This window comes from Nyctereutes procyonoides, unplaced genomic scaffold (assembly GCF_905146905.1).
Source record: "Nyctereutes procyonoides isolate TBG_1078 unplaced genomic scaffold, NYPRO_anot_genome, whole genome shotgun sequence".
NCBI lineage: Eukaryota > Metazoa > Chordata > Mammalia > Carnivora > Canidae > Nyctereutes > Nyctereutes procyonoides.
This window is the reverse complement of record NW_026575134.1, coordinates 38,773,797-39,062,154: the sequence shown is the minus strand read 5'-3', so window position 1 is coordinate 39,062,154 and position 288,358 is coordinate 38,773,797. Positions and strand designations below refer to the sequence as shown.

The 288,358-nt window shown below is 38.6% G+C and overlaps 10 protein-coding genes and 1 pseudogene across 10 annotated transcripts; 6 read left to right on the top strand and 5 right to left on the bottom strand.

Annotated features, from left to right (window-relative positions):
• The first annotated feature begins 5,651 nt into the window (after positions 1-5,651).
• On the top strand, positions 5,652-6,569 carry LOC129494370 (olfactory receptor 9G1-like). The gene has a single exon (XM_055301248.1). The coding sequence runs from the start codon at positions 5,652-5,654 to the stop codon at positions 6,567-6,569; it is 918 nt and encodes a 305-aa protein (XP_055157223.1).
• Positions 6,570-18,981: 12,412 nt separating this feature from the next.
• Positions 18,982-19,917, top strand: LOC129494367 (olfactory receptor 1013-like). Its single transcript, XM_055301246.1, has one exon. It carries the CDS (start codon positions 18,982-18,984, stop codon positions 19,915-19,917), a length of 936 nt encoding a protein of 311 aa, XP_055157221.1.
• A 1,763-nt stretch (positions 19,918-21,680) lies between these two features.
• LOC129494195 (olfactory receptor 9G4) lies at positions 21,681-22,634 on the bottom strand. Its single transcript, XM_055300946.1, has one exon. It carries the CDS (start codon positions 22,617-22,619, stop codon positions 21,681-21,683), a length of 939 nt encoding a protein of 312 aa, XP_055156921.1. The 5' UTR covers positions 22,620-22,634.
• Positions 22,635-36,121: 13,487 nt separating this feature from the next.
• Positions 36,122-37,057, bottom strand: LOC129494194 (olfactory receptor 1013-like). The gene has a single exon (XM_055300945.1). It carries the CDS (start codon positions 37,055-37,057, stop codon positions 36,122-36,124), a length of 936 nt encoding a protein of 311 aa, XP_055156920.1.
• A 25,608-nt stretch (positions 37,058-62,665) lies between these two features.
• Positions 62,666-63,607, bottom strand: LOC129494377 (olfactory receptor 1009-like). Its single transcript, XM_055301255.1, has one exon. The coding sequence runs from the start codon at positions 63,605-63,607 to the stop codon at positions 62,666-62,668; it is 942 nt and encodes a 313-aa protein (XP_055157230.1).
• Positions 63,608-84,685: 21,078 nt separating this feature from the next.
• LOC129494193 (olfactory receptor 1009) lies at positions 84,686-181,042 on the bottom strand. The gene is made up of 2 exons (XM_055300944.1): positions 181,029-181,042; positions 84,686-85,646 (listed from the first exon to the last, which is right to left on the bottom strand). Exon 2 carries the CDS (start codon positions 85,628-85,630, stop codon positions 84,686-84,688), a length of 945 nt encoding a protein of 314 aa, XP_055156919.1. The 5' UTR covers positions 85,631-85,646; positions 181,029-181,042.
• On the bottom strand, positions 98,181-99,125 carry LOC129494431 (olfactory receptor 1002-like). The gene has a single exon (XM_055301337.1). The coding sequence runs from the start codon at positions 99,123-99,125 to the stop codon at positions 98,181-98,183; it is 945 nt and encodes a 314-aa protein (XP_055157312.1).
• Positions 172,773-208,468, top strand: LOC129494430 (fatty acid desaturase 2-like protein FADS2B; annotated as a pseudogene).
• A 29,379-nt stretch (positions 208,469-237,847) lies between these two features.
• Positions 237,848-238,777, top strand: LOC129494286 (putative olfactory receptor 5AK3). The gene has a single exon (XM_055301125.1). It carries the CDS (start codon positions 237,848-237,850, stop codon positions 238,775-238,777), a length of 930 nt encoding a protein of 309 aa, XP_055157100.1.
• A 10,695-nt stretch (positions 238,778-249,472) lies between these two features.
• On the top strand, positions 249,473-250,430 carry LOC129494284 (putative olfactory receptor 5AK3). The gene has a single exon (XM_055301122.1). It carries the CDS (start codon positions 249,501-249,503, stop codon positions 250,428-250,430), a length of 930 nt encoding a protein of 309 aa, XP_055157097.1. The 5' UTR covers positions 249,473-249,500.
• A 7,147-nt stretch (positions 250,431-257,577) lies between these two features.
• LOC129494285 (putative olfactory receptor 5AK3) lies at positions 257,578-258,507 on the top strand. The gene has a single exon (XM_055301124.1). It carries the CDS (start codon positions 257,578-257,580, stop codon positions 258,505-258,507), a length of 930 nt encoding a protein of 309 aa, XP_055157099.1.
• Positions 258,508-288,358: the final 29,851 nt, after the last annotated feature.

Sequence of the window (288,358 nt, the reverse complement as noted above, 5' to 3'; positions counted from 1 at the left end):
CTTCAAATATATGAAGGATCAAATCCCACTTAGAATATCTCCTGGCAATACGTCTAAGATTGGTATCTGATAAGGATCAGATAGCCAATTAAACTGATTAATTTGGGGGGGTTTAAAAAAGGATTATTACAAAGAATTGTGTGTGGTATAGAGGACTCCTAAGGAATAGTGTAGTGACTCTAGAACGAATACTTTGAGAGTTCTAACATTCTCTATTTTTGAAGGTGCATGAAGACATAGAGGTCATGAGATATGGAGAAGAACTTTGAAAATGGTCACCTGTTAGGAGCTGTGACCTAGGTCCAAGGGTGAAGCCAGCTGTGGCATCTTTGCAAGAAAGGGAAATGGAGAAAAACACTCAGACCTCCATCTCCTCCCCACCAATGACAACTACTGGCTAAACCCATTAAGGACACAGAGACCAATGGAGCCCACTCATGCAGTTAATACAGCTGAGTATCATGGAGCACAGAGGAGGTTCAAAAGGTGGAGAATGGATTTTGAAGGACAAAAGAAAGGTATTCGACATTTAACACAAGTATCAGTATTGTTGAATAAACGTACTTTAATAAGGAGATCTATATGAATATATATTTATATACATTATATACTTGCACATAAATGCTTAGTTTAGCTTCTACCAAGTTAAGAGAAAAGAGAATACAAATTATGAATCACTATATTATCACCAGGAAATCATAGTCTCAAAAAAAGAACTCTCCATTATTAAACAATACTTACAATTTTCTTTAATTGTCTGGTTAGGCATTTCTTAAGCTTATGAAATCCCTAGGGGTGCAGGAATCTGCCACTCTGGGGATCCTGAAGCTACTATAAAGATATGTGATGGAAGCAGATTTGAATTCTGTTCAGGTGATGGCATTGCTGAGAACTTTAGGTAAGTTTTCTGATCCAGAGGTTAGAGGTAAATGGAAATTTTTACTTGTTCCTCACAACCAGGATGAAGGTCATGTACATGCTATGATATCTTAAGTGCTAAACAAAGGACTTCTTTTGAAATATCTTCACCACCCTCCTACTACAATTTCTGAAAGTGTCAAGTTCACAAGGAGAAAGAGCACATCTTACTCTTAGATTCCAAAAAAAAAGGCAGTTAATATCAGAGAAAAGACAGGGGAGAAAAAAAACAACTAGGTACACAGACAATCAAGCAATACAGGAACCATTTACAACAAAAATAGGGTTCTTAAAAGCTAGAGAGTATCTGGGCAACAGGATTAAGTAGCCAAGATTACTAGATTACTAGATAACTAGAGATTATTAAAGGCCAAAGACATCCCAAAAAGTCAAATTCCATTCAGTTTGATACACTGTAAGAGAGTATCATATCATATGGTCCCCGGGTAGCAAACAGGGCCAGACTACCTCAGTCAGATTAACCAAACAGAAGTCAATTCTTTAAGCCACTCTCTATCCAAGGAAACGTATGTCCTACTTGTTTCTGTGCCTGCATAGCATTTAAAGTAGATCTGTTCACAGCTCATCTCGTTAAAGGTAAAACCTTAGGCAACTTGTCCTTAACTCGTCTTTAACTCCTCCAGGCTTTACAACATTGTAATGGCAGGCAGAATCTGTGACAAAGAATAAGAATAATATAACTGAGGGGTGCCCTTGTGGCTTAGTCAAACACCCAACTGGATCTCCACTCAGGTCTTGATCTCAGGGCTGTGAGTTCAAGCCCCATGTTAGGCCTCACACTGGGATGGAATCTACTTAAAAGAAAAAAAAAGAATATGAATGATACTTTTTTCAACATTTGTCAGACTTGATCTATGGACAATCTGCATACAAGCCCTTGGGCTGCTTTACTGAAAACAGGTTCATAGGCCCTTTTCACAGCCTAGTAAACTAGAAATTCTGGAGCATGGCCACATCACTCTTACAGGCACAGAATGTGAGAAGTACCTGAGTGTTTATGATGTGCCAGGCCACAATGCCCACTCCTTACTCGAGTTATCTTCTTTACAACCTCCCTGCCTGACACATGAAGAAATTAAGGCTTTACACTGTTGACTAGTGATGGCCAACCTGAATCACTGTTAATCTCCTGAAAGTCAAATGCTTTTTCCATGATATCCTAGGTATCTCTGGTTAGGAGCAGTCAGCTCTGATTTTAGACTCATGCTCCCAATGCATCATGACATCTGAGGATGGAAAAAATCTGTTGTTGACGTGAAAAAAAGAATCTTCACAGACTCCATTTAGGCTAAGAAATATTGGGTAAGCCTTTTGCATAGGCACATTCCTTTGTTTCTTTCTATTTCTGTGTGCAAAGTCAAGGCAAGGATTCCTAGTGACAGAAAATGCAAGTGGGATATCATACAATTGTGCTATTGGTTTAAGAGTAAAGTGACAAAATTAGAAGCCACCCAGAAAATCAATTTTATTGCTTTGTTTCTTATCCAAATAGGGATGCTCACTGCGTCATTTGTGTATTCATTCTATATTTATTATGTGTCTACTATATGCCAGATATTATTCTAGGCACTAAGCATATAATAATGAATGAAACAGACAAAACTTCCTGCTCTGGTGGAATTTACATCCTACTGGGCTCCTATCTCCCCTTGACCCCAGTGACTCTGTAGGCCCATGAAAAGTAGAAGTTTCCACTCAAAGATATTCTCCAGGTATTTTTATAATTCTTCACATAATTCCCAGAAGAACCTTATCATAAGTCCATAGTAAAATACAAAGCTGTGGAGTGGAGTTTCTTCACAGACTGATAACATCCTTTAAGGAACATTTTTAAATGTATCCTTGAATTTTTGCCTGCCACATGGATCAAGGGCCCATTTAGTAAGCAGTACACAAGGATGAAAAGGTTTTACACTTAGGGACTACTCTCATCAAAAGAAAAAAAATGCCCCATCCTGCACAGCCTGTGTCTTAATGGACATTTGTGCATTGAAAACGATCTTTGTAGTTGTGTGAGTTTGGAGTCTACTCTGCTTTTCTAATAAACACTACATTTTGCAAGATTTTACTATAAATCAACTCACGTAGGAATTCAAAATGGAAGGAAGAGGCTCATTTATTTTGTTTGCAACTTTATCAAGAACTATTCACCTTGTCAGAAAAATCCTATCACCGATGGAAATGCCACTCCTGATATTGGAATCACTAATACATTTGTGATGACTCTACATATATGTATAATCATTTGACCAAATGTTGCAGGATTTACATATGAAAATTCATGTTATTTTAGAATACATCCTGTAATTATTACCATGGAATAGTTACATTATCAGCTAGTTTTCTTTTTTATCATCTTTGCAATTAGAATTAGATGTTTTACATATATATGCAAACATGTTCGTAAGTAGGTTGTATTCACCATAAAACCATTTCAGCTTGATAAAGGAAGTATCTTAAAGGTTTGTTATAAAGTGGAAGTTTTTGAATGTGATAAAATTGAGGATTAAACAATATCCAGTTGGGATAAGTGTCTTTTTAAAGATTGTATATGACGAGCTATAACCTGAAGAATAATATTAAGTCCCAGGCTTTACACCCAAAAGATTTACAATGACATCACATATTTTGTTACTTGACATAACCAGATGGATTAATTTTTTGGTCTCCACTCTGAGGTTTCTCTGATTTTCAATTTATTTCTCTCCCTGAGAATTTGATAAATGTGCCAGAGGCTTCTTCACAATAAGTGAGGGGAGAGCTTCTTTGGTGATTGTGGAGTGAAACTGTATTGGAGACATACAATTTTACCTTAGGGTTTGGAGCTTGGCTTGAGGATTAAATTGGCAGGAGACAGATTGACAGGAGAAAAGCACACAAATGTATGTAACATAAATGTTACATGGGATAAAACCTTCACAAGGAAATGAAGACCCCAAAATGTGACAAAAACCTAAATGTTCTTTTGCAAGGTTGAACCAAGAGGGGCAACTTTGGAAGACTTACTAAAATATGGGGAGGCTAAAGGAAGAGAATTATTTTAAAGAGAAGAGCCAAAAGCAATTTCAAACCTTACTCCAAGGGACAGTAATTCAGACACTGGGGTATTAGCGTAAAGATGGACATAACGATCAGTGGAATAGAATGGAGAACCCTGAAATAAATCCTTACACTTATGGTTTGGGTAGGTAGGATAATGTTTACCAAAAATGCCTAAGTTCTAACCCCTGAAATCCATGAATATGTTAGAATACAAAGGAAATGGAAGTTAAAGTTGCCAATTACCTGACTTTAAAATAGATTGTCCTGGATGGCTCAGTCAGTAGAACATGCAATAAAATCCTTATATGATCCACATCTTAGGGATAAATGAACACTTATGGCTTATTATAATTAATTTATTATAATTAATTAATTTATTATTAATTATTATTAATTAATTTAAAAATGGATTGTCTTCGATTACCACATAGGCTGAATATAATGACAAGAGTCCTTAAAAGTGCAAAGAGATACAAAAGACTTAAGAGTCAAAAAAAGGTTTGGCCATAGAGATACAATGATGCTGACTTTGAAGATGGAGAAGACGGACCATGAACCAACAATGTGAGCAACCTGTAGAAGCTGGGAGAGGCAAGGAAATGAATCCTCCCTAGAGCCTCCAGAAAGGAACACAGTCCAGTCAACATTTTTTTTAAGATTTTGTTTATTTATTCATGAGAGACACACAGAGAGGGAGACAGAGACACAGGCAGAGGGAGAAGCAGGCTCCTTGCAGGAAGCCTGATGAAGGACACAGTCCCAGAACCCTGGGTCAAGACCTGAGCTGAAGAAAGATGTTCAAGCACTGAGACCCAGGAGTCTCTCTCAGTGTCTAAGTTTAATTAGGCTTTCCCCTAGTTCATTTTCACACAGTCATCCAGTTTCATTTTCTTAATATCTCTAACATTAACTGAAAATATTTCTACATGTATTTGTTTATTATGTAGTCCGCCTTCTAAATAAAGTCTCCATAGAATGGGGGTCAGCCCTCTTGTCCTCACTGCTGTATCCCAAAGCCTAGAGGATACCTGACACTCAATAAATAGTTTCATGGGATGCTTGGACGTCTCAGCAGTTGAGCATCTGCCTTTGACTCAGGGGGTGATGGCGGAGTCCTGTGGAGTCTCAGATCAGGCTTTTGCAGGGAGCCTGCTTAACCCTCAGCTTCTGTCTCTGCCTTTCTGGTCTCTCATGAATAAATAAATCTTTAAAATATATTTTTTCGGGATCCCTGGGTGGCACAGCCGTTTGGCGCCTGCCTTTGGCCCAGGGCGCGATCCTGGAGACCCGGGATCAAATCCCACGTTGGGCTCCCGGTGCATGGAGCCTGCTTCTCCCTCTGCCTATGTCTCTGCCTCTCTCACTCTCTCTGTGACTATCATAAATAAATTAATTAATTAAAAAATATATTTTTTTCATAAAATATTGATAAACCCCAATAACATTCAACCTTTCCTGTTTTAAATACATTTCATTGAAATGAATATGTTGACACTCAGAAAGCTCCCTTCATCTGCCCTACTTAAGCAAGATTCCTGCTCTGATCTCCCTTGTCCTGACATCCATAGTCTTGACCACATGTCACAGGCCTAACACACAGAATGTTCTGTAGTATTGGCTCAGGCAATTAAACTCTTCACTCTCACTTCTAGGTGAGATCTCTTTAAGCCATGGAGAGAGGCAATCATACAGTGACTGAGTTCATCCTGGTGGGCTTCACGACAGACCCACTGATGCAGCTGGTCCTGTTTGTGGTATTCCTTGGCGTGTACTCTCTGACTGTGGTAGCAAACGCCACCCTCATAGTTTTGATCTGTAATGACTCCCGGCTGCACACACCCATGTATTTTTTCATTGGGAATCTATCTTTTCTGGATCTCTGGTATTCCTCTGTCTACACTCCGAAAATCCTCATGACCTGCATCTCTGAAGACAAAAGCATCTCCTTTGCTGGCTGTGTATGTCAGTTCTTCTTCTCTGCAGGGCTGGCATATACTGAGTGTTACCTGTTGGCTGCCATGGCTTATGACCGCTATATGGCCATCTCAAAGCCACTGCGCTATGCTCAGGCCATGTCTATAAAGGTGTGTGCATTTTTGGTAGCATCCTCATACCTTGGTGCTTTTATTAACTCTTCTATCATCACCAAAAGAACTTTTGCCTTGGACTTCTGTAGTGGCAATATCATTGATGACTTTTTTTGTGATTTGCTGCCCCTGGTGAAGTTGGCCTGTGGCAGGAAAGATGGCTACCAGACTATACTGTACTTCCTCCTGGCCTCCAATGTCATCACTCCCACAGTGCTCATCCTAGCCTCCTACCTGTTCATCATTGGCGCCATCTTGAGGATCCGCTCCACCCAGGGCCGACTCAAAGCCTTCTCTACGTGTTCCTCACACCTTGTCTCTGTCACCTTGTACTATGGCTCCATTCTCTACATCTACTCTCGTCCCCGATCTAGCTATTCTTTGGACACAGACAAAATAGTTTCTACATTTTATACTGTGGTGTTCCCCATGTTGAATCCCATGATCTATAGCCTGAGGAATAAGGATGTGAAAGAGGCTCTGAATAAACTCATTAAATAAATCAAGATTCTCTCCTTCTCAGGAGATGCAATGACAATTTTGATCAGGTTACTATATTTCAAGAAGAGCTGCCATTGTGTTCCATCAGGATTAAGAATTCTTACAATGCAAGTTAAAGACTTTGCACCCTTGATCCATGACAATTTAAGAGAAATAAGATAAAATTATAGCAGTTTAGGAGATAGAATTTAAATGCAAAATTTAAGAATTTTTATTGAATTTCATGTTATTCTAGACTAAAACTAAATGAAAAATTTTAAATTCTCCTTTACATTCAAAATATAACAGAACACCTCACTTTATCGTGAGAATATTTATGACTGATTGATATACACAGAATAGGATCTATCCGGTGAGGTCCTGAAAATAGGAACAAATATGCTGAGTTAATTTTAAATATTTTCCTATGAAAGTTAATTGGTTGAAATTATCCCTTTCTATTGCCTAACCAGGATTTCTTAAGCATTTTTATCTACCTTTTGCCTGCAGAAGCATTTGCATGAAGACCCAGAGGTACCCATGAAATAATTTGGTATGATTAGACTCACCAAGCATCATTTCTCCAATCTATATTTCTTACATATGTCTCTCAAGGAAAAATCTATCGCGTTTCTATAGATATGATTTTTGTAAATCACAGTGTAAGTACCAGAGTTCCTCTTTTATTTTACAAGGGTGAACTTGCAAGGTCTTCCACATCCAAATGGTGACATCCTGAGCATCAAAGCACAATTATGATGATAAAGAATGATAACTACAGTGAGCTGAAACAATTTGAGAAATAAAAGTCTATGACTTCCCATAACTCAACAGAGAAAAATTCTTATATGTTATACACACAGGTGGTGATAAATTAAAAATATGGTAACGTACATTTAATTTTGGTTTTTAAAGGTACGGCAATGAAGATATCATTTGCGTTAGTACAACATGAATATGTTCTTGTTCTAGTGGTAAAATAACTTGTAAACTAACAAACACCACAAGAAAGTGAAAGTAAAGCAAGTAGTCCCCCAAACAGTACGAGCTCCACACAGAGCAAGAAAGACTAATCACCATCAGCAATAATACATATTAAAGTGTAAAGCAAATCCAAGGTATGTAATCAGTATGAGTCTTAACACATATAGCCCAGTAGAAACAGAACACAACAGTGTAACTTCTAGATGTTTGATTCACACAGTGCTCTAAAATGGAGAGCTATTCATGCTAATTCAGATTCTCATTTTCTAAAAACATTTTCTAAATAATAAGAGTAAAATTCATATAAAATACATCCTCTGTAAGTAGTGTGAACAGATCTAATCAGATATTTAATGTTGGTAATGAAACTAGAAAACCAATCATTGCATAGGGAAACATCATTACAAAAGGCAAAACTGGCAAAATAATACCCTAATATCACAAATCATGACTTTTACTACTATTAAGATGTTCAAAGTACTAATCAAGAGCTATTATCTTAATTTTTTTAGAGAAGCAATCAAGTCCTACTTTCCAAATTATTATTATATTATTATTATTATTATTATTATTATTATTTATGCTGCTGTATTCTTTTATTAGCCAAGAAGGACAAGGAACAGGTCACAACATCACAGGAAGTCAGACGGACAGACGGATCACAGGACAGAGTCTCATGCTGCACTACGCAGGAGGCAGGGCAGGGAGGGGGGAATCTGAGTCTTGATTTTTTTCAAATAACAGAATGAATAAATACGGTACACAGTGTTTTTGCCACGGCCAGGCACGACCTCTAAGCACGAATGGTCACGAAACAGCTGGTTTGGAAAGCAGTCTGTACAGCCCGCCAGCTGCGGAGTCGGGGTGGGGGCCCGGGCCCCTGGACCATGCTCTGTGGGCGGGGCGGGGCGGTGAAGCAGTAGGGAGATGGAGACCTCGGTAAGAGGGAGAGGTGGGGCCTGAGGCTTTCCTGGAAGGGACAGCCAGAGACAGAGCCTCGGGGTGAGCCTGCAGTCCTGGAGGGGCCCACCCAAGCCCGAGCCCTGGGACGCCCTTCTGTGGCTTTCTAGCTGCCTGCAGTAACACGTGGTTCTAATGTTTTAGAATATGTTTATTTTTTTAAAATAATAAATTTATTTTTTATTGGTGTTCAATTTGCCAACATACAGAATAACACCCAGTGCTCATCCCGTCAAGTGCCCCCCTCAGTGTCCGTCACCCATTCACCCCCACACCCCTCCCTCCTCCCCTTCCACCACCCCTAGTTCGTTTCCCAGAGAGGAGTCTTTATGTTCTGTCTCCCTTTCTGATATTTCCCACTCATTTCTTCTCCCTTCCCTTATATTCCCTTTCACTATTATTTATATTCCCCAAATGAATGAGAACATATAATGTTTGTCCTTCTCTGACTGACTCATTTCACTCAGCATAATACCCTCCAGTTCCATCCACGTTGAAGCAAATGGTGGGTATTTGTCGTTTCTAATGGCTGAGGAATATTCCATTGTATCCATAGACCACATCTTCTTTATCCATTCATCTTTCGATGGACACTGAGGCTCCTTCCACAGTTTGGCTATTGTGGACATTGCTGCTAGAAACATCAGGGTGCAGGTGTCCTGGCATTTCACTGCATCTGTATCTTTGGGATAAATCCCCAGCAGTGCAATTGCTGGGTGGTAGGGAAGATCTATTTTTAACTCTTTGAGGAAACTCCACACAGTTTTCCAGAGTGGCTGCACCAGTTCACATTCCCACCAACAGTGCAAGAGGGTTCCCCTTTCTCCACATCCTCTGCAATATTTGTTGTTTCCTGCCTTGTTAATTTTCCCCATTCTCACTGGTGTGAGGTGGTATCTCATTGTGGTTTTTTTTTTTCATTGTGGTTTTGATTTGTATTTCCCTGATGGCAAGTGATGCGACATTATATGGTCTCATTCATCTGGAGAATATAAAAAATAGTGAAAGGGAATAGAGGGGAAAGGAGAAAAAATAAGTGGGAAATATCAGAAAGGGAGACAGAACATGAGAGACTCCTAACTGGGAAACAAACTAGGGGTGATGTAAAGGGAGGTGGGCGGGGGGTGGGAGTGACTGGGTGATGGGCACTGAGGGGGGCACTTGATGGGAAGAGCACTGGGTGTTATTATATATGTTGGCAAATTGAACACCAACAAAAAATAAATTTATAAAAAAATGTAGTTTCTCAGTTGCATTTGTTAGATATACAAGTTTTACCAAATTAAACACTTTTCAAAGTCCACTCCCTACCTTGCTTCTTGTCTTACTCTGGATAATTCACTCTTTCTCAACACCTCAGTTGGATCAGAATTGCTTGATAAGCTGTCCCTAATTTCTTATTACAAGGTCTGATCTTTCATCATCTTGTTTTTATTTGGTTACAGTACTTTTCATCTCAAATAGGAGGGCAAGAGGATACTATGAAATGTGGTGCTCAATCCCATGGGTTCCAAACAATTCTTGATCTCAACCTGGACCACTAATTTTTCCCAGGTGACTGAGATCAATCACCAGGCCCAGTGAGAGACCTCTTGGATCAATGCATGAGGAGGCCTACATGGCCAGAGTACAGTCCCTGATTCCAAATAATCAGAGCATTGAGGGTTCTCCTTTAAGACATTCTACCCTTGTGCACATAGACTCCAAACATACTGAGGATATTGTGATGTGTAGGGAAATTAAATTTGAGTGGGCCATTTCATGTAATTGTAAGAGAGGCCACAGAGGTCAGAGTTCTACAAAAGGAAGACACTAAGGTGGACTTAGAACTTCAAGGATTTCATTAGGGGAAACAGTTGTGTCTGTGTAAGAGAAAAGAGAGAGGCAGCCAGAAGAATAAAAAATGCCACTACACCATAGGCAAGTATAGGCACATGTGAGGAAGAGAGTGGAGGAAGATGAGCAAAAGCATCCTAGACCATTGTCCAGTTTATGGTAAGCTCAGCGAGGTAGGTACTTGAGCCAAAATCAGCCATAAAGCCAGTGCCTAAGAGGGATAGTCCTGCATTGCTATCCTTGCTGTGCTCAGTCATTAGGTAGCAGCAGTCTCTGGGCAGCATAACATTGGTACAAATGGGGAAATGTGTTTCAAAGCTCAGCAGCTAAGACCTGGACACAATTATACTCACTGTACCTGGAGCTTTGAAAGGCTCACATTCCTGGCCACCACAGGTACCATGGCAGCCTTATCCCCTCAGTTCATAGACATGTACATTCTTCAAACAGAAGATGGAGCCATATATAGGCTGCCATTTTAGAGCATGCAGCATACTTAGCGGATATCTCAACAACCATGACTGAGCGTTCATATACCTTTCCGCGATTTGCCCAGGCTAATCAGTTCTGAACGTTAAGACATAAAGTAAAACCAACTATTTCTGTGGATTTGGGGGGGGGGTTGTTACTATTCTTTTCCATCTAATGTATTTCTCAGTAGAGACAATGTTTGATGGGATATCATGTTCGCAAAAAAAAAAAAGGCATTATGTAAGTCTACATCTGCAGGTGCCAGCAGGAAAACAACTGGTAGGAAAGTGGGTACTGTAACCCAAATAAATCTCCTAAAAATGTGATTATTGTGGAAAGAAAGTCATCAGCTCTGTAATCTTGAATTAGTAAGAAGCTGTACAATCCAATCACCCTGCTAACCAAGGGGTTCACCAATCCTCCCAGAAAATGATGGCATATCAGTGCACAGTTGTGACCTCTGTTGTTGGCGTCTGGGATACCTAACAGTGGAAGAAGTGAAATTAGGCTTGGTGAAGAAAACCATGATGTTGAGCCCATTCCAGCTGCAATAGCCGTTTGTACAAGGGCATGTTGAGCATGAACAGGAGAAAGAGGAGAAGGAGACTGTGTGTGTGGAGAAAGAGACTGACTGACATCCACAGAGCATGTCACTTCAACTACCTGATTAGTGACAACCTCCCAGTATATGCATGTGTGGAAAGAATCGGTCACATATGGGTGAACACAAATGGTTTAGGATATCTTCTAAACAAAGTATATGACTGTGCACATACAATAAAATATACTCGTCTCTCAGCCTCCTCCACAGTGACTTAAAACGCATTGTTTATTTCTCAAAAGGTACAACTGCTTCATACCAGTGTATGTCTGTTGAACAGTATGGACTTTGAGGATACAATACTGTTTCCAACACAAATTGACCCACTCCATTTATTTCTCAAGATAAAAGTTATTATTCCTGACTCCCTTCTTTAATCTATCTGTAAAATGTGTTCTCTCATGACCTCCACCTTGCAGATCCGAAATTCTTTTGCCTCCAAAGAAAAGAGTTAAAGATGACAAATTGGGATCCCCACTCATATCCTCCATGTCTTTGATAGAAAAACTAATCCTCGCCCTTCCTCTCAGGTTGAGATTTGTTTGTTAGTTTTTTTACTGTCGTTTCAGAGCAATTCAACTTCCACTTGAACCATACACCTTGAAACTAATAACCCTCATTCCAAGGGTCAGAAATGGAATTGATATGAGGATCCCATTTCACTCTGTGTATATGTCTACATATCGATAACAATATTATATCTGAGTCTGGGTACATAATAATCGGTTATATACCTGGTCCCATTAGACCCATTGAAAGATGCACTCAGGCCATTGTTTCCATTACCCTCATGGGCGAGTATATACCTCTAGTGTTTTCCTTCTCAGTAAATTAGAGTCAGTTCAGGACCAATGACTAATAACCCACAGAAGATCAGGGCACTTCTGCTTTCCTAAGGTATTATCCTTATGAAGGGCAGCCAGCCATCCCCAAGATGGCTTCAAGTAAGATGTACAGTGTATATCTTGGCTAATTTTCAGGATCTCTCTCCAAGGAGGTCTTACCTCATCATAAGTTTATGTTTTCAATACTGTAAAAAGGCCATTGAAACAGGTCAGAGAATTGTATAAGAGGTCATAATTACCTACTAGAACAACCTGAGCTATTTTTTATCCAAGTAAAAATGAAATTCTTTACTCTACAAGAAAATCTCACTTTGGTTGGTTTCCCATTGACGTCACTCCTTAAGAAGCACCTAATACATGAGACATTACCACAAGTTCCTGAACAAAATACTCGGTTACCATCCACCTGTGATCTACTGGGCAATTCTTTCCATCCGGTCTCTGAGAGTTATTCACTGCCATATGGCTTCCTGGCTGTCTGGTTGTTTAAGTCAATAGTCTAGCTTTAAACTGCAGCAGGAGCCAAATCACTACGTGATATTTATGGCATGCCTCTGTCCCACAGAAAAATAATGCCTTGCTCTCTACCTGTCCTTCATTCCATGAAGCCACTGGTGATCATTTAAGTAAGTTTGATGCTACTGGATGCAATACATTACCATTGTCTGACTTCCCACCATGATGATTTATATACTTAACCTTCGAATACATGAAGGGTCCAATCCCATTTGGATTATCTCCTGGCAATACTTCTAGGAATGGTATCTGGTAAGGATCAGATAGCCAGTAAACTGATTAATTTGAGGAGGGTTTAAAAAGGATTATTACAAAGAATTGTGTGCTGTATAGAGAACTCCTAAGGAATAGCATAGTAACTCTATAAATAACTGTAACAAATAATAGTAACAAATAACTTCTGAGAGCTCTAACTTTCTCTATTTTTGAAGGTGCATGAAGACATAGAGGTCATGAGATATGGAGGAGAGCTTTGAAATGGGTCAAAAGCTGGTAGGAGCTATAACCTAGATCCAGGGATGAAGCCAGCTGTGGCATCTTTGCAAGAAAGGAAAATGGAGAAAACCACTCAGACCTCCATCTCTTCCCCACCAATGACAACTACTGGCTAAACCCATTAAGGACACAGAGACCAATGGAGCCCACTCATGCAGTTAATACAGCTGAGTATCATGGAGCACAGAGGAGGTTCAAAAGGTGTAAAATGGATTTTGAAGGGCAAAGGAAGGTATTCAACATTTAACACAAGTATAAGTATTGTTGAACAAACAATAATATGCAGATAAAATATGAATACATATTTCTATACATGATATACATGAACATATATGGCTTAGTTTAGCTTCTAATAAGTCAAGAGAAAAGAGAATACAAATTATAAATGACTCTATTATCACCAGGGAATCATAATCTCAAAAAAAGAACTCTCCATTATTAAACCATACATACAATTTTCTTTAATTGTCTGGTTAGGCATTTCCTAAGCTTATGAAATCCCAAGGGGTTGCAGGAATCTACCACTCTGGGGATCCGGAAGCTACTATAAAGATACGTGATGGAAACAGATTTGAATTCTGTTGAGGTGATGGCATTGCTGAGAACTTTAGGTAAGTTTTCTGATCCAGATGTCAGAGGTAAATGGAAATTTTCACTTGTTCCTCACAACCAGGATGAAGGTCATGTACATGCTATGATATCTTAAGTGCTAAACAAAGGACTTCTTTTGAAATATCTTCACCACCCTCCTACTACAATTTCTGAGAAAGAGCACATCTTGCTATTAGATTCCCAAAAAGGTAAGTAATATCACAGAAAAAGACAAGGGAGAAAAAAACAACTAGGTACACAGACAATCAAGTAATACAGGAACCATTTAGAACAAAAACAGCATTCTTAAAATCTAGAGAGCATCTGGGCAACAGCACGAAGTAGCCGAGATTACCAGAGATTATTAAAGGCCAAAGACATCCCAAAAAGCTCAAATTCCATTCAGTTTGATATACTGTAAGAGAGTATCATATCATATGATCTCCAGGCACCAAACAGGGCCAGACTACCCCAGTCAGATTAACCAAACAGAAGTCAATTCTTTAAGCCACTCTCTATCCAAGGAAACGTATGCCCTACTTGTTTCTGTGCCTGCATAGCATTCAAAGTAGATCTGTTCATAGCTCATCTCGTTAAAGGTAAAACCTTAGGCAACTCCTCTTTAACTCCTCCAGGCTTTACAACATTGTAATGGCAGGCAGACATCTGTGACAAAGAATAAGAATAATATAACTGAGGGGCGCCCTTGTGGCTTAGTCAGTTAAGCACCCAACTGGATCTCCACTCAGGTCTTGATCTCAGGGCTGTGAGTTCAAGCCCTATGTTGGGCTCCACAGTTGGTATGGAGTCTACTTTAAAAAAAAGAAGTAAAATGATACTTATTTCAGCACTTGTCAGACTTGATCTATGGACAATCTGTATACAAGCCCTTGGGCTGCTTTACTGAAAATAGGTTCCTAGGCCCTGTTCACAGCCTGCTAAACTAGAATTCTGGAGCAAGGTCATATGACTCTTACAATCACAGAATTTAGGAAGCACCTGAGTGTTTACGATGTGATAGGCCACTATGCCCACTCCTTACTCAAGTTATCTTCTTTACAACATCTACAGAGATACGTTATCCCTGCCTGACACATGAAGAAATTAAGGCTTTAAACTGTTGACTAGTGATGGCTAACCTGAACCCTTGCTAATCTCCTGAAAGTCAATTGCTTTTTCCATGATATCCTAGGTATCTCTGGTTTAGAGCACTCAGCTCCGATTTTAGAGTCATGCTCCCAATGCATCATGACATACGAGAATAGAAAATCTGTTGTTGATGTGAAAAAAAGAATCTTCACAGACTTCATTTAGGCTAAGAAATATTGGGTAAGCCTTTTGCATAGGCAGATGCCTTTGCTTCTTCCTATTTCTGTTTGCAAAGTCAAGGCAAGGATTACTAGGGACAGAAAATGCATGTGGGATATCATACAATTGTGCTGTTGGTTTAAGAGTAAAATGACAAAATTAGAAGCCACCCAGAAAATCAATCTATTGCTTTGTTTCTTTTCCAAATAGAGATGCTATTGCTTCATTCATGTAGTCATTCAATATTTATTATGTGTCTACTATATGCCAGATATTATTCTAGGCACTAAGCATATAATAATGAATGAAACAGACAAAAATTCCTGCTTGGTGGGATTTACATCGTAGTGGGCTCCTATCTCCTTTGGCCCCAGTGACCCCATAGGCCCATGCAAAGTAGAAGTTTACCACTAAAAGATATTTTCCAGGTATTTTCTTTTCTTCACATAATTCCCAGAGGAACCCTATCATAAGTCCAAGGTTAAATACAAACCTGTGGAGTGGAGTTTATTCACCAAGTGATAACATCCTTTACGGAACATTTTGAAATGTGTCCTTGTATGTTTGCCTGCCACATGGATCAAGGGTCCATTTAGTAAGCAGTACACAAGGATGAAAAGGTTTTACACTTAGGGACTACTCTCATCAAAAGAAAAAAATATCTCGCTCTGCATAGCCAGCTCTTGATGACATTTGTGCATTGAAAAAAATTCTTTGTAATTATGTGAGTTTGAAGTGTACTCTGCTTTACAAATAAACACTACATTTTTTAAGATTTTACTATAAATCAACTCATGTAGGAATTCAAAATGGAAGGAAGAGGCTCATTTATTTTGTTTCTAACTTTATGAAGAATTATTCACCTTGTCGGAAATATCCTATCACCGATGGAAATGCCACTCCTGATATTGGAATCACTAATACATTTGTGATGTCTCTACATATATGTATAACAATTTCACCAAATTTGTAGGATTTACATATGAAAATTCATGTTATTTTAGAATACATCCTGTAATTATTACCATGGAATAGTTATGTTATGAGCTACTTTTCTTTTTTATCATCTTTGCAATTAGAATTAGATGTTTTATGTATATATACATGTTGTGGTAACGACAAAGTGATGGTAGATTGAAATAATCTTTTATTTTTATTTTATATGTTTTTTCACTAGAGCCATATCTCCTCAATCCCCAAAAAAGGAGAAAAAAAATTTTTAAACGAGGGTGACCTACAAGTTTTTGTACACATAAAGTCATCCTCTATCTCACAAGAGCAGCTGATCACAATTTGTTTCATGAATAAAGGTGTGGATATGATCGCATATGGATAGATCTAAACAACACTTACCCTAGAAAGAAAAAAAAATGAAAAAAAATGCAACTAAAAAGAAAAAGCAACATCAAAGATTTTTTAGTGATGAGAATCCTCATTTATATTTCAAGTTAATGTAGTTTTTTAAATAAAGGGAAAAACTGGGCATAAATTCCTCCTTTCCTTTGGCTTAGTGAAATTATTTATTCAGTATAAAATCCTGATGTGTTCCACATATTAGGGATAAATGGACATTATATCTTGTTATGAATTAATTAATTTAAAAGATGCATTGTCCTGGATTATCACATAGGCTGAATATAATGACAAGAGTCCTTAAAAGTGAAAAGAGAGGCAAAAGAGTTGAGAGTCAGAAGAAGGTGAGGCCATAGAGACACAATGGTGCTGACTTTGAAGATGGAGAACACAGACCATGAATCACAGAATGTGAGCAACCTGTAGAAGATAGAAGAGGCATGGAAATGGATCCTCCTTGGAAGCCTCCAGTAAGGAACACAGTCCTGCCAACATCTTGATTTCATCCCAACTGGACCCACTTTGGACTGCTTTTTAATCTACAAAACTGTAAGATAATATAATTCTGTTGCTGAAAGCCATTCCGTGTGAAGTGATTTGTTACCAGGGTGATAGGAAACAAATAATGGTGAACTGATTTTGGACAAGGGTGCCAAGACAATCCAGTAGGGAAAAAATAGTCTTTTCAACAAATGCTGTTGGAACGAGATATCCACAATCAAAAGAAAGACGTTGTACCTCCACTTCACACCGTACACAAAAGTTAACGATCAAAATGGATCGTTAACATACATGTAAGAACTAAAACTAGAACACTTGGATAAAACAGAGCAAACTGTTGTGAACTTGGGTTAGTCAATGGTCTCTTAAATAAGAAACCAAGAGCAAGCAAGAATAAAAATCTAAGTTGGACTTTATGATATTTAAAAACTATTGTACATCAAAGGAGAACTTCAAGAGTGTAAAAAGAAAACAGAGAATAGGAAAATATATTTGCATGTCTTATATCTGATCATAAAAGGCCTATACATCTAGAAAATTTAAGAAGTACTACAATTCAACAATGAAAAGACAAAAGAAACTCATAAAAAGATCAGCAAAGAAGATAAAACTAATAAAAAGATAAGCAAAGAAGATAAATAGCCAATAAACACTTGGAAAGACATTTAACATCATAAGTTATTAAGAAGAGGTAAATCAAGGGGTGCCTGGTGGCTTAGTTCAGCATCTGGGTCCTGATTTTGGCTTAGGTCATGACATCAGACTTGTAGAATCAAGCCCATGTCCAGCTCCTCGCTAAGCGGGGAGTCTGGGATTCTCTCTTTCTCTCTGCCCTTCACCCCTCCTTTCTTTCTCTCTCCTTCTCTCTCTCTCTCTCTCTCTCTCTCTCAAATAAATAAATAAATTCTTAAGAAAAGAAACCATAAATCAAAACCACAATTATATACCACCTCACATCCAAGTATCTAAAAGATAATTACTTGTATCAGGATGAGGAAAAGCTGGAACCCACATACTTTGCTGATGTGACGGCAAACTGGCAGGGTTAATTTGGAAGACAGTTTGGTAATTTCTCAGGATGTTACTTAGAGGTACATCATGTGAATCAGCAATTCTACTCCTAGGTATCTTCTCAAGACAAATGAAAACATATGTCCATACAAAGTTTGTACAAGAATGCTCATAGCAGCATTGTTCATAACTGGCAAAAGTAGAAAATATAAAACGTGTCAGTTGATGAGTGAGTAAACAAAATATGGTGTGTTCATATAAAGGAATATTACTTGGCAATAAAAACAAAGTAATCATACATGCTACAACATCAATGAAAAAGAAAAATACGACAAACTGGCCTATTTGGGGGTGGCATATTTTATCACCTTTCAAATGTCACCACCTTCTCAACCACGGGGACTTTCCCATCTCTTGTGAACTTTGAAAATTTTGTGTATTTGTACCTCACAAACAAGAAAGGACTTTTCCCTCTCAGAGTCTAAGTTTAATTTCCCTTTCCCTTAGTTCATTTTCACCCAATCATCCAGTTTCATTTTCTTAAAATCTCTAACATTAACTGAAAATATTTCTACATGTATGTGTTTATTTAGTATGTAGTCACTCTTCTAAATAGAGTCTCCATAGAATAAGGGTCATCCCTGTTGTCCTCACTGCTGTATCCCAATGCCTAGTTGACACCTGGAACTCAAGAAATATTTTCTTAAAAAAAATGAATAAGCCCCCAAAAGCACTCAAGCTTTCCTGTTTAAAATGCATTTCATTGAAATGAATATGTTGACACTCAGAAAGCTTTTCTCACCTGCACTAGTCAGGCAAGATTCCTGCTCTGATCTCCCTTGCCCTGACATCCATAGCCTTGACCACATGTCACAGGCCTAACACTGAGAATGTTCTGTAGTATTGGCTCAGGCAATTAAACTCTTCACTCTTTCAGTTCTAGGTGAGACCTCTTTAAGCCATGGAGAGAAGCAATCATACAGTGACTGAGTTCATCCTGGTGGGCTTCACGACAGACCCAGTGATGCAGCTGGTCCTGTTTGTGGTATTCCTTGGCGTGTACTCTCTGACTGTGGTAGCAAATGCCACCCTCATAGTGTTGATCTGTAATGACTCCCGGCTGCACACACCCATGTATTTTTTCATTGGGAATCTATCTTTTCTGGATATCTGGTATTCCTCCGTCTACACACCAAAGATCCTCATGACCTGCATCTCTGAAGACAAAAGCATCTCCTTTGCTGGCTGTGTCTGTCAGTTCTTCTTCTCTGCTGGGTTGGCATATAGTGAGTGTTACCTGTTGGCCGCCATGGCTTATGACCGCTATGCAGCCATTTCCAACCCCCTGCTGTATGCTCAGACCATGTCAAGTAGACTGTGCATCTGTTTGGTTTTATACTCCTATACTGGAGGTTTTGTCAATGCAATAATACTTACCAGTAACACATTCACATTGGATTTTTGTGGTGACAATGTCATCGACGATTTTTTCTGTGATGTCCCACCACTGGTGAAATTGGCATGTGATGTGAAGGAGAGCTATCAGGCTGTGTTGTACTTCCTCCTGGCCTCCAATGTCATCACTCCCACGGCGCTCATCCTTGCTTCCTACATGTTCATCATTGCTGCCATCTTAAGGATCCGCTCCACCCAGGGCCGACGCAAGGCCTTCTCCACATGCTCCTCCCACCTGGTCTCAGTCACGTTGTACTATGGCTCCATTCTCTACATCTACTCTCGCCCAAGTTCCAGCTATTCTCTTGAGAGGGACAAAATGGTATCAACATTTTATACTGTGCTATTCCCCATGTTGAATCCCATGATCTATAGTCTAAGGAATAAGGATGTGAAAGAAGCTCTGAAAAAGCTCATCTGGTTAACACAATCAGATGTCTAAGTTGATACGTTTCTCAAATCAGTGCTCAGAAAAAAAGGGCTGCTTCAGGAGAAGTTTAGGGAACTGACTTTTTTAAACAACACCCCTTTTTTCTAGTCAAATCCAGTGACAAAAATTTTGTGCGTATTAGTTTGATTTGCTTTAGTGATCAGACTATAATTTATACTACAACATATTGATTCAATTCAATATTAATATAGTTTTTAAAAAGCAACATTAGGGTTTAATGCAAAATAAAACTATATATGTTGTTTCTACAATCCCAAAAGATTAAATTTACTTTGCTATCTCCCCTAGGTTTGGCCTATTTTTTCCCCTACATACTGAGCTTTCTGAAAATGTGAAGAAATTCTGGAGACATGTAATATACCCCAAATCCTTCTCATCCAGTACTTACAGTTATTCTGTGATAGAAGAATTAAAAAATGTTGAGGCACCTGAGTGGCTCAGTTGATTGAGCATCTGACTCTTGATTCAGGGTTGTGGGATTGAGCCCCACATTAGGCTCTATGCTCAGTGGAGAGTCTGCTTGAGATTCTCACCCTCTCCCTCTAGCTCTCTCTCTCTCTCTCAAATAAATTAAATTAAATTAATAAATAAATAAAAATCTTTTTTAAAAAAATAAGAAAATATTAAGAATATTGTGATGAAAAGAGAAGGTGCTATTTTTGATGAATGCAGAGGAAAAGAAAGACTGGAAGTGTCAGAAGAAATGCTGAAGTGACTCCATCTAGTTCTAAACTTTTAATTTAAATGTATTTTATAACTGTGTCCATTACAGTAATAGCTCTTGTCTTTCAATAATAAAGTACTAACTGGTGAGGCACAAGCTACTCATTAGTCACATGTAACTAATAATCCTTAATATTCACTGTGTTTGTAAGTATTTAAAAAATATCAACTAAATCTGTCATGTACTGGTTATTGAGCCATAAGTTTCTTCATGTATAAGATGATCTGGTGGGGGGAAAAAAGAAGTATTGAGTCTAGAATACAGTGGGGTTTTGTTAGTTGGTTTGTTTCAGTTCTTTCCTAATCTTTTTCTCCATGAGGAGACTATGTGATGTTATGAGGTGAGAGAGTATAAAGTAGAACACTCATTCTGTTCTCCATGGAGAAATCACTGTTTTGAGGTGATACAAAATTTCAGAAATACATATCTCTCCATGGAATTAGAAAGGTACTTTGGATGTTTGTTTATTTGCTCGTCCTAAAAAACTATTAAACATATTGCCTAACATTAAATTGATGTAGAAGATACAAGATTTACAAAGATATTTTCTATAGACTCAATTAGCACTTTATGAAGAAATATGGAGAGAATGCCTTCTAAAAATAAACACTTGTAAACTCTTTAGTAAATTTCCAGAAGTTTAGCCAGTCTAGATATTTTCCCCACACAATAAAATTGGCTTTCCAAGGTTCAAAGACAAACTGGTTGCACAAAAACTATCCAGTTACTTTTTTCTTTCCAAGACCCCCCAAAGATAATCAAGAGGATGAGCTTTGTGTAAATATAGCACTACTAAAAATAAAAGACAATATTGTAAAACATCAAACAACCCGATGTTATAAGGTTTAAAATAGTTTAATCACAAAATAATAATAAACAATTAAAGAGTGATGTGTCACTCTTTTCCTCAATGTGTCATTCCTTTAAGTATGGGTTATGTTTACTTGAGAATTTCAATGATTACCAACATACATATAAGCCAATAATTTGGAAAATTATGCAATAAGAACATTCTGCAAAAAGATAACCTTCATCTCTGCAGCCTTATGGTTTGTGTTGCTTTCCAGAAGGCGTCTTTGACGTCTTTGTTTCTCAGGCTATAGATGAGAGGGTTGAGCAATGGGTTGACCACAGTGTAGAACAGAGCAGCCACTTTGTCTCTCTCCAGGGAATAGGTGGAACTTGGCCTTGAATACATGAAAAGCAAGGATCCATAGAAGAGCATGACCGAAATGAGGTGTGAAGCACAGGTGGAGAAGGCTTTGCGCCTTCCTGAAGCTGAGCGGATCCTCAGGATAGCCAGAAGGATGTTGCAATAGGAAACCAGGATGGCAAGAATGCTGGAGAGGACTGTGAAGCCCACCACACCCAGGAGGACTTTTTCATAGATGTGGGTATCTGTACAAGACATTTTTACCAATGGTGGTGCATCACAGAAGAAGTGGTCAATGATATTTTTACCACAGAAACTCAAGCGGAAAGTGTTAGCAGTATGAGCTATGGCATTCAAAAGTCCTCCTAAGTAGGAGCCGGCAACAAGCCCAGTACAGAGAGAATTGGACATCATACTTGAATAAAGCAATGGGTTACAGATTGCTGCATACCGGTCATATGCCATGGCTGCTAGGAGATAGCATTCGGTGTAGGCTACAACACAGGAAAAGAACAACTGGGCTCCACATCCAGCCAAGGAAATACGTTTATCTTCTGAGACACAATTAGCCAAGATTTTGGGAGTATACACAGAAGTGTACCAAAAATCCAAAAAGGACAAATTGCCAATGAAGAAGTACATAGGGGTGTGCAAGCGGGAATCAATTCGAATTAGGATAACCAGGGTCATGTTCCCTGACAAAGTCATCAAATAGAGCATCAGAAATATTCCAAATAGAATCAGCTGCCACCGTGGGTCTGCTGAGAAGCCCACCAAGATGAATTCAGTCAGAATGGTACGGTTTCCTACTTCCATGTCCACAGAGGAGAAAGCCTGACAAAGGTTTTGAGGGGGAAAAAAATCATTTTGTGATTTTTCTATTAAAATAAACAAAGGTATAAGTTAAATCAGTAATTACTAGGGCATTTATGGACTTTTATCTATGATTAACTAGAATGATAGAACTTCAGTCTGTGACTTGGGAAGACCACAGGAATTGCTATTCAAATCTGATTGTGAAATTAGGGCTTTCACTTATTAATTTTTAATGCAGGGTAAGTCCCTTAGTCCCACCAAACAGAGAAGAAAAATGAAGCCCTCAGCAGTTTGTTTGATTGAGTAAAGAAGACATGCATGAAAATATCCAACCCAATGTCAAGTACATAGTAACTGCTGAAAAAATTTTAGTATCCTTCATGCATCGTTGAGGATTTATGTGTCAGGCTTTATGCTGATAATTATATAGATACCAATATACTATACCACTCCTGTGACTATCAATACAACATTTACATATAATATGATATAATATAATATATATGTTACTCGCTGTACCAGTTAATATCCTAAATGCTAACCCTGAACCACACAATCCTCTCCACAACTTTATAAAGTAGATACTATTATGATTCTCATGGAGTTTAAGAAAAAATTCCACAGTCACAGAATAGGTCACCAGCAGAGCTGGTATTTGAACCCAAAATTTTCCTTACCAAGAGTATGTGCTTGGGACGCCTGGGTGGCTCAGTGGTTGAGCATCTACCTTACACTGAGGTCGTGATCCCAGGATCCTGGGATCCAGTTCCATATCAGGCTCCCCGCAGGAGCCTGCTTCGCCCTCTGCCTGTGTCTCTGCCTCTCTCTGTATGTCTCATGAATAAATAAATAACATCTTTAAAACAAAAAAGAGTATGTACTCTCAATTGTTAAGCCATTTATGTCTTTTAGAAGTAAACTTTTTTCTCTTGCTGGGCTGGCTAAGACAATATATAATCCTCTGATAACCTGAATTTCTTTAATTAACAAAAAGATCTTTTAAAAAGCTTTTTTTTTAGAGAGGCGGGGCAAGATGGCAGAGGAGTAGGGTCCCCAACTCACCTGGCCCCACCAACTTACCTAGGTAACCTTCAAATCGTCCTGAACACCTACAAATCTGACTTGACATTTAAAGAGAGAACATCCTGAATGTTACAGAGAGAAAGGTTCTGGATTCTAACAACGTAGCAAAGTGGGGAAAAAATAAAATAAAATAAATAAAATAAAATAAAATAAAATAAAATAAAATAAATAAAATAAATAAAATAAAATAAAAATAAAAATAAAATAAAAAAGAGTCCAGTGGGGGAGGGGCCCCGTGAGGAGCCAGGCTAAGGGGGGCGGCGGGAGCCTCGGGGACAGGAAAGCCCCACCCCAGAGAAGCGGGAACCTTAAAAAAACCACACCGGATTCTTCCCGGAGGGAAAGGTGCTCAGCAGGGAGCTCGGGCAGGATACCAGGAGGGGCATGGAGCCCCCAGATCCCCGGGGTCACTAACAGAGGAGGTGCCCCCCGGGGGAGAGCCGCCGCACACCGTGGGCCGAGCTCCCTAAAGGGCTGGAGAGCTCCTGGGGGGGCTCGGGGAAAGCTCTGACGGCTCAGCTCGGAGGGGGCTGCACGGCTCCAGGAGCGCGATCCCAGCAGTGCAGGTCCCGAATCCCAGGGCATCGGGGGACACAGCCCAGGATCTTGCACTTCCCCGAGACAGACGGAGGCAGGAAGGGCCCAAGACAGCGAGGATGCTCCTGCTGCAGGGTGCCCTGAGCTGTGCAGGTCAGTGCCCCCTGCCCCTGGAGCACCCAGGCCCCTGCAGACGGGGACCTGCTATGGGAGTTACTGCAGGAGCTGACTCCAGAGCTGGAGACCTGGCTGCCGCTGGGGTGGCTATTCCTCCTGGTGTCACCCTGTGCCTGGGACTGAGTGGGGCCACCAGGGAGCGGGGGCTTCACGTGGTAAACAGCTCCCACTGAGCCCGCAACGTGGGGGGGGGGGCGGGGCATCTCCTCCAGGTGCACACACCTGAGAATCAGCACAGCAGGCCCCTCCCCCAGAAGACCAGCTGGGAGGACAGGGGAAGAGCAAGTTCTTGACCGAGCAGCGCTGGAAAGTTCCAGGGGAAGTCGAGAGATTTACAGTATATAGAACTAGAGGCAACCCCTCCTTTTTTCTTTTTTCCTTTTTCCAGTATAACTCGTTTTTATATCAGACTAAAAATTCCCAATATTTTTTCTCTTTTCCCATCTTAACTACAATATTTTACCAACTCTTAATTTTTAACTTTCTTCCATTTTGGCTTTCATATTTCTACAATTACAGGTCTTAGATATATTTTCCACTTCTAGATTCCTTTCAACATACTCAACTTAATTTTGGGAGATATACAAGATAGGTTTTTGTTTGTTTGTTTGTTTGTTTTCCCTGCCTCATATTGTTCTACAAAGGTGGAAGTTAATACCTTCTAAAAGATGATCAGCATGCACCCAGAAACAAGTGGTATACCGAGCTGGTTCATTCTGTGAGATTCCTCATTCCCATTTTGCCCCCCTCTTTTATCTCATTTATGCTTTGGTGGTCAATGTTGGGGCTTTCTACAAATGTTTCTGGTTTATATAAGTTTGGGACTGAGCATCTTCTAACATACAGAAATTAATATACTCAGAACCAAGAGGATCACACTCTAGGAATCCTCAGATAGGCTACATTCTCCCTCTACTACAACTTCGTCATGACCATCTCCCAGTCCCCGCCCCTTTTCTCTCTTTTTTTTTTCTCTTTTCTTTTTTTCTTTCCTCTTTAATTTTGCTTTTTTCTCTTCTTTTTTTTCTTCTTCTTTGGGATTCTTGGCCTTTTATTTTTACTACTTTGTTTTAAAATTTGTTTTTCAGTTTAGTGGTCCTTTTGTTTTATTTTGTTCTGATCTTTGTTTTCAATTTCTGGCCTCTGACCTCATTAGAATCATCTAGGGTGAAATTTACTTAGGTTGTGGTTGATTTTCTTGATGCAGCCCGCTCATACAGCCACTCTGCACTAAGCGAAATGATTAGAATGAAGAACTCACCACAAAAGAAAGAATCAGAAACAGTCCTCTCTCCTACAGAGTTATAAAATTTGGATTACAATTCAATGTCAGAAAGCCAGTTCAGAAGCACAATTATAAAGCTACTGGTGGCTCTGGAAAAAAAAAGCATTAAGGACTCAAGAGACTTCATGACTGCAGACGTTAGTCCTAATAAGGCCAAAATCAAAAATCAATTAAATGAGATGCAACCCAAACTGCAAGTCCTAACGATGAGGGTTAATGAGGTAGAAGAAAGAGTGAGTGACATTGAAGACTAGTTGATGGCAAGGAAGGATGCTGAGGAAAAAAGAGAAAAACAATTAAAAGACCATGAGGAAAGGTTAAGGGAAATAAATGATAGCCTCAGAAAGAAAAATCTACATATAATTAGGGTTCCAGAGGGGACCGAGAGGGACAGAGGGACAGAAAGCATATTTGAACAAATCATAGCTGAGAACTTCCCCAATTTGGGGAGGGAAACAGGCATTCAGATCCAGGAGATAGAGAGGTCCCTCTCAAAATCAATAAAAACCATTCAACACCTCAACATTTAATAGTGAAACTTGCAAATTCCAAAGAGAAATTCCTTAAAGCAGCAAGAGACAAGAGATCCCTAACTTATATGGGGAGAAATATTAGATTAACAGCAGACCTCTCCACAGAGACCCGGCAGGCCAGAAAGGGCTGGCAGGATATATGCAAGGTCCTAAATGAGAACATGCAGCCAAGAATACTTTATCCAGCAAGGCTCTCATTCAGAATAGAAGGAGAGATAAAGAGCTTCCAAGATAGGCAGAAACTGAATGAATATGTGACCACCAAACCATCTCTGCAAGAAATAGTAAGGGGGACTCTGTAAAAGAAAGAGGAAGCACAAAGAAATAATCCACAAAAAAAGGGACTGAAAGGTATCATGACACTAAATTCATATCTTTCAGTAGTAACTCAACGTGAATGGGCTAAATGATCCCATCAAAAGGCGCAGGGTTTCAGACTGGATAAAAAAGCAAGACCCATCTATTTTCTATCTACAAGAGACTCATTTGAGATGTAAGGACACCTCCAGCCTCAAAATTAGGTTGGAAAACCATTTAACATTCAAATGGTCCTCAAAGGAAAGCAGGGGTAGTAATCCTCATATCAGATAAATTAAACTTTATCCCAAAGACTGTAGTAAGAGATGAAAAGGGACACTATATCATACTTAAAGGGTCTATCCAACAAGAGGACCTAACAATAATGAATATTTAAGCCCCTAATATGGGAGCTTCCAAGTATATCAATCAATTAATGACCAAAGTAAAGACATATTTAGATAATAATACACTAATACTGGGAGACCTCAACATGGTGCTTTCTGCAAATGACAGATATTCTAAGCACAGCATCACCAAAGAAACAAGATCTTTAAATAATACACTGGACCAGATTGATTTCACAGATATATACAGAAATTTGCATCTGAACCCAACTGAATACACATTTTTCTCAAGTGCACATGGAACTTTCTACAGAATAGACCACATACTAGGTCTCAAATCAGGTCTCAACCAATACCAAAAGATTGGGATTGTCCCCCGCATATTTTCAGACCACAATACTTTGAAACTAGAACTCAATCACAGGAAGAAATTTAGAAGAATCTCAAACACATGGAAGTTAAAGAGCATCCTGCTAAAAGAGGAATGAGTCAACCAGGAAATTAGAGAAGAATTAAAAAGATTCATGAAAACTAATGAAAATGAAGATACAACCATTCAAAATCTGTGGGATACAGCAAAAGCAGTCCTGAGAGAGAAAAACATCTCAATACAAGCATCCCTCAAAAAATTGGAAACAAACTCAAATACACAAGCTAACTTCGCACCTAAAGGACCTGGAGAAAGAACAGCAAATTAAACCTACACCAAGCAGAAGAAGAGAGTTAATAAAGATTTGAGCAGAACTCAATGAAATAGAGACCAGAAGAACTGTAGAACAGATCAACAAAACCAGGAGTTGGTTCTTTGAAAGAAAAAATAAGATAGATAAACCATTAGCCAGCCTTATTATAAAGAAAAAAGATTCAAATTAATAAAATCATGAATGAGAAAGGAGAGATCACCACCAATACCAAGAAAATACAAACAATTTTAAAAACATAATATGAGCAGCTATATGCCAATAAATTAGACAATCTAAAAGCAATGGACACATTTCTGGAAAACCACAAACTACCAAAATTAGAACAGGAAGAAATAGAAAACCTGAACAGGCCAATAACCAGGGAGTAAATTGAAGCAGTCATCAAAAACCTCCCAAGGTACAAAAGCCCAGGGTCAGATGGCTTCCCAGGGGAATTCTATCAAACCTTTAAAGAAGAAAGAATACCTATTCTACTAAAGCTGTTCAGAAAGATAGAAAGGGGCAGAATACTTTCAAACTCGTTCTATGAGGCCAGCATCACCTTAATTCCAAAACCAGACAAAGACCCCACCAAAAAGGAGAATTATAGACCAATATCTCTGATGAACACAGATGCAAAAATTCTCAACAAGATACTAGCCAATAGGATCCAGTCGTACATTAAGCAGATTATTCACCATGACCAAGTGGGGTTTATCCCCGGGATGCAAGACTGGTTCAACACTCGTAAAGCAATCAATGTGATTGATCATATCAGCAAGAGAAAAAAACAAGAACCATATGATCCTCTCAATAGATGCAGAGAAAGCATTTGACAAAATACAGCATCCATTCTTGATCGAAACTCCTCAGAGTGTAGTGATAGAGGGAACATTCCTCAGCATCTTAAAAGCCATCTATAAAAAGCCTACAGAAAATATTATTCTCAATAAGGATCACTGAGAGACTTTCCTCTAAGATCAGGAATACAACAAGGATGTCCATTCTCACCACTGCTATTCAACATAGTACTAGAAGTCCTCGCCTCAGAAATCAGGCAACAAAAAGAAATAAAAGGCATTCAAATTGGCAAAGAAGAAGTCAAACTCTCCCTCTTCGCAGATGACATGATATTGCACATAGAAAATCCCAAAGACTCCACTCCAAGATTGCTAGAACTCATACAGCAATTTGGCAGTGTGGCAGGATATAAAACCAATGCCCAGAAGTCAGTGGCATTTCTATTCACTAACAATGAGACTAAAGAAAGAGAAATTAAGGAGTCAATCCCATTTACGATTGCACCCAAAAGCATAAGATACCTAGGAATAAACCTAACCAAAGAGGTAAAGGATTGGGCAGCCCAGGTGGCTCAGTGGTTTAGTGCCGACTTCAGTCCAGGGTGTGATCCTGAAGACCTGGGATTGAGTCCCAAATTGGACTTCCTACATGGAACCAGCTTCTCCCTCTGCCTGTGTCTCTGCCTCTGTGTGTGTGTGTGTGTGTGTGTGTCTGTGTCATGAATAAATTAATAAAATCTTTTAAAAAACAAAAAGGTAAAGAATCTATACCCTGAAAACTACAGAACACTTCTGAAAGAAATTGAGGAAGACACAAAAGAGATGGAAAAATATTCCAGGCTCATGGATTAGAAGAATTAATATCGTGAACATGTCTATGCTGTCCGGGGCAATTTACACGTTCAATGCAATCACTATCAAAATACCATGGACTTTCTTGAGAGAGTTTTAACAAATCATCTTAAGATTTGTGTGGAATCAGAAAAGACCCAGAATAGCCAGGGGAATATTAAAAAAGAAAACCAGAGCTGGGGGCATCACAATTTCAGATTTCAGGTTGTACTACAAACCTGTTATCATCAAGACTGTGTGGTATAGGCACAAAAACAGAAACATAGATCAATAGAACAGAATAGAGAACCCAGAAATGGGCCCTCAACTCTATGATCAACTAATAATTGACAAAGCCAGAAAGACTATCCATTGGAAAAAGGACAGTCTCTTCAATAAATGGTGCTGGGAAAATTGAATAGCCACATGCAGAAGAATGAAACCAGACCACTCTCTTACACCAGACAAAAAGATAAACTCAAAATGGATGAAAGATCTAAATGTGATACAAGAATCCATCAAAATCCTAGAGGAGAACACAGGCAACACCCTTTTGGAATTCGGCAACAGTAACTTCTTGCAAGACACCTCTCTGAAGGCAAGAGAAACAAAAGCAGGGATCCCTGGGTGGTGCAGTGGTTTGGCGCCTGCCTTTGGCCCAGGGCGCGATCCTGGAGACCCGGGATCGAATCCCACATCGGGGTCTCGGTGCATGGAGCCTGCTTCTCCTTCTGCCTGTGTCTCTGCCTCTCTCTCTGTGTGTGTGTGACTATCATAAATAAATAAAAATTTTAAAAAATGGTGAAAATTTAAAAAAAAGAGAAACAAAAGCAAAAATGAACTATAGGGATTTCATCAAGATAAAAAGCTTCTGCACAGCAAGAGAAACAGTCAACAAAACTAAAAGACAACCTACAGAATGGGAGAAGATATTTGCAAACGACCTAGCAGATAAAGGTCTAGTATCCAAGATCTATAAAGAACTTATTAAATTCAACAGCATAGAAACAAACAATCCAATCATGAAATGGGCAAAAGACATAAACAGAAATCTCACAGAGGAAGACATAGACATGGCCAACATGCACATGAGAAAATGCTCCGCATCACTTGCCATCAGGGAAATACAAATCAAAACCACAATGAGATACCACCTCACACTAGTGAGAATGGGAAAAATTAACAAGACAGGAAACAACAAATGTTGGAGAGGATGTGGAGAAAGGGGAACCCTCCTGCACTGTTGGTGGGAATGTGAACTGGTGCAGCCACTCTGGAAAACTGTGTGGAGGTTCCTCAAAGAAAAAATATATCTGCCCTATGACCTAGCAATTGCACTGCTGGGTATTTACCCCAAAGATACAGATGCAATGAAAGACCGAGGCACCTGCACCCCAATGTTTATAATAGCAATGTCCACAATAGCCAAACTGTGGAAGGATCCTCGGTGTCCATCAACAGATGAATGGATAAAGAAGATGTGGCCTATGTGTACAATGGAATATTCCTCAGCCATTAGAAATGACGAATACCCACCATTTGCTTCGATGTGGATGGAACTGGAGGGTATTACGCTGAGTGAAGTGAGTCAATAGGAGAAGGACAAACATTATATGCTCTCATTCATACGGGGAATATTATAAATAGTGAAAGGGGATAAAGGGTTAAGGAGAAAAAGTGAGTGAAAATATCAGTGAGGGTGAGAAAACATGAACCTAGGTCTGGGAAATGAATGGGTGGTGGAAGGGGAGATGTGTGGGAGGATGGAGTGACTGGATGATGGACACTGAGGGGGGCACTTGGCAGGATGAGCACTGGGTGTTATGCTATATGTTGGCAAAGCAAACTCCAATAAAAAAAACATACCAGGGCAGCCCTGGTGACTCAGCAGTTTAGTGCTGCCTTTGGCCCAGGGTGTGATCCTAGAGACCTGGGATCAAGTCCCACATCGGGCTCCCTGCATGGAGTCTGCTTCTCCCTTTGCCTGTGTCTCTGCCTCTCTCTCTCTCTGTCTGTGTCTCATGAATAAATAAACTATTTAGAAAAAAACATACTAAAAAAAGCCTTCTTTAAAAACATTTTCCCCACCTTCTCTTGTTGATATGAGATTCATATACAGAGCTGAGTTATTTTTTGATATAGTAAATGCTGAACATTAGGAAGAGCCCAAATTTTGGCATCAAGGATTCATTGAGAAGCTGTGAATACTTCCAACTTATCTTTAGCTTTAAAGCTCTGAGGGACGCTCAGCTGTTTATAAACTCCTGCCTTCAGCCCAGGGCATGATCCTGGAGTCCCGGGTTGAAGTCCCACATGGGGATCCCTGCGTGGAGGCTGCTTCTCCCTCTGCCTATGTCTCTGCCTCTCTTTCTCTCTCTGTGTGTGTGTGTGTGTGTCTCAAGAATAAATAAATAAAATCTTTTTTAAAAAAAACACTTCTGATGGATACTCTAAAAAGAGGAATCTAATTTAAAACATACAGAATTGGGGCTGATGCCCCAGTAACCAGCTGACTGTCCCTTAGCTAAAAAAGGTAGTGGGAGAAAGCCAATACTGAGAGAGGATTGTGATTTATTTCCATGTTTGAAACATTTTCCTTTGAGCTAAGACAGAATCAGTTTGTAACTAGGATGTAAATGTGAATTTTCTACCCCAGGGTCTACTATTGCTGCTTGTTAGGAAGGCAGGTATCTTAATCTTTAAATATTAAGGGTCCTGGAATGCCTGGGTGACTAGCAGTTGAACGTCTGCCTTTGGCTCAGGGCATGATCCCAGGGTCCAGGATCAAGTCTTGCATTGGGCTCCTTGCAAGTACCCTGCTTCTCCCTCGGCCTGTCTCTGCCTCTTTGTGTGTGTGTATGTGTGTGTGTGTGTGTGTGTGTGTGTGTGTGTCTCATGAATAAATAAATAAAATTTTTTAAAAAATATTAAGTGTCCTTATGTTTCAAATGTAGCTGATAATGTTCAGAGAAAACATGACTTGATCAGTGACATTGTGGTAGGTAAAGCTTGGAATCCTGAACATCATTCATTTCTCCATTATCATATAATGGATCTCATCTATTTAGCACACAAACCACACATGCTTACACCCCCTTCCATAAGTAGGCTTTAACCTATCTTTACAACTCTCTCTCACTACTTGTCTTCATCTATTTAGGACTTCAGCCAAACTAAATTACTCACATTAATTGATTTCCCCTTAAATATCTTACAACTCAAGAGCTTCACATTTCTAGTGCTATGCTGGTGTTCATTTGTACACTATAATTTTTTCTGAATTTGCTCATGCTTGAGTAATTGTTACCTTGACAGGGATTTATGGTCATTATATTGATAATGTGCAAACCGGTGGGTGATAGCCATCATCTCAATAGTTACTATGAACTTCCTCTGCTGTGTTATCGCTTATCTATATAATGAAAAATACCTGTGCCTTATTAAGTTTATCTTTAATATGATATAACTTGAGGGAAAATGGAAATATCTGACAGTGGTTATATTGCTACTTGTCTACTCTTACCCTCTGGAGTGGCAAATAACTGAAAAAAATTAATAATTTTTTGGTCTACTGATCAAAGTCTTCACAAAAAAAGATATACTGAAATAAGACCTGAGAAATGACTCCAGTGCTAGCCCACTGTAGGAGTAAGGAGGAAAAGACAGCAGTTCCATGAGAAGAAAGAACATATATCAGAGTCCTCACATGAGAGAGTCTGGTGGGCTCAAAAGGCTGAAAGAGGTTAAGTAAAGATGTTGCAGGGAGGAACCAGTGAGTGAACCACAGGAGTGATCAGCTCACAAAGCCTATTGAAAGCCACATTAAGGATTTTGGATCTTGGGGAAAATAGAGCAGAGTTTGAACAAAACAAGAGGATGGGGATTGCTGGTGTTAAGAGGGCCTAGTATTTTAATAGAGTGATGAGAACAGACCTTTGCCAGACATTTGAATGGGATTTTCAGGAGATTAGGGTATGAGCACAGACTCTGATCTAGTTTTCCCAAGACATACTGTCATCTTCTAACTCCTGAATATGGTTTATTGTCCATTTTTGTCCATCATCATGCAATGACACAATAAGATCTCTCTTTTTTCTTTACTGCTGTATCTAACACATAAATAACTGTTCCCATCAACTAATTGTCACTGAATAAATATTTCTAGAATGAATAAATGGGTAATTATCTTTATATCTTGAAGTTGTTTTCCCCCAAAGTACCATCTACTTCTGAACTAGCACAGACTACTTAGGACAAATTTACCTTCAACTGGACTTTCCTATTCAGTGTACTTTATCACTTGAGAAGGAAGATTATTAAAGGAAGGACTCATAACCATCACACTCCAGATGTCCCAAAATCCACCTTGAATTTGAAATAAATTGCAATTATAGTGTTGTGAAATAAAAGACAGAAAAAGTCTGACCCAATCATGCTAAAGCATCCCATATAGAATAGTTTTTAGTTTTTCAAGATGTGTGTTCCCCTCTTCCCTGCTCCTTCCACTGGAGCACTAAACATTCAGGGGAAGAATATGTCCCTCTAACACCTGAAAACTAATGGCAAGAAGTGATAATATCACACACTAGTAGTTTGGACTGCACAGAGCACCAGAACCACTACAGTCCAAAAGCATGTCAACTTTATTCCCTTCTTGTTTACCCTACCGAGTATGACATAGTGTAACTACCAGACTGAATTTCAAATTCTAGATGAAGGCTAAGCATATCACTAGTGGACTCCTTATTTAGAAGCTTGTGTGTCTGTGTGTAGATGTGTGTGCATTTGGCATAACAATGATCCTTTGAGAGCCATGCCTGACACTGTATCCCACTTCTAATTGAGCTAAGGCCAAAGAGAGACCAAACCACTTAACTACTCCTGGTTCCAGTTGCTTACCCTTGACCAGAAAGGACAGATGCTGCAAGTGACAGGCTTTTCCCTTTCCTCTGATATTTTGGCAGGCTTTGTTGGACTCAATATATGTGTTTTTCTCAACAGACCTTTGAGACCTCTTCCACAGAGTAGCCCAGTCTCTACACCTCAGTCTCTAAAGAATTAATTAGAGTGCATTTAGAATATGGGGATGATATACTAATTAGGATATGATGAGATGAAAAATATTTCACTAAAATTTTACACTCTTAGCATTAATCACAATATAATCATAAATGTGTCTGAGAATAGAAACTCTCCAAATTATTTGAATTAAACTTTTTTTAGAGTGTGTCATTTGTGGTCCATAATTTTTTTTTATTACCAGAAAATATTCTACACTTCCTTGTCTACATGACACTTCCAGGGTACATTTCCCTCTCTCATTTATTAAGAAATTCCTATTAAACCCTAATGCTATGGGTCGAATGGAAACTCTAATTCATATGTTGACTAATAGTGACTCAGAATGTGTATTTGGATATAGGGTCTCTATAGAAGTGATTAAGTTAAAAGGCACCTGGGTGGTTCAGTAGGCTAAGCATCTACCTATTGATTTCAGCTCAAGTCATGATCTTAGGGTCCTGGAATCAAGTCCCAAGTCTCCATGCACAGTGTAGAGTCAGCTTGAGGATTCTCTCTCTCCCTCTCCCTCTTCTCCTCCCATTCATGATTTCTCTCTCTCTCTCTCTATCTCTCTAATAAATAAATAAATCTTTTTTAAAAATAATTAAATTAAAATGAGATGGTTAGGATGAGCTCTAATCCAATCTGACCCAAGTCTTCACAAAAAGAAGAGATGGAAATTTTTACACACAAAGATGTACCAGAGCTACTTGTGCACAGAAAAGACCATGTGAGGAGAAAGCAGGAGGGTGGCTTCCTGCAAGCAAAGGAAAGAAGCCTCAGAACAAATCAACCTTAATGGCACCTTCATCTTGGCCTTTTAGTCTCCAGAACTATGAGAAAGTAAATTTCTGTTGTTTCAGCCACCCAGTCAGTCTGTGGCATTCTGTTATGGCAACACTAACAAATGAATATACTTGGTCACCGACACTAGGGCTCTTTTGTGTGGTATAGTTTCATGTTTTATATTTATTATTATTATTATTATTATTATTTATTCATTCATGAGAGATACAGAGAGAGAGAGGCAGAGATACAAGCAGAGGGAGAAGCAGGCTCCCTGCAGGGACCCTGATGTGGGACTCGATCCCAAAATTCTGGAATCACGCTCTGAGCCAAGGGCAGATGCTCAACTGCTGACCCACCCAGGCATCCCGCTTCATGTTTTATACATAAAAAGACTTAAAATTAGGAAATGTGAGACATCGTGATGAAACATTCTCTAAGTTGCTATGAATTCATATATAAAACTGAACCAGCAAAGAAACCCAAACATTCATAGTTCTTTAATGGCTGTCAATTATTGATTCACCTAATAGAGATTTTCACAATTAATCTTCTCATTGGGTATAAAACTTTTTAAAATCTGTCTAGTTACTATTTCTATCTACATCTCCATTTCTATCTTCATACAGCTCCTATTCTTTTTTCCTTGATTATTCTAATTGTTAGGAAACATTTCTTCACTGGAAGCTCACTGTGACTCTGGGTTATCTGTTCTTTCCTGCGTCTGCTGCAAAAAAAAAAAAATCTTTGCATAATGGCAAGCAAAAAAACAGAATAGAAGAAAACAAAACAAAAACGACTCCCGACTCCCTTTCACCCTTCTCAGAATTCTAAGAATTTTAGACTCTGTTCCCAGCTGGCAGGCATAGCAGTTTTTCCAAATATACCCACTTATTTATTTTAAGCACATATTCAAATACATTAGCCCCAACTTAAAAAGACTATTGCAGTTAAGGGTTTCCACATTCTCCAATAATTTTATTTTTTGCTTTTTTCATTATGTCTGAGAGTCTTGGCTAATAGCGATGATGTGAAGATCACCAAAAAAAACCTATATAGCCATGTTTCCCAAGTACTTTCTTTTAAGAAAATGGTGCCTTATCTAACATTTTCTTCAGAGCCTCTTTAACATCCTTATTTCTTAAGCTATAGATCAAGGGATTCAACAATGGTATCACCACAGTATAGAACACTGACACCACTTTATCCCTTTCCAGAGCATAACTGGTACTTGGTCTGGAGTAAATAAAGAGAATAGAGCCATAGTACAAGGTGACAGCTGTCAGATGAGAGCCACAGGTGGAGACAGCTTTGAGGCGGCCCTGAGTGGAGCGGATCTTCAAGATAGCAGCAATGATGAAGAGGTAAGAGGCCAGGATCAGCAGAGTGGGAGCAATGACATTGGAGGCCAGTATGAAGTAGAGCACAGCCTGGTAGCTCTCCTTCACATCGCAGGCCAGCTTTACAAGGGGTGGCAGGTCACAGAAATAATCATCAATGACATTGCTCCCACAGAAGCTCAGGGTAAATGTCTCACTGGTAATGATGGTTGAGTTAAGAAAGCCACCAAGGTATGAAGCTGCAACAAGACTGGCACATAACCTTGAGGACATTGTCTGGGAATAAAGCAAAGGGTTGGAGATGGCCACATAGCGGTCATAAGCCATGGCAGCCAACAGGTAACACTCACTGTATGCCAGACCAGCAGAGAAGAAGAACTGAGCTAGGCAGCCAGCAAAAGATATGCTTTTGTCTTCAGCCATACAAGTCCTAAGAATTTGGGGAGCATAGACAGAAGAGTACCAGAGATCAAGGAATGAAAGATTCCCAATGAAGAAATACATGGCTGTGTGGAGCCGAGAATCAGCACAGATCAGAGAAATCAGAGTCATGTTCCCTGAAAGACTGGTGACATAGATGAAGAGGAAAATAACAAAGAGTACTTTCTGTAACCACAAGTCTGCTGTGAACCCTAGAAGTATAAATTCTTTCACTTCAGTGAAATTTTTCTCATCCATTGATCTTGGGTTTCGATGGTCCTTTCCTGTGAAAAGATTAATAAAATGTCAGTAGATCATTATATCAACCTCCCTCATCATTTGCCATTTTAGATCACTGAAATACCCAACTGATGCATGTATGTTGTTCATCGTGAGACATGAACACCATGCCATAAGTATCACGCATTTTAGATGATGAGAAATCAGTCCTATGCTGCCAGAGGAGATCAGTTATCATGCACATAACATAACGTGAGTCACCATATTCTTTTCTTTGAGTATAGTTGACACACAATGTTACATTAGTTTCAGGTGTGCAACCTAGTGATCCAACAAGTTTATACATTATGCTGTGTCATCACAAATGTAGCCATCATCTGTCACCATACAAAGCTATTAAAATTCCATTTTTTTCAACAGTTCATAATATTTTTGTATATTTTTATTGGAGTTCGATTTGCCAATATATAGTATAACACCCAGTGCCCAACCCATCAAGTGCTGCCCTCAGTGTCCGTCACCCAGTAACCCCATCCCCCTGCCCACCTCCCCTTCCACTACCCCTTGTTTGTTAGGGTACTCATTATACTGTACCTTTTACTCCCTGTCACCGTATATCTTTCAACTAATTTTCCCTCCTTTTCGGGAGAGGGTGATTGAGTTATCTTTTCTCTTTGCATTTGATGGAGCACCTTGTGAAAGATATAAAAAAGAAGGTCTGGTTTCTGTACTGGTCATTGTCTCCTTTTGTCTTTACTAGGAAATTCTACGAAGAAGCATGCTTTTACTATTCTAATAGTATTTTAGAATATCATCATAAATGCATTTACTATAATTTCCTTGAAAGCAATAACTACATTGTATTCAACTTTTATCCTCAAAACCAATTTTATGCATCTATGCATAAAATAAAAGTATGTAACTTGAATAATAGAATAGTTTTCCTTTGACAGTAGGAATGTGAGCTCTAGCTACTTGTATGACACTCAAATGGATGCTGAAAAGAAGCAACTTGTTCATCAACGGATAATTGTGTTCATAATGTGGTTGAATTTCCTATAAAGAGTTAAAACAAACAAAACACTTGAACTGGCCAAACTGAATGGTTTAGAGCAATACCACAAGCTGAATATGGCCCATAAAGATATCTAGGTTCTAGTTCCTGGAACCTGGGAATATTACCTTATATGAAGAAAGACTCATTAAGTTCAAAATCAAGAATCTTGAGATGGAAAGATTATCATAGTGGGCCCTTAATGCAATCACAAATACCCTTATAGGAAAGGGGCAGAGGGAAATTTGACTACAGACACAGGAGGAGGAAGCAGTGTGGCCGTAGAAGCAGAGACTGGACTGGTAGAACCACAGGGAATACCAGCACTACCAGGCATTTGAGGCAAAGATTGGATTCTCCAATGGAGCCTCTGGGAGGACAGTAGTCCTGCCAACACCTTGATTTTGACCCAGTGATATTGAGTTTGGACTTATGACCTCCAGAACTTTAAGAAAATAAATTTTTCTTGTTTTATGCCACCAAGTGGATGGTGATTTGTTAATACAAAAAGTTGTGGAATTGAACGTTTGACAGTTTTTTTTTCTCTTTCTGGGGCAGACACAGGAGGCGGGTGTATTGCCAGCAGTGCAGGAAGCACCATTTCCACTTGTCTGTGTTAAACCCCCAGAGCATCTACTACTCCAGCACAGCACAAAGAAAAAAGAGCTAAATTATCACTGTCAGAGTTCTGAGCTAATATTTCTGCTTTAAATCCAAGGCTTTAAATTCTCTTATGTTTGAGAAAAAAAAACTTAGTTTTGGTCATGTGCTACATGATGAACTTAAAATCAAGGGAGAAAAATTAAGAATTGCTCTCTTGGAATTGTATCTATTTGATTGTAAGAATCTATACTTTTTAACTTTAAAATACATAAATAAAAAATGCATGTATACATACATACTAATGCTATATTGATTGCCAAGGTAGAAATTCTTCATGATAAGCAAAAGAAGGTTGGAATAAGTGATATTTTAATACTCTTAGAATTCAAGGTGGTCATTTTCACAAAGCATATTCCTAAAAGAGTCTTAAACCCAAGAACCAAAAGACCTGAGTTCTGATCTTGATGCTGCCAATTTTATTTTATTATTTTTAAGATGTAATTTACTTATTCAGGAGAGACACACAGAGACAGAAGCAGAGACATAGGCAGAGGGAGAAGCACGCTCCCTGTGGGGAGCCTGATGCGGGACTCAATCCCAGAATCCCAGGATCATGCCCTGAGCCAAAGGCAGACGCTCAACCACTGAACTACCCAGGTGCGCCAGCTGCTGCAATTTTAAATGAACTTAAAAGCTCAAAACTCTACTGTCTCACCTACCTTCCTTAGTTGGGTGGACCTCTAAGAGATCACAAATGTGATTAAGCACTTTGAAAACTAGAAGTTAAAAGTACAGATTGCATTCTCTATGACTTCGCAATTTCTTCACCTCAGTCATCTGTCCTTCAGATATATTTGCTTTACCTTCCAAGGACTTCCAACTGTAACTATGCTATGACTCCTTACAGTTTCACGTGTTGTCATGCAGAAACCTCCCCTTTTCAACATGCGGCTTTTACACAAGGTGGGAAATTGCTGGGCTTGACTGAAGAATCATATTGGGAATGAAAATTGCAAGAGACATTTCTTCCCCAATATCTCCTATTTGCCTCTCCAGTTATTAAAATATAGAATATACATACATGTCAATATATACATATGTGAATATGTATGTCAATGCTTTTACATATTAACAAAGGGTTGCAGGTGTTTAGGGTGAGACATGAGACTCAGGTAAGTAGCCTAAATAAGAAAATGTGAAAAAGGAAAAACAAGATCAGGACAAAAAAATAAAGGCAAGAATAAAAGCTGGTGCACATGGGGAAGTCTTACCCACTACTTTGTGCAGACCAGAGATTTGCCTCAAAAGGCTTTAGAAAAAAAAAAAACCTTTTAGCAGCCCATATATACAATTAGTAGCATCCAAAAGACAAGTAAATCAGCCAGGAATTTAGGCAAAACATTACCATTCTTGTTACCAACTTTGAAATCATTTATTCCAAAAACCCTTGTGAAGAGAATGAGTTTAATATGATGTATGATATATTGAATGGTGTTCTTATATGTGGAGACACACAACATAGAGCTTTCTTGAGCTACTTTTACTTGTCATTCATTTGTAGACTTAAAGCTCCACTGCATGCCTTGTTAGAGTCAAGGAATGCTCAGAAACTTTCTCCCCATAAAACATCTCTCCTCTCCATATCTCAAACACCTTCTTGTAGGGAGATGTTTCTAAAAGGTAGATGCTTCTGAAAATGGTCATCCACAAGTAACTGAGTTCTTAGTTCATCCTCTCCAGGCCACATGCACCTGACATCATTTTATCTATTATCTACATTTCTATATATAGATCTTAGATATCTAAAAAAGTGAAAAAATAGAAAGAGGCAAATAGATACAGATATAGGTACAGATAGATATATATAGAGAAATCGATATAGCTGGATTACATGTAAATAGGGGTAGAGATGATAGATAGATGATGATGATAGATGATAGATAGATAGATGATGATAGATAGATAGATGATAGATAGATAGATGATAGATGATAGATAAAATTGTACTCCTCTTGAGCTCTTCTTCCATGTACTACCTAACATAGAAAAAGAAATGTTTTAAGGTCATGAAAATAATGGCTCAAGTTTATATTTCTATAATTTGACCTACTTTACGGGCTAATAAGTTTCCTGCAAGATATAAGGAGAGACAATAGTGGGCAATACACAATTACATAGAGCTATAGAGGATTCATGAAGATGAAGATATCTATCACATGTACATCTAATTGCCTGTTTCACTGAAAAAGATAGGAACTGAACTATGACCCAGCAATTAAACTACTGGGGATTTACCCCAAAGATACAGATGCAGTGAAACACCGGAACACTTGCATCCCAGTGTTTATAGCAGCAATGTCCACAATAGCCAAACTGTGGAAGGAGCCTCGGTGTCCATTGACAGATGAATGGATAAAGAAGATGTGGTCTATGTATACACTGGAATATTCCTCAGCCATTAGAAACAACAAATACCCACCATTTGCTTCGACGTGGATGGAACTGGAGGGTATTATGCTGAGTGAAATAAGTCAATCAGAGAAGGACAAACATTATATGGTCTCATTCATTTGGGGAATATTAAAAATAGTGAAAGGGATTATAGGGGAAAAGAGAGAAAATAAGTGGGGAAAAACTAGAGAGGGAGACAGAACATGAGAAACTCCTAACTCTGGGAAATGAACAAGGGAGGTGGGCAGGAGGATGGGGCGACTGGGTGACAGGCACTGAGGGGGGCCCTTGACTGAATGAACACTGGGTGTTATTCTATATGTTGGCAAATCAAACTCCAATAAAAAATATATACAAAAAAAAGAAGTCACGGAAATAAAAGGCACAAAATAGGGAATATACTCAGTGGTATTGTGATAGCATTGTATGGTGGCAGATAGTAGGTACACTTGTGATGACCACAGTATGATGAATAAACATATTGAGCTGTAAAAAAAAGGAACTGAACACAAGACATTTGTAGAGATTTCAGCTATTTTCATCAAATATGCTAATAATAAAGAAAAACTTAATTGTATTTCACAAAGTCAAATTATGTTATGGTTTGATTATAGGAAAAATGGGGGAGAGTGTTGTCCATATAGTGATTTACCGAGCATTTTCATCTGGTTAGACACAACTTACTTTATGAATGTAATGACTTCATTTGATTTTCAATTCAATTCCACAATTTTTCACATTACCTTAGGAAAAAAAAAAGTGCCTTCAATTCACGCCACAGGAATCCTCCTTCTAGTGGTAACAATGCCAAGAGAAAATATAAGCCTGAGCATCCCTTTGGGATATGCCGCTAAAAGCAAAATGGATCTTCATGTGCTCTTCTGGTGCCAAGTGAACAATTATAATGCTCAGTTATCTTTCTAGAATGAAGTGAGAGATCATTTATTATGAATATAATTGGTCCAATTAACATGCAAGTTCATTTCCTTTGTGAGTATCATTTATGTATTTGAGATAAAACAGAATCTGGAAGAAAGGAATAGCCAATAGAATTATTTTCACACAATAGATTCTCAAGAATTATTTGTAGTCCATAGTGATAATGGTAATAATGAAGATAATTCAAAGACTAAAGAATTTTAGCTCTGAACCATATTGAGTGCCACTTAACCGTTTTGTAAGCAATCAAATTGAGAGACGGCATTTGAGAAATTGAAATTGAGAGACAGCAAAGCCACATGGTTAGGGCAAACTTTATCTCTACATCAAACTTTATATTTATACATTCAAAATATATTTATCAAGCAACTCCCAGATATCCAATACTGAGTCAGATGTTGGGATAGATATAACCATGAGTCAAGGTAAGGTCTTAGGTGAGTTTGTAACAGTTAAGAAGCAAGCCAGGACTGAGGTTGCCCAAGTGTGACCCACAAGTCTAGAACTCACTACCTGTGTGACCAGGAGCAGTGCAAGTAAACTCACCAAGCCTCAGTTTTCCTATCTATAAAATGGAAATAACTTGGGATCCCTGGGTGGCAGAGCGGTTCGGACCCTGCCTTTGGCCCGGGACGCGATCCTGGAGACCCGGGATGGAGTCCCACATCGGGCTCCCGGTGCATGGGGCCTGCTTCTCCCTCTGCCTGTGTCTCTGCCTCTCTCTCTCTGTGTGTGTGACTATCATAAATAAATAAAAATTTTAAAAAAATGGAAATAATCGTCTTCCCCATAGAATTGTTATAAGGATGAAATGAGATAACATATATAAAGGTTTTAATAAATATCACTTAAAATCAAAAAACAAGTAAAAATTAAAATAAAAATACAGTGCTTTTTGGAACCTACTGCCGTATGGGGGAAGAAATCAAATAATTATATAACATATATTTATGCATTATGACTAGTGTCATGGAAGCATCACAATAAAGTGTCCACAATTGTATTACAAGACACGACATAAGGTGTAACCTTAGGGAAGATTTATCTGAGGAGCTAATATTAAATTTAGAAATGAAGGATAACAGGAACAGGAGTTTGCTGGGTAAAGTGGTGACGAAGATGAGGTGGCAGTGCCAGGAGGCTACAGAGAGCAGTCTTACAGTGGTTATAGACATGCAAACCTCCAAGTTGAGAAAAAGCAATGTGGATTCAAGGAAATGAAGGAAGTCCAGGGTGGCTGGACCCTGGAGAGATAACTAGAGCAGCACTGAATTAAGCAAGAGCGGTGGGCAAGACCGGAAGTCCATGTTAATGACTGTGGGGTATATCCTGTGGACCATGTGGAGCACTGGCATTTTAAGAAACAATACTATGTCAGGCAAAGGGCTATATCTTTGAGTCTCTGTAAAACCTACAGTCACCCCTATACCGTGACTTAGGAAGGTTGTATCACCATTCCAGGTGGGATTGGGAAGAGCACTTCTTCCATTCAGTGCAACCCGCACAATGCACATCCACACATGACCAATCTCAAAGCACAAAATGGAGAGGCAACTAATGTAAGGCGAGAGATGGAACACATTATAGAACGCCTAGAGTTGCTAGGAACCACACAGAGATTGCAGAAGGACAGAGCTGCTTGGTACAACTGTGTCAAGAACGAGGCGCCAGAGGCCATTTTTTTTTGAAAGATAGAAAGAAGGAATAGATTCATACTCACTGACTGTGTTCTTTGACTTTAGGAAGAGACTCTTGCATGATGGGGGAGACTCTCCCCCCAAAATATGACTGTACAGATTAGAGTGGGTCATTAGAACTTCTATAAGTAGAACATAAATCAGAAAAAGAATGTTACTGTTGTTGTTTATGACCCTATTATAAATCGCCTGTCCATCTCAATAACTTCCAGAACACTATGGCAACTTGACAAGATAATGTGTCAAGGTCCTCTGCAAGACACAAAGGCTAATCAGTACAGCCTTCCTCTTCAGCCACTTCTGCTACTCACCACCACCATGCCCTTGATGGTGCAGGCCCTCAGGACTCAAGCTGTGTTGCCTGGAAAAGCCTCCAGTGTTACCACCTATCCTTGATTTGAGCATGCTGCTGCTTAGAATGTCCTGACATGGTACTATATCTGGCATTGCTTCCTACTCAAGCCACATGCTTCTAGCCAGAAGTTAACCAAATATATTTGGTATTCCCCATGCCCCCCACACCAACAAAATTAATTATTCCCTGTGCTTCGTACTAGGTGATCACCAGCCCAATGCATTCTGTACAAACTACAGTGTGTAATATCCAGAAGTCAGGGTCCCCTCCATTCTTGCCCCCATTCTCAAATATTAATAAGAGGAATAAGCTACAATTCTAAGTATTTGTGAGATGCCAGGCACAAGGTGGAGCATTTTATGACATTATCTCCTTCAAACCTTAAACAATTCAAAGAGAGAAACCTGTGTAGGGGAGCGGAGAACATTCCTAAACAACATACAACAGAAAAATGAGAAATGTATGAAACAGCAGTTCTTTAAGAAAATTGTTTTGGGGCTCCTGGGTGGCTCAGTCAGTTGAACCTCTGCTTTCTGCTCAGGTCATGATCCTAGGGTCCTGGAATTGAGCCCTGTGCCAGGCTTCCTGCTCAGTGGGGAACTTGCTTCTCTCTCTCCGCTCCCTCTTCCTGCCACTCCCCCTGCTTGTGTGCTCCCTATCTCTCTCTATCTCTCTCTCTCCCTCCCTCCCTCCCTCCCTCCCTCCCTCCCTCCCTCTCTCTCTGTCAAATAAATAAATAAAATATATTTTTAAAAAATAAAGAAAACAAAATTGTTTAAAAAAAAACAGAAAATGTCAGCAACTGCATTTAAGCCTGTGAATCATTTGATTGGTTAATACACTTAAAGTGTTTAGAACCTTATTTAGAATGCACAATAATGATATATAAATTTAGGATATTAATATTGCTCCTGAGGTTTCACTTATCTGTTTTGAACATTGCAGTGCATTTTGCATCTGTCTTGAGGAGGTGAAGGACTAAAATTTCAGAAATTACAGTTTTTCTGCTAATGTGAAATTGCTAGCTAGTTTTTTTGTTGTTTTTTGTTTTTTGTTTTTTTGCTAGCTAGTTTTATTGTAAAATTCTACCCTTCAGCACCCTGAGGAGAGTAGAATAATGGGACAGTGGGGAGACAAAATGACAATAGCATCAGCCAGAAAAAGAAAGCTCTACTATGATATTCCCAAATGCAAGAGACACTGAGCCTAGAGGAATAAGGAAATGGAATACACACAGAGGTTCTGTGGTATGTATTTATGACCCAAATCCCAATCATTACGTGGTGATGTTAAGAAACAGAAGGCCTAACGCACACGTGCACACATGCACACACGCACACACGCACACACACACAAATATTCAAGAAAGAAACACTTAGGAAATGCCAAATACTCAAACATACCTCTCTGCTTCATAATAGCTAACTTACCCAACCAAAAAGTCAACATATTTGAAGGTCTGAGTTTGGTTTACCTTGTCATGTTATCTTCTGAGGATACAATGCAAACACAATGAAAGCTGATAACAGGAGGAAGTTGCTGTGTTAGATACATGTTAGTTGCAGATACATCTCTGAGCTCTGAGGATCTGACATATAGCCAGCTAACACTTAAATAAAGGAAGACCAATATGGATGGTTTGAAGCATCCATAGAGCTTCAAAGAGAATGAGATACACAAATTAAGAGAAACCTCTGAGGAAATCCATGACGTTCTCCAATGGGTTTTGCAAAACTAACACCCTTCATGAATGAATAAGCGATAAAAACCATTATGAAATGCTGAAAATAATATGCTCTTCTCAGTATTTAATTTTATTAGTTTTTTGTATAAATTTCATAATTGAAATTTGGTATAGCATTTCATAGTTTTTGTTCTGTTTTTCAAGATCCATTCCATCAAACACTTCATTGCAATATAATAGAAAATGTTGGTTTTGTTTTCCATGTTGGTGTATTTCATGAACATTTGCCTGATATCTGTTTATATCAGATAATAAGGACCTTCTGGGGGCACAGTTGGTTACCTAAGTGTCTGACTCTTGATCTCAGCCCAGGTCCTCACCAAACTGTCGTGAGTTCAAGCCCTGTATTGGACTCGACGCTGGGCATGAAGCCTACTTAAAAATTAAATTAAATAAATAAATAAATAAATAAATAAATAAATAAGACCTTCTGTATTTGTGAATGGTTAATTCTTCTGTACAATGTACTTATAAAATAGCTTCCTTATTCAGGGCAGGAAACTGGGGCAGGAGGGTGACAAGTCCCCTCAATCCTTTTAGAGAGCCTGTATCTCCCTTGTCCCTTGAGCCCAGTGTTCCATGAACAATGTGTGTGTGTCCAAGGCCACACTTCTAAATACCTGATTCTGTCTTTTGCCAGGAGCTAGTTCCTCAAGTCCAGTGTAGTGGTAGAAGGAGGACTTTCTCAGTGTTCATAGATAAATAACTGAATAAAATTATTTTTGGCCAACTTTCTTTTTTTCATGAAATTGATTTTATATCAAATCAGAGACAGAATCAAATAGCAATAATTTAGGTCCCATGTAGCTATAGGCCAAATATTTATTGAACAGTGCCTACGGACCATTTATCCAATTATGTGCTAAACACTAGAGATAAAGCCATGAACAAATCAGAGGTTTCTTGCCCTTGTGGTGCTTTTAGTTCAGGTTGTCACAACTACAGAGGAAAACAATTCTTTAGTGTGATTATGAGAAGTTCTATGTTTGCCCATAATCATGAAGAGAGTTAATGGCAGAGTCAGTATAATCAGAACTCATCCCAATGCATCTTGTATATTTAGGAGCTCTAGCACTTAGTTTTCAATCTTTTCTTCTTCTTCTTCTTCTTCTTCTTCTTCTTCTTCTTCTTCTTCTTCTTCTTCTTCTTTTTTCTTCTTCTTCTTCTTCTTCACCTGAATGGTTTTCTCTACCTCTGCTAGAGCAGGAGTTCTAATATTAGGTCCATTGTTCATTAGGAAGAACACAGGTGAGTTTCAAAGGGTCCAAGATTCTCCCTGAAAATATTCAGTAGAAATCTTGTTTGTGTGCTTACTTTTTCAAGAGGGTCTATTAGATTCTCAGTAGAAGTCAGTGATTCACAGCCTTTGAGCTAGAGGTTTCAGATTTTCATTCCTCAAAATGAAAGTCTTCCAGAGTGATGTTGACACTTCTTGAAATGGATTGGTCAAATGAATTTGGGCAAAAAAAAAGTTAATTCAGTAAAATTTCCTTGAAAGTGCCTTAAAATGCTGACCTGCCAGACTTGATTGTTGAAAATATTTGTCAAACACTAAAATGATTTCGCATTCTGTCATTTTGTACATATTCAGAAAAAGAAGAAACCTAGGCTAAATGAAACTTTGCCAAGAGGAGGAAATAAATGTATGCTGATATTTCACATAGATCTTGTTGAGAAAAATAAAGAGAAGACATCCTAATGAAGAATTACTGGTTTCCTAAGAATGATTTTCAAATCAGAGCAGAGTGATTGGGAATTTTAAGTGTGTATAATAGCATCAGTGTAGGCAAAAATTGGTAAGGAATGCTTGTTCTTCCACTTAATTTATCTTAAAAGGAAAAAAGATGTCCAAGTTCTCAAAGAGCTTCCCCTCTGCTAATATAGACAGGCTAGATGCTCACTGAGCCCATCTCCTCTTTCTGGGTACACAGGACAACCACATATCTCGGCCTATTTTGTACCTGTCAGGATCACAGGACTACATTCTTAACAATGGATACAAAAATAAATGAGGTACACTATTTCTATTTCTGGCCATAAAACCTCATACACATCATACAATCTATCTCTTCTCCTTCTGCCAAACCATGGTGGCCATGTATTGGTGATAGTGATGCCAAAAGAGGGAAGAAAACTGGCTTATTGAAGTCATCAATTAGTAAAAAGATGATATGTCTCATGAACTTGAAATATAATATAATCTAGCCTATCCTGACTAAAATAGTCTTGATAATTCATTTAAATATTAAACAAATATATTCTGTGTCAGCCTCAATATCTTTTTTTAAATCACACAAATAGGTTTTTATGAGACTGATGCGCTACCTACTGCACTAACGAGGCAACTAGGTTTTTAAAACCTGCCCTTACAATTGCTAAAAGTCAAAGACAAAAATGCAGTCCCTACCTCCAAGTAAGAAAATTTAATTGTGGAAAATGTAATTGCAAGCAGATTTTTTTTAGAAAGAGAAAGAATGCATGTATGCATAGGAGGGGAGAGAGGGGCAGAAGGAGAGGGAGAAAGAATCTTAAGCAGGCTCATGAGTAGGTTGCTGCTTCATGAGAAGAAACTTGAATTTCAGCGGGGTGAATATGAGGTGGAAAGTTGAGTGGGTTTTCATTTTTCTTCTGTCTACTTCAATATTGGATTCTTTTTAGTAACAGGCACACTTTAATATACTACCTATATCATGAAAATAAAAGGTAATTAAATATTATTTTCCAGGACTAACAAATATATTAAATGTAATCAATGACATTTTTAATAAATATCTAAAATTCTTGCCTTTTTATATAATTATATACCCATACATGGACAGCCAAAAAAATATATTCCAACTTCTGCTTAGCAGGGAGAATTTTGACACCTTTTGCTGAATAATAGCAATACCACATATTTAGTGTATCCATACTTCTGTTCAGCAATATACATCTTTCATTAGCCAGACTCTGCTGCTCTAAATACTTTTGTAGAATCTACACCTTTCAAGGTATCCATGACCAAGAATCCTTACTTTATGGTACTTACTATGCTATAAATTTGGCATATATTTGTAGCTCTATACCATAAACCCCAAGAAGGCTGGGTCTATATCTGTTTTTACTCACTAAGGTACTATATCCCTGCCCTGGCATAGCCCTCTACATAGCACCTAGCACAGTAGTACTTGATAAAAATTTGTGGGGTTAGCTACTTAATTAATTAACATACTGAAACATAATAATGTCTAAGGGTTTTTTTATTTAAAAAATCAATGCACAGTGTATGCAGTATCTTTTCATTTGCCTGTGTATGCAAAGATATGTTCATGTATATTCTTATGAGGTATGAAAATCTTCTGGAAGGAAACACAGAACTATTAATACTGCCCCACACCAAAGAGGGAAGCTGGAGATCTGGGCTGTGATCACTTCTTGCCAGGTATTCATTTGCATGCCTTCTTGGAATATTTACCATGAACATACATTATTTTTTAATATAAAAGCATAAAATCAAATAATAAGTTGTGTAATCATCACCAAATGTGGATGGTAAATTACTTGCATTTTCCACAATTTGTAAAAATAAGAAAATAAAATTCCACATGCCTCTTTAACTTGATTTTTAATAAAAATTGTATATATTTAAGGCTTACAGTATGATGTTACATATGCATAGTGAAATAACTATAATCAAGCTAAGTAACATATCCATCTCCTAACATAGTTATCATTTTTGTGTGTTTAATGAGAGCACCTAAGAACTACTCTCTTCACATATTTTCAGTATAAAATACAGGATTAATTACTCTAGTCACTATCCAATACATCAGATTTCTGGAACTTATTTGTTCTACATAACTGAAATGTTGTGCCCATTGACTAATCTTTCTGTTTCCCCCAAATTCCCTGCCCTGAGTAATCATCATTTTCTCACTATGAACTTGACTTTTTGAGATTTCATATCTAAGTCAGATCCCACATATAAGTAAAACCATATATTATGTGTCTTTTCTGCCTCTGGCTTATTTCACTTAGTGTAATATCCTCCAGATCCATCCACTCCATTGCAAAGACAGTATCTCCTTCATTTTTAAAAAACGAACATATATAATCACAATTTCTTTATCCATTCATTCATCAATGGACACTTAGATTATTTTCAAATCTTGGCTATTGTGAATAATATTGCAGTGTGGTGCAATTATTATTTTCTCATAATAATTGTCTTTTTTAAAAAAATATTTTATTTATTTATTTATTTATTTATTTATTTATTTATTTATTTTAGAGAGAGAGAGTGCAAGCGTGTGCATGAGGTGGGGGGAGGGACAGAAGGAGAGAGAGAGAGAGAGAATCCCTAGCAAACTCCATGCTCAGCACAGAGCCCAATGAGGGGCTTGATTCCATGACCCTGAGTTCATGACTTGAGCCGAACTCAAGAGTCCTTTTGATATGAGGATAATTAAGATATCTATTATATGCCTAACATTAGATACCAAAAGAAATCTAAAAAGTTAAAACATGCTCTCTGCCATGGACAATTTTCCAATTTTATGTATATATAAACATTTATATACACGTATATTTTGCTTAACCAACTAAGCCACCCAGTTGCCCCTACTTTCTTGTCTTTTTTGATGTCTCTCCTCCTGGAGCTGAAACTCCTTCACTGCCATAATTTCCAGCCTACAGATGATCTAGTCAGGGATTCAAACCTGTTGTCTACCTTGGGTGCAGCTGCCTCTACATTTTGTAACTCCTATATATAAATTCCCCAACTGACCTATAGGTAGAGACATCTCTGCTCCCCTCGTTCAGCAGGAAGAAGCTACTGAAGATGAGACTTCTGCCCAAATGCCAAAGATTTGTCATGGTTGACCTGTCAGCGGGGAATGTAGAGGCTGCTTTTAGGCAACAGGCTTGAGCAATGTAAATTTGAGCAAGGCACAAGGGCTCACAGTGGCCACCACACTGAATGCAAAACAGGCTTATTAAGGGACCCACCTTGAAATAGCCACAGGACCTAACTAACCAATGGGCTACTTACAACCAGGCACAGTTACCAAAAAAGGGGAAATTCCATTCGTTCCCATACCCCCCTCACCACCACCTCCTCACAGTCTCTCCTGCCCACTGCTCTCCTACAGTGTATTCAATAAACTTCAATCAAAAAAAAAAAAGAAGAAAGAAAAAGAAGAAAGAAAGAAAGAAAGAAAGAAAGAAAGAAAGAAAGAAAGAAAAGAAAGAAAGAAAGAAGAAAGAAAGAGAAGAAAGAAGAAAGAAGAAAGAAAGAAAGAAAGAAAGAAAGAAAGAAAAGAAGAAAGAAAGAAAGAAAGAAAGAAAGAAAGAAAGAAAGAAAGAAAGAAAGAAAGAAAGAAAAAGAAAGAAGGAAGAAAGAAAGAAAGAAAAACATGAGAATGCAAATATCTCTTCAAGGTACTAATTTCATTTTCTATGAATAAATAAATATCCAAAAGTGGATTGCTGGATCATATGGTAGTTCTCTTTTTAGAGGAAATTCCATACTGTTTTCCCATAATTCCTGTAATCATTTACATTCCCACCAAAAGGGCACAAGGGCCCTTTTTTCTCCACGTCCTTCACAACACTTGTTATCTTTTGTCTTTTTTTTTTTTTCTTATATGTGAGCCCAATGCAGGGCTTGAACTCATGACCCTGAGATCAAGATCTGAGCTGAGATCAAGAGTCGGGCACTTAACCAGCTGAGTCACCCCAGAGCCCCTCTGGTGTCTTTTAATAATAGTCATCACAACAGGCATGAGGTGTTACCTCACTGTGCTTTCGATTTGCATTTCCCTGATGATTAGTGGAGTTGAGTATCTTTTTATATACTCATTTATGTCTATTTATATGTCATCTCTGGAAAAATAACTATGAATATTCTTTGCCCATTTTATAACCAAGTTTTTGTTGTTTGGATTGGTTTGGCTTGCCATTGAGTTGTTTGAGTTCCTTATATAATTTGGATGTTAATCACCTATCAGATCTATGGTTTGCAAATATTTTTTTCTCAATAAATAAGTTGCCTTTTTTGGTATGTATATTATTTGCTTTGCTATGCAGGAGCTTTTTACTTTGCTATAGTCTCACGTGCTTGTTTTTGTTTTTGTTTTCGATGCTTTGACATCAAATCCAAAAAAAATATTTCTAAAATCAAAGTAAAGGGTCTTTCCCTCTATTTTTTCTTCTAAGAGTTTTTATAGTTCTGGGTCTTACATTTATGTCTCTAATCCATGGTGAGTTGATTAATGATTATGCTTTAAGACCAGGGTCCCTGACTGCTCTTTTGCATAAAAGAGCCTTGGGGATCCCTGGGTGGCTCAGCGGTACGGTGCCTGCCTTTGGCCCAGGGCGTGATCCTGGAGTCCCAGGATCGAGTCCCACGTAAGGCTCTCGGCATGGAGCCTGCTTCTCCCTCCTCCTGTGTCTCTGCCTCTCTCTCTCTCTCTCTCTCTCTCTCTCTCTCTATGTCTATCATAAATAAATAAATCTTTAAAAAAAAAGAGCCTTTTGTTGCAACTTTCTCACTTTTATCTTAAACCCTAACACTGTAATATCTATTTAAACATCTCATTCCAGAACCTTGCCTCCCCCGGCCCCCAGGCTAGTATAATGTTTGCTCTGGCATATATTTGCTGTACTGTGCGTGTGTGCAACATTTACACATATAAGAAAACATAAAATGTCCTTCACTTCCTTTTCCTTCTCTCCTGCCTTCCTTCTTTCTTTCCTTCCTTTTTCAGGAGCAAGTGTCATGGTACCTGACATGGAGTAATTGCTCTACATTCAGGAGGACCAGGTTCTTGACAGAATTGTGCCTCTAACTTCATGACCTTGAGCAGATCACTTTCTTCCCTTGACAAAGAAAGGGCTCAGCCCAGAGTTTGTCTAAGGTAGTTTTCACTTCTAACATTTCTTTGACTGAAAAACACTATATGCGAGTTTGAAGCCTGAGCCATCAGTAAATTCTTCAGAGAACCCCTTACGGCAAAATGCTAACTTAAACTCATCTTGCTGGTGTAAGATTGAGACTTCAAAGCCCAACATTGCTACTGTTCCCCTAACAAGATGCCTTGGGCATCATTAGGATTGATTGCGTGCATAGAGATCTGCAATTACTGAACTCAAAACTAAGTATTTATTTCACTTCTAAACAAGTTTCAGAGGAACTAATTAATCAAAGTAATTTTAAATGAGAAAACTTCCTGTGTGATAATTGCTGTTCAATTCTGAAAGTTGGCTCCCAGGGCCTGACACAGTAGAGGCAGCAAAGAAGGACTGACCGACCCTGGGGATGGGTGATGCCTTTGTAAATTGATGCAGAACAGAAGGGCCACTTTCTCACATGATGATTTAATTGATTGCAATCCTGTCTCCTTGCAGCTTTACCCCCAACCCTACAAAACAAAATAAAAACTTACTCCAAATTCAGCAAAATCTGGCAAACCCAGAAGGTTATTTATAAAAATTAGAAGCTGTAGGAAAAACTATACTTCAAATCTTGGCTGCGTCGAAGAATATGTGTCTTGTCCACGGACACTTCTAGGTTGCAACCCCGGCTCTTTTTTTTTTTTTTTAATTCAAGATTTTGAATTTTTAATTTTCTTATTTTTCTTTTTTTTACATTTTTTATAAATTTAATTTTTATTGGTGTTCAATTTGCCAGCATATAGAATAACACCCAGTGCTCATCCCGTCAAGTGCCCACCTCAGTGCCCGTCACCCAGTCACCCCCACCCCCCGCCCACCTCCACTTCCACCACCCCTAGTTCATTTCCCAGAGTTAGGAGTCTCTCACGTTCTGTCTCCCTTTTTGATATTTCCCACTCATTTTTTTCTCCTTTCCCCTTTATTCCCTTTCACTATTTTTTTATTTTTTATTTTTTTAATAATAAATTTATTTTTTACTGCTGTCCACCGTCTCTTGATCTCAAACAAATTAAATTTAGAACTCTCATTTTGATTCCTTCCAATGTAATAGCAGTTAAAGAGCAATGCCTACAGTGGAAAATTAAATAAGGCACATGATGTGTCTGGGATGTAGCAAGAGCTCAACCAATAATAAGTGTTCTCACTGTATGGCCATCACTCTCCTCACCCTGGCCATTGTATTAGCTCCTATCAGGTCCCTAATCTCCAGTCTCTCCTCATTGCTGACCATTCTCCACAAGGCCACCTCTCCAACCTAGTTGTCCTACCTGGTAGCCCTACCACTATAAATGTCAGCCTTTTGCCATGGAAAGAATAATGCCCCAACTCCTCAAACTGATTATGGGATCTTACTCCATCTCTTCTTCTATCCATTTGCCTCTACCCCTTTCCTTCACAGTTCCTATGACCTCAGCTAAATCAGATCCCTTCTCTGTCACATCACTGAGCCCTTCCTTGTGCCATTCTTACCACCTGGTATCCTCACCAGGGCTAGACATCCAACCTCTACCTTGACTGCCAATCTCAAGGATCACTTCCTTTGTGAAATCATTCACTGCTTTAATCCAACATGAAGCTTCCTTCTTCCTTTTCTTCTTATATTTCTTCCTTTATTCTTTCCTTTGAGCCTCCATTAAACCATATACTTGCTTCTTATAACAATATAATTAATCTTAGTCATTTATACATTAGCCATGCTTTATTTGGTTGGAAGCTTCTTGAGGATAGAGACTATATCTCCCTGGTTATTTTGATTAACACTAATAATAAATGTCAACAAATTTCTATACTATTTAACTTCCATATATAATCTTTATTTCATTGTTCATAAATACTTAAAATTCTATTTTATACATGAGGAAAATGAAGCTGTCCTAGAAGCAAATTAGCTCTCAGAGATCACATCGAAAGTTAGTGACAGAGTCTAAAACTTTGAATTCATATCCAATGATCTTCAGAGTCCAATATTTTCTTGATAGTATATGGACAAGATTGATGGTCTTTTATCAATGTTGTCAATGATTCTTATGCCTTCAGGCTTCCCACATAGCTACTCACATATTTACCAGAATATTAGTTAGATCTCAATTTTATAAAACAAGCTTAGTGAAACTGTAAGTGTTGTTTCCCCAGCCCCATCTCCCATTCCCCCTTTCTGCTCCTTCCCCATCCTCCTAGCACAGTCTCCCACCAGAGGGTCCAGAGGCCCAGAACCTCCTAAGAACATCTCACCAGGTAGAAAATCCTTGGCACAGGGGCCTCAGGTATAAAATCAAGCAAATCAAGATATGGAACAGGAGTGGTGATGCATCTCTTACACCAGCAAATAGTAAATTAAATACTTGAAGTCTATACATTGGCAAGACAATGCTTAAAACAATATTATTGACTGAAAATGAAGAATACATGGGTTAAACAGGATTCTTCTCAAATCCTAGCCTCAATTAAAAATAAATAAGAGGGGATGCCTGGGTGGCTCAGTGGTTGAGTGTCTGCCTTCGGCTCAGGTACTGATCTCAGGTCCCAGGATAGAGCCCCACATCGGGCTCCCTGCGAGGAACCTGCTTCTCCCTCTGCCTATGTCTCTGCTTCTTTCTGTGTGTCTCTCATGAATAAATAAATTATATTAAAATTAAATAAATAAACAAACAAATAAATAAATAAGAGGATAGTCACTATCCTTGAGAAAGACAGTAGAGAACTAAGTGGACATTCCAAAGAAAATTCCAAAGAAAATTTGCTAACAAACAAACAAATAAATAAATAAGAGGATAGTCACTATCCTTGAGAAAGACAGTAGAGAACTAAGTGAACATTCCAAAGAAAATTCTAGGGCTTTTTAAAGTAGATTTTTAAAAAGAATTTTTTAACTCAATATAGAAATATACAGAGAAATTTTTTTTATTTTTTTATTTTTATTTATTTATGATAGTCACAGAGAGAGAGAGAGAGAGAGAGAGAGAGAGAGAGAGGCAGAGACACAGGCAGAGGGAGAAGCAGGCTCCATGCACCGGGACCCCGATGTGGGATTCGATCCCGGGTCTCCAGGATCGCACCCTGGGCCAAAGGCAGGCGCTAAACCGCTGCGCCACCCAGGGATCCCGAGAAGTTTTTTTAAGAAGTCATATTTGGCCAGTCTCACCACACAAATATAACTGCTACTAAGGTAGATGATTTCTTTCTTTTATTTCCTTTTTGTCTTTTGTCCATATGTAGTGCTTTTAACACATATGTATATCATCTTATTTTTACTTCACTTAGCATAATGTCTTTAAGTTTCATCCATGTTGTAACATAAAGAAAAATCGTTTTCCTTTTCAAGGCTGGGTAATATTCCACTGTATGGATAGACCACATTTCATAATCCAATCATCCTTCAATGGATATTTAGGTTGTTTCCAGCTTTGGGCTACAGTAAATAGTGCTGCTATAAATGTCCATCAGCTCTGTAGACACACAGAGACAAAGAAAATATTTTCTGCTGAAATAAGGATGAATATGATAATATTAAATATTGGACAGCTTTTTCATTCAACAATTCATTCAGCTTATTCATTCAACAGTATTATTACTTACCTACTCTGTAGTAGGCATTCCTCTAGGGGAACATTGGTGAACAAAAAGGGCTTTTCAATCAACATGCAAAGTATAGCTGTGCCAAGAAACATGGGGACAAAGATAGGGCAGCTTGCCCCCGCCTGGCCTGGTAAGCTCCAACTGTGCGGGCAGTTGTGAGCAACCAGCTGCGGAGTTTATCTGAGAACTGAATCTTGTAGTCCTGGACACACTGGGGATTCTTGAGGTGCTGAGCCTGTCCACTGACTCTTGACCACATTGTTCTCCAGATACAGCTCCTCTGCTCCCCTCTCCTTGAGTTAATAGCCTATTCTTTTACCCTTTGAAATAAACATGTTTTTCTCTGCTTCCCAAAATTAATAATTCCTATGGCTAATCTGCTAGCCCTCTTAATAAAAGCTGGAGGAGACAAAGCCTCAGGGTCTGAGTTTGAGTGCTCTTGGTCCTCCTGTTTTAGTCTGGATGTTTCTGTGAGGGTGTCTCTGGATGAGATCAACATTTAAGTCAGTGAAGTTTGAGGAGATTGCCCTCCATAATGTGGGTGGGACTCATCCAATCACGGAAGCAATGTTGCGGCCCCAAGTTATCCCTCAGAAACACACAACTCTGTCGTTACCTACAGTCTTTACTTAAGTCTTAGTAGGAGTTGTAGCCTGGCATCAACTATACTGTGGATGACTTAGAAAAAAGTGGGTATGTTTGCAAGTTATTGAGGACATGGTGGAGTCTTGGAAGAGTGGCTGCCACTGGGAAGAAGAGGAGGAGGCTTGCACAATGGGAATCAGGACCTCTGGGTGGAGCAGTAGTGTTTTTCTTAGTTTCTTAGGGAAAAGAAATGAGAAGTATGTGAAGAATTGGGGGTGGTGGTCAGTCTTTGCTTTGAAAAATTACTCAGAGCAGGAGTAGCAAATGTAAGCATAATAGCAGGAAAACATTACCCTGTGGGGGTAATGGTGCATTTTCTAAGCTTAACATCAGTGCAAAAAATTATAGATTTGACTACATATCTTAAAACTTCCATAGGTCAAAGAATTAAAAGTTCATTTTTAAAGGGGAAATATTTGTAGGAAATACATACTTGGTACTTTTCTTATTAACTATTTTTGTAAATGAAAAAATATTCTGAACAGAATATCAGAAGAAGGGGAAATCTCTGCCACTTCTCAAAGCTCAATTAATTCTATTTCAAGTGAAAGGAAATATCTGGATCTCTATCACATCCTTTCTTTCCCTACAAGAGTTTTTTTAAACTGCAACATGGAATAATATGTCACCAAGAATTCTTTTAAAAGGGCTCCATTGCCAAATAAGTTTGGGAAACATGGGCTTAATCGAATATAAACAGATTTATTTAATGTCAGATTTCTATGAACATTTTTTAAATCACCACACAGAAGGGATGTGATACATATAAGGTGCAGTCTTCCTCAATTTATTTTGTAGACCTAAAAATTCAATGATTATTATATTCCAGAGGATGTGTAAAGTGCTTAATGATACCTCACCCTTTTTTTAAGATTTATTTATTTATTTTAGAGTGAGACAAAGAGTGCACATGTGAATAGGAGGAGGTGCAGAGGAGAGAATCCTCAAACAGACTCCGCGCTGAGCTTCAAACCCCACATGGAGCCCCATCTCAGGACCCTGAGATTGTGACCTGTGCCAAAATCAAGAGCCACAGCTTAACCAACTGAGCCACCTAGGTGACCCAACACATTCCCTTTTTTTTTTTTTTAATGTTTCAGTGTCTCATCCCCAAAAAGGTTTCATTGTGGTATGCTGTTCTAAAACACTTTACCATAATACAGAAAAAAAAAATCTCAAAAATAACACTCTAGGGTAATTATCCTCAGTTTACCTACAAGAGCAGACTTACAGTTAAAATCACACAGATAATTCATTAGGAATCTGGTATTCCTATTCTCATCTCCTAATCCAAGATACAAGTGAGAAAGGAGTTTCCGTGTCTCATTATTTTCCCTACCACCTGAGAGTATTATAAAGGGCAGGATACAAATATTACTGAAGCTCTAATGTGAAGGTTGTGGGTAAATTAACTTCAACTGTTATTTCTAAGTTTTCATTATTTAAACAAAGCAAAAAGTAAAGTCTTTATTTCTATAATTCATTACTGTGCAAATATAAAACATAACTGCGATTTGTACATTTTCTCAGGGAATGGGAAATCACTAAACTAAAAATTGTAATTGTAAACTAAAAACTTGTAATTTTTTTAGTAAGGATGATGAAGTATCTGAGAATAAAAGAGAAAATTTTTTACATGCAGTAATATTTAGGGATTGTCACAGGTGAAAAAATACTTTAGTCAATGTCCCAAGAGTAATACAGTCTGTATTTTTTGACCATTTATTATAGCAAGGCACAAAACTAGGCACTTAACACTTATTATCTGATTTAAATTATACCAGGATGCTAAATGTTATCTCAGAGTTTTAGCAGAGATTCCCGAATCAAGTACAAGCTGGCATAGCTGAATTTGTTGACTTTCAAAGCAGAGTATGTGGACATCTCCTTGTGGGAGCATCCACCCTGAATCCCAGATCCTCCAGCATTAGCAGATTGGATCACTTTCCTCTACTTTCCCTGAGCCTAGAAGAGAAGCACCTGGGGGGATGAAGTAATAATTTTGGGAGGATTTCTTTGGAAAGAATTGTCACTGTGACTATCTTTTACCTTCACCCAAGCTAAGGGACAGAGCCTATTCTTCCAGAACTTGGAGGGCACAACAGTGCCTGTGCTTTCTGGAGCCAGGCATGGGCCACATGAAAGATGGAAGATTCTGGGTCATCTTAAAAAGGAACTCCCTCAAGTCAGCCTCCTGGTGGGATTAGATCATCACAGTCCGGGAGTCAAGGCAAGAAGCCAGGGAGCTACTGAAGGAGCCATATATGTCCAGCCAGAAGGGAAATTGGCTTCTCAGAGGACTAACAGATTGAACTCAGAGGTCAGGGTTAGTGGGGCTGAGGGGCATTCTGGCTCTGAGGAATGCAGGGAAGAATCCCCCAAGAGAAAGAGGCATGCCTCTGTCATTAGATTCCAATTATTCCAGCCAGCTCTTTCTGTCCTCTTCTTTGCATCCTGGCTTTGATCATGGACATAAGAGGGAAGGCCAGTATTAGTGACTTGGGTTTGCCCCCTTTGACCACTGTCAAAAGCACCTGAGGCAGGAGAGGAGGAGGTTGTAATTGGGAGAAGGGTATGTAGTCTGACATTACAGTCAGAGGGGGAAAGAAAACCATTTGTTTCCTGCTTTCAAGGAAAAACTATTAGATCTGCCTGTAATGTTAATAAGTGGGAGGGAGGTCTGAGATAACACAGTAACTTTTTGAAGGGGTTATGATGAAAAATAATAAAGTTGTCTCTTACTTACATTCTGTGAACTTCAGCGCCTTCAAGAAACTGGTTACAAATCCTCAGTAAATAGGCATTATAATCCCTAGATTATAGGTGAAATTAAAAAGACATCCCCGAAATCAGAAAACTCAAGTGATGGATCTGGATCTGGGATTAGAATTGAAGTGGCTGTCCCAACTGCTTTTGTTTTCCCTCCCGGTACTGCAAGATCTGCCAAAGCATCAATACTGGGAGATCTGACACACTTCCAATAACACTCTGGTTCCAGACTTTTGCTGTTTTCATTGAACGGTTTTTATTGAGAAGCAGCAAAAACTGTTTATAGTTTATGCAGTGATTCCACATCCATTCTTTAATTTAATCTTCATGATAATCTATGATAAGGAAGATATTATCATTACTTCTGTGTATCTCATTATGGACTTGACTGACACATCAGAAGGGTAATGAGCAGAAGAACATCTTGGATCTGCTATCTTACAAACTGCACAGATGCAGGAATGATGTTTGTTTTCTTCACTGTTGTATGCCACAGCACAAGGCTTGGTGCTTGGCACATAAAAGAAGCTCAATAATTATTTGCTGAATAAATGAATGCATGGTGTTTTCCAATTCTAATTTTTTTGTTATTATATCATGTTGCTTCTCTACCAATGAATGGTCTTGGAGAAATCTTACTCCATCTGGGAAACTCACTGTAAAACAAAGTTCCTGAATTTTAAATGAGTCTATCATAAATACATTTTATAGCAAGTCATATTTTGGGCTTTTGCAAAGCATAAAATAGTAAAAAGTATTTTCTCCTGAGCCAGTAATCTGATGAGGATAAATTATCTCTAAAGCCCCATAGCTATAAAGCATGCTATGATTGTGGAAGTGGGAACTCACTTATGAATTGTCTATTTTCAGAGACTGCATTGTACAATAATCAATAGAAAATAACCCATGATACTTTGTATATAGAAAGTACTCAAAAGTTTAGGACATTTATTTATTTATCTAAACCATAGCCATGATTCTCAGTAAAAAGCTTCTTAATTAACTTTGCCAAATTCATTTTAGGCAAATAAGTGGATGTAGGAATTCCTTAGAATTCTGAGGACATTTCTACCATGATTTAGCTATGATGTTACAATGTCACCTAGGAATGCTGATCCATTTTTTCCATGAAACTCTCTGTTATTTATGTCTTCATTATAGAAGAGAGAAAGCTATATTAAGAAAGATAAGATAGAAGTGGGTCACTTTGTTGGGTCTCTGGGAGGACATGGAGACCCTGGTGTGGGTTCCCACTCTCCACATGCAGTGATGGTGCTCAGACCTGGAAGGCTGTCCAGCACTCATCTTGCCCTGGAATCATAATCATAAAATTAAGCTGCATGTATGAACTCCCTTGTGGCAATACTACAAACCTACTAGCCTTACTAGAAACAAGTAGGTCTAGACTGAGAGCCTATCTTCAACTATGGCATTTCTCTTTAAGTTCTTGGTTGAGTAATAAACATTATTACCAGAGTTTTAAAGGCACTGCCATATACACAACCAAGTCCCAACCTGCAGAAGTTTAGGTAATAATCCTCTCAACATTTTCCAGAAAATTGAATTCTTAGAAACTACAGGCTTAACACCTTCAATCAGAAGCTCTTTCTGTATTAAACGCACTAGAGATGAGCACAAGTCTCTGTTACTATAAATGATCCCTATGGACCATCCACTTGTCAGAGTGGAACACAGATCCATCTCCAGTCCCTGAGATATACGTAGTTCTTTGTGTCAAGGTCATCCCCCCCAAAAAAAAAACTAGTGTATACAGCCAAGGATTTCATTCCACTCATGAGGTTAAGCATAAAATCCCATGTCTTTTTTTTATATTTAGATGTCTATTGATGAGAGCTAGATGTGAGTGCAAAACACAGAGCACTGCATTTTTTTAGATTTATTTATTTATTTTAGAGAGAGAATGCGGTGGGGATGGGCAGGAATAGAGGGAGAGAGAGTCTTTAGTAGACTCTCTGCTTAGCACAGAGCCAGAGGTATGGCTCAGTCTCATCACCCTGAGGATCAGGACCTGAGCCGAAACCTAGAGTTAGACACTTAACCAGCTGTGCCCCCAGGTTCTCCCAGAACACTGCATTTTAGAACTCCAATGTCAAGAGGTCGTCAGGTAAAGAAAATATATTAGCAGAATTAATCATTGAAAACTAACTGAAATTAAATTTAAAAAAAACTCTTTAAAAAATAATTAAACTGTGTACAATGGAATATTACTCAGCCATTAGAAACGACAAATACCCACCATTTGCTTCAACGTGGATGGAACTGGAGGGTATAATGCTGAGTGAAGTAAGTCAATCGGAGAAGGACAAACAGTGTATGTTCTCATTCATTTGGGGAATATAAATAATAGTGAAAGGGAATATAAGGGAAGGGAAAAGAAATGTGTGGGAAATATCAGAAAGGGAGACAGAACACAAAGACTCCTAACTCTGGGAAACAAAGTAGGGGTGGTGGAAGGGGAGGAGGGCGGGGGGTGGGGGTGAATGGGTGACGGGCACTGAGGGGGGCACTTGACGGGATGAGCACTGGGTGTTATTCTGTATGTTGGCAAATTGAACACCAATAAAAAAATAAAAAAATAATTAAACTGTGAAGTATCTAAGAGAAGCAAAACTAAATAGTCTGTAGATGTGAACTATAATATTGGTATATTACATAGAATAGATCATATACAGGGCTGAGTAGATCCCAATTGATTGACTAGATGAATAAGTGGAGAGGTGAATGGATAAAGGGATACCAATCAGCCCCCAACACTTGCAACTGGCCTGGAATCTTAGGAATCTACACAGATAGTCTGTCTTTTTAGATTTCTCCTCCAATTTCCTTTCTACATAAGAATTTATGCCCTACAAAACTTCCTCCTAGTAATAGTCCTATGGATGGCATCTTTGACCTCCTTGTTCCTCAAGCTGTAGATAAGCGGGTTCAACATGGGGATCACTGCTGTGTAAAATACCGACACCACTTTGTTGAGATCCAGTGAGAAACTGGCACTAGGCCGTACATAAATAAAGAAAAGAGTACCGTATAGGATGGAGACAGCAGTCAGGTGAGAAGAGCATGTAGAAAAGGCTTTGCGCCTCCCATCGGCAGAGTGGATCTTCATGATGGCAATAAGGATATAAATGTAGGAGACCACAATAGTCAAACCACTGAAGACTCCCACAGCTCCAGCCACAACAAAAACTACCAACTTAGTAAGCCTGCTGTCAGCACATACAAGGGAAAGCAGGGGGGACATATCACAGAAGAAATGATTAAGAACATTGGGGCCACAAAAAGGAAGACGAAATGCATTCGTTGTATGGGTCATGGTGTTCACAAACCCAATGATGTAGGGACCAACCACCAGCTGGACACAGAGTCTCTGGGACATGGCAACTGAATACAATAATGGGTTGCAGATGGCCACGTAGCGGTCATAGGCCATGGACGCCAGGAGAAAACACTCTGCTGCCACAAAGAACCCAAAAAACCACTGTTGCAAAGCACAGCCCAAGAAAGAGATGGCTTTCCTCTTCACAAAGAAGTCGGTGAGCATCTTTGGGCTCACAACAGAGGAGAAGCAGATATCCACAAAGGACAAGTGGCTGAGAAAAAAGTACATGGGCATGTGAAGGCGGGAATCAACCCGAATCAGAATAATCATACCCAAGTTTCCAGTTAGATTGATGAGGTAAAAACTCAGGAAGAGCAGGAAGAGGAAAACCTGCAATTGAGGGCTGCAATTCAAACCTGTGAAAATGAATTCGGTGACCCTCGTATAGTTTTCAAAGGCCATTGACTGGTTCTGGTTTCCACTAGAAGAAGAACAGAGGAGTCACAACAGATTTGATCAACATATCTTCAAAAATGGGACACAGAAAAAAAACATACCAGTAACTGGGAGAGCATCAGGGGGTGAGATGACTTAGTTGCATGCAGTAGACAAGGAAACAAAAGTAATATATGGACCAGTGCAAAAGATCAGATCTGAAGCTATTACATTTTAAGATTCTGCAGAAATCCACCAATATAGAAAGGAGAGGACAAAAATCTAGAAGCAAGAAGCAGCTTGCTCAGGGTCCCATGGCTAACTGATTGCAGAGATGGTTCCAGAACAGATGTCTAATAACTTACTGCAGCGAACTTTGCTTGAGTTCACCACACATGCAGCAGGGTGGAAGTGAAGGAATCTGCAGAAGAAATGAGCAGCCACTTAGTTTTAGGACAGGTACCATGCACTTTGTGATTATAACCCAAGGCTAAATGCACCTGGAGCCCATCTTCTCTGACCCTGGAAAAGTCTTCGTTGTGAAACAGGAGTAGTCATAGTTAGAGCTACCTTGTAAACTGTTGTTAGGGTACAACGAGATAATGCATGCAAAGAATTTAGCAGAATCTCATTAGGTACCTTGATGAGTATACAATAATTGTTAGTATTTTCGCCTTACACGCTTCATTTAATAAGCCTTCAAGCTAAATATCATTATTTCATTGTACATAGGAGGAAAATTGAAGCTCAGTCCACGTTCATGATGCTGATGACTGGCAGAGGTGGGCTTTGCACATGTATAAGTCCAAACGGACTGTGTTTTTCCTTTGTCACACTGCAAAAATTGTGTGCTCACAATTCCAGTCCTCACAAAGAGATACACAATTCAGTCCACTAGGAGTACAGAATGATGCAAGTTTGGCTGCTCACTCCTGGTGTTAAAGTTACAGCCAATGGCCACTAGTGAGAAGACCTTAGGATAACAGACTGGTGCCCTTGAGTATCACCTCTATGGAAATGTACAGGGAAGAAATCTGGAAAAGAGCCTAAATTATCCCACCTGTATTCCCTCCATCTATCCCTTGTCACCCTCTCTCACAGTGCCTTTGTTTAGGTCAGCTGATCTCCTTGACCTTGAGCTGCTTCATGTGTTCAGTGTAACTAAAATTCTGTCTCCTGCTCTCTCAGAACTCTCTTCCACTTAGAATGAGAGGAAAATATGAACACTACCTATACTTCACTTTTTTAAAAAAATATTTATTTGTTTGTTTGTTTATGAGAGAGAGAGAGCAGGGGAGGAGAAAGAGAGAATCTCAAATAGACTTCATGCTGAGCTTGGAGTCTGATGGTGGGTTTGATCCCATGACCCTGAAGCTGAACTGAAGTCAAGAGTGGGACACTTAACCAAATGAGCCATCCAGTCACCCCTATACTTTAAAGAAGTTTTATTAGCCCAGGACTAGTGGAGTGCAACAATCATACTTAGGCTAGATACTTTTCTCCCAATTTTCTAATATGAAATGTATTATTCAAAGTTGGCAAGGTCTCCTCTTAGGCCAAAAATACAGCTTACATTATATCCTCTGCTTCAGAGGGTTAAAGAAGAAGATGGGATGGTCAGGAAGACAGTCCGCCCATCACACTCAGCTCTTTCTTAGGGCTCTTCAAGAGTCTAGGAACACCTCCAGAGTCCTCATACACTACATATCAGTCTTCCATTTGACAGTTGCCCAAAGCTCTTGGACAATGCCTTATCAGCCTTGGTTTCTAAACCTACCCAAGCCTTCCATGCACATTTTAATTTCTCAGCTTCTCTGCTGTATTTGATTCTTAGAAGAGAATAGAGTGCTCCACAAAGATCGAACTACACAGAGCAGGGGAACACAACCAGCTCTCATGTTCAGAGCACTAGTAGAATATCGACCCAACCTATGATAATCTTCCCTTAGCAAGGAAGACACCCAGGTGGTACAGATAGGGATGTGAGTTGAATTCATTGTTCTTTTTCTCTTTTGCTGCTACTAAACCATCTCTGTCCCATTTTATACCGAGGCAAGTATATTTTGATCCAGTTGCAAAATCTAAGCTTATCTCTACATAAATTATCTCTTCTTAGATCTTGCTCAATGATCCAACAAAGATGAGGATCATGCCAGTCCTGGCCTTGAGCCAAACATATAATTTATTTTAATTCTACTTAAAATAATCTGTGTTCTCTTGAGCTTGTTGTAAAGCAGGTAGAAAAAACAGAAAATGATTTAGAAGTTCTCAACTTACATTCTAATAGGCTCTCTCTTCTTTGAAGATGGCATGAAGAACTACCGCAAGAATGAGCCAAGTTTGTCAGCTTTCATCTCTCCCTTTAACGTGGCCACCTTCTCATGCACAATAGGTCCGAATTTTTAATAGTCATTTGGTTTTACTGTTTCTTTTCTTCCAAGAAGAAAATGTGGAATACTTGATGCAAAACATATCCAGAGGCTTCATCGATTAGATAAAAGTTCCCTAAATTAGTTACATCATCTTTTCTTTGTGGTTGCTATGGAAGATCCTCTGTCCCCAAAGTCTACCATATCTTGGGAATGAACCGCTAAGGGAAAGTGCAAAGTTTTGCTTCATATCCTACATAAGTCCAATGAGATCTGTTTTCTGATCATTTTATATTTGTTTTTTTTTTTGAACCACGGGAATTTATATATATATATATATATATATATATATATATATATATATTATTGCAGTTCAGTTTGCAAACATATAGCATAACATCCAGTGCCCATCCCATCAAGTGCCCCCCTCAGTGCCTGTCACCCAGTCACCCCATCCCCCCGCCCACCTCCCTTTCCACCACCCCTTGTTCATTTCCCAGAGTTAGGAGTCTCTCAAGTTCTGTCTCCCTCACTGATATTTCCCACTCATTTTCTCTCCTTTCCCCTTTATTCCCTTTCACTAATTTTTATATTCCCCAAATGAATGAGACCATATAATGTTTGTCCTTCTTCAAATGTATTTAACTGGAAATAGTCCCTCCATTCTCTCTGTTTCCAGGCGAAGCCAGGAACCACTATGGAATCCCTGGTAAACTGAAGTAGCATGGAGAGGGTGGGCCACTGGAGGACCCTAGTTCTCTCTGCCTCTCTCTCTATTGCATTCATATCTTGGGAGCAAGAGCAAAGAATCTGAAAAATGAACTTTTCTCAAAGATAGCATGTAGCCAGATAAATTAATCTTCCTAGGACTTCATCCAAAACATACAAAGAATTTAACCAAGGGCTGGAAGCGAATTTCTGAGAACACGGATCATAAACTTTATAGCAATTATATTTGAACTTTTAGCCTATGGCAAGAGAAATACATTTCTAATTGCCAAGAAAAGAATACAAATAAATAAAACAAAATACTTTAGGGTCCTGTTTCATCTGCAAAACAAACACCATAAGCCTGACAAAACAGAGTCAATATGGGTTCCACCCTGAGTGATGAAAAGTGTAAGCCCTTCAGCAAACAACAGAACTTCCCTACTCTAGGAGGTTTTATTGGTTTCATTTTTAATTTCTTAGAATGCTGCTATATTCCTTAAGGCAAATTTCTCCATGAAACCTTACTTTTTGATGATAGCTCTCTGTTGACTCCACATATGAAAGACAATTCTGTTTCTTCCCTGAAGACTGTTCAGATTTTGCTCATTTATTTATTTTTAGTTTCAAGTTTTTATTTAAATTCTAGTTCATACACAATGTAATGTGATTTTTGGTATAGAATTTAACGATTCAACACTTAGATACAACACTCAGTGCTCATCACAAGTGTCCTCCTTAGTGTCCATCACCCATCTAGCCCATCCCCCACCAACCTCCCCTCCATCAACCCTCAGTGTCTTCTCTGTCATTATGAGCACTGGGTGTTATTCTATATGTTGGCAAATTGAACACCAATAAAAAATAAATTTAAAAAAAAGAGTCTGTTTTGTGGTTTGCCTCCCGCCTTTCATTTTCCCCTATGTTTCATCTGTTTTGTTTCTTAAATTCCACATGTGAGTGAAATCATATGGTATGTGTGTCTCTGATGGACTTGTTTCACTTATCATAATACTCTTTAGCTCCATCCAAGTTCTTGCAAATCATGATGGCTGAGTAATATTCCATCTTCTTTATCCTTCATAAGTAGATGGACATTTGGGCTCTTTTCATAATTTGGCTATTGTTGATAATGAGTTGTCTGCATAATAATCCATTTTTATTGTATGACACTGTGAGTTTATAGGTTCAATATTGCTAATGGTTTTTATATGTGTGTTGTCTTAGGTAAAGTGTCTACAACAAGCAGTTGTCATTAGTCAGGATTTGGGGAATGACTTTGGCCCTGTTTATTGTCTTCCTGATGGTTGGTTCTTTTCTTTGAAGAACTAGCTAATGCTTATTCTGTAAACATAGTTATATTTTCTTTTGGGGGGCAAATTGTACTTTAGTTTAAATGGAAATTAATATTTTCATTCTTCCTATGTTGCTTATCACAGTTATTTTAAATCCCTTATGTAAATCTGTCTTGAATCTTCAGAATATATATTTCTAAGATTTCTTTTAAAATTTACTTCCTGAATGGGGTGTCTGGGTGGCCCAGTTAAGCATCTGGCTCTTGATTTTGGCTCAGGTCATGATCCTAGGATTGTGAGATAAGCCAGCATCAGGGTCCATGCTGCATATGGAGCCTGCTTAAGATTCTCTCTCTCTCCCTCTCCTTCTGCTCCCTGCTTCTCTCCTTCCCTAAAAAAATAAAAATCAAAAATGGAGAAAAAATCATAATAAACACAAAAAAGGTTTAAAATTTACTTCCTGAAATAAGTCAAAGAAATACAAATACTGTGTGATTTCACTTATACGTGGAATCTTAAAAAAATGAAACAAAACAAAAACTCAGAGATACAGAGAAGTGCTGGGTGGTTTGGTAGTTGCCAGAGGCAGAGGTTGGAAAGGTGAGCAAAATGAATTATAAGATCAATAAGGCCTGAGGATGTAGGGTACAGCATGGTGACCATTGTCAATAATACTGTATGTATATTTGCAAGTTGCTTAGAGAATAGTTCTTAAAAGTTCTCATTCCAAAAAAAAAAAAAATTGTAACTCCGTGGTGATAGATGCTAACAAAACTTGTGGTAACCATTCTGCAATACTATAGCAAATTATTATGTTGCACACCTAAAACTAGTACAATGTTATATGTCAATTAAATTACTTTCTGAGGTCATAAAAACCTAAATTCCAAATCGTTTATTTTTAGATATATTGTTATAATCACTGTTGATTAAAGTTGAAATTTCAAATTCACAAGGCAAACCCATTTGCCAAAGAAAAAGCAAATAATTAAGTTTATTTTTAATGTATACTCTTAAAAGTTATTGTTTTCTTCACCTAAATGATTAACATCAGGCAAGGAAAAATGAGCAAAGGAAAGAAATGTAAAAATAAACTATATTAAGCTTCACCACAGAGCTGCAAAAGATTTGCAAATTTTTAGCTGACAATAGGGAAAATTAATAAAATACATTTTATGCATTTTTGTTATAATATCAGATAAATATTGAAAAATGTTTCTAATTCATGCAATTTTAAGTTGAAACATAACCTCTTCCATAAAGAGCCTTCCTTCTGACATCTGCAATCTAAAGCAATCTCTCCCTCTAAATTTCAAAACCTATAATGACCCCACAAATGGAATTTATTGGTGCTACTTTTTATTATGGTGGTTTTCTGTCACCTTTACTTTCTGTCACATTTACTATATGACCCTAAGGGAGAGAGACCACAACCCAGTCAATGCAACAGACATTGCACTGTCCAGCGTAGCACTGCTAGGGCTGTACCAGCTGTTAAATTCAAAATACATCCCTAGTCTTTGGAAAATAGCTACCTCTTAGCCCTTCACGTGCCAAGCACCCTGAACACCCCACCCTCTACTCCATATCCAGACTTCCTTGAAATCTACCCACTGGGAAGATAATGGGAGGACAGTTCAGGGCTGCAGGACCTTTTTAAACCAGCATTCTCTTTGATGGATCAGTGCCCTTGTCCCACCAGTTATATTTTGAATACCATCCCTGACTGAGGCCCACTCTTTGCAAGGTTCTGTAACATGGGGTGAGGTATGCAGAGGGGACCAAAGATTGGTTTTTGAAATAATTCAGCTTACTTTCTTGTGCCCTTATAAATGGCAATACATTAATCACTAAATAAATAAATAAATAAATAAATAAATAAATAAATAAATAAACAACTTGATTTTTTTTTTAAGTATCATTGGCTAAGGAATGTCAGGGAACAAAAATCTTGAATTGAACTGTTACTCCAGTTGACAATACATATAGATATTTTCCACTGAAAAATTATCAGCATAAGGATTTTTTCAAATTTACATTTGAATTTTTTTTTAAAAATCTGCATTTATATAAAGCATTTCACTACTAAATATATCAAGAAAGATTCCAAAAATGCTAAGTAGGGTATAAAATGCCAGACATCCTGAAAAATAGACTTTCTGTATAAGTGTTAGACGAGATGATGCTTACCAGAACAGAGGACTGAATACAAGTGCTACCATTAAGCTATAGATTTTCTAACAATAAGGTAAAAAAAAAAAAAGACTGTTTAATAAAAGGAGAGCTTGAGAACCAAGCAGACATAATTTGACATCTCTGTCTGCCATTCCCTTCCATGTAGCTTCAGACAAGTCACTCCACTTCCATGACTCTCACTTTTCATTATCTCCTGAATGAGAAGGATTTCTACCACACAGAGTTGCTTTAAAATAAAATTATCTGTACAAAGCCTACAACATTACCTTTTACCTAAGAATTTTACATCACGTGTTCTTTTTCTTCTTTCTTCTTTTTTTGTTTTATTTTGAGATAGAGAGAAAGCATGAGGAAGGGAGAGGCAGAGACTATCTCAACCAGCTCACAAAGCCTTATGAGGGGTTCCATCTCACGACCCTGAGATCATGATCTGAGCTGAAATCAAGAGTCCAATGCTTAACTGACTGAGCTACTCAGACACCCATATAGCACCTGTTCTTTAAGAGGGTTTCAATAGCTCAGTTGACAACAGCATTTTATAATCACCACTATTATTAATATGTAAGTGTTATCCCAAGAAGAGGAAGGGGATTATACTTAGGATATTTTTAAATTCCTGAATAATTAGATTAAAATACAAATATGAAAAGCCACAAAAACTCAAACATAAATGTCAAATATTCTAATCTATACTCAATATTTAAAGATGGAAGTTGTAATAAAAATGAAAAAAAAAAACCCACACAATTTTATTTATTTTCAAAGTTGCAAAGGACAGACCAGGAAAAGTATTTGCAACTAATGTTATGAAGGCTTTTTATTTATTGTTATGATGATGTAAGGAGTTATAAGAATGTTTGACCACAGAGTAAAATCCCTGAGCTATGTATTCTAAACTGTGTTACTCTTCATAGGAAGTCCTTCTCCCTTTATACCTTACTCCCAAAATTTGAAAGATAAGAATGGGAGAGTAGATCAGAGATGTTAAATTTCTATGTGCGATAAACATTTATGTGATGAGATATCCAATATAAAGTATAGTAGCCCCCTTTTATCTGTAGGGGTTGCATGCCAAGACCCCCAGTGGATGCCTGAAACCGTATATGAGTACTGAACCCTCTACAAACCCCATTTTTTCCTACATGTATATACCTAGGATAGAGTTTATTCATAAATTAGGCACAGTAAGAGATTAATGACAATAATAATATAATAAAACAATTATAACAATATATTGTAAAGTTATGTGAATGTGGTCTCTCCCAAAATATCTGACTGTACTGTGCTCATCCTTCTTCTTGAGATAATGTGAGATGATAAAATATCTACATGATGAGATAAAGGGAGGTGAATGACACAGGCACTGTGACATAGCTTTGGGTCATCACTGATCTTCTGACAATACCTCAGGAGGAGGATCATCTGCTTCCAGACCTTGATTGACTGCAAGTAACTAAAACCTCAGAAAGCAAAACCAAAGATAATGGGCGGACTAGTATACATAGGCCCAAACACACATAATGTATATTTGATTTCACAACCCTTCAAAATTAATTTTTAGACTTTTGAAAACTTTTTCCAACCCTCCTACTTTTTTTTGTCTTTGAACTATTTCATTTTTTTTATTTTTATAATTATTATTATTCTTTACATTAGTTTTTATTTAAAATTATAACACCCAGTGTTCATCCCATCAAGTGCCTTCCTCAGTGCCGGTCACCCAATCACCCCATCTCCCCTCCTCTTCCATAACCCTTTGTTTCCCAGAGCTGGGAGTCTCTCATAGTTTGTCTCCCTCTCAAATTTTTCCCACTCACTTCCCCTCCTTTCCCTTATAATCTCTTTCACACAATATAAGAAATATATATTCCACATATAAGTGAAACCATATAATTATTGTCCTTCTCCAATTGATTTATTTCACTCAGCATAATACCCTCCAGTTCCATCCACGCTGAAGCACTTACCTTAATTACGTTTTCAATTATTAAAGAAAACGTTAGACAAAATTATCATGATTGGTAAGCTGTTGCTGCCATCTAGTGGATAAATTTAGAGACACCTTAAGGAGGAATTCTTACAAGGCTATTTCACTAAGGAAAACTGCCTACCTTTTATTTAAACAGCCTATATTCACTGAGACCATGTCAATAGATGACTTTTAAAAATGAGGATGATCATAAAAGATACGTCATGACTAATATGAAATTGTGCCTGTCATGGTACTGAAAGCACATACTGTAAAACAAACCTTGACCCTCTTATTCTAAAATAATACTGAATATTTTAAACTAGGTTTTTATGAATTGAGGATCTAAGGCCATCTTGAGGGAATCTTTATTAACATGGAACTGGAGAGAGACTAATCTCAGCCTTAAAGGTTAATAATGCTTCGTTACAGTCATTTCAAAATGACCTCAGAAGCATTTAACAAACTTCTATTGAATCACTTCTGAGTCAGATATTGTGCTAGACTCTGATAAAGTAGTATTCCACAGACCATGCGATAAGGAAGCATTATTTCTCTTTTCTAGGCTACTAAAATTTTATGAAATTTGATTAGGAGCAGATGGCATCATATGCCTTCCTAACATTTATAAAGATGATTATATAAAATTTTTATTAGACTAGCAATGATAATAATATTATAAATATCAATCACAATCTTCTGAGAAGTTATCTGTAGTAACTTTCTTAATGTTATAATAATAAAGCACCCTATATAGGTATTATCTCCATTTCATAGATGAGTATAGTAAGAAATGTTTTGTTTAAATTTTCTGTATTATTGGATATAGTTTCTTATTTTGAATTTGGTACTATGTGGTCTCACTTGTGAAATGTGACTATAACTGGGCCATTCCCATATAAATTCTCTCTCTCCTCTCCCTCTTTCTTCCTCTTCCTCTCTTTCTACCTATCATTCATACACATGAATTTAAACATATTTTTAAATGTTTTTTTTATTGTCTCTCACATTGGTAGGGGAGAAGAAATGTGTGAAAATGGCATCTCTTTCTCTCTCCAGACATCTTCCTTAAACCTTTCTTTCTCTTTCCTCAAAGTTAAATATCAAATGTGTCCATCTGGAATAGACCAGATGTCTCTTTTCCCTTCTTTGGCAGAAGAACCACTCTCTCTCTCAGTATAAATACCATGTCCATCCCACACCTGGTGGAACTGTAAATCCTGAGACTCTGCCTCTCCAAAGCCTCAGATGTAGGCACTTGCTCCAGGAGGGGAAGTAGGTCACAGAATCCCAATGCCCTGGACACAGCCACCAGATGGGGGGCAGAGGCAGAAACTGGCCCAAACATGTAGTGCAAGCACACCTTGAAGATATTGTGGGTTCATTTCCAGAGCACTGCAATAAAACGAATATTACATTAAGCAAGTCAAGTGAATTTTTTTGTTTTTCAGTGTATATAAAAGTTATAGTTACATCATACTGTAGTTTATTATGTGCAATAGCATTATATCTAAAATAAAAACGTACATACCTTAATTAAAAATACACTATTGCTAAAAATGCTAACCACCATCTGAGCTTTAGGCAAGTTATGATCCTCTGCTGGTGGAAGGTCCTGCCTCCATGTTGATGGCTGCTGACCAGTCAGGGTGGTGCTGAACCTTGGGATGGCTGTGGCAATTTCTTAAAGTAAGACAATGAAGTTTGCCACACCCATTGACTCTCCACTTGACCTTATTAATTGGTCTAATTTCAGTATGATGTCTCAGAAAATAAGAGGGGGAGAAAGAGAGAGACGGGGTCACGGTGGAGCAGTAAGAACCCACATTCACCGTAAGGTTTGCCATCTTATATGGGTGTGGTTCATGGTACCCCAATTACAATAGTAACACCAAGCTCACTGACCACAGATCACTACAATAAATATAATAATTTATATTATTTTATTATTTTATAATAACAAAATATTGCAGGAATGACCAAAACATGAGACACACACACACACACACAAAGTGAGCAAATGCTGTTGGAAAAATATTGATGATAGTATTGCTCATCACAGGATGGTAAACCTTCAATTTGTAAAAGATACAAGTATCCATGAAGCACAATAAAGTGAAATGAAATAGAGGAGGTATACTTGTATTTGTTTCTCTTGAAGGGTGTCAAGTGAGGAGAAAGAAAATGAATAGAAACCTCTTTTCAACTACACACCATCTTAAGTATTTTCTCCTAATTTTATTCTCCTTTAATTCACTGAAGCTTTAAAAGTCAAATCAATAGTCAACCAAGGTGTGATGTGGGTGTTCTGCTCCCATCCTCTGCCTTCAAAAGAGGGATGTATATCAGTTTGAATTAGGATTGGTGATATAAGAGGGGAGACTCAAAATAACAGTAACTTTAAAAATTATTTCAAGAAATGTATTTCCTCGGGAGAAGGGGCAAGATGGCAGAAGAGTAGGGTCCCCAAATCACCTGTCCCCACCAAATTACCTAGATAACCTTCAAATCATCCTGAAAAACTACGAATTCGGCCTGAGATTTAAAGAGAGAACAGCTGAAATGCTACAGTGAGAAGAGTTCGTGCTTCTATCAAGAGTTGCAAAATCTGGATTAAATTCAATGTCAGAAAGCCAATTCAGAAGCACTATTATACAGCTACTGGTGGCTCTAGAAAAAAGCATAAAGGATCCAAGAGACTTCATGACTGCAGAATTTAGATCCAATCAGGCAGAAATTAAAAATCAATTGAATGAGATGCAATCCAAACTAGAAGTCCTAACGACGAGGGTTAACGAGGTGGAAGAACGAGTGAGTGACATAGAAGACAAGTTGATGGCAAAGAGGGAAACTGAGGAAAAAAGAGACAATTAAAAGGCCATGAAGACAGATTAAGGGAAATAAACGACAGCCGGAGGAAGAAAAACCTATGTTTAATTGGGGTTCCCGAGGGCGCCGAAAGGGACAGAGGGCCAGAATATGTATTTGAACAAATCCTAGCTGAAAACTTTCCTAATCTGGGGAGGGAAACAGGCATTCAGATCCAGGATATCGAGGGATCCCCCCCTAAAATCAATAAACACCGTTCAACACCTCGACATTTAATAGTGAAGCTTGCAAATTCCAAAGATAAAGAGAAGATCCTTAAAGCAGCAAGAGACAAGAAATCCCTGACTTTTATAGGGAGGAATATTAGGGTAAAAGCAGACCTCTACACAGACACCTGGCAGGCCAGAAAGGGCTGGCAGGATATATTCAGGGTCCTAAATGAGAAGAACATGCAACCAAGAATACTTTATCCAGCAAGGCTCTCATTCAAAATGGAAGGGGAGATAAAGAGCTTCCAAGACAGGCAGGAACTGAAAGAAATGTGACCTCCAAACCAGCTCTGCAAGAAATTTTAAGGGGGACTTTTAAAATTCCCCTTTAAGAAGAAGTTCAGTGGAACAATCCACAAAAACAAGGGCTGAATAGATATCATGGTGACACTAAACTCATATCTTTCAGTAGTAACTCTGAACGCGAATGGGCCTAAAGACCCCATAAAAAGGCGCAGGGTTTCAGACTGGATAAAAAAGCAGGACCCATCTACTTGCTGTGTACAAGAGACTCATCTTAGACAGAAGGACACCTACAACCTGAAAATAAAAGGTTGGAGAATCATTTACCATTCAAATGGTCCTCAAAAGAAAGCAGGGGTAGCCATCCTCATATCAGGTAAACTAAAATTTACCACGAAGACTGTAGTGAGAGACGAAGAGGGACACTATCTCATACTTAAAGGATCTATCCAACAAGAGGACTTAACAATCCTCAATATATATGCCCCGAATGTGGAAGCTGCCAAATATATAAACCAATTAATAACCAAAGTGAAGAAATACTTAGATAATAGTACACTTATACTTGGTGACTTCAATCTAGCTCTTTCTACCCTCGATAGATCTTCTAAGCACAACATCTCCAAAGAAACAAGAGCTTTAAATGATACACTGGACCAGATGGATTTCACAGATATCTACAGAACTTTACATCCAAACTCAACTGAATACACATTCTTCTCAAGTGCACATGGAACTTTCTCCAGAAGAGACCACATACTGGGTCACAAATCGGGTCTGAACCGATACCAAAAGATTGGGATCATCCCCTGCATATTCTCAGACCATAATGCCTTGAAATTAGACCTAAATCACAACAAGAAGTTTGGAAGGACCTCAAACAAGTGGAGGTTAAGGACCATCCTGCTAAAAGATGAAAGGGTCAACCAGGAAATTAAGGAAGAATTAAAAAGATTCATGGAAACTAATGAGAATGAAGATACAACTATTCAAAATCTTTGGGATGCAGTAAAAGCAGTCCTAAGGGGGAAATACATCGCAATACAAGCATCCATTCAAAAACTGGAAAGAACTCAAATACAAAAGCTAACCTTACACATAAAGGAGCTAGAGAAAAAACAGCAGATGGACCCTACGCCCAGCAGAAGAAGAGTTAATTAAAATTTGAGCAGAACTCAATGAAATCGAGACCAGAAGAACTGTGGAACACATCAAGAGAACCAGGAGTTGGTTCTTTGAAAGAATTAATAAGATAGATAAACCATTAGCCAACCTTATTCAAAAGAAGATAGAGAAGACTCAAATTAATAAAATCATGAATGAGAAAGGAGAGATCACTACCAACACCAAGGAAATACAAACGATTTTAAAAACATTATGAACAGCTCTACGCCAATAAATTAGGCAATCTAGAAGAAATGGACGCATTCCTGGAAAGCCACAAACTACCAAAACTGGAACAGGAAGAAATAGAAAACCTGAAGAGGCCAATAACCAAGGAGGAAATTGAAGCAGTCATCAAAAACCTCCCAAGACACAAGAGTCCAGGGCCAGATGGCTTCCCAGGGGAATTCTATCAAACGTTTAAAGAAGAAATCATACCTATCCTACTAAAGCTGTTTGGAAAGATAGAAAGAGATGGAGTACTTCCAAATTCGTTCTATGAGGCCAGCATCACCTTAATTCCAAAACCAGACAAAGATCCCACCAAAAAGGAGAATTACAGACCAATATCCCTAATGAACATGGATGCAAAAATTCTCAACAAGATACTGGCCATTAGGATCCAATAGTACATTGAGAAAACTATTCACCATGACCAAGTAGGATTTATCCCCGGGACACAAGGCTGGTTCAACGCCCATAAAACAATCAATGTGAATCATCATATCAGCAAGAGAAAAACCAAGAACCATATGATCCTCTCATTAGATGCAGAGAAAGCATTTGACAAAATACAGCATCCATTCCTGATCAAAACTCTTCAGAGTGTAGGGATAGAGGGAACTTTCCTCGACATCTTAAAAGCCATCTACGAAAAGCCCACAGCAAATATCATTCTCAAGGGGAAGCACTGGGAGCCTTTCCCCTAAGATCAGGAACCAGACAGGGATGTCCACTCTCACCACTGCTATTCAACATAGTACTGGAAGTCCTAGCCTCAGCAATCAGACAACAAAAAGACATTAAAGGCATTCAAATTGGCAAAGAAGAAGTCAAACTCTCCCTCTTCGCTGATGACGTGATTCTCTACATAGAAAACCCAAAAGCCTCCACCCCAAGATTGCTAGAACTCCTACAGCCATTTGGTAGCGTGGCAGGATACAAAATCAATGCCCAGAAATCAATGGCATTTCTATACACTAACAATGAGACTGAAGAAAGAGAAATTAAGGAGTCAATCCCATTTACAACTGCACACAAAAGCATAAGATACCTAGGAATAAACCTAACCAAAGAGGTAAAGGATCTATACCCTAAAAACTATAGAACACTTCTGAAAGAAATTGAGGAAGACACAAAGAGATGGAAAAATATTCCATGCTCATGGATTGGCAGAATTAATATTGTGAAAATGTCAATGTTACCCAGGGCAATAATGCAATCCCTATCAAAATACCATGGACTTTCTTCAGAGAGTTAGAACAAATTATTTTAAGATTTGTGTGGAATCAGAAAAGACCCCGAATAGTCAGGGGAATTTTAAAAAAGAAAACCATATCTGGGGGCATCACAATGCCAGATTTCAGGTTGTACTACAAAGCTGTGGTCATCAAGACAGTGTGGTACTGGCACAAAAACAGACACATAGATCAACGGAACAGAATAGAGAACCCAGAAGTGGATCCTGAACTTTATTTATGGTCAACTAATATTCGATAAAGGAGGAAAGACTATCCACTGGAAGAAAGTCAGTCTCTTCAATAAATGGTGCTGGGAGAATTGGACATCCACATGCAGAAGAATGAAACTAGACCACTCTCTTGTACCATACACAAAGATAAACTCAAAATGGATGAAAGATCTAAATGTGAGACAAGATTCCATCAAAATCCTAGAGGAGAACACAGGCAACACCCTTTTTGAACTTGGCCACAGTAACTTCTTGCAAGATACATCCACGAAGGCAAAAGAAACAAAAGCAAAAATGAACTATTGAGACTTCATCAAGATAAGAAGCTTTTGCACAGCAAAGGATACAGTCAACAAAACTAAAAGACAACCTACAGAATGGGAGAAGATATTTGCAAATAACATATCAGATAAAGGGCTAGTATCCAAGATCTATAAAGAACTTATTAAACTCAACACCAAAGAAACAAACAATCCAATCATGAAATGGGCAAAAGGCATGAAGAGAAATCTCACAGAGGAAGACATAGACATGGCCAACATGCACATGAGAAAATGCTCTGCATCACTTGCCATCAGGGAAATACAAATCAAAACCACAATGAGATACCACCTCACACCAGTGAGAATGGGGAAAATTAACAAGGCAGGAAACCACAAATGTTGGAGAGGATGCGGAGAAAAGGGAACCCTCTTACACTGTTGGTGGGAATGTGAACTGGCGCAGCCACTCTGGAAAACTGTGTGGAGGTTCCTCAAAGAGTTAAAAATAGACCTGCCCTATGACCCAGCAATTGCACTGTTGGGGATTTACCCCAAAGATTCATATGCAATGAAACGCCAGGACACCTGCACCCCGATATTTCCAGCAGCAATGTCCACAATAGCCAAACTGTGGAAGGAGCCTCAGTGTCCATCAAAAGATGAATGGATAAAGACGATGTGGTTTATGTATACAATGGAATATTCCTCAACCACTAGAAACGACAAATACCCTCCATTTGCTTCGACGTGGATGGAACTGGAGGGTATTATGCTGAGTGAAGTAAGTCAATCGGAGAAAGACAAACATTATATGTTCTCATTATTTTGGGGAATATAAATAATAGTGAAAGGGAATATAAGGGAAGGGAGAAGAAATGTGTGGGAAATATCAGAAAGGGACACAGAACATAAAGACTCCTAACTGTGGGAAACGAACTAGGGGTGGTGGAAGGGGAGGAGGGCGGGGGGTGGGGGTGAGTGGGTGACGGGCACTGAGGGGGACACTTGACGGGATGAGCACTGGGTGTTATTCTGTATGTTGGTAAATTGAACACCAATAAAAAATTAATTCATTAAAAAAAAGAAATGTATTTTCTCTATTATAAAACAAATCTGGAGGTGGCAAATTTAGGGCTGATAATGGCTGATATACAGCATCTAGAACCTAAATGCTTCTTTGTGGTACAAAATGAGTGTTCAAGGTCCAGCCATTAAATCTGCATTCCAGGTAATAGGAAAGATACAGATGAGAGAAAAGGCACTTCCTGAAATTCTAAGGAGACCTCCTAGATAGAGCACCTTACAAAGTTTTCACTTATCTGTCAGGACTTGGTCACACGTCAACCCTGGCCTATAAAGAAAATTGAAAAATGCAGTCTTTTATTGTGGTTTCAATGTGCCCAGCTAAAGGTGGGACCTTTATCAAAGAAGGGGAGAACAAAAGATAGGATGCTTCTTCAGTAGTTTCTGTGGTAGAGACAAATGGAATCTATTTGGTTTCTTTTCTTCTTAGCTATTCTTTTTCCGAGGTAATCTCATTAGGGTGGGGGTATCAGCATAACAGCTAAAAATGTAAAAATCCCATCCCCATCACTTATTAGCTGAATGATGCTGCCTCCATCCTGACATCTACTCTATCCCATTATGCTATTTGTAATAATAGTAGTAGCAGTAGTGATGGTGGTGGTGGTGGTGGTAGTACTGACCTCTAGCTGATTTACCTTTACTTACAAGCCTCTCTCCCTCAAATATATGCCTCGTGGAGGAAGGGTCTTGGCCTGTCTTATTTACTGCTATATCCTCAGAACTTGATAATGCCAACCAATTAGGAGTCATCACCCATCGTCGTTGTTAATTTTATAAATTCTCTTGGCAATTAAAAATCCTCTTGAGAGGAATGTTTACTAGAAAATAGTCTATTTAAAATATTTGATTTATGATTTAGTTTAAGACAGGCTAAAATAATATTTAATATGAAATTTTGTAAAATTACACACACACAAACACACAGAGAAAATTGCTGGAAGAATATAAGCCAAAGATTTAATATAGATTATCTGTACAAACAAAATCATATTGCAACAATGTGTTATTCAAGATTTCATTATCTTTAAAATAGACTGTGTACATTTATGTGTATCTGAATTCTATATATACTATACAAATATACATAAATGGGAAAATGCCTGAAATAAGTGTATTAAAATAGGCACAGTTTTTATATGTAGCTAGTGAAATTACATGATTTTATTATTTTTTGTGTTCCACCTTCCAAATAGTCTAAATAATTAAATCCCCCCAAAAATGTGTTCTTACTGCTTTCTGTAAGCAACAACAAAAAATTATTAAATTTAGTTACCTATTGTATATTATTATTAGTTCAAAGATGTTTTATTCAATTTATACATTAAATTATATAATATCCTAAGTAAATTGAAGCATCTTCTCAATTAAAAAAATAATTTTTGCTTCATCATTGAAAAATAGTGGTATAAACCATGGAGAAAGTGGTTTCTTGAGGGCAGAAAGCCTTTCATTATACTCGATGGGAACTCTTGTTAGGTTATAGGTGAGTGTGCTCTCCATCAGCATCATGAGATTTGCCTTCAGCCCCATTATATTTGGCATTTGAATTGCTCGAGTGAGGTTCAAGGAGATTGCAGTTACTGACCTACCACCCTGAGTTCAGATGATGGCTCACATCCATCTGGATGAGTTCTAATGGGGCGCCTGGGTGGCTTGGTCAGTTAAGCATCTGCCTTCAGCTCAGGTCAGGATCCCAAGGTCCTGAGCCCTGTGTCATCATCAGGGTCCCTACTCAGAGGAGAGTCTGCTTCTCCCTCCCCCTCTGCCCCTTCCTCCCTTGTTCTCTCTCTTTCTTTCTCTATCAAATAAATAAATAAAATCTTTTTAAAAAATAAAATAAATAAATGAGTTCAATTGGCCCATTCCCTAGATGAGCTACCCATAAAATATCAAGAGCCTTGGCAAAAGTAGAGTGTCTCATATTCTGGATGTTGGCAAATTGAACACCAATAAAAAATAAATTTATTATTAAAAATAAATTTTAAAAAAGTAGAGTGTCTCACAGATGATTCCAGTGGATTCCAGGGAATTTTTAAGCACTTGAAGAAGACCTGATATCACCCATTCCATTCTGAATGTCAGATTCTTCACCAAGAGATATTTTATATGCACAGGCGCTTATAATTAATTACGTATCCTGGGGCACCTGGGTGGCACAGTCAGTTACGCATCTGCCTTTGGCTCAGGTCATGATCCCAAGGTTCTGGGATCGAGCACCAGGTCAGGCTCCCAGCTCACCAGGGAGCCTGCTTCTCCCTCTCCCCGTTTGTGCTGATGTGCTCTCTCTTGCTCTCTCTCTCTCTCTCTCTCTCTCTCTCTCAAATAAATAAATAACTGTATTATTATCTAAGTATGTCTTAACTTTGGTTATTAATTGATTGGTATATTTGGCAACTCCCACATCCGGGGCATATATATTGATGATTGTTAAGTCCTCTTGTTGGATAGATCCTTTAAGTATGATATAGTGTCCCTCTTCATCTCTCACTACAGTCTTAGGGATAAATTTTAGTTTATCTGATATCAGGATGGCTACCCCTGCTTTCTTTTGAGGACCATTTGAATGGTAAATGGTTCTCCAACCTTTTATTTTCAGGCTGTAGGTGTCCTTCTGTCTAAAATGAGTCTCTTGTAGACAGCAAATAGATGAACCTTTTTTAAAAATCTACAATTCCTTTTCTTGACCAGAAACATTTTCTTAAATGGTTTATAAAACTTTCATTATTTGAGTGACACATAAAATGTGGTATAGCTTGTCTGGTGGTGTCTCCCAACATCATGAAGTGAACAAAATCTAAGATTCTATGACCCATATTATTTCTCCATCACAACTCCCCAAGGCTGCAAGAGACAAGTATTCTGGAAGGGAGATGCAGGGTTGTGATTTGAATCAATTCATGCTGAGTGAGACTCAGAGTGGCCACTGAATGACTTGAATGACTCTCTTGCCCTTACCCTTAAATAGCTCTCCTCCCAGATTGCTTCAGATATGTGCGTGTCCCATCCCTCATACCAGAGGGAACATGGGGCTCACAAAACTCCCTGTGGACCCCAGGCTGAACCAAAGCTACTACCTGGATCCCAATAACTCAGGTGTAAAAGGTTTGGGGTTTTTGTTGTAGTTTTTTTTTAAATGTTGCATAATTTTCCTAGTCCAAAATCACAGATAAAACAGATCAGGTTCGTATTTGTACCCTATAACATTAAGCTTAGAGATTCTATGAAAAAAAAAAAACGCAATGGGAGAGGGGGAAAAAAAAACAAGAGAATGCTCACGAACCTTCCTTTGGTGCAGGATCTGTGCTGTAAATAAAGGCACAGCCTAAAACATTGATAATTTTCCTTTCAGCAAAAAAAAAAAAAAAAAGTAAGTCACTTATTTCAACACTGACAACAAAGACACACATCTGAGAGTGTTGATCCCAGCCTTCACCTAATTAACTGCTTCAAAAATAAATAAATAATGTAAATTAAATGGAAGAAATTTCCGAGCTAAAATCTGAATCCTTTTCAGAGCAACCCATTGGCACTAATTCTGTCTGTCTAGTTTCCTAGCCCATGACTCATACCTGCTGTCTGAAATAGTTGCCTCACTGAAACTGTGGTTATCCTTAGCCTACATATCACTTCATTGTCTTGGTATTCAGTTCTCTGCACAACTTGCTCACTCTCTCTGATTGCAAACCACCCTATGACCAGTCATTGCAAAGTGATCTGCTTAGAATAACTGCAATATTTAAAGCATGATCCCAAGAACGGATGGCTAGGACACCATCATCCCATCAACACTGCCAAAGAAAATATTTGTTTATCCAAGAAATCCATCATGAAATTTATTAGTCACAGACTTGAGATACATTTATACTCTAGCTCTCCCTGTATTGTTACCAAGGCAGGTTTCACTCTCCTTTTTCCCCCATCTATTTTTCTATAATCTAGAGATAAATTTTATATTTTTAGATCACACTCAGCGATCAGGGCTCAAAAGCCTGCAGATTGTTGCACCAAAAGTGTTGCACCAAAACAACACTTTTCAGAAATCATTTTCTCTTACCTGAAGTAATTATAATACCTCTTGAATTGTTTAAATGTTTTATGAGGGACAGAAAGGTGTCTAAAAAATGTGTAAACTACATCCTATTGTATTTTTCTTTTTTTTCTAATTTGGAACAACAATAAAAGGCTAACATGAAAACAGGATATACATTTTCTGCATTTTAGTTTACCTCTGACTTCTCAACCCCTATTGCCTCTGATTCTTTAGAATTTTCTTCTTCTCTCATTCACCTGTTTGCATTTTATTTCTAAATTCTATAAGTGATACCTACTTATTTTTGTCAAAAGAAACAGAAAAAACTAAATATCAAATATTAAAGTAATAGTTGGAACAACTTCAGAGCTATATATGTAGAGAGGCATCTCTCTTGACACTTGTAACTTGGTGGAAAAGTAAAAATATAAGTTTTGTGTTGTCAATATTGTTCACTTTTTGTCTATATTTACTTTTTTCTGCAGTGATTGTGACGTGGTATTCTTAGAAGACAAGAATAAAGAAAATAGGCATAAAAGATACTAAAGGAAATGATACAAGGAGTTTCTTTAGCTAAAAGAATCATCCATAGCTAAGTGACCTGCTCTGTTTCCTATTTTCAATTCTGTGTTTAGGGATGGTGACCATATATGTCATTCCAATAAATTGCACCTGGTCTGGACATATTGGTCCAGCCAGTGCCGTAGTATTAATAGCTAGATGATCCAACACTTATTAGATTTTTATTCTATTCCCAATAATAAAATTGTTTGAGGAAGCATAATTACTCTGACTCAGGACTGGGAATTTTTATCATCTTCACACATGTGATTGAAATGGAGCTTTAAAGAAAAAATTGGCAAGGATACCATATTCCAAATTCTGCCCATTTCTTAGCATCTTCAGATGAGGACCAGGTAGACCTTTCACATCTAGAAGGTATATATATATGTATTATATGTGTGTATATATATTTTTTATTCCTGACAGGAATTTAACTTCTGATGCAAAACTTCCTCCTGACGATCATTCTGTGCATGGCAGCTTTCACTTCTTTATTTCTCAAGCTGTAGATGAGAGGATTCAACATGGGGATCACCGCTGTGTAGAACACTGAGACCACTTTATTGACATCCAGGGAAAAAATTGCACCTGGCCTCACGTAGATAAAGAAGAGTGTCCCGTATAAGATGGACACCGCGGTGAGATGGGAGGAACAGGTGGAAAAGGCTTTGCGCCTCCCATCAGCAGAACGGATCCTCAGGATGGCAGTAAGGATGTAAAAATAGGAGATTATAATGGTCAGGCTACTGACAACCAGTACGGCTCCAGCCACAATGAAAACTAACAATTTATTGATCCGGGTGTCAGCACATACCAAAGAAAGAAGCGGGGACATGTCACAGAAGAAATGATTGATAATGTTGGAGCCACAAAAGGGAAGTCGGAAAGCAGCTGTCGTGTGAGTCATGGTGCTCAAAAACCCAACAGTGTAGGGTCCAACCACCAGCTGTATGCAGAGTCTCTGTGACATGGCAACAGAATATAATAATGGGTTACAGATGGCAACATAGCGATCATAGGCCATGGATGCCAGCAGAAGACACTCAATGGCCACAAAGAATCCAAAGAACCATTGCTGCAAAGCACAGCCCAGGAAGGAGATGGCCTTCTTTTCAGCGAAGAAGTCGGTGAGCATCTTGGGACCCACAACTGAAGAAAAGCAGATGTCCACGAAAGACAGGTGACTGAGAAAAAAGTACATGGGTGTGTGAAGGCGGGAATCCATCTGGATGAGAATAATCATACCCAAGTTTCCTGTCATGGTAACAAAGTAAAAAAGTAGAAAGAGCAAGAAAAGGAAGATTTGCATCCGAGGATGATACTTCAAGCCTATGAAAATAAATTCTGTGATTCTTGTATGGTTTCCATCAGCCATCGATTGTGTTGGTCTTCTAGAGTGAGAAAAACAGAAAATAGATATGCATACGACTTTAAGTTCTTTAAAAGCATAACATAATACACAATAAAAGAAACTGTAGGCCCAATTTTGGAAAAATCGAAGTAAGAGACTAAATTAAATGCTACTAAATCAAACATAGTAAAGCTCTTAAAAGCAATATGGCTTAAACGTTTTAAAGAGAAAATTAGAACTAAGAATTGGGTCACCATTAGAAAACCTGTAAAATTACTCACCACATTTACATATTAAAAGAAAATGCATTATAATTATTTCAATACAATTCTTTAACTTGATAAATATGGCTCTCAAAACCACAACAAAGAAAAAAATCCCAAATTGCAAATGAAAAGGAATTACTTAACTCAGTAAAAAGAATCTTTCTGAAGCTTCCAGAGAATATATGTGTGCAGCGTAAGTAATAGAAACACTCACACTATAACCAGAAACTATATATTCTCACAATTTGTATTATTTAACATTATACTGGAGAACACATTCAAAGTACTAAACCATAAAAAAAGAAAGAAGATGTAAGAATTCTAGAAAACAGAGTTAAGAAAATACTGACACTGTTTGCAGGCAAAATAGTCATCCACATAGAAAAATGTACAATAGTCAACCAATAAGATAACTTTCTTAGAAAAAATGAAACAGTTCAACAAAATAGTGAAGATCAGTGTAAGAAAGTCAATAATAATTACCTATGAGTTATAATGGAAAAACTTACATTCATTCACTCAAATTGATAAAATAGCTATAAATAAGCCTAACAAGGAATATTCTAGATTCATATAAAGAAAAATATAAATTATAGAACTTTACTGTGCAAGAGAAGAAATGCCTAAATCAGTGAAAAATACATTTCGTGTATTTTTATGTGTTTATTAAGATTCATTTCTTCCTGAGAAAGCAAAAATTAGCTAAAGCTAATTTAACAGGGAGAGTGAGAATCAAGAACAATTCTGATGAGCTCAAAGCAAAGCCAGGCTATGTATAAAGGGGCCAACACATCAGAACAGGTCTAGACTGAACAGGTAGCATGGGGTCCTGTTTCCTTGAAAACCACAAAGGTAAGATAGATGTAGAAGGTTGTATCCAGACATCCTTCATGTGGAGTCTTGTACCTGGGTAGGGAATTGAGATTGTTTTGCTCTATCAGACTGATTTAGATATTCCACACCAGAGTAGGAGGTTTTATCTTGATGATATAATGTCAAACAAAAATTTTAGATAGCTTGTAATTTTAGAAAATAAAGTTTCTCATTGAATAGCAAATAATAAATAAAAATAATAAAGCATTTGTCATGAGCCTCCTCCCAGAATATTGTTAGGATGCTTTATAGGGAGAAATATTTTTTCCTGTTCACTTCACAATTGATTTGTGTCTATTTTTCCAACCTGAAGAATGGCCATGCAGATTCTCACTCCCAAAATCCAATAATAACTCTAGATTTTCTTTGTTCAACAAAACAGCCATGGTTTTCCCAAGGTGTGTGGTCTCCTTCATTACAATGGGTCAAAAGCTAATTGGGTCAGGCTACAAACTTAAGGCTGATTTTAGGCTACCCACCACATTATATGGCAAAATTAATACAATTCCAGCCAATTGGAAAAATTAAAATGAAAATAAAATTTTTAGTGAAACAATCTGATTTTTAAGGTCGTGGAAGAGAAAAATGTTCAAAAGTAGCAAAAGAGTGTAATAAGTGAATCAGAGAAGGACAAACATTATATGGTCTCATTCATTTGGGGAATATAAGAATTAGTGAAAGGGAATAAAGGGAAAGGAGAGAAAATGAATGAGAATATCAGTGAGGGTGACAAAACATGAGAGACTCCTAACTCTGGGAAATGAACAAGGGGTAGTGGAAAGGGAGGTGAGTGGGGGGTTGGGGTGACTGGGTGATGGGCACTGAGGGAGGCACTTGGCGGGATGAGCACTGGGTGTTATACTATATGTTGGCTAATTGAACTCCAATAAAAAATTAAAAAATTAAAAAGTAGCAAAACAATTTCAAAAAAGAAAAACAAAGAAAATGGGATGTACTATTCCAGATATGAATACTTAAAGTCATTGTACTTAAATCAATAAGATGTTGTTACTAGAATAGATGGGAGATGAATAGGAGACAGAAAAACCATAGGTAGACCTAGGCATAGATGTCAGTTCAGTATGAATAAAGGTTTCCTTTCAATGAGGAAAGATTACCCCTAAAAGAGTGTTACAATATATGGATGACCATTCAAAAAAGTAGATAATATTGAAATTCTACTTACATCACTAAACTAAAAAGAAAAATTCTAACTATAAATATATAACATAAAACCATTAAAGACTAGCATTATGATGTGTTATAGGGTTGGTCTTCTATAATAGAACATAAAAATTACCTGAAGAAAATGGTGAAAAATTTCACTGCCTCATGATTTTAAGTAGATGGATGCCAAATACGCTCCAGGTAAAAACAAGACACACAGATTGAAAAAAATACAGAGGAATATGTCACAAAGAATTAAGATCAGATCACACAAAGAACTGTCACAGATTATCCACTTAAATAGCGGTACTAGTTGTGATGCTAGGCCAACTGACATGTCACAGAGGGGACACTCAAAGTCCAACAAATTGGTTTAATGTAGTTCACTATGCACCCCCCTCCCCCCACTTCCTCCGTGCCCCCGACATGGCCGCGTGGGGTTGTTGTGTGGGGGTAAGTGCAGTAGTGTATCTTGTTCAATCTTCCCACCCAACCCCACCAACACCACTATATATACCCCATCTCCCCCACCCCCACACCCCAAACACCAATCCCTCCCATACAGACAACATCACACTAACACCCACTCTCACACCACCAACACAACTCCTCTCAAACCACAATAACCCAAAAACATTATTGTACTCTACATCTTCTCGCAATGTACCGATCCTCATCCTCTCCTACACACAAAACATATCCACCACACACCCCCCCCCCCTAAAATAAAACAATTTACCCAAATTAATCTCTCGGACATCTTAAAAATTTTAAATAATTTTTGATATTAACTCCAAATTTAATCCTCGCTAGCATATCCCTACTCCTCCCTCCCCACTCATATAGAGATAGTCACACTCTATCTCGCATCAATAATACTCTCGCTCTCTCGCACTCACTGAGAGAGAGATACACACCACACTACCAACCCACCCCAAACAAAAACAACCTATCACAACATCACTTCCCAACCATCAATCTACACTCCATCTTCCCCCCTTTTCCATTCCCAACCCCATATACCCCTAGACATTATTCTTACATCCCATCACATCCTCCCCTCACACTATTATTGCGCTCCCTTGCCAACCCACCGCTCACATCGGTATAACTCTTTCTGTTAATTATACGATACGCTACACTCGCTGCCTCTTTCTACATGGTACAACAAAAAAATTAAGTAGTAGATTACCAGAGGGGAGGTGGGGAGGGGGCATGGGTGAAATAGGTAAAGGGGATGAAGAAAACATGTATTGTGACAAGCACTGAGTAATGTGCAGAATTGCTGAATTATTATATTGTACATCTGAAACTAGTATAACACTATATGCTAATTATACTGGAATTAAATGTACAAAAAATTAAAATTAAGTAGTAGAAACATGGCTATTTTTCCAAAATATGTGAAGGAGAAGTAAGTCACAGAATGATGGGTACACTATGGTAGTAGGAGCATTGTTAATGTTTTCTTTAATTTTAATTATTTAAGTGTGTTTCCATGTGTGTAGGTATAAATAAAATAAATGTCTGGAAAGATAAGTAATAAAGAGGACTCATTAACTCTGAAAACAGGGGAAAGTGAACCGGTAAGTAGGTAGGGAATCAAAGGAGACTCTAGGTTTATCTGAGATTTTAAAATTCAATGCAAGGAGAAAATGCACATGCATTACCTTTGCAATTAAAAATAATCTAGGAGTGCCTGCGTGGCTCAGTTGATTAAGCTTCAGACTCTTGGTTTCAGCTCAGGTCATGGTCCTGCAATAAATCAAGCCCTGCATTAGATGCCCCACTCAGCGGGGAGCCTGCTAGTCCCTCTGCACCACCATCCCCCGACCATTGCACGTGTGGGCTCTCTCTGTCTAAAATAAACAAATAGAATCTTTGAAAAAAAAATGTAAAACAAAACCAAGTAAAAGCAATCTAAAGCAATTCCTTAATTGCTTTTATTTATTATTTAATTTTATCTATTTTTATATGAAATTTATTTCAGCGTTTAAAAAGAAAAAGAGAGAAGAAAAAATAGCTATGATCAAGTGGGAGAAGAGCAACAACAGGCAAGAAAGAAATGAAGCCTCGGAGCTAGAAAGTGAGAAACAACTGCAAGCTGTGCATTTGAAGTTCAAAACTTCTGAAGTTCTAATAGGTAGAGAGAACTCTAGCCCCTCCCTCACCCTTTATAAATAAGAAAACTGAGTTCTTCAAGATGTCTGAGCCAGGACCACAGAGCTGGTGGCAAATACATAATCACTTCCTACCCTGCAGTTCTAAGTGATGCTTAGCTGCATGATACAACACCTTTAGGGTTACAATGAATATGGGACAAGGAACAAGCATTTGCAGAGTATTCCAGACTTAGGCTGTGCCCCAGGTGCTTTGCAAATGTCAGCCCGATTTCCACCCAAGCCTGGATCAGAAACATTTTGTCATCCCCACTTTATAGAGCAGGCAATTAGGGCTGTTGTCAAGTGTGGTCGGTGGTGCCTAAAGTGCACCACCAGAGTTAATATCTCATAAGAGTTATCTGAGATGAAGACACGGCCCCCTCTGAATACAGTCTCCATCCTTTTAAAGATGTCACTCTCCCAAGAAGGAACCTTAGATCCCTCAGAGTGTCAACCCATTCTGCGTGCTGTTTGAGCGATGCAGAATCAGGCAATATGCATATGTGAATTTATCAGTGAAGGAACTTTGGCTACAAAGAGAGCAATGAGGCCCCAGAGAGATTGCGTGTAGAGTCCAAGTTTGCTCAAGTACAAGGGCTCTCAAACAGCTGCAGTTGTGCTTTCACAGTTCCTTCATTTTACCCCATGCTATGAGTGTCATGCTCATAAATGCAGGGCAACATTCCATATGGATGGCACCACACCTGGATAGGGTGGCCAGACCACTCTCCTGCTGGCAGCAGTCATTGGACTTGAAGAGGGATTTCACTTGTCTTATAACGTCTTTGTACATCTTACAGAATTTCACATTACTTCATAATAGATTTGCTGCATTTGTTACATTCTAACCAATTATGATCTGACAGTGAAGATTTCTCTGTGTACCAAAAAAGACCACATTTTAGATGTCAGTCATTTTCATTTTCCCATAAACCCATTTATTTTGAACTTCTTGAAGAGTTAACGCAAGGGACTAAAAGGGATTTTTTTAAATGTTTTAAACTTACATTCCAATGAGTTCTTCTCCTCTTCCAAGAATTAAAATTAAAATGGAGTACAAATTGTACTCTTTTTCAGCATATATTCCCTCTTCCCACTGTCATCTATGCCTCCACACAGTGAAGAGGTCAGACTTTCTTGAAATCACTTGGTTTTATTCTTAGATTTCTTCCCAAGGAACTGGTAAGATTCCACTCCAAAACACATTGTCTTTTCACTTGGATCAAAGTTTCCAGAAGTAGTTACATCATTTTTTTTGTTCTGGGAGAACTTATGTCCCAAAGCATGCCATACCTTGGGATTTGGTAAGGGGGAATTAAATTAAAATGTTACGACTATTTTTAAACTCTAAAAAAAAATCCACCGGGATGTCAAATTACTTGTTTCCTATGACTGACTGAGTAAACTCTTTATTTCTTACCTCCTTCTTACACAAGAAAATATTTAGAGTAAACTTTAGTGCCATGTTGTAACAACTGCTGAGTTTTCCCCACGAGAAGTACCACAAAATTTCTGCAAATGTTCATCTAGGGATCATTACAGTAGAGAATCAGCCCCCAGGATGGCTTAATTGGCATTGTTGATAATTAATCTTTGTTTCTAATACTCAAAGAAACACTGAGAATCAGAACGTATGAAGAATCTCCATCATATTCACACAGGTTTTTTTATGGGATCATGAGAGAGGTTTCACTTGCAAATGCAAGCCTGATACTACATGTTTTTCAGCTTTTATTGATGAATAACATACGGAAAAGTGCAAAAATCTTAATGTACTGCTCATTGAATTATTGCATTGTGAGTACATCTATGTAAACCACCACCCAAGTCAGGAAATAGAACATCTCCACCATCCATAATATGTTTGTGAAATCTATCTTTTGTTGAATAAATCTCTAATTCATGTATTTTGTTGATGCTAGCATTCCATTATATGAATATTCCACAAATAATTTATCAATTACTTTGTTGTTGGGCATTTGCCAGGTTTTAACTTTTGTGATTTGTTTTCTTCAATGAGCATCTAATGAATACCATGTGTTTTGGTGTTCATGAGCATGCATTTCTCTTGGGAATATACCTGGGGGTAAAATTTCTTTGTTATGGGGTACATATATGTTCATATTGACTAAGAATTTAGGAAATCTTCCCAAATCCATTGCTTATACTTCCATAAGTATTGTATGAGAGTCAGTGTTTGTCATTTTAGTCATTTTGGTGAGTGTATAGTGAGTTGGTATCTCATTGTGCCTTTAGCTTCCATTTGAGGGAGATTGAGCCATTTTGCAATATTTGTAGGTCATTTCCATAACCACTTTTATGGATTGGCTATTGAAGTGTCTTGCCCACATTTCATCACTGAATTGCCTGTCTTTCTTTAAAAGTTACAATAGTTATTCATATGCTTCAGATATGTCACTTATATGCCTTGTAAATATCCTTTCCTGTCCTGTGGCTTCCATGTTTATACTCCTAAGGGTAAACCTAAGTCTTTAGTGTAATTCAGAGAATCAATATTTTTTTTATGTTTAGCATTTTTGTAGTGTACTTTCAAAAACTGCCTACCATAAAGGTTTTCTCCAGTATTATCTTCTAAATATCTTAATTCCTTGCCTTTCACATTTCAATCTCCAAACAACTGGAATTAATTTTAATGTGTAATGTAAGATGGGAGTAAAATTCTACTTTTTTTCCCATTCAGACATCCAATGGCTCCAACACCATTTTTTTCCAATCCTTTCTTTCCCCACTTCCCTGCTGTGTCACCCCTGTCATAAATGAAGTGCCTTGTATTGGGTCTGTATGTCCTTTAATAATAAAGGTATTAGTGTCTATTTATTACCTGGATACTCTACTCTGTCCCACTGGATGGACTATTAATCTATTCTTGATCTTGTCTTTTTATTTTTTTAAGAGAGAGACAATGCAAAAGGGTAAAGGGGGAAGCCAAGGGAGAAGGAGAAAGAAAATCTTAAGCAGGATCCATTCTCAGCATGGAGCCCAATGTGGGGCTAGATCTCATGACCCGGAGATCATGATCTGAGCCAAAATCAAGAGTTGGACACTTAACTGACTGAGCCTCCCAGACACCCCAATCCTGTCTTAATTACTATGGTTTTGTAATTTTCCCTTGCATTTACATATAAACTTCAGAATCACAGCAACATCTTGGGAAGATTTAAGTCTGGATTCACTATAACATTGCTTCTTCAGTCCTGCAAGACCTACATTGACAGCTTCCTTTCGCACTATGGGAGCATTATAAGATTCAAATAGACTTACTCATTTGCCATTCCCACACAGACCCATATGTCCCTCCTTCCTTATAACCCTCCTGACTTTCCTTTCTCACTTACTGAAATATTGGAAGTCAAAATTCCATCTGTTCTGCAAGGTATGGCTGCATTATAACTTCATCTAAGAAGCCTTCCCTGATCCTTATAGACAGAAATAATCACTTTCTTTGAACTTTAACAGTACCTTTTGCCTCTCTTCTGTCTCTTAGAAATGCCACCACATATCATTCTTTGTTAAGGCATTATGTCCTTCTCTAATAAACACTCTAGTATGTCAAGGGTCATATCCAACTGGATTGAACTGGCATTTTCAAAAGTCCTACTAACCATGTGTCTCTATTTTCTGAGTATTGACAAAATGAGGATGCTGATTACACAGGAAGAACCTTATAGTGAAACCAATTTACTCAAAGAGTAATTTAAAATACTGGTTTCAAAATGAAAATACACTAAAATGAATAGAAAGTGTTCATCAGAATCGATGGAAATACTGCTTTTCCAAAGTGCACTGCATGATAAAAGAGAAATGATTACCTTTTGCAGCTTTACATCAAATTCTCTTTAGTTACATCATTTTACAAAATCTATCAGAATTATCTTAAATAATAACTGTCTACATCAAATTGTCCTCATTTTGTCTGGAATAAGCAAATGTGAACCTAGAAAAAAAGTAGTATAAAAAAAGAGAATAAGTCCTATAAGTCCTGTCCCACTAATGACCTTACCCTAATTGCATGAAAAGACTGGAGCTTGGAGGGCTCAAAGCGAGTCAGAGGCACCTCCTTTATTTGGAAGATGCCTGATTTGATGCATGTGGCTCAGGCTCTCTGAAGCCTCAGACTCCCAAGCTGTAAAGTAGATCAAATAACTCATATCACAAGTGGAACTGAAATATTCAATAAAATGTTTGCAAACAGTTAGTACAGTGTGATATAGCAGATCCTCCACAAATGTATGAAATAGCATTACTATTATAGAATACAAGTCAATCGGAGAAGGACAAACATTATATTGTCTCATTCATTTGGGGAATATAAGAATTAGTGAAAAAAAAAGAATTAGTGAAAAGGAATAAAGGAAAAGGAGAGAAAATGAGTGAGAATATCAGTGAGGGTGACAAAACATGACAGACACCTAACTCTGGAAAACAAACAAGGGGTAGTGGAAAGGGAGGTGGGTGGGGGTTGGGGTGACTGGGTGATGGGCACTGAGGGGGGCACTTGGTGGGATGAGCACGGGTGTTATGCTATATGTTGGCAAATTGAACTCCAATAAAAAAAATTTTTTAAAAATATAGTCTATACTAATCAGTGCTTTAAAATTATGTTAGTATAGAAACTAGCAGAAAAAAAAAACATCAGAACAGCAGATCCAGGAAAAAAAATACAGACACACACATATGCAAATTAACAAAGACAACCTCGAATGTCAGTTCTTCCCCTTTACATTTAGGATAGATGTTTATTCTGTGAGCATCAGTGTAGGTGGCAAAACTCCTAAAACAGTCCTGTAAAGATCCCTAATCTTTGTCCTAATCCCAGAAATCTCTGAATACGACGAAGTGCCACTCATATCATTATGTTATATTATATGATACAGTTAGCCTTCTAAGAGACATGACTCTGGATGAGCTCGTGGGTCCCAAGCTTTGTCCAACTGAGAGCAGAAGAGTCAGAGAGGTTGATTAAAAATGTGAGGAGAGCTAGACTAGTCACTGCTCATCTGAATCTGGAGGGGCCATGACAGAAGGCAAATGAGGAACCTTAAGGAGCTGAGAGAGGCTCCAGCTGACCACCCCTGGGGAACAGGCACCAGCCATGCAACCACAACCAACTGAATTTTCTCAAACACACAAGTGAGCTCAGAAACGAGTCTTCCCAAGAGCCTTTAGAAGGGAGCTGAGCCTGGCAACAGTTTTGTGTCAGCCTGTGAGACCCTAAGAAGAGAATCAGGCCATGATGGATCCAGATCCAAGACCCAGGGAAACTGCAAGGTAGTAAATTTGTGTGGTTATAACTTACTGGCGTGGAGGCAATTGGTTATGCAGCCCTAGAAAGTGACTATGGGAACATGTTCAAAAAATAATACTATTAATACTATTGAGATACAGCCGGAACAGAGAACTATTTTAGGTAAAGAGGTCCAGAGGGTCTCTTGGATGACATCACATTTGAACAGAGACTCAGATGAGGTAAACACTGACCAGCGACACTGCCCCAGGATGAAGAAACAGAAAGTGGAAAGGCCGCATGAGACCCCAAGAATGACTGAAAGAATCCCACAGAAGAGGCCTCTGGATGGCACACACCACTGAAGGAGAATGTGGCCTAAGCAGTGTGCTGCTACTCCCCCCAAAACACATTCAGATTGCACTGTCTAAGGCTACCAAGTCAGCTCAGCTCTTTCCATGGTTCTGTTTTGATGGCACATAGAGGCCTAGAGTGAGTAGGAAATAGACCATAATTAACCCAGCATGAGGTGCCTGGAAGATCTTACAAATTCATGCAGCAAAGAGTCACCCAATGAAAGATAACAAAGATCTTGATCAATTCTTGAAAGTGATTGCTTCTATCAGCACTTACATATTATATAATAAATCCCTTCTCCTAATAAAACAATTCATTTGTCCTCCTACTATAAACCTTGCCCATTCTCCAAACATATCATATAAACGAATGAATAATAGTATCCTGAGGATTAGAATCAATTAGCTTGCAAACTCTAGTGCCTGCTCCCCAACCTAGAATACCCAGAAGCATCTGTTACTATTTGGGGGAGGCACATTCTCCTTTTATGCTCCAAATAATGACCTCTAGATTCCATGGAAAGATATTCTATGAAAAGAATTTTTTCATCTTTGCCAATCCCTCCTTTTTTAAAAAGGCCTTTTAAAAAAACTACCCTTCCTACAACATACTCTTTACACTACACTGCCCATTCATTCTTTGACTATCTTAACATTTGTCACGGAAATCACCATATATAAGTAAATATTCTTCAATCTTTTTGTCTGTCTTTCCTTTATACTTGGCTGTAACTTCCAGAAGGGTTTTCCTCTCAGTATGAATAATACCCAGTAAAAGTGTCAGGCACATAAGAGGCATACATAAAAATTTGTTTAATTATTGAGCCCTAGCATTCTTTCACTCCTATTTCCTCTTAATTAAATAACATCTTGACCCACATCAGTACCCAACAGAGACACAAAAACTGGCAGAAAGCATGGTGAAAAACAAGCAAGACAAGCAAACATATGCTAGGGCCTTAGAGATGGCTTATATCCTTTAAAGAAAGCCTTCAAAAGAAGACAGAGTGTGGCCCTCATTGAGTTTTAGAGTTGCACAAAAACATAGTTGATCCCCTCATTCCTTAGATTTGTTGCTACATTCTAGAAAATAAAGCACAGAAGTATGGTTGAAAAATATTGTACCTGGAGAAAATAAAAGTGTGACCTAAGTTATGAGGCCATGGGCAATACACTAATTCTTCATGTATGCCAGATTAAACATCTTGTAAAAATAGAATTCGCATCCTGCCTATGACACAAAATTCAATAAATCACAATATCAATACACACTTTATTTAAAAATTGAAATGCATTTTGCCTTTTACATGCATGACTCATATAACTACAGTGGCAAAATCCCAACAGTTATTACTATGAGCAGAGTCTTGGGGATATAAAAGGCCTCTGTAAAATGTCTACTTCCAACGCGAAGGTAGTATTAGAGAGTACTATTGTTACATACTTCCTGAAAAACCCACTTTTTTCCATTGTCTTGATATATAATTGACCTATCACATTCTGTTAGTCCAAGGTATACAACATAATGGTTTGATATATTTCGCAAAATGATTAGACAATACATTTAGTTAAAATTAATCACCTTATATAGTTATGTATTTTTTCCAGTGAAGAGAACTTTTAAAAGCTGCTCTCTTAGAAACTTATAAATGTACAGTACAGTATTGTTAACTAGAGTCATCATGTTTACATTACATTCCCAAAATGTATTTAACTTTTTTTAAGATTTTATTTATTTACTCATGACAGAGAGAGAGAGAAGCAGAGACACAGGAAGAAGGAGAAGCAGGCTCCATGGAGGGAGCCTGACGTGGGACCTGATTCCAGGTCTCCAGGATGATACCCTGGGCCGAAGGCAGCACCAAACCGCTGGGCTATCGGGGCTGCCTGATGTATTTAACTTTTTAAATTTTTTAAATTTATTTATTCATAGAGGTGGAGAGAGAGAGATACAGAGACATAGACAGAGGGAGAAACAGGCTCCCTGTGGAGAGCCTGATGTGGGACCCAAGATCATGCCCTGAGCTGAAGACAGACGCTCAGTCACTAAGCCACCCAGGCCTCCCATATTTATCTTATAAGTAGAAGTTTTTGCCCTCTGATAATAATACACTTGTTAACAGTTTATGTTTAAAGAATCGAGTCTCAGCTTGCAGATAATTGAGGGATCTCAATAACGTTGCAAGCTAGACTGTCAAGTCACTAATTAAGATTCTAGCATTTAGACAGGATTTAACAGATACCTCACCTATCCTATTCACAGGCGATGGAAATATTTTCAAAGCATTGGGGCTCAATAATCCCTTATCTCATTTTAAAGATTTAAAACGCCTTACTGATCAATGACAAGAAACTTGTAATCTGAAGACTTCATGTGATATTTCAAGGACACAGAGTAATAAAGGGTACATCTCAACCTAAAAGTAGGACTCCCATTGCTCAGCCCATGTTCTTTCATCTTGCATATATATCAGCTCTCAATCTGTAGTATAAATGAGATCTAGTTTATCTACTCACGAGAAACTGCTTCTTCTCAAACGTCCTTCTGAATGAATCCTTGACCTCTCTGTTTCTCAGGCTGTAGATAAGGGGGTTCAACATAGGAGTCACAGATGTATAGAACACTGAAACCACTTTATTGATGTCCAGGGAGAAACTAGAACTGGGGCGTACGTAGATAAAGAAGAGTGTCCCATACAGGATGGAGACAGCTGTCAGGTGTGAAGAACAGGTGGAAAAGGCTTTGTGCCTCCCCGCAGCAGAGCGGATCCTCAGGATAGTGATGACAATGTAAGTGTAGGAAACTAGGATGATCACACCACTGAGCACACCTAGAGCTCCAGCCAAGATGAAAAGTAGAAACTGATTGACCTGGGTGTCTGCACATGCCAAGGACAGAACAGGAAGAAGGTCACAGAAGAAGTGATTGATGATTTGGGGGCCACAATAAGGTAGGTTAAAAGCTAAAGTCGTGTGGGTCATGGTGCTCATCAGACCCATGGCATAAGGTCCTACCACTAGCTGCACACAGACACGCTGGGACATAATGAGTGTATACAGCAAGGGCTTACAGATGGCCATATACCGGTCATATGCCATGGAGGCCAGGAGAAAACACTCAGTCACTACAAACTGACCGAAAAAACAGATCTGAGCAGCACAACCAAAAAAAGAGATTACTTTTTTCTCCACAAAGATGTCAGTCAACATCTTAGGACCAATGGCAGAAGAAGAGCAGACATCCACAAAGGACAAGTGGCTAAGAAAAAAGTACATAGGCGTGTGGAGTCGGGGATCCAACCAAATGAGGGTGATCATCCCCACGTTTCCCAGAAGAGTGACAAGATAAACCAAGAGAAATATCACAAAGAGAACAACCTGGTGCTGGAATTGATTTGTTAAGCCCACAAAAAAAAATTCAGTCACCAAAGTCTGATTTCCATAATCCATCCTTCAATTCAATCTGTAATGAGAAAAAGAAAGATTTTTCTTTGCTAACAATTTGTAACTAAATTTAAGATGAATTTAGCTTTTTTTTTTTCAGTTAAAAAGGATAACCTGACACCCAACTCTCTTGAATTCTATATTGGATGATCATGCAATCTATTTGCAAACTATTTGCATAATACAGGTAAGTCACTGAACTTCACAGAGCTCTTTAGTTTCTTCCACAGAAGAGAATTTTTTAATAGAATCATAGAATTTTAACCTAGAAGTGAAAATTGAGGATTATCTAAGGCAAGTCCTCTAACTGTGCCAGATTACATTTCTAAGAATCCCTACATTGTAAGAAGTGTACTTTAAGAAACATTTTATAGAAAAGAAAAATACTGTGTGAATTTGATGAATTCAGGAAAATACCTTCTCTCAGTCTAGATGAAAGGCATTAGGAATGTAACTTCTCTACCAATTCCTTTAGATTTTAGATAGTTGGTCAGGTTGTCTAAAAGATATTCCTGTGATGTCTAAGAAGGAAGACAAGCTCAGACAAGGGCAGATGGCTTTGACCAAGGATCAAAATCTTCCACCGAATTTCCTCAGTGGCCTCTTCTCCCAAACACCTAAAATCCTCTTGTCATTGGTTTATGTACCCATTGGCCTCATCAAACTCCATCAGATATTTTAGTGCATCGAAGAAGAAACTAGTTCTTAAATATTGAGTAAGTGTTGTAACCAATAAGCATTAATAGGAGCTGCAAAAGAAAAGTAGTAATTTAAGAATGAAAAGGACACATCTGGGAATTTATCCCAGAGAAATGAAAACTTATGTCCACATAAAAGCCCATATAATTTTGTTCACAGAAGCTTTCATCATAATGGCCACACATGTGAAACAACCAAAATGTCCTATAATATGTAAATGGTTCAACAATCTTAGTATATTATACTATGGAATACTAGTCAGTAAGAAAGAAGGGGGGAAATATGGTATACGCAAGAGCTTAAATGGTTGGATCTCCAGGTCGTTACACTGAGTACTGAGTTAAAAAAAAAAGCCAATCTCAAAAATTCAGAATTCTATGATTATGAAATTTTTTTAACCATCTCAACATGGTGAAATTATAGAGATGGAGAATAGGTTATTGGTTACCTGGATTAGGAAAGGGAGGAAGAGTGGAGGTGTGACTATAAAAGTGTAGCCCAGAGGTATTCTATATAGCGATGGAACAGCTCTGCAGCCTGATTGCTGTGTGGGTTAAACAAATGACATAGAACAAAACACATCACACTGATGCCAATTTCCCAGATTTGATGTTGTGCTGTAGTTGGTAAGATGTACCACTGAGGGAACTTGAGGGAAGGGTATGTGAGCTTCTCTGTACTATCTTTGCAACTTCCCATGAATCTGTATTTTGGAATATTTTTTTAAAAAAGGAATAAATGAATGAAAAAATGGGAAGTGAGAGGAAGGGGAAGTAAAAATTGGACCCCAAAAATGGGTAATTGAGGAAGGGGGGCACATGTTTTAGACACTTTGAGATAATCAAAAGGATTCCGACAGCACAATCACATAAAAATATCAATGGGCTGTGCAGCAGCAGAAGTATCAACAGAAATCTATCAACAGTTTATCCTAGCAAGAAAACTTGAAAAGGGTTTTTCTTAATAGGAAAATAGTGAAATGAAAATCCGCTGATTTTCTGTGGTCTCAGTGGAAATGGAGCTTGGAAAGAAAAGGCCTGGAGAGGTGGAATCCAAGATTAGTCAGGAAAACTGCACCCCATGGATGCCTGGGTGCTCAGGGGTTGTCTGCCTTTGGCTCAGGTCATGATCCCTGGGTCCTGGGATCAAGTCCCACATCAGGCTCCCCACAAGGAAACTGCTTCTCCCTCTGTCTCTGCTTTTTTCTCTCTGTGTCTCTTATGAATAAATAAAAAATTAAAAAAAAGAAAAACTGTATTTTAATATTGAGATGTTCAAGAATGTAATATTTTCTTTTTCTTGTTTTTAAGATTTTATTTATGTATTCATGAGAGACATACACACAGAGAGAGAGAGAGAGGCAGAGACATAGGCAGAGGGAAAAGCAGGCTCCATGCAGGGAGCCCGATATGAGACTCAATCCCTGGAGTCCAGGACCACGCCCTGGGCCAAAGGCAGGTGCTAAACCTATAGGCCACCCAGGGATCCCCAATATTTTCTAAATATACAAACTCATCGCAGGTCATTGATATTTATATTTGCAATTCACTCAAGAAAGATGTGTATGAAAACAATAGTTCATAACTGTCAAAATGCATACTACCTTATTTTTCCCAATCCAAAAATTCTAACACATAAAAATCATGATCCTAGATATGCATGTGACTTTCAGCATGAGCAACATGGAATTCAGGTCAGTAGATTCTTTTTTTTTAAGTTACATTTTATTTTATTTATTATTATTATTATTATTTTAATTTATTTATGATAGTCACACACACAGAGAGAGAGAGAGAGAGAGAGGCAGAGACACAGGCAGAGGGAGAAGCAGGCTCCATGCACGGGGAGCCCGACGTGGGATTTGATCCCGGGACTCCAGGATCGCCCCCTGGGCCAAAGGCAGGCGCCAAACCGCTGTGCCACCCAGGGATCCCAGGTCAGTAGATTCTTATAAGACCCAGCATAGGGGTGCCTGGGTGATCCAGGCAGTTAAGCATCTGCCTTTGGCTCAGGTCAAGATCCTGGGGTCCTGGGATCAAGGCCCAAGTTGGTCTTACTGCTCAAAGGGGAGCCTTCTCTATCTACCCCTCCCCCCACTATATTCTCTCTCAAATAAATAAATAAAATCTTAAAAAACAAAAAACAAAAAGAGACCAAATGTAGGGAAAGGAAAGAAGAGACAGAAAAGCCAAGGCCTCTTAATTCTAACATCCATTATGGCTCATTTATGAGCCATAAATCCAATAGTACATTTCACTCTCTATGCCAAACATCAAATTCAACCAACAGGTACATTCAAGTTAGTATATTTAAACCAAGTTAGTTTACTTAAACTAAACATTTGACTTGTACCAAATTATTTTTCACAGGAAGCTTAGAGGTGATGCTTTTCCAGGTGTCTAAACTCATTCTTTTTATATTTAGAACCCCTGAAGGCAATTTAGGAAATCACCTAATGCACCTATCTGAAGAAACATGCCCTAGACCGATTGCCTATCTATGTCACAGTAAATTATGAAAGTTGCATTCTCTGATATAAAAACCAATTACCCTACAAAGGTAGACTGATCATTCTTCTCAACTCTTCCAGGTGTCTAGGAAGATACACAATGCAGTGATACCATCTTGAAATCTGGGCCTTCCACTCACACTTCAAAAAGGCATTTATTGTCTCAATCTGCCCAACACACAGCAGATGTTTTTCTAAAGAGTTGTTGTGTATGTAAGAGCCAATTCCCTCAAGGAACAAAAAGCTCAAGAGATAGGGACTATAGAGAAAATATTAAAGTTATCAAGAGATAAATATTGTTACTTGAATCCATTGTAATTAAAAAAAAAAACAAACCTATCTCTCCCTTTGGGACCGCCCACACACACACTTCAAAATCCAGGTATATTTTGGGGTTTGTTGCTGTTGTTGTTTTAAAGATTTTATTTAGTCATTTATTTATTTTAGAGAAAGAGAGAAACAGAAAGAGCATGGGAGGGGACAGAGGAGGAAGGAGAGAGAATCCCAAATGACTCTGTGCTAAGTGTGAAGCCCCACACAGGGCTTGATCTCAGACCCCAAAATCATGATCTGAGCTGAAATCAAGAGTCAGATGCTCAATCAAATGAGCCACCCACAAACCGCAAAATCCAGCTTTGAGCTTGCAACTGCTACATGATGACCACCTTTGGCAGTGTGAAAGTTGGGGAATCTAAAATAGAGCCTTGCTTCAGAGAGATTATAATCAGAAGGTGTTTGGAAACACAGCAGCATGCGAGACCCATATGATAGGACCATGAGTTACTAGGACAGCAGGATCATTGTAGCCTGAAGGTTTGAAAATAGTCTCTTGGACGTGATTAGTCTCAAAGGGAAGTAAGATATAGGCAAATAAAAATAAGATGGATTGAAGTGCCTATGCAGCAAAGGAGAGCCATAAATTTAGACAGCATTTTTGAAAGACAAAAGTAGTCCACATTGGCTATATAAAAAATTCAAATATAAGGGTAGAAAAATGATTGGGAGCTCAAAATTCATAAAAATCTTTAACGTTAAGCAAAGGACTTTGAATTTCTTTCTGTAAGCAATGAGGAGTCTTTCAAAGTATTTCAGAAAACAGATGAGATCAATTTATTCACAAAAAAAGTTGAAACAGGGCATTAATCTTGTCACAGGAGATGTTTACTACATGCTGGGCACTCTTCAAATGCTTTGAGAGTATTAACCCATTCAGACATCATAAGAGCTCAGTGGAGGAGATGAAAAGAAAGGTCTGGATTCTCCTACCTCTCATCAGGACACTCAGTCCACTTCCTATTCTGGGAATGAGCAAAGCAGGATTCTACCTCAGAATCTTCCTCTCTCTTCCTTCCTTCTGCTTCTAGTGCATTTCTCTCCAGATATCTGCACAATTTTCTTCTTCACTTCATTCAGATTTCTGTTCATCATAGAGGCCATCTTCAATCATCCTTTGTAAAAGAGTAGAGCTAATCCCACCCCAACCATCACCTGCCTTCCCTCTTACACAGTTTTTTCTTCAAAACAATTACCATTACATAACACTGAATTTTTATCATATCATACCATCCTAAAACAAGTATGGATTTTGTTTAGTTTTTCTACACTTTACCCCCAGCTTCTGGGATAGTGCTCTAAAGAGTAAATGTTCAATAAATATTTTTAAACAAATGAGTGAATAAGTCATAATTTTTAAGAATCTGACTGTAGGAAGAAAAATTAGGAGATTAATCTAACTTCTCCAAAGGGTTGGGTAATGTGAACATTCTGTAAGAATGGAAAAGAATTAGGTTGTTTCTTTGAGAGATCTTCCCAGGAAAATCAAATTTGAATGGACGGAGGGTTGTTCTGGATGGGAGAGGGAAGAAGTGAACAAAGATTGAATTCTAAGTGCCAGACTTTGGATAATGCTTGTATAACTACATGACCTCCACTGCCTGATTGGCCCTTGACTTCTTCCAATATACACCTCCTGGAATCCATTTCCGCCAAGGTCATGACTGATCCAAACTTGATCTCATCACACAGATCATTGGGCTTTAGAGATACAAATACATTTCTACCACAATTTCTACCGTCTTTAGAAAAGACACGAGGGCACTAGTATCACTATATGATTAGTGGTATCTCTCTTCTCTAGACCAGATTGCAGTAGGAAACAATGTTACAGAAATATAGAGCTAGCTGATGGCCACAGTGACAGGGATCTGTGGGTGCTCAGCAGTTTAGCACATGCCTTTGACCCAGGGCGTGACCCTGGAGTCCCAGGATTGAGTCCCACATTGGACTCCCTACATGGAACCTGCTTCTCCTTCTGCCTATGTCTCTCATGAACAAATAAATAAAATCTTAAAAAAAAAAAAGACCAAGTAGTGCAACTGCTGGGTAGTAGGTTGTATACACAGGTTTATATATTGTAATATGACTGCCATCTGTATGTCTTCTTTGGAAAAATATCTATTCAAGTCTTCTGCTCATTTCTTAACTGGATTATTTGTTTTGCATGTTGAGTTTGAGAGGTTCTTTATAGGTTTGGGATACTAACCCTTTATCAGATATGTCATTTGCAAATATCTTCTCCCATTACACAGGTCATCTTTTAGTTTTGTTGGTTGTTTCCTTTGCTCTGCAGAAGTTTTTATCTGGATGAAATCCCAGTACTTCATTTTTGCTTCTGTTTTCCTTGCCTCCAGCAACGTGTCTGGTAAGAGATTGCTATGGCCAATATCACAGAGGCTGCTGCCTGTTCTCTGAGACTTTGATGGTTTGCTTGAAGCAAACCTAAGAGACTGTTAACTATAGGGAACAAAAGAACAAACTGCTGGTTACTGGAGGGGAGGTGGGTGGGAGATGGGCTAAGTGGGTGATGGGGATTAAGGAGAGCACTTGCTGTGATGAGCACTGGGTATTGTATGTAAGTAATGAATCACTAAATTCTACTCCCAAAATCAATACTACACTATATGTTAACTAACCAGAATTCAAATAAAAACTTGAAACAAAAATAAATACAAAATAATCTATTTAAATGTTATAGGTTGGAATGTAATAAGTGTGATGAATAATAGAAAAAGGTTAGACCAGAGCAAAGGGAATATAAGTTTCCTAGTGGGGTAGTGATCATTAAAAATTCAATGTTATATAACTTAGAGTAATTCTTATTGAGAAAATTATCTCCAAGCCAAGGCAGAGAGGTGAGGCATTCCCCAGGCATTTGTTGGAAGATGAGAGCTCTCAGCCAGAAAGAACATTATTGCAAAAACCAGGAAGAGATTTTAGGCTTCTAGTTCTGCAGGTAAGGATCTTAGAAGTCATTCTTCCTAATAAGTAAAAAGCTAAAGATACAGAAGAATCAATAACTCTTCTTGGATCTGTAAGACAAGGGAGGACACAGGGCAAACCACTACCCCCAAGACTGGAAAGACAGGTGAAAGCAGAGAGTCACAGTTTACTCACAAGAGGAAACTGCCATTGGAACCAGTGTCTGGATAGGAAAACCTGAACAACAGAGTGAGATTCATCTCTAGGGTCTCAAAGTAGGTCCTGATAGTAAATGTAAGAGAAAAATCCCCTTGTGCTTCCATCAGGGGAGAAGAGGAAGCATCCTGAAACCCATCAGAGGTTCTGTACTCCTGCCTCAGGAGAAACTAGTTAACCACACAATCCTCTGCTCAGGTACTCTCAGAGCCTGATGAATCTGGGGAAGGGAAATGGTCAACATCAGCCTCCTCTAGCCTTCCATGTGGGAAGGAAATAACCCACTCCAGTCCAGTCTGATCATCCTGTCCCAACTTACAAGGGAGAAAAAAAAAAAAACCACTGAGAAACACTTGTGAAGTTCACAATGCAGAGGCATAGCTCCACCAAAAGCCTGAGACCTAATCAGAGGACTACAGATCACTCCTCGCCCTCCATACCTTGCCACCACCTTGCTAAAGGCCTCTTTATAGCCACCCCTGTTACCTGGAGCATCACATCTGGTTACCAAGAAAAAATTACATGGCAGTTACGGAAAGGCAAATACATGATCTGAAGAGACAATAAGCATCAGAACCAGACATGGTAGAGATGTAAGAATTATCAGGCCAAGAATTTAAATCAACTATGATTAAAATGCTGGAGATCAAAAACACTGTAACCAAAATGAAGAATGCCTTTGATGGACTCATTAGTAGACTGGACACGGCCAAGGAAAGAATCAATGAGCCTGAGGACAGAGCAATAGAAACTTCAAAAACTTGTAAAAGGAAAGTGAACAAAGACCAAAAAAAAAAAAAAAAAAGGAACAGAGACAAATATCTAAGGAAGGTCTTTGGGGCAACAACTGCAAAAAGTGTAACATATACATGATGGGAATATCAAAAGATGAAAGAGGAAGGAATAGAAGAACTATTTGGAGAGTGTCTGGGTGGCTCAGTCAGTTGAGCGTCTGACTCTGGTTTTCAGCTCATGATCTCAAGGTCATGAGATTAAGCACTGCATCAGGCTCTGTGCTCAGTAGGAGTGTGCTTCAGATTCTCCCTCTCCCTCTTCTCCTTCCCCTCAACATTCTCCCTCTCTCTCAAATAAATCAATCTTAAAAAAAAAAGATTTGAAACTGATTATTTTCCCCCAATTAAACTTAGACACAAGGGATGCCTGAGTGTCTCAGTGGTGTCTGAGTGTCTGCTTTCATCTCAGGGAGTGATCCTGGGGTCCTGGGATGGAGTCCCACACTGGGCTCCCTGAAGGGAGCCTGCTTCTCCCTCTGCCTCTGTCTCTGCCTCTCTGTGTCTCTCATGAATAAATACATAAAATCTTTTTTAAAAAAATTAGACACAAAACCATAGCTCCAGGGAGCTCAAAGAACACCAAGCAAATAAATGTCAGAAAAACTATACCTGGGCACAGAAAATCCAAAATAAAGGAAAAAAAATCTAGGAAGAAACCAGAGACAAAAATGCCTCATCTATAGAGAAACAAAGCTAAGAATTACATCCAGCTTCTCAGAAATGCCATATGAAAATCCATGGCCTTCTGCCAGGAACTGATACTACTAGATTTTGGTGAGCGGAGGCCTTAACTGACAGACAACTTCCCTCTGATATTGGGGCTAATTCACTTTTTCTTTACAAAATGAGGAGAACCACTTAAAGATTTTCAGGGTGAACAAACAAACAAACAAACAAAAAAACGCACCTACAATGAGTTTCTGTCACTGCCCTGTAGGAAAAAATCTGTTGGGAACATTTCTTACTAATAAAAATCTAGTTTAAGATGCACGGTGTTACACCCGTAAAATATAAAGGAAAAGAACATGGTGCCATAAGAACAAAATGCAGAGGGTCGGCTCTAATTGGCCCTGTCTCTGAGAATCACTTCCTTAGGGTGAGTCTCTAAGGGGCAGTAACACTTAAACAGTATGTGAAAAACGAGTAGCTAATCCACATGAATATGGTAGGAAGAGAATTCTAGACAGAATACATTAGGAGATCAGAACAGCAATAACTAGAGCTAGAGGAAGACAGTTGGTTTGAATATATTTGCATATTCTTAGAAAAGGACCATAGAGCAATTCAAGAAATTTATAATCATCACTTGCTGCCTGCTGTTCTCCTCCCAACCCCCATTCAATAGGATGTGCATCATACATGTTTAAGAAGCCATTAAAATGACAGAAAATACTTCAGCTCTCATACTAGGAAATGACTATCTCACAGGTGACAGATTTGAGACATGTTATATAATGGAGATGCAGAATAGAGTCATTTTAAGACAAAGTCTGACGAGGAAGAAACTGTTGATCATTCTAGATAAAAACACATGTCCCTTTGGCACACCTAAGCCCAAGTCTCAACAACTCTGAGTAGTACGGTACTGGGAAATTTCAGAAAACTGACAATTAACAAAATTAATCATTCATAATCTTCGACCTAACTATCTTATATTTGGAAGTCTGGGTTATAGGTATATAAATACCAGACACCAATATTGGGATATCATTTGTAGGGGGAATAAAAGGAAATACGCTGAATTTGTATCACTAGGAGAAGCATACATTCTTTCTATGAAATGTTGTGCTACAACAAGTATAAAATGTAGTTTAACATGGATCTATTTAAGATAACATTTGGTTTACTTTTCAAAGTTCACCATTTGCACTGGGTCATTTTGATTTTAGCATTTTTTAATCATTTTGATGCTTTTAATAAGGAGAAAACTTACCACCTTGTATAAAGATTATAGACCGGAAGGGAGGCTGGAGGGAGAAAATACTTATCCTTATAGGGAAAAACTAAGAGATTGAAGCACAGAGTTGCTAAGAATATCTCCATTTTATTTGTTTTTTTTTTTTACATTTTCTAAATTAAATTCAATTTGCCAACATCTAATATAATACCCAGTGCTCATCCCATCAATGGGATGGGATTCCTCAGTGCCCATCCCCCAATTACCCCATCCCCACTCCCACCTCCCCATTTTACTTAGTTTTTGACAAAGATTTCATTCACCAGTATTTAAAAGTATTTCACAAAATCAGAGTGTTAGAATGGAGAAGCAGCCATACCAGAAGGCATTGAGTCCATTCATCCAAATTTATTTACTTACAGATGTATTCATTCATTCAGTTTTGACACAGATTATGGCTTTTCAAAAGTAAATTTTAGTTACAAAATTAAACATTTGTTGTAAAACAAGTCCAACAACTCACATGAGCATGAAGCACCCTAACCCCTGCCCCCGATGCTACTTCCAACGTCGCCCTACTGAAGTAACCGAGGTTAACAGTTTGACCAGTAACTTTGCACACTTCTCTCCATGATCGTGTACATACATACGTACCAATATATTTTACACAGTAGGTAAGTTTTACCTGCACCTTTTTTATTTTATTTTATTTTATTTTACAAAGTGTTGGGGGAGGTCATGAAGAAGACCTGAGCTCTGGTTGACCTGTGAGCTGGACCCTGGCAACCTGAACTTCCTCCCCTGTCTCCTATCCTTGGAATGTGCATTCTATAGACCTTTTCTGCTCCCAAAAGCTGCCCCAATGACATAGCCTTGAGAGAGTGATGTGCTCTTGGGACTCTCCGGGTGGTGTATATGACTGAACCCCGTTATGGCTTCTATATAAATTTTGAAGATTTGTCAGGAGGTAGCAGAGATACACTCTTACTCCAGCACCCAGAACAACCTCTTAAATTATGTTATGCCTGTTATGCCTGTTAAACCTGCCATCTACTATTCTGAAGTGGTCTGCTTCTTTCTTTGGTCTCTCCTGCCCTTTGTGATGTGGGCCAGTCACTCATTTCATGGCAGCCTCCCAAGGAGGTTGCAAATCAACACAAACTGTGATCAGTTCTACAGATTAAATTTTGACTTGATTTTTTTCCCCATCTATCAGTGATTGTGTGAGGGAGTTTCCTCCAAACCAAAGCATAAATATCTAATTTCCACTTTTTATAATCAGCTGTGCAACATTTCAAAGACAGTGTATGTTTCTCCCAATGATACAAACTAGTTTTCTTTTATCCCCCTATAAATGATGCTGTAACATTTGTGTCTGATATTTTTTTTCTGTAGTACAGATTTCCAAATGTAGGATAGCTAGGTAAAAGATTATGTGAATTTTAGTAGGAATCATCAAATTACTTTCGAAAATGTAACTATTCTACACTTAGCTGAAGTAGGTAAGTGTAAAATTGCCGTCTATGTCCAGTGGTAACCTTACCAGCATTGCACATAATCATTTTAGTGTTTGATAATCAAATAAATGAACATTCTCAATTTAATTTTATTTACTTAAACAATTGCAAAGTTGAACAGTTTTTTATATATTTATATTTTTGGCCTTTTGCATTTCCAGTTGTGCCAATTGCTCCTTCTATTGGCCCATTTCTCTCTATTTCTCTATATATGTTCAGCACTTTCCTACTGGGACATTAACTCATTGTGAGTCACCTGTTTTGCAACTGTGTTCTCACTTTCCATTGTTCAACTTTTAACAAGGTCTATGACACCTTTATTAATGAACTCTCTCTTTCCATTTAATGTCTTTTCCTTATAACATTTGCTATAATAAATGTCATCCCACATTTGAGAATATAAAAATGTTCTGGATTTGCTTCTGGCATACATTACATTTATACTGTTAATATCTGTAAATTATGTTGTATTCCCCATCGTTTTGCAATGCAGAAAACTGAAGAAAAAAATATATGAAGTATAAGTAACCTGGTAACTACCCAGGATTAAAGAGAACTTCTCATTCTCAGCCCAGTGTTATTTTTACTACACATTATAAACCAACCTCTATGGTACAACACAGCACAGTTCTATTTTACCAAAAGCATTAGAGAATTTTTCCTTTCAAACTTCCTCCTGAATACATTTTTTTTACCTCCTTGTTCTTCAGACTGTAGATAAGGGGGTTCAACATGGGGATTACCACAGTATAAAATAGAGAAATCACTTTACTGATATCCAGGGATGAAATTGAGCCAGGCCAAACATAGATAAAGAAAAGAGTCCCATACAGCATGGAGACAATGGCCAGGTGAGAAGAGCAAGTGGAGAAAGCTTTCTGCCTCCCATCAGCAGTTTGGATCTTCAAGACAGCCACCAGGATGCAAACGTAGGAGATCATGATGATCAGGCCACTGAATATTTGTACAGATCCAGCCAAAAAGAAAAATACAAACTGAATCATGGAAGTGTCTGCACATGCAAGAGAAAGCAGTGGTGAAAAATCACAGAAATGATTAATGACATTTGACCACAGAAGGGTAAGCAAAACCAACATCATATAGGTCATGCTGTATATAAGAGCCATGGCATAAGGCCCTACCACCAGCTGCACACAGACCCTCTGGGACATAATAAGTCTATACAGCAAAGGCTTACAGATGGCCATATACCAGTCATATGCCATGGAAGCCAGGAGAAAACATTCAGTTGCCACAAAAAGGCCAAAGAACCATATCTGTGCAGCACAACCCATGAAAGAGATGCCTTTTTTCTCTGCAAAGATATCACACAGCATCTTGGGGGCAATGGAAGAAGAGGAACAGAGATCTACAAAGGACAAGTGGCTGAGAAAAAGTACACAGGTGTGTGGAATATGGGATCAGTCCATATGAGAATTACCATTCCTATGTTACCCCCCAGGGTGACAAGATAGATAAAGAGACGCATGACAAAGAGGACAATCTGTTGATGGAGATGATCTGTGAGGCTCAAGAAAAGAAATTCAGTCACTCCTGTCTGATTCTTCTCTTCCACTAATCAGTTCTAACCTATGTAAGAAATTCAAAAATACATTTCATTTTTAAAATATCAATTGGAAAAAAGTAAAATATCAATTAGCATATACAAAACAGCCTCTTAAATTTATGACAAGTGTTTTTTAATCTGTTAAGGAGGCAGTAATGGAAATAGTGTTGGACTGGTCAACAGTATTCCCAAGGACTAGTTCCCGTCCATTGTAATCCCCATGCAGACTTGAGCAATTCATACTTGATCTTTTTGGATTCAATATTCTCTGCCATCTCAAGAACAGTCTAACTATAAAATCTGAAACTCCCTCGGGTTCTAAAATTGTATTGGAAATTAAATTCAGTCTCTGTATTTCATCTTTATCACATGATAGAATAGTAATGCCTACCTAGGAACACAGTAACCAGTTATCGATATTGTGAGAAATGATGAAAAATTCAGATCCTGATAATCAGCAGTTGGGGTGGGGTAAACAGAACAGAAATAAAGCCCTCTCAGTTCCTGTTTTGACGGAGTGGATAGTACCATTCAGATGTCATGAAGACAATATTCATATCTGTGTATATTAATCTCTTCCTTTATAAAAGGCTTACAAAGGGAAATGTAAACATATGTCAGTAGGGTTATTTAGAATGGGGATGATTTTATAGTAACACATAATAATCGTATTTATGTTTATACAGGACTACCCTGCAAATGAGAGATTGGATATATTTACTCTTCGACCAGCATGAAGACAGAAGTGGCACAAGAACAGAGGATTCAAGATGGGCGTTAAATGAAATGAAGGCTATTCCACTAACCATATAATTCAAATGAATATAACGATTTAGGAGGCATTGAGATGCTCTTTCTTTGAGATTAATTAATCTATCAGATATTGCATAACAAGTTTCCATGGAAATCTCATAGAAAAATAAGTATCCACTGGAAGCTCAACTGACTTCATCTTGAGTGGTAATTTCTACCAGTAATTTCTATGAATATATGAATATATTTTGTTCATCGAAATAAAATTATTTCCCCTAATTCCTTGTAATGTTTATAAATCTATTTAAGGCATAAATTCTGACAGCCTATTTATATTTTATTAACAAAAATGTGTAAAATGCTTGACATTTTTATTTAGACAAAATTTTCAGGCAAATATTTTTCTGACTCATCAACTGAGGAAGAATACAACAAGCTGTTTAAAATTATAGTAAGAAGCACAAGGTGTGGGAGTATCCATAAGAAAGATTCTAGGTTCATATGCTTACTATCAACTCAAATAATTCCTTATATAAACAAAAACATTTCACACTTTGAAGATAGAATGATTAAGATATGGTCCTTGAAAAGCCATGGTGACAAAATAATAGTTAACACACTGTTGATGCCTCTTGAGTTTATTATTATTTGAGAAAATATCTGTGGCTTGCATTTTCCACAGATCAATTGCTTGTTAATGTCAGCCACTAATATCAATTATTTTTAGTAATTTACACCTATTGGGAGAAAGAAGACCTAGGCATAAAAAGAAACCTACATTTCAAAGTCGTATTTGGCTAGTCCAAAACTACCTGTGCCACAGGATTTCAGAAAAAGCTTCTATCTTCACCGTGAACTGAAGTGGTTGAGAAAAACACTGCTTTAGTTTCATATTTGGAAGAGTTCAAAATCTACTTTGGAACTGACTGTCAGTAGCTGTGAATATTTGTGGACATACTAAGTGAGTGTGTTTGCTGAGGGGAATGCACTACCACCCCCCCCAAGTGCACACAAACATGAATAAGAGACCCTGACTCTCCTATAAATAAGGGGGATGATCTCTGTGACTTTTCCATTGCTAGCATTCTATGACCCTGGAATTCTTTCAGGACATTGGAGTATCAAAATAACAAGATCAGGTTTAAAGGATCAAAAAATCAGTTATTTCATGTCCTGAAGAGCTGGACTAAACCAAAGACTGCTTTCTTTGGAATACTTGGGCTGGTGAGTTTTTGTTCCCAGAAGTCAGGTTCATTTTAACATCTTTCCACAGCATTTCAAAATTTCTTTTTTTAATCACTATGTGGTATTCTCACTTCTTTAAGAGAATCCCTTGTTTCCCTATTAACTGCTTCAAGATGAAGTTTTCTGGACTTCGTGGAAAATTTAAATCCTTCTTGGTAGTAACTTTCTGCAGCAGATATGACATCCTAAGCACTTAGTAAAAAAGATAAATCTCCATGCAGATGAGCCTGAAAGAAGCACTCCTTGTCCTCCAGCCTGACTCACATCCAGCACAAAATAAAAGGTTCATGTTCCTGATAGTCTTCAATACTTTAAGCCAGGCCTCTGAAGAACTTAAACCCTCAAAAGTTTACAGCTGAGGGACAAAATTAAAGTGACATCATTGGCATTCATGCCAAGTATATTTCCAAAATATCATTTTTCTCTCCAACAGAGGATTCCTGAAAAAAATGGGGTTTTTTTCCTCTTTGAGATCCTCCTTGTCAAAACAAACCATATTTTCCATCTGCAGTGATGTTAACAGTAAACACATGCTAGGATGGAGTAGTGTGCTACCTGGATCCACAATGTGTCCCTGTTGGCAAAGGGGGCTTATTGTTTGGTTTGTTCTTAACTCTCTATTCCTCCAAATTCCCTTCTGTAGATGGGGAAAATAAAAAGAAAACCCACAGTTCAACGTATCACTGGCTTGGTCCAAGGCATAACAAACCACAGAATTTTAGAAGAATGGAGTATAGTTGTGAGCTGAAGTGGTTAGGAAAAATTTCATGGGCAGATTAGTGTGGAAAGATAGACAAGTTTGAGACGGTGACCTGAAATTAAGAGGAAGAGCATCACAGGTAGAAGTAAGGAGATGAACAGAGACAAGGAGGTAGGAACATCCAACTTGGTTGGAATAAAGGTTTATAGAGGAGACAAAAAAATATCACATCTGAGGGGATAGTGTGATGAGCAGAATAATGCTCTCCAAAGATGTCCACCTCCTAATCCCAGGGACCTGCGAATATGGTACCTTCTGTGGCAGATAAGGGACTTTGCTGATGTTGTTAACCTAAAGAACTTGGGACACCTGGATGGTTCAGTCAGTTAAGCATCTGCCTTCGGCTCAGGTCATGATTCCAGGGTCCTGGGATCAAGCCCCACACTGGGCTTCCTACTCAGCAGGGAGTCTGCTTCTCCCTTTCCCTCTGCCCCTCCCCTGCTTGTGAGCTCTCTCTCTCTCTCTCTCTCTCTCTCTCTCTCTCTCTCTCTCTCTGGCTTTAAAGATAAGGGATGGGGGCCATCAACGGGAATGTGGACAGTTTTGAAAAGCTGGAAAAAGCAAGGGAACGGGTCTCCTCTGGAGGCTCCAGGAAGCAATGTAATCCTGCCAACATCTTAATTATAGCCCAGTGAGACCCATGTAGGACTTTTTAGCCTGCAGAATTTTAAAATAATAAGCTTGTGTTGTTTTAGCCACTAAGCTTGGGGTAGCTTGTTAGGACAGCATTGGGAAACCAGCATAATTTGTTTGGATGATCTCAGTCACCACTTCCCCTAGAAAACTTCCCACAATCCCTTAAAAGGGATGTGATCTCCCACTCCAGCAACCATCATAGCATTTTCTTGACTATCATCTGATTTTGCAAGTTCAAGGACATAGCTTTACAACTGTCTGCATCCTATGAAGTACCTATCTTGGAAAGTTGCAAAGAAGACATATTCTATAGGTATTTTTTGAGTGGCATGGAAAATAAAAAAAAAATATTGGGGATCCCTGATTGGCAGTGGTTTAGCACCTGCCTTTGGCCCAGGGTGTGATCCTGGAGTCCCAAGATCAAGTCCTGCATCGGGCTCCCTGCATGGAGCCTGCTTCTCCCTCTGCCTGTGTCTCTGCCTCTGTGTGTGTGTGTGTGTGTGTGTGTGTCTCATGAATAAATAAATAAAATCTTTTTTAAAAGTTTTAAAAATAAAATAAAACAAAATATTACACAATCAATAATGGTTTAAATGTAGCAGTTTAAATCATATCGTACACTTCAACTAACGAAGGCAAAACAAAGTCATTTTACCCTTTTCTTCTACTTGAAATCAACTAAAACTAGTAAGGAAACTGACAATAATAACAAAAATAAATAAATAAAATGACACTTCATTAAACTTCAAGAGAAGGAAATAATATGATATGAAAAAATATGACTAAGCAAGTTCTATTATAGGAAAATGCTTCTCTTGGACATCTATGAGAAATTTTCCCTCTGGGGAATGTAAGAATTTTTTTTAAAAAAAGGTAAAATTGCCTAATGAGGTAACCAGTTAGCTGGCTGACTAGAAGTGGTCCTCAAGTATAAGTAACCATCCCTTGACCCTTCAGCTGGACCTAGGCAATCGGAGACTCGGAGTCCCTAGCCCCTGTCCTTGGAAAGTACACACTGCCAGCCCTTCCCACTGTGGAAGCCCTTTTCAAGGATGCACCCTCAAGGGGGTAACGTGTTGCTGAGACCATCTTGATGGTGCATGTATGTGACTGAACCTATTAAAGGCCTCTATATAAACATTTAAGGGCTGCCTGGGTGGCTCAGTGGTTTAGTGCCGCCTTCAGCCCAGAGCGTGATCCTGGAGACCCAAAATCGAGTCCCATGTCAGGCTCCCTGCATGGAGCCTGCTTCTCCCTCTGCTCTGCCTGTGTCTCTGCCTCTCTCTCTGTTTCTCATAAATAAATAAATAAATAAATAAATAAATAAAAAATAAATAAATAAAGTCTTAAAAAAAGAGATTCTGGCAAAGCAGGTGTGGAGATCTACTCATCTTGCTGCTGCTTAAAACAAGCTTCATATGGTAGTTCCCTTGCTTATAAAACTTTCCACCTGCCATCTGAAGTAGCCTGACTCTTTCTTCAGTCTCTCCCTGCCCTCAGTGTATAAGGACCAGTTCTGGATTTTACCAAAAAAATTCCCTGGCATTCAAGTACTCAAACCAATAATTGGTGAGCCAGCTAGGGGACCAAAGAATGGAGTCTTGAGAGAGGGGCATCAGGAGGGAAATCCTGAATTGGCCCACAACCACTATGTGAGGAAGGGTGGCCCGTATATCAGATGCTTGTGAACTGCCACTTGAGTACAGAGGTGCCCCCAAATGGCAGCTGCTTTAATGCATTTGTTTGAGGAATTGCAGCAAAGCAGAGGAGAAATGGCTGCACAGTGGGCTGGTCTCTACTGTGGGCAGCTTGCCTGGTCACTGATCCCCAACTAGAGACTGAAGCTTGTCTTAGAGAGTAAGAAGAGCTCAGGTTAGAGAAGAAAGTGCAGGTATCCACATCGCTGCTAGTTTTAGGACTGGCAGATGAGGCATACTCACACAACACTAAAACTTAATTTTCCTTCATCTGCTAAAAGCATGAAGTTTTCTTGAACTATTGGTCTATTCTTGATAAGACTGTGAAAAAGTTTTTCTTTCTCTTCTAAGTAAACAAAAATTAGTAAACAAAAATCTAAATAAACAAAAATCTGCCTAGAAAACAAAAATTCTCTGTTTTATCAAAATAATTTCCATTGCTACATGTTGTTTTTATCAAGTCTTTGATTACTTAAGAATTCCATCTTTACTAGACTTACAGAAAAAAAAAAAACTAAAAGGCTATCAGAAAAATACAGTCCTCAAAGTTTTATTATGTGAGAGTAAAATACAGTAATATAAATATATTTCAATAATGATGTACATCTTAGGTTAAAATAAGCTCAAGATCAAGTACACAAACTATTACAAAAATAACTGTTTGGAGCCTTTGTTTCTAAATAGTAATTATCTCTCAAAAGGAGTCAATTAGCGGCAACTGTGTGTGTATGTTTTATTATTACCTCAAAGGCCCTGGAGATTAGTCAGTGTCCTCCCTGTTTATTATATGTGGTTACTTCCAGGGTAATCACCGGCTAAATCTTTATTAATTATGAGTTATCCCTCAATAAGAGATTCCATACTTTTTTATTGCTGGTTAACAAAATAATAGAGGAAAATTGACTAAAATCTTAGATCAGTATTGGCAGGCCAATTTCACTTAAAATAATTGAGAATATTTCTTTTTCTGAAGTTTTTTTTTTTTTTTTTTGAGAAGCAGTGGGAGTGGCAGGAAGGGAGGAGAAAGAATCTTAAGCAGACTCCCTTCTAAACAAGGAGCCCAATGTGGGGTTTTATCCCACTACCCTGAGATCATGACCTGAGCCGAAATCAAGCATCCAATGATAAACTGACGGAGACACCTGGGTAACCCATAAATTATTGAGAATATTTCTAGCACGTGTTCTATCAGCCAAGCTTAGAGCTCTGACAAAACCCTAAAAGTAGAGTAAAGGTAAGAACCAATGTAGAAAGATCATGTGAATATTTGTATTTTAAACAATTGCCTTCAATCCATTGGACTTGCTTTCCTGGATAAGACTAAGAAAGATAAGGGGGTGCAAAGAAGACATTTCAGAATCTATTAATGATACTACTTCAAGTGTTCCTTACCACTGTGGTCCCATATTTTATACTGCTTAGAGTTGAAGTGCCTCTGTGTAGCTGCTAACTACTAATTCAAGAGATATTGCAACCATCCGAAAAATCAAAACACTAAATCTTAGCTATCCTCCAAAATTCTTAACTTCCAAATGTTCCCACACTCCACCCCTTATCCCTAAATGCACTTAAGCAGCCAGTAGCTGTTACTCTGAGATTCCATCTTCCTGTTCCTACATCCTGTCCCCTGATTAAGATAACCCATTTCCCCCTACTTTCCAAGAATGTGAACGGTGAATAATTCTTAGAACAAAACTAAACTTTGAATGACCCTCTTCAATCAACCTTGTAAAATCTTTCAGCTACTTGCTCCCTGCAGAACACCCCTCTTAAGCTTCTTCCATATTTTAGCATTCTTAATGCATGCTTGAGTTAATGACTTTGGATTATTGTTTCCTTTTTTTTAAAGATTTATTTCTTTCTTTTAGAGAAGAGAGAGCAGTGGGGAGGGGCAAAAGTAGAGGGAGAAAGAGAATCTCAAACAGACTTCTCGCTGAGCACGGAGCCTAGCAGATGTGAGGTGAGGCTCAATTCCAGGGCCCTGAGATCATGGCCTGAACTGAAATCAAGAGTCAGATGCTTAGCCAAATGAGCCACCCAGGCATCCTAGTTTTTTATTTTAGTGTAGTACCTACCGTACAGAGCTATAAATGTAAAATATATAGGCAGATCATCAGGTGGACTTCATAGCAGATCTTCCATAAATGGTTTTTAATACTTTTTTTTAAAGATTTTTATTTATTTATTCATGAGAGACACACACACAGAGAGAGAGAGAGAGAGAGAGAGGCAGAGACATAGGCAGAGGGAGAAGCAGGCTCCATGCAGGGAGCCCGATGTGGGACTCGATCCCCGGTCTCCAGGATCCTGCCCTGGGCCTAAGGCAAGCACTCAACTGTTGAGGCACCCAGGCGTCCCAGATGGTTTTTAATACTGATGCAGCCAATAAATAAAACATTGAAATGCAAACAGCAAATTATTTTGAAGATTATAAATTATTGTTTTCGTTCGTGATAACACATAGCATTGCAGATTTCAGGCCATTGTTTCCTTACTGATACACAGCTCCAAATTGCTTGCAGATATTTTTGAGAGGATTTTATAGATTACTTGTGAGAGATTTCTGTCAAACCAGGTCTTTTCCTGCCATATCAGCCTCTGACGTTAGGACAGAAATAATAAAAGCATTTTTCCCCCTCAGGATAAATGGGAAGGTCTAAAAATTTGCGGTCTTACCCCTTGACACTGTGAAATATGAAATGAAATGAGGTCGCTTATTTATGTCCAGGAGTTTTTAATGGAGCCAGGATGCCATGAAGGTATGCCTTCTGTGCACCCTCATCAGAGAAACCATCAACTTTTGAACTGGGTCAAACCACAATATTCCAAGGACTCAGCCCAAATACCTGCAACTTGCTACAGTAGCATACTTTGCTTAGTGATAGCCTTAGCAACCAATTATATTCAGTTAAGATTAGTTTTCTGCCACCAACACCAATCAAAATTCTGTATAAACAAACATATGCAAGCATTCCCTTTTGTCTTTAAAATCCCTTGACTTTTGTTACCCCAGGGGACACAATTTGGGTAGCTACCCAAAGCTGTGCTTCCCAAATTTTTAATTCTGAGACCCCCAAATAAATGCTTTTGTTTTATTTTAGCTTTGCCTCTTTCCTTTGTCAACACCAAGTTTTGTAGCGTTAAAGATTTCTGCATCTTTGAAAAATGCTTATATTTAGAGAGCAGATTTATTTTTCAAGTGCTCACGGAAACTGTGTGAAACTTCTAACCACTAAAAAGCCAACGTTGCCTTCAGTTGTTCAGAGGAACTGCGGCAAAGCACTTGGGCAGAGTCCTGTTCTCTGCCCAGGAAATCAGGCTTGGCATATAATATAATCAGTGGTCATGAATATTTTCATCTCTAAAGGAAGTCGCCTCTGAATTTTATTCCTAACCCACAAGGTTTGAGATCCAGATTTCTTTTTTTTTTTAGTTTATTGTTTCAATTTTTAAATTATCTTTTATTTCATTTATTGTTAAAGTATGATTGACATATAATGTTATATTAGTTTCAAGCATACATTATTTCAACAATCTATATACAACTCAATGCTCACCATAATAAATGTAGTCACAATCTGTCACCATACATTATTTTTTTTAAGATCTATTTATTTGAGAGAGAGAAAGAGAGAGCACACAAGCAGGGGAAAGGGAGGAAGAATCTCCAGCAGCCCCCCACTGAGCATGGAGCCCAATATTGGGCTTGATCTCACTCACAATTATATTACAAAAACATATCCATTCGTTCGAATGCTATACTTTCTTAAGTGAATTGACCTTTAGTCTCTTAGCCAAAGTTTTTATAGAACCGTATACTAGGTTCAAGTTTTAGAGAGGCAGAGTCTGTTCTTAATGAAGTCATCTCTTGACTTCCAAAAAGTAGTTATAATTCCTAGAGCAAGCAGTTTCTAAAGGATATGTTTTTGTAATATAATTGTCCAAATTTTTACTGGGAATTATTTTCTATATGTCTCTGTATTTTAAATTCATTGAACCCACATATAAGTAGATTGAGTTAATTCAGACACCTGCACCGTATTAAACAATAAGGTTTTTTGTTTATCATAAAGGTACTAAATTTTGTTTAGATTTTGTGATTCTAACAACTTTTGTTAGGTTACCCCTAAGCATATTTAATTACTTCCTTTCTTACAAATGTGTGCTATTCCTCCATTGAAAGATTGAGGGTTTTTTTTTTCCCTGTCTTTGAACGAGGCCTACCTTGGTAACTTGCTTGATCAATGAATTGATGGACTAGGATGGACTTCTTGGTGGACTTTCAAATTGCTGAATGGAGAGATGGCATTGCAATTACTAAGATTCACATCAGTGAATTGAGATGGGGTACAGGTGAAAAATATACATTGGCTTATGTAATTATCTAGGTTATGAGAGATAGAGGGAACAATGGTAATTATTGCACTATGAAGTTGATTGTTGCTTAAACGCCACTAACATCCTAAAGGATGAAAATAAATAACAGACTCAGGCCAGATAATTTTCAATTCATGATATGATGTCAAAGTCAGATAGGCAGCATGTAAAAAGATCCTCATCTCCTACAGTCAGAGACCAGACTGTGTATAAACTCCACCCAACAACTTGACAGAGGGAAACAGAATAAGAAAGAAGCTGAATTCATATCCTCTGCAAGTTTCCTGTACAGAAGTCAGGACTCTGATAAGGAAGGAGTTGGACACTGAGAATTGTGATTAAGATATCTGTGTGGATGTGTTTGAGATATTCCAGCTCCCAAAAAGCTTGTGACCCTACAGAAGTGACCTTTTCCCCCTTGCTGGAAGAGACCAGCCTTCCTTTGCCAGAGAACATAAAGAGGGCTCCGTGAGAGAGGCTCAAGATAGTAAGTGCTTTTTTCAAAATCTTGTCCCACCTCTCTTCTTAGATTTTAAACATAAACCAGGGGCAAGATTTAGAATGGTACGGTCTAATGACTAAGGAGAATTGGCCTATTATTCACCAAAAGAGTTCAAGGAGTTGGCTAATAAGTATCAACCAGAACTGGAAAACATGCAGTATACATCTTGAATGCGATGTGCTTAGGATAGGAGGAATATAAAGTTGAATGAGGAAGAATTTTCTGATGTAGAACTCCAGTGACTCAAAATTACCTTGTAGGAAAGACACCAAAAGCAGATCCTAATGCACTGTTGGGATGGCACCTTAAACCTTGGAAAAACTGACAGCCTACAGTAAGTGAGGTAGAGATTCCATTATTTCCATGTGAGAGTGTCAAAGAAGGGGCCAAAGGCTCAGAGATGTGAAGATGCTTAAAAGGATTTATAAATGAATATATATGATGATGATGATGCTATCAGGTATCCATCAAAGAAGATATCAGGCGACTGTGTTCCCTGAAAGGATACTTCTTCCATTGACACAATAAAGAAAAAGCACTAGTAAGGGAGATTCCTGGGGGGACATCTGGGTGGCCCAATCGGTTAAGCACCTTACTCTTGATTTCAGCTCAGGTCATGATCTCAGGATTGTGAGATTGAGCACCCCCACCCATGGAACTCCATTCTCAGTACAGTCTTCTTGAGATTCTATCCCTTCCCCAACCCTACCCCTACCCAACTCATGCGCTCTCTCTCTCTCTCTCTTTCTCTCTCTTTCTCCTCTCTCTCCAATAAATAAATAAATAAATAAATAAATAAAATCTTTTTTAAAAGTTTTAAAACCTGGTGGTATGAGATATTGTTATGCATCTAGGCTTCCTAGACTCAAGGAGGATTGATAGGATTCCAGAACACTTGAATATAGAAATTAATGCCACCATCAAAGACATAGAGGATGCAACAGAAGTAATTGTATTATCTTGATTTAATTCAGGAGTCTGGCCCATCCAAAAATCTAATGGTTCTTAGAGAGTGTCTGTAGACTGCTTAAAATTCAACCAAGTAGTAGCAACTCTATACTTCACATGGAAATATATACAAGGTCTCCCATACATGGTATGCAATCAATGATTTGGAAAATGTATTCTTTTCTATTCTGATAAGAATGGAGGGTGAAAAATAGTTTATTATCATGTGAGATAAAGAAATTTTCCCTCAAGGCTGTGCTAACACTCCTGCCCTCCTCAATATAGTCTGCAGGTATGTGGCATCCTAAGATATATGCCCTCCTACCCACTACACTTAGTGGATCATAACTGCAATTTCTACAACTTTGGTAGCATCATACTGATATAGCAGATCTCACAAGCAGTTGCTGAAACATTGGAGGCCTTGATAAAACACCTGTGCTCCAGAGGGTGGGAAGCACAACACAAGCACAAACACCTATTAAGATTCAGGAACTCAAAATGCTGGGTGAGTTTTTACAGATCCAGTGGTTAGAAATATGCTACAATACACTATCCAAAGTGAAATTCATGAAGAAAAGAATCAGAGGGTCCTACTAGGCCTCTTTGGGTTTTGGAGGCAACATATTCCACACAGCTAAGAAAATTTCTACAGCCCAGAGACCACATGGCACAGAAGGCTGGAGTCAGTAAGTGGAATGCAGAACAGGAGAGGCTCTGCAGCAGGTCCAGGTACACTATTAGCAGAAAATAAGAGTGTACATGGCCAAATAGGAGCTTCATCATCATTGTAAATTAAAAATATTCCATCTACATAGAAAGGCACTGCATTGGTATTTTAATTTCCTTTCACTAACTTGACCAATAATGATAGTGAATCTTTTTCCATACACTTTTGGCCTATGGGTCCCCATTTCTGTGAATTATCTGTTCGTTTGTTTGCCCATTTATCTATTTTCTTTTTCTTTGAATTTTAGAGTTTTTTAATTACCAGCAATTACTACCTCATTGTTTGGCACATGTACACAAGCACTTTCTTTTGTTTTATTATTTCTCTTGTAATATAGTTTGTGGTACCCTGAATTTTCGTTACAGCTTTTGGTTTTCTAGTCTGGATTAGATAGTATTCAAATATCCATGATTGTACAAATATTCGCCTCAGTTTTCTTCAAGAATATTATCACATTTATATTCTCAACCTATATTATTTTGAAATATGTTATTTTGAAATGCTCTATATTATTTTGAAACTCTTGCCATGTCACAGAAAACAAGATGGCGTAGAAAAATATTTAAGAACTATGTTATTTTTCAAGTCATCCAAGAACTGGCAGAGCATGGACAGATATGCAACTTCTGACTTTCACTTCAATGAACTTTTTCCTACACGGTCTGTACCAACATCTATGGCACAACACAACAGTTTTATTTTGCCAAAAACATTATGGAATTTTTCATTTCAAACTTCTTCCTGAATGCATTTTTCACCTCCTTGTTCCTCAGACTGTAGATGAGGGGGTTCAACATGGGGATTACCACAGTATAAAATAGAGAAATCACTTTATTGATATCCAGGGAGGGACTGGAGCCAGGCTGAACATAGATAAAGAAAAGCGTCCCATACAGCACAGAGACAACAGCCAGGTGAGAAGAGCAGGTAGAGAAAGCTTTCTGCCTCCCATCAGCAGTCTGGATCTTCAAGATGGCCACCAGGATACAAACATAGGAGACCATGATGATCAGGCCACTGAGCATTCCTATAGATCCTGCCACGATGAACAACACTAATTTATTGATCCAGGTGTCTGCACATGCTAGGGAAAACAGTGGAGAAATGTCACAGAAGAAGTGATTGATGACATTTGGACCACAGAAGGGTAAGTGAAATGTGAGAATTGTATGAGTCATTGTGCTTATAAGAGCCATGGAATAAGGCCCTACCACCAGCTGCACACAGACCCTCTGGGACATAATGAGTGTATACAGCAAGGGCTTACAGATGGCCATATACCGATCATATGCCATGGAAGCCAGGAGAAAACATTCAGTTGCCACAAAAAGGCCAAAGAACCACATCTGTGCAGCACAAACCATGAAAGAGATGCCTTTTTTCTCTGCAAAGATATCACACAGCATCTTGGGGGCAATGGAAGAAGAGGAACAGAGATCAACAAAGGACAAGTGGCTGAGAAAAAAGTACATAGGCGTGTGGAATCTGGGATCAGTCCATATGAGAATGATCATCCCTATGTTACCCCCCAGGGTGACAAGATAGATGAAGAGAAGCATGACAAAGAGGACAATCTGTTGATGGAGATGATCTGTGAGGCCCAAGAAAAGAAATTCAGACACTCCTATCTGATTCTTCTCTTCCATTGGTCAGTTTTAATCTGTTGCAAGAAGGAAAAGCAATTTATATACTTAAAAAAATCAGTCGTCAACAGTTACAAATAATACTTTAAGCCAATAACGTATTATCTTAAACTGATTTGTAATAGACAAGTATTGAATTATTGTTGAACTTGAAGATAGTATGTCCATGTACTAGGTCTTGGAGTTGTGTGTAGATATTGTATAAACTTGGACAATTCGCCCTCGATCTCTTTAGATTCAGTACCCTCTCCTATAAAAAGAGGAGTCCAACTATATTGTCTGAAAGTTTTGCAAATCAGAAAATTGCATTTGAAATAGGAATTAGTCTCCACATTTCATCTTACTGTGTTATGAGATAATAAAACTCACTTAGGAAGAACTTTCTTTACTGGGAGTACTGCAAAATCTCACCAATGTGATATTCAGATCCTTACATTAGACATCTGGGAAAGACTAAGCAGAGAAGTTTGTGTTCTCATTGAAGGATCAGTACCATTCTAATATTATAAAGACACAATCATAAATGTGTCTATCAGTCTAATCTCTACTTGCACTGATAACAATGTGGAAATGATAACATACACAATCAGTGAAGCAATTACTGGTATAAGAGAACATGATGTTATGGAAGAAATGGAGAGGTCTTGTCAGTAAGAACAGGTGATCTGGCAAATTTTGGACAGTAAAGCGGAAACGCCATGACAATTGTATAGAAAATTAAGCATCTGTTTGCACCAAAATAACATGTTATTATTTTATGTGATTCCCTAAACATTGTATGAACTTCTTTTAAGGCACTTATCCTGACACTTGTTAGGCAATATCAATTATAGAAATATGAAAAATATCAAATGCAGAATGCTTCATGCAGGAGAAAGAAAATGTTACTTTTTGTCTCAGTTCGGGAAGAAGAAATCAAATGGTTTCAAAGGAGACAATCACTATGGAGAAAATGTATATGAAAAAGATCTGATTTTAAATAACATTTATTATCACTTCAATTAATGTCCTCTTTAAATAAAATAAAAGCAATTTACTACTCATACAATAATTATTTGCGGAACTTGATGTATGATACAGTGACTGTATCTATTTGATTCTTTAATCATTATAATTATTTGCTCAATGCTATGTAAAGTATGTTTTGTAGTCACAGGGAAAATTCTAGATTTATGTTAGGTACATCAGCCATGACATAAATGAAAACATTTATGCCAGTCCAAATATACTAATATAGGTATGTGAAGATTAGGTGGTAGCAGAGACAGGCTGCTTCTAGTTTTGGACCAACCTCCCTACTTTCTCTTTCTTTCTTTCTTTCTTTCTTTCTTTCTTTCTTTCTTTCTTTCTTTCTTTCTTCTTTCTTTCTTTCCCCTTTCTTTCTCTCTTGCTCTCCTCTCTCTCTTTTCTTCTTTTTTATTTGATTATAAGCCATTTTGAGTCTTCTATAAGACAGGGAGGATAATTTCTATGCCCCTTTCATATCTACATTCTGTGACCTTAGAAATCTTTATTGACATTGAGGATCTCTGCATTACACAAAAATAAATAGGAAATTCAGTTTTTAAAAGTCACACCAAATCAATTGTTTTATCTCCTGAGAATGTGAACAGAATGCCCAAGTCTACTCTCTTCTGAGAGCCTGAGCTAGGAATGTTATTTTCCTGACATTTAAACTCATCCTGATATTGCTCCACCAAATTTCAAAAACTTCATATTTTCCAAAATACAATGTACTCACTTCTTTAAGGATATCCTTCATGTAGCATTCTCAAGTGCTTCCAAAGAAATGATCATTTTCTAGAAGAATGGAACACTCAACTTCCTTCCTGGTGGTAACCTCTTCCAAGAGGCATGACCTTTAAATACTTGGTGAAGAAGACAAATCTCCATCTTGAAGAGCCCAGCAGTGAAGAAATAATGTTTGGCCTCCACATGAATATACACATATTGCACAGAACAAGGGGACATGTTCTCAGGAGTTTTCAATAGTTTAGAGCCAGGTCCCTAAAGAACTAAAACCTCAAGAGTTTATTCCTAAAGGGATAAAATTAAAATAATCTCAGTGGCACTTGGACCAAGTATGATTTCCTAATTGTGTCTTTTCTCAAAGAGAGAATTCCTAAGAAAACATGAGAGTTTTGCCCCTACTTTTGGGTGCCTCTTGCCAAAAAGAGCCCTCTTTTCTACCAGTCGGGAGTGATCCATTGAACCCCAGAACCAGTTTGGAGGAAGTAGTTTGCTGCCTGGATTCTGGACACATAACCTGATGTTAATGTCAATTCCGCAGCTTTACAACTTGTGTCACTTTGAGCACATTTTCAAGTCCCTCTGTGCCTCATACTCCTCATCTCTAAACTAAAGAAGACGACAGTGTCTAGTCCACAGAGATCTTGGAAGGATCTAATGAAGTGATACATTTAAAGTACTTAATGAGTGTCCAGCACAGAGTCAGTGCTCATTAATACTGAGTATTTTGTTAAGGATTTATAGCATAATTAGGGACACAATCCTTGGACATTAAAATAAAACAGTAGATTTTTTAATTCTTTAGGCAAAATAAAACACAGTCACCAACTCCAGAGAAAGGACAGATCACTATAAAACTGGAATAGAGAAGAAAATACTCAAGGAAGGAATTACTCTAGAAAGATAAATAAAATTTAGATAGACTGAAGTTAAAGGAAAGGTATTCCATGCAGTACTAATGAGATCCACAGAAGCAGAAACAGAAGCACAGAGGTTGTTCGGGACGGGAGGGTCTCACAAGAGAGAAGCAAGGATAGCATCTGATGACATAGATTTAACTGTTGTAATCACTACCTTCTCTGAGACCTTGTTGTTGAAAGAGGAGTTGATATCCCCTTCTATTCAACCCCGATAACGTTTTATCAGTAGTTCATTTTTAATTTTCTATGTTGAATTACTGGAAAATAACTCCCCCCAAAATTTATAGTACATAATGGTGTATATTTAGCAATTAAATTTATGTTATATACACTTGATTAAGGATGGCAGGAAAATTCTTCTTAAAGCCAATTAAAAATAATAAGAAAAACAAAAACAGATTTTTTGACATTTTATTAAACCTAAAAAGGGAAAGGAAAATAATGAGAAAAATCATTCTATTAACAAAAAAAATTATAGAAAACTCTTTAATACATTTTTAAATTTTAAAATATTCATTATGTGGAACAACAACACTGAAAAAAAGAAAAAAGATTATATCACATAATGGGAAGTAAACTGGCTAATCTCAGGAAAGAAATTATATGAAAGAAATTATATGAAAATTGTCAGCACATGAAACAAAACAAAATTGCTCCTTAAAGATAAGATAACAAATTCATGGATAGAAACTTAGGTGCAGTAAAGTTTCAATATTCCAACAGAAGAATTAAAACATGATGAAAAGACCAAATATTGAAAGGAGGAAAGATAAGTATAAACAAAAACTTAGCTTTTTTATCAGAAAGTAAAGAATGTTATCTAAATTTGATAATAAATAGATAAATCTGTTAGCTGGAGTTATGGGAATAATTGTCAAAAGATCTAAAAACAAACACAGTTAAGTGTCTTTGTAAATGTGTCTGTTCCAGGAAATTGTCATCAAGTTTTCCTAAATTTCTGATTTTTTTAAACATGTGCCTTATTGTTTAACAAAAAATTATTTAATAAAAATAAGTTAATCTCAAAAAATTGCTCCTTAAAGCAACCATGGAAGATGTTTGAGAAGAATAAAAAGATAAAATTTAAAAATAAACCACAACTTCAAAATGTTTATAAGAAAGATGATTACTAAAGAATAAAGGAAGATCCAACATGTAAATTGGTATCCCTGAAGAGATATGTCATATGTAAAACATTTACCAAAACATATGATCTATATTTAAGAAGTAAAATCACACAATATGTCTTAATGAAAAAACATAAAATTCTGGTTAAGGCATTGGAGTTCTCTTTTTTGTCCTTCATTGAAGAGGGAAAGAATCTAATCATTCTCAAAATGTTCCCCAATTTCATTTCACCTTACATTCATTAAAGTGAACACTCTTATAGATGGGCCTAAGATTAGAAAGCTGTGAAGATTATAGGAAATGGTGATATGACAATAGTAATATACTCAATAGTGATATTAATATGACTAACAATAATATGACGACATAATTAGCATGAACATGAAATAAAAGAAGACAGTTTTACAGGTTCCCTTGTCTACCAATCTCCTCCTCTCAGAGAATAGAGGTATTAAATACTGATCGAATGCAAAAAATACAGTATTTTATATGTAAGTATATTCTAAGACATAGAAAATTTGTTGCTAGGAGCATTAAGAATGATAACATAATCTATCAAAATCAGCTGATGAAAGGAATATAAGAAATATAAATAAAGGAAAACTCTAACATTAATTAATACTAACATCTTTTACACTGATGTAATTTTAAAGCAATAATTCAAGAAATAGTTTATTATACATAATTCTAAAGGTTAACATCAGGGATTATAAAAATAAATTATACCACTTCAAGATTATCAGAAGAAAAGCATATACATTACACATGCCTCAAAACATGAAAAGTCATACTATAAAGCAAAATATTTTTAAAAGGAATATTAAAAGTCGAAAGCTTTAAGAATGGGATGGCACAGCTAACACAAAACCTATTTATTTTGCATCATAAGTTAAAATAGCAAAATATTGGAAATAATTTTTTATCAATATTTGACAGATTAAATGATTTTTAAGCGAGTTAGAGCTATGTGTTTTGAAGTGACACAATTACATATAAAATATTCAACTTAAAAAATCTAGGAGCAAAATCACATGATAATCACAGAAAAAAAATTTCACAAAATACAACATCCTTTTAAAATAAAACTGCTTAACAGACTGGATATAGAAGGAATATGCATCAACATAATGAAGCCCATAGATGAAAAACCCACAGCTAACATTATATTCAATGAAGACATATGAAAAAATCTCCTCTAAGATCAGAAACAAGACAACATTGCTCATTCCCACCGCTCTTATTCAACATAGTACTGGAAGTCTTACCTATTAGCAATTAGACAAGACAAAGAAATAAAAGGCATCCAAATTGGAAGGAAGAACTAAAATTGTTATGTCACTGTTTGCTGACTAAATGCTTTTACAAATAGAAAATCTCCTAGAGTTCATCGAAAAATGGTAAGAACTAATCACCAATTCAGTAAAGTCGCAGGTTACAAAAGCAATATACAGAAATCAGTTAGTTGCATTCCTTTACACTAATGATGAAACATCTGAAAAATAAATAAAGAAAAATATACCATTTACAATAGCACCAAAAACAATGAAATACTTAGGAATTAAACTAACCAAGAAAGTGAAAGATGTGTACAATAAAAAACACAAGACTGCTGAAAGAAATCAAAGCAAACACAAACAGAAAAACATTCTATGTTCATGGATCAAAAGAATACTGTTAACCTAATTATGGATGCAACATTTATAGATGAATGGATAAAGATGTGAGATAGATTATAGATAGATAGATGATGATAGATAGATGATAGATGATAGCTAGATAGATGATAGATGATAGATAGATAGATAGATAGATAGATAGATAGATAGAATGGAATATTATTCAGCCATTAAAAGGAATGAAATCTTGCTATTTGCAACAACATGGATGGATCTAGAGAGTATAAAGTTAAGTGAAATAAGCCAGTCAGAGAAAGACAAATATCATATGATTTCACTTATATGTGTAATTTAAGAAATGAAACAAATGAATCAAAAAAAAAAAGAGATAGAGACAAATTAAAAAAAAAACAGACTCTTAATTATAAAGAACAAACAGATGGTTACCAGAAGGGAGCTGGGTGGAGGAATGGGTGAAATAGGAAAAGTTAATTAAAAGCACACTTATCTTGATGAGCACTGACTAGTATGTGGAATTGCTGAATCACTACACTGTACACCTGAAAGAAACTAACATAACACTGTATGTTAACTACACTGGAATTAAAATAAAACCTTGATAAAAATAAATAAATAAATAAACTTTTTAAATGGGCAGAACAACTAAATAGACATTTTTCCAGCAAGGACAACAAAATGGCCAACAGGCAAATGAAAAGATGCTCAATATCACTAATTGTCAGGAAAATAAAAATCAAAACCACACGAAAATACCACGCCACACCTGTTAGAATGACTATCATCAAGAAGACAAGAAACAAGAGGTGCTGGTAAAGATGTAGAGAAAAGGGGACCCTTACGCATTGTTGGTGGGAATGTAAATTTGTCCAGCTGCTATGGAGGCCGCTATGGAGGCTCATCCCCAAATTAAAAATAGATCTCCCTTACAATCCAACAATTCTACTTCTGTGTATACACCTCAGGGGATGAAAACAGAGTTTTGAAATTATCTGTACTCCCTTGTTTATTGTGGCATTATTCACAATAGCTAAGATATATATATAGAGAGAAACACCTAAATGCCCACCAATAGATAAATGATAAAAAAAAAAAAGATGTGTAACTGAGTGGCTCATTTAGTTTAGTGGCTAACTCTTGATTTCCACTCAGATCACGATCTCAGGATTGTAGATCAAGCCCAGCATCAGGCTCTGTGCTCAGTAAGGAGTCTGCTTGAGGATTCTCTCTTTCCCTCTTTCTGCCCCTATCCCTGCTCACACTCCCTCTCTTTAAATAAGTAAATAAATAAATTTCTTTTTTTTAATGTGGTATATATACACAATGAAGTATTATTCAGCCATGAGAAAGAGAATATCCTGCCATTTGCAACAACGTGGATGGGCTACTATTTTACCCATGCACATGAATATAGATAACAACGCTATCCTATAATTATGTAATATGATAAACAACGCTGCAATGACAGCCATATTACAATGTATAAATGTATCATATTAACACATTGTACATCTTAAATTCATACAATTCAGTCAGATTCATTCAATAAAAATAAATAAATAAATAAATAAATAAGCCAAGAGTAGAGATGTGTATAAGGTAAGCTTTTCTTTTTTTACATTATTTATAAAAGTGCATATATATATATATATAGAAATAAGCATGCTTCTAAGTGCAGAGAAAAATCTCTTGATAAGAAATCTCTTCATAGGAACCTTTTTGGCGTGAATGAGAAATTTACATTTATTTATATTATCATTATGCAATATAAATTTTGCAATACTTATGATCATACTTTATAAGTGGAAAATAACAAACCTTAGAAATTATATGGGGAGGAATACATAATCAAAAAAGGACACTCATATTTTTATTAATGTTTTAAATAATATGAAAGTATATATGGCATGCATGATCTGACTAAGGAATCACATGCAAAGCTACTATTTTATCCATGTCTTTATCTCTATACCTTGTAATTTCACTTTATTCCTAAAGTTGCCCAAAAATAAACATAACATGTAAGTCACCAGCTATAAAGCAAAGAATTTACTTCTTTAGAAAAGTTTTTTAAAAATGTACGTGTATATTCCAACATGAATAATGCAAGTGTTGGTAGAGATGGTCCTAGCTTGACGTGGCTTCTCACTGTTGATGTCCTACCTTATCCCACCATCTTTTTTATGCACTACTGCTGCATAATAATCCCTTTTGTGGCCACCATTTAATCCCTGGGTTAAAGCCAAGAGGTAAAATTATAAAGCTGATACTGCTACTTTGATATATAAAATATACCTTATCCTAACATTCCCAGCTATTTACTTGAGTCATATTTGTAGCTTCTCCTGATCTAGAAACAGTAATTTAAAATAAGTCTGAGCCACTTACTCATTGGGCACCCCTATCACAGCATGAGACTACCTCTCCAATTACTAGCCAGCAAGAAAGAGGTTTTAAGATCATATCTTTCTGGGCCACCTGAGTGTCTCAGTGGTTGAGTGTCTGCCTTTGGCTCAGGTCATGATCCTGGGGTCCTGGGAACGAGTCCCTCATCAGGCTCCCCACATGGAGCCTGCTTCTCCCTCTGCCTGTCTCTGCCTCTCTCTGTGTGTTTCTCATGAATAAATAAATAAAATATTTTAAAATCAATCAATCAATCAATCATATCTTCCTTAAACTTCAGGCACTTCAGAAAGTGTAGTGTGTACACTGCTTCCATCTGTCACACTGTGTAGGGTGGCGGACTCTATTGTGCTCCCACTCTTACCAGCCAACTTTCACTGCCACCACTTGCATATCTTTACCCGATGATTTCTCTTTCTACTACTTTTCTACTACTCAGCAAGTGAGAAGTGCCTCCCTTCCCTTGCAAAGAATTAACATCCCCTGAGAGCAGTTTTCAACCAGACTACTACAAGTGGAAGTGACTGAGTTAAAAATACACTTGGACTTCTGAGATGTTGCCTGGCTGGTTGTTCAGGTATCTGGAAGATGTCAAGACTGGAAGAGTAGAGACAAAGAGCTCTGGGGAAAAAGCACATGGATGGAATGTGTCCAATGGATGCAGATCTGTGTGTCTTATGTCACTGCCAACAATATCACTGCAGACATCACTGACAGGTAAACAGGATGTCAACCAGCTGTGTCTTCAGTCACCTCAGTACCAGCACAATGGACCCATGAGCAGAGCAGCCATGGTGCAGCTATATGCACAAACCCAACAGCACAAGCTCTCTCTCACGATGGCTGATGGAATAGCCATGCTGATACTGCTGAATAGTCATCTCTCATCACTGAGAGACTGATTCTGAGACTGATTCTGGGCCATCAACTTGGTCCCATCCCTTGGGGAAACTAACCAGCCACCTGGTACTAAGTTAATTATATCAGATCCCTTCCACATTAGAGGAAAAAATACATGTTTTGATCTTACTGGAATTAAAACAAATTTCAAATACATATTTGCTCTCCAGACTATGATGCTTTGGTTATTACTAACTGACAGGTCACAGAATGTCTATATTACCATCATGGGACTCTGTCTAACAGCATCTCAGTCTAAGGGTCTTGTTTATGGTGAGAAGGGGAAATAGCATGTGACCATGAAGCCAATATGACCTCCCTTATGTCACATCATCCAGAAGCTACTGGCTGGCTTAATGTTGGAATGACCTCATGAGTAGTGTTGTAAAAACAGCTTGGGGATGATACCTAGCATGGTTAGGACACTTTGTCATGAATGCTTTATATACTTTGAAACAATGGTCATTATATGACCAGTGTCACTGAGAGCCAGAATATCAACATTTATACTGGGACCCAAGAGATGAAAGTAGAAGTAGCCCCTATCATGATAAACACAAAGAACCACTTGGGCAGTTTATGTTTCCTACCACTTCAGATTTAGGACTGACAGACCTTCATTTCATTGCCTGGGGCATTCACTGCTACCTTCCTGGCAGGCCCAAAGCCCTGGGGGAATTAACAATCCCCAAGAGCAGCCTTCAACTTGAGACTGATGGGACTTGGTATATAATTACCCGAGCTCCCTGGTCCCTCAGGTGGGTCAGCTCCTAGGTCTGTGTTCTATACAGGCTTCCAGAGTCTCCTCAACTAGTGCAAGCTCCAGCTACCCACAGTAGTAGCCTTTTATTGGACAATCTCTTTGTGTCTCAGTTTCTCATTCCTATATTGGTGTCTCCTTCATCTTCCAGATAAATTACTCAAACTCAAATCCTTGTTTCAGGTTCTGCTTCTAAGAAACACAAACTGAGAAAGCAACCTGACCTGAGAAGCAAGAAGATAAAAATATTAAAGTATATATGGTTAGGAAGAAACAAAACATCTCTGTTTTTGTGAGGTTTTGGGTTTGTTTTTGTTTTTGTTTTTTTTTGTTTGTTTTTGGGGTTTGGGTTTTTTGTTTGTTTTTTGGGGGGTTTTTGCTAGGATATTTCTTAAATCTCTTTTCACAAACAAGGACAGGTGGACTTCTTTCTCTGGACATTTAGAATAGAACTAAGCTCTGGTCTGTACATGTGCCTGCGTGTATATGTATAGGTATGATTTTAAGCATTTTAAATCTGCCTTGTAATTTGACATTATATTTTGCAGTTTTTGTTTGTTTTAGTTGAATAATTGACATAAAATATCCTATTAGTTTTAGGTGCACATCATAGTGATTTGATATTTTTATACATTATGAAATAATCCCCCACAATAAATCTGGTTATAATCTGTCACCCTATAAAGTTATTAGAATAGTGTTGACTATATTCCCTCTGCTGTACATTACATCCCCATGGCTTATTTATTGTATGACTGGAAGTTTATACCTCTTTGCCTTTTTTTACAACACCCCCTCATCCCTCCCCTCTCTGGTAAACAACAGTTTGTTGATATCTGCATGTCTGTTTTCAGACATGATATGGTATTTGCCTTTCTCCATCTGACTTATTTCATTGAGCAAATATCCACAAGGTCCATCCATGTTGTCACACATGACAATATTTCATTCTTTTTTATGGCTGAGAAATATTCCATTTTTCTGTATCCACTCATCTACTGTTAGACACTTAGATTTCTTCTATATCTCTGCTATTATAAATAGTGCTGCAATTAACATAGGGTTATGTAGCTTTTCAAAATGAGGTTTTCATTTTCTTTGGATAAGTACCTGGAAGTGGAACAGCTGGATTGTACCTAGTTCTATTTTTAATTTTTGAAGACCCTCCATACTGCTTTCCATAGTGGCTGTACCAATTTACATTCCTACCAACAGGATACAGGTTTTCTCTTTTCTCCACAGCCTTGCCAACACTTATTTTTGTCCTTTTGATAATATTTTGAAAAAAAAAAAGAGATACAGTCTAAAGTAGTAACCGTAGTTATATACTTGTTTGGTGGAATCACAGATCATCTCTAGACCTGAGTATTAGGTCTTAACAGTCATATTGGTATAAGGAAAGAAGAAATTGTCAGTGCAGTTAAGTATAGGAACAGATGCTTGGGTGCAATACGTGTGCTTTGGGCAGCTTACAGGAGGCTCAATGAAGCTTATGTCCCAAGCTGCATAAAGCTGGGCTCATACCTACTCAGGGTATCAGTCCTTAGAGAGTCATTTTACTGTCATCTTTGCTAGGAAGTTTCTCCTGTGCCCAGACTGGTGTCATCTCCTGGGCACTGGACTCCTTGATATTTTAGCTGGACCACTCTTATTGCAGACATGGCAAGTACACATACTAAACCATATGATACAGCACTGTTCCAGACTACATAGAAGTCTCCAGAGCTGTATCTATATTGGAGTAAGCTCTGTATTCCCTCTCTCCCTATGCTACCTAGTGCAATTAGTAGTACCAAAAAAAAAAAAAAAGAAAGAAAGAAAGAAAGAAAGAAAGAAAGAAAGAAAGAAAGAAAGAAATTGCTAACACATATTTTCAAGTGCTACCTTTAAAAGCCTTCTGGCACATTAGTGTCAGCCAAATCAGGAAGAAAAACTAAGAGTGGGCCATTGGAAAAAATTAAGGAAGTCAGGAATCAACTAATGTAAGCTTTAGTGTCCTGGCCTATAAAATAGGAATAAAAACAGTATCTGCATTATAGGATTATAACAATGATTTAATGAGAGAATTCTGGTAAAAATCTTAGCACTTTTTGTCAAGTAACAAGTTGTCAACGTTAGCTAGCTTGATAATTAATTAATTAAGAAAAGAAGATACTGGGAAAAAAAAGAACTGGAAGAAATCTTGTAAAAAAATAATTAGCACTGGGGACACCTGGATGGCTCTGTCCTTAAGCATCTGCCTTCAGCTCAGGTCATGATCTCAGGGTCCTGAAATGGAGCCCTACATCTGGCTCCCTGCTTAGTGAGGAGTCTGCTTCTCCCTCTGCCCCCCGCCCCATGCACCACATGTGTGCACATGAGCTCTCTCTCAAATAAATAAATAAAACCTTTAAAAAATATATTTAGCATCATGATTAATGGTATATGTTCTTAAATCAGAACACCCTGAAATCAAATCCCACCTCTGTCATTTATCAAGTCATTCGCTTGCTCTCTGCCAGTTTCCTCATTTTTAAGTGGATATAATTGTTTGGTGTTAATAACATAATACATCCAAAGTATTTAATAAATGTCATTTTCTAAGTTCAGTACACATTTGGTTATCATGTTTTTTTGTTTTTTGGGTTTTTTAAAATATTTATTTATTTATTTATTTATTTATTTATTTATTTAGGCTGTATTGCAAATGAGGAAACCATCACCCAAAGCAACAGGGACTTGTCCAGGGTCCCAGATCAAGTTAGTATTATTGTTGGCACTATAATCCAATTTTCTTGACTCCAATTTTATTGGTAAAAAAAAAATACACACATTAAAAACCTGCTAAGCTCTCAACACAAGAGTCTAGATCTGGCCATAACTAAGAATCCACAGAAGCGGCCTTCTAAACTTGGTCAATGACAAGAAAAGACCAATGGGTGGCAGTATATTCACGTAAAAGAGGTTGGTTGTCTTGATTTTTACAGTCTTTTCCAATGACTTCCCTCTCAATCTAAACTCCACCACTGATATCCTGCCTACACCACAGTGTCTCCTTTGCCTTTGTAATCTTCAGATATACCCAATTATGAACTCAGCTACTGATTCAGAACAGCATTTCCTTCAGCAGTTTGCTCCTGAAATCGTTATTATTAATTAAATGTTTTGTTGAGGCAAAAACAGCCTTTAAGGAACTTAAGGAGGGGGTGGCAGGGCCTGGGTGGCGCCATTGGGTAGGCATCTAACTCTTGGCTTGGGCTCAGGTCATGATCTCAGGGTCGAGGGATCCAACCCCAAGTCAGGCTCTGCACTCAGCAGGGAATCTGCTTCGGATTCTGTGCCTCTCCCTCTGCCCCTCCCAGTCTCCCCCTGCCACCTGGCACACACACTCTCTCTCTTTCTCTGTCTCTCTCTCTCTCAAATAAATAAATAAAATCTTTAAAAAATAAAAGACTAAATGGGAAAGTCTTTACTCAAGTGTATTACATGGAGCTAAGAAACTCTGGAGTACCGTGCTTATGGCTGCTTAGCAAGATGCCACTAAATAGTCAAATTTTAATCACAAATTCTTTACCCATTTCCACATCCACCAAGCAAGCTGCAAACTAGTATGTGGCATCCCATGCACTGATATGTAGATACTCTCCAGGGAGCCTGAAGAATGAGACCCATGTGAGTTTCACTGTCTATAGAAGCTAAATACTAATGATAAAATCATAAATTGATACTCTACTTTTATATATCATTCTCCTGTGAGCTTTGAGGGGGGGGGTGCTTTTCATTATCACTCTCTTGTGATATTCTTTGCCACAAGTCAGAATTCATCAACCAATTACCCTTGAGATCCTATACTTGAAAACCTAACTAGGGGCATCCCTGGGTGGCTCCGCGGTTTAGCGCCTGCTTTTGGCCCAGGGCATGATCCTGGAGTCCTGGGATTGAGTCCCGTGTCCGGCTCCCGGCGTGGAGCCTGCTTCTCCCTCTGCCTGTGTCTCTGCCTCTCTCTCTCTCTCTCTCTATCATGAATAAATAAATAAAATATTTTTTAAAAAAGAAAACCTAACTAGATCCTGGACTAGAAGTCTCCAAAATTAATTTTTTTGTGAAATCTAGGATCCCTCTTAGCTTCCTCTCATGACAGTTTAAGTTTATGGACTTAACTTTCAGGCATCAGCAAATCTTCCTTGATGAATATTCAGCTTGCTTATATGTCTACTTCTGTTTTTTCCTCTCCAGAGATAGAAATAAATGGTCACCTGGCTACTTCATAGACAATGAGGGCCATTAACATGCCATGTAGCCTCTTCCTCGGCCATAAGGGCAGTTGAATGACATCAGAAAAAATACTGACATCATTTGGTGAAGTATATCCTAAAAAGGAGCAAATTTGGTGTAATATTGCTTTAAGTGAAATAAATTGACAATTGGAAATCTGTTATAATCACACATCTATTTTCCAATTCAAAGATGACTTATGAATCCTCCAAGTCACAGCTCCTCTCTTCCATTTGCCAAAACAGTGAAAGGTGATTGATCTCATTAATTTCACCAAAGCACCGTCCTTCCTAGTCAAGTATATTTGTGTGATTGATTGATTTATTCATCCTTACATGAAATATTTAGCTGAAGGGCACTCTAGAGATTATAGAATCCAACCTATTCCACAAATAAGGAAGCAAAGGTCCCATACACACAACATGACTCATGGTCATGTAACTATTGGGTGACAGAGTTCCAGACTGATCACAGGGGACACTGGTGCCACACTAGAAATGACCTCAGAAAGAATAATGTTGAGGTTTTATTTGGGGTAAAAAATGATCCGACTTAAACAAGTGAGTGTTCACTGACTTTTCCAGGTTCCAGAGTGGATTCATGGTCCCAGTAACCTACACGATATCATTTTAAATTTACATGAAAGTACCTGATGTCCCACTTATGAAAATTTGCAAACACCTGATCACTTGACTCACCTACAGACTATCAGTGTCTGATATGCCATAATTAAAACAGCATTACTCTAGGTTTAGGTTTTATCCACCTGTTTGGAATGCAAATGCACCTGCAAGATACGTCACAGGTCAGTCAACCCTCAATAACTCTTTAAGTGAAAGAATTCCTTTCTCTCTAAAGAGCTATTTGTTGATTCATTGATGTCTTTGATCATGCGTTTAATGAGTACCTGCTCCTATAAGAGACTGTGCTAAGAGTTGTGGAATTCATGGAAATGAATAAGACAGGATTGCTGTCTTCACAGATTTCACAGTCTATCAGGGGAGAAAGGATCTAATAAGATGTGACATGTTACAGCAGTTCTGTGAAAATATGCTCTTGCTGCTACAGAGGAACAAGAACTAATTTTATTTAAGGGGGGTGGGGTAGGCGAGAATTAGGAAGGCTTCTTGGAGCAATCCACAGAAGGTTTTTATGGAAGAATGTTAGAGAAAAATATGAGGGCATTCCCTATCTAAGGGGAATGGGGGAGAAAACAGTGTGAAGGGAAGAAGAGAGAAGAAAATCAAGAATTTCGGTTACTCAAAGGCTGACTTTATCAATTGCCCATGTGACCTTGTCCATCTAAATTACCATTTGTTCTAGACATAAACTGCAAATATATATAGAATTTTTACTGAATCATATGCCAGAGTGAATACAAAACTAATATAAAGTATCAATTGTGCATGGCTGGATAGTTAAAATGATTCATGACACTCCAGTATTGCAGGAAAAAGAAGGCACAGGCAAACATCAAAGAGGTCCAAGATTTCCAGACACAGGTTACAGAGTGCTTCCTCAATCACATAAAATGTACTTTTGTATCTGAAGCATGAAGTATCACAATAAATTCAGGATACGTTTGGCTCAGGAGAGCCACAGTCTTCTCTAATGAGTGGGTTTATACCCCTCTGATTGCATAGCAGAAAAATTAGGCTGGTGACCAAGAGCAATAGAAGAAACCAAGAGAACATAACAGAAACTAAGTATAAAACCACGTATCTGTTTTTTTTTTTTATGAGTGAAGCTAATAAACCAGTACAGATTGCCTACATCATCTCTCTTCCATCCCAGCACAGGAATATTTATCACTAGTTAGTTGATTTCATTCTGATCTGGCCAAGAGTCTGCACCTTGACTCCAGTCATCCCTGGAAATAAGCGTAATATTTAACAGGTCAGCTGCTATTAATTCTGTATTTACACATGTAACCTGCACTTCCTCAAACCAGAAGAGGACAAGTTAGTAATTCAGGTCCTGACTTCAAAAACCACTATAGCATGACATTGTTTAACCACAAATAGAAAACTTCTTAGAAGCTCCTAAGTAAGCCAGTTGAGTTTTTGATTGAGTGAAACACAGTCAGGACTTATTGAATAATGTTGGAAATTATCCCAATGCCAAGAACCAATTGAATTTTCCAGTTTTATTGAGAAATAATTGGCATACATTGCTGGAGAAGTTTAAGGTGTAGAGTATGATAGTTTCATTTATATGTATTGTAAAAGGATTAGCTCCATAGGTTCAGCTAACATCAATCTTCTCATTTAGATAAAATATATAGAAAAGAAGGAAGACAGAAAGAAGAAAAAAACTTTTTTCTCCTTGTGATGAGAACTCTTAGGATTAACTCTCCTAACTGTTATATACATTGTATAGCAATATTAGCTACAGGTACCATGTTGTTACGAGCCAACTGTCAATTGAATCTAAACTCAATTCGGGAACACAGGGAAACAAATCTCATGCCCAATAGATTGTAGACTGAGGAATGAAACTCAAGGAGGGCCTCAGAAAGCAGAGATGAGTAAATTTCATCCCCACCCCACAGCAGCCTAGGTGCAGGCTAGAGATGCAAGTCCCTAGTTCCCTCCCAATGCAACACTGGCAGCCAGAAGGGGGATGGTCCGAATCACACAGCGATTTATACTCGCCCTCTAACAAGGAACCTCAGAGGGCATGGATTAAAAATTCCAATACCATAAGATTAGACATGGATATCTAGTGGTTGCTTCACTCCTTGTTCCCTTTCCTACTCATTACAAAGAGCCTGGTCTTGGACGGAATGACTAAATTATAATTCTAATGAATTTGCTCCTGAACAAAACTATTCCCCAGCCTCAAGGTTTACGCAGGGGGGAGTGTGATGCCTTCAAGCCAGGCTCTACCCAGCAACTCATCAAGGATGAATTAGCATTTCAGTAAAAGTCTAGAGGAGCAAGCCAGATACTGTACACACTCTATAGGAATGCAGAGAGATTGTTCAGAATGAGAACCTCCTCAGATCTAGATTCACAACCTTCCCTTCTCAACTTCTCAGTCCAGGTACAGCACTTAGCTGCAGACTAGTTAGTGTTGTGTCCTCCTTTCCTCTCTCATGCGAAGGAAAACAAAAGTCAGAAGTGATATGAACACACACTTGCAAGAAAAGCAGTCAGAGTGGAGGATGAACTCCCCTTTCTGGGGAGCTAGGACCGGGGAATATAGATGTTATGTGAGCAGTTCATCACACAGAGGGCAAGACTTGGGGCAGGAGACTACAGAAGGAGAGATGGGATGGCAGAGAAAAGCAGGAAATTCCTAAAGTAGAAGAACCGAGGGGCACCTGGGTGGCTCAGTCAGTTAAGCATCCGTCTTTGGCTCAAGTCATGGTCCCACGTCTAGGATTGAGCCCTACATCAGGCTCTCTGCTCAGCGGGAAGTCTGCTTCTCCTTCTCCCATGCCTCTCCCCTGGCTTGTGCTCTCTCTCTCTCTCTCCCTCAAACAAATAAAATCTTAAAAAAAAAAAAGACAAAAGAAAAACTGAGTGGTTGCTGGAAGCGGTAAGTGCTAGATAATGACAGGACAGGACAGGTGAAGAGCACTCGCTTTGAATTTGAATTTGATAGGCTTTCAGTAAATGTTAAAAACACAGTTCCTTCCTTTGAAGAGCTAAAAAAAGAAATTTTTTTTAAAAGAAAAAAGAAGAAAAGTGAGATGTTCACCAAAGACAAATGAATGCCTATTAACACATGAAAAATGTGTTAAAACCAAATCAATATTCAAACAGGGAGGCAGGCTCCTGGTACCAGTAGACACCCTAAATGACTAATGTGAAATTAATCTTTACATCAGTAGGAGAATAATGGACATTTATAGACATGAAAGCTCCATTGCCATATTGGGGGTTTGTCAGGATGAAGACCTATCTTAAGGTTTACAGCATCTGAAACACCATATCTCCGAAGGGGATTGATATCTTCCGGGAGTCTTGCCCACCTTAAGATATGCAACCACCTTTAATTTTCTTGTATCACAAATTTTTAGCACACTGTCTACATAAGTGGTATCACTTAGCCAGTGAGTAAACCTAGCCATTTGCCCATAGTTTATGAAGCTTTGTTGTCTTATCTTCATTGTAGGTATGGTAACTCACTTAAGCTTTGCAAAAGCTTCTTATCTTGATGAAGTCCCAATAGTTCATTTTTGCTTTTGTTTCTCTTGCCTTCATGGATGAATCTTGCAAGAAGTTACTGTGGCTAAGTTCAAAGGGATGAACCCTTTTTTGGATGAAGGTGGGTGTAATTTTTTAAAATGGCACGATCAAGAAAGCAAGCTTCTAGTTTTGGAGGTGAGGAGTCTGAGAAAGTAGTGATTCTCAGGCTAAAAACAGGGCTGCTTAAATGAAAAGTGGAATATCAAATTTAGTTATAGCCTTACATCTCCACATACTCTCTACACAAAAGCAGAACTTAACAGAACTGTCTCAGTTAAAAAAAATTACTCACCAAGTGAGAGACAAAAGTAGTGAAGGCTGAAAAGGTGGTTTGCTCGTCACAAAAGGATCAACGCAGGAAACAAATGCTCCTGGGTAGAAAAGTACTTCAGGTAGGAAACTCAGGAACTTGCAAGTACACAACCTTAGATTATAAACGGTGAAGCTACTGTAAACCTGCCCAACGTCTACCAGTAAAGGTTGGTGGGAGAATTTGCAGAAATGTTTTTTCTTGTTTAACGTAAAGTTAGTAGAAGAAAGAGTATCGACTGACTTCCCTGCCTATCAATTGTGTGTGTGTGTGTGTGTGTGTGTGTGTGTGTGTGCGCCTAATTTGAAAAGCAGAAGAGGTTCGTGGTGAAGGTCATGGACCAAGATAAATGTTCCACACAGACAAAATCTATCTATGTGAGATGAAGATGCTTTGATATTCTAAGATACCCAAGGAAAACCAAATTCTGTGTTTAAAGCAGGTAAAGACTACCTAATTCATCTTCTCTGGGCCAATTATGCAGACCTCACTGTTAAGCTCAATTTGGTCTGCTCTGCTATGTTATTATTAAGGTTTTGCTTCCGTCCACACTCATTCTTTTGATGACCTTACCTGGTTTCGTTGTCACATGCCAATATATCCTGAATTTGTTTGTCCCATTGAGACCTCTCCCCAAACACAGACTCCGAACATCTATTTTGTTTGGAGTAAATATTTCGGCAAATATTCTTGGATGTTTTATAGGCACCTCAAAATTAATACATCCAAAAACGAAACTCCTAATCTTCCCCTCTTAACCTAATCCACCCCCAGCCTTCCCCTATCCTAATCATATTTCCATTTTTCTAGATAAGTCATCCTGATTTTCCTCCTCTCCTCCTACCCCATATCCAATCCATTCACCAATGCTTTTGGCTCTTCTACAAAGTATTTCCATATCCAATTATTTCCTACCCCCTCCCTTGCTACCACTCTCATCCCTCTATTAATAATTCTTCGACTGGAATCATTGCAACACTCTCCTAACTGGTTTTTCTGCTTCCACCTTTCCCCCTGAGTAATGAAATGGAATCTCAGCATAGAAGCCAAATGATCCTTTAAGAAAAGAAGTCAGACCAGGTCAGTCCTCTGCTCAAGATATCAGTGATTCCCATCTCACCTGAAATAAAGCCAAAAGCCTCTTCCATAATCATAGTGCCTTATTTCTTGTGCCTCATTTGCAATTTCTTTTCTCCTGACTCATTACTTGCCAGCTTCACTGGCCTCCTTCCAGTTCCTCCAACACATATCAGAAACAGTCCTACCTTCCACCTGGAAGTCTCTTCTTCCACATATCCATGTGGTTCACTTCTTTACCTCCATCAATTTTTGGTTCAAATTTCATAAATTTGTGAGATGTTTCCTGACCCCATATCAACTTCGACTGTACCCCCTACACACACACACACACCCTCTCTCCTCCTTTCTTGCTTTGTCTGCAACAATCATCACTAGTTAAGGTACTACATATTTTGCTTAGTTATTTGACTTATTATCTGACACCCATTCTTGAATATAAGCTTCATGAAGGTGTACATTTTTTCTGTCATTTTTTTCTCCTCCTAATCCTCAACTCCTACTCCCTTGTTTTTTTTTTCCCTAGTTCCAAGAATAGTGTCTGGCATGTCGTTGATGCTCAGTAAATACTCATTTGCATTTTAATTAATCTAATTTCTCATAACACATTCACTTCACCTCCAAACTCTCAATAAATTTCCCTGGGATAGGTCAAGAGACTTCAAGATTCAAAATTCCAGGTTACCTGCTCTGTGACTTGGACAATACCTTAACTGCTCTGAATCTGTTTTCTTATCTGTAAAATAAGGACAATATATCCAGCTTTAAACTATGGGCATTTATATTAAATAAAAAAGTAAATATGAAAGAGATTAATGCATTTCAAAGTGCTCTTTAAACTTAGGGCATTGTTAAGGTTGCTGAAAAGTACCATCAGTCATTTGCCCACTTATGCTGCTGCAGGGTGCAAATTTGAGCAAAGACACATTTCCTGCCTGGAGCTTTTTATAATCTAATGCAGTCATGCCTTCGGTTCATCTGGTTTACCCTCTCAGTCTTACTCTGGCTTATCAGAAATCCGTTTACTTCATACTGAGAAAGGAAGTTTAGACAGAGGTTTGGTTCCAGTAGGAGACTGGAATAAGTTACTGGTTCATGTACAATTCCCTGATCCTTGATCCAGCACCTGCACCAAACGCTGTTTTCTCACACACCAGGTAGGCAAGAAATATGACACAGACATGTGCACAGACACACGGGGGGACTGAAATGGCTCTGCCTCTCCAAACTCCCACCTTGGACATCTCTATTATGCTCTCAAGTGGAAACAAAAATCTTTGAAGATTCCCTTGCAGAATGTTTGCAGTATTATATATAACACCAGCTTGTTTACCTCTTTAATTCAGTCCGTATCCATGTAGTGGGAAATTGAAGTAATCAACCAAATAATGAACACCTGAGAATTTGCTATTGCAGAGCCTGGAATTAGCCAGTGAAGCTGGTGTCATTCGGCATAGTGGCTGGAAAATAACTCACCTTGCACCTCATTTTGCTAGAACTATATGCAGAGAGAGAGAAAGACAGAGAGAGATATGTATATATAATGTTATATTAACATATGTTGACCAAGAAGAAGAAGAGGCTGTAAAGGAACTAAAAGCATTTATTCAAGGGCTTAAGGATTGCAATCTGGAAGATACAGAGAGACCAAAAATTGAAAGTGTGCTCTGAATTGCAAGCGAGAAGTGCAGGCAAAATCCACAAGGTTATATAACTTGTTTTGAAGGAATTAACATTGATGCTGACAGAGCTGAACTGCCTAAGCCACAATTGGCCATTTAGCTAACAGATGCTGTCTTATCTCTGTTTCAGTCCAAAGTAGAAGGATGAGTCCCAGGAGATGGTCAAGGTGCAGTTGACAGGTTGCAATTGACAAAATTCACAATTCTGAAAATTGAAGCGGAGAAGTTCATTAGTCCTGATTCCTCAATATCCTCCCCACCCTGTTTTTTTATAATAAATTCATTTTTTATTGGTGTTCAATTTACCAACATACAGAATAACACCCAGGGCTCATCCCGTCAAGTGCCCCCCTCAGTGCCCGTCACCCATTCACCCCCACCCCCCGCCCTCCTCCCCTTCCACCACCCCTAGTTCATTTCCCAGAGTTAGGAATCTTTATGCTCTGTCTCCCTTTCTGATATTTCCTACCCATTTCTTCTCCCTTCCCTTATATTCCCTTTCACTATTATTTATATTCCCCAAATGAATGGGAACATACACTGTTTGTCCTTCTCCGATTGACTTACTTCACTCAGCATAATACCCTCCAGTTCCATCCACGTTGAAGCAAATCCCACCCTGTTTTGAATGATGTTCTTAGCAATGCTTCCTCCACTTGAGAATTTTTGTCACACCTAATAGGATTATGTATTTTATCATTTTATATTAATTGTATACATTTAATTTTAATTTATATTTAATTAATATTAATGTTATAATTATTTTATACACTGTAAATTAAGCATGAGGATAAGCCTTCCATAAGTCCCACCACGCTTGGGTATGGGGGAAGGGAGTCCTAAGGAAAAAATATGTGAATTAGAGAGAATTTAAGTTATACCACAGCATAATATTGTGTTTAAAGGACATAACTCCCTTATGCCACTCTAAATATTTCTCTACAAAACCAGAAAAAAAGGGTTTAAAAAATTATCTGCACACACATGCATAAAGAAGATTATATATATTCTTTCCTTCTGCTTCCATCCTCAAGGTGAAACCAAGTTCAAAATAGTACTTTTCTTAAAGAGGAAAAAAAAAAAGGAAAGACACTGAGCTTTCTCTCCAGAGATTCTGTAGAGGGAAATAATTAAGCTCCTTCTCTCTGATAAGATATGCAAACTAATTATGAGCAATTATCTGACACCAAGGTATAAGAAGCTGCAAGCCTGCTTTCACTCTGAGACTACATCTTAGAGAGGGCACAGTTCTTTGGTTTCTGTCTGTTGTGGAATAAAATCAGGGATTGTAATGAGGCTGGGAGAACACCAAGAGTCTAATTAAATATGAAAATTCAATCCAGGGAGTAGGAGAGTGGTCTTGCTTTTAAAAAGTCTTTTAATTTTATTTAATTCTTACTCCAAATGCTATCCATACGAGTTAAGTCTTGTTGTCAAGATTAAACAAAGGCATATATTCTTACAAGCTAGTATTTGGATGCAGATGTGGGGTGATATGCACAGCATAGGCTGATCCTTGACATGTAGCCCATGACAGAAATAGCTGAAATCAACTGGGTCTTTTCCAGGCATCTTGCATTGGGTACAAACATTCATTCATTTGAAAAATATCTTAGACACAAGAGATGACTCTGGGTTCTTGGGATTCAACCCACAAATATTAAATAAACAAATGAAAGAGAGAGAGAGAGAGATTTCACCAACTTTAAGAAGTTATGAGGAAAACAACTAGTCCAGAGGAGCAGACCAGGGATAAGGCTTTTCTGAGAAGGAGCCTAGCAATAGACTGTTGAATGATCAAGGACAGGGCTCTCCAAACCCCCTTCCACACAGAAGGCACACAAGCATGTCCTGAGTCAAGAATAAGCGTGGTTGGCAAGGCACCTGAGTGGCTCAGTCTGTTAAGTGGCCAACTCTTGATTTCAGCTTAGGTCATGATCTCAGGACCCTGGGTTGGAGTTCTGCTCTCAGCCAAGAGTCTACTTGAGATTCTTTCTCCCTCTCTCTGCTCCTCCCCCTGCTCTCTCCCTCAAATTAAATAAATAAATAAATAAATAAATAAATAAATAAATAAATAAGCTTGATTTGTGTGAACAACTGAAAAAGGGCTTTAAGTAGATGCTGTTTCCCCCCCTACTTTATACCTGAGAAATTTGAGTTTAAACAACTTGCCTAAAGTTCTTTACACATATGTTCCACTTGTGGGAATTCTTTTAACTTTATTTTTCCTTTTTGAATAGGCAAATCACTTACGTTTCATCAAAGCAATATAAAAATGCATTCATTGGAAGTCTTGCTTCCCATTCTTGCCTGAGCATAAGACCCCATCCCTCATCCCCACTCTCTAGTCCTAACTAAAAGTGGTTTAATTTTGGTTTTGTATCATTCAAGTGTTAATGCAAGTACAAGCAAATACAATTTCATATTCTTATCCTTCTTCCTTATTCCAAAACAATATATACTACGTTAAACGTGCTGCTTTTCTGTTTCATTTAAAAATATATCCTGGAGGCTGCTCCATGACCAGCTACAGAACCTCTCATTTTGCCATAAACTACTACCCCGTAGAGGTGAACAACAGTTTATCTAATGTCTGCCTCTGGATGTTGGAAATCTAGCTTATTCTAGCTCTTTGCTGGTACAAACAATGAATAACCTTGTACATATTTCATCTTATGAAGTGAGTCAGAGTATTGAGTATTGCTAAGAGTTGCTATTTTTCCTTCCAGAAGTGGAGTAATAGATTTTTTTTTGAGTAATAGATTTATATTACCACCAGTATGTCACAGAATGGTCTCAAAGTTCAAGAGAGGAGAGTTTTGTAAATTTGGGGGTTTTTTCCCATTGGAAAGGTGAAAAATGTGATGATCTCTCCTTAACCTGCAGCAGCTCTCTTTACACTACAAAAATTAACCTTTTGTCTGGGAGGTGAGTTGCAATTTTTTGTTCTCAATTTGTCATTTGTCTTTTCATTTTACTTATGATGGTTCTGTCTTGTCATGTGGAAGACTTCATTCTTTTATTATGTTTTGTTCTTTAAGATGATCAAATTTAGGGGCACCTGGGTGACTCAGTGGTTGAGCACCTGCCTTCAGCTCAGGTTGTGATCCTGGGGTCCTCGGGTCGAGTCCCACATCAGGCTCCCCACAGAGAGCCTGCTTCTCCCTGTGGGTAATTTAAACTATGGAACATGAAACTGCAGCTAAGGGAGCATACTGCATTAGTAAGTTACTTACAGTCTACACTGGTCTAGCCAGGACTTGAATTCAGTGGTATGTCTACTATTGTGTATCCTCATGGTATGGTGCTAACAATAAAATAACAAGCATTTTTTCCATGCCAGTCACTCACTGTGCCAAGCACATTTCATGTGTAAACATATTTAATCCTCACAACAGCACTGGGAGGTATACATAACAGCACTGGGAAGTATTCTCATTTCATGGATGAAGAAAGTGGGACACAATGTTTTGAAAGCCACTCACAAGGAAAAGTGTGACAGAAGGAAAAGCAGTAAAAAGAGGAGATAGTGGTCACAGTCAATTGTAATTAAAATATCTCACTTTTGTAAATTTTCCAAAAACGTATGACTGTGTGAGCACATTCCTCGAGTCCCTAACAGGACCTGGAAAGGGATGGATCCAAGTGAGAGGCTTCCTGGCAAATTGGCCTCTAAAGGAAGGACACTTTTGGAACCTATTTATTTGAGAATTAAATAATGAGATAAAAGAAATTCATGTGAAAATATGTAGAAACAGTATCTTTGGAAGAGATCGCACTGATTTGACCAGTGCAAAAGGTCAAAGCAAGAACAAATTTGAGATGTTTGAGACATTGAAAGAAAGCCACCATATTTAGAATGTAGCTTCATCTTTCTAGCAAATTCAGAAGCACAAAAGTGTTAAGGAACTCAATGTGAACGTCTGCCTAGAAACCCATGCATCACTATGATGAGCTTAAAGAAATATCTGAGTCTATAGTCTTTTTTTGTATATGTTTTATTGGAGTTCGATTTGCCAACATATAGCATAACACCCAGTGCTCATCCCATCAAGTGCCCCCCTCAGTTCCCATCACCAAGTCACCCCATCCCCCTGCTCACCTCCCCTTCTGCAACCCTTGTTCCTTTCCCAGAGTTAGGAGCCTCTCATGTTCTGTCACCTTCACTGATATTTCCCACTCATTTTCTCTCCTTTCCCCTTTATTCCCTTTCACTATTTTTTATATGAATGAGACCATATAATGTTTGTCCTTCTCTAATTGACTTACTTCACTCAGCATACATGCGGAAGAATGAAACTAGACCACTCTCTTGCACCATACACAAAGATAAACTCAAAATGGATAAAAGATCTAAATGTGAGACAAGAATCCATCAAAATCCTAGAGGAGAACACAGGCAACACCCTTTTTGCACTTGGCCACAGCAACTTCTTGCAAGATACATCTATGAAGGCAAGGGAAACAAAAGCAAAAGTGAATTATAGGGACTTCATCAAGATAAAAAGCTTCTGCACAGCAAAAGAAACAGTCAACAAAACTAAAAGACAACCTACAGAATGGGAGAAGATATTTGCAAATGACCTATCAGATAAAGGGCTAGTATCCAAGATCTATAAAGAACTTATTTTTTATAAAGAACTTATTAAACTCAACACCCAAGAATTAAACAATTCGATCATGAAATGGGCAAAAGACATGAAGAGAAATCTCACAGAGGAAGACATAGACATGGCCAACAAACACATGAGAAAATGCTCTGCATCACTGGTCATCAGGGAAATACAAATCAAGACCACAATGAGATACCACCTCACACCAGTGAGAATGGGGAAAATTAACAAGACAGGAAACAACTAATGTTGGAGAGGATTTGGAGAAAGGGGAACCCTCTTGCACTGTTGGTGGGAATGTGAACTGGTACAGCCACCCTGGAAAACTGTGTGGAGATTCCTCAAAGAATTGAAAATAGAGCTACCCTAGGACCCAGCAATTGCACTGCTGGGGATTTACCCCAAAGATATAGATGCAGTGAAAGACTGAGACACCTGCACCCCGATGTTTCTAGCAGCAATGTCCACAATAGCCAAACTGTGGAAGGAGCCTTGGTGTCCATCGAAAGATGAATGGATAAAGAAGATGTGGTCTATGTATACAATGGAATATTACTCAGCCATTAGAAATGACAAATACCCACCATCTATATTCTTTTTAAATGCCACAAAACATTTGTATTTTCTACTCACCTTATGAGACAAAGCAGAGATCTGTAGAACTTACTCAGGGTAATAAATGTACCATTTGCCACAGCGGAAGTTGAGAAGGAAAAAGTGAGTCTTTGGCAGCTGTTAATTCAACTGAAGCTTCTACCAGAAATATTATTTCTTGATATCTCAACAAAAGAGTCAAGGGATGATGTGTTTGTGATGAAAAGGCAAGAAGATATCAGTCTCCTCCTCTTCACTCCCACCATCCTCATCATTTTTCAAATCCTCATTACTTCTCACATTAAACCATTGGACAATCTGATTGTTCCTTCTGCCTCCAGTCTTTCCCCATTCCAGTCTCCCTCCACAGTCTTGCCCAACTCAGCATCTTTCAAGTAAAGCTCTTATAAAAACATTTTCCTTCACACATAATCTTCACACAGAATCATTCTTCTATAAATGAAAACATAGAAATCCCAGAATCTTTAAGAATGTTTGGATCCAATCACCTAAACTCAGCATTCAAATTCTTTTGCAATCCAACATTAACATTATAATTTCCATATTGTCTGCAAATCCTGCTCTCATTCATGCTCTGACTCAGAAATTTTGAGTGCTCCTCATTCCCACACTGTGGTCTTTATTTTTACAAGAATAGATCTTTGCTTATTACCTTTGCCCATATGTTTCCCTAAGCGCTGCCACTGGACAGCTTCTCTATCTTTCATGGTCTAATTCCATGTCACCTCCTTTATGAAAATGTCCTTGTTTACAGCAAGCAAATAAGAATTGACTCCTCACACCAGAATGGCAGTTTTAACTGCCTGTGTTGTCATCATTTGTGAAACTATTTTGTTCTCCTTATACACCATAAGAGAAGGACTAACCTAACCTATTGATCTTGGTATCTCTCAAAGGGCCTCACAGAATGTCAGGGACACAGTGGGTGTTTGTTACCACATTTGGTGAAAGGACAAAACGGGGAGATAGATCCACAGTACTCCATTCCTTCAGTTTAGGATCAGCCCACAAATAATAGGTCAGATATTGGAGAGAAATTCCTTTATGAAAAATTCAAATGCTCTGTCCAGAGGGTGAAAGATGGAGGGTCACTAGGGTGCAGCTTGACAATAAATAGACATCCAATGAAATTAGTTATAGCTAAATGGCACTGTGACAAATTAGAATGAGCTTCAGCTGGAGCCAGTTGCAGCCATGTCCACATTCTGATCAAGTCACTTTCCAACTGTGTGACTTTGAGCAGCTCCCTGTCTATTCTGAATCTTTCCTGCAAAACCAGGCTAAGGGTCAGCTGTGAAGACTGCCTGAGAAATTGCAATTAACATTTCAGGACACAATATTTATGCCATAAAAAGTAACAATGACTACAAGAATCAGAAAATCAACTGCAGAGTTGAATATTTATTACTGAAATCAGCCTACACAGGCATGAAACAGTCATTTGTAGCAGCAAACACACATGTTAGAAACCCGAAGTCTATTTTGTCATCTGAAGAGTTTATTAGGTCTTCAGAAATCACCTTTCCCCTTTCATGAGAATTTGTTTTGCAGGCTTTGCAATTATCATCAGGTCTAAAGAGGATGCAAATGACACAAGACGATGACAGCACATCAAAAAAATAAAAATGAAAAAGTGAGTGCACCTGGAATGAAAGACCTAAGCACACTTCTAATGAGGATGGGAGTGAGCCATCAGGGATGACACTGAAATCAGTTTACAAGGCTTGGCACTGCTGAGATGAGAAGGGAGCCTCGAGTTTGTTTTAACTGAGACTTGCTGCCTACATTACAGAGAATATATTATAGAGTAGAATGCGAACATCTCTGGGCCTTCTTCGTGCATTGATCCATTCATTCACCCTGTAATCAAGTCCTGAGCACTAGGTAGTGTCAGATTTGAAAAACGCAGGAGTGAAAATGGCTTGTCCCTCAAACAATTCACAGTCTTATGGGGGAATGAGACAACAAGGACAATGCAATCAAGATGCGGCAAGAGCTCTAATCACACAGCGCCGAAGGGATGGGCAGAACACAAAGGAGTTCTAGCTCTAGCAAGGTTGATCATAAAAAAATAAAAATGCTACCTAACCTGAGTTTTGAAGGATGAACAGGAGTCCCTCAGGAAGGCAAGGTGGTTTGCATAAGCAAAGGCACAGTACAGTGTCCCCTTTGCGAGTCCACACATAGTCTAGTGTAGCAACACAGAAAATGCAACAGGGTAGCAGACATGGCTTCTTTTTACCTGAGCTAGAGGAACCTCAGATAAAAAGGAACCTCAGATACTGTCCAATGCAGTGTTTCTTAGTATCTTCAACTACTCTATGAAGAATTCTGTTTTTATTCAACTTATAGGATAATATGGATATTAGGATAACCACCTCATTAGCAAATTCTGCATGCAAGTTTTGGTCTTCAGTATTTTGTGTTTGTGGCCTTAAATACCTGGATATGAAATGATTAGCCAAAATGAAAGCTTTGGCTTCTAATTCAGTATTCTTGGGGGCCCCAACCCCTCAAGTTTGAGAATGACTGTGTCTGATGCAATCCCTCTATGTGGCACCCAGGAAGGGCAAATAGCTTTATAATGCATCCAGTTAATCAGTAACAAGGGCTAGAAGCCCAGATGCCTGGCTCTGTGTTTATCACAGGTGAGCCACTACCCCTCTGAACAGGCAGTCCCCAGTCCCATGACTTTCAAGACTTTTGAGTACAACTTTATCATTCACAACCGTGATATACTTTTATGCTCAGAATTTCATTATCTCCCAGTTTATCTTGGACTACATCTGTGCTCCACCTCTCTGAAAAGCAAGCAGAAAAGGTCAGGATAAATGACTCTAGCTTGGGATAATGAAAAAAGCTTTTTAAAATATCCTCTTTGACCTTCTCATATTGCAGAATTCATGACTGAACATATATAGGACAGAATTTTCTTATGTCCTGATTCCGTGGTACCATGAAACTTCTGACCCCAACATAGGTGTTGCTTTTTTGTTCGCTGAAGAAGGTAGTAACTGCTTTCCTGTTAGAAAATTTTTAAAGCAGATCAAGCAAGCAATTTTTTGCAATGCTTTACCTTGTTTGATACCTCATAAGTAATAACAATGAATAGCGAACTGACATTACCTAAAACACCCATTTCATACGGTAAATAACCTATCTCAGAACTGGGAGGCAAGTGAGCCACAGGGTGTAGGGATTCATGGAAACACAGAGTATGGTTCCTAAGAACCTGGCTGTTTAGCAAAATCGCCTGGTGGGGGGAGGCTTTTGAAAAATGTAGACTCTGAAACCCTACCCTCGACTAGTTGAATCAGAATTTCCACAGGCTGGTAACCAGAATTCAACACATACAATGGCTCTCTAGGTAACCCTTGATTATCTGATCTACCCAAATAAACTCTTGCCCCATATTTTTCAGGCAAAAGATTCGAAGTCAAAATGATGCGATCAATGATGGCAGTCAATTGTAATCCTGCATGAGATATGAAACCTTCCAGGATCAAAGTAATTGGGATTAGCTATTTGTTTCCTTCATCCAGCTATTTCTTCTGCTTAGAAGCCCACTTTTTCAATCATTGAGCAAATAATCATTAAATGCATACTGTACTAGACCTAAGGATATAATAGTAAACACAATATAAATCACCGTCTTCTCCTGGAGCCTGTGATCTCAGTCACTATAGTACTATGAGAATTATATCCAGGAAATTTTCCTGAATTTATAAACTTGACTTTTTTTTTTCCTGATGTTTCCTTACTTTTTATACTTGGTGCAGACAAGCCTTTTTTTTAGAACTATTTCTTGCCTGTACTTAGGGCTTCCATTCAAGAGATGAGATCCATGCCCCTTTTGGTTTGCGTAGCAATTACAGACTCTTTCTATTCCTTCTTCTCCTTTCTCTATCTCTTTAATCAATGAGCAACAGTGAAGATAGTAACATTTTGAGCCAGAAGAGCCATCCCAGAACCACACAATGTGTTAATTCTATTTACATTTTCTCCTGGGCTATATAAGGACCCTCCAATCCTTTCAGGCTTGCTTATTCTTTACAATAATGCTCTTTCTGCTAAAATCTGCCAGTTGCTGTGCAGGGCAAGTGGAAATGCAGGTATGAAAGTCATGTTCTCTGCGCCTAGCATTAAGGGCATCCCTGTCCCTATGTAATAACAAAATCAGGCAATTAAAGATAGACATATACCAGGTGGTAGGAATGAGCACAAGGCCAGCACAAGCTCAACAAGTATATGTTTTGGATGCTCAACAAGTCTATGTTTAACTGATATCAGTTTATTTATTACATGGCACCATGTGAAACTAATGACATTTGACTGGTTTGACATGCAAAGAAAAATCGCAACTATATGTAATTCAATCTAATACAAATTCTGATAGGATTAAGCAATAGACAATGTTAGAGAGCAGGGAAGTAGGACAGACCAAGGAGCTGCCTTTTTTTTTAATAATAAATTTATTTTTTTATTGGTGTTCAATTTGCCAACATACAGAATAACACCCAGGGCTCATCCCTTCAAGTGCTCCCCTCAGTGCCCATCACCCATTCACCCCCACCCCCTGCCCTCCTCCCCTTCCACCACCCCTAGTTTGTTTCTCAGAGTTAGGAGTCTTCATGTTCTGTCTCCCTTTCTGCCTTTTGAAAGTTCAACTTTTACTTTTTTTTTCTGATTGGAAAAGCATTATGTCAAAGAAGAATCTAGAAGAATAAATTCAGATCTACAATCTATTTCTACTATCACTCCTCTTATCTAATCCACCATCACCTTTTACCTGGACAAGGGCCACCAGGGCATCATACCTGGCCTCTCCACTTATGTTTCCTCTCCCCTCTTTCTATGCAGTATCCAAATGAATCATCTTGGAAAATCTCAAATCAGATCATGTTCCTCAGCTACTTAAAACTTCTCAATGGTAAACAGTTACGCTTGAAATAAGACACATATCTCACCAATGTATTGGCTCGACCTTGTATTTATCATATGTTTAATTCTTTCTATGCCGCTGCCCTAGTCCCTGTCAAAGACAGCAGGCACACAGACCTTCACATTCAGGCCCCCCCATAAGCTTCTTTTACATCTGTGGCTCAAGGCTCAGGGGAAGGTTGTTTCGTTTCAACAATATCTAAGAAGTTATATTAATTTTGACTCCATGTCAAAACTTCATTAGACTGGAGTTGTCATAACTTCAGCTGCACCAGTAAAAAGCAAGGACACATGCCTTTATAATGAATCTTGGGTTTTTCCTCAGGCATTTTGAATTTATGGAAGATAGCTCCACCTACCTCCCTTTGTATTCCCTTTGCTCCACTGTTTGTTGGTTTGTTTTGTTTTGGGATTTTTTTTGCCCAGAATCAAAGTGATAAAGGATATTTAATGAGCTGTGGTCTGGTGATCTTTCCATTCCCATTCCACCTGTCTGCCCTATGCTCTCATTTGGGCTTCTCTCTGATCTCTGCATGGAGGTATTGGCTGCCTACATATTAGAGTTCATATCCTATGTCCCTTGTATTCCGTAACATCATCTGTCTCAATGAGTATTTATGGGAAACAAGTTATGTCTTCAGCTCCAAACTATATGCATGTGGTTCTATACTGGAGATGAGGATCCACCCGCTAAGAACTTTTAGGGGAGTATGATGAGGATAGGCAAGTGAACACACAAGAAGCAATACAATGATTGGCCCCGGCAAATATTTAGCACCCACTGTATACATGGAAGGCCCTAAGATAGCCACCAAGGACAAAAGACCTAACTGGTTGGTCAGGTACATTAGTGGAGAAGCACAAGTCTTGGTTCAAAAGACCTATGCCTGTGTTTTCATGTCAACAGAATGTGTGGATTTAGTCAAGTGCTTTTCTGAACCTTTTTCCTTATTTATACAATGTCACCGACACCTACCTCCAAAAGCCACCTGTGGTTTGGGAAGATTAAATGGATGTGAAGGAGTTTTCTAAACTGCAAAACACTTGCTATGATGAGATTGAGGACAACAGGGTGTTTGCATGAGGCAAGTGCTGTGCTAAACAATTTAAATATATTATTTCAATTATTCTTCACCAATGTATTTATGAATTATATTCTATCACAATCTCCACTTTCATAGATGGGGTGCAGAGAGGGAACAAAATTTTTTCAAGGTCACATAGCCTGTGTAATTGTGGAACTGACATTGGAATCTAGATCTATCTAGCTCCATAATTAAAACTCAGTTATCATGCTGTATGACCAACCAAACACCTTTGTCTTTGGAAAGCACTTTTATTAGAGACCCTGAGTATGTCCTGGGTCTATAACTTATTCTTTATCTGGCACTGGGTAAGTCCCAATTGCCTGTTTGTAAGAAGGTTGAGCTCTAGCCTTCTTCAGGTCATTTAGGTCATTCTCTCTAGGGACTGAAGCAGACGACAGATACTACAGAGGGTTGAAGAGAAAGATCTCCAAGGGCTCTAGCAGGTGGAGAAAGCTTTTCAAAGAGGATGGGCCTGAACTATTTATTATTTTCCTCCACAGTCACTATATTTACAAATATTTTATTTTTACTTAACATAATGTGGGGAAAAGCTTTAAACTGAAAAAAGATGATTTTCAATAACTTTTTATTTTAAAATAGTTTAAGACTCACGAGAGTCACAAGAATTATAGTATAGAGTATTTCACCAGTATTTACACGCACTCTTTGTCTTATCACATGTGCAGACTCAGATAAACTTTACCATAATCAAAATAGAGAATTGTTCCATTGCAACAGAACTTTCTTGCATTACACCTTAATAGTCACCCTTCTTCCCTTAGCACTTATCTTTGAAAACCACCAATCTGTTCTCCATCACTATAATTTTGTTATTTCAATAACGTTATTTAAGTGGAATCATATAGTTTATAGCCCTTTTTTTCACTTAACATGTCTTTGAGCATCATCCAAATTGTTGTATCAATAATTTATTCCTTCTTTTTTTTTTATAAATTAATTTTTATTGGTGTTCAATTTACCAACATACAGAATAACACCCAGTGCTCATCCCGTCAAGTGTCCCCTTCTTACTGATGAATAGTATCCCATTATATGGATATACCACAGTTTGTTTATCCCTTTATTTGTTAAAGGACATCTGGATTATTTCCAATTTGGAGCTCTGATAAATAAAGCTGCCATGAACTTTTGTGTTGAGGTTTTTGTGGGAACATAAGTTCTAATTTCTCTGGGACAAATACCTAGGAGTATAACTGCTGCATTGTTCATACAATAAATGTATATTTAACTTTAGAAGAAACTGCCAAACTATTTTGCATTGGATCTGTACTATTTTACATTCCCATCAGCATTGTGTATGAGATCCATTTATGAGATTGCTATTTTAAAAAGGAAAGTGCTATATCTTAATAACTGTAATGAGACTGTCTTAATAACTAAAATGATTGCACAGCTAAGGCATCTGACTGTAATCATACTAATGGAACTCACTGCTCACCTGGAAAAGGAGGGTCCAAAGAAGAGAAAAGGTAGCAGTTATTAAAAAAAAAACATTATCCTTGTATCTCACAAATAGAGACTTCTCAATCAAGCATTATGTTAGCAAACATCATCTTTTCTGAAAGGCAATTTCTATTCCCAGTTTGTATCTCTTAATCACATAAGTAACTGCCACTTGGAGCCTCAGATCACCAAGTGATAACTAATGGCATCACTGAAATAAATAAATTGCAGCCCCATGCAAGGAACCTGATTTCTCAGTGAGTCCCGTTGACCTTATATGAAAAATTAGTACTTTTAGTGAGCCTGGAAGCAACTATATCTGCCAATTCATGATACGGATATATCACCAGGTAAATTACTTAATCTCTCCAACCTATTGCAAATTAGCAAACAACAGTTTCTACATTATACTTTGTATGTAATTTGATAATGTATGTAAATCGCTTAAAGCAATGCCTGAGATCTAGTGAATATTTAATAAATGTTCACTATTAATGGCATAGTGCAAGGTAGCATAAAAGATGACAAAAGTTTTGATTCCTGGTGACTGACAATGCATTAATATTAAAGAAGATATCAAGATAAGGGGCTGCTTTAGGAAAGAGTTCAATTATTTTTGAGGCAGATTGAATGTACTTTGCTAAGAGTTTTCTAGCAGGTATGGGGAAATCAATATTTAGATCTGCACTCATCTGGTGCACAAGCTTTCAGTCACACATGACTATTTACAATTAAATTTTAATTAATTAAATGAAATTAAAACTTCAGGCTCAGTAACCACATCTCAGCACTAGCCACATTTCCAGTCCTCACCAGCCACATGTACTGGACAGCACAGATATAAAGCACTGTCAAAGAGGCAGAAAGTTCTATTGAACAGAAGCAGACAGATCCTCATACCCTTGATCATACTTTTAAATAACTGAGATTTTTGTAATACCGTGTATTTTGTTTTGTGTGTTTAAAATATCTTTCCAAGGAAAGTTTCATAGCCTTCACCAAATTGCCAAATACAATTCAGAAGCAACAGTAAAAGACCAGAAGTAGAGGCAGGGAGACCTTGAGACATTCTTGTGGAAAAGTAATGAGAGTCAGTACTCTTGCACAAAGAGAGAAGGTAAATGTGAAGGAGGCATAACCTCAGGAAATGCTTACCTGATAGGAGACACTAATGATTGATTGGAAAAGGCAAGGCATCATGGGAGTCCTGCATTCAGAAGCCAGGAGAGTACAATGTGCTGCTTAACAGGGCCAGATGCTCCTTGGAGATCCAAGAGGGTGACTATTGAGCAGGAACTCCCAGGTTAGGCAGTTAAGTAGTCATGATAACCCCAGAAGTTTCTGTGGATAATGGGGTGCTAGCCACCAATATAGGAATAAATGGGTGTTTAGGAATGGAAGCAGTACCTGAAGACTATTCTTTCAAGAAGTTGGCAAGAATGAAAGGAGACAAAGGAAGGTAGCTTGAAGGTACAGAATGAAACATTTTTAATGAATTTGCAGTTATGGATAGAAAAAGGAAAATGAGCTCATGGTCTGATAGAGAATTTCTTTTTTTTTTTTTTAATTTTCATTTATTTATGATAGTCACAGAGAGAGAGAGAGAGAGAGAGAGAGAGAGAGAGAGAGGCAGAGACACAGGCAGAGGGAGAAGCAGGCTCCATGCACCAGGAGCCCGATGTGGGATTCGATCCCGGGTCTCCAGGATCGCGCCCTGGGCCAAAGGCAGGCGCCAAACCGCTGCGCCACCCAGGGATCCCTGATAGAGAATTTCTATTAGAATTTGGACAGAAGGCAAAAGAATGGATGCATTATAGCCTTTCATGTCTACATGGGGCCATCCCTGGAACATGGACTAGATTAGAGCACAAAATAGAAGGCCATGACCATGTCCAGTGTTAGCTTTGCAGGAAAAATCTTTCATGCAGGAATCTCCATTTCCAGAAAGTCTATTCTGGGGCCTTTTCATTCTTCAAAATTCATCTTAGGATCACCTCCACCAAGTCTTCCCTGAATTCTTAAAGACAGTTTTGGATACTCTCTTCTCTGTGACCCCATAACCTTCTATAATGATTTTCTCTCACATTCAACCAAGATATTTGAGGGTTAGTTTTGTCTTGTTCTTATTGGTATCTTCAACATCTAGTCTGTAAAAAGAGCATTAGTTCATTTGTTGAAAAAATGAACTAATGAACATTGTCTATTTATTTCTTCTAATGGGCTTTTATAAAGTCTTCCTTAAAAACCTATTCCATCTAGTTCCATGACACTGGAGGGTGAAACTGGAGGGTGTTATGCTGAGCAAAATAAGTCAGAGAAAGACAATTATCATATAGTTTCACTCATATGTGGAATTTAAAGAACAAAACAGAAGATCATAGGAGAAGGGAGGGGAAAATAAAATAAGATGAAATCTGAGAGGCAAACAAACCAAAAAAGACTCATAACTCTAGGAAATAAACTGAGGGCTGCTGGAGGGGAAGTGAGTGGGAGATGAGGCAACTAGGTGATGGGCATTAAGGAGGGCACATGATGTAATGAGCACTGAGTGTTACATGCGACTGATGAATTACTGAACTCTACTATTGAAACTAGTAATACGCTGTATGTTAACTAAGTGAATTTAGATAAAACAAGTAAAAAAATAAATAACTAAAAATCAATTTTGTAAAAAACTATTCCATCATTACTGAGGGGAATTCCCTTTACCAGCTTGGAATTACTAAGAACAAGAAAGAGCAAAATAAGAACTCTTACAACCAACTAAAATGATTAACAAACCCTACATCACCCAAACACACTAGCCACAAATATTTAACACTATCCATGGCAAATCACCTATAATAAACTTAGCAGTGTATCTTAGACTCATAGACACTGGGGATCAAAGTCCACTTCAGTCCCTTGGTAAACGTATGATCCAGAATAACCTGCTTAACCTCCCACACCTTCAATTTCCTCATCTGTAGTGTAGCAATGCAAATACTTACCTGTGTCTTGTGAAGAAGAAAAAATAACACATAGCCATTAGTGATGTCATAAATATTAGCTGAACACATATATCACCTTGAGTATTTAGTCCTGGAGAAAATCTGATATAAAATTAAAAAGGGAGTGGTAGCAAAAGCCAGTTTTAAATTTACTTGTTTGCTCAATGCCTTTTAATTTTATCTCCCTTTGAAGACATAAAGATTTTAGATAGGTTAGAACATCATGCTCTGCTAGTTTTTTGTTATTATTGTTCTTTTAAATTACTGTGTTACATAGGCAGAGGGAGAAGCAGGCTACATGCAGTGAGCCCGACATGGGACTCAATCCCAGGTCTCCAGGATCATGCCCTGGGCCGAAGGCAGCACTAAACTGCTGAGCCACCCAGGCTGCCATTACTTATTTCAATATATCCCACCCTCTCATGTTTTATACCAAGGTGATTTAACTTAGTTATTATCACATTTTCTCAATTTATGTAACTTTATATTTAACTTAATAACTCAATTCTTTAAATTATCCTTCTAGAAGTACATAAGAGTCTAAGTACATATAAGTACACAGAAGCCTAAGAAAGTAACACTTTCCAAAACAAAGTTAGTAATGATAACTTTCTTACAAAAGAACAAAAATTTATTTTAAAAAAACAATTTGTTTGTTAAATACATGATTTTATATTAATTTCTTTGAAATTTTAAAAATATATTTCATGCACCATTGACATTTAATTTTACATATTGAAAATGTCTATGATATTTAGAATGTATTTAGTCTATTATATAAGAAAACATATCATCTAAACAAATTGTTTATCTACTCAAATAAAAAGAATGTTACACCAGAAAATAAATTAATTAATTAAATTACTGTGTTAAAAGTAACACTTGCTACTGGTGAAGTTTTCAAACAGTAAAATAAGTCAGAAAGTGGAAAGTAAAGGTGTTTAAGACACTCACACTTTCTTATACAGTTATCTAAAATTATTATGTATTTCTTGAATCATTTTGATTAATATACTATAAGAAGTGATGCTTGGGAGAGATCTTCCTACACAGTAAAGAGACAAACCCTCTTTAAGATCTTCTCTGCTGGGTGTTATTCTGTATGTTGGCAAATCAAACACCAATAAAAAATAAATTTATTATTAAAAAAAAAGATCTCTGGTTCAAGCATTGTATGCAGTGTCAACAGAAATGAATCCACAACTATCCCATCAGCATCTACTAGAAGCTCAGCACCACCCAAAACTTGGGGAAAGAGTATAGTCAACAGTCAATGAATCTGCTAGTAAAATGGCAGATTCTGGAAAATAATCTAGCAGCAGATGTATGCCAATATGAATTCAGACTCTTAGTTCTCAGATATTCCTTTGCCTTTGTAATTATTAAACTTTTTTAAAAGATTTTATTTATTTATTCATGAGAGACACAGAGAGAGGGGCAGGGACATAAGCAGGGGGATTCTGATAAGGGACTCGAACCTCAGATCCTGGGATCATGACCTGTGCCAAAGGCAGACGTTCAACCACTGAGCCACCCAGGTGCCTCTAATTATTAAACTTCTAATGAAATTGATAAGCGTAAATTCTCAAAGTCAATTTTATTGCAGTTATCAATCATTGTAAAAATAGTCAAGACCCTTTGACCCTGTTTTTCCCATTCAAGGCATTTTTCCTACAGAAATAATGCAAATATATACTTATTGAAATGGATTTTGTTATTCTGTTATTAATAATGGGAAAATTTTGAGAATCACCTAACCACTATTAGGGTTATCACTAAATAAAGGATGGTACCTCCATAATGTGGAATGTTGTTTAACCATTTAAAGTTGTGCTTTTCAAAGAATACTTTTCAAAGAGGAAATGTTAAGGAAAAATACATTAAATAAATAAAAGCAGGATACAATATAGCATTGTGATTTAATTCAAGTTCTTTACTTGGGTTTCTTGAATTGTATGTAATAACTCTCTGGAACATCCTTATTCTGTCTTAATCTCCCATCTTCTGGATGCCTCAACTGCTCCCACACCTTTTTATTCTAAATTTTACCCTGAAAACTTCACTTCTGCCACCAGCCTAACTGAATATATTCTTTATTTTTAAAAACTCATATTGAATCTAGTTCTAGACCCTAAATGTTAGCAAAAATTGCTCAGATGAAGCATCGTTAGGGCTACCCCCTGCTCCTTGTGGTATAAGAGGCTCAAAAATACTTGGTACTGAGGGGAATAAAATGAGAGAAGATGCCCCTTCTTTATATATAGCAATCACCCTCTTTACTGCTGATCATTCACTATACAAAACTATTTTTAGCGGTCAATATTTACTTATCCTTCCACTGTTCCATATACTAAGCTAAATGCATTTTCTTACTCCTCATAACAATCTCTTAAGAAAGGTGACCAGTACCTCCATTCCTCACACACTTGCTGTGTAATTATGAGGAGGCACATGCCTTCTTTGATAATCAACTTTCTCTTAAAAGCAAAATGAAATCCCAACTCTGACATTTGATTTTTCTCCTTTGCTACATACAAAATCCCAAATAAAATACTATAATAAAGGAAGGAGAAGGATTCCATCCTATAAATTGGTCCTATTTTTCTGAACTGACCATGCATTTACAGTCATTTACTGACTGAAAGTAGCTTTATTTCTCGTTCAGCATACTGTGATCTTCCCAGGACATGTTGGGAAAATGAAAAATTCTCTGGATACATAAGAACATTCAAATTCTCAGAAGACTTCCTGATCACTTCAAGATCTTAGTTTCTGAATACAATGTCTTTTAACATGAACTCAGTATCTGCTTCCAGGGTTGGGGCAGGAAAAATGAGACTAGCATATCATTGTGTGCCAGGAGGTAAAGATTCCCATCCAAAGTTGATGGGACTATATATCCAAAGGATAAGAAGTCAGCTTTCTTTAACCATAACTGGTAATATATGTAAAATGAATAATAGTTAAGATGGATTAAAGTCCATTAATATAAAAATAATACATGAGTATGTATTCATATAAATAAATAAAGATAGGTGGATCAATAGATAGAGTCCTTACACATCCATGAAAGAGATGAAGCAAATGTGGTAAAACTCTGACAGTTGGTGAATCAAGATGATAGGTATATGAGTATTTATTATTTTTCTATTCTTGCAACCTACTTTTATGTAGGTTTCAGATTTTTAAAAATACAAATTTGAAGGAGGATTTGAACCAAGTGACTTTGTTCTTAAATGGCTGTCAACTATGGACTTCAAAAACTCTCTTAAAATAAAAATATTTCATCTCTCTTTAAAACAAAGGAGTGCAGGGCACCTGGGTGGCTCAGGTCATGATCCCAGTGCCCTGGGATTGAGCCCCATGTGTTGGGCTCCCCACTCAGCAGGGAGTCTACTTTTCCCTCTCCTTTTGCCCCTCCTCCCTATACATGCTCTCTCTCTCTCTCTCTCTCTCTACCCCAAAAAATATCTTAAAAAAAAACAAAGGATGCAATGATCACTGATCAATAAAATCCCACTGTGATCATCCACATTATTTTTGAAGTTTACATAACTCTTTCACATAGCCATCATGTTCCATTTTGTCAGAATGTTTAATTTTGCCACTTTAATTCCTTTATAGGAATTATTCTGATGTGATGCATAGTCTGTATCTCCATTAGTAAGTTCCTAACGCTATGTTCAAGACATATAATAGTGGTACTGAATGTAAGGGGGGAAATGCTTGAATTCAAAATAACCCATAAAATTATTTTAATATATATTTTCAAAGCACCTCCAGAGGCTCCTCTACTCACATATCATATAAATCACTGTAGTGGATTCCTATGTCCACACACGAAGACACATGTCTAGATTTTGCCTGCAGAGCAATTTGCTCTGGCAGGTCAAATCTTCCTTTTCCCTGTGGCTCACACACACACACACACACACACACACACACACACACAAACTTATACACATGGACTTAGGGGAAGCATCATCAAGATCTTGATGAAACACAATGCTAGTGTTCTCTTCACCTAAAAAGACATACTTTCTCCCGCCTGAGAAATAGAGTTAATAGCACTTCCCTTCCTCCCCACCCCAGGCGGTAAGTAAAACGAGGGAGGTAAATATACAGATACACGCAGATGCTTAATGAATGTCTCTTCAGTCATGCATTCTTCTCTACAAATGATGTGGCTAAGAGGCCAGCTAAATGCCCTGGCAACCTGAAACTCAGTCCATTCTCCTGGTTGGAGATTCATGCATTTATTCATATGTTTACAAAATATTTGGTGAGGAGGTACTACTAGGCTGAACCCTACAAATAGGGTGACTAACCAAACAGGAAAAGTCCTGCTCCCTCACCCCAGACTTTAGAATTTAATCCCCAGATACATCCTTCCCTGTCCCTTCCTTGACTGATGGAACACGCGTTCATGGATGTTCATGTTTCCCATCTCAGTAACCATCACCTTTCTCCTTTCTCCTTTCTCCCCATGAGATTCGCAGCAGCTGAGACCACAAGGAAATCTATGAGAAGGGAAGGCCATGCTGCTGCACCAGAATCCAGTTCTTGGCAGGATCAGAGCCAGCCAAACTCCAACTAACAGGAGACCAGTTGGGTCCTGGGAGTGTCTGTGACTAGAATATCAGCTTGGAGACAATGAGACTCTTCAAAGCCAAAACACCAGAAGCTAATTAGGATGTTTTTCAAACAACCTGTTGAAATGATAAAGAGCTTCAGAACAGTTGTCCTGGGAAAACTGGTGTGCATTTCCTACAGTCACTCCATTCACAGAACCAGGGCGTTCCCCACACCAAATGAACCCCTGTGGAAAGTGAGATTGCAGGTGATCATAACAGCTACACTCACATGCACTCATATAATGTGAGTCTTCCAGGAGCTCAAAGCACTTTATAAACAGATAGGTAGCTAGATAGCAACCAATCATAGCAAGTCATCAGAAGAATTGAATCCCCTACAGTTAGTCCAACAGGCTGCATGATATTATGGTTAATAAAAAAGGTTTCATTTTTCTCTGTGCTACGATGGATCCAGTTGAAATAGATCTTGTGGAAAATTAAAAAATCTTGTAATCACAAGTTTCTGCATTAAAAACCTCATTCCATCTTCACTATCACTTTTGAACCTCATAACACTTTTTTAAAAAGGCAGACTGGGTATCATTACACCCAATGTAGCAAGGATAGAAATTGTGGTTTGAAGACAATAAATAATGTCAATAGAAGTGCTCTACTTTTAAGAAGAAAGCAGCCAAAAAGAGGCATGATTAGTTCTGCTAAGACCGGAGCTTTCTCGCTTTCTGTGGTGTTTTCAAACAAATGTCTCTTTCTCCCTTAAAGAGTTTGAGTCCTCAGGACCAACAAGTGGCATTAGCGCCTGTTGTAGAATTTCTTTAAAAAATGGTTTTCATTTTTCACCTAAAAGACCATGCTTTTGTTTTGAGGACATTACACCATAAGATTGTGCATAAGGTGGCCCTTTTGTGTTAGTTTATGACATTGCAGAGCTGAAGAATGTTTACTGATTGACTTAAAAGGAGACAAGGAGCCTGGAGAAGAGATTCCAGTGGTAGAAGGTTGGTTGACAGTGTAAGGAGGAACCCTCAGCCTGCTTCTTCAGTCTGTAATTTATACTTTGATATTCTGTGTCACTACTTCAGTTGCTGCACTGATACATCTTTGTCTCTTTCTCTGCCTATTTAACTATTTTCCCACTTCCTTTAAGAGAACAGAATTCAGGCTGCCTGGGTTCAGCAGTTAAGCATCTGCCTTTGGCTAAGGGCATGATCCTGAGGTCCTGGGAATCAAGTCTTGCATTGGGATCCCCACAGGGAGCCTGCTTCTCTCTCCTCTTGTGTCAGCTTCTCTTTGTATGTCTTCCATGAATAAACAAATAAAATGTTTTACAAAGAGAGAAAAAAATTCTTGTAAAGACAGCATATCCAGTAATCGCAAGTACTCATTAAATATTTGCCGTGATTGAATAACATGCTGACTCAAAGATAAGAGAATCCAAGAAGCTACTGTTTATATAGAGTACTTAATACAAGCCAAGCTTTGTCTTCAGCATTTTACATGAATTAGCACATTTAATCTTCACAAAAGAAAATCTGTAAGGTTTTCAGTATTATTAGCATTATACCTATTTTACAAGTGAGGAAAGTGAGGAAAGTGAAGGCATTTGTCCAGGTTCACAGGGCTAGAAGCATTAGTCTTGGATTTTGAAACCTAGAAGTCTGACTCTGCAAAGAAACTAAATGCTTGGGGGTTGAGGGGAGAAGTGCATTTTGTTCAGTTGTTTTATTTTTAGCAGCTCTCCATACGGACAAAAGGAAGCTGTGTTCATTCCTTATTTCCAGGTTATCTAGCATGGCAACAAGAAAATAATTAAATTGTCTGTAAATCTTCAATGCGTTATGTAAAGGCAAGAAAGTCCTTGATGGCAGGAAGAACTTCCATAAGCATCTGACAGTTCCAGGCTGAGAGGTGGGGGCACCTGGATTCAGAAGGTTTTGTACTCATCTAACCTGCCTGACCCAGGACATGCCTTGAGTCCCCCAAGTGATTGAAAGTATACATTCAAGTCATAATAACCCCTACTCTGATCTCATATGGTGTAATGATGTCAAGAAGACTCATACTGTTTTTAAAGATGCCAGAGAAGCCTAGAGGCAATGCCAGCCCACAGAGTCTCCTCGATATAGGCTCAGTGGATGGATCTGTAAATACCTGAATGATTCACCTTCCCCTGGTAAAAGATGCTAGCTTTTTTTTTTTTTTAGATGCTAGCTTTTCAAAAAGAATCATATCCTTCAAGGAAATCTTGGGGAACACACACCTTTTTGTAATCAGAACTATCCTCAGCATTACCTCTGAGGAAGGCATTTATTTCATTTTCCCCCCAAAGAAATTAGAACATGATGACGAAGACAATCCTTGAGGAGGGATCGCTCTCTATAAGGCTGGGACAAGCCTCTCCAAGTCTGGGGAAGATATGACACACAGCCACATACGCACATATTCTGATCGACTTGCATCCATTCTGAAAAGGAGTGTGTGATGGAAACCAAGTGTACTGAGGCCTTTTGCAAGAAAAACCTCCATTACCAGTACTTTCTCAGCCTTCCAAACATCTTGTACATAAAGCAGGAACCAAGCCATGCTCTATTACCCTATTTGAAAAGGTTCTGGGGCACCTGGGCAGCTCAGTGGGTTAAGGTTAAGCATCTGCTTCAGCTCAGGTCACGGTCTCAGGGTCCTGGAATCAAGCCCCACATCAGGTTCCCTGCTCAGCAGAGCATCTGCTTCTCCGTCTTTCTGCTCATGCTTCTCTCTCTCTCTCTCTCTCTCTCTCTCTCTCTCTCTCTCTCTCTCTCAAATAAATAAATAAATAAATACTATCTTTAAAAATAATAGAAAGGTTCTGGCCCCCACTTAGCAAAGGCTCCTGTGCTCTCCCTATGTGACAAGACCAGTATGAGAAATCATTCTAAACTGTCCCCTGTCCTTCTAGAGAGGGCCAGCAACAATCTTAGCACTGTTGACACACAAACTACTCAGAAACCAGTCGTTACACTTTCCTATAAATGAAGTAAGAACAGTTTCTCTCTCTTTTTGTACACAGTTAAACTTGAAGGGTTGCCACTGGCCATCAATTTTAACATCTCATGTTACAAATAAGGAAACAGTCCCAATGAAGGGGCAAGGCTTGCAGGAGTCGGGGACTGTCAGAAGTGCCTCCTTTCTCTACTCCATACCACTCCTTTCTTTCTTATCTGCTTCCTCCGGGGTTTGGTCTCATTTCATTCACATTTATCATTTCTTCTGTCACTTTCCTTCTCTCCTGCTCTCTCTTTTCTTCTGCAGAATTGAGTAAAACAAAAATGGAGCCCACTGAATGCCAGTCCATCCTAAGAGAAAATAGGACAGAAATCCTTCCCTGGAAAGTCTCAGATGTAGGGTCCTTTGTTTTGGGGGTGGAAAGACGTAGAATCCAGAATGCCTCACCTTCCATAGTCAGATACCAGTGGTTCTTCTCCTGGCCTTAACAATGGTGGTCATTTTAATGACAACACTAAAATGGCCGGGAACAGGGGGGCCTCAGTGGTTGAGCATCTGCCTTTGGCTCAGGTCATGATCCTGGGGTCCTGGGATCGAGTTCCACATCAGGCTCTCTGCAAGGAGCTTGCTTCTCCCTCTGCCTGTTTCTCTGCCTCTCCTTTGTGTCTCTCATAAATAAATAAATTAAATCTTTAAAAAAAAAAAGCCACAAATAATACGAAGTGAGGCCCAGACACAGGCCTTTGCTTCAAAAGCAAAGATAAAACTGGTGCAATGACAGTAATAGCAACTGCTACGTTTATTGAGCAGGTCTAGGTGTTAGACACTAAACTAGCTTCTTCCAATATATAATATAATTTAATCTTCTTTACAAATTCATAAGTATGGTTTTCGTTCATCCCACTTTGTAGAGTAAGAAAACCTACACACAGAGATCATAAGAATCTTGTGCAAGAATACTCAGCTTAGATATTTCTGGATCCAAGGGTTCTTATTTCCGGTGTTATAAGCCGCCCCCCTGCCTCCAAAACGAACAAGTACAGAAGGTTTAAAGGAACGAGTAGCTAGACTCAATATCCAAGCAAGTACAGACAAGAAACTAATGATTACAGAGGTCCTGCTATGCGCCAAGTGTTTCCAATGCAACACCAATGGAGGGATGGTTTGAAAGTCTTTGATTATCTCCCCCAACACACACCCACACTTCCCACCAGTGTGCTTGCATTGCATAGTACAGCAAAATGACTTTATCTCAAGCTTACATAAAGGACCAACCTACACCCTTAGGCAGGCAGTTTACCTGCCCCCAACAAATTTCCAGCCAGATTGTTGTCCTCAAACCTCCATTATACTGAAATTCTGCAGGTAGCCCAAATGTATGTGTATAACCTACAAATACCAAGTATATATATGTTGGATTTATGAAACTTCCATGTAGAGATCATGGAAACTATTGGTGGGTTCTGTAAACACCACAGTCTCTATGTTAATTCAATGTAATCCTGAGAATAGTGCTTTTTTTCATTTTATAGATGGGAAAACTAAAACCCAGAGAAGTAAGGTGATTTGCATGATGCCCTACAGCTAATAAATGGTAAGCAGAAATATGATTACAGATTCATCTAGCTCCAAAATTCATGCTTTATACATTTTTTTCTTGGATCCTTATTAAAAAAAAAACTCTGCTTTTTCTAAAAATACTATTAAAAATAAAGATGAGAAAAAAATAAATAAAATAAAATAAAAATAAATAAATAAAGAAAAGAAAATGTTTCAATATCACCATAATCCAAACCAATAGCAATATTTTAACATTTTTGCTTCCAATCACATACTATTCAGTAACAGAATTTTATTGACTGATTTTTTCATTATATTGTATACATGAGCCCATGCACTTAAAAATTCCACTAAAACTTCTTTTTTTAAAATTTTTATTTCTTTATGATAGTCACAGAGAGAGAGAGAGAGAGGCAGAGACACAGGCAGAGGGAGAAGCAGGCTCCATGCACCGGGAGCCCGATGTGGGATTCGATCCCGGGTTTCCAGGATCGCTCTCTGGGCCAAAGGCAGGCGCTAAACCGCTGCGCCACCCAGGGATCCCCCTAAAACTTCTTTTTAAAATTTCTATAGATATTTATAGATATATTCTATAGAGGGGATCCCTGGGTGACTCAGAGGTTTGGCACCTGCCTTTGGCCCAGGGCGTGATCCTGGAGACCCGGGATCGAGTCCCACGTCGGGCTCCCGGCATGGAGCCTGCTTCTCTGCCTGTGTCTCTGCCTCTCTCTCTCTCTCTGTCTGTCTCATAAATAAATAAATAAGTAAATAAATAAATAAATAAATAAATAAATCTATCTTTTAAAAAAGATATATTCTATAGAATATTCTATAGAATATTCAACATATACATAGTTCATCAGCCTTCTTCCTTATTGCTGGACATTAGACCACCCCTGAATTTTAAAAATTATAATAGTACTAGGAAAAAACCCTTAGTATATAAATCTTGGGCTGATGATTTACTTAGGACTGATCTCCAAATATGAGAATGGATGTTTTCTATTATTTCATGCTGCTTCTTCTCTTGAAATGAAGGCCCTTCCCCCTCACCATCGCCAGTACACTACACCAGAAGCTCTCCTTATGCCTCATTTCTAAACCACTGAGTCAAGTTATTATCATATATGTCTAGAGCTTAGGTTTGGAGAACACAGGGGAAAAAGTCAGGAATCTGGAATCAGAAAGTCTGGATTCCTACACCAATTTACTTGTCACCGAAGTGCTTCTGGCATGTTCCCTGAGGTCTTCAGCTCATGTTTTCTTACCTGGAAAATAGAACACTAATAGTACCTCCCTCAAAAGATTGATATGAGGATTAAATCAGTTATAGCACGTGGCAAGGTAAACCATCATGCGTTCTGGCAAACATCAGCTGCTGTTCGCTTTAGGAGTGCAACAGATTTGGACAGCTTTCAAGGAGAAAAAGCGAAAAACTAGTTTTCTGCCCATTGGCTTTTTTGGTAAGCTTAAACCATTCTTTCAAAAATGGTTGTTTAAAAAAGAAGTTTTATGGGAAGCCTGGGTGGCTCAGCAGTTGAGCACCTGCCTTCAGCTAGCTCAGGGTGTGATCCCAGGGTCCTGGGATCAAGTCCTGCATCAGGCTCCCGGTGAGGAGCCTGCTTCTCCCTCTGCCTGTGTTTCTGCCTCTCTCTGTGTGTCTCTCATGAATAAATAAATAAAACCTTTAAAAAAAAGAAAAGAAAAGTTTTGAAAACGCTAGAGAGAAATAACAGCTGTCACAAATACTTCCCAAGTCCACCAAGCATTTGTGTCATCCTGGAGATTTTGAAAGCTTTTGCTCCCATGTGGAATTAACAAACCTAAATGTCTCCATCTACAGGCACACTAGAGAGCTCATGAACCCAACCCCATGGGGTAGCAGTGTAGGACAGCCCTGTGTCCTGGGCCTTGCCCCCACCCTCCCACCCTGGGGCAGGCCACAACTTTTGGAGCTACTGTGATTGGCCCAGGCTCTTTCCTAAGAGACATTTAATGTTGAAGGGGGATGCTGCTAAGACACCTGCCAGCAGAGAAAGGAGAAGGGAAGAGAGAAAGTTAGTGTCATCTCCCAGGGAAAAAAAAGTGATCCTGCCTCTATCAGGCAGAAAAGATTCAGGACAGACAGAGAATTGAGAAGCTGGGGATATGTTTGCTGTCAAGTGTGTGAAGAGGTAACTAGGCTAAAAAAGAAGTTTTCTGGGCAGGCATCATACTACAGTGAAATAAGAAGGAAGGAAAAGAGTCATTTTATTATCGGTCAATCCAGAAATTTCAGGGATACAGTGACAATGAAACTTAAAGACAAGCATGCAGAGAATAGGAGCCTTTAGGGAAGAGTCAGCCGTATCTAGGGGATAAGCATCAAGGAAATGGGAAGAGGTGAGGACTCTGTAAAACAGGAGGCAAATGGGCAATGTGACATGCCCAGAAAAAGCTTCAACACGTACAGCTGGCAGGAGATCCAGAGACACAATCAGGAAGGTAATCAGTGGCTGGTGATCAATTGCAAGGTCTACAATGTTACCAGCTGAGCCAACAGGAATCCAGGTGGGCACCAGGTCCTCAACCACTATGCTGGCCAAGATGCCACCGTAAGGAACTCAGAGCTCTGTCCTCTCTCTTCCAGGTGCTGGGTGGCTGGGACTTGGCTTTCTTCCCAAAAGCATTTTGAGTATGTGCTCAAACTCCACAATTGCTCATCTCCTCCCAAACCAATTTTTTCAGGACTCCTATCCAGCAAGAACCTGAAAGCAAATTAAGCCTCCTGCTTTGAGATGAGCTCAGATGTTGACCATGGATGCTGTTGAGTATCTTGGATTTTGCTTTGTTCTGTTTTGAATTAGAGTCATTGTCTATGTTGCTTTTTTTTTTTTTTTGAGAATAGTTGACACAGTGTTACATTAGTTTCAGGTGTACAACATAGTGGTTCAACAACTCTATATATTATGTTATGCTCACCCACAAGTGTGGCTACCATCTGTCACTGTCTTTTAAGAAGAAAGTTAAAAATGGGTGAGTAAAATCTGGGGAAAAAGTGTCTGTGACCAAGTAGAAATTTCTCAGACTCCTATAAATGGGGTGTATAAAAGACAGACAGCGATTCATCTAATAGGTATCAAAATGTTAATAACAATAATGCAAACCTACAATTATGGATGATGCTTTTTTAATCCAAATCATAGGATCAGCTCAGATGATGTGTTGGCAAAAATGTGGGCCTTCCATAACCCTGGAAATAACTGACAAACTCACTCAGCCTGAATAGCTGAGCTGATAAATCTGAAATTTGCTGATGATATGATCTCCCAAAAGTTAGGAAAAGACCATGATTCTGCATCCAACTCTATCCAACAAGGAAGGATTGAGGAATAAGATGGAAACCATCAGAACTTTAGGGAGAATACCCATGCCACCTTAGAATTCATATATTAAGAATGAAAATCCTGAGCATGGTAAGCCATGTACCTTAGACTTTAGATAAATAAATCTAAAAATGTTAGGAGAAAAGATTCTTCCAAACGAAGATGGCTTGGGAAGGATGGGAGGCTCCAGAAGAATTCTGAGAAGTGCAATAAATATTCCATTGCTGCTCAGAATTCAAGGAGCCTGAACTTTGAAACTGGTTATGTAAAGGTGGGAAAGTTACTGAAATTGCTCCTAGCCTCTGCTTCATGATTTGTAAAATGAGAATGACCTTACTCATCTGACTGGTTTATGGTAAATGGGATGAATGCTTGTGAAGTGTTTAGCACAATGCCAGACACTTAATAAAATTTCACTAAATTGTACCTATTATCAATCTCACTAGCATCCTTACTTCAGGGATGGGGTGATTATTTCCTGTTCACCACCAGTTTAGAAATTCTGATTCTATTTGGTGTCATCTGATTGGGATCAGAGGGGGCCCATGGTGTAGAAGCACGATGCTCTCTAGTGAAAGAGGGCAGAACATACAGCCAGATGCTTACTCTACAACTTCAGAGGTGTTTGCAGGGTGTGCCCTGAAAGGCAACTCTGGACCAAAGAAAGTATAGTCTCTGTGTGCTGGCCCTGGACCCAAAGGCGCCCAGAGAGGGATACTTTTATTTATATGGAAACTCTTCTCCAACCTTCCATTCTCCTCATAAAGGGTGAATAATGATAGCCTTTCTTGTAGGATCATTCACTCATTCATTCATGTAGTCAGCCATTCTAAAACCCTTGTTAAGAGTCTAGCCTAAGATTAAAAGTACAGGTTTGGGAACAACACAGGCCTGGCTTGTATCTGAGCTCTACTACTTATTAACAATGTCTTGAGGAGCTGTTGAAGTTCTTGGAACATCGGCTCCCTTATCTAGAAAGTAAAGGTAATAATACTTTCATCTTCGCCTTGTGAAAGTCTACAGTGCCTAAGGTGATTGGCACAGATTAAATACTGAAAAAATGGCAGTGCTTGTGTTTTATTATTACTTAGTTCTTCTGATATGGGCTGTAATTTTCTCCAAAGAAAAGACCAGACAAATAAGTCCATGAAACAAAATGGGTACATCAGCTCCTGTTATTGTACATATGTGTATCTTACTGTTTGCAAACTATCCGATTTAAAACTAATGACACAGTGTGGCACCTGGGCAGTGCAGTTGGTTGAGCACTGGACTCTTGGTTTTGGCTCAGGTTGTGATCTCAGGATCATGGAATCAAGCCCCAAGTTGGGCTCCACATTCAGCAGGGAGTCTCTTAGGACTCTCTCTTCCTCTCCCTCTACCCTCCCCCTTCCAAAAAAATGGATAAATAAATCCTTAAAAAAAAAACTAACAATGCGGTGCTAAAATTACAGTCTAGGTCTAGTCTTCTTACCTGAGAAAAGTTCACTGGGGAAAAGCCAAGAACAACCTGTAAGTCTAAGAAGGATTGATTATATAGTTAATAATATATCCATATGATGGGCTATTTTACAATTTTTGAAATGAGGCTAACAAAGCATTTGAAGGCAAGACATGAAACACTACTTGGCCACAAGTTTTATGTAAGGCAAAAGTAGAAAAGGAACAAATGCAATCTTGTGATGCATGCACATGAGCAGCATGTCCAGGTCAACAACAACAAAAAAGTTAAGTATCCTCCTTATCTCTGGACAGCCACACTCTAAGAAGGACACTGAAAAACTCTAGTTCTTTCTTGTGTGGATAAAAGGCCAATATGACAGGGAAGGGATGACAAAAAATTAGAGGAAATACAGAAGTCCATTTCAGCTATTTGGAGGACTACCACGTGGATGACAGGAGCATTGTGTGCAACTCCAAAAGGGTTCTATGGAGTCAACGGAGGGGAAGATGGGGCAGGAGGAGGCAAGATTTTCACAGAGGTAGAGTGATAACAGGATTCACATCAGGACTAAACACCTAGCCAGAATGGGCATCTCAGCTTAGCCTCTTTCTTCACTTAGCACAATACTGGCACAGAGTATGGGCTCCATTAGCATCAGTGACTTTCACAGCATGAGGAGGAGGGGCTGGAGAGGAGAGGTAGATAAAGAGAAAAGACAAAGGAGAGGAAGAGAAAGGGTCTTGAGTGCTGAGCTATGTCTTCCCTCTTCTTTCTCTTCTTCCATTACACATAGTGACACGGCCTTAGCACAGCATCCCTGCCCACCTCCAACCATCACAACAAAACCAACCAGGTTCTAAGCCATTGATGAAAGGAAAGCAATAATCAGTAATAGTTGCATCTTCTCTGGGTTGTCAGAATTTCTTAAATAATCTGGTTCTCACTGAAATAATGGTTCAAGTAGAAAAACAGGTGGAGAGGTAGAAATAAAGTGGTGCTGAGGTGCTAATAGGTGAAGAGAGGCCATAAGGAGACACTTTCTCCTTATGTAGAAAGTGAAGAAGGCTAAACTGAAGAAGACTAAGCCAAAATGAAGGAGGAAGACCAGAGAAAATGTTGAAGACCTAAATAAGGCATTGACTCTAGAAATGGAAAAGAGAAGGTGGGTGCCAAGGATGTGTAAGAGACATAATCTATAATATGTGGTGATTGACTAGTGGAATAATCAGGAAGAAACAGCCTGGCTGACTTGTGGATATGCAGCATAAGGAACTAGGTGGCTATATCCATTACAGGATAAGGAAGCCAGGAGGGTGAGCAGATTTGGGAGTAAGATTGGAAAAAGAGAGAACTGGGGCTGGAGCTCAGCAGAAAGCATCACAGAAAAAAAAAATCTTGGTATAGGGAAAGCTTTCAAATTATGAAAGTTCTCAAACAATAGAATGAATTGCAGTGGAAAAAGATTAACATCTGCTTATTCCTTTGGGTGAAAGGGAATCTGGGTGACTTCAAGTGAATCTTCTCCATTCCAAAAAGGATGTCTTCCAGGATAAGGGCAAAGACCAAATTCTCTTTACAAACTGACCTATTCAGATCTCATGCTCTACCCAAAATATGAAGACACTTGTTCTAGCCACTTGTTCTAGACTTGGAGCACATGAGACCTGAGAAGGGTAAGCATAAGAGAAATGACCCAAAGATTTGGGAATTGAGTATGTGGTTGGATGTTGACTATTCTGGTGAGGTTTTCTAGGTGAGTAAATCAAATTCCATGTTCTTATTATCTTGTTTTGTGACTGTGTATACAAACACACACACACACACATTCATTCATTCTCTATTGGTGTTTCTTTCCTGAATTTTGGGAAATTTCAACATTTAACCTCAGTTAAACAAAATATAATATTTTTTAAATGCGGCCACTTAATGATTTATTTATTTGGTCTGATTTCCAAAGCCTAAGGTCTTAGCCACTAAGCTAGATCCTCAATAAGGTTTTAGAATGAGTAAAGAAATTAATTAACCCATTGGACAGGATAGATGGCATATTATCCACATTTAGGAAAAAAAAACTGAGGCTGGAGAAATTAAGTAATTTACCCAATATAAAGCAGCTTACTCTGCTGCTGTCCTGTGCACTGTACCTTAATGTGAATTAGGATGGAACACTTCTTGGCTGATTGCAGCACAAGATTTGGCAAACAGAATTCTTACTGGATTTCAGCCCATACATTCGCTCTTGGCTGGGTGCCTTTGTGCAGGGCACAACCTCTCAACAGTACTTAAGTTTGTAAAGGCAAGACTGTCTCAGGCCTCTGATTTTCCATACTCTTCTCTTCCTGTAAAGATCATACTGCTTTTACAGTAAAGCACATTTCTCCATCCCCCATCAAATAATAGCAAAAATTTAGTAGGATGTCTAAGCTATTTGTGAAAGCAAAGTAATAGTCATATCTTTCCTCTGTTGCTACTGTTTTGGAAATAGCGCTTGGATGAGTATTGGTACAAATTTATGAATGGATTAAGGAGTAGGGATTGTGGTTGAGAAAGGAGTCAAAAGGCTACAGATGAAAAAGGGAAATTCTGGGTAAGAAAAAGATGGTAGTTATTAAGACTTGTATCCTCTGAGCTCAACTCTATTGAATGCTCCCAACTTTCTCGTTAGAAAAATTTTATATTAACCTTTTCATTCATCCTTGCCCTGATTTATCAAGCATCCATTGATCACATGCCATATTCCAGGCAGAGTGAAACAGTAGGTATCAATAGTACATGGCCTTAGTCTTCAAAAACTCTAAAATAAAAAAATTTAAAAAAAACTCTAAAATACTTAGGAATACATTTACCCCAAAAGGTGAAATATCCACACACTGGAAACTACAAGACATTAATGAAATAAATTGAAGAAGATACAAATAAATGGAAGGATATTATGTCCTCATGGGTTGGAAAAATTAATATTGTTAAAATGTCTCTACTACCCAGTGCAATCTACAGGTTCAATGCAATCTCTATCAGAATTACAATGATATTTTTTATAGAAATAGAATCCTAAATTTTCTATGGAACCAGAAAAGACCCCAAATAGCCAAAGCAATCTTGAGAAATAACAAAGCTCGAGGAAGAGTGGAGAGAGAGAGAGAGAGAACTGGGCCTGGAGCTCAGCTCCCTGATTTCAATACATATTACTAAGCTATAGTAATAAAAACTGTATGGTATTGGCAAAAAAAAAAAAAACAGACACATTGTAATGAAACAGAATAGAGAACCTGGCAATAAACTCAGACGTATATGGACAATTAATTATGACAAAGAATCCAAGAATTTGGGGAAAGGATAGTCTCTTCAATAAAATGGTGTTGGGATAAACTGGACAGTCACATGCAAATGAATGAAACTGAACCACCATCTTGCACCATACACAAAAATTAAAAATGGATTAAAGATGAACATAAAACCTGAATCATCGGGGAAATACAAATTAAAACCACAATGAAAGATCACCTCACTCCTGTTAGAATGGTTATTGTCAAAAGACAAGAAATAACAAGTGTTGGTGAAAATGTGAAGAAAAGGGAACACTTGTACTTTATTGGTAGGAATGTAATTTGTGCAGCCACTCTGGAAAATAGTATAAAGGCTCCTCAAAAAATTAAAAATAGGACTATTGCATGATCTAGCAATTCCACTGTGAGTATTTATCTGAAGAAAATGAAAACACTAATTCAAAAAGATATCTGCTCCCCTAAGCTCATAACAGTATTACATACAATTGCCAAGACATAGGAACAACTTAAGTCTCCAGTGACAGATGAATGAATAAAGAAAATGTGATATACTACTCAGCCATTAAAAAAAGAATGAAATCTTTCCATTTACAACAACATGGATGGACCTTGAAGACATTATACTAAATGAAATACATCAGACAGAGAAAGACAAATACCTTATGATCTCATTTATATGTGGAATCTAAAAAAGAAAACAAATAATCAAACTCATAGATACAAAAAAAAAAAAAAAACAGATTGGCAGTTACCAGAGACAGGAAGTATGGGGTTGGAGAAAAGGGTGAAAGGGTTCAAAAGTACAAACTTCCAGTTACAATAAATAAATCATGGGGATGTAATATATAGCATGGTGACTATAGTCAACAACACCATATTTTACATTTGAAAATTTCTGAGAGATTAAATCTTAAAAGCTATCATCACAAGAAAAAAATTTTGGTAACTAAGGTGACAGATGTTAACTAGACTTATTATGGTGATCATTTTGCAATGCATACAAATATCAAATCATTCTATTGTACACCTATAACTAATTTTATATGTCAAGTATACTTCAATGAAAAAAAAGAAAAACACAAATACCGTGAGAGAAGGAATAAGTACACAGTTTCGTTACAATGTAATTTCAAAAGTTATATGAGCTGTGGGAGCCCAGAGATCATAAATAACTTTCCTAGGGAGAGGAGAGGCAATATTTGATCTGAATATGGAAGGGTGAGGCATTTTTATAGAGAGAAAATGAAGGAAGGCAGTCAAGGCAAAGAAACAGATGTACAAAGCTTCAGAACAACAGAGACATGGAGTATTTATTGAATGGGGAGAGGTCTGGTGGACAAGATGGTTCATGAAGGGTAATGGTGACTGGTAAGTCTGGAGAGGTAGGTTGGAGCCAGAGGCAGTGATTCAGGGGATTAAAATCTAATGTGGAGAGACGACGTCACTATCTGCCCAGCAGGTACATACTGATTTTAGCATCATTCCTAAACAATCTGGCATCATTTATCTCTTGAGAGGCCTTTCAGAAAAAGAATTCTACATGTTAAGGCTAGAATAAACTATTACAGCTTCATGGCTTTAAAGTCACAAAGCTTCTAGTTCAAATCCTGGCTCTATTATTTACCTATTTACTGTGGCATTTTGGAGATGTTTCTCTCCTCTGAGAGATTTGGTATCTTTATGTTTACGACAGAAGCAAGGGAACCTCGCAGAACTGAGGTGTTGACTATGAATTGTCCCATAGAGTGCCTTGCACATAGGATACATGCAACAGATGTTGGCACTATCCCCCTCCCCATCCTTTTACCCTCTCTCCTTCCTTTAGCAGGATTATATTTGCTCAAGAGTGTTAATAACATAGCCTATTTTTACAGGTCTTTCAAATAGAGAACTTCATGACTTACACAATATCCAGCTTCTATTAGGAAATTCTTTTAAATACCCTAAGACTGCCTAAACTCCTTTGTTGTACTACTCAACAGAACAATGAAAAGAGTCTACATAGCAGGACAATGCCTACTATTCTGGAAAGATCTGTAGGTCTTCAGGTTCTGTTATCACAGTATTGCCTGAAAATCTTGCTGGGAATCAGAAAAAAAACAATGAGCTCAGAAAAACATTATTGTTGGCTCATTGTTCTAGGACTCTGCATGACTGCTTAAAGTAAAGTAAAATTTCAATGGCTTACCTTTCTCCTACACACTTACCTTGATCCATTAGAATGTTTCCATCCTAATCTGCTCCTGTAAAACAAGTAGAATGATTTTTCACTGGATAATCCCAAAATACTTTAATCACCTTAATCACTGAATGGCTCTCTTCCTGGTTGGGGGAATTAAGTTTTAGACTTGTAGAATGTGACAGTTAAAAAATACCTTTGAGATCATATAGTGTAGCATTTCCCAAGGGAGTCAGAGGAAGTGTACAGAAGCGGAATGGACAGTAGAGCCTGGACTGGTTCTAGAAAATACAAAGCCCTTTTTACATCATTGAATCTAGAGACCCTATGTGTCCCCAAAGCCACAATAGCAGAAAGTCTAGCATCTACCTCTTGGAGGATCCTCCTTCCCCAAAAACTGTTTAAATCCCTGGGATGTAAGAGAACATCTCTTACTTCCAAATATAAGCAGGATATAGGAACCACCACTGCTTCTCATAGCCTCTATAGGGTGCTGTTTGACACGATGGGAAAAAACACAGTTGGTCACCTCTATTATATGCCTGGCTGTCACAAGCCCTTGTAGAGATTGTCCAAACATTTTTTTTTTTTTAGAAAATGTGATGAGACCCCTTCAGTGCCAAACTGTGCCAAGAGCGTGCTACTTTAGACAGCCCAGACCTCAGGACTGTGCTCCCACGCTCTCTTGTTCATTTGTCCTACACTGCCATTATCAACTTTACCTGTCCTTTTATGAAATAATTTAGTCCAAAGGACTCATTCCTCTTGGCTTTGGCCAAGAACCAAGAGGGAGATTTGATGGGAAATGGGATTTTCATGATTAGCCGTGCTTACTGCATGCCTCAGGTAGTGTGAGCAATGTCCACCAAACCTGATGTTGGGCTTTAAAGAGTCATCATGGCTCATTAATTCAAGCCAACTGCTTCTTCTGATGCTTAATAAGATAAAGAGTGATCTCTTTCAATGTTCAGGAATGTCCTGGCAGTGTTGGGCTTGCCTCATGAAGCAGTGCATTAAGTAGGTGGATCTCCAGCATGAGGCTTTCATAGAGGATTTCCAAGGGTAGTTTTGATTATTTAACTTGAAATACCCTCCTGGAGTTAGAAGAAATCCTCTGTTACAGAGTCTACTGATTCCCAAGATGGGCACAGGATGAGGTCCGGGAGGGGATTATTCTGTAGGTAAGTGTGTGCCTCCTAAGCCTCTAGCAATTCTCTCTAATTTACAGGATGTCTTCAGAGCCATGAACTTGGACTTTGACATTGTGAAATTGTACCTTAAGTCACTGTTCATTGGAGAGCTTGCCCCCCAAAAGAGCCTAGCCAGGAGAGAAACAAAAAAGTGAGTGAAGTCTCAGGACTTCACAGGAGCATGTGGAGGGACGGGGACAAGAGCCAGTTGACTCTTTCCAGATATATCCAAGAACTGATCATTTTCAGTGAGACCCAGCCTGTCATGCCTGGGTGAGCCTGCAATAGCATGAATGAATAGATTCTGCATATTTCAAAGCAATGTCATCCTCCTTAGACGTCTATGTAAGAAAGGAATGAAATTTTCGGTCCTGCACCAAATTAATTCCACGTCTCTAAGTACCTACTTCATGTCAGGCAATGGACACATAAAATTTTTTTCCAGTGGCTGCTTTAACTGTTAGATGTCTGGATCTATGTTCTTTGCAAAAGTAAGTTCCATAAGAGCAGTGAATATCTGTATTTTTCTTATCCTTGGGCCCTCAAGAACCCACCTGCATAGAATCAGACATGTAGTAGGGACTCCATAAATAGCTACTGAATGAAAGATGTGAATATATCCTAACAACAACCCTTCTTAAACTTGGTGAAATAATAGTCTAGGAGGAATAAATTACTTTCTGGAAGTTCCACAGTTGATGTGTCAAAGAACTGGGACTCCAAGTTACTTCTTTCTGGCCCCAACCCCTTAGGTAATCCCAAGGAAGGGTGTCACTCTTTCTTTCTCTAATATTTTGGCTTCCTGCAATACTGTCTTTTAAAGGACAGGGTCTCTGTAAGATTAAACATTCAGTGGGATGATTTTACCTAAAGCTTAGAGGGATTTTAACTATATAATTGAGCTTTTTTTTTTTTGCAACTTTTTTGTTAAAACTGCTCAGATTCTGTGTAATTCAGAAATAATTTGTACCAAGTACTGGTCTACATATCACTATGAGGAGGATATAATAAGGATAATGTTTCTGCTTTAAGAAATGAGGAAATAGGGATGCCTGGGTGGCTCAGTGGTTGAGCGTCCGCCTTCAGCTCAGGGTGTGATCCCAGGGTTCTGGGATCGAGTCCTGCATCAGGCTCCCTGCAAGGAGCCTGCTTCTAACATCTACCTATGTCTCTGCCTCTCTCTGTGTCTCTCATGAATAAATAAATAAAATCTTTTTTAAAAAAGAAATGAGGAAACAAACTCACCAAGGAATAGGCAGAAACTGAGAACACAGAACTGATTTGGTGCAGACCTCAGATGAACACTTTATACTCACCCTTCAGGTTCACTTGCATCCTGCACAGCTGTGTGTCAGGACACACAGCCCTGTATTTGGCAGCAAGGGCTCTGAGGCTGCATGCTTGGACTCACAGCCCAGCCCTGCCACAGGTTACCAAAACTCTCCATGACTTGGTTTCTGTCTCTTTGTAAAATAGCAACAACCGTAGCACCAACCTCCTATGAGATATTGGGGGATTAGGGAAAGAGTTAAAGGCACTTCAAGTCCTTAGCACTGTGTCTGGAACATAGTAAATGCTCAATAAATTTTAGATACTATTGTTATGAACTCAATGGTAGCACCAGCAATTGAAAAACATCCAGATATGTCGCCACTATTTAGAAAAAGAGGCTCTAGATTTAAAAAAGGAAGGTGACACAAAGCTTGTTTTTCCTAAAATTTTCTCAAAGAAAAAGAAAATCCCACTAATGGTTGAGAGCTGTAAGACAATCATTCATTATCTAAAGGAGTATTGGTCTCTGGGGGTAAAAGTCTGCTGTAAATTTTCTTTAGTACATCTATATGGATACACAAATATACATATTCATATGTGTGTGTGTAAAACACACATATACTCAGATATGCGCATATAGGCAATTTCAAAATGAAAATGTTTGTTTCCTGTATTTTGTTCACACTGCAAATGTCTCTCCTTTCATGTATCTGAACAATCCTGCTCTCTTTCTTATACTCAGGTCACTGTGTCCCCTGTCCTTGTTTCAAACCCATTAATCATTAAGCTAAAAGACAGCTCTTCCCAGCACTTGCACTGACTCTACAGTCTGCTCGGCAAGCTGGTAAACCAACGTAACCTTGTACTTACACACACACGTACACATGTTACACAGACACAGACCAGGACCCACACACAGCAGCAGACACACACTAATGCCACCAGAGATCCTGCCTTGCTTCTGGGGCTCCATCAAGCAGCTCACAGGAAAGTCATCCTTTAAGTTAATCTAAGTGAACTGTATTTTCCTATGTTCATCCTCTTTAATGAACGAGCCCTTCGCACATACTAAACTGCTGATTATGTAGAAAATTCTGTGTAAACTGTACCCCTAAGGATAATAACACAGATCCATCTAGACAACGTGGCTCCCCAAAGCATAATCCAAAGATCAAACAACACCTAAAACAATATTGATGGTTTAAAAGGCAACTGTTAGAAATGCCTGGGTGATTCAATCAGTTAAGCATCTGAGTTTATCTCAGGTCACAATCCCTGAGTTCTGGAATGGAGTCATGCATTGGGTTATTGGGTTCCCTGCTCCACAGGGATCCTGCTTTCTCTCTCTCTCTCTCTCTCTCTCTCTCTCTCTCTCTCTCTCTGCCCCTCCTTCCACTTGTGCTCACTTTCTCTCCCTCTCTCTCTTCTGTCTCAAGTAAATAATTTTTTTAAAAAATAAAGGACTAAATAAATAAAAGGCAACTGTTAGACACAAAAACCACGCCCCTCAAAAAAAAATAACCCATTCTGAGTTCCAAAACAGTTTGAGGACAGTTTATAAATCACTACTCATCTTTCTCTTCTCCAGAAAAAAAAATATATTATCATAACCTTTTTAAAAGTTTTTGTTTGTTCATGGTTTTATGTTTTTAATTTTTCCCAATTAAACATATTAATATCAATAAATTTTTATTCATTAAATTAAGGTATGAATAAAAGAGATTATTCATTGTGTTCATTTGTGTTCCCTGAGGGAATTAGTTCCTTCTCTGAATATTCATTTCTCAGTCCCAGTTGGTGGAAGATTTCCAAGAACTGCGAAGAACATTAGAGTCCATGAACATGTTCAAGGCCAACCTGGTGTTCTTCCTTCACTTGGCCCAGATCTAGATTTTGGAGACCCTAGCTTGACTAATGATGTGGCATTTTGGCAACGGCTGGCTTGGGACAATATTCACTTCCTTCTTTCTCACAATTTCCCAGGTTAAGTAGGTAGCCTAAGCGCAGGCAAGTGGCCTACAGTGAAGGCTCAGACTGTTTCCTTCTCTGTTTAGATTGGCACCATCTGCTGCCTGACACTTTCCAGCAAGCTACCCATCCATGTCTGACACTAGCAAGTTACCACACTGCCAGACCACAGTTTATTTGTCTTTAAAATGGGGATAATAATTGCTTATGGAAATATTTTGGACTAAAAAATTAATGTTTAAAACACCTAGTGCAGTGACTGGTACATAGGAAATATTCAATGTATGACAGTCTACTCTTCACCCAATTTCTACATACCAGCTCAGTAACTGAAGTCCTTTGTCGGCCGTGTAACACTCTCTTCTCTTCTGTATTCATCTTCCAACCAACAAAAAGAGAGAGAGAAGCAAATCAAGAAAGAGACTCTTAACTGCAGAGAACACACTGATGGTTATCACAGGGGAGGGGGCTGGAGATGGGTGAAATAGGTCATGGGGATTAAGAAGGGCACTTGTGGGGCACTTGTGGGGGGATCACTGGGTGGTGCAGCGGTTTAGCGCCTGCCTTTGGCCCAGGGCGCGATCCTGGAAACCCGGGATTGAATCCCACATCGGGCTCCCGGTGCATGGAGCCTGCTTCTCCCTCTGCCTGTGTCTCTGCTTCTCTCTCTCTTTCTCTGTGACTATCATAAATAAATAAATTTTTTTTAAAAAAAAAGGAAGTTTCTTAGACTATGGCAAAATTCTAAGAAAATTTAAAAAGAAAAAAAAAGAAGGGCACTTGTGATGAACACTGAGGGGGGATATATGCAAGGGTTGAATCACATTATACACCTGAAACTAATATACTGTATGCTAACTAAGTAGAATTTAAATAGAAATGAACAAAAAAGGTAACACATGGATTCCACCATAAATGATAATCAGTGTAGCAGAACATATGATGTCTTTGTTGAATAATTATGAATCTCTGAACATGGCCTTTGTGAGCACAACACTGTGTTTTGGACATGAAACAAAATTCACCTCATTCCTGCCTTTGGAAAAGAGTCTTCAAGTGTAGGAGATTGATGTTCAAATTGCTGAACATATTACATGACAGAATGACATTAATGCCAATGAAAGGAACAAGCACTTGCTATTGAAGTAGAAAGAGGCATTGATTCTCATTGAAATATCTGTGGAAGGTTTTATGGGAAATTAATAATGTTAATTCCAGAAGTCTATGTCAATTTTTCTTCTTGAAAAGTCAACTTGCTTTTATTGAAAAGCAATTCTTTTGGAAACTGAAAAGGAAACAAACATTTGTTTGGTGCTTAGCATAAGCTAGACACTTTGTAAGTATTTAAGTTGCCCAACAGTCCATGAGTAAAGTATTAGGTCTTATCAGATGAAGAGCTGAGGTTCAGAGCTACTGAGTAAATTGCTCAGATCCAAGCAACATATACATGATGAAGAATGGTTGAGAATCCAAATGTGCCTGACTCCAAAGGCCATACTCTTTCTACTTCTCACTGGAAGATTTTGACAGTGGCAAGGAAAATGTTCTAGGCTGTAAGAATCCCATGGACAAAGGCACACAAGAGAAAAGAATGCAACATGTGGGGAATAGAAAGTGAATATGGCTTAGGGTCAAATGAGATCTCCCACCATCCCTCTCCAAGGGGCTCCTGAGTGTACAAGCAGACTTATTTATTAATGTCCTCTTGACCACCTCCTCAATTTCTCTAACAATAATTTCTCTCTTCTAGGGTCAGAGTTCATTTCTACAGCATGACCTGGGACATCTTTCCATGTTTACAAAGTCCAAGTGGAACTGCCTAATGTAGAAATTTGTGATGAATGAGGGCAGCTACATTGTCCTATAACGCCACTGCAATGTAGCACCTAGCAGAGTTCCTGGCACATAGTAGGCTTTCAATAGCATTTGTTGAGTGGATGGATGGATGGATGGATGGATGGATGGATGGACCAAGGTAACAGTACAGGAGTGCTAAGAGTGGGTTCTAGCCCAGACTCTGATAAGGCTCCCTGCATGATCTTGACTGAGTCATATTCTATCTCTGCCTCTCCATATTCTCATCTCTAATATTAGAACTTAAACTGGATCTCTGCTTTTCTATGACATTCTAGGATTCAGAGACTATGTACTCTGGCTTACAAGGGGGGAAGTGCCTTTGAACCTTCCACTAAGCCAAATCTTGCATTCCAGCCAGGTCCCTTAGGAAAAACTCATAAGCACAGACTCAGAGCCTATTTGCTTTGCCTTAGCACAGTGGTTTTATATTGAACTGAAAGGTACTTAAAATCACAGGTCTTATGAACCCTCTTTCTGGTTGAGTAAAATAAGTTTAAGTAGATTAAATAGCACAGAGTTGGATCTGGATTCATATTAGAATTATGTCTGTTACTCAAAATGGCTAGAATGAATAATGTATTGTCATTTTATGTGACAAGTCTCACTTAACTGGAAAGTTCCTGTAGGTACACTGTTCTGCCTTCCATCCACCAGTGCTAGATTAACAAAGTGTTTCTGTTCACTCAGAAATCTGTTTCTGTTCACTCAGAAATCTTTACCACAGAATAAAAGCAAAGACAGTTTCTTCTGTCCTGGTGAGAATTAGGGAATAGGCCCTTCCACTCTCTCTCCCCTGTTTTGAGGAAGTCAGAGGAAAAAGGAGACTCATGCACTTTGGTGGTAATTGACAGTTGACTTGGTGCCAGTATATGTAATATTTCAAGCTCCATCCTTGCTGGTGTTTTTAAAAAGTCACTGCTTTCCCATTGGTCTAAATTTGTTCACTGCTGTCTCTCTGTAAATTGTGTTGCCAGAAACAATTTTGCACTAGTTGAAATGAATATAACCTTGATGACTCATGAACGGAGTAAGTAAATGGGAAATGTTCTAAAAGCAAATCGAGTGTACTCTGCCTTTTTGCAAGAAAAACCAGCAACTCATGAGCAAAATGAATAGGGAGATACAGGAAATAAGGAGAAAAAAACTATCTGTGGGAAGGAAAAGCTGGTAGGAGGGAGGTAACAAAGAAAATTATAAGCAGCAATACCTTCACCTATGTACATCACAATTTTAAATTTCAAAACTTGATTTCATGTCAATTTACCCTCCCCCTGGAAAAACACAGAGGGTTTGGTATGTTTTTTTATTTTTTTTTTGTTTTGTTTTTTTGATTTTCATTCACTCACTGGGCTAGTAAATGTGTATGTCTGGTCTTCATAGTGCTTGTGCAATAAAAGAGCCCTTCTGAAAGCACACCGCCAAAAATCTGCACACATTTTGGACTTCTGTGCAATACCAAAATCCAAATGAACTCCCTGTAGCATATCTTTTAACTCCCTTTCCCAACATTCAGCATGTACAGTTTGAAAACTATAAGAATCAAGTATATTATAGAGACAAAGACACAAAATATTTGATACTAAGACCTGCCTTGAAAATCTGGCCTATCTTGTTTCCACGACTACGTCTGAAAATAATTTGAGGGGATGACTGTCAAGTATGTTATTTTCTGTAATCCTCTTCTTATCTATTTCACAGATGGGGAAATTGCCCATGGCTACACACACCCAGTAGTAGGGATTTGAATTCAGGCCAAAAAAGCTTCATAGAAGCTTTGGAATCCAAGGCTTGGATTCTTTGTACTGCACCAAGAAAGGATCTCACTTGGAAATGAGAAATGACTTAAGATGGTTTCTAGATGGAATTTGGTGCGGGGCAGCCTATTTCCGTGTGGCTGATAATCTTTACTTCCCCATGGATCAGTCTATCCCTTGGTTCCAGTAATTGTGGCTTCCAGACCCAGGAGTGAGGGTAGAGCCAGCAGCTTTAGATCATACACATAATTACTCTGACCATTGTTCTAAGTTCCAGAACCTTGAGCTGTCAAGATCTGTTCCCTAACCTATCATGGATCAAAACTTATCTCTCCTTTTACCAATTTCCACAGATAGTCATTGACTGCAGAAGTACAGTCAGCTGATGGAAGAAACCAAAATGTTGGCTCTTAAAGGATTTAATTAGCAAAGTGAATCATTGCTTATCACAGTGTCCATTTGTGTTTATTGCTCCCATTATGTTGTATATTTTTTAAGTGTGGGAACCCCATTTTATCATGTCTGACTTTATATTCCAAATGCTTGACTCAGTGTCTGATGCATAGGATGTACTTCAAAATAAATAATGGATGGGTAAATAAAGGAGCAAATGCATAGCTGTAAGAGTTAGCAGGTGGTATGCAGTTTGATGGGAGAAGTGCAGAGTGCAATGGAGCCCTAGAAGGGGGAATAAAAATTGATGAGTACACATTGAATTTGACATATCATGAGCCATCCAAAGTGCTGCCCTTTCAAGCATGAGATTAGGGGGAGAGATCTGTGATGAAGAGAGTTTCCACTATAAGTATGGTAGGGAGTGTTAGAGGTGAATAGAGAATGTTTCTCCTGATGGATGGGGTCAGGAGGAGTTTGCTAAGAGAGGACTCCACCATAAGGACCATGGAAAGACATATTAACACTTGCAGATTTTCAAATATCTAGATGAGATGTACAGTGTCTAGACCAGCATAGTCCAACAGAAGTATAAAGTAGGCCACATTACAATGACACAAATAATTTTAAATTTTCTAATAGCCACATATTAACAAGTAACTTTATTACCCCATATATATTCAAAATATCATTTCAACATGTAACCAATATAAAAATCATTAATATGGTATTTTGCACTCCTTTTTTCATCCTGAGTCTCAAAATCCATTATTATACACTTACAGCCCATCTTAATTGGACTGGTCATACTTCAAGTGCTCAATAAGCAGCATGTGGCTCACGTCTACTATATTGAACAGTGAAGATATAAAACATTTATAGGCCAGTTATCAAGAGAGGCCAAATATGCAATAAAAAACAAATGCTCTTTATTCTTCTGTAGTGAAAGAGGAGAAATTGAATATCTCAATATGCCAGCATTTTATATTTATCATCTCATGTCTCCCTAAACAACTCATGGAGGTAAATGTCATCATATTACATTTATTAAAGATGAAATAGAGCCTCAAAGAGGGTGAAATTTACCCAAACCACACAGCAGTATTTATACATCCAGGATATGAAACCACATCAATATGCTTCCAAATCTTCACTCTCTTAAAACCTCCAGACTGTCATTGAAAGAGAAGAAATCACAAAAGCCTAATCAGAGATGTTTTGAGCTTGGCATCAATTCAAATATTTTTATTCTAATTTATTTTTGTATGAGAGCATTGAAGCCTGAACATGCAATAATTTTTATATGAGAACATTGAAGCCAAGCCCCACTAAGAGATCATTTCAGATCCACGATTCTTTGAAAAACTTTAATAGTAGGATTTCTAGCACCATTTTTCCCCCAGAGCTAATTAAAATTTTAGAGCTGAGTTTTCTTCTTTTAAAAAATAAGAATACTCTCTGCCCTACCTACCTTCAGAATTTTTTAAAATGAGGACCTCCCCTAAAGAAAGAGGGATGGGAAAACATTTCATTGCAACAGGGTTTTATGAAATTTCATGGTCAGGAATTATGTTAGTCTGAATTTGTGTTCCTGGATCTCATAATTATTTCTTTATAGGTTTTGAAAGCCTCTGTCCAGTGAGTCATTCCGAGGCCCAAGGGCAAGTTCAAGAGGCTCAGATATCTTACTTTGACTTTAGAGATGCATGTTGAAAGCTCTGATAGAGAAGGACATTTCAGGAGAGAAATCTCACAACTAATGAACCCTTTCTTCTCCTCAGGGCCTATCAGCAAAATGGTGGAATCACAGACACTTCCAACATCACATAAAACCAAACACCTACCCCAAAGACCCAGATGTTGATGTAGGCCCACTTTTCCTGGTTGGAGACTCACAGCCTGTCAAGGTAGGTTTAGATTTCCTGAACATGTGAGAAATATTCCTGGAAGTGGTTCCTGGAAATATCTATGGTCTTGTCCAGGAAAAATCAAGATGGGGATTCCCATTTCAAGCACATTCTCAGAGCATGTCTCCTTTTATGTTCAGAACATAGACATGAGATAACCGAATCTGGGGTTGTATGGATAGAAAGAGATGTGGAACATGAGATTCTATGACCCTAAAGGACATCCAGCCAACCTCCTACAATAGGAAATATGATAACCATATCACTCTGCATGAACAATTCTGGTGACAGACAGATCCCTGCCATCACTACTACCTCTGAGGAAACACAAAATTAGTGTTAGTGAAACCAGATGACTAAGGTTGGAAACCAGATGACTAAGTTTAATGAGGATATGAAGACATTCGCTCAAAGAAAATATGTCAGTACATTCAGTAAGCATTTAATCACAAATATCTGAATAACTAGTTATCTCAACTAATTCTAGTTCAGTTAGAAAAGGCTATTCTGGTATTTTTAGTTTATGTTCATTTGGTTCTTTTATACATGAACCACGGTCCAAATGTTTTGTAAGACACAGAGATCTCACCTTGAATTTGCACTTCCTAAACAATAGAAAAAGGAGAGGAAAAGAAAATTCCAGAATTTCTCAGTTGTTGGTTGTTTTTGTTTTTTAATGTCAACTTAAAATCATCATGTGAAGGATTTTTACCAAATTTTTTAGGAGAAAGTCTTACTTCAACAAGGCAGGTACAAGGATAACCACAGAAAGGTATCTCTCTTCCAAGGGAAATGATAGACCCTGAGAATCAGGTACTTAGAAAGAGGCTGCTATTTGCTAACAGAATTTGGGAGTTCTATTAAAAATAGAAGACTGTAGCTCTATTAGTTGCTGCCTGAAGTCGGGACTACATAAACCAAAAAATGTACAACTTTTTGAAAATAAGTTTTACCAGCTTTGAAAAATCCAACCTTCTCCAGCTGAATTAGGAACCAATCTCTTGACTAGATTTAAAAAAAAAAAAAAAGTTCTCTGGCTGTGATCATGAATCCGTTGCTTTTGACAATGGCTCCACAACCAAGTTGGACCTCTCTGATGGTTGTAGACTCCTATGCTCATCACCAAAATTGTAACACTTTGATTTCTCTAATCAACTCCATAGAGCAAGAAGGATTTGTCTTACTCAATTTTATGAAGTAGGCTGACCCTCTCCAGAAGTACTTTCTTTAGGGCTATGTTCAATACACATGCTACCTCTTCACAAATGATGGAGGTCACCTCTCCAAGTTTTACAGCTGCTCTTGGGACATTTCCCTAGACCCTAGGGTTGTATGTTCTATAGTTTCACAGTTACTGTCCAAAGTATTGCTTAAAACTATTTAAACTCTAAAATTCAGTCATTTTACATTTTAAAAAATGGTTCTAATGAGTCCTGAACCTTCCCTTCCTTCTCATTTTACTGCCAAACTTTCTACCATTTTCTTTAAACATTCTATGCACCAGGTACTGTGCTCATGTTCTGGAAAACATAGAGCCTTCCTTTGGAGTGAAACTCAAAATTAGTCCTTTGTAGGTGTGCCAGCTCCCACAAATTTTCCACCAGCTCTTTTTCCCATTTTTCCTTCTACTTTGGGAGTAACTGGAGATAGCTCTTATTACATCATTACTATGATATTTCTTTTTTTTTTTTTTTGAAGGAATATCACCATTTATTTAAAGGCTATCCATGAGCCAGGGGTAGAAACAATTCCAGCACTCGTTCTTACTCACATGATATTTCTTTTTATCTATGACAGTAAAAGAAGAGTCAACCACGCTATCCAAATATGAAAAGAAGTCTATATGCAGGAGGGAAGATATCAACAGAATGAGGAAGAGTAGAAATCAAATGCTGCCTGTAGTGTTGTGACCAAGTAAACATATAGTAATAATAGAGCGCAGGTGTACATTTTCTTTCTTTTCTTTCTTTCTTTCTTTCTTTCTTTCTTTCTTTCTTTCAACTAAACATTTATTGTATGTTTACTGGCTACTAGACATATAAATCATCACCTCTGTGCTTCCCCTCAAGGTATTTGCTGTCCTTGTGAACAGACTAAATTAACTAAGGAGTCTCCTAAAATGAATCAAATTCCCAGTATAAAGATTATATGTAGGGGTGGTTGGGTAGCTCAGTCAGTTAGGCGTCCAACTCTTGATTTCAGGTCATGATACCAGGGATATCAAGCCCCACTTCAGGCTCTGCACTGGGCATGGAACCTGCTTAAAATTCTCTCCCTCACCTTCTCCCTCTCCACCTCCCACTTCCAAAAGAAGATTATATGTAATATTATTATGCCTTAGAAATAGTAAAGCAGTGTGAGATTCATGATGAGAACATAAAGGAGGAAAGATGGGAAATATAAGAGGGGCCATGCCTATCTTTTATCACATGACCATTTGATAAATATCTGTTGGATGGATGGATGGAGATGGATAGTGAGCTTCAAGCAAATTCTAAATACCACAGTTAAGACGAGCTAGGAAAACTCATCAGAAATATTCCCTTTTGATCGCCATTCCACTCCATATAAGAACAAAAAGTTTCAAAATGGCTTCCATAGGAATTTTTTTTAAATCACAATCCCCATAGTCAAATGCAAGAATTGCCCACATTTAATTAAAGCAGAGAGATACCTCAATATTTCCTCTTACTACAGTTCTGGTTATTCAAGTACCACAAGTTTGACAGCCAACAAACTCTGACCAGATGGCTCTTTCTATAGAAATTTTAGACACACATGCAGCAATGTCCTTGGATATAATGACCAGAAGTCTTGTCTCTTATTTCAGTTTTATTCTCTTTTCATTCAGTTTGGCAAGAAGAAAATAAAATACATTAACTATGAGAAGCAGCACCTGTATTTCTACATGAGTGAGTTACCTTGGAGCCAATTTCTTTATCATTCCATGCCCTTGAAGCAAGCCATTGTCAAGCCAGATGGCATGGTTGCAGTGCTTTCACAGAAAGACCAGCCCATGTCTTCTTGAGACTGGGAAAAGCAGCACATCTTATTTCAGCCTTCCTGGGGTAAAACTTTTAAAAGGAAAATGGAAAAGCAAATGGGCACTTTTAATGTGGATCTCATGAGATGCTTCAGGAGGGATGGAAGTCAAGATGCTAATCAATATGTCCTGCATCTGGGACTCTCATCCTTGAAAGACTAAACATCTTTCAAGAAGAAAAGAATAGTGGTATTTGGATAGGGAAGAGAGATAAGAAAAGAATGCCAAAGAATTGACAGTGTGAAGCCAGAAAATGGAGTCTCAGAAATAAAAGGCACCTGTAAAGCTCCTGTGTGAAAGACAGCTGGCTACTCCCATGGCCTACATACAGCTGTAGAAGATATTTTGGTGGACAGAGACATGTAGATATATGTATGTATATATTTCCTTTTTAAGGTAGCAATTGAAATGGCCCAAGCAGCAAAATTTATCAATATTCTATTACAAACAGCCTAAATTTAACATGATCATTTTTCACAGAAAGCCAATATTTGAACAATGAACAGTAAAAATGCTTTAAAACACAAAGGAAACCTTCCATCATTCAAAGTGCATTTTGTAAGATAAAGAGTTTTTAATTTCTAAGCTGATATCACTGACATCAAAAAGCTTTCAAAAAGAGCATAACACAACAAAACTAAAAGAATGGGAGAAGATATTTGCAAGTGACATATCAGATAAAGGGCTAGTATCCAAGATCTATAAAGAACGTATTAAACTCAACAGCAAAGAAACAAACAATCCAATCATGAAATGGGCAAATGATATGAAGAGAAATCTCACAGAGGAAGACATAGACATGGCCAACAAGCACATGAGAAAATGCTCCACATCACTGGCCATCAGGGAAATACAAATCAAAACCACAATGAGATCCCACCTCACACCAGTGAGAATCATGAAAATTAACAAGACAGGAAACAGCAAATTTTGGAGAGGATGTGGAGAAAGGGGAACCCTCTTGCACTGTTGGTGGGAATGTGAACTGGTGCAGCCACTCTGGAAAACTGTGTGGAGGTTCCTCAAAGAGTTAAAAAATAGAACTGCCCTACGACCCAGCAATTGCACTGCTGGGGATTTACCCCAAAAATACAGATGCAGTGAAACAGCAGGACACCTGCACCCCGATGTTTATAGCAGCAATGTCCACAATAGCCAAACTATGAAAGGAGCCTTGGTGTCCATTGAAAGATGAATGGATAAAGAAGATGCGGTCTATGTATAAAATGGAATATTCCTCAGCCGTTAGAAATGACGAATACCCACCATTTGCTTCAACATGGATGGAACTGGAGGGTATTATGCTGAGTGAAGTAAGTCTATCGGAGGACAAACAGTATATGATCTCATTCATTTGGGGAATACAAAAAATAGTGAAAGGGAATAAAGGGGAAAGGAGAGAAAATGAGTGGGAAATATCAGTGATGGAGACAGAACTTGAGAGACTCCTAACTCTGGGAAATGAACAAGGGGTGGTGGAAAGGGAGGTGGGCGGGGGGGATGGGATGACTGGGTGATGGGCACTGAGGGGGGCACTTGATGGGATGAGCACTGGGTGTTATACTATATGTTGGCAAATCAAACTACAATAAAAAATATATACAAAAAAATATTAAGAAACTGGTGGTTGCCAGGGGGAAGATAGGTGAAATAGATAAAGGAGATTAAGAGTGCATCTATCTTGTAAGCACTGAGAAATGTATAGAACTGTTGAATCGTTGTATTGTACAACTGAAAATGATATAACACTGTATGTTAATTGTACTTCAATATAAAAATAAAATTTAGTGCCCCCCAAAAAGAACATAACAACTGTTAAAACATAGAACTCTGTTCAATTTCTCAGTGGAGAACAGCTGGCATTTCCACTCATCTTTCGAAGTTTAATAATCCTGCAAATGTTTAAACTCCCATTTCATAAATACAAGTCACTGGAAATCCGTTATGATACTTGCACCCAATATAAGTGAAAATCACATGAATGCACAAATAGATATAAAATAGATCTGAATGTGGGTACAGGCTTGAAACACAATAAGGTAGGTAAATAGTTCAGATACTAATAAAAATATCTTCAGCAGAAATACTTTGTTCTTTTTTTTTTGTTTCAGTGGCAGAACTTAGTGATTCATCAGTCCCATGTAACACCCAGTGCTCATTACAGGAAGTGCCATCCTTAATGCCCACCACCAAATATCCCTGCCCCTCACCCACCTCCCCTCCAGCAATCCTCAGTTTCATAGAGTTCAGGATATCTTATGATTTGCCTCTCTCTCAATTTTCATCTTAACCTCTAGTTCCATCCACATCATTGCAAGTGGCAAGATTTCATGCTTCTTGATGGCTGAGTAATATTCCATTTTATCCAATATTCCATTCTTCTGTCAATGGACATCTGGGCTCTTTCCATATTTTGGCTATTGTGGACATTGCTGCTATAAATATTGGGGTTCATGTGCCCCTTCAAATCACTATGTTTGTATCCCTTGGATAAACACCTAGTAGTGCAATTGCTGGATCATAGGGTAGCTCTATCTTTATTTTTTTTCTTTTTTAAATCTTATTTTTTACTTGAGAGAGAGAGTGGGAGCATGAGCAGGGGGATGGGCTAAAGGAGAGGGAGAAACAGATTTCCCTCAGAGCAAGGAACCTGACATGAACCTCAATCCCAGCACCCCAGGATCAAGACTCAAGCCGATGGCAGACGTCCAACCCATTGAGCCACCCAGTCTCCCCTATTTTTAACTTTTTGAAAGACCTCCAGACTGTTTTCTAGAATGGTTGCACCAGTTTGCAACCATTGTAATGTTGCCCCAATGGGACATAGACAAGAATGTGCAGAGATATTTTTGGTTAACACATGGGTTTGCATTCCCACCAACAGTGTAAGAGGGCTCCCCTTTCTCCACATCTTCACCAACATCAATTGTTTCCTAGATTGTTAATTTTAGCCATTCTGACTGTTGTGAGGTGGTACCTCATTGTGGTTGTCATTTGTATTTCCCTGATGCTGAGTGGTGTTGAGAATTTTTCATGTGTCTATTAGCCATTTGTATGTCTTCTTTGGAGGAATGTTCATATCTTCTGCCCATTTCTTGACTGGATTTTTTGGGTTTTTGTTTCCTAGATTGTTAATTTTAGCCATTCTGACTGGTGTGAGGTGGCACCTCATTGTGGTTGTGATTTGTATTTCCCTGATACTGAGTGGTGTTGAGATTTTTCATGTGTCTATTAGCCATTTGTATGTCTTCTTTGGAGAAATGTCTGTTCACATCTTCTGCCCATTTCTTGACTGGATTTTTTGGGTTTTGGGTGTTGAGTTTAAGAAGTTCTTTATAGATATTGGATACTAATCCTTTATCTGATAAGACATTTGCAAATATCTTCTCCGTAGGTTGCCTTTTAGTTTTGTTGACTGTTTGCTGTGCAAAAGCTATTTATCTTGAAGTCCCAATAGTTCATTTTTGCTTTTGTTTCCCTTGCCTTTGGATACATCTCTAGCAAGAAGTTCCTTTGGCCGAGGTCAGAAAGGTTGCTGCCTGTGTTCTCCTCTAGGATTTTAATGGATTCCTGTCTCACATTTAGGTCTTTCATCCATTTTGAGTTTACTCTTGTGTATAGTGTAAGAAAGTCATCCAGTTTGATTCTTCTGTGTGTGGCTGTCCAATTTTACCAGTACTATTCTTTGAAGAGACTGTCCTTTTTCTATTGGATATTCTTTCCAGCTTTGTCGAAGATTAGTTGACCATAGAGCTGAGGGTCCATTTTGGGGTTTGCTATTGTGTTCCATTGATCTATGCCTGTTTCTGTGCCAGTACCATCTTGTCTTGATGATGGTCTTTGTAATACAGCTTGAAGTCCAGAATTGTGATGCCTCCATCTTTGATTTTCTTTTTCAACATTCTTTTTGGCTACTTGGGGTTTTTCCTGATTCCATACAAAATTTAGGATTGTTTGTTCCCACTCTATGAAAAATGCTGATAGTATTTTTATAGGGATTCCATGGAGTGTATAGATTGCTTTGGATAGCATAATAGTTTAACAATATTAATTCTTCCAATCCTTGAGCATGAAATGCTCTTCCATTTCTTTGTGTCTTTCTCAATTTCTTTCATAACTTTTCTATGGTTTTCAGAGTACATAACCTTTACCTCTTTGGTTATGTTTCTTTCTAGGTATCTTGTGGTTTTTGGTGTAATTGTAAATGGGATTGATTCCTTGATTTCAATCACAAGAAAAAAAAATTGGAAGGAACACAAATACATGAAGGTTAAAGAGCATCCTACTAAAGAATGAATGGGTCAGTCAGGAAATTAAAAGACAAATTTAAAAAAATACATAGAAGCAAATGCAAATGAAAACATGACAGTTTAGAACTTTTGGTATAGAGCAAAGGCAGTCCTAAAAGGGAAATACATAGTAATAAAAGCCTTTCTCAAGAAACAAGAAAAGTCTCAAATACACAACCTAAACTTACACCTAAAGGACCTGGAAAAATAACAGTAAATAAAGCCCAAATCCAGTAGGAGAAGAGAAATAATAACAAGTAGAACATAAATCAATGATACAGAAATTTTTTAAAAACAGTAGGCACTGAGGGGGGCACTTGGCGGGATGAGCACTGGATGTTATGCTATATGTTGGCAAATTGAACTCCAATAAAAAAATTTAAAAAAAGAACATAATGTGAACTGAGAATATTAAAGATATATAAGAGGGAAAAAAAACCAGTAGAAGGGCAGCGCGAGTGGCTCAGCAGTTTAGCACCACCTTCAGCTCAGGGCCTGATCCTGGAGACCCGGGATTGAGTCCCATATCAGGCTCCCTGCTTGGAGCCTGCTTCTCCCTCTATTTGTGTCTCTGCTTCTCTCTCTCTATGTCTATCATGAATAAATAAATTTTAAAAATCTTTTTTAAAAAAGAATTAAAAATACTTTTTCTTTTTTTTTAAGATTTTATTTATTTATTCATAGACACAGAGAGAGAAAGGCAGAGACACAGGTAGAGGGAGAAGCAGGCTCCATGCAGGGAGCCCGACGTGGGACTCGATCCCGGGTCTCCAGGATCACACCCCAGGCTGCAGGCGGCGCCAAACCACTGCGCCACCAGGGCTGCCCAAAAATGCTTTTGCTTAACCAAAATCAAACTTACAGCATCTCACAAAGAAAGTTTTCATGGAACCCCAAAATATACTCATCTAAAAAATGCCTACACATTTGAGAAATAAGACAAAATCAGGGAAGGTCCCAAACATTTCCTATAGATCAATGGTTCTCAACCAGAAGTAATGTTGCCCCAATGGGACATAGACAAGAATGTGCAGAGATATTTTTGGTTAACACATGGAGGGGAAGGGATGGGGCTGGCACCAAGTAGGTAGAAGTCAATGGTTCTGTTAAACACCCCAAAATACACAGAACAATCCTTAACAACAAGAAATTATCTGGCCCAAAATGCCAACAGTGCTGAGGTTGAGAGACTCTGTTGCAGATAGTCTGATTTGCCCAAATGTTTCACACCAGTACTCATCTGTAACATGCCTCATCAGGATGTCTTGTGGGACCATTTTTTGAGATATGGGGGTCAATTCCCACTGCTGGCCCTTCCACTGCTGGAATTCTGCAGCCCCATTCTATAGTAGTCACCCTCTCCTTCTCCTGCATTGCTAAAAAGAGGAATAAGGACATCAGTGCCCCATTTTGAAAGGTAGCTTATTTCTAACCTAACCAGAGGTGTGTTCATGTAAGAAAAAAGCTATTGGAATTTCTTATCTGAGACTTCTTCCATGTCTGTAGTGCTGCATTGTGACCTTAGCTCATGAGGAATAAATGGATGATATGGATTCACTGCAGAATGCCCATCTCACAAGACTCTCTGCCCTTGGGAGCTATTTCATTGTGTCCTTTTCCTTCAAATGCCAACTTAGCATCTCAGGTACAAGTAAGTCATGCTCAAACTGTCAAAGAGAAACCGAGCTGGACATTTTTTAAAAGTGACAAGACAGATTATATTCAGGCTTCTGTAGTAGGGGAAAGGGACTTCAGTACAAACTGAACTCAGTTAAAACAAAAGGTGGGAGATTTTTTTGAACACTGGGTGTGCTAAAGGAAATTACCAAGAAACACTGAGGGGAGGGAAAGTTGATCAGTGTGGTTAGGTCATCTGTGTCCGCTACGTGGTGCTTATGAAAATTAGGGTCTCACCCTCCACACACAGAGAAAGAAACTGGGATGAATCATCCTAATCTGGATGATTACATTCAAAGGAATGACTGCGAGGTCCTCAAGAAAGACATTTCTGGGTCATAAAAGATCCATCTCAAAGAGACAGAGAAAGGATTTTACTATTGTAAGTTTTCTAACAGAAATAAAGGAAGATCTGAGGCCTATAGTCAGTTTTGGCTTGAACAAATAGTAAATTCTTTTGGCAGTATTGGACTTTCTTGGGCAGAACAGTAAGGGCACTGGGGTTATCATGGAGGCATGACCTTGAGTTGTTAGAAACTGTTTGTGTTTAATCAAGTCTCAGTGTAGGGTATCAACAAAATCATTTGTGCTACAGATTTGGAGAATTTGATAGTCTGGAAGCCAACAGAGAGACCTAGTAGAGAAAGAAGTTTCTAACTAAAGTCTGGTTGAGGACAGAGTTGTCAAAATTCAGAGGGACTCCATCAGATTCCTTTGTGCTCTAGGCAGCTTCTCTGGTCTTGGGGGAGAAGCAGGTAAATAACCATCTGGTCAGAAAATAAGTAGAGCTTCTGTGTTTCTGCCACTTTGACATATTATGACAGGGCCCAATCCTAAGGATTGTGATGGACTGAAGGATTTCATGGACCTCAAGAAAGTGTGAAAGTTCACAGCAGAAGCTTTTCTGGGATGCCTCCACCAAACAGCTCAAATCTTCAAAGCCCCCTTAGTCTTCTTGAGAAAGCTTGAATCAAATTCCTGTTCCAGCCTCAGAGACTCTAAGATCCCAGTGGAGTCTACAATGTGGCTGTGGTTCTTCACTTTGTATCCCTTCTCAGGGGCAACATTCCAGGAATGGCATGTTAGGGAAGCAGACTTCTGCTTATTTGCACTGGGGTCACATTCTGTTCACCTACCATCTTTTTTTGTCACTGTTTTCTTTTCAGTTGTGCTCCCCCTCCTCATGCCTGTATATTTCAACCTGAAATCCTTACAAATGATATAACTCCAAAGGTATTAGAAGGTGAATAACCTGACTCATCCTCTGAAGGTAGATGAGGTAGAAAAAGGGACATGAAAGCACTTGGTCCATTCCAGATGTAGCTTCCTTGACTAATAAGCCATAAGATTTAGCCCTAACCAAGTGAAGGGAAATGAAATTGTGTTTGGGGCATTTAACTGTCAATCATTCTCTCTGCAGGAAATTCCCTGGATCAGTAGCTTTTACATCCACTATTTCATCACTTTAGGCCCTTTCTATGGAATTCTCAGAACCATATTGTTCATATAATGTGGTCAAGTAAGAAAACAAGAATATTCTTTTATTCCTATAACATAGATGATCCTCTTACCTACTTTATCTGTGCTATTTGTGATTAGCAGAAAATTGGGAAACCATGCCCCACTCTCTGTAACTAAGACATTTCCATGAAAAAAAAAAGTTGAAATAATTAAATAAGAAGAGTTCCTTAGAAAAAGAATTTGCCTGATCTTGTACTTTTCTTCCCACATGCTCAATTCCCAATTTCAGAATTCCATCTGATCCCCAAGTTCTTTAGAATTGTAATCCAGCTGGACACCATAGTCCTTGCCAAAATAATGGGAAGACAGGAATTTGTAATGTTATTTTATGACTAGAGATTCCCCCCCCCAAAAAAAATGACCAAATAGCTCTCTTCAACTTCCTACCTTGTTCTTCCCCCATTTGTTCACATTGTTATTCTAAACCCTACATAATAATAAGGATATTGACAGCAACTATGCATCAGGCACTCAGATAAAGGATTTATCTGCATTATCCTATTTGATGTAATCCTTGCACATTCCTGTAATGTAGATAGTATCATCTTTATTTCCCTGCTAGTCTCTCTGAAGTTCAGAGAGATTAAATCATTTGTCAAGGTTATAGAGCAAGTTAGGGCCAGTGACAGTGCCAAACCAGAACTCGAGCCTAGTTCTATCTGATGACAATATCAAGGCTGTGAATCACTTTTTGCATATGCCCTAGATATCTTTTGCTCCTTGGGCCAATGCTGCAGCAAACTTTGGAGTCATTATATACACTAGGCTGCAAGGCTGGTCATGTGACCAAAGCCTATTGTGTCATCTCTACATATAACTCCAAAGAGCAAAACAAAGTACCACCATTTTATTGGAATCTTTGATACCCTTCCATTTCCTCCAATGCTCAGCCAAATCCGAGTTGTAAAAACCCAGTGATGGTAACTGAAACACCTCAAGGAGTCACCACTTCCCCCTTTTATTCTCTGAAAGGTTTCTTGAAAGTCCGTGGTTGATATATGCCACACAGATGAGCCACATAGCAATGAAAACAAGCAAAGAGGAGAACCAGGACTGGCTTAGCACTCAGGTAATGGTGAAGTTCCCAGGAGAAGATCCTTCAGATCATACTGATTTAGAGACTGATTACCTCAAATGATAATAATTTATACTTATGGGATAATGCTTGCTAGGGGTAAGGCATGGTCCACTGCTTTGCACTTAACTACATAACACAGTTGCTATGATTATTATCACTTTACAGATGATAAAATTAAGATGTGAAGAAGTATAATAACCTATGTAAGATCACACAGCTAGTAAGTGGTGGAAAGTAGTTTTTAAACATGGGCAGTCTGATTTCAAAGCCTTTGCTCTAAACTAAGGGTCAGTAACTACAGTCCAAGGGCCAAATCCAGCCCACTGCCTGTTTTTGTAAATAAAATTTTATTGGAATACAACCATCCTTGTACACTTAAATATTATCTATGACTATCCTCACACAACAATAGCAAAACTATGACAGATAATTAAAATATTTATGGCCTTGCACTTTATAGAAAAAGTTTCCTGGCCTGTCTCCACACAACACAGCCTTTCAAGTGAATCCCAGCTCCTAAAATTACAAAATGAGTTTTATACCCAGAATTCATCTCATTTCATTGTATAGATAGAAAGACCCATAGAGGAGACATGGTATGCTTTCTGAACATGCTGTTAATGATTAACAGAGTTATGATTAGTGCAGAATAACTCTGCTTCCTAAGCCTTCCACTGGCTGTGCCATGATTAACTGGAAAATCCAATCATTATACATGCCACTCTCTTCTCCAAACTCATTCCCAAATTCAGTGGACCTTCCATTAGGGCATAGAGTATTGGCTCTCAAACTTTTTGGTTGCAAAATCACCTTATACTCTAGAAGTTATTGAGAACCTCAAAGAGCTTTTGTTTATACAGGTTATAGCCACTCATATTTACTATATTTGAAATTAAAACTGAAAACTGAAAATTTGTTCATTAATTAACTTTAAATAACAAGAATAAAACCAATACAAGTTAAACATCAGACTGATTATATCATCCCATTTTTAGAAGCCTCTGGAAAAAAATCCACTGTACAAACATGAGAGATCAAAAATGAAAAAGGCAAATACCATCTTAAAGTATGCTGGAAATAGTTTTGATCTTGCAGATCCCCTGAAAAAAATCCTAGAGAACCCCAACGTGCTCTCAAGTACACTTTGAGAAACACTAACGTAGAACAACCACAAAACTAACATGCAAAATGGCAACAACCCCAACTAGAATTAAACCTTAGAAAGGCATTGAGTAAAATGACATTCATAAGAGTTCTTAATCTTGACAGTCTGGAGAAACCCATGAACCCCTTCTCAGGATAAAGATGTTAAATCCGTAAGATGAAATGTATTAGATAACAAAGGAAACTACTTACACTGAAATGCACTTCTGTGCCCTGAATCTGTGGTTGGAACAATTGGATGCCTTACTTCCCATCCAGAAGTCCTTTGTGTGTACTCTAAGGAAATGGTATTCTGGGATCCCTGGGTGGCGCAGCGGTTTGGCGCCTGCCTTTGGCCCAGGGCGCGATCCTGGAGACCCTGGATCGAATCCCACGTCGGGCTCCCGGTGCATGGAGCCTGCTTCTCCCTCTGCCTGTGTCTCTGCCTCTCTCTCTCATTCTATGTGACTATCATAAATAAATAAAAATTAAAAAAAAAAAGGAAATGGTATTCTAACGCCTACAATCTCTACCAAAATCCCAATTCCACTTCCCTCTACCACAGTCATCATTCAGACACCTTAGCCCTTTGTATCTAATGGCTGATAGTGACTTAGCCCCAGATCCCAAACATACTTCTTCATATCTATTGCCTTGTATAAACTTCTTAGCAAAATGCCTTATCACCTTTTTAAATCATAAGCTCCTTGAGATCTCTTACTGTGTATCTTTTTTATCCCTCATAGTTTCTTATACAAAACAGGTACTTGTTGAACGATTGACTTATTAAAGGAATAAACATTTTCTTTGTTCGACACTTAGGCTCATTTATATCTAATATAAGCTTTTTATTTGCAGGTCTTGGCCACCTGTAATGCTGAACAGTCCTTTTTCAATGACTAGTTAACTGGGCACCTGAACTTCTAAATCGAGCACCAGTGAGTAGTAAAAATGGTCCATGGTAAAAGCCAAGGGCTTTTAGAACAACACCCCCATAGAGTCCAGAGCAAAGAACTACACTCAGGATTTGAGAGAAAAAATGAATGAGAATTCTCTAAAAGTTGCTATCTTTCTATTAACATTAATGGTAAGGAAGGGAAGAAAGAAAAGGAGGTGCAACAATTGTGAGTAAATGGAGTGAAATCTTGGAAAAATACCAATGACTCGGTTTCTAGATTCCCAAGAACTTAGGAATTGGTGGTTATTTTCTTTGCATGTGGTTTGTTGGCAAAACCCAAGAAAAATCATGATACTGTGTAACCAAGTTATGTTAGAGCTGAGATTACAAAGTAATCAACAATGAAATCCAGTCCCTGCTGCAATTTTCAAATGATAACTGGAAATACTTTACCAATAGGCAGTTAGGATGTGCACTAAAGAAAGAGAAAATGATAGTATTTTGAAAGTCAATCTCTCCAGAATATTCAAGGAAGAGACGTTTCACGTCCTTTTCATTGATGACATATCCATAAGAGTCAGAGAAGATCTTATACCTACTCATGGGATTTTCTCATCCATACTTTCTCTCATGTTAGTCCTTTAAAATCTCAGCAAGGGGCACCTGGATAGCTCCCTTGGTTAGGCATCCAACTCTTGATTTCAGCTCAAGTCATGATCTAAGGGTCCTGAGCTCCACGCTAAGCCCAGAGTCAGCTGGAGATTCTCTCTTTCTCTCTTTGCCCCACCCCTGCCCCTCCACTTGTACCCTCTTTCTCTCCCTTTCTAAATTAAATAAATAAATAAAATATTTAAAATCTCAGCAAAGCAGTTATGATTATTGTTCATATCTTATCAAAGAGAAAGTTAAAATCTAAGAAGTTCATCTGGCTGATTAGTGAAAGCCTTGGATAAAACTCATGTCTCCTCACTTCTTTTTCCTATCCTAGAACTTTCCCTCACATACCTTTACTAAAACTTACTGAATACTCAACATATTCATTGTGCAGGAGTTAGATGTATATACGGAGAGAGACAGAAGTGCGGGGGATGGTTATCTCCAGCTCTCTAGGTAATTCAAAATGGTAGAAAACACTCCACTTTCATTTGACCTGGTCAAAAATAATCATATTTGATAGAGGTAATTCTCTTAGGTCTTCCCAAATATTTACCACCCACAGGGCTTGCAGAGGGCTAAGAAATAAGGTTAGAGTGTTTTGGCAAGAGTCTTTGAACTTTCTGGAACAGAATGCAGACCAAATGTCAAGGTTGGGGCTGCATTGCTAATAGAGTTTTATCTAATAGTAGGGGAAAGAGAACTCCTTCAGGTTGCTCTTTTGATCTAAGTTTTATATCTCCCATCTCTGTTTCTCTAGTCTGTTTCCCACAATGCCACGCCATAATTATCACAAGGTGGCACCTCTGGTGAGGTCACTGTGTGCCAAGCATGGATTGCCATATGTGAATAAGCCTATGTTGAAAGCATTTGGAGATATTGCTGTCTCTACCCCAGACTCTACCCTACCTTGTGAATCATTTGCTCAACAACTATTTATTAAGGGGCATCTGTGTGCCCAGCATGGACATGAGACCCTTCAGGGTACAACATCAACAATGCAATGATAATAATTCTTACTGTGTATCTACTGCCATCTAGGTACTTCTTAGTGAAAATGCCTTGCTGTCCTACTAAATTTCAAGCTTCTTAAGACCAGGGTTGTGTGTTATTTGTCCCTGTAAAGCCTGCAGAGATTAAACATGCTTTAGAACTTATGTGCTGGGAGGGACTCTCCAATCATTTGACTCAGAGTTACAAACTTAGATGCCTACAAGGTCCAGGGACATAAATGTGTGGATCAGGGAGAGGAAATTGACCAAGAGCAGAGAAGCCTGCAGGAACCAAAAATCTGTATTCATCTCAGTGAATTCACACCTCCCTAGAGAACATTAACAGCCCATGATCTGGAAGTAATAAGTTTCTCTTTCTTTTACAATTAGAGGAAAAAAAATGCCAGTGTCTTGTATGAAGCCAACAAGATCAGGCCTGGCCTGATCTAACCCCTGGATAGTGCTCTAGTTCCAGACTTCCCACCACTACTGTTTCCTTCTTCCGCCTTCTAGGTATTTGCCTTCTCTTCAGTTGCTACAGAATTCCCTGCCCCTTACCATTTCCCGTCTTTTGCCACCTCTTCTTCTGCCTAGAATGCTCGTCCAGCTCACCACCTCTCTTCTTATGACCTTCTCAATTTCCATCTACTCTCTAAGACTCAGAAATGCCTTTTCTTCGTCTCAGTTACCCCTAACCTCCAGGACTAAATCCATCACTCCCTCTTGCAGCACCTGCTTCTCTTCACTTGTGACCTTTATCACAATCACGATTAAGTAACATCATGGGTAATAAATTATTTAATACATGTCTCCCAAGCTAGACCAGGAACTACATGTAGATGGAACTCATGTCTCTCCTACTCATTGCCATATCCCCAAAGCCTAGAAAAAAATATCTTTCACTTTATAAAATATGATGGATGGGTAGATATAAGATGGGTTGTCATAGAGGTATACACTTTATCTTATAGAAATTCAGAGAAGCTTTTTTTTAAGCTTTTAAGGACAGTTGATAATTTGGGGTACAAAAGAGAATAAAATGAAAGAAAAACTCAATATCCTTCCTAAAGGAAAAGCTGCTAAAAAACAATGCAGTGTATTTGACTCCCTTCACTGGGAAACAGAAAAAAGACATCTGTCAGATATAGCTGAAAATGACAACATTGCCCTGAATCAAATAAAAGAGTACATGTTCCATGGAGCAGCAACTTTTACATTAAAGTCTTATCTACTGATGATTTTATTTACTTCTCTTTCAGGGCCTTGAAGAAATTTGCAGCCCTCTGGATGGATGCTTACTATGAGACATTTGAAGCAGAGCATCAACATTGACACATATGTAGCTGCATCTTTGAAAGGAGTTGATGAATGTGCAAGAGCTCTTTCCTGCTTACCTGCTGGTGCCTTTGGGATAACTGAGTGTGCCAAGAGTGTGAATTCCCAGGACACATGATAACCCCTTCCCTGAAGACTTTCTCTGCAAATGCGAAACAATGGAAACACAAGTTGGCCAGGGTGACAAAAGGGAAATGGGAGCCAAATTATTTTATTTCTTCAGTAGAATCTTGAATTTAGTTCTACCAATAGACCTAATTGGATCACCTCCATCACTGGGACATAAGCACAGAAACCAGACAAAAGTTTTTACTGATGAGATGGATATAGGAAGAAGTGGGTCAAAAGAGAGACCTCTGATGGGCACTTTGAAAAACACTGCAATTGCTCTTAAAAGAATATGAATAATAGTGAAGGGGAATATAAGGGAAGGGAGAAGAAATGTGTGGGAGATATCAGAAAGGGAGACAGAACATAAAGACTTCTAACTCTGGGAAATGAACTAAGGGTGGTGGAAGGGGAGGAGGGCGGGGGGTGGGGGTGAATGGGTGACGGGCACGGAGGGGGACACTTGACGAGATGAGCACTGGGTGTTATTCTGTATGTTGGTAAATTGAACACCAATAAAAATTAATTTATTAAAAAAAATAAAAATAAATAAAAAAAATAAAAGACAATGGTGTATTTAAGAAATTTCTGCTGAAGTATAAGTCTTTGCTTATTCTTTACTTAAATGTATGAGCCTCTTTTTCTTTAAAAATTGAGTCTAATTAACAATACAGTCTCCTTATATGTTTCTATCTTCATTTTAGATTTTCATTTTTGTATCTGCATATATATTTTTTGCTTCTAAATTATGAAATCTCTTAAAGGAGTTCCCTGTATCCAGGCCCAACAGCCACTGATCAAGAAGGTTAAGATTCTTTATTTTAAAAGTATTGGTCTTCTGCTAAAGTACAAACTGTCCTTGAATATAAGATTAATTTGCCTAATCCCTACCCAATAGAATAGAACTACTATACCTTGTTATTGGGTAACTCTGATGAAGAAAAGAGATTTGTTTTCTGTAATGTAGACCCCAGGCTGTGTCAAGGCATTTTTCAAGCTTAGCATTGAAAAAAGCATGTTTCAGGGCAAGAGAGTTTCAATGCTAGAAGGATAAGTGGACACTCTCAGCACCATATTGATGTCTAGCATCTGTGCTTTTGCTCATCTATTCATGGGGTCATGTTAAAGTTGACTCTAGTTGTGAGAAGGGAAAACAACACAAACTTCCATCTGTAGTTCCAAGTAAGTCAGCATTATTATCTGTTGTCTGAATTTCTACCAGGAAGCATGTCTTTCCCTTTCTCCAAAGCCCGCAAAATACTCTTTTTCTTTGTTTCTTGATTAAGTCCCTGGGTTCCAGAGCAAAGATCCTATGGCAGAAGCAAGAGTGATGACTTGAAAGAAGTCACTGGTGCTAAAGCATTGGGAGCAGAGGCCAGAGAGGTACAATGAGGATGATGAAAGATAATGCATGAGGTTACTCGCAGGTCCAGAGAAGTTAACCATGTATGTCAAAGCTCAGAAAGCAACAACTGGTCAGGAGGAAGGAACATTGGAATGGTAATAATATAAAACAGCTAAGTTGTGCAAAGGATCAAAAGGAAGAAAGCTTTGTTGACTTCCTGATTCTTTTGATATAAGTCCTAAACGGATATGGCAAGAACCCATATTCCACCTCCTTGTGGATCTACATGTGATTTCTCCTGCCTGAAGTAAGTTACAAGTGGTTGTGGGGTACAATGATTTTCTCTGCCTCATCTAGCCCAATTCCCAGAGATACTCAAGCATTATTCTTCTCCTGGTCATTTGAAATGAGAGCAACCAGATCTCTCCCTGGACAGATTCGCTACCTCAAAGATGTCCCTCCCTCAATGTCAAAACCAGCTCACTTGGCAGTTGCCCAAATAGGGTTGGTTACTGTGGGACCAAGCAAATCTGGGAGATTGAGACACATTATGTAAGGGAAACATGTGAAATCAGTTCAAGAAAGCTGCTAAAGAATAAAAATTTATGATGGAGTAAATTTATCGGGCTTAGTGGCTCTCATGTCAGCCTAGTAGCCATTTTCCTGAACTAACTATCTCAACTGATTTCTTTCCCTCCTTGTGAAGACTGGTATTTGTACTTGGTGAGGCATTTTATCACTTCTTTTATTTTATTATTTTTACAGGAAACATCCTAGAGAAGGACAACCAAGGCCTGCCTGTCATGTACACAGCTTCCCAGACCACTGAGAACTGAGTTAGAATCTAGATGGCATTCCATTTCTGTTTTCCAGAGTATAGGGATCTGCTCTATGGCTGCAAGAATGAAGGTGAGCCAGACTTCTGCCTCTTTAAACTCCTGGGAGGGGCACCTGGGCAGAGAAATCAGTTGGGTATCTGATTCTTGGTTTCAGGTCATGATCTCAGGGTCCTGAAATCGAATGGGCTCCATGTGCAGTGCAGAGCTTACTTAAGAGATGCTCTCTTCCTCTCCCTCTCTCCTCACCATGCTCACTCTCTCGTTCTTTCTCTCTCTCAAATAAATAAATAACTCTTGAGAATTAAGTTACAGCCCTACTTAAAACTCTTCAATGGATTCCCATTGCTCTTGGAATAAGGACCAAACCCTAAAATTGCCAACAAACTTTACCTACATTGGCCTGTTCCCATGCACCCTGCCCCAACTTGTATCACTTCTTGCTCCTTCTGCTTCCGCCCCCATAGCTTCTTCCAGTCATCACACTCCCTTCTGCCACAGGGTCTTTGGTCTTAAACCCAGTGCCTTAACATCTATGTCATCCCCCTGCCCTCACTTCTTCTCACCTGGTTACATGCCACTCACCTGCTGATCTCTGGGCAGCCTTCCCACTAAATCAAGGCTTATGATAATATGCTCTATAGCCATTACTACAGGCAACATTTTACATTCCTTTGTGTGATTCCCTAATTTGTTTGTTTTCTACTCAAGCTTGCAATATCCATGACAGTAGGAATTGCCTTACATGTTAGAGACACACAATAAAGATGTATGTAAGCAAAGGAGGTAGGAAGAGAGGAGGGGAGGAAGAGACATACATGAATGTAATTCTTTCTAATTAGATGGAAAGGCAAATTTTTTCAAGTATATGAAAAGCAATTCTATATTCTGACTCTGAATTATTAAATTTCTTATCAAAACTTAATAACATCTACTAAGCGGTGAGTACTGAGCTACATTCTTCCTGGCTTTATTCCATTTAATCCTCATAATAGCCCCATGGGGCAGGCCCTATAATTAATCCCATTTTATAGATGAAAAACCTGGAGCTTAGGTAAGCCAAACAACTTGTCTGATGTCACAAGTAAGAAGTGGTGGAATAGTTTCAGACCCAGGGATATGTGACTGTATAGTCAGCAGCTGTTAATTTCCATGCTAAGAAATTCAAAAAAGGGGAATTATGTGACATTAGTGGACATGGACAGTTGGTATTTCTGGAATATCTCCAATAGCTTGCCAGGAGCTGATGGAATAAGCATTAAGGTATTAGCTCTTCACCTCAGCAGGAAGAGGTGCCCCAGGGAAGAGAAGGCCAGAGGAGCATATGACAGGCACAACACCAACTTAGAAAGGATTCCTCTTGACTAACCTTTACTCACCAATCTTAAAAGAGTATCCCGCTCAGAGAAATTTCACTTGGGAGTTGTCAAGCTGAGATGTAAGCTTTCAGAAATAACAGACACTTCATTAACATAAAGGAACAGGATGAAGAAATTGATTTGAGGTTTTGTGGTGATTTAACATGAATTCAGCCAAAGGAAAATTCATCTTTCTTGTGGCTATCTTAATGTGGCCTTCCCTAAACCCTATTTCCTCTAAAGCCTCATTCCTCTTGGTAAAATGAGGCAGTGAGAACATGCATGCACTTTCAATTGGTCATTAAGTAAGAGTAACTAGAATAAAAGTCAGAACCTAGGTTCTAATTTCAGCTAACACCTACGATGAAATTAGCCAGGTCATTTATACCCTTCATACCTCAATCTGTGAAATAGGTGTGATACCTTCTTTTACCTGGCCTACATGCTTCATAGCATGGTTGGGACAAATGAGTAAAGCAAATGGAATAGTTTCATAAGCTGAGAACACCCATCCAGATGCTCATTACTGCTGTTTTGTTATAATGAGGTTCCTCCCATTCAAGACCCACCAAAAACAAAAGAGGTCATAAAGTCACACAGGCCCACAGGGATGGGAAGACACTAAATCATTTTAATAACTATGGGGGCACTTTTCCCCAAATGAGAAGCTTGTGAGTCACAAGTGAGAAAATGATTTCTCCTGTGGCAACAAGTAACACCCAAGAGTCACCTTCCACATCTGGCTGTATTAAGTCCCCTGGGACCAACATCCAGATCTCAGGCTGGAGGGATAGAAGAGTCAGAAGTTCTACTTATCTGAATTTCTGGTTAACCATGTGAAGGCACAATTCTTATTGTTGGAAATCATCCCAATATAAGTATACAGTTTGTTGCTAACCAGTATATTATAGAATCTCTCTTAGCTATAATCATCAACCTTAAAGATATAGAAGATACAGGACATTGAACTTAAACCCTCTTGATGGTAGGAATATACACAGGTACTTTTTCTTTCCCAACATCATTTATGAAAGTTTGCAAACAGACATCAACATTGAGAGAATTTTTCAATTAACATCTGAATAGATATCATCTACATTCAACATTAACATTTTAGAAAACTCATCTCATTTCACACCTATCCATCTATCTATTTGTCCATTAATCCACCTGATTTGTGTGTGTGCTTCAAAGTAAACCTCCAGAGGCTTACTTTTAAAAATAACCCTCAGAGTAGGCAAACCACAAAAGTATATTTCTCTTCTTCAATAAAGAATTGGTGAAAATTGTAGAGCAGCTTCATCTTGCAAGGCATTTTAAGAGAATTTTGCTATAGGGGAAAATAACATTGTTAACTTTCTGCAAAATTATTAATTCATAATAAACATCATACATACATTTATCTTTCACTGTTTTTCACTTCCTCATACATTTATCTTCATCATGCTCTTTCATTTGGCAACAGTTATAAGCACCTACCATTTGTCAGGCATTGGGCAGGTGATGTGAACAAGAGAGGCTGGAGCCTGGTCTCTTGGAGTTTACATTCTACTGGAGAAGACAATCAATAAACAAGAAAATGGAAGAAAAAGCATGATTTTGTACAAATAATATGAACCTGGCATTTTAAGAGAGAATAATAAGCAGGGGATCAGGGGAAGGTGAATGTGACAAGAAAGTTAAGGAGCCCGCCACAAGATCCTGATGAGCAGGACTATCAGAAGGTAGTGCAAAGTCCCTGAGGTAAGAACAAGCTACCATTCAAAGAACAGAGAGGAGGCCTGTGAAACTGTAGAACAGTGTGCCAGGTTCTCCCCTCGCTTTCACCTCAACTTCATGAGTCTATTTTTGTCTTGGCTTTTCAGCAGCATTCAAACATAATTTTCTATTATTTGTACAAGTGTGGTTTTCTCTGGGACATCTCTCTAGACTTAACTGACCAGGTTAAGTCTCCCTTGATAAACCCCAACGCCCTGTGCACCTCACTGATACAAGTTATCCCTGCCTGTACACCCACTACACTGAAAATGGCATGGAAGCTGTCACTCATCATTTTATTACCAACCCAGCCCATTATTTGGCATTCAGTGGGTGTTCAGCAAGTGTTTTAGTGAATAATTAATTAATTTGTTAGAGCTATGGTATATAAGCCTCAATGAAAGTTGCATTGAGATCACATCGAAAAAAAATCTAAAATGCCAGGCTGGAAAACCTATGCTTGGTTTAGTAGACTATGTGGGTCCACAGGGGATCTTTGAGCTGGAAAGCAGTGTAATTGGAACTGGGATCTCGAAGGACCCTTCTGGAACAATGTTGAAGGAATATTGGAAGATGAATAGCATGGAGGGGAAGGTGACCAGTAAGGTGACTAATTCAACAACCTGGGTAAAAGATTATAAGAACCTGAATTAGGCTGGTGAGATAAATAATGAAATGGAAAGGAATAAAGAAGATATGCTACAGAGGCTGGATCTGTGGAACAAGGCACCATAATTAAACATTAGGGAAACCTGAAGATAACCCAAAGTCCGCATTATAGGTGGTGACCTTAACCAAGGGGCAAAAAAGTAGAAGATGGAGCAAAAGTGAGGGGGTGCTCTTAAACATCTTGAGTTTATAGTATTGAAAGAAAATCTAAGTGGGGATGGCTGGAAGATTTGGAGAAAACACCCTTGTGGAACTTGGAAGGGAAGTAAGGGCAAAGAATACCAGCTTGGACATACTCTCCAGAAAGGTCACTGAGAAAATGAGTAGAAGGAGAGACTTGCTTTGATAGAGAATCTTAAGGATGTTTTCAGTCATGTAGGGAGGAGAAAAATGGGCCAGTCGAGAAAAAAAAAAAAAAGACATTAGCTGAGTCCTTGCAGGAAATATAAAGGAATGTCAGAGGCAGAAGGTGGGAGAGAAGGAAGGTTAGAGGAGCAGCTATGAAACAAGTTTGATACCAAGAGAAAGCATCAGAGAGGAAAGTCAATTGCATTTCATCAAACTTTGTTCAGTATGCAAAGTTGAGTTTGGTTCATCTCAAGAAAAAAGGAAACATCCAGGCTGAAGAATGTGCCCTAAACATACTGTGCTATATTCTAAAAGGAAGATTTTGCTAATGTTTACAAGTTTGTCATCATTTATAAAATAAAAAAAAAACATAAGGATTTTATCTTTGCATACCACCCAAAATTTTTCCATAATGGCACAGACATAAAATTAGAGTGTTCATCTAAAACACAAGGGTAAATGGAATACGATGCTCATCGTTCAAGGGGACCCACCAGGGAACTCTGGGCCCTGGGCCTCACACAGCTGAACTGAGATGAGGGGATCAATGTCTCAGCATATCAGGACATCCCAGAACATAGATTGGAAAGTTCTGGTCAAGGGACATGTCTGGATTTCACTACTAGTCCTGCAGACAGAAATAGGAAATGCCCCTGCAAGTGTATCATTTCTTAAAAGATTGGGACACTTCCATGTCAGTTGATAAATAGCCATGATTCTCTACCCTAAGTCCTACTGACTCTCTCTCCCTGGGTGTTCTATCCTTTCTATCAGGACACACACCACCCCCCATTTGTCCCAGAATAGAAGTGGGTAAGTGGGTGGGTGGGTACTAATTTTCCATACCTTTTAAGCCTTCTCCAATACACTGAGAAAGTAGTTTATTTGCCAAAGACACATATCCTATCCAAAATAAAATTTAAACTCTAGGCTTCAGATGATTTGAGCTTGACCATTTCAATGTGACCAACAAAATCTCCCAAATTAAGAACAACTGCCAAAGCCAAACAATGTCACTACCTAGCGACAAAAACAGTCAATAATCTTCATGCTTAGGACAAGCATTCCAAATAGTCCCGATAATTGCTGCCCAGAATCCAACTGTCATATCAGTGCTCCCTGTTCAGCATGACCCCAAAAATTCCTAAGTAGCTGGAATCATTAAAGCCTATAATTTTGTAATTCTGCTCAAGCAACTGGAAAATATTGCACAAGAGCAATTTGGGCCCTTTCTCACTGGGACAAATGCAAACATTGACTTGCACTAAAAGAATTAGTGTTCTGACACATGATTTACTAGGGGCAGGGCTACACAGAGCTGAAGAGAAAGGGAGTGAGGCCGCCCTGAGCCACAACGGGGAGTTTCTAGCCAGAGTTGTGCAGGGACAAGAGCCTCAACCTAAGGTTCTCTCTTAAAAGTTACACATCCAGGGGTATCTGAATGGCTCAGTCGGTCAAGCATTTTCCTTTGGCTCATATCATGATCTCAGGAACATAGGATAGGATCAAGCCATGCCTTGGGCATCCTGCTCAGTGGGGAATCTGCTTCTCCCTCTCCCCTCCCCCTGTCCGTGCTCGCTTGCTCTCTCTCTCTCTCTCTCTCTCTCTCTCTCAAATAAATAAGTGAAATCTTTAAAAATATATAAAATAAAAGTTACACATACTAATTAACCACTTGACCATGAGCTTGCCCTTCCTAGAGATTACTTACTTTATTCAAAAATGACCAATGTATTTGGGGTTTTAAAAATACAACGTATGTTAAAGTATCAGAACCTAGCCTGCACTGGTCAGCTTTCAGGATACAGAGTACTAGCTTCGTGACTGTTCTCTTTGCTTCCTCTCCTCTCTCAACAGCACCTTTGAACTCGAGTTCAAAGAAATCACCCAGATATTTGCACTCGAGGTACCTATCTATTCACTATCTATCCTATCTATCCAGTCACCTTCTATCCACTCCAATTCACTCACAGAATCCATATGACCTGCCCCATCACCATTGCCTATTGTTCCTGAACCACTAACCTGGTTTCTTTCCTTTATAACATTTCCATCATCTGAAATTATTTTCTTTGTTGGGTTTCTCATCACACTGGAATATAAGTTTTAATACAGAAACCTGGAAGTGTGCACCCCAAATGAATGAATGAATTTAAGTGTGTCTTTGTCACTTACAAAGTGGAAGGAGAATGGGGAAGATATCAGCATCTTGAGAGCAGTGATTTTTGGCAGACTCACTTACTGTTCTAGGTCTAGCACCAGTGCTGGCCCAGAGCTAGTGCCCAATAGATAATCCTCCTTGAAGGGCTGTTTGTGCCTCCTCAAGCCATGAAGCACATCCCCCAGTGGTCCTGCAGAGGGTACAAGGTCTGGGCCTTGCTAGAATTCCCCAGGGCAAAGCCACCAACACTATCCAGTGCAGTAGTATTTGCAGAAGGACTTCTGCTACCTGCTTCAGAGAACCCAACAAGTAACTCAAGACCCTGTACTGTGTGGTTAACCCATGCTGCATGCCATTGTTTTGCCCTTAAGGAGTTGACTTTTTTTTTCTCATTAAACTTTTGTTTTAATGGGTCTCAAAATTCTGTGACAGATTTTTGGTCAAGTTGTTTCCATTAAAAAGTACTGATTTTAGGGATCCCTGGGTGGCGCAGCGGTTTGGCGCCTGCCTTTGGCCCAGGGCGCGATCCTGGAGACCCGGGATCGAATCCCACGTCGGGCTCCCGGTGCATGGAGCCTGCTTCTCCCTCTGCCTATGTCTCTGCCTCTCTCTCTCTCTCTGTGACTATCATAAATAAATAAAAATTTAAAAAAAAAAAAAAAGTACTGATTTTAAAAACTAATAACTTAAAACTGCCACACACGCACAAAACAAAACAAAACAAAACAAATGGTCCACAAAATATTCTCCTTTCCTTCTGAAGATTTTACGATGCATTATTATCATTAACCAGTCTTTTACTATTAAACTTAAATGGCCAATTGACACAAACTGTTCTGAGACCATTTTTCCACCATTGATTAAGACTGGGGTGGCAGGAGGGAGGGGCAAGATGGCGGAAGAATAGGGTCCCCAAATCACCTGTCCCCACCAAATTACCTAGATAACCTTCAAACCATCCTGAAAATCTACGAATTCGGCCTGAGATGTAAAGAGAGACCAGCTGGAATGCTACAGTGAGGAGAGTCCGCGCTTCTATCAAGGTAGGAAGACGGGGAAAAAGAAATAAAGGAACAAAAGGCCTCCGAGGGGGAGGGGCCCCGCGAGGAGCCGGGCTGAGGCCGGGGCGAGTGTCCCCAGGACAGGAGAGACCCGTCCCGGAGGAGCAGGAGCTGCACCAACCTTCCCGGGCGGAAAGGGGCCCGCAGGGAGTTGGAGCAGGACCCAGGAGGGCGGGGATGCCCTCGGGCTCCCGGGGACACTAACAGACACCTGCGCCCCAGGAGAGTGCTCCGAGCTCCCTAAGCGCTGCAGCGCGCACGGCAGGGCCGGAGCAGCTCGGAGGGGCTCGGGCGGCGGCTCCAGGGAGGGGGCTGTGGGGCGGGAGCGCGAAGCCAACAGCGCAGGCCCCGGAGCACAGGGCGCCGGGACACAGCCCAGGATCCGGCCTCCCCCGGGACAGGCAGAGGCCGGGAGGGCCCAGGACAGCGAGGACGCTCCTGCCCCGAGCTGAGCAGATCAGCGGCCCCGCCCCGGAGCCTCCAGGCCCTGCAGACGGAGAACCGAGAGGCCCGAGCCCCGTAGTTCCTGCGGAGGCTGAATCCAGGCTTCCAGAGTTGCCATAGCAACTGCGGCTGTTCCTCCTGGGGCCCCACGGGGTAAATAACCCCCGCTGAGCCCTGCAGCAGGCAAGGGCAGAGCAGCTCCCCCAAGTGCTAACACCTGAAAATCAGCACAGCAGGCCCCTCCCCCAGAAGACCAGCTAGAGGGACCAGTGATACCCCCCCGTGTTCCAATACAACTTGTTTTTGGCCACTCTGCACTGAGCAAAATGACTAGAAGGAAAACCTCACCTCAAAAGAAAGAATCAGAAACAGCCCTCTCTCCCACAGTTACAAAATCTGGATTACAATTCAATGTCAGAAAGCCAATTCAGAAACACTATTCTACAGCTACTGGTGGCTCTAGAAAAAAGCATAAAGGACTCAAGAGACTTCATGACTGCAGAATTTAGATCCAAAAAGGCAGAAATTAAAAATCAATTGAATGAGATGCAATCCAAACTAGAAGTCCTAACGACGAGGGTTAACGAGGTGGAAGAACGAGTGAGTGACATAGAAGACAAGTTAATGGCAAAGAGGGAAACTGAGGAAAAAAGAGACAATCAATTAAGGGACCATGAAGACAGATTAAGGGAAATAAATGACAACCTAAGGAAGAAAAACCTACACTTAATTGGGGTTCCCGAGGGCGCTGAAAGGGACAGAGGGCCAGAATATGTATTTGAACAAATCCTAGCTGAAAACTTTCCCAATCTGGGAAGGGAAACAGGCATTCAGATCCAGGAAATAGAGAGATCCCCACCTAAAATCAATAAAAACCGTTCAACACCTCGACATCTAATAGTGAAGCTTGCAAATTCCAAAGATAAAGAGAAGATCCTTAAAGCAGCAAGAGACAAGAAGTCCCTGACTTTTATGGGGAGGAATATTAGGGTAACAGCAGACCTCTCCACAGAGACCTGGCAGGCCAGAAAGGGCTGGCAGGATATATTCAGGGTCCTAAATGCGAAGAACATGCAACCAAGAATACTTTATCCAGCAAGGCTCTCATTCAAAATGGAAGGAGAGATAAAGAGCTTCCAAGACAGGCAGGAACTGAAAGAATATGTGACCTCCAAACCAGCTCTGCAAGAAATTTTAAGGGGAACTCTTAAAACTCCCCTTTAAGAAGAAGTTCAGTGGAACAATCCACAAAAACAAGGACTAAATAGATATCATGATGACACTAAACTCATATCTGTCAATAGCAACTCTGAACGTGAATGGGCTTAATGACCCCATCAAAAGACGCAGGGTTTCAGACTGGATAAAAAAGCAGGACCCATCTATTTGCTGTCTACAAGAGACTCATTTTAGACAGAAGGACACCTAGAGCTTGAAAATAAAAGGTTGGAGAACCATTTACCATTCAAATGGTTCTCAAAATATACCCTAAAAACTATAGAACACTTCTGAAAGAAATTGAGGAAGACACAAAGAGATGGAAAAATATTCCATGCTCATGGATTGGCAGAATTAATATTGTGAAAATGTCAATGTTACCCAGGGCAATTTACACGTATAATGCAATCCCTATCAAAATACCATGGACTTTCTTCAGAGACTTAGAACAAATTATTTTAAGATTTGTGTGGAATCAGAAAAGACCCCAAACAGCCAGGGGAATTTTAAAAAAGAAAACCATATCTGGGGGCATCACAATGCCAGATTTCAGGTTGTACTACAAAGCTGTGTTCATCAAGACAGTGTGGTACTGGCACAAAAACAGACATATAGATCAATGGAACAGAACAGAGAACCCAGAAGTGGACCCTGAACTTTATGGTCAACCAATATACGATAAAGGAGGAAAGACGATCCACTGGAAGAAAGACAGTCTCTTCAATAAATGGTGCTGGGAAAATTGGACATCCACATGCAGAAGAATGAAACTGGACCACTCTCTTGCACCATACACAAAGATAAACTCAAAATAGATGAAAGATCTAAATGTGAGACAAGATTCCATCAAAATCCCAGAGAAGAACTCAGGCAACACCCTTTTTGAACTTGGCCACAGTAACCGGAGAAGGACAAACAGTGTATGTTCTCATTCATTTGGGGAATATGAATAATAGTGAAAGGGAATATAAGGGAAGGGAGAAGAAATGTGTGAGAAATATCAGAAAGGGAGACAGAACATAAAGACTTCTAACTCTGGGAAATGAACTAGGGGTGGTGGAGGGGGAGGAGGGCGGGGGGTGGGGGTGAATGGGTGACGGGCACTGAGGGGTACACTTGACGGGATGAGCACTGGGTGTTATTCTGTATGTTGGTAAATTGAACACCAATAAAAATTAATTTATAAAATTAAAAAAAAAGACTGGGGTGGCAGGTATTGGGGTAATATTCATGTAGCCTTCTGAGCTTTCTGGTGACTTTGCCAGCTCCAGCTGCCTTCTTGTCCACTGCTTTGATGACACCCACAGCAACCGTCTGTCTCATGTCACGAACAGCAAAACAGCCCAGAGGAGGATAGTCAGAGAAGCTTTCAACACACATAGGTTTGCCAAGAACCATATCAACAATGGCAGCATCCCTAGATTTCAAGAACTTGGGACCATCTTCCAGCTTTTTTCCAGGACGATGATCTATCTTTTTCTTCAGCTCAGCAAACTTGCAAGCAATGGGAGCTGTGTGACAATCCAGCACAGGTGCATATCCAGCACTGATTTGGCCTGGATGGTTTAGGATAATCCATTGAAGCCGTGAAGCCAGCTGCTTCCATTGGTGGGTCATTTTTGCTGTCACCAGCCACGTTGCCACGATGAACATCTTTGACAGATACGTTCTTGACATTGAAGCCCACATTGTCCCCAGGAAGAGCCTCACTCAAAGCTTCATGGTGCATTTCAACAGACTACTTCAGTTGTAACATTGACTGGAGCAAAGGTGACCACCATGCCAGGTTTAAGAACACCAGTCTCCACTCGACTCACTGGGACAGTACCAATACCACCAATTTTGTAGATGTCCTGAAGAGGCAGATGCAAGGGCTTATCAGTTGGACGAGTTGGTGGCAGAATGCGATCCAGAGCTTCAAGCAGTGTGGTTCCACTGGCCTTCCCATCTTTATGGGTGACTTTCCATCCCTTGAACAAAGGCATGTTAGCACTTGGCTCCAGCATGTTGTCACCATTCCAACCAGAAATTGGCACAAATGCTACTGTGTCAGGTTTGTAGCCAATTTTCTTAATGTAGGTGCCGACTTCCTTAATGATTTCCTCATATCTCTTCTGGCTGTAGGGTGGTTCAGTCGAATCCATTTTGTTAACACCAACAATTAGTTGTTTTACACCCAGTGTGTAAGCCAGAAGGGCATGCTCATGGGTCTGCCCATTCTTGGAGATATCTGCTTTAAATTCACCAACACCAGCAGCAACAATCAGGATAGCACAGTCAGCCTGAGATGTACCTGTAATCATGTTTTTGATAAATCCTCTGTGTCCTGGGGCATCAGTGATGGTCACATAATACTTGCTGGTCTCGAATTTCCACAGGGAGATATCAATGGTGATACCACGTTCTCATTCAGCTTCAGTTTATCCAAGACCCAGGCATACTTGAAGGAGCCTTTTCCCGTCTCAGCAGCCTCCTTCTCAAATTTTTCGATAGTTCTTTTGTCGATCCCACCTCATTTGTAGATAAGATGGCCAGTAGTGGTAGGCGTGCCCAAATCTATGTGTCCAATAATGACAACGTTGATGTGAATCTTTTCCTTTCCCATTTTGGTTTAGGTTTAGCAGTGGTTTTCATGACACCTGTGTTCTGGCAGCAAACCCGTTACAAAACGAGTTGACAATTTTATAAAGAAGACAATATTGATGTAAATTAAAAAGAACGATAAAACTAAGACAGTCCAGGGCTGTCAAAAGTAGCAGGAGCTAGTGGGATCTGAGGGGTCGTTGGGCACATATGCAGGAGCTGCCTGTTGCCAGGTTGTAGAGGAAGGTGTCAAGGAAGGTAACATGGAGGGAGAGCAAGGAGAAGAGGGGGAAGGATGACAAGAGCCATGGGATAACTGACTGGGGTTGGGAATATGTGGGGGGAAAGGTCTCTGGAGGAGGGGGGTGGTAGGGGGAGAAGCGACGGGGTATCAACAAGGAGAGGGCAGGGGTGTTTCGGGAGCGAGCAGTGTGGGAAGGGGCTGCCAAGACCCAGAAACTCCCATGGGGGAGGGGGACCTCAAGAGGGAAAAACAGGGTTGGCAAAGCTAGAGGCAAATGAGGCTGGGGCAGCAGAATTGGCCTCACTCCTATCTCGCATCTAGAACATGATCTTCCCATTTCAGGGCTCATCTTTCCACCCAGAGTAGATACATGGACTTGGACAAGTTCCTGCTGGAGAATGACATCCCCACCAGCCCCAGCACCTGCCATGCCTATAGCTGAGCTGAAAGGAAAGGTCCATCGTCCTCCCCCACATGCACTTTGCCACAGATTATTGGGAAGCTCAGACAATCATAATTATTATAATACCCACTAACCTGTGCCTAGCACATACTGTGTCAGTCACACATATCCTTACCAAAATATTGATAGCATTATCCTCATTTTATAGGAGAGGAAATGGGCACAGAGAAGTTAAGTAACTTGCCCAAGGTCACACAGTTGGTAGGTAGTGGCAACAAGACTTGAATCCAAGAGGTCTATCTCCATAGCCAAGTACTTCTTAGGCACTGGCACGGGGAAGGCATTCCCACTGCCCTGGCAACAATGCCTACTGGGCTTTGCCCCCTGTGCCTTGAATTTCTAGTGTGCTAATTTAAACTAGGGATGGAGACAAGACAGTAGCTAAGTGTTCATCTGGCTCTGATATTCTAGTAGTTTTCATAGACAGAGGGAGACCTGTAGGTACTCACATGCCCTCAAAATTTTTATTAATAATTGTCAGTAATGTTTTAGATCTCTCCCCTACCAGTATGTAAACTTCCTGATAGTTAAGAACTTACCCAGCATCCAAACTATCCCTTGTTCAGTATGAGGCCCTCAGTGCCTAAAACGATGTCAGAATCAAATCAGGTACTTGGTGAATATCTGTAGAATGATTGAATAATTGAACTCTTCCACGTTTTGTAACAAAATCCCTTAGCCATATAGAAATCATAAGGCATCAATCATTTTGAAAATTTCTCAGTCCAGCAAAGCTGGGATCACTACAAATCTCACCTTTCTCTGTTCATAGAACATCATAAACGATCGTGATGATAATATTAGCCTAGGAAATGCCTCTATCAAAAGGTATTTTTGTAATTGAGGGCCAAAGCCTAGTACCAGTTGATGCAAAGAAGGTGACCAAAATGAATCAGAGCCAGGTGTCCATCCAGGGAAGCCTCACGATCTGCGTACATACAGCAGGATGGAGCCGTAAGAAACAAGTAGGTGTTTCAATTGAAAAGGACCAATGTTTCTTACTTATGCTGCCTAAATAAGAGGCTAGACTGCAAAAAGGAAGAGACCAGCTACCCCTTCTTTCTCAAAGCTATTGGACTCATTGTGGGGTATCTGCTCATGTGTGCAGGAGGCTGGGAAGGACTCAGCTAACCTCAACCTGATGGACTCCAGCTGGCCTCCCCTCAGAAGATAAGCAGCTCAGGGGTCAGCCAGTAAGGGAGCTCTGGTTGTTTAGTTCCTGTTTGTTTTTGCAACAAACTGCTGGATGACCCCCTGCCCCTGCTGCTAAGGAGTGTTCCAGGGGATTATTTACTGTGACTCAGCTACTGAGAAGTTTTATAAAAGGACCAAAGGAATCTAGTCTTTATCTCCTTGGACCCCTGTGGATCCCTCTGAGCTTTTCACCATTTTCAGTTTTGACCAAGTCCCTTACAAAGCCTTTTGAAATCCATTTTTTTAATTTTTTTTTAATTTTTATTTATTTATGATAGTCACAGAGAGAGAGAGGGAGAGAGGCAGAGACATAGACAGAGGGAGAAGCTGGCTCCATGCACCGGGAGCCCGATGTGGGATTCGATCCTGGGTCTCCAGGATCACGCCCTGGGCCAAAGGCAGGCGCTAAACTGCTGCGCCACCCAGGGATCCCTTGAAATCCATTTTATGTGTCAGTTATACTGAGAGTTGTTTTTGTGGGGTTTGGGGCCAATGTTTTATCTGCTTTCTCTGCACTTTATTTTAATCAACTCCTTCTATCTTCTCCATCCCAGTTAAATGGCACCACTATTCACACAACTGATCAGAACAAGGATCTAGTAGTCCAATTTGATTTCTCTCTCTTTCACTCCCTACATTCAACACAAAAGCCATTTCCTATAACTCTACCTTCCCAAAACAGTACACTACCGTTTTCTCCATATCCCTTATATTACCCTAGTTCAAGCCACTGTTATCTTGCTCTTACCATCCAAGTCTAATCCACAGCAAGAATAATCTGTCCAATGCAATAATATGTCTAATGTCACTTCTCCCACAGTGAGACCCTACAATGACTCCTTATCACACTAGAAAAACATTCAAACTCCTGAAGGCTCTATGTGATAAAGCATTTGCTCAGGTCTATGACCCCATGTGTAACCTGCCCCCTTCAGTCCCTCCAGCCTGCTTCCTTGTCCTTGGAACACACCAACAGGCTAAGTTCATTCTAGTTCCCACTTTAAGGAACATGCATCATCCTTTCCCATAAGTGGCTTTGCTTTTCCCACCATGTCATCTCTGTAAGGAGGTTTCTCCTGACTGAGGTGAGACCTCCTATCAGGCGCCATTACCCCATAGCATTTTATTTTCCTTAAAGCATTTATCTTTGCTGGAAATTGTCTTGCTTATTAATGGGTCTCTCTGTGTTTGCTCTGCTGTGTGTTCTCCATACCACTAGGATACAACTTCCATAAGAGCCATATCCAGGGATGCCTGGTTGGCTCAGCGGTTGAGCGTTTGCCTTTATCTCAGGATGTGATCCCAGAGTCCTGGGACCAAGTACCACATTGGGCTTTTTGTGTGGAGCCTGCTTCTCCCTTTGCCTGTGTCTCTGCCTCCCTCTGTGTCTCTCATGAATAAATAAATAAAATCTTTTTTAAAAAAAGAGTCATATCTGTATGTTCCTACTTTCATTGTGACCCCAGTGTCTAAAGCAGAGCCTCCCATATAGCAAGTGTAATAATATCTATTGCGCTGACATAGAACAGTTCACTTAAAACCACTGATTTGTTTTTCAAGAAGACAAGATTTCACCATTTGGGTTCTTTTATAGCTTTGGTCTGGCTCAGACCTGGTGATTGAGATCTTAAATTCTAGATTCAAAGTTACTTATTTGAATTCCATATTCATATCATACTACCCTTGTGGTCATGGCTGACTCACTTCACATCTCTGAGCCATAATTCCTTCATCTGTGAAATGAAGATAAGAACAATGCCTACACTGTAGGGTCATGCACAGATTCAACAAGACAATGCAGGAGGAGGGGCAAGATGGCGAGAGTAGGGTCCCCAAATCACCTGTCCCCACCAAATTACCTAGAAAACCTTCAAATCATCCTGAAAATCTATGAATTCGGCCTGAGACTTAAAGAGAGACCAGCTGGAACGCTACAGTGAGAAGAGTTCGCGCTTCTATCAAGGTAGGAAGACGGGGAAAAGGAAATAAAGAAACAAAAGGCCTCCGAGGGGGAGGGGCCCCGCGAGGAGCCGGGCTGAGGCCTGGGCGAGTGTCCCCAGGACAGGAGAGCCCCGTCCCGGAGAAGCAGGAGCTGCACCAACCTTCCCGGGCGGAAAGGGGCTCGCAGAGAGCTGGGGCAGGACCCAGGAGGGCGGGGATGCCCTCGGGCTCCCGGGGACACTAACAGACACCTGCGCCCCGGGAGAGTGCGCCGAGCTCCCTAAGGGCTGCAGCGCGCACGGCGGGGCCGGAGCAGCTCGGAGGGGCTCGGGCGGCGGCTCCGCGGAGGGGGCTGCGGGGCGGGAGCGCGAATCCAACAGCGCAGGCCCCGGAGCACAGGGCGCCGGGACACAGCCCAGGATCCGGCCTCCCCCGGGACAGGCAGAGGCCGGGAGGGCCCAGGACAGCGAGGACGCTCCTGCCCCGAGCTGAGCAGATCAGCGGCCCCGCCCCGGAGCCTCCAGGCCCTGCAGATGGAGAGCTCCGAGTTACTGCGGGGGCTGACTCCAGGCTTCCAGAGCTGCCATAGCCACTGGGGGCTGTTCCTCCTGGGGCCTCACGGGGTAAACAACCCCCGCTGAGCCCTGCAGCAGGCAGGGGCAGAGCAGCTCCCCCAAGTGCTAACACCTGAAAATCAGCACAGCAGACCCCTCCCCCAGAAGACCAGCTGGACGGACCAGTTCCAGGGGAAGTCAAGGGACTTAAAGTCTACAGAATCAGAAGATACTCCCCCGTGTGTTTTGTTGTTGTTGTCGTTGTGTTTTGTTTTGTTTTGATTGCTTTTTGATTTGTTTCCTTCCCCCACCCTTTTTTCCTCTTTCTTTTTCTTTCTCTTTTTCTTCCTTTTTTCTTTTTTCTTTTTCTCTTTTCTTTCCTTCTTTCTCTCCTCTCTTTTTCTTCTTTTCCCAATACAGCTTGCTTTTGGCCACTCTGCACCGAGCAAAATGACGAGAAGGAAAACCTCACCTCAAAAGAAAGAATCAGAAACAGTCCTCTCTCCCACAGAGTTACAAAATCTGGATTACAATTCAATGTCAGAAAGCCAATTCAGAAGCACTATTACACAGCTACTGGTGGCTCTAGAAAAAAGCATAAAGGACTCAAGAGACTTCATGACTGCAGAATTTAGAGCTACTCAGGCAGAAATTAAAAATCAATTGAATGAGATGTAATCCAAACCAGAAGTCCTAACAATGAGGGTTAACGAGGTGGAAGAATAAGTGAGTGACATAGAAGACAAGTTGATGGCAAAGAGGGAAACTGAGGAAAAAAGAGACAAACAATTAAAAGACCATGAAGATAGATTAAGGGAAATAAATGACAGCCTGAGGAAGAAAAACCCACGTTTAATTGGGGTTCCTGAGGGCACCGAAAGGGACAGAGGGCCAGAATATGTATTTGAACAAATCCTAGCTGAAAACTTTCCCAATCTGGGAAGGGAAACAGGCATTCAGATCCAGGAAATAGAGAGATCCCCGCCCCCAAAATCAATAAAAACCATTCAACACCTCGACATTTAATAGTGAAGCTTGCAAATTCCAAAGATAAAGAGAAGATCCTTAAAGCAGCAAGAGACAAGAAATCCCTGACTTTTATGGGGAGGAGTATTAGGGTAACAGCAGACCTCTCCACAGAGACCTGGCAGGCCAGAAAGGGCTGGCAGGATATATTCAGGGTCCTAAATGCGAAGAACATGCAACCAAGAATACTTTATCCAGCAAGGTTCTCATTCAAAATGGAAGGAGAGATAAAGAGCTTCCAAGACAGGCAGGAACTGAAAGAATATGTGACCTCCAAACCAGCTCTGCAAGAAATTTTAAGGGGGACTCTTAAAACTCCCCTTTAAGAAGAAGTTCAGTGGAACAATCCACAAAAACAAGGACTGGATATCGTGGTGACACTAAACTCATATCTGTCAATAGTAACTGAACGTGAACGGGCTTAATGACCCCATCAAAAGGCGCAGGGTTTCAGACTGGATAAAAAAGCAGGACCCATCTATTTGCTGTCTACAAGAGACTCATTTTAGACAGAAGGACACCTACAGCCTGAAAATAAAAGGTTGGAGAACCATTTACCATTCAAATGGTCCTCAAAAGAAAGCAGGGGTAGCCATCCTTATATCAGATAAACTAAAATTTACCCCGAAGACTGTAGTGAGAGATGAAGAGGGACACTATATCATAGTTAAAGGATCTATCCAACAAGAGGACTTAACAATCCTCAATATATATGCCCCGAATGTGGGAGCTGCCAAATATATAAATCAATTAATAACCAAAGTGAAGAAATACTTAGATAATAATACACTTATACTTGGTGACTTCAATCTAGCTCTTTCTATACTCGATAGGTCTTCTAAGCACAACATCTCCAAAGAAACAAGAGCTTTAAATGATACACTGGACCAGATGGATTTCACAGATATCTACAGAACTTTACATCCAAACTCAACTGAATACACATTCTTCTCAAGTACACATGGAACTTTCTCCAGAATAGAGAAATACTGGGTCACATACTGGGTCACAAATCGGGTCTGAAATGATACCAAAAGATTGGGATCGTCCCCTGCATATCCTCAGACCATAACTCCTTGAAATTAGAACTAAATCACAACAAGAAGTTTGGAAGGACCTCAAACACGTGGAGGTTAAGGACCGTCCTGTTAAAAGATGAAAGGGTCAACCAGAAAATTAAGGAAGAATTAAAAAGATTCATGGAAACTAATGAGAATGAAGATACAACCACTCAAAATCTTTGGGATGCAGCAAAAGCAGTCCTAAGGGGGAAATACATCGCAATACAAGCATCCATTCAAAAACTGGAAAGAACTCAAATACAAAAGCTAACCTTACACATAAAGGAGCTAGAGAAAAAACAGCAAATAGATCCTACACCCAGGAAAAGAAGAGAGTTAATAAAGATTCGAGCAGAACTCAACAAAATCAAGACCAGAAGAACTGTGGAACTGATCAACAGAACCAGGAGTTGGTTCTTTGAAAGAATTAATAAGATAGATAAACCATTAGCCAGCCTTATTAAAAAGAAAAGAGAGAAGACTCAAATTAATAAAATCATGAATGAGAAAGGAGAGATCACTTCCAACACCAAAAATTCTCAACAAGATACTAGCCAATAGGATCCAACAGTACATTAAGAAAATTATTCACCATGACCAAGTAGGATTTATCCCCGGGACACAAGGCTGGTTCAACGCCCATAAAACAATCAATGTGATTCATCATATCAGCAAGAGAAAAACCAAGAATCATATGATCCTCTCATTAGATGCAGAGAAAGCATTTGACAAAATACAACATCCATTCCTGATCAAAACTCTTCAGAGTGTAGGGATAGAGGGAACTTTCCTTGACATCTTAAAAGCCATCTACGAAAAGCCCACAGCAAATATCATTCTCAGTGGGGAAGCACTGGGAGCCTTTCCCCTAAGATCAGGAACAAGACAGGGATGTCCACTCTCACCACTGCTATTCAACATAGTACTGGAAGTCCTAGCCTCAGCAATCAGACAACAAAAAGACATTAAAGGCATTCAAATTGGCAAAGAAGAAGTCAATCTCTCCCTCTTCGTCGATGACATGATACTCTACATAGAAAACCCAAAAGCCTCCACCCCAAGATTGCTAGAACTCATACAGCAATTTGGTAGCATTGCAGGATACAGAATCAATGCCCAGAAATCAATGGCATTTCTATATCCTAACAATGAGACTGAAGAAAGAGAAATTAAGGAGTCAATCTCATTTACAATTGCACACAAAAGCATAAGATACCTAGGAATAAACCTAATCAAAGAGGTAAAGGATCTATACCCTAAAAACTATAGAACACTTCTGAAAGAAATTGAGGAAGACACAAAGAGATGGAAAAATATTCCATGCTCATGGATTGGCAGAATTAATATTGTGAAAATGTCAATGTTACCCAGGGCAATTTACACGATTAATGCAATCCCTATCAAAATACCATGGACTTTCTTCAGAGAGTTGGAACAAATCATCTTAAGATTTATGTGGAATCAGAAAAGACCCCGAATAGCCACGGGAATTTTAAAAAAGAAAACCATATCTGGGGGCATCACAATGCCAGATTTCAGGTTGTACTACAAAGCTGTGGTCATCAAGACAGTGTGGTACTGGCACAAAAACAGACACATAGATCAACGGAACAGAATAGAGAACCCAGAAGTGGATCCTGAACTTTATTTATGGTCAACTAATATTCTATAAAGGAGGAAAGACTATCCACTGGAAGAAAGTCAGTCTCTTCAATAAATGGTGCTGGGAAAATTGGACATCCACATGCAGAAGAATGAAACTAGACCACTCTCTTTCACCATACACAAAGATAAACTCAAAATGGATGAAAGATCTAAATGTGAGACAAGATTCCATCAAAATCCTAGAGGAGAACACAGGCAACACCCTTTTTGAACTTGGCCACAGTAACTTCTTGCAAGATACATCCACGAAGGCAAAAGAAACAAAAGCAAAAATGAACTATTGGGACTTCATCAAGATAAGAAGCTTTTGCACAGCAAAGGATACAGTTAACAAATCTAAAAGACAACCTACAGAATGGGAGAAGATATTTGCAAATGATGTATTAGATAAAGGGCTAGTTTCCAAGATCTATAAAGAACTTATTAAACTCAACACCAAAGAAACAAACAATCCAATCATGAAATGGATGAAAGACATGAAGAGAAATCTCACATAGACATGGCCAACATGCACATGAGAAAACGCTCTGCATCACTTGCCATCAGGGAAATACAAATCAAAACCACAATGAGATACCACCTCAGACCAGTGAGAATGGGGAAAATTAACAAGGCAGGAAACAACAAATGTTGGAGAGGATGTGGAGAAAGGAGAACCCTCTTACACTGTTGGTGGGAATGTGAACTGGTGCAGCCACTCTGGAAAACTGTGTGGAGGTTCCTCAAAGAGTTAAAAATGGACCTGCCCTACGACCCAGCAATTGCACTGTTGGAGATTTACCCCAAAGATACAGATGCAATGAAACGCCGGGACACCTGCACCCCAATGTTTATAGCAGCCATGTCCACAATAGCCAAACTGTGGAAGGAGCCTCGGTGTCCATCGAAAGATGAATGGATAAAGAAGATGTGGTTTATGTATACAATGGAATATTCCTCAGCCATTAGAAACGACAAATACCCACCATTTGCTTCAACATGGATGGAACTGGAGGGTATTATGCTGAGTGAAGTAAGTCAATCGGAGAAGGACAAACATTATATGTTCTAATTCATTAGGGGAATATGAATAATAGTGAAAGGGAATATAAGGGAAGGGAGAAGAAATGTGTGGGAAATATCAGAAAGGGAGACAGAACATAAAGACTCCTAACTCTGGGAAACGAACTAGGGGTGGTGGAAGGGGAGGAGGGTGGGGGGTGGGAGTGAATGGGTGACAGGCACTGGGGGTTATTCTGTATGTTGGTAAATTGAACACCAATAAAAAATAAATTAAAAAAAAAAAACAAGACAATGCATGTAAAATCTTTGAGCCCAATGTCTCCAAATGGCAAACACTAAATATCCATTATTACTATTATCAGTGTTGGTTCAGTGCTCTCAGTAGTCATCACCATAAAGTAGAAGGGGTAGATTTCCCCCATCAAAGATTATGCCTCTTTCATTCACACATATTCATTTATTTATTCCATGGATTATCCTTATAGTATAGTCAGCATTTGATCAATCAAGTACAACTAGAACAATGTCTGCTACTTGGTAGATAATGAGGCAACAGATTCAAATTTATTGAACACTTCAATAAACATGGATTAAATAAGTGAATGCATGATATCATCCTTAAACCCATGAAACCTAAAACCCAAAGTCTCCAAGAGCTTGTAACCTGTTCATGTTCACCTAGTTAGTAAGGGATAAAGCCAAGATTTAAACCCTGACTGACTCTGGCTGACTGGCTGACTGACTCTGAGAGTTCATGCTTTAAACCCCTATGCCATCCAGCCTATCACCTCACCCATCTCCTAGGAAGAAGACCAAGAGATACAGCCTCTTACTACCACATGATAACCACTGGAAGAACATCAAGTAAGAGAAAATGAGGCAATAAAGTGGGAATTTGTAACAACATTTTTGTTCAGTCACAATCCCTGCCAGGACATCTGTGTCTAGGGGAGAAGGATTCCATTCAGCAGAATCTCTTATTGGGCACCTGCACTCAAGGAAGAGTGTTAAAGAGCTTTCTGATGTGATGGTCTAGAACTATCGGGTAACGCCTGTGAACTTTCCTCTAATGATGCTATGGGGCTAATAAAAAGAAGCATGGAAATAATCAAATTAGAAGGGCATGTGAATGTCTTTACTTAGGTTGAGGATCTTGCCTCTCTGTGTAAGGCCCCAGAAAGTCATCAAGGTAAATGACAATGATGTCAGGCACAGCAGTGTGAGTAAGGGACACAATTGAGAAAAGCCTTCTAACAATGATAATCCTGATAATCCCCTCCATGGCAAAGCCCTTTACTGGTCAAAAGATATATGCATGGGCATTCCCTTACTTGCTCTCCCAACCAACACCACTGAGGCAGCCACATCAGGTGTCATTAACCCTATTTCACAGACAGAGAAACTGGGGTTTAGAATAAGAGAAAGATCCATGATGCAAAAGCAGGTTTCCAGAATCCAAGATCAGCCCCAGGTTGGAACAGATGATTCCCCCAAACTCATAGAAGTAAACAAGATGCAAATTCTCTAAAGGACAGAAACTTAAAAAAAAAAAAGGTTTTAATGATCTCAACTGAGAAGTTCAATACTTGCACTCTACTCAGCCCCCAGTGTCTGAGATTCTCATGGGAATAGATCTTAATCCCACAGCTCTCAAAAATACCGCTTCCCCTCCCCCAGCCATTTGTAACAAAAGCAAAAATATCACCTTGAAGCAAGTATTTTCCTAAGCAGACATTCACTGTAGTATCTAGAAAGAAAATCCAAGTCTAGAAGTCAAAGAAATATACCAGGAATTTTATCTCTGGTTCTTTGCCGACTCCAGAAGTTCAAAAGTCAAAACAGAGTAGCAGGATCTACTGATGGGGTGAGTTGGAAGAATTTTCAACATAAAGCTCCTAAAACACTTGAATACTGTCAATGCACAGTAAAAGTTTTGTAACTAAAATGGTTCATTTTGGTTACTAGCTAACACTTTCAGAATGTGAGAAATCAGACCTACATGCAAAGTTTACTTTATTTAAGAATATCCCTGAGTAGAACAGTAGTTCAAAGGCCAGAGGATGGGGGAAAATGGTGAGATATTGGTCCAAGGGAACAAATTTTCTCTTTTTTTTTAAGATTTTATTTATTTATTCAATCTTCATAAAGATTTTATTTATTCATTCATTATTTATTCTCTCTCTCAGAGAGAGAGGCAGAGACATAGGCAGAGGGAGAAGCAGGATCCATGCAGGAAGCCCGATGTAGGACTCAATCCCGGAACTCCGGGATCGCTCCCTGAGCCAAAGGCAGACATTCAACCGCTGAGCCTCCCAGGGGTCCCCAAATTTTCAATTATAAAAGGAATAAATTCCAGGGATCTGATGCAAAGTATGATAACTATAGTCAACAATACTGTATTGTGAAAGTTGCTGTAAGAGTAGATTTTATCCATTCATCTTTCGATGGACACCGAGTATACAATGAAATATTACTCAGCCATTAGAAATGACAAATACGGGCAGCCTAGGTGGCTCAGTGGTTTAGCACTGCCTTCAGCCCAGAGCATGATCCTGGAGACCCAGGATCGAGTCCCATGTCGGGTTCCCTGCGTGGAGCCTGCTTCTCCCTCTGCCTGTGTCTCTGCCTCTCTCTCTCCTCTCTGTATATTCTCATGAATAAATAAATAAAATCTTAAAAAAAAAAAAAGAAATGACAAATACCCACCATTTGCTTCGACGTGGATGGAACTGGAAGGTATTATGCTGAGTGAAGTAAGTCAATCGGAGAAGGACAGTGTATGTTCTCATTCATTTGGGGAATATAAATAATAGTGAAAGGTAATAGAAGGGAAGGGAGAAGAAATGTGTGGGAAATATCAGAAAGGAAGACAGAACATAAAGACTTCTAACTCTGAGAAACGGACTAGGGGTGGTGGAAGGGGAGGAGGGCGGGGGGTGGAGGGGAGTGGGTGACAGGCACTGAGGGGGACGCTTGACGGGATGAGCACTGGGTGTTATTCTGTATGCTGGCAAATTGAACACCAATAAAAAATAAATTTATTAATAAAAAAGAGTAGATTTTAAATATTCTCACTTTAACAACATGGTAATTATTTGAGGTGAAGGATATGTTAACTAACCTTATTGTAATAAACATTTTGCACTATACATGTGCATCAAATTATCATGTTCACATCTTAAACTTATACAAAGCTATATTCAATTATATGTCAATAAAACTGGAAGGGAGAGAATATCTCTGAAAGAGGTATAGGAAAAATCCATGGAAACTTATTACAGAAATTACTCCAAATTACAGCAACACTCCTTAATTGTATGTTGTGACTCCTCGTTGCCTCTTTCCCTTAGCTTGTAGGGCAACATCATCATGCGTTTGTTCAAATACTTCCTCTGCCTGGAGCTGCCTTCCCTGGCCATACAGATCCCCATTTTATACAATCCCAAGCATATTTCTAAACCAATTGTAAAGCCACTTATTTTAGGGGAGGTTTCTATATCTTCTGATAAAATGAGATTAATTGCTAAACTAAATTCAAATGGCACGTGGCTTGTATCTCCTTTTGGACACTATTAACTCTAACTTTTGTCACAGAGAACCAACGTGAAAACTAAACTTGAGGACTAGATGCAATTTATTCACCACTTTAGATGCAAAATCTCATTGTTTTCAACAACTGAGATGCTCAGTTTTTCCATTGGACTGAATTGGCCCCTTTAACCCTCAAAATGGCAATACCCTTGTTTCTCTAATGTCTTGTAAAGGAGATATGGCTTTGATTTAAAAAAACAAAAAAACAAAAAAACTGGCAGCATTTTGACTTGTTGAGAGTTAGTGTGTCTGTAATGTACTTAAAAGGCAATTTAGGGGGAATAGAGGGGAAGGCAGAAGAAATGGGTAGGAAATATCAGAAAGGGAGACAGAACATGGAAGACTCCTAACTCTGGGAAACGAACTAGGGGTGGTGGAAGAGGAGGAGGGCGGGGGGTGGGGGTGACTGGGTGGCGGGCACTGACGGGTGCACTTGACGGGATGAGCACTGGGTGTTATTCTGTATGTTGGCAAATTGAACACCAATAAAAAATAAATTTATTATTAAAAAAGCCAATTTAGGGAGCATAGACTACATACAAAAGTATTTAGTAATTACAAAAAGCATATAGAATATTTATTGAACACATGTGACCACCAGATAGCTACAGATATAAAATATCAGCAATACCAAGGAAGCCCCAGTACTACATCTTGTTTTAATTAGTCAAGAAGCTCTTATGGGATGCTTGGGTGGCTCAGATGGTTAAACATCCAACTTCTGACTTCGGCTCAGATCATGATCTCATGGGTCATGAGATCCAGCCCTGTGTCAGGCTCTGCACTCAACAGGGATTCTGTTTGAGATGTTCTCTCTCTCCCCACTTGTGTTCTTTCTGTCTCTCTCTCTCCCTCTCTCTCTAAAATAAATATTTTTTTAAAAAAAAGAATCTCTTTTTTTTTCAACATTATGATTTTTAAATTTCAGCAGAGAAATGTAGGCCTAGTGAATTCATTTTCACTGGTGGATGTTTTATTTTATTTTTATTTAAATTTTATTTTATTTAAATTCAATTAATTAACATATAGTGTATTATTAGTTTCAGAGGTAGAGTTCAGTGATTCATCAGTTGCATATAACACCCAGCGCTCACTACTTCATGTGCCCTCCTTAATATTCATCACCCAGTTACCCATATTGGTGAGAATGCAGGGAAAGAGGAACCCTCTTACACTGCTGGTGAAAATGGAAGCCATTCTGGAAAACAATATGAAGGTTCCTCAAAATATTCTATTATTTTTCATACCATTAGTGTTTAATTATTACTTGTTTGGGTTCTTTTTAATACTTTGTCTATATCATATAGCCTGATCTACATTTTCAAAATCCAATTTAACAATCATTGCATTTTAACAATGAGTTTATTCCATTTATATTTATTATCCTCACTAATTCATTTAGATTTATTTATGCCTTCTCAGGTGATTTCTGTTTGTCTTGAATTTTTTCTATTATTCTTTTTATCTCCTTTATTATGTTTAGTTAGATTGATTTTTAAATTTCTTCCCTTCTCCTAAACTTTAAAAGAAAACTTCATTTTTATCTTTTGTAATTTTTGAAAATATATACATCTATGTAAAAGTTGAAAGTACAAGAATTTTAGAGCACCTTAAATCTAATGAACCCTCTAATTTAATCTATCAGTGTTAGCTGATATTTTCAGTTTCTTGTCCACTTCCCAATAAAAAAAAGATTGTTAATGCTTTATACTGCCTCTATTAATTCCAAATTTCTCACCTGTTTACCAACTGCTAAGCTCCCCATTTCTTCTTGTTTCTTGTGACTTTTTTGAGGATCATATTACTCTCTTCAGAACAACAGTCTTTAGAGGCATATTTAGTGCACAACTATTGATGGTAAACTCTCTCCATTTGTTTTTGCATGACAGTCTTTTATTTAATCCAAGCTTTTCATTGACTTCTTACATTTAGATGTAAAACTTTCATAAAAGTTAAAATAATGGTACAGTGAGCACTGGGATACACTACACCTACATTAACCAATTCCTTTTCTTTCCCTTTTGCTTTATCTCTACACATACAAATGCATAGATGAGAGATATCCAGCATGTACCTCCTGCATACAAATAAAATCTCTGTTATAACCACCTGTTCCTACCAAAGAAATTTTACATTGATGAAATTATATACACCCACTATTCTAATTCCCTCACTTGTCCTAACAATCTCTTTAGTAAATGTTATATTTTAAGATTCAGGAGCCAATGAAGGATTACTACATATTAAATTTAGTTGCAATGTCTTTCTACTCTTATTAAATCTAGAAAAAGGGCAACCCCGGTGGCGCAGCGGTTTGGCACCGCCTGCAGCCCAGGGCGTGATCCTAAAGGCCCTGAATCAAGTCCCACGTCGGGCTCTCTGCATGGAGCCTGCTTCTCCCTCTGCCTGTGTCTCTGACTCTCATTCTCTTTCTGTGTCTCTATGAATAAATAAATAAAATCATTTTAAAAAATCCATTTCTTTAAAAAAATAAATAAATCTAGAGCAATCCTCTGTTTTGTTTATTGTCTTTTATGAAATTGACATTTTTGAAGGATCTAAGCCAGTTGTAGAATTTCCCGTCATCTAGATGTTTTTCAAGTTGTTCATGATGATTAGATCCAAGAGAAACATTTTTAGCACCAAAACAACATAAGTCCTGTTGTTGCTCTTCCTTCTATGTATGCATGTATATATATATAAAATGAGAGGGCTATCTAGCATGTAAACATGGGAGTTGCATGCTAATGATAGTTGCTGAAAGACACTCAAGTCTTCAAACATATGTAGACCATGTATAGATATCAGAAAATTTCTCTAATTAATGTTAAAATTTCAGAAGTTTGACCAGGATTAGATGGATAAATGTCTGAGAAAACCTACGGGTATCGAAAAAATGCAAAATCATATTTGAATATTGCTGTCAGCAAATATGGATACATGTTTAATATAGTGGAAACATGTTAATCTATATTTCTGAGAATCACAATATTAGAAGTCGATCTTCTATGAGATTGCCTTCATTTTGAAAGTGAACACAAACTCACATATCACTTTTCATGTAGTGATTACATATCAAAATAGAAGAAATACAGAAAGCAATAAATCCTGTTGTGAGTGTTTGCCATAGGAATTGAATTCAAACACAGGTGGCTGAAATATAAGAACCCTTTTCTTTCAAGAAGTCACAAATATTTTCTTTCTTTTCTTGACCCTCTTCTTGGTTCCTACTAAACTTCAGTAGCCATGACAAGAGAAAATAGCACTGAAGTGACTGAATTTTTTCTTCTGGGATTTGGTGCCCAACACAAGTATCGATACTTCCTCTTCATTGTATTTCTGGTGATCTATGCGACTTCCATGATGGGTAACATTGGAATTATCCTACTCATCAAGACAGATTCCAGACTTCAAACACCTATGTACTTTTTCCTGCAACATTTGGCCTTTGTTGATATTTGTTATACCTCTGCTATCACTCCCAAGATGCTGCAAAACTTCATATTAGAAAATAAGTCTATATCATTTGAGGGCTGTGCAATGCAATTATTGATTTATGCAACATTTGCAACCAGTGACTGCTACCTCCTGGCTGCTATGGCAGTGGACCGTTATGTAGCCATCTGTAACCCACTTCACTATCCCATGATCATGTCCCGAAGAGTCTGCTTCCAACTGGTAGCTGGTTCATACATCATGGGTTCAATAAATGCTTCTGTGCACACAGGTTTTACATTTTCACTGTACTTTTGCAAATCTAACACCATCAATCACTTTTTCTGTGATGTTCCCCCAATTCTGGCCCTTTCATGCTCCAGCATTGACATCAACATCATGCTCCTTGTTGTCTTTGTGGGATTTAACTTGATGTTCACTGTGCTAGTTGTCATCTCTTCCTATATATATATCATGGCTGCCATCCTGAAGATATCTTCTGCTACCGAGAGGAAAAAAGCCTTCTCCACGTGCTCCTCCCACCTGACAGCCATCATCATTTTCTATACAACCCTATCATACATGTACTTACAGCCTCAGGCTAATAATTCCCAGGAGAATATGAAAGTGACTTCTGTATTTTACGGCATTGTGATTCCTTTTTTGAACCCCTTGATCTATAGTTTGAGAAATAAGGAGGTAAAAGAGGCTCTAAAGGTGATGAGGAAGAAGTTCTTCTAGGTTAGACCCAAGTTTTTAAAATTCAGCACATTGAAGCATCAAGTAGGGATGTTTGACCACTGTGTAATGTTTCGGAAATTGGCAACATGTTACCATCTTAAGCCAATGCTACCTCTTTCAATAGATGAGTTCTTAAAATGCAAGAAATATAGTAACATCTCATGGGACTAATTTTCCCCTGAATATAGTTTGAGAAATATGTCTCATACTGTCTGTACTTTATTGAGATTATTTAAGTATTAAAAATCATGTACAGACTTCACAAAGTATTAGTTGCTTCAAATATATTTCAGATATGTTCTTAAAGAATAGAAAACCTCAATTTTGTACATAATCAATGTTAAAATTGAAGTTCATTATTTTCCATTCACTTAAACTATTTCCCTAAATTGTCTACAAAGAAACTCTTCATATGTTCTGTTCCAATTCTTGCATAAGCCTGAATGTAAAATAAATATACTGCATTGAAAGATCCCTAATGACTTTGCTTATATGTCCTACTTAATAGTCCTATATTAGTACATTCTCTAGCACTTAAAAACACTTACTTCTTATGTAATTACTTATGTTCTCATTACTCTCTTTACTCTGAATCCATCTCTTTCTTGCATAAGGTAAGGACACTTCCAGTAACATTTTCTGTATCTGTCCCCAATAAAGATAGAAAAACTAGAATGTAGATGGATCCAAAGACCTAAACAATTCTCTTATGAAAGACATAAGTCATTGTAGTCTAGACAAATACCTTAAAATATAGGAATTTAACAAGAAGTTGAAGGGAGGCAGGCCAAGAGCCCTTTGAATCAGAAAGATAAATTGTTGACAGAAGAGCTTTAGTAGGTAGATTGAGGATAAGTAGTGGAAACCCCCACATGAATCTAGAGAAGCCATAGAAGATATATTTTTCAAATATGGTATCCTGCATTAATTCTGAAAGAAGAGGGACACCTGGGTGGTTCAGCGGTTGAGTGTCTGACTTCAGCTCAGGGCATGATCCCAGGGTCTCCTATACCAAGTCCCGCATCAGGCTCCCTGCTCAAGCCTTCTTCTCCTTCTGCCTATGTCTCTGCCTTTCTCTGTGTCTCTCGTAAATAAATAAATAAATTCTAAAAAATTCTGAAAGAAGATAAAAAATTAACCTGGAGTTAATGTGGGATGGCCAAAATCTTCCCAGCAAAGACTCCACTTTTGTAAAGGAGTACACTTCCTGTAAAGGGAAGGTCCAAGTAACTTCAAAGACCAGGATCAGGGACAATTGTTAGAAAGTACATTGGCAAAGTAGACAAAGGGTATCCTGAGGCCCTGTAAAATCAGAGACATACAGTACAACATACTATTATTAAAATACTGTATTTTATATTTGAAATTTGCTAAGAGGGCAGAAAAAGGAAAATTATAATCATGTAAAGTGATAGCTATGTCAACAAGTTTGATTTTGGTGATCATTTCACAATGGATACTTATGTCAAATTATCAAGATGTATATCTCAAATATATACAAATTTGTCAATTATATTTCAGTAAAGCTGGAGAGGAAAGATGATAAAACAAAGAAAAACTTAATACATGTTAAGAAATCTGAGTTACCAAATTGGATATAAGGTGCAAAATGGAGAGTCACACAGTACTCTGCATTCAATACCAAAGTGAAAGAAATCCCAAAAGGAAATAGGTTCTATGACAAATGGACACAAGCAGTGAAATCCCTAAAATTTATATGAAGGAGGAAATAGTTGATCTTGACTGTGACCAAAGAATGGTTAGTGATTGTTAGCACTTATCCAAAAGAGAAACTTCCTCCCCCAAGTATAGAGTAGTAATGGTCTGATGTATAATTAATCACACATTGTTTCATAAATCACCAGCTATACTTTTTTCATAAGGGTGTTTTGAGTCCAGCAACTGTCTCTAAAACATTATGATAGAGGCTCAATTCTTCAACCAAAATTTGAAGTCAATAATTAGCAAGATGGCTAACTTTATGGAAATATTAGTCTAGACCAAGATGAAAGAAAATACAGCATCATACACAAAAGTTTGGAACAAGAATGACACAGAGAAGAGAAAACCTACAGAAGTTGAAAGACAAAAAAGCTACTCACCATCCCTTATGAGTATTTACTAGCTGCTACAAAATGCAGATAGTCATCTGTTCTCCTCTTACTACTTCAAAAAAGAACTCCTAGTTTGTGTGGAAGGTGATGCATCCAGGTAAAAAGATATTACACTTCTCGGCTTTCTTTGTAGCTAAGATGGTATGTATCTTGGTTTGCATTCCTGGGTTACAGACTTGGGTAAAGGTAGCATATGCTGGAGGTGTATGTGGAGAATTAACCTTAACCTAAAGAGTGGTCTGGTCTTTGTCTTCAGCTACCAGGGTGATCTGTAAGCCCCTGGGATGTCCTTCCTAATAGGAGTGTCTTTATGTGTCTGGAGAATTTGGCCACTGGACAATCTAACATTATGATTTATGATGGAAGCTTTGAAACATGCTTCATCAGTTCCAACTTCCAGAGGAACTTGGGACTAAAAGTATTAACCCCAACCTCCAGGACAGGTTGAGAATGAAAGATCAACCACATGAGCAAAGTGTCATATATAGAGCCACAAAGAAACTGGATACTAAAGGTTAGTCTCCCAGGTCAGCAATACTCCATGTGTGTTGCTACATGTAGACATTTAGGAGAGTAATACATCTCTGAGGACGATGGAGTTTTCCTATTTGGATCTTCAACAAACTTTGCCCCATGCATTTATTCCTTTGGTTACATTCAGCTCGTATCTTTCTATTATATTAAAACTAAAATCGTATGTATAGTTCTTTCCTGATGTGTTAGCCAGTTTGGGCTCTATTACAAATTACCATAGCTTGAGTGGCTTCTAAACAATACAAATTTATTTCTCAGAGTTCTGGGAGTTAGAAGTCTGAAATCAGGGTGCCAGCAAGGTCAGAGTCTGATAAGAGCTGCCTTCTGGGTGGCAGATGCTAACCTCTACTGTGTCCTCAATGGTAAAACGGGGGATCAGGGCTGCACCCTGGAGATGTGCCTCCTCACTAAGCCTTTGCCTCTTTATACCATCACATTAAAAGTTAGGATTTCAACAGAAGAATTTGGAAGGGCACAAACATTCAGTCCATATCACTGGAATTCAGTGAGTCATTCTAGTGAATTATCAAACCTGAGGGCGATTGGGGAAAGGCCCCAACATTTGTAACCAACCACAAATGGGGGTGGCCCTAGGGACCCCTGGACTTTTGACTGGTGTCTGACCTGACATGAGTCCAGTGGGAACTGTTACCTCAGGCTACACAGTTTGCTAACCTTTTTGGTGGGGGTTCTCCCAAGCAGCAGAGAGCAAGAAGAGTAAGCTATAGAAAGACAGAAGCAAGGAAAGGGCGAATCATTTAGCTGGCTTACACCCTGGGAACTAGAACTCAGTCTCAGTCTCTAAAGGACAAAACAATTATTCAATCCTTCTGTCCCATCACTCGAGGGTCACCCAAGGTCTTCCACAGCTTCAGAGATATTTCTGAGGCAGAAAAGCTGAGAGATATCAGGGGAAACCATCACTAGTAGCATAGACAGCACTGTCCACCAGAGACGCATGAAACCAAGTAGCTGAGGAGGTGGGGTACATGACACTGAGATCTCTGCTACCCATACACATTTCCAGCCAATGAAATGTGAATAGAAGACTGCAAGATTTGGGGAAAGCTTGCATTTTCCTAATGAAAAAATACACACACACACACGCACGCACACACACACGCAGTTGTCACCCTACATTCCTGAATCCTTTTTTCTGTTTTGAAAAGGAATGTGACATCTAGAACTACGGTAGACAGGTTAGACTATGAGGCAACCAATATATGGGAAAGACAAAGCAAATCACAAAAATGGAAGTCAATGAATGACTGAAGAGAATAGTTTGACCCACAACTCTAGTTTTACTTGAGTTTTTAGAAAATGAGAAGCTACTACTTCATCTGTCAGTTTAATTTGGGGGAAAAATATGACAAGACAATTAAAAAATGAAATGTCAATCCCAATTAAGCTTCTTTTGGCTGGTTGGTGAACTCAATTTCAAATTTATAAGATGGATTTTATCTAATATTTCAGTTTTACTATTCGAAATCTCTAACATAATTGGTTCTGTGTGTATTCTTTTAAATTAAGGTGCCATTTTCAAATACGAATGTATTTTACCCAAATTTTCATGGTAAAGGAAATGCCTCTGTAGATTTTCCTTCAAAACATTACATGACAGTTATTTTATTTACTGTGTTTTTATTTATACAGGAAAAATAAGTCCCTGTTTTATTGAGCCAAAGTAACTTGGATTTTTTTTCCTACCAGGAGTACAACACATTTCTAACCGAGACAGTGGTCATGTGATAAATAATGTTGAATATTGATTCACTGGCCTTTTGACCATAATTCTCCTTCACAGGTATGCTTGCTAATCAAAAGCTATGGACTCCCTGAATCTAGCCTTCTACTCTCATTGATTAAATTAAAAGTTTAACCTTAGTAACTTTATAGCCAAAAATCTTCTCAAAATAGCTTATTCTATTATCTGAAAATTCTGATGGCATAAAGTGTAATTGGAAGAAAGGGTATCTTTATCCAGAGCTTAATTTTAAAATATAAACATTTTTAGGGAAAAAAGAAAAAAAAAAGAAAAGAAATCAAGAGCAGATTTTTTTCTTCAAATAAACAATGATCAAAGGAGGGAAAATGAGTGGGAAAAAATAGAGAGAGTGACAAAACACGAGAGACTCCTAACTCTGGGAAACAAACAAAGGGTAGTAGAAGGGGAGGCAGGAGGGGGGATGGCACAACTGGGTGACAGGCACTGAGAAGGGCACTTGATGGGATGAGCACTGAGTGTTATACTACATGTTGGCAAATCGAACTTCAATAGAAAGAAAGAAAGAAGAAAGAAAGAAAGAAAGAAAGAAAGAAAGAAAGAAAGAAAGAAAGAAGCAACAAAATAACCTAAAAAAAAAGCAAGGTGCTTATAGAAAATATGTTCAAATACTAGTAAACTTATTCATCACATTAGAGACATATGCCCCTAACTTTAGATTAGCTTTCATTCCTTTTTTTTAGATAACCATGTTATTTGCTAATTATGGTGACAAGGTCAATTTTCTGAATCTAAAACACAGATTCTTATACATATTTAAAGTGTCCAACCAGGTGGCTCAGTTGGTTAAGTATCCAACTCTTGGTTTTGACTCAGGTCATAATCTCTTGAGTCATGAGATTGAGCCCCACCTCCACCTCTGGCTCCATGCTCAGTGGAGGAGTCTGCTTGAAGATTCTCTCCTTCTGCCCTCCCTACTCTTTCTCTCTCAAATAAATAAACAAATCTTTTTTAAAAACAATTGTTCAACCTGATTTATAACAAGAAAAAAAATGTTGAGGAGTTGTTTTACAACAAGGCAACGTGCATACATATCCTTAATGTCAGTAACAGGAATGAAATGTATCCTTTCTAGAAAGTTTAAATGTTCTTCAGCATAAAATAACTACTAACCATTGTTCATTCCAATTCCAACTCAGCCCCTGGAACCTCAGATTCCTGAGGGAGCCAGTATTGATCCCTTAGGCCCCAGCTATAAAGTCTCCAATTAGAAGAAAGCACATAGAGAGACCATGGTGGCAATCAGCCTGCATCGGCTGCAGAAACAGAAACTAGAGGCAAATCTGGTGTAAGTAAAACAAAGCAATGAACTAACGATTGAAAGATTAAATGAATGAAAGGGGAACTGGGGTGGCTCAATCGGTTAAATATCTTCCTTCCACTCAAGTCATGATCCAGGATCCTAAGCTTGAGCCCCACATTTGGATCCCTGCTCAACAAGGAGTCTGCTTCTTCCTCTCCCTCTTCTTCTCCCCCTGCTCATTCTCTCTCTCTCTTCCTTTCTCACTCTCTCTTTCTCTCTCAAATAAATAAATAAATAAATAATAAATATTTTAAAAGAGAAAAATTCAATGAATGAGTGAAAATTATATGTTTTTCATATATTATTTGCAGGTACTATTATGACCAATTCTGAGTAGATATTCAGTGCTCAGCCTTGTGTTGGGAATTTACATTAAAATTCCTCACTTTTTCACATCATTACAAGTAGTCTTTTTTTCTTTCTCTTCCTCTTCCTTTTTAAAACAAAGCTATTTCAAAAAGAAAAGATGATGAAATTTATGTCTAAAGACTCTCTCCATTCCCATGCTGAAGGATTACCACTAAATATTTGGTGTGAATCCTTCTTGATCTTTTTCATGGATAGATAAAGAAAATGAGAAAAAGAGAATGAATGTGAATAAACATTTTTGTTTTTAAAAGGGCCCAGACTTAGGGCACCTGGGTGGCTCAGTTGGTTAAGCAGCTAACTCTTGATATCAGCTCAAGTCATGATCTCAGGTTCATGGAATCAAGCTCTGTGTGGGGCTCCTTGCTGAGCAATAGTCTGTTTGAGATTCTCCACCTCTCCCTCTCCTTCTTTACCTCCCCCACTCAAGTAAATAAATAAATCTTTTTTAAAAAAATGGGTCCACACTTCAGTTATTATTCTGCAGCTTGCTTTGCTCATTTGACAACATGACAGAAGCAATATTCCATAAGACCAGCACATATTTATTGCCTACTTTTTGGACAGTGCATTGATCCAATAATATAAATCTTTCTGATTTATTTAACTCTATTTCTAAATGTTTGCTTTTATAAGCAGTGTTACAATAAAAATCATGACCTTCTAATTAATTCTGTGATCCCATTTTATAGACAATGGAACTGAGGCCAAGGGGAGTTATATACATCCTTTGTATCTGTGAGGTGGGGTGACCAGAATTCAAACCCAGGTCAGCCGATTTCCTTTCCCTTCTACCACATGGTGCTGAATATAAAAGAAGCTTCAGAAGCACCAAGGTTTAGAATAGGTTAATCCCATTCATAATACTCAGGTACTTGGCTTGTGTGAAGTAAGGGGTATCCCTTGTACTGGTTTTCCATAGCTCTTGAAAAATGTCCCCCAATATTTCATACTTTTATTTAAATTTAAAATGATTAAATTGAAATGGTAAATATCAAGATTCTAAGTTGAGTGGACCCATGACCAATTTTAGCTTTCCCTGACAAGTGCTTTTACCCACTGTTGGAAGGTCCTTGAAAGGACTGCATTTCAACCCTTAGCCCTCACTAAATATCAAAAAGATTATTTCTTTAAAAAAAAAGAATTATTTCTTTTTCCACCACTACAAAGTTATGCCACTCTGTTTATTCCTCAAGATATTTGAAAGAACCAGGTTGCCCAAGAAACATTGACACAAGGTTTAGTTTGTTATACTCCCCACCACTAAAGTCACATTCTTATAAGAAATCGACCATCTCATCTACAGAGCTTCAGCTCTGCCTGGCATTACTGACATCAGGTACAGGAGCTTTCTACTGATGTACTGGGGATGTGGTTTTCTTTCTTTCCTTTGTGAGGGATTTTTGTTACTGTATAGTATTTAAGTTGCATGAAAATATATTTAAGATAATGTAACAACCATTCATGAAGCCATCACCTAACTTCTGCAACTTCTTTTTATTACTCAGCAATCCATTTGAGAAATTTATCCACATAGATGTTGTGGCACCAGTTTACTGAATTTTCACTGATTTATTTAATAGTTTATATTTTTTCTATGATCAACAATGCTTCTTGTGTGTGTAAGAGTATATCATGTGTATGTATACATGTATATATTTATATATCCTTGTTCATGTGGTCAAGAATTTCTCTAGAATATGTACCTATGATGGAAATCCTGGGAGGTATATATTTAATTTTACTTATTTTTCCAAATTTGCCTCTAACATGACTGTGCTAATTTGCCTTCTCACCAGAAATATATGACCATGTCCTCACCAAAACGTGGCACTTTAAACTGAAGAATGCAAAACTATATTTCAGTGCAGCATTAATACAATTATCGGGACACCTGGATGGCTCAGCGGTTGAGCATCTGCCTTTGGCTCAGGGTGTGATCCTGGGCCCAGGATTGAGTCCCACGTTGGGCTCCCTGCATGGAATCTGCTTCTCCCTCTACCTATGTCTCTGCCTCTCTTTCTATGTCTCTCATGAATAAAAAAATAAAATCTTTTTTAAAAACACAATTATCAAATTACTAGTGAGTTGTGTCTATTTTCATATTTCTATTGACTATTTAGGTTTTCTCTTCTATAACTATCTTGATTATATATTTTTAAAATCTTTCCCTTAGGATAATTTATAGACATTCTTTAGATATACTGGATACTAATTCTTTAACATTTATGTATATTGCAAACAAATTTACCTAAGTAAACTTCTAGTCAATGTTTGGTCTTTTCTCTTTCATATTGTTGCTATTTTTAATTTAAATATGTTTGAATTCTGTTTTATTTTTTGTGCATTCATGTTCTGTTTAAATACTTTTCTGTATATCTAAAGCATGGATATTTCATTGTATTATTCTCAAAGCCTCACAATTCACATCTTTAATCCATTTGGAAATTATTTTTGTAAAATATAAAGGAGGAATACAATATTATTTTTCATACGTATAAACATTTATAGCACTAGTTTACTGGACCATTTTTCACTCAAGTACATGGTCTTGGCTTCATACATCAAGCTTCCATAGACCTGTGGACTTGTTTATTATTCCTTTTTATCAATTTCATTGATCCATTGTCCCTCATTCCATACCATACTGTAATGTCTTTATTATTACCACTTTTTAAAAGGGTCTGATATCTGATAGAATAAGTTTCACCTTGTTGTCCTTTAAAAATTGGCTTAAGGTTTTTTAGATTTTTTTCTCTCCCAAATAAGTTTTAGAATAACTTTGACAAGATGTATGTGAAATTCTTTCAAAATCTGATTGGAATTACAGTGAATTTGTAGATTAGTATGGGAGGGAAATGTAATGTTATAATATTGAGGCACTATCCATGATCCTGGTCTGTGTTTGGATCTTCTTTAAGCTTTTAAATAAAGTTATATTATCTCAATAACATCATGAGCATTCCTTCTTAGATTTATGTCTAGGTACTTTATTTTGATGTTATTGTAAATATAAATTTTTAAATAACACTTTTGAATTCTTTCTGGTGAAAAGAAATGTGGTTGATTTTTATATATTAAACTACTATTAAGTAACTTTACTAGGCTCACTAAGAATTTATCTGTCAAGTTTCCAGGATTTTTTATAGAGACGATTACATTATCTAAAAATAATAAGTTATGTTTCTTCCTCATAATCATTTTACCTTTAATGTCTCCTGCATTGTGTCCTGGATTCCAGAAAAATATAAGCATTACATCTCATGATTTAATAGTAAATATAATATTTAGTTCAGCAAAGTGGTAGGTACCCTTTACCAGGTAAAGATGGTCCCCGCCTCTTTTTATCTGTGTTCTATTTGATCATGGGAATTTACTGAATTTTACCAAATAATTATTCTGTATCTATTGAGAAGATTATATGCTTTTTCAAGAATGTAGTAATATGGCAAATTATGTCAATAAAATTTCCAATGTTAAAAATGCTTTCATTCCTGAGATAAAAACAAATAGGTCTTGATTACTGATGGGAAATACTCTTCTCTGCTTCTGATGTTTCTTTCCTGAGAAGAAATCTCAGTTTGTTTAATCATAGGTTCTCCCCATGCATCCACTAATTTCCTAAAAAGATGGCCTGACATATCTGATTGTTAAAACTGAGAACAACTTGGTATGTACAGCTCACTGGACTCTTCATTTCCACTCTATGATGTGATAACTATTGAAAATGAGACTATTTAAAATTATTGCAGAATTTTGACAATGCTGATAATTTTTTATTGCTAATATGCAAAAATATTGGTACACAAAATATTACAATTTTGCAAAGAAAATGATCGTTTACTGTAGATACTTTGATAAACATTTATATAAAAGACTCTACTTGGGCATGAGTCCATGACTGGCCAAAGCAGAATTACTAAGGAGGCAGAAAGAGTAAAATGAGAATACAGAAATAAATTAAAGCAAGATCATGTAGAAATTTATGAGTAACTCAAGATTTTCACACATAATAATTTGTATTTATGTAAATTGGGATTTGTGAATTAAAATGTATGCAGCATAAACGAAAGCTTAATTTTTATTTTTATTTTTTTTTTTAGTTTTTTTATTGATTTCAGAGAGAGAAAGCATGAGGAGGAGGGGCAGAGGGAGAGGGAGAAGCAGACTCCCTGCTTAGCCCCAATGTGGGGCTCTATCCCATGACTCCAGGATCATGACCTGAGCTGAAGGCAGATGCTTAGCCAACTGAGCCTCCCAGATGCCCCAAGAAAGCTTAATTTTTAAATTTATGATTTTATATATTCCCTAATTGATGATTTAAGATATATGTTTAAGAAAAGCTTAAATTCTTAATATAATTAAGGAGTCAGTTTGCACCCTGAAAACAAAGAAACTGATCCATGGCAATTTCCCCAAAGTATAGATCTCAGTTATCTAAGTCAGATGTCAAGGTATAGACTTTAAATACAGAGTCAATTATCGCATAGAAAGTATCTTCTGACTCCACTGTGAAACCAAATATTATACCATTGCCAATTCCAAAACTAAAGGATCACACATGGCTTTAGCTTTCTCTTCTTTCTTTGCTCCTTTTCAGCTGATGCTTAATCTTTGCTAGCCATGGAACAAAACAATGGCACTAAAGTAACTGAATTCATCCTCCTGGGATTTGCTGGTCAACACAAGTCTTGGCATGTCCTCTTCATAGCATTTCTACTGATCTATGTGGCCACCCTAATGGGGAATATTGGGATGATCCTACTCATCAGGTTTGATTCTCGCCTTCATACCCCAATGTACTTTTTCCTCCAACACCTGGCATTTGTGGATCTCTGCTACACCTCTGCTATCACTCCCAAGATGCTGCAAAACCTTGTAGAAACAGAGCAATCCATCTCATTCATAGGATGTATGGTGCAATTACTAGTCTACGGAGCTTTTGCAACTACCGACTGCTACATCCTGGCTGCAATGGCAGTGGACAGGTATGTGGCCATCTGCAACCCACTCCGCTATCCGACAGTCATGTCCCAGGCAGCCTGCGTTCAACTCCTGGTTGGCTCATACTTCATAGGCTTCTTGAATGCCTCTGTAAACACAAGTTTTGCTTTTTCATTGAACTTTTGCAAATCCAATAAAATTAACCACTTTTTCTGTGATGAACCCCCACTCCTTGCCCTCTCGTGCTCCAACATTGACTTCAACATCATGCTACTAACTGTCTTTGTGGGGTTTAACTTGATGTTCACTGTGCTGGTTGTCATCTTTTCCTACATATATATTCTGGCTGCCATCCTGAAGATATCTTCTGCTGCAGGGAGGAAGAAAGCCTTCTCCACATGTGCCTCCCACTTGACAGCAGTCATAATTTTCTATGGGACTCTCTCTTACATGTACCTGCACCATGGGACCAAGGAGTCTCAAGAGCAAGAAAAAATGGCTTCTGTGTTTTATGGCATTATGATCCCCATGTTAAACCCCCTCATCTACAGCCTGAGAAACCAAGATGTGAAGGAAGCCCTAAAAGGGATTCGAAAGAAGGCTTTCTAGTTTGAACTTTGATTTCTAGCTCAACCCAGTTCAACAAGCAAACCAACAGTTCTCTCCTATTTTTTTTAAGATTTTATTTTTATTTATTCATGAGATACAGGGAGAGAGACAGAGACAGAGACACAGGCAGAGGGAGAAGCAGGCTCCATGCAGGGAGCCCGAAGTGGGACTCGATTCTGGGTCTCCAGGATCAAGCCCTGGGCTGAAGGCAGGCGCTAAACCGCTGAGCCACCCAGACTGCCCCTATTTTTCAACAACAGATGTGACAAATGTTTATGAGACACAAAGTCGTTCCTTAATAATATCAAGAGCAACTGAAATATATTGGGAAAACTTGTCAAATGAACAATAGATAAGCTTCTAATTAACGTGTTTCTTACAGAGAAAGAATCTGAAAAGAGTATCTTTGATACTGCTCTTATATATTTTGAGGAGCCTTCTTTTCAAATACCTAACATTAAAAAGAGAAGAGTCTATGAAGGAGAAATGTAAAATGATACTATAAAAGTATCTCTATCAATGAAAGTATAAGGAAATCACAAGGATAAAAATATATTTTTGGCTTCTTCTAAAACAGTAAGAGATCGGAAGAACAATACGACATGAAAGTCCAGGAATAGGCCCAAACCCATAAGATAATTTATTAGGTGATGATGGTGATATTGCAGTCATGGGGCATATATGGATTGTGTAATAAATAGTATGGAGGAATCCCTGGGTGGTTTGGCGCCTGCCTTTGGCCCAGGGCGCGATCCTGGAGTCCCGAGATCAAATCCCACATCGGGCTCCCGGTGCATGGAGCCTGCTTCTCCCTCTCCCTCTCTGTGACTATCATAAATAAATAAAAATTTAAATAAATAAATAAATAAATAAATAAATAAATAAATAAATAAATAGTATGGAAATAATGACTAGAGTTTAATATGGAGTAAAGCTGGAAACTTATCTACACAAAAATACATTTTAAATGACCCAATGATTTAAATGTAAAAATTAAACTCTAAAACGAACACTAAATTTTTCAAGCTTTTAGAGTGAGGAAACCCTGTATAAATACAAAACAAAGCACACAGTAAATTTGCTGCATAAAAAAAAATCAGTTTTTTGCCCAGCAAAATATACCACAAAGGAAAATAATTAATATTGAGAAAGAAATGTTTGCAGCTGTTATAAATAAGAGTATTTGACTCAAGATACCAATTTAAGGGGCACCTGGGTGGCTCAGTCAGTTAAGCATCTGACTTCAGCTTAGGTCATGACCTCTGGGCTCTAGGTCTAGAGCCTCAAGTGGGTGGGTTGCTCACTTAGCAGGAAGGCTGCTTGTCCCTCTCCCTCTTCTCTTCCTCCTCCTCATGCTCTCTCACTCTCTCTCTAAAATAAATAAATAAAATATTTTTTTAAAATAGCAATGCAAAAGCAAGCAAAATACTTTTTTTTAAGAGTGTGATATATATAAGCACATCATTCACAAAGAAATAAAACTAATTTTTTGTTAGAAATATGGAAAGAAGCAACGTGACTCATTATGGGGAGGGGAAATGGCAAACAAAACTAAATTACGCCCTTTTTCATTTATCATAATGAAATGTTTCGTCATAATAAAAGTTTCTTAACATTGTCTTTGAGAGGATTTGGAAAAGTACTCACTCCAGATTTGCTACAACTTATTTAAATAGAGCCTCCCTCTGGATATGAGCAATATCTACCCAAATTGACCACATTCATGCTCTTTGGCTCAGAGATTCCTCTACTAAATATCTTCTAATCCTAAAGACATATTCAAACTTATCCACACTAATATATATATTATCACATTGTTTCTATTTGTAAAGATTGGAAACCATATTGTTTACCAGTGGGGGGGATGGGGGACGGTGGAGAGAGTCTGATATACAGATTAAGGAATGCAGCTGCTCAACAAAATATAAAACAATCATTAAAAGAGGTGAAATTTCTCTTTCCATACAGATCACCCAGATATATTAAGTGAAAAAACTGAAAAAAACACGTGCAGAATATGTTGTCATTTCCTGGGGGCCTAGGGGAGAGCATATCAACATTAATGTTTCCCAAATACAATGCAAGGTTCATATCTGGAAAAATAACAAGTTTTTAACAGTGTTGGGCACCCAGGTGGCTCAGTTGGTTAAGCATCTGCCTTTGGCTCAGGTCATAATCTCAGGGTCCTGGGATCAAATCCCACATCAGGCTCCCTGCTCAGCAGAGTCTGCTTCTCCCTTTCTCTCTCCTGCTGCCTCTCCCCCTGATTGTGCTCATGTTCTCTCATGCTCTCTCTCGTCCTCTCTCTCTCAAATAAACAAAATCTTATAAATATAAATAAATAAATATATAAATAAATAAATAAATAAATAAATAATTTTTTAAAAAAACAAGATTTTAACAGTGTCAACCTTCCAGGGAGGGAAACTGGAGGTTGAAACGGAGAGACAGAAGGAGTCCTAGGTTTTTACTCTATGCATTTGCTTTTGTACTTGTGAAATTTTTACCACGGGGATGCTTTATTATACAAACCCCCAGATATGGAAGGCAGAGAGGCTAGAGGGATGCAAGGCGGGAATGGAGGAAGGGAGGCAAGAAGGGAAACAGCAAGGAAAGAAGGAAGACAAGGAGGGAGAATGAGGAGGCAAGGAAGCAGGAAGGGAGAAAGGCAAGGAGGAAACCTCCCCAAAACAAAAGCAACAAGTCTCTAATGGTAGTAATACAAAAACAAAGTTGTTCCCTCTGGAAATCCAAATTTTTCTGCAGCAGAAAATAACTACTGAACATTGTTTTGTCTTGTTTTTTTCCCAATTGCACCTCAGCCCTAGAACCTCAAATTCCCAAAAGAGCCAGTGTGGATCCCTTTTATAGTCCCAGCTATAAAATCCCTGACTGGAAGGAACCACACAGAGGTGGAAATCAGCTTGCACAAGTTTCAGAATACAGAAGAGAATCTGGAGGCAACTCCAGTGTAAGTAAAGCAAAGTAATTCTCCGTTTTCACCATCAGCTGTTTATCAACACAGTCAGTGCATGCAGGAGATGGCCTAGGGAAAGGATCAGAGCCGGAGTTCCCCAGCTTCACCCCAAGACTGGGAGGAATCACTTCATCATTGGTGAGGTCATGAAAATGGAGCGAGGGAACTCAGTTGGGCTGACTGTTGCCTGGGAAAGACATGAATGAACAAATAATTGAATGAATCCATTAATAGATCAATTAATCGATATTGTGTGCCTTTAATGTATTCTTTGCATATGGTATTATGGCCATTTGATGAGCACACCATTCGATACCTGGCCCTTTGCTGGGAAGTTTACATGGATTTGCTCACTTGAACCTCACATAACTGCTAAGCAGACTTTACTTTTTCCTCTTCTTAGTTTTAGTTTTTTATTTTCAAGTCATTAATTTTCACAGAAAGATGATACAAAGAGGTACGAAGATAGTACACAGAGGTCTCATGTATCCGTCACCCATTTTCGAAGGAAAATGGTTGCATCTTATACAATTATACTATGATACCAAGCCAAGATTGTGTGTGACGATACTATGATACTATATCAAACAAGGTGTGAGTGACAATGTGTGTATCCAGCTCTGTGGCATTTTATCCCATGTACAGATTTGTGTAACCATCACCACAGTCATGATGCAGACCTATGCTACCACAGACATCCCATTCCATACAAACCTCCCTTGTCTAACCCCTTGTAGCCATGTCCCTCCTCTCCCAACCCCCTGGCAATCACTAGTCTGTTCTCCATCTCTATGTTGTAATTTGGAGATTATTAGGTAAAAGGAATCCTGCACTATGTGACCTCTTGAGTTGGCTCTTTTCACTCACCATACTGCCATTGCCATCCATCAGAATTGTTGCAAACATCCATAGTGTGTTCCTCTTTATTGCTAAGTAATATTGTTGCTAAATAATCTATTCCACCGTATAGATGTACCATTATTTCTTTAACCAGTCACCTATTAGAGGATATTTTGGTTGTTTATAGTTTTTAAGTGATCATCAAAAATTATGTACAGGCTTTTACATGTGTGTAAATTTTTTGCAAACATAATTTCCCAGGAGCATAAGTGCTGGGTGGTATGCCACGTGTGTGTTTAGTTGTTAAGAAACAGCCAAACTATTTTCCAGAGTGACCGTACCATGTTACACTCCCCCCAGGCAGTGTGTGAGACATCCAGCTACTCTGCATGCTCCTTAGCATTTGGTATTGTCACTGGTTTTTATTTTAGCCATTCTGATGGAAGTGCAGTGATATCTCACTGTGTTCTTAGTTTGCATGTACCTAATGCCCAATGATGTAAGATATCTCATCATATGTTTATTTATCATCTTTGAGATATTGGCCCTCGTTGGTGAATTTTCTGTTCATCTTTTACCCATTTTCTAATTTGATTGTTTTCTTTCATATAGACATTGCTAGTGTATATTCCAGGTATAGAAAGGACTCTATCCCTTTGTCATACATTTTATCAGTTTGAGTGAAATGTGGAAACCTTATTTCCCTTTGCATTCCTTTTTTCTCCCCATTTGTAGTATACTTGCCTGAAATATTTCCTCCACACATATTAAGAACCACGTTAGACCGAGTCAAACCTTTTGCTTCAACTGTCAAACAGGGGCAGCCTGAGTGGCTCAGCAGTTTAAAGCTGCAAGCTGCCTTCAGCCCAGGGCATGATCCTGGAAACCTGAGATCGAGCCCCATGTCGGGCTCCCTGCATGGAGCCTGCTTCTCTCTCTGCCTGTGTCTCTGCCTCTCTCTCTCTCTCTCTCTCTCTCTCTCTCTGTCTCTCTCTCTCTGTCTCTCTCTCTCTCATGAATAAATAAATAAAATCTTTTTTAAAAAAACTATCAAACATAACCCAGGTAACTTAGGAGAAAGCAAGTCTCTTGTACTTACCTATATGTTTGCTCTTCCCATGCTGCCCTTAAAAGATTCCTTCTTTTAAAATCAACTAAAAGAAAAAAGATAAATAAAAAAATAATAATAAAATCAACTAAAAGAAAGAGTTTGGCAGAGTGCATAGAAAAACATTCTGCAATTATGTGATATGTACAAGAAACTCACTTCAAAGGTAGTGATATTTGTAGGTTTAAAGTAAGAAGACAATAAAGATATACCATGTAAACACTAATCGAAAGAATGAGACAGTAGCTATATTAATATCAGAAAGGGTACATTTCACAGAAAATAATAAAAAAACCTACTAGGCCCAGAGAGGGACACTGCATAAGATAAAACGATTAGCCTTCCAAGAAGAAATAGTATCTTAAATGCACAGGCACCAAGCAATGATTTGTCAGCATCTATCTACATCATGCCTCACTCAGAGTAGGCACACACTAATTACTTTTAAATAAATAAACCAAAGAAGGCAGGAATGTCTAAGTTCTTTTTTATATTTGCTCTGTCTTTTAGTTTTCTTTTTTTAAGTTATTTGTTTATTTGTTTGTTTGTTTGTTTGTTTATTGAGAGTATATGTGAATAGGGGGAAGGGCAGAGGAAGAAGGAGAGAGAGAGAGAATCCCAAGTAGGCTCCATGAGCAGTGTGAGCCCTGGGGCTCAATCTCATGACCCTGAGATCATAACCTGAGCCAAAACCAAGAGTTGGACACTTAACTGACTGGTCACCAAGACAACCCTTAGTTTTCTGTTCTTAGAGTTAACCCCTCATGACTCCTTGAATCAGAGAGGCACATTTTTTTTAAAAAAAATGAATATACCTTCTTAAGAGAAAACAAAATACTGTGCATTAATTGTGAAAAAAATCTATCTGTAACTTTAGTTGTTTTGCTACATTTCATAAATCTTTTCATTCATTTCCTCTTTCATTAATTAATTTATTCATATATTCAATTAGCCAGTATTTACAGAGGCAGGCACTTGCCCCAGCTGCTGTATTCATGGAACCTACAATTCATGAGAAAAATTGAAATTAAGCAAAGATGTATAAATAATTTTACAAATAATTATCAGTGTTAAACTGATAGAAGATAAAAGGACCAAGCTTATGGATTGGCACACCCAGCTCAGTTGAGCAGTAGGAATAATAGCTGAGGAAGGGTTGTTCAAACTGAGGCCAGAATAAAGAGTAAGAGAAATGGAAATGCCTATTGGAATGAAAAGTGGACCAGATAGTACTTAAGGGAAAGGGAGGAAAATGCTGGAGAGGTCAGAAGTGGAGGAAAGCAAAGAACATGAGAACATGATGGCTGCTGCATTGTGCACAAGGAAAGAAGAAACTTAATATGAGGATAGGAAATAAAGTAGGAGCCAGATCATGTGGAATTCTATGGATGAGTCGAAATCTTCAGATAATATAAATTGCATTTAGGTGTATTTTGGTATTTTAATAAAAATATGTGGTGCATAAAAGAAAGCAAAAATTAATAAAAATATTTTGTATGTTCTTTAATTGATAGATTTTTAAAACACCAATCAGTTTGCACCCTGAGAACATACTTTTTGGTCCATGGCAATTTCCCCAAACTATAGACGAAGCTCTCTAAGTTTAGTGACAAGGTTCAGCTACCTCCATGTTACTCTTTAAAATCCAAGTCTGGAGGGTATTATGCTGAGTGAAATAAGTCAATCGGAGAAGGACAAACATTATATGGTCTCATTAATTTGGGGAACATAAAAAATAGTGAAAGGGAATAAAGGGGAAAGGAGAAAAAGTGAGTGGGAAATATCAGAATGGGAGACAGAACATGAAGGACTCCTAACACTGGGAAACGAACTAGGGGTGGTGGAAGGGGAAGTGGGTGGGGGTGGGGGTGACTGGATGATGGGCACTGAGGTGGGCACTTGATGGGATGAGCATCGGGTGTTATTCTATATGTTGGCAAATTGAACACCAATAAAAAATAAATTTATAAAAAAAAAAGAAAATATTACCTAAAATAAATAAATAAATAAATAAATAATAAATAAATAAATAAATAAATAAATAAATAAATAAAATAAAATCCAAGCCTATCTGGTAACAGAAAATATCCTCTAACACCACTGTGAAAACAAATATTATATCAGTATATCATTACCAATTCCAAAACTAAAGGATCACACATGGCTTTAGCTTTCTCTTCTTTCTTTGCTCCTTTTCAGCTGATGCTTAATCTTTGCTAGCCATGGAACAAAACAATGGCACTAAAGTAACTGAATTCATCCTCCTGGGATTTGCTGGTCAACACAAGTCTTGGCATGTCCTCTTCATAGCATTTCTAGTGATCTATGTGGCCACCCTAATGGGGAATATTGGGATGATCCTACTCATCAGGTTTGATTCTCGCCTTCATACCCCAATGTACTTTTTCCTCCAACACCTGGCATTTGTGGATCTCTGCTACACCTCTGCTATCACTCCCAAGATGCTGCAAAACCTTGTAGAAACAGAGCAATCCATCTCATTCATAGGATGTATGGTGCAATTACTGGTCTACGGAGCTTTTGCAACTACCGACTGCTACATCCTGGCTGCAATGGCAGTGGACAGGTATGTGGCCATCTGCAACCCACTCCGCTATCCGACAGTCATGTCCCAGGCAGCCTGCGTTCAACTCCTGGTTGGCTCATACTTCATAGGCTTCTTGAATGCCTCTGTAAACACAAGTTTTGCTTTTTCACTGAACTTTTGCAAATCCAATAAAATTAACCACTTTTTCTGTGATGAACCCCCACTCCTTGCCCTCTCATGCTCCAACATTGACTTCAACATCATGCTACTAACTGTCTTTGTGGGGTTTAACTTGATGTTCACTGTGCTGGTTGTCATCTTTTCCTACATATATATTCTGGCTGCCATCCTGAAGATATCTTCTGCTGCAGGGAGGAAGAAAGCCTTCTCCACATGTGCCTCCCACTTGACAGCAGTCATAATTTTCTATGGGACTCTCTCTTACATGTACCTGCACCATGGGACCAAGGAGTCTCAAGAGCAAGAAAAAATGGCTTCTGTGTTTTATGGCATTATGATCCCCATGTTAAACCCCCTCATCTACAGCCTGAGAAACCAAGATGTGAAGGAAGCCCTAAAAGAGATTCGAAAGAAGGCCTTCTAGTTTGATCATTAATTTCTAATTCTTTACACTTGTAAACAACCAGACTCACAGTGCCAGTGTTTAAGAAATCAAAACCAAGGAGCCAAACAACATAGGAAAAATTGCTCAGTTTTTCTAACACTGAGCTGCAAATAAAGTAACAATGAGACAAACAGTTTACACCAGTGTAACTGGCAAAAACCGTAAAAAGAATGATAACACCTATTAATTGCTGTGATGTAAGGAATATGATGCTCTCACCCATTGTTAATGGGAAATTGAAGTGTTACTTCACTCTAGAAGGAATCTGGCAATATGTTTTTAAAACAAACAAAGAAAAACTCTTCAATTCAGAATTTCAGACTAGCAAATTGATATATGGAAATAAAGGTTCAAGTCTATAAGGCCATTTATGTAAAGATACTTATTGCAGCATTGTTTAGGAAGACGAGATCAAGAAAATGAATATTCTTTAATAGGGAATAATGTGTATTGTTGTAATTCCAAAGTCTGTATCTATTGCTGCATAACAAATTTCTATAAATTTAAGGGCTTAAAAACATGATGATTATATTATAGTTTTATGGGTCAAGAATATGGACACTGCTTAACTGCATCCTCTGAGATGCTACAATCAAGGTGTCAGTCAGGACTGGGAACTCATCTGAAGGCTCAACTGGGGATCCACTTCCAAGCTCCTTCATATTATTGTAACAATTTACCTCTTTGCAGTTGTAACAGATTCCTGCCATTAACCAGATGTTGCTCCCAGCTCTTAGAGTCTATCCACAGTTCTTCTCCATGTGGCCCTCTCCATAATCTTTCTCATATCATGGCAGCTTACTTCTTCAGTGCCAGGAGGCTATATACAGGCAATCAGTATACATACATCATGTGAAACAGCACACCTTTGTATGCCCAAATTGTACTGCTACTTCAAGAGTCAGTCTCTCCCTGAAGTTTTCCCAGCTTAGCACTTGTTCCTGCCAACTCTCTAAGAAGGTAATTCCTTCTTCCACTGAATCTCATAGCACTTTATTTGCAACAATAAACATTATTTATTATTTATCACTTCCTGTCTACATTATTTACTTGCCTAAAGACCCTCAATTTCATTTATAAGGTAGTTGAGATACATTGTCTTTGTATAACCTTCTAACATCTGGTATAAAGACTTAGAGATAGTAGGTATTCTATAAATATTGAATGAAGAAATGATGATAAAATACAATAATATAAACAGCTCTCTAACTGGAAGTTATGTAAGAATGTCGCCTACACTAGTGGTCTTTAAATATCAGTTGTAGACAGCAGCATTCAAATGATCACAAAAAGTTTTTTTTAAGATTTTATTTATTTATTCATGAGAGACAGAGACAGAGACAGAGAGGCAGAGACTCAGGCAGAGGGAGAAGCAGGCTCCATGCAGGGAGCCCGACGTGGGACTCGATCCCAGGTCTCCAGGATCACGCCCTGGGCCAAAGCCAGGCGCTAAACAACTTAGCCACCCAGGGATCCCCACAAAAAGTTTTTAAAGTGCAAATGATCATATCCTAGCCCTGGAGGTGTTGATTCAGTAACATTAGTCAGAGCCAAATATCTATAATTATCTATATATGCAGAGTGTTTCTTTATTAGTATAGTCCACAGGAAAGTAGTATATAAGAGCACGGGATTTTAAATGGTTTAGTATGTTGTTGATAATGCCAACCCTGACACTCATCAGCAGTGTCCCTTTACAAGTTAGTTGGTCTTTCAAATATTATTTCCCATAATAGTACATATATCATGAGATTTTTTTGTTTGCTTGTTTGTTAGTAATAGATAGGTAAGCTAATGAATAGAAATCATAGTACCTGGCACTAAAAACTCTCAACAAATGTGAATAGTAATCAAGTACTAACAAGGATTATTTCAACATGGGAATGGCAGACATTATAAAAATGCCCTCATTACACACAAACACACAGAGAGTCAATAAAAAGTCTCCCAAGGTTTGCAACATGAACACTTTCCCTTTGGGAAACTCCTCTCTCCTTCAGCAGAAAGCTAACTAATGAGGTTGGGTTTTGGGGGCAGGGGTTGTTTGTTTGGTTTTTTTAATCCTATTTCAGCATCGAGAGTCACAGATGCTCCAGGGAAAAGGTACTACTCCCATAGACATCAAATATAAACTCTCTCTGTGAAGAAATCATTTGGCAAAAAAATCAGCCTGCACTAGCCTGCAGGGAAAAAAAATCTAATGACAAATCCCCTGTAAATAAATCAAATTGTATTTTTCCTATTCTGCTGGGCATTACTTCAATAGATGGGAACCACAGTAAAATCTATAGGATTAGAGCCAATATGGCAGCATAATCAACTCCAAGGTTGAATAGAGTCATCTTATCTTCAGCAAGGTAAAAAGTATAAATGGAGAGGGGAAATTATCAATTGTTTTGAGAAGTTATAAAATAGCAGGTGCCCTGGGTGCCTCAGTGATTGAGCATCTGCCTTTGGCTCAGGTCATGATCCCAGGGTCCTGGGTTTGAGTCCCAGATCAGGCTCCCCACAAGGAGTCTGCTTCTCCCCCTGCCTATATCTCTGCCTATCTCTCATGAATGAATAAATAACATCTTTTTAAAATAATTTTAAAAATTACTTCACATCCCACACATTTTTCTGAAAAATGCCTTACTCACCAACAATATGTTATTAACATTTTTCCTAAGAATACATATAGATCTATCTCATTATTTTTAGGTATTTCATGAAATACAAACTATAGATTAAGTCTCTTTTGTTTTAGCATCACCCTACCTACCGTTTATATTTTGATATAAAAAGCAGTACTGCATAGGGGACCCCTGGGTGGCTCAGCAGTTTGGTGCCTGCATTTGGCCTAGGGTGCGATCCTGGAGTCCTGGAATCAAGTCCTGCGTTGGGCTCCGGGTATGGAGCCTGCTTCTCCCTCCTCCTGTGTCTTTGCCCCTCTCTCTCTCACTCTGTGTCTATCATGAATAAATAAATAAATAAATAAATAAATAAATAAATAAATAAATATTAAAAAAAAAAAAGCAGTACTGCGTAGAATCCTCTGGGCTTAAATTTTTCCCATCTCATTTCATCAAAGATTAAACTGAGGTTGAGGGAAGTTTACAAGCTGTTGCCCAAAATCCCATACCTTTTGAATGAGAGTTTCAAGATTCAAATCTAGATCTTTCTAACTGCTAATTCCAACTTTTCATGGCAGGTAGTATAAAATAAAAATTCAAGTTGGCTTAGACATAATATAATTTTGGCAACTTCAAAATACTTACATTATTCATCCAGTTAATAGTCCCTTCCAGAACTTCCACTTCTGGCCAAGATGGCCAGAGTAATAGGGATTGGATTTATCCTTCCTGAAACATGAAAAGGTGGACAAAATTATAAAATAATAGCTTGCAAGGTACATCAGGCAATAAAGAACAATGATTCTTGAGAGGCAAGTAACAAATGAGCTCTAAAATTTCCCCAGATTTATGCCTTAAGAAAGTTTTGAGACCCAGTGCAGTGAGGTTAGGGGACTTCCTAAAGGAAATGGATCTGAAAATCTGGAGAGACCAAGGCAACTAGAACTTGCAGGACAGGATATTGAAGAAAAGGAGTTGCACAGAGAAAAAAAAAAAAACTAGATGTGCAGAGGGTCCCCATCGATTATTTAGCTGAGTACTAGTCAGTACATACACATGAGGAAACAATTCGAGGTTAGAGAAGGAAATACTGAAAAGATTATAGTTAACAGCACTTGATGCTCCCGCAAGGCTGGGAATAGTGCCATTCTCACCAGCCAAGCTGGAGAACTTTCAGGAGTCATGATGCATTGGGTAGACCAGATGGAAAGAACTTGCTTCAGTAGTGGAAATAATTAGCCCTAAACTGAACAGTGTTCCTGTTCCAAATAATAAATCTACAAAGAACGTCTCAGAAGTATTGTACTGTTGTGTGGAGGTGTAGGGCTAAATGGGTGATGGATGTTAAGGAGGGTACTTGCTATAATGAGCACTGAGTGTTATATGTAAGTGATGAATCACTAAACTCTACTCCTGAAACTAATACTACACTGTATGTTAACTAACTTAAATTTATTTATTTATTGGGGGAAAAAAGTATCATATTCTTTCCAAGTCATTTAACTGTGTTCCAGACAAAGCTCAAGAATATTTATGAGGGACACCTGGGTGGCTCAGCGGTTGAGCAACTGCCTTCAGCTCAGGGCATGATCCTGGGATCCAGGATCGAGTCCTGCATCTGGCTCCCTGCAAGGACCCCGCTTCTCCCTCTGCGTAGGTTTCTGTGTGTGTCTCTCATGAATATATAAATAAATATTTTTAAATAATATTTATAAGAATACAAAAACATCTATCACTAAACATGGTAAAATTCACAATGCCTAACATCCAATCAAAAATTACCATTCATGCAAAAAAGCAGGAAAATACAACCATAATGAGAGAAAAATCAATGGTCAAAACTGAACACTGCCAAAGATGTCAGAATTAGCCATTGAGAACATTAAAACAATTATTGTAACTGTATTCCATATGTTCAAAAAAGATAAGTAGGGGTTTGAAAGATCAGATAAAGACTACAGTGTCTGATTATAATATATATATTACATTATGTATTATGTATAATTAATTATACATTAATTAACTACAGATTAGACATTCCAAAAGATGTGATTAGTGATCCTAAAGACACAGCAATAGAAAGCATCCAAATTGAAAGAAAAGTGAATCAAAAGAAAAATGCAGAGCATATCAGTGAGCTGTGAAACAACCTCAAGAAAGTTCACATCTGTGTAATTGTAGTCCCTGAAGAGCAGAAAAAACAGGGTTGATATAAATTTTTTTAAAAGACAACGCTAAGGGACACTTGGGTGGCTCAACAGTCGAGTGTCTGCCTTCAGCCCAGAGCGTGATCCTGGAGTCCTGAGATCAAGTCCCTCATTGGACTCCCTGCATGGAGCCTGCTTCTCTCTGCCTTTTAAAAAAAGAAAAGAAAGACAATGCTGAGAATTTTGTAAATTTGATGAAAACTTGAAAACCTGAAACCCATAAATTCAAGATCCACAAAAAACTCCATTCAAAAACGATACCAAAGCATATCAAAATCAAATGCCTCAACACCAGAAATAAAAGGAAAATCTTAAATACATTCAAAGAAAAAAAAACACATTATGAATAGCAGAACAGAAGTAAGCATAAAACACATTCCTCAGAAACAATGCAAATAGACAGTGGAAGCAATGTCTTAAAGAACTTAAAGGAAAAGAAAATACTTTTAGAATAGACCAATTTCATATCCACCCTTTCCTGAACACACCCACCCAGTGAATCCTTTTGACTTTGCAATACACTCAAAACTTATTTATAATGTTAAACCATTTTTCACCTTTTATTTAAGTTATTGTCCAGGTGTCTTAATTTCAAAATTATTATGGATAAATTAGGATGATTTACAAAGTTCCATTATTGTTCCACCATACCTAAAGCAAGTCAGGTTGTCCCTGTATATTACCTTACTCTCTCCCCACTAGATTCAGAACTGCTCATAGGAAGAAACCAAATTTTATTCACTTATATAACAAACTCTTCTCAAAGAAGCATCTTACATTAAGTTTGACCTGAAGTGAACTGTCATTTATTTTCTTGCTAAAAGGTCACTTAGCTGTGAGCACTTATACATCAAGGAATTTGAAGGAACCAGAGGTGTCAATAATAACAGATGGCTTCATATGCATTATAATCATATACCAAAGCCATATTTTGACTTTATCTTAATGATAAAGAATCAGTTCTAAGGTTACTTATGTTAACAAAGATAAGACCTGTAATGATTAACCAAATGAACATCTTTTCTTATCTCCTGGCAAATTCTGAAGCTGCCACCCTAAAGCTGTTGGTCAGAGCCAGACAGGTAAGAGTTATTGAGTGTGGTCATATTCAGAAGCTTAGCAATTCCTAAAACAGCAGGCGAGGATTTAAATCACCATGAAAATAATAAAGATTTCCAAATAGCCCAGCTTTGGACTTCACCAGCTCCTAGAACTATAAAAAATGCTACTGATGTGATTTTAACTACTTTCCTTTAGAATTTTCTCATTATTCCTTTTCACCTGTCACAAAGTTCTTCCTCTATGTAGACTTTTTTTTCTTCAGTAAAAATATGTAATATCTGTGCCTAAAGCTGTAGAAACATACAATGACCTTTTTTTTCAATTTCTCTTTTTTAGTATGTGACACAGGGATCAAAATACTTTAAAAGCATATTGCAGACTTCATTCCTTCATTTCATCTATTCCCTGCCTTGTTCCCAGGAAAAATTTAAAGCATATTATGGACTGTCTAAACACAATTTTAGAATTTTTATTCAAGAAATTTTAAGCCACTATAAAATTTTAATCCACAAAGCCATTTTTTCAGATTTCAATCTGTAAAGGTGATTGTAATGTTGAAATACCCATTTAATAAGTGAACATAAACTTTCTATTTGAGACAAATTATTCTGCAAAACTTCGTCATAGATGATTAGAGATTGAGGTAGCCTCAGTCTACACTAGCATCAAAATCCAATGACTTATAAAAGGGTAAAAGGTAAGGAATGTGCTTCCTTGATCCTTGTGAGTTTTCACATTTTCTGGCAGATGTGAGTATAAAGGGAAGCAGAGAAATCAGCAGATAAAATGAGACCTTTGCTCTAAGAATTGTAAAGGGGAAGCTGGAGAAAATCAAACACTGGGAGCAAGTCCCCTGCAAAATCATTTCATGGAAGAATTGAATTTTACAATAGCATCATTCCATGGATGAATGCCATGAATGTTCTTTTATGTAAGAAAGTTTTTATAATCTTGGAGAGGGAATCACACTTATTATTAACTAACATTATTATAGGCTTTCTACATGTCCACATGTAGAAAATACATTATCACATTGACCTTTAACAAAAAAATGCCCATTTTCAGACTATGAAAACTTGATAATCCTTATTTTCACATTATGCAACTCAGAACAGTTGAACAACTTGTTCAAGCCACATAACTCAATGGTGCAACTAGGTTTTTAATTTAATACCAGAGACTGCACTCTTGATATATGATTCATATATGTGAGATTCATAGTTTCATAGTCACGGGATTCTTAACTTGTACATATGTTATGTACATATATGTCCTACCTCTTCATTATCCATCTGCAGCTCCAATGCCATCAATCACTTCATCTGTGCTGAACCCCCAGTGACTCTTTATGCTCCCATATACATATCATCATGGCAATCACTGCCTTTTTGGAGTTTAATCTGAGTATTGCATTGACTGTCATGTTTGGTCACCATATTGTCCCACATGTGTATCCTGGCTGCTGTCCTGAGGATGTCCTCAGGAAGGAGAAGACTTCCCTCCTCTGACTCTGACCTAACAGATGTTTCACCATGTCCATAAGACTCTTGTGGATATTTATAGCCTGATTCTAACAAACCCCAGGAGAATATGAAAGTGACCACACCATGTCTTGCAGCACTGTGGTTCCCATGTTGAACCCTTGATCTAAAGGCTAAGAAACAAGGAAGTGATAGAAGCACAGATATGATAGCAAAGAACTATTTATGAACTGGACCTCATTTCTTAATATTAAGCACAAGGAAATATTCAAGCAAATTTTTTTCCAAGAAGCTATTTGCTCAAAGCAATTTCTCCAATAGCCTCAAAAACACATTGAGATTTCTAAATCCCTAAATTACATGAAAGGTTACCAAATTCTCACAGAGATGGATTTATCTGGAGAGGCAACATAGCCCTTCTGCCTGATGAGCAAGCCTCTCTTGCTAATGACTGATCTTTATAGAAAGTAGGAAAATCAGCAATCAATATGCTACAGCAATATCACTCAAAGAGAATTTGAAAACCAGTCAATGCAATATTAATCTGAGAAAAGCAACATCAACTTCCAAGAAAAGTTAAGGGTAGAAATGGGAACTTTCTGGGCACTGGGAAAGCAAGCAAGAGTCCATAAAGACATTTGAGGTAGACTGGGGTGCAAAAGAAAATATTAAACAAATACCCATGAAGGTCCATCACAGAGCAGAACCTCCAGGGGTAGTCAAAATAGAAAACTTTCCTCAGATCCTGGAGGAATACAGCTCTCATATTACCCCATCACCTGACTGCCCAGATGCCCTCTGCCAAGATCTGAAACCATTAGTGACCCCAGAGACATAGGACATCTTCAACTGGCCAAGGTGCTAACAGTCATGGCCAGCAGCAAGCTGCCATACCAAAAGGCTTCTAACATCAGGCCTAGCAGTATCCTGCCCAGTCAGTAGCATCGGCTGGCAAACAATGGAAAACTTCTCTCATTCCAGCATCACACATTCTGTTAGCTGCGTCAATGCAGACAAAATCTGCCCTAATCCAGCATTCCCCAAAATGGAGTCCAGAGAATTTATTCTTACAACAAGCTCAACAGGAAAAGGATTCCAAGGCCAAGAAGTAAAAAAATTCTAAGCTAATCAATATCATATTTGTTTACCACTAGAGTTCCAGAAGTATAGTACACAGAAATGTGCATTTTGAATCTTTCTGAAGACAGAAAGAGTATGGAGTATTTTCCAGATTTGTTGGGGCACAGGACCCTTTTTAATCTAGGGGCCATTTGCTATATTGTCTCAATTCTAAAATGTATATTTCTTTCATATTTTAATGTTTCCGATGTTAGGGCTATCTTAAAATCCAATGTACATTTAACAGAGCAATAAAATTATTCTAAAATTGAAGGTGACTGTCAATCTATGTATCTACTATAATATAATAAAGGAAATACACTTTAACAGCTTGGAACTCATGTTTCCTGTAGAACAGTTTGAAAAATACCTCTTTTAAAAAGAACTGGCTAAATGCATTTATAAAAGTAACTAAAGTGGGTAGACTATTGAAGTAGTTCCCAGAAAACATCAGTTTAACAATATCTTCAGCTCTAAACAGAATGTCACATTTTGTATATAAATCATCAATATTCTATCCAGTCATTAACACAAGTGTCTTGAAGATTTCCAATAGAAAGCATGTTGTTTATTCTGTTCTAGTTATTGTGGATGTTAAATGTTTTTATTTCTTTAAAAAGTGTCTGGGGGCACCTGGGTGGCTCAGTGATGAGCATCTGCTTCTGGCTCAGGTCATGATCCCAGGGTCCAGGAATTGAGTCCTGCATCAGGCTCCTTGCAGGAAGCCTGCTTCTTCCTCTGCCTATGTCTCTGCTTCACTCTCTCAATCTCTCATGAATAAACAAAACAAAATCTTTTAAAAATAAAAATTAAAAAATAGAAAGTATCTGATGATTCAGGCTGGACATTTCATACAGCCTACCTATTTTGGTGAATTCCTAGTTCTTGAACACATGTACTATGGTCATTATTTACTAACTTTAATAATTTACTATGAGTCAGCTTTCTTCCTCACCTAAAGGGAAGTAAACTTTGTAAACACTTTCTATAATCCCAGCCTAGGCTGATCCAAAGAGTAGAAGTTAATTCCAGATGGGGTCTACTTCAGCTCCAAGAATGGTTAGTCATTCCCACGCATCAGCTTTCTCTGACCATACCTCATCTAATAGGATGCCACCCCACCTATGGACTTAGAATAGCCAAAATGTCACTATCTGTACTCCTTGGTAGGGCTCTTGTAACAGAAACCACTAAACTGGAATTTATTGTCTCACATTTCTGGAGGCTAGAAGTCTTAAATCAAGGTGTTGACCAGATTGGTTCCTTCTGAGCACTATAAGATAAAGGAGCTGTTCCAGGCCTCTCTCTTTGCCTTATGGATGGATGTCTTAACATATATTCACGTGGTGTACTCTGTATCTATATGTCTGTCTCCAAATTTCCCCTATACGTAAGGACACCAATTATATGACATCATTTTAATTTAATTTAATGTATTAAAATATTTCTGTAAAGACTTTCTCTCCAAATCAGGCCCCTTCTGAGGTAGTGAGGTTTAGGACTTCAACACATGAATTTTGAACAGGTACAATTCAACCCATAGCACCATTTATAATAAAGGCCGCTCAACTGTTTAGGACACTAAGAATATAGACCTAAACATCTAGGCCCAAAACAAAACCAGATCAATCCTTTATTCCCTCTTCCTTTCTTGATAGATGAGTTCTCTGGGTGGCAATTTAGACAACCATGGCATTCCAGAGTTACCAGAATTCCATTCCATTATCTCTGGCCAGGATGCCTCTTACACTCTTTAAAAGAAGTGTGCTCTAGTTCACAAATCAGAACCAGACAGCCATAGAGAACTAACTGAGCACCAATAAATTCTCAAGGGTATGACTTAAGCATAAGGAAGACCATAAGAAGGTGAAGGATTGGGTGTTATGCTATATGTTGGCAAATTGAACTCCAATAAAAAAAAAAAAAGAAAGTGAAAGATTATTTAAAAAAACTCAATTTCAAGCTTAACTACAACCTCCAAAAGCACCAAACCCAAAATCAAAATTCAATGATAATAGCCAATAAGGATGATAATTCTAGCAACCATTTATTTATTGAATCATTACTGTGTGTCTAGAATAGACACTTTTTATGCATGGTTTTATTTCATCCTCAGTACCCCTGTATGAGGTTGATACTTTCAATTAAATTTTATATGTAAGTAAAAAGCTTACCACAGACCCTGGAATGTGGTGTATGTTTAATAACCAAAGCTTGCATGAATGTCTAATTAATAGATGACAAAATAAAGCTTCAGAAGCACCTAGAGCTGCACAAATAGTGAAAGATGCAGGCTATATTTGGATCCAGGCATGTTAAACTCCACAGCCTAAGATTGTATCTACTAAACTATGTTGTGGCCCATTCCCACCCTGTGTCACAGAAGCCTGCGATTGTATAAAACCCAAGACATCCATCACATCCTAAGTCACTGCAGCCTTTTATGGATGCCCCTATGTAGTCTTCAGAGCTTGAAAATCACTCTTTTAAGATTCAACTAGGACCTCAGAAATGTGATTGTGAACCTCCTCTTTTTCCAGGACTCCTTCTATACACACACACACACACACACACACACACACACACACACAAATAGTCCCCAAAACTCTGTGTGTGCATCAGGAATGGTCTGAGCTGCATTTCACAGACTCATATAGCCAATGGCTTCCTGCTTCCCAGACTTAAGTGTCTGGCCAGTGAAAAGAAACCATTCCCTGGCTCAGATAAGCCCAAGAAGCTACGTCAACTGAATCTATTTCACATTTTCCAGCATCTAGCAGTTCTGGGAGCTATAGGCCCCAGCTCTGTGCTTGACCCACATGCCTATTTACCTGAGCTCAAGAACTCAGAGGCAGCGTGTCCCTGGGGTCTTCAAACTCAGCCTGTTTGGGGTTTCTTCAGTTTAAGGGAACTGTCTGAGCAGAACTTCTTCAGTCAGGAAGATCCAAGGATAGTGTAGTCTTGCTACCACCACCATTGTCCCCTACTACTCTCGTTGTCAGTAGAGGAAACACTGTGGCCTGGCCCAGCAAAACATGGAAAGTTTTCAGAGATACATGCTCTTTAACTTGACATCAATTGATGGTGCTCGCTTCGGCAGCACATATACTAAAATTGGAACGACATCAATTGATGAATGTACCAGATCCCCCAATAATTGGAAGTCGATTGATTAAGGAAGAACCCTCTATTTGTTTAGTTTCTAAATCAACTGTTCTCTTTCAACTCACATTAGAGTTACCATTTCTTTTCCTTAATTTCTGTACCAGAACTATATAGAGTGTCCAAAAAAGTGCAAAGTGCTTTTACATACACCATCCTATCTGACATAACAACTCTATGAATCCACTCTGTCATTGGCAAAGAAAATTGTCTATTTTCTTTTATAGACAAAGAAAATGAAATTCAAAATGGTCCATTGGCTTTCCAAATCCCTCAACCAGGGAATCACAAACCAAGATGGGCATTTACTAGTTGGGTTTTGTTTTTTTTTTTATTCTGTTTCCTTTCTATTACAACCCATTGCATCTCTGATTCTCAACACTCCCTTTCAACTCTAATGTCTCTGATGATATTACATAAATCCCTTTTCATTCTTGCTTGACATTCTATAATCAATTTTCGGAAATTCATTCCTTCAACAAATACTTTTAGGATGCACGCTCAGTGTCATATTTGGAGCGGGTAAGGGCATAAAAATGAGGAAGCTGGACATGGCATCTCCCTTCATACAGCTTTACAGTCTAGCATTATTGGCACAACTTCTCCAGAACTTAGCTGAAGATCCCAAAAGCATACCACCAAAAAGATATGGTTCAACCATATTCAAACATAGGGAACAAAGGACCTTTCATAAAAGGAAGTTGGGGGTTAATTCCTCAAAGTACTCATTAGAAAGAATCCTGAGTGCTTAGAGAAATGATTTAAGAGGCTAAAGTGAGCCATCTATAAAGGGAACACCTGGCCAGCCTTCTGTCTGCGAGAGTTGAGAAAGCTCATTAGAAGAACATTTTTATCTTACCTTTTTACCATGTGAAATTCTCAAACCGAGCCAGACATAAAAGCTTCTGGAGTCTGTGTTTTCATAACAACTATTCATAACAAAAGTGCGAGCCAAATTCAGTCTGACTAATGCAGCTAAATCACTGTCTACACTAGGACACAGGCTCCAGGCCATTAGTGTCTGGAGCCTTTGTCTATAGTCCATATCTCTAAATTTCACAGGGTTTCCATGTTCTCATTTGTAATGTGGGGACTGCAATAACCTGTCAAAAATAATTGTTAGGAAGAATCTTTGAGAAAATGTAATCAAATACACTGTGAAAACTCTTCTTATATAATCCCTCCTAGAGTCTCTGTCCTAAGATTTTCTTAAGCTCAAAAGAGCTACCATTTTTAGAGTAATAAGGAAGTCTCTGCCATCTGGTTTGAAGAATAAAATTTGCCTTTGCAAGAGTCTATCATTCTTGGAGGGAGCTCTTTGGTACCTTTTGTTATGCAGACATTGGCTGAGCATCTATTCTTTGTTTTTGAGAGGAAGATCTGAGTAAGATCACTCAGGTGATTGTCCAAGGATTTAACTGGCTTCAGCTGCAGTTTGATCCAGAGGCTCAGATAATAACATGCAGACTTGGTTTCCTCGCATCATTTAGCTCTGCCTCCTTCCTGGGTTGTCCTCAGACTCTAGTTTGTCTCCCTCCTTATAGAAAATGTCTGTTGCAGCTCCAAGCCTCACATGACCAAATCCAGTAGTGGGCAGAAAACATTTCTTTCCAGGAATTCCAGAAAATATCTGCTCAAAGCTCACTGTCTCAGCTTAGATTGTGTGCCATTCTCTGAAGCAACTGCAGCCGGGAGGGATGATCAGCTCATGCCGCTGACTCTGGAGATGGAGCCAATCGTTCCCAACCACAAAACTGAATGGGAAGGATGGCTTCCCTGGAGTAAATTTACCAAAAGAAGAAAGATTAAACTCTAGACTACAAGTGATAGATGTCCACTTATTTGGGAAAAGAGAAATTCCTACACACATCATTTTAACACAAGGTAGACTAAGAGCAGCCAGGTAAAGGTATGGGCAAAGGGCAAGAGGGCAAAGGTCAGGGACCAGAGAAATGCTGATTCTGAGAAGGATTCAAGAAAGTCTTGAGCACTAGTCTTGATTCTCCTACCAGCACAGTGGGAACTGGTCTCATTTCATCTTCAGGAGCCCTGGGTTCCAGCTGCTGCTCCTTCACCAGCCTGTCAATGCCATATACACCAACATAATTCTCCTCCATAGAAGTTCCTTACCTACCAAAAAAAAAAAAAAAAAAAAAAAAACCTTAAACTCTTAAGCCTCTCCAGTTCTAACCTTTAGGATTTTAGCTCTAACCTCCACTGTTGGCTTCCTCCTCTCTCTGCCCTCAGGTACCTGGATACCCATGTGTCTCTTACTCTGTGATAGATATGCTGGTCTTGTCCTCTTTGGGTTCTGTTCCATCTCCTGTCATCAACCAGCCTGACATTAACTGCTTTGGTGAGTAATGAAAGAATTTCTGATATGGGATTGTTACTTGTATTTTGACAGAAGTCATCTAGACCTTGTGTTTTAACACAACAGATTTATTAGAGTAATGGAAATTTGAGTATTTTGCTTTTAATCAAGTGGGCCATGGGGTCTTTCTAAAACCATCCATGAACTTGGCTGCCTTCACTACAGTTAGCAGTAGAATAATTAAGGAAAACCAGACTTAGAGAAGTCAACCGTTCAGACTTTAATACTTATATTATTACATAGATGACAACAAACATATTAAAGAATTTTTTGTGCAGGCATTTGTAATTCCACTTTGACATAAGAGCTCTGAGTCCTCTCTAAAGTCATTTCCCTGAAGCAAGCATGAGACATTGTGAATTTTGAGGTTGTGCTTCAACAGTGGTACATAGTCTCATGTGGCTCAGAAGAAACATGAAGGAGCTGTCCTATGGAAAGAACTGATGTCTCTTGTCAACAACCCTCAAGAACTGATGTCTCCTCTGTCAACAGCCATCTGAGTGAGCTCAGAAGAGGATCTTCCTCCAGCAGAGCCTTGAAATAAGAGCACAGCTCTGGCTAACACCTCTAAGACCCTGAGCCAGTTAAGCCGTCTGGATTCTTGACCTGAAGAAACAATAGGATAATAACCATCCTTTACTTTAAGCCACTAAGTTTTAGGGTAATTTGTTATACAATAAGAAAAATTCATATAATAACCAATCAAAGATGCCTTTCAGAATCCAACTTTAAAAAAAAATAAATAAAAATAAATTTAAAAAAAAAACTTTTCCTTCTTCCCCTATACCTGTCATGCTACAAATCACTCTGGGCCTTTGTTATTCTTGAAAAGTCTACTATTTTTCAGGCAATGTCCTGGCCTAGAGAATTAAACCCAGAATTGATTATTTCCATGAAATGTACTCTTTCCAAAAAATTGTATAGGTACCCAAATCTCAGAAAGGTTTTTTCCCATTAAAAATGTAGTCCCTGGGAAGTTGTGATAAAATACTTTTATATTTTAACATTTATATCTCTAACATATATATGTTTTATATATTATACATATAGTTCCCACAGGATTCTGTTTGCTGGCATCTCATTTCAGATAAACACACATTTCATATTAAGAAGCCTAGACTATAAGAAGAACAAAGTCCATTCAAATGCCCTAAAACAGCTGGCGGGTGAAAGCGTATGAACCACCTCCCAAGAGATCATTTGGGGTCATTAGCTGACATTTTTAACAAACTTCACCTATTCATCATGTTCTTCCACAAGCCCCAGCATGACCATCACTGGTAAGCGGCTTCAGTTGCTAAAAAGCAGGGGGTCCAGCGCTTAGGAAGAGACCCCATGGGGGCTCTTAATTCTGAAAGGTCACAACTGCTGCTGGAAGAAGAGACACCATTGTCACTGGCAGGCACTCTATTAATATTCCATCAAAGTCCTCTAAGGCTTCTCTCTGTGTCTGACTCCCTCATTGGTTTGGTATTAGCTGTTAGACGGCTCACTTCAGCTTTCAAATTCCAGTGGATTTTTTAGTCAAATCAACCCTAAAACAGTTTTTATGTATCTGTTTATTAGGGAGGGGAATTGGGGAGAAGGGAGAGACCGAAAATGACTAAAACACAAAGGTTGTTGCCTCAAGGACAGACACTGTACAGAACTGAATAAAGAGTTTCAGCAATAGTTCAACAATGACCTCCAAAGGCACTGGAGTAGGAAGCTGAAGACCTAGAGTCTTAATTTCAGCTGGGCCCCCAGACATCACGTGTTCGTGGGCAAGTTACTTCCCCTCTCTGCCTCAGTTTTCTCATCTGTACAGGAAAAAATTGGGGCTAGATTGGGGATGGTGCAGTAGACAGAATTCTAGGATGGCCTCCCAAGATTCCCATCCCTCAATGGCAAGATCATGGAGAAAGTCACAGATCATAGGAGAACATTCCTTGGACCAAATCAAAGATGGAAGAGCCCCTACCTTTCCACCAAGTGCTCATCAGTTTTCCACAAATCTAAAAAATCGGAGTAGCAAGAAACTCAGACTCAGGGTGCCCTCTCTGATATCATGGGAAGAGCATAGAAAGCTAATCAGACCAGGGTTCAAATCCTGACTCTGCCACTAACTGTGAGATCACAAAGTACTCTATTCTTTGGAGTCCCAGTCTCATCTATAATAATAATACCCACCTACAACTGACACAACAGCACTCATGGCAACACCCAACAGATGCTTAATAATGAACAGAAATAACAAAGACTGAGCCTGCACTGTGGCATGGAACACACACTGGAGTGGTGGCCACAAGCCCTACTGGGCCTACAGGCTGCTGCAGACAACAGTTAAGACCCTGGACTCTGCAGCCAGACCTCCTTGGTTAGAATCCTAACTCCACATTTACTAACTGTGGGGGAGCACTTCAATTTTATAAGTTACATGAACTTCAAAGTTACTTGAACATGCCATATCTTGGTGTTCCTCTCTATAAAATAACAACCATATTAATAGCCCCTCATTCATAAGGCTGTTGTAAGAATTAAATGAGTTCAAAAGATGTGAAACACCAAAACCATATCTGACATGTAGTTCATACTCAATAAACATTAGTGATTATCATTATTATTCATTCATTCCACCTACATTTGTTGACAATAAAGGTTCCAAAAGCTATGTTAGGTGCCAGAACTGCGAAAATGTGTATGTCAGGCTGCTGCATGGAGGATCTCAACAAAAGCAGATAAATAGATTTTTTTATATTTCATTTATTTATTTGAGAGAGAGAGCACATGCGCAGGCAAGAGCAAGGGGAGAGGGGCAGAGGCAGAGGGAGAAGCAGACTCCCCGCTGAGCAGAGATCCCAAGTTGGGGCTCGATCCCAGGACCCTCCAATCATGACCTGAGCCAAAAGCAGACACTTAATTGACTGAGCCACCCAGGTGCCCCTAGATTTTTTAAATTACAAAATGAAATCATAATTACAGCAACAAAAGAATTGAAATACCATGGGAGCCCAGAAGAGGGCACCTAACATTGGAAGAAGGAAGGAAGTCATCCTAGAGAAGGGAATATTTTAACTGTACCTTACTTTGATAAGTCATGTAAAAAAAAAGAAAACCAAAGAGAACTGGGGAGGGGTCATAGCTGTCGAAAACTAAAAATAGTCATACCTTAGAAACATCATGCTGAGTGAAAATAAAAATTTATAACACTATACAATTTCTGTAATATGACTTTCATACAAAATGACAACCTACATTTTGCAAAAATACATACAAAAAAATAAAAAAATCTCATGAGATATACTGAATGGGAGTGGAGAGACAAAATTTAAGAGCATGAATAAAATTTAAAGAGAGAGAAAGCAAGATCATGAACACCCAATGGTGATGATGTATCAGCAGCCAGGAGTGGGAATTAGGGAGTAAGGACCAAATAAAATATGGGGAAATTTGCTGATGATATATTCCACCTGAAATTCTGGAAGGGTCAGATCACTCACTGTTGGTAAAATAAGATATCAGTTTATTGATCTGAATTCTCAAAAGTAGTGTTACAAGCAGTGTACACATGTACACACACGTACAGACACACAAGTTTAAATGTGAAGAGGAGCACAAGCCCACCTGGGCCAATAGGAAAGGGATAAATCAGGCCTGTACTAACCTATCTGACCCTCTAATACAGTTAGAAACAGGTACCCCTTCCCCTGGACAAACTCAGTAGTAATAGGGCCAGCAAGCAGAGCACAAGCTGGATTTTGGCGCCACGAATGCCCTCAGCAGGGTACCCTTGTGCAGGATACAAGTGCACAACCCTACCAGGTAGTCCTGCAGATCAAGCCTTTAGGAAAAAACTGAACAGCCCTAAACCACACAAAAAAAAATCAAAGGTGCAGGTGGTGAGAGCACCCTCTCCTGGCAAGTCCAGGAGTGCTGAGCCTCAGAGCAGGAAAGTGGCCAATGTCAGCCTCCCACATTACTGCATTTTCTGGGCTTGGGAAAGACCATCTCTTGCAAAATGAGATGACATCTCACCATCGTCATCAGATGGAATGTTTATGGTGCGCTCTAGGAATGCCCAAGTCAACACACGACTCTAACTTCAAATTATTTTCCCTCTGGCCAACATGATTTAACCCAAATACTGCCTTTCTTTCTCTTGCCTAGGATCTTTATGGAGAAGTTACACCTACGTTCCAAACTTTGAAGAATGGTGGGATGTTGGAAAGCAGCAGAGGGAGAAGAAGGTAAGAGAGGATGGGATATGAAGGGATTAAAGGAGTAACCAACCCAAAGTGAGAGAGAAAAAAAAATCACAATCCAATCTTTAGTTGGTATAAAGAATTCAAAATCTGAAAAGGGAAATGCCTGGGTGGCTCGGTAGTTGAGCGTCTGCCTTTGGCTCAGGGCGTGATCCCAGAGTCCAAGATAGAGTCCTGCATTGGGCTCTCTGCGAGGAGCCTGCTTCTCCCACTGCCTGTGTCTGCCTCTCTCTGTGTGCCTCTCATGAATAAATAAACAAAATCTTTAAAAAATAAAAATAGAAAAAATAAAAATCTGAAAAGGAATTTCATATCCATAAGTTAATGGGATCTTCACAACAACCTTGTAGAATTGGTATTAAAATCATTAGTGGTACTGGAGGAGGAAGAAGGACCATTGTGAGGGGAGGGATGGGAGAGCTGGAGTCTCAAGGTAGGGAGGCCAGCTCTTTACCAGAGAAAAAAGTATGTTTAACTGTAGAAGCACATGGCAGGCAATCAGGCATCAGTAGTAGGGTCATAGACTCTGAAGACAAATGGATCTGGATTCCAGCCACCTAGAGGGGATTTGGAAAGTCCATTAACCATTTTAATCTCATTTCTTTATTTGCAAAAGGGGATGTAATAATACCCGCATCATAGAGTTATTATGAGGGATAAATTTACAAAGTGCTTAGCAAAAAATGCCTATCACATAGTAACTGATAAATAGAAGCTACTGTTCATTCACGTATTCAAATAATATTACTGAGTGCTTTTTTGAGTCAATCTCTGATCCAAGCGCAGGGCCCAATGTTCAGCAAAAAACAGACATGGTAATTGTCTTCATTAAACAGTCTTACAGAGTACATAGGCATATAGTTAGAAACAGGTACCCCTGTTTCTAAAAAGAAAAAAATAAAAAGTACTTCCACAATTTTCCTCCACCAAATCTTACCTGCCTGCCTGATTCTCTGTCCATATACTCCTACCATCCATCCCATGCTTATGTTCCTATGCAAAGTGAACCCCTCTGTTTACACACCAAACCCCATATCTTTTTGCTGAGTCAAGAATATTATTCTTTGATGTTGGCAAATCGAACTCCAATTAAAAAAATATACAAGAAAAAAAGAATTAAAAGAATAATTACCAAAATAGATATTAATTGTGAACTATTCTATCTATCCTACCATCGTTGTACTGTCTCTCATATCTCATTTCCTTCCTTCCTTAGCTTAACTTCCATAGTCAGTTGTCATTGCAATCTTCTGGGAACACATCTTTGGCTCCCTTGTCCCCCTCTTGCTTTGCCATATTCACTTGGTTAAAGTGTAGCTCTAATTCAATCCAATCCATTGGCCATTTTGCAGTGTTACCCACTCAACTAACAGAAAAAAACAGGCTACCATGTTGGCTGGTCTCACTTTATCCTCTTACCATCCCAAAGCCCCATTTGCTATCTGGCAACCACACTACATTCCTCAGTCCATCCACTCTCTCAGCCAGCTATTTCATCTTAATCTCTTCTCTCCTCAAACCTTTAACATTACTGCCTCATCTTTACTCACAGCTAGACAATCTGGTTATTTCACAGAAAAAAATAAAAAGCACTTCCACAATTTTCCTCCACCAAATCTTACCTGCCTGCCTGATTCTCTGTCCATATACTCTTACCATTCCCTCCCATGCTTATGCTCCTATGCAAAGTGAACCCCTCTGTTTACACACCAAACCCCATTATCTTTTTGCTGAGTCAAGAATATTATTCTTTATAAAAAATAGTTAAAGGGAATAAAGGGGAAAGGAGAAACAATGAGTGGGAAATATCAGAAAGGGAGACAGAACATGAGAGACTGCTAACTCTGGGAAACGAACAAGGGATGGTAGAAAGGGATGTGGGTGGGGGGTGGGGGTGACTGAGTGACGGGTACTGAGGGGGGCACTGGGTGGGATGAGCCCTGGGTGTTATGTTATATGTTGTCAAATTGAACTCCAATAAAAAAATTTTTTGAATAAAACAATTATTTTTTTAAAAAATAATATTATTCTTTGATGTTGGCAATTCGAACTCCAATAAAAAAATATACAGGAAAAAAAGAATATTATTCTTTGCATTTTCTCCTCCCTCTCGTAACATAAGTGAAGTATTATAGCCACAGAGAAGACCATGCCTTATATCAGTTCACAGGGCCACTGGGAAATGAAAACACATTTATTAAAATTGAACTTGATATAGCCCTCCCCTTTGGAGCACAATTATCTAAAAATTTAGTGTCCTGATTGGCCTGGGAATTTTGTATTCAAACCAGTAGAATCTCCACATTTGCTGGGCATTAAACTGTATGCAATGTACTCTATTCTGTTGAGACATGGGTGTAAAGATAAAAATAAGAAAATAATTTCTTGATTTCTTCAATAATTTCTTCATTTTTTGAAGCTTATTATGTGTTGAACTAAGAGCTTTATAACAAGTATATCATTTAATCCTTACAGCAACTCTGAAACACTCCACATTATGACTAGGAGCTTGGTTAGCTCATCTTCCTCAGGCTCCAGACAAATAAATATCACAGTGGAAATTCCAATCCAAGTCCCTCTAACTCGGTGTGTCCTTAACCAGTGTGTCAGACCAGCTTCAGTTAAGAAGAATAAGAAGTTAAGAGTGGGTAAGATTCAGGCTCACCCTTGTTCCCAGGAGCTGAGATTTGCAACAGAAAAACAACTAATTATTTTTGCTTAACATTGATCCCTGTAATCATAGATGTTAAGGAAAATTTTATCCTCTATTGAATAAGGTATTTGAATTATGTTTGAATTATAAGTAAAGTTTAAAAGACTAAAAAAAAAAAGTTTAAAAGACTGATATAAGACAAAGGGAATTCCAAGGGGAAGAGATTTTATCTGAAAAATCTTGAATCAACTAAGGGAACAATCTTCATCTGTACAAGACTCTGAAGGTACATTAAGATCCTCACTCTCCAGAAGAGATCAATAACTATACCCCACAGGAGGACCTTCACACTGAACTTCCACACATGCCATCTGTTTGGAATTATTAAAGGAATAAAGTCAGCATCAGCCCCTGAAGTTCTCCCTTTGGCCTGAACACCTCCCTTTCCTTATGTTAAGATCAGAACTTCCAGACAGATAGTCAACGGGTTAACAACTTGCATCTAAAAGCTAAAAGCCCGTAGGAAAATTGCAATCTATAAATCACACTTCACTCTGTATCGATTCACTCCCTTCACTTCCTTCTAACCCAGCTGAGAGCAACTGTACAGCTGATGTACAGAGTATTGATGGGGAGGAAGGCTGGGGAAGGAAGAGGAAGAGGTAAGTAGCTGGAGTAGACCCCAAGGGGTGGGTCTGAGTCAAGTCCTGAGGCCTTGCTGTCTGTTCATAAGAGCTCAGACACAGGAAAGGGTAAGACCAATGGTAGGAAGAAGGAGTCATTACAAAGAACTGAAACCCAACTCAAACTGACCTAAGTAAATTAGGGGATTGATCGGATCATGTCTCTGAACTAAATGGTAGTAGCTAAATGTACAGGCTCTGTCACCACTTTGTCTGACTTCAGATCTCTGCTCAAATACTTCCTCACTGTAGGACTTTGGGCATGTTACTTAACTTCTCTGGGCCTTACCTCCCTCATCTGGGTAAAGGCATGATGATAAAAATCATGCCTACTTCATAGATTCGGTATGGGGAGTAAGTCAACACAAGTGTTATGGGTTTAATTATGCATCCTCCCCCCTCAAACAAAAAGATACACTGAAGTAATAACCAACCCTCAGTAACTCATTTGGAAATAGGATTTTTGCAAATGTAGTCAGTCCAGATAAGGTCATACCAGAGTAGAGCAGACCCTTTATCCCTATAGGAAAGAAGAGATACCAGGAGACACAAGGGGAGAGCACCAGGGGCTGATGGAGGCAGAGACAGAAGTGTGGCAGTTGCCTGCCAAGGGACACCTGGGGCTACCAGAACCTGTAGGAGGCAATTCTCTCCTACAGCTCTCAGAGGTGGCCTTATTAGTCTGACTGAGCTGTCATAATAAAATACCACAGACTAGGCAGCTAGAATGGCAGAAATTTATTTTCTGACAGTTTGGAGACTAGAAGTTCCATATCAAGGTCCAGAAGAGTCAGTTTCTAGTGAGAGCTCTCCCCACTTGCAGATGGCCAACTTCTCACCATATCCTCATATGGCAGAGAGAGTGCTGGAGAGCTCTCTTATGTCTCTTCTTACAATATAGACACTAAAACTGTCAAGTCAAGGCCCAACCCTTGATTTTATTTAACTAACCATAATTATTTCCCTCTAAGCCCTATTTCCAAATACAGTCACACTGAGGGTTAATGGTTCAACATATAAATTATTGACAACACCTTGAATCTGAAATCTTTAGCCTCCAGAGCTATGCATTTCTGTTGTTTTAAACTGCCTGGTTCATAGTATATGGTGATGGCAGCCTTAGGACATGGTTAGATCATGTAAAATGCTTGCACCAGTGCTGGTAGGTAGTATTTCAGATGTGTCAGGTGTGAACGTTGCAACTCAGGCACTCGATATTCAATCCAGGTCCTCGAGCAGTGGCATCAGGACTTTTTTGCTCTTCATCTCTGGTGTTGCTTTCCTCTGCACTGGCTTACCCTCAGGGGCTCTCAGGCTGACTCACTCTCCTGCTGTCCCTGGGAACTCCAGCCTTCTGTGCCACCACCACCCTAGCAGTCCCAGCAAAGAGGCACATCTCTTTCTGAGTGATGGGGGGCCGGCTGCGGGGGTGGGGAGTAGTCCTGGGACTGAATCTCATTGACCTGGATGAAGCCACATGCCCACCCCTGAACCAATCATGACAGCCAGAGGGTGGTGCTTCAGCCAGACAAACCCTACCCCTCAGCCACCACTGGAGTCTACTCCACTTGAACCATGTAGACTCAGAATGGAGAGAGTGGTTTGGAAGTGGAGAATCAGGTTGCTAGTGCCAGAAGGTACCAGAATGTGGAGGAGGCATAGACAACAGATAATCATTATGTGGATTTCAGCAAACTGAAGTTTATAAACATCCCTGAAGTTTTCCTTATGTTTGTGGTATTATGCTGGTAAGAATTGCTAGGAATAAACAGAAACCAGGATTAATTAACTTAAACAGAAAATGAATTTTCTGGAGTCTCTGGTAGTTTAGAAAGCTGTGAGGAAGCCTGCAGAATCAGCCTTGGGCAGGAGTGTGCACTGCCAATACTGGCCAGGGTCTTGCCTGTGTTGTCCCAGTCAGAGGACAAGGAATATGGATTTCTTCATCCCTCACCTGGCTTCTGTGCAAGAAGCAGGACTCTTCCACCCACATATTTAGGATTTCCCCCACCAACCCAAACAAGTAGAGTGTCTGGATGTTGAGTTGACAAAGGGAAAGATTCACCATTGTTTTCTGCTTAATGACAGCAAGGAAGTGGTCATGAATCAGACCAAGCATTTGAGTCTTCCAGAACGGGTGGTCCAGATAGGGACAGACTTCTTTAGAACTAACCAACAGTCAAGTCTGAGTGCAACACCAGACCCAGAGAGTGAGATACTTTGACTGAGAGAACCAGAGGAACCTGCGTAAGAGAAGTGGCAGCAAGACAACAAGGGTTGTTTTGACTGGAGCAGAAGAGCAGGAGTCAGGGTAGAAAAAAGAATTCTAGAAGAAGCAACAGCATGAGTACAGACCTGGAGAACAGTAAAATCAGGCGAATAAAACAGGGAAGACTTTTTTGAATTCAGGAAATTTGTTTTTTTCAGCAGCATCTCAGTGCCTCAAAGATTATCTTTAAAAACAGCTGTTACCCAACAACTACTTAGGGCTTGAAATAAAGGAAAACATTCCCACGCCAATTCTGCACTCAAAATAGAAGCTGAAGAGACACAGAAATACTCAGGCCACTATGACAGCCTGAGTCGAAGCTTTTTATGGAACAAAGAGCTCCGTGGGCGCCTGAAGGCCTCACTCCTCCTCCTCACACAACTGTTGTCGCCCCTGAGCGCCCAGTGTCGGGGTGGTGGGGAGGGAACAAGGGCGAGCAGCCATCTGGAGACAGCACCAGCCTCCAGTTCCCCTGCGCTCATGCCAGCATACTCTTCCCAGGAACAATGGTGATCCTTAAAATAATAAACGTTGTCTCCAGCATTTACTGAGCGCTTAACTGGGCTGGAGCCATTCTGAGAGCTTCACTCGGGTGATAGCATCGACAGCAGCCCTATTTAGCAGGTGCTGCTCTAATCTCCATTTTACAGATGAAGAAACTGAGGCAGAGAGAAGTTAAGTCACGGGCCAGCCACTTAGAGAATCGCATCAATCTGCCTCACACTGCACCAAAGAATACTAACTGAAATCTCTGCAATGCAGTAGACTTTTCCAAGGCTGAGGGTGGGGAGGGGCCTGGGTGGGGGAAGGCCAAGCGTTGAAGGTTGCTGAATACTTGCAACCTGCCAGGTTTTGTGCTGAGAACTCTACAAGTCTAGAAAATACAAACAAAATCTATTCAGTGAATGTACGACAATGTGAATAATGTAATGCCACTGAAGCTTGCATTTATAAATGGTTACAATGGTACATTTAATGTTATATATATTTTACTGCCATAAAAAAATAATCTGTCAGGTAATAGTATGTGGCAGGCTGATGCTCTGCAGGCATTAGTTCATTTTATCCTCCCAGCAGCCCTGGGAGGCAGGTGCCATTTACCATCCTCAGCAGACAAATGGAGAAATGGAGATTCCCAGAGGGTCCCGGAAGAAATGGAGGAGTCCCCGTGGTCAGGATCACGCAGCTGGTCCACGCTTTCATTTCCATTAGCCTCTGCTGCAGATGGTACTGTAAGTAGTGATATTATGAGTTCTGTTAGTATTAATTACTATTATTTGTTATTGATAGTATTATTAAAAATGATATTAGTACTAATACTCTTAGTATGCTTAGTACAGTAGCCCCCCCTTTCCCCACCACTTTCCATGGTTTCAGTTACCTGTGGTCAGGCAGCAGATGATCCTTCTGACACATCATGAAAAGGTCAGTAGTAGCCTGATGCTACGTCATGTCTATGTCATTGACCTCACTTCATCTCATCCTGTAGGCATTTTATCATCCCACATCATCACAAGAAGAAGGGTGAGTACAGCACAAGTGAGATATTTTCAGAGAAAGAGAGCAAATCCATATTCTCATAACACTATGTAGTATATTACTCTGATTGTGTTATTTTATTATCGGTTATTATGACTCTCTTACTGTGCCTAATTTATAAATTAAACTTTATCATATGTATGTACATACAGGAAAAACAGTATACATAGGATTCAGGATTATCCAAGGTCTCTGGCCTCAAATGGAGGAACGGCTGCTATTAGCATAGGCCCTAAAAGCAGCCAACGTGGTTTTGAATCACAAGTATACCACCTATTAGCTGTGTGATCATGGGCAAGTTAGTTGACTTCTCTGGGCCCTGTTTGATCATTTTTAAAAGAAGGATAATAGCAGCACTTCTTTGATAGCATTGTCCAGTGGACTGAAATTGGGTAATTGGTCAAAAGTGTTTAATGTAGGGGCAGTTGAGTGGCTCAGTTGGTTAAGAATCCAATTATTTAGGTTCAGGTCATGATCTCAGGGTTGTGAGATGGAGCCCCGTTTTGGGCTCTGCACCCAGTGCAGAGGTGCTTAAGTTTCTCTCTTTTGCCCTCTTCCTCTGCCCCTCCCCTCTCCCTCACTTAAAAAAAAAAAAAAAAAAAAAAAAAGTGCTTGAAGCAGTGCCTGGCGGGCAGCCCAGGTGGCTCAGAGGTTTAGCGCCACCTTCAGCCCAGGGCCTGATCCTAGAGACCTGGGATGAAGTCCCATGTCAGGCTCCCTGCCTGCTTCTCCCTCTGCCTGTGTCTCTGCCTCTGTGTGTGTGTGTGTGTGTGTGTGTGTGTGTGTGTGTGTGTGTCTCATGAATAAATAAATAATTTTTTTAAAAAAGCAGTGCCCGGCAAATAGAAGGTTGTTAAAATATTATTGCTACTATTAAGCTTTTTCAGGAGGGAAATTATTTAAAGGGGCTGTGCAACTGGTCTGAGGCCACATAACTAATGAAAGAGGAGAGTCTCATGGCTTTACTGGCCCCAGTGGAAGAAGGAAGATGTTCACAGGAACAACATAGTACTTCATGCAGCCATCAGGTGACCATGACAGGGATTTCTGGAAGAGATGTCAGATCGATGAAGGCTCAGACATCTTGCTGAGTAAGGAGCTCTTTGATAAATCTATAAAAGTTTAAACCTACAGACATCCTATCCACAAAATATATACATGTCAATGGACAAAAACTTGCAAATGAGTTCCCAGGATTCCCAGATTCCCAAAGTTCACTCTCCACCCAAGGGAGCCCTCTGACAAGAACTCCTACCCTGGATAACCCAGCCAAAACCCCACACCCATTTTTTTATTTAGAAAAAAAATCTCCCAAAAAGGGCAGCCATCCTCACTTCTGTTTCAGTTTCATTAAGACTGTTGTGGGATATAGTAATATACATTTGTAGCAAACTTCCCAAGAGATTCTGACTCAGGGAGCCACCATATTTTGAGAATCCTGGGTTTGTAGGACTTGCCCACTGTCACTCAGGTAAAATGAGATCAGCGCAGGATTGGCCCTAAGAAGTGACTCCACATAAAGGATCCTGAATCCAGGCTGTGTTCCTTCCACCTTTCACACAGCCTAAAAATCTCTTCAAATGAGTTAAAGAGTTAAAACCTTGTAAAATAAAATTATGTAAAGAAAGAAATCCTGTAGAGAAAAAGAAAACTAGAAGGGAATCCACCAAGAGCTTAGTCGTGGGGGCTCTGAGAAAATGGGATTGTAACCTCTTTGTTCCCTTTTACTCACTTTTTAAATATTCTTCCAACTTTTGTACAATATTCCATATGAGATACCATTGAAAGTAAATCTTATGTTTAATGTGTATTTATTCATATTTTTGTTTCCTAGGCATTTAACTCAGAATATTAACCCACTGAGTTTATATTTTTCTTCACTTTTTACTTTTAAAAAAATGATGGATGGGTTGGGGACCTGAAATGAATTTACTTGAAAGTGAACCAAAGCAAAGATGAGAAGGAAAAATATGATATTTAATTAACAACTCCGTGAAGAATTACAGATGCAGGCCTACAAATTCTGGACTTCTCTATCGAGCTCAAAGAGGAAAAAAAAATGAAGAGTGCATCCTTGGATGATTTAAGAAGCATATGTTTTCAGATCTTTGGTGCTTTTATGAGAATGCCATTAGGAAGAAGAAGGTCAGGAAGACAGAAAAATACCTGCATCCTGGGAGTGTGATAACAAAAGAATAATGATAGAGCCTTCCATCTGTCTAGCACTTACCAGTCCTCAAAGCCCATTTATAATAATTAGCAATTGGAAAGAACCCAAATAGCCAACAATAGGGAATGGCTAAATAAACAGTGGTCGATTAACTCAGATGGAATACTTCATAAAGAGAGACAATGGTGAACTCGCAGACTGAGCTGATTCTGGAAATGTCTGGATGACCTCATATTAACTAAGAAAAAAGTGAAAAATAAAGTGCTGCCTTGGGACTTCAACAAGGCATTTTAAAAGGCCTATCACATTAGCTTCTTAGGCAAGATGGAGAAATGAGGGCTTTCATTGTTCGAGAAAAGAGCTGATGCCTGATTCTGGCTCCATCAGAAACTAGCTGAGTAGCAAGGGAGAGCTTAAAGACAATCCCCAATTTATGTAGATAATGCATTTCTGTCTCTAAAATATTTTAAAAGCCTGCGTTGGGAAATTAACTTACATGTCATAAGGAGGATTCTTTTCTCAAAGATGAAAAATCTGTAAAATCTCTAATACATCTCTCCTTCTTGAGACAGTCTTTCTGGATTTATTTCTAGCAATTCATAACATCTTCAATCCTAACTCTTCTTTCTAGCTGAACGTGATATCTGAAGGCTTAAGTCTAAAGAGAGTTCACTATTTTTGGCATTCCCAATCAATTTCTTTCTTTCTTTCTTTCTTTCTTTCTTTCTTTCTTTCTTTCTTTCTTTCTTTTTTTAGATTTTTATTTATTTACTTGAGAGAGTGAGACAGTACAGAGGAAGAGGGAGAAGCAGGCTCCCTGCTGTGTTCGGAGCCCTATGCAGGCCTGATTCCAGGACCCTGAGATCATGACCTGAGTGGAAGGCAGATGCTTAACCAACTGAGCCACCCAGATGCACCCCCCCAGTCAATTTCATTTAATTTTTTTAATTTTTTAGAAGCTTTTATTTATTTATTTGAGAGAGAAAGAGAGAGAGAGAGAGAGTGCCTCTGCACAATTGGGGGAGGGGCAGAGGGAGAAGCACGCTCATCCCTTGAGGAGGGAGCCCAATGGGACTCAATCCCAGGACTTCAAGATCATGACCTGGGTTGAAGGCAGACACCCAACCAACTGAGCCATCCAGTCACCCCCAATCAATTTCATTTTACTCTCAATATACGCTGAGTATTAAATATTAAGTTCATTATCACCAACATTAGAACTTAATGTTTTCCAGTTTCTACACAAATCACCAAACCATGAATCAGGCATGAGAGTAATGTCTTTGCTCTATCTAACATTTTTGTCTAAGAGATTCAGTGAATAACAAATCCAAATGATTGTAAGAGCTCTTAATACCATGCCTGACACGTAATTTGTTCTCAGTAGGTGATTACTAAATTTTATCTTGGATGCTAGTGTGAAGATTAATAACAATAAATAATGCAGACAAAATACTATTTTAAAAGTAGAAATATTTACCTAGAAGGAGATCCCTGCTAACACACAACAGGGCTCCTGGCTGCTCACCGTAAGCTTTTTATCCCTGCATCAAGTGGTGATACAGAAGGTCAGACCATCAAATTTGTGAATGGCAAAAAAGCCAAGAAGAGGAGCAAATATCTTGGATGATGGGACAAAAATCTAGAATAATTTTGCCAAGTTCTAAGTTATGGTTTATACATACCAGGATGAAAGTTGATGAGGGGGATGTAAGACCTTCCACTTATATTCAAAAAGACTAATTGCCCAAAAATAGGTTGGATAAAAAAATAACTCACCCTAGTATGTAGGAAAGGATTTAGGGACTTTGGCTAGAAAAAAGTCCACTGTGAGTCAGTGTTACAATTTGACGCCACAGAGACAAAAATGTATTTAGAATGTATTTAGAATGAGGGGCAAGGAGGCATTGTTTTGGACAGTTTTGAGTTTTCTTCTGTTAAACCTACTCTGAAAAGGAAATAAGCAGAATAGGGTTTGTGTTTGGAAAAGAGTGACCAAGACAACTGATAAAAGGACTCGTGGGTTTATCTTCTAAAGAATATTTGAAGTATCTGCTCAAAAAAAAAAATGTTTCCGGGGGATATAATAGCTTACAAATGCTACCAGCTATGGATGAAGAATTAACATTTACTGTGTGGCCCATTGGGGTAGGAACAAATGTGAGGTAAGATGCCTCAACATATGGAAAATTTCTAATGATCAGAACTTTCCAGAAATGAATCACATTGGCAGGTGGTAAGCTCACTTTCAATGGAGG

Coding starts and splice junctions, on each gene's coding strand:
- LOC129494195 (XM_055300946.1), bottom strand. CDS start 22,619: ATGGAAGTAGGAAACCGTACCATTCTGACTGAATTCATCTTGGTGGGC.
- LOC129494377 (XM_055301255.1), bottom strand. CDS start 63,607: ATGGCCTTTGAAAACTATACGAGGGTCACCGAATTCATTTTCACAGGT.
- LOC129494286 (XM_055301125.1), top strand. CDS start 237,848: ATGACAAGAGAAAATAGCACTGAAGTGACTGAATTTTTTCTTCTGGGA.
- LOC129494194 (XM_055300945.1), bottom strand. CDS start 37,057: ATGGATGAGAAAAATTTCACTGAAGTGAAAGAATTTATACTTCTAGGG.
- LOC129494193 (XM_055300944.1), bottom strand. CDS start 85,630: ATGGCTGATGGAAACCATACAAGAATCACAGAATTTATTTTCATAGGC.
- LOC129494284 (XM_055301122.1), top strand. CDS start 249,501: ATGGAACAAAACAATGGCACTAAAGTAACTGAATTCATCCTCCTGGGA.
- LOC129494367 (XM_055301246.1), top strand. CDS start 18,982: ATGGAGAGAAGCAATCATACAGTGACTGAGTTCATCCTGGTGGGCTTC.
- LOC129494285 (XM_055301124.1), top strand. CDS start 257,578: ATGGAACAAAACAATGGCACTAAAGTAACTGAATTCATCCTCCTGGGA.
- LOC129494431 (XM_055301337.1), bottom strand. CDS start 99,125: ATGGATTATGGAAATCAGACTTTGGTGACTGAATTTTTTTTTGTGGGC.
- LOC129494370 (XM_055301248.1), top strand. CDS start 5,652: ATGGAGAGAGGCAATCATACAGTGACTGAGTTCATCCTGGTGGGCTTC.